Here is a 288,358-nt window from a genome sequence, read left to right as displayed (position 1 = left end):
TACCATGCAGTCAAACTGGAAAAGAGGAAGTCAAATTGTCCTTCTTTGAAGACAACATAAACTCATTAAAAAAAACCTAAAGCCTTCACCAAAACACTCTTAGAACTGATAAATTGTGTAAAGTTGCAGAATACAAAATCAACATATAAATATCAGTAGCATTTCTATACACCAATAATGGGTCAGCTGAAAAAGAAATCAAGAAGACAATCCCATTTACAATAGCTACAAAAGATTAAATACTTAGGAATAAATATAACCAAGGAAGTGAAGACCTGTATAAGAAAAACCACAAAACACTAATGAAAGAAATTGAAGAAAACACAAACAAGTGGAAAAATATCCCATGCTCATGTTCACAAGAATTGATATTGTTAAAATGCCCATCCTCCCCAAAGTAATCTTTGAATTTAATGCAATCCCTATTTGAATGCCAATGACATTCATCACAAAAATAGAAAAAAGCAATCCTAAAATTTGTATGGAACCACAAAAGACTCAAATGACCATCAAAATACCAAGCAAAACAAAGCTGGTGGTATTGCAATACCCAATTTCAAAATGTATTATAAAGCTAGAGTAACTAAAACAGCACGGCATTGTTATAAAATTAGACACACAGAAAAATGGAGAATAGAAAAGCTTAAAATAAATCTGTATTTACACCTGACTAATTTTTGACCAGTTGCTATGAACATACATTGGGGGAAGGAAACTCTCTTCAGTAAATGGTATTGGGAAAACAAGATATCAATATAGAGAAGGATACAAATATATCTCTACCTCTCACCATATACAAAAGTTAACTCAAGGGGGATTAAATACTTAAACATAAGACCTGAAATTATAAAACAACTAGAAGAAAACATGAGAAAAACTTTAGGACATTGGTCTAGGCAAATATTTTATGGTTAAGATAGTCAAAAGAGCAGGCAACAAAAACATAAAAAGGTGAATGGGACTATATTAAAAGCTTCTGCATAGCAATAAAACTATTAACGAAATGAAGAGACAACACAAAGAATGGGAAATATATTTTTAAACTATTCATCCAACACGGGACTAATATCTAGAATATACAAGGAACTCAAACATCAGCAAAGATATAATCTCATTTAAAAGTTTTGGAAAAGTTTCTGAATAGATATTTCTCAAAAGAAGACATGCAATTGGACAACAGGTATATAAAAAATGCTAAACTCGCTAATCATCAGGGAAACGCAAATCAAAACCACAATGAAATATCTCATCCCAGCGAGAACGGCTGCTATGAATAAAGACAAAAAAGTAATAAATTCTGTCAAGGATATAAAGAGAAGTTTTACACTGTTGGTGGGAATGTAAAGATAGCCATTATGGAAAACAGCATGTGATATGGTTTGGCTCTCTGTCCCCATTGAAATCTACCTTGAATTGTAACCACCATTATCCCCCTGGGTCAAGGGCAGTACCAGGTGGAGGTAAATGGATCATGGGGGCAGTTTTCCCCATGGCTTTCTCATGATAATGAGTGAGTCTCACAAGATCTGATGGTTTTATAAGAGTCTGGCATTTCACCTGCTTGCACTCACTCCATCCTGCCAGCCTATGAAGAAGGTGCCTGCTTCTCCTTTGCCTTCTGCCATGATTGTAAGTTTCCTGAGGTCTCCAAGCAATGCAGAACTGTGAGTCAATTAAGCCTCTTTCCTTTTCAAATCGCGGAGTCTCAGGTATTTCTTCATAGCAGCATGAAAATGGACTTATACAATATGATTTCTCAAAAAAATAAAAATAGAACTACCATGCAATCCAGTAATCCAACTATTAGGTATTTATCCAAAGGAAAGCAAATCTGTATATCAAAGAGATACTTCCCCGCCTCCTGTTTACTGTAGCACTATTCACAATAGCAAAGATATAGAATCAACCTGGATTCTATCATTAATGGATAAATGGATTTTTAAAATGTGGTATGTGTGTGTGTGTATATATAGTGTGTATATATATACACACACAGAAATATGTGTATATATGTATGTATGTATACATATACGTATATGTAACATATGTATATATGTATACATATGTGCATATATATGTATATGTACTTATGTATATATATATAGTGTGTATGTGTGTGTATATATATATATATACACACACACACACACACAATGAAATACTATTCTGTCATAAAAAGAAATAAAATCCTGTCTTTGGAAGCAACATGGATGGAACTGGAGGTCATTATGTTAAGTGAAATAAGCCAGGTGCAGACGGACAAATATTTCATGTTCTCACTATACGCAGGCACTAAAAAAGTGGTTCTCACGGAGATAGAGAGTAGAATGATGGTTACCACAGCCTGGGAAAGGTGGTGGTGAAGGGGATGAAGAGAGGTTGGTTAATGGGTACAAACATACAGTCTGATAGAAGGAAGATGTCCTAGTGGTCGATAGTATAGTAGGGTTACTATAACTAACAATAATGTATTGTATATTTCAAAATAGCTAGAAGAGAACCATTTAAATCTTCCCAACACAAAGAATTGATAAATCTTTGAAGTGATATATATCCCAAATGCTCGGATTTGATCATTAAACATTTTGTGCATATATCAAAATATCACATGCCCCATATTTATGTACAATTTTTGTGTATTAATAAAAAAGAGAACATTATGAGGGCCTTGCACACAAAATCAGGTAACTTTAGGGGCCTAAAAAAGTGAAGAGACATTGATACTATAAAGGAAGTTATCAGATTTCTACACTTAAAATCCAAGAGAAGCTGCTGTCAAATTATGAGAAGGAACAAAGTAAGACTTTTTGTATGTGGCAAAATAAACATTAAACAAGTATAATTTAAATTCATTAGCAATAACCAAGTTAATTACACAAAAGAAAACTAATTCAATTATCATACCAATAAAACTACCTAGCAATAATCTTAACACAAAATACTTAATATTTATATTTTGAAAATTGTAAAATTTACAGAATAACAGAATTTCTAATTAGATGGTGTTCTCAGATAATGAATCTTAATCACAATTTCAACAGATTTATTAGAAATAAGACAAGTCTGTCATATTCATCTGGGAAAAATAGACACAGAATTAGCACAGGTATTTTGAAAAAAAAAGATGAACTGTGCCAAATAGCCAAAATTATTATAAAGTTATGTTTATTAAACAGCATGTTTATTTCCTAGGGCTGGGTGCGGTGGCTCATGCCTGTAATCTCAGCACTTTGGGGGGCCGAGGCGGGCAGATCACTTGAGGTCAGGAGTTTGAGATCAGCCTGGCCAACATGGTGAAACCCTGTCTATACTAAAAATACAAAAGTTAGCCGGGTGTGGTGGCTCATGCCTGTAATCCCAGCTACTCGGGGAGGCTGAGGCATGATAATTGCTTGAACCCGGGAGGCAGAGGTTGCCGTGAGCTGAGATTGTGCCACTGCACTCCAGCCTGGGTGATAGAACGAGAATCCATTTCCAAAAAAAAAAAAAAAATAAGAAAGAACGAAAAAAATATATATTTATATATAAATATCTAGATATCTGTATTTATTTTTCAAATATATATATTTGCCAGTAGGCACCAATAGATCAATGAAATATAAGAAAATTGGAAAAATTATATGACTATATTATCATAAAAATAGTAATTCGAAAAATGAGTAGAAAGATGGAATAATCTATAGGATAATATTTTTAGTGAGATTAGACTATATATAAGATTATGATGTCTGTTAAAGAACTAATTTCCCTTATCCTTCAGGTTCAATTATTTTCTTATTTTATCATTTAAATTTTTTTTGCTTTGCTTATTTTATAAAACAGAACATCTTTGGTGAAAAAAGTCTATTTTACTATTGTTAAAGAGAAAAAATAGGCCGGATGCAGTGGCTCACACCTGTAATCCCAGCACTTTGGGAGGCCAGGCAGGTGGATCACAAGGTCAGGAGATCGAGACCATCCTGGCTAACACGGTGAAACCCCATCTCTACTAAAAATACAAAAAATTAGCCAGGCGTGGTTGTGGGTGCCTGTAGTCCCAGCTACTTGGCAGGCTGAGGCAGAATGGCCGTGAACCCGGGAGGCGGAGCTTGCAGTGAGCGGAGATCCAGCCACTGCATTCCAGCCTGGGCAACAAAGCGAGACTCTGTCTCAAAAAAAAAAAAAAAAAAAAAGAAAAAAGAAAAAAAGAAAACATGCTATTATAATAAGTAAGAACAACTTTCTAAGAGTTTAATTATTAATTATATTATGAAACTTTAGTGCAGTATCAAAGTATCAAAGTGATCTTTTAAAAGAGATCACTCAATTCATTGTTCTATTTTATATCACAACATTTTTAGTTGTGTGGTTATTTAATTTTTTTTTTCTTTTCTTGAGACAGGGTCTTACTCTGTTGCCCAGGCTGGAGTGCAGTGGGGCCATCTTGGCTCACTGCAACCTCCACCTCCTGGACTCAAGCGATCCTCTTGCCTCAACCTCCCAAGTAGCTGAAACCACAGGTGCACACCATCACACCCAGCTAATTTTTTGTAGAGATGGGGTTTTGCCACGTTGGCCGCGCTGATCTCGAACTCCTGAACTCAAGTGATCTGTCCATCTTGGCCTCCCAAAGTTCTGGGCTTACAGGCGTGAGCCACCATGCCAGACTGCTATTTTAATTATTAAGTATTGAGTTTATAATACAATTAAATTCTCTATTTTTAAAATGAACCTTCACATTCAGCTTCTAAGATAACTTTAAGAATAATTAATTTTCAATATGTTAATACCAAGCTGAATTATATAATATTCTGCATCTTTATAAAATAGCATAGGAGCAGCCTCTCTTTGTGGTAAGTTTAGACTTCCATATGGCTGTTAAAAGTAGAAAAGATGAAAATAAAAGAAAAATGACAGGGTGTTTATTTTCTTATCTCAAGCTCATAAAAATTTTAGTTTTGACTGATTATTCCACTCGTGTGTCATTAAATGATTTGTCTTTTGTAAAAAACAAATGGGTAAAGCAAATTTTACTATGAATGAATCACACAAAACTTGAAAAGCTCATGGAGGAAAATTTGGTTGTTTTTTTTTTTGCTTCTTTAGAAGGGAATAATTATTCGAGAAATTATTCATAGTTTTGTGCCTGTTGAAATAACTTGTAAAGAATTTCTGTTTTTATCCATTTTTATGGGAATAAGTATGCAAACAAATGTTGTTTATTTTGAAAAAGAGTTTTAGCCTTATATTATTAACTTTAATGAGTAGATACTGTAGTAATATCACATTTTTACCCAAAATACAGGGTTGTATTAAAGTTAAAATTAAAATTTATAAGCAAAACCTATAAATTGTTATGTTGTAATGGTGACAACTCCAAAATAACTATTAGAGGAAAGTAATCTCAATAAAAGTAACAACTATGTTAAAATTTTAATATTATATTAAATGTAAATATTATTTCCCAAAGCTGCTTCAAATCTTAAACAAATTGATGGGCAAAAGGAATGTTGAAATCTGTACACTATTATAGTACTCCAATGGTTTCCCATGACATTATTAATTTTTTGTTCTCAGGCTGAACTAATATGTTACTCATAAATACAGTTTGCAAGGATACTTTCTGTAACACTGTACAAATAAGGTAGAGAAAAATTCAAAGAAGACTGACATTACTTTTTAGAGATAATAATGCAAAATTTGACAATTATTACTCTATGGAGGTTTTTTTCAGATGAAAAAATATTTTGGGTTGTTATATTCATATATTGCTCAAGAGAAATGCTGACCTTTCTAATATAAATTTATGAACTATTAAAATGGGTGAAATACCTTACACAAAATATACATTATTCCAGAATATTCTTTCATGGTCCTTCCCAGAGATAATAACAATTCTGCTTTCTTACACTACAAATTAAATTTTGTCTAGTCTCAAACTTTGTATGAATGGAACCATCTGATGATAATATGTTTGGCTTTTTCCTTCAATATATTTCCTGTGAGAATCATTCATGTTTTTGCATTCTGCAGTAATACTTTTTATTGATTTAATAACTAAACTAATTTAAAAAATGGGTGAAACAGAATTGGAAGAATATTGATTAGATGGATAAATATGCTGATAATAGACCAACCATTAAATTTCATGTATTATTTTATAAATCTAAATAATAATAGTTATTATTTTTTTTTTGACAGAATCTCTCTCTGTTGCCAGGCTGAAGTGCAGTAGTGTGCTCTCAGCTCACTGCAACCTCCACCTCATGGGTTCAAGTGATTCTCCTGCCTCAGCCTCCCGAGTATCTGGGACTACAGGCGCGTGCCACCACACCCAGCTAACTTTTGTATTTTTAGTAGAGACGGGTTTTCACCATGTGGCCAGGATGGTCTCGATCTCTTGACCTCATGATCCTCCCACCTCGGCCTCCCAAAGTGCTTGGATTACAGGTGTGAGCCATGGTGCCCGGCCATAAATAATTATTTAATAGAATGATTATGATTGCTGACAAGTAAAAACAACCAAGTCTAACCAACAGAAATCCAATTATCTAGGATGTTGAGGTTGACCAATTTGTTATAGTACTCCAGTGGTCTCCTATGACAGAATTTCTCTTTTGGTGGGACCCTAATATCTACCAACAGCTAGTCTTCATTGCCCACAAAGAATTTACCACACAGTCTCTATTCAATTCTTATTACATTCTATACATATCAGCCCAAGTGGAATGCTTCGCCCAGGTTAAGTCTAACAAGTAATAAGTCTATGAATTGAACTCAGAACTATTAGACTCTTGATCTTAGTTCCTTATTTAAATAAAAAAAAAGTTATACTCAGTTGTCTGTCAGGTGTTGAGGAAGCAAATGAGAGTGAACAGTCTTTTGGCATATTAAATTGGTCTGCTGCAGAAAATACAAAGAGCTCTAATTTCTCTTGTGAATGCAGTCAGTAGAACAAGCAGTGATAAATAAGTCAAACGCATGTCACAAGAGCAAATAGATTGAGTTTTCACTGTCCTTTTTGCTCAGTCTTCTTTAATTTGGGTCAGATTTGAACAAACAATTTTGGATTGTGGGGAGTTTGGGTATAAGACTAGATAGCTCACATATCCTTCACTTGAATTTAGGCTTAGTTTTGATTTTAGTTGTGATCAGATGAAAAGAGCCCCCCCTTTTTTTTTTTCTTCACTACCTACATTTAGTGAGATTAAACCATGCCAACTCTACGGGGCATCACCTTGAGTGAACAATGGAATTTGTGTATAAGCTGCTTAGGACATAAGAAAAATATTCTGAATTCTAATTTTAACCAGGAGTTATAATATTTTGGGGGGTTTCTATTATAACTACATCTACACTAAATATAAAATGTTCAGCATTTCCCATACTGAGAAGCTTCCTCACTGGATAGTGACACATATTCTAACAAAAATCAAGGGTAACTTTTACATTATTATGTAGAATTAAATTAGGTCAAGCATGGAAAAATAATAAATTCTACAAAACCGTTATATAAATAAAATAATTCATAATTTAGCTTTTCAGTGGTTACATTGAAGTTAACCTTTTTAAAAAGGAATTATGTCCAATAAGTTTGTGCATACGTGAAATGAATTGGCTGGACTTTGGGCATTTCATAGGTAGACCTGTGCTTTCATTTGTAATCACACCATTTTTCAACTGCTGAATCAAGGTATCATGACCTTAGCTCTGAATGTGAATTTCAGTTTTACAAAAATACAAGGTAGCAAAATTTTGCATTTCAATAGCCATATAAAGTGTCATGTCGGGAGGCCGAGGTGGGCGGATCACGAGGTCAGGAGATGGACACCATCCTGGCTAACATGGTGAAACCCCATCCCTACTAAAAATACAAAAACAAAATTAGCCAGGCGTGGTGGCGGGCGCCTGTAGTCCCAGCTACTCGGGAGGCTGAGGCGGGAGAATGGAGTGAACCCGGGAGGCGGTGCTTGCAGTGAGCCAAGATTGAGCCACTGCACTCCAGCCTGGGTGACAGAGCGAGACTCCGTCTCAAAAAAAAAAAAAAAAAAAAAAAAGTCACGTCAATGTGTTAAGATTCAGCTTCTTGGGAACCTGATACTTTCGTGTTGTTTAATTCAAATCTACTGAGATATAATTTTTATACAATAAAAAGCACAAATTTTGTGTGCATTTTAATGAATTTTGACAGATGTGTATAACCACCAGTAAAAGTCTATAGAAACCTTTCCCTTTGTGGATAATAACTTCCTAGCTTCAGTTCTAGGCAATTTGATTTGCTCTTCACCACTGAAACAGTGTTCTGCATGTTCCAGAACTTACTATAAATGGAATCATACATGTACATTTTCGGCTGGATTCTTTCTCACAGTATAAGTTATAACACATATCACTATTTTTGTGCATCATTAGGCTGTTCGTTTTTACTGCTGAGTAGTATGCATCGTATATTACTATGAGCCATTCACTTACCATAGGTGAACGTTTGAGTTGTTTCCAAGTTTGGGATTTCATGAGCGTAGTTGCTATGACCACATATGAACAACTCTTTTGTTCTGATTCCTGCAGGGTAAATACTAAAGGATGGAATAGCACCATCATATGGTAAATATATATTTCCTATCGTAAGATAATGTCTTTTAGAGGACATATATGTGAGTTCCTTTTGCTTCAAACCCTTGCCAACAATTGGTTGTCAGTCTTTCTAGTTTTAGCTATTATAAACATTGTGTATGTTTCTCAGTGTGCAACTTAGTAAATTTGGCATATGTACTCCTCCATGATTGCACTTTCTAATCACCACTATCAGGATGATAAACATGTCCATCACTTCCCAATGTTTTCTTGTGACCCTTTTAATCTCTCTCACACTTCTCAGTCCATCTCTACCATCCCCAGGCAAAAAACAAACAAACAAACAAAAAACACAATTGTTTTTCTGCCAATATGGTTTGCATTTCTTAGAATTTTATGTAAATGGAATAATATAGAAGATGTGCTTCTTTGGTATGGCTTATTTTATTTAACATAATTATTTTGAGATTCACCCATGTCATCGTGTATAACAATAGTTTATTTATTTTTATTGTTTAGCACTATTCCATTGTATGGATATAGCACAATGTGTTTTCTGCATTTACCTACTGATAGACATTTAGGTTATTTCCAATTTGAGCTATTGCAATAAAGTTTCTCTGAACAGTATTATGTAAGTTTTGTGTGCATGCAATTATTTGCTTCTCTTAGGTAAATACCTAGTAATGGTAGCTAGTAATAATAGCTAATAATATTGTGGCCATTATTACTATATTATGTAATATATATTAACATATTATATAACAAGATACAGTGTAATACAATGTAATCATTGCTTAGTCATATGATTGATAGATGTTCAAGGTATTAAGAAACTTTCAAAATTTTTTTTGCAAATGGTTAGACCATTTTATACTCCCACTAACAGTGTGTAAGAGTTTCAATTGTAACACAGCTTCTCCAAAACTTGATATGATCCAAATGTTTAATTTTAGCAATACCCTTAAACACGCATGGCCTTCCCCATTATCAACATTCCCCACAAGAGTGAAACATTTGTTACAATTGATGAACTTATATTGACTCATCATTATCATCCAAAGTCTACCTTAAGGATTAATTTTAGTGTTATACATTCTTTGGGCTTAGACAAAATTATGATGACAAGATACCACCATTAGAGTAGTGTACAGAATACTTTCACTGCCCCCAAAATCCTTTGTTCTCTGCCTATTCAGCCTTCCCTCTCCCCACAACTCCTGGCAACCACTGACCTTTTTACTATCTCGATAATTTTGCATGTTCCAGAATGCCATATAGTCAGAATCATACAGTATGTAGCTATTTAAGATTGACATGTTTCACTTAGTAATATGCATTTAGGTTTCCTCCTTGTCTTTTCATGTTTTCAAAGCTAATTTATTTTTAATACTGAATAAAACACCACTGTTTGGATGTAAATAAACCAAAGTTGCTTTATCCAACTTTATCCAATTTTGGCAATTGTGAATAAATCCACTTTACACATCCATGTGCAATTTGTGTGTGTGTGTGTCTGTGTGAACCTAAGTTTTCAGCTCCTTTGGTTAACTATCAAGGAGCACAGCTGTGTTTGTTATTATGGGTCTTTTTCCTCGCTATGTAAATTTTAGAATCAGTTTGTTGACATCCACCAAATAGCATGCTGGGATTTTTTATTGGAAGTGAATTGAATCTGTAGATCAGGTTGGGAAGAACTGACATTTTGACAATATTCAATCTTTCTATTCATGAACATGATATATCTCTCCATTCAGTTCTTTTCTTTCATCAGACTTTTATAGTTTTCCTTAAACGTATCTTGCATATATTTTGTCAGATTTATACTTATTATTTTTCATAGTACTGATATAAGGCGGATTGTGGTTTTTTTTAAAATTTCAAGTTCTGCTTGTGCATTGCTGGATATAGGAAAGAGAAATACTTGTATATATTAACCTTATAAACCTTATAACTTACAACTTTGCTATTATTGTTTATTAGTTCCAGTGGGGGTGGGGGTTGGTCAATTCTTTTGGATTTTCTACATAGACAATCATATCATCTGCAAATACAGTGCTATTTCTTCCTTCCTAATCTAAATACCTTTCATTACCTTGTCTTGTCTTATTGCATTAGCTAGGACTTGCAGTATAACGTTGAAAGGCAATAGTAGGGGGACATCCTTGCCTTGTTCCCGCTCTCAGTAGGAAAGCTTCTAGTTTCTCTCCATTAAGTATGTTCGCTGAAGCTTTCTGTAAATGTTTTTTATCCAGTTGAAGAAGTAATCCTCTATTCCTAGTTTATTGAGAATATTTGTCATGCATGGATGGATTTTGTGAAGTGCATGTGTGTGTGTTGTTTGTGCTTTTTTCCTGATCTAATTATATGAGCCTTCTTTTTTGAGCAACTTGATGTGATGGATTACATTAATTTTTGATGGGTGTACCAGCCTTGCATACTGGGAATAAAATGAATTTACTTCATGTACAATTCTTTCTATAAATTAGTGGTTTGAATTTACTAACATCTCGTTGAGGATTTTTGCATCTGTGTTCATGACAGTTATATAGTTTTGGTCAGTAATTTTCTTTTTTCTAATGTCTTTGTTTGATTTTGGCATTAGGGAAATGCTGATCTCATAGAATTAGTTGGAAAGTTTCCCCTCTGCTTCTAAGTTCTGAAAGGGATTGTGAATAATTTGTATAATTTTTTCTTAAATGTTTGATGGAGTTCCCCACCAAGTCCATCTGGGTCTGATGCTTTCTGTTTTGGAAGGCAATTGGCAGTATCTAACAGATACAGACTTACTCAGATCATCTATTTCTTCTTGCATGAGTTTGACAAATTGCGTCTTTTAAGAAATTTGCCTTTTTCATCAGGTTATCAAATTTGTGGGCCCAGGTTGGTTCATAATATTCCTTGATTATTTTTTAATATCCACTGGATCAGCAGTGATTTCTTCTCTCTCATTTATAATATTAATACTTTTTGTTCCTCATCTTTTTTTTTCTTAGCTAGCCTGCCTAGAGTCTTATCAATTTTATTGGTCTTCTCAAAAAACCAGTTTTTGTTTTATTTGCTTTTATTTTCTCTCTTAATTTCTGTTTTTAATTTTATTAATTCATGCTATAATTTAGATCATTTCTTTACTCTTGTTTACTTTGATTTGTTTTCTTTTTCTAGTTTTCTAAATACTTAGATAATTGAATTTAGATGTTTATTCTTTCCTAATATATGAATTCAATGCCACAAATTTTCCTCTAAGCACTGCTTCTGCTGCATCCCACAAATTTTGACGAGTTGTGTTTTCATTTTCACTTAAAAACATGTTATTTAGAAATGTGTTGTTTAATTTACAAATATATAGAAAATTTCCGGCTATCTTACTGTTACTTATTTCTAGTTTAATTTCATTGTGTTCTGAGAGCAAACATTGTATAATTTCCATTTTTAAATTTGTTAAGATGTGTTTTATGGTCCAGAATGTGGTTTTAATATGCTCTTATGTCAACATAAATTTTTGTTGAAGTATCTGTTCAACAGATAATTTTTATGAGGCTATTTATCTTATGACTGAATGTGTATATACAGATAATGTTATATGAATTTGTACACACTTATATATACATAGTCTAGTACAAATCCTTAAGTATATACATTTTTCAAATATTTTCTCACAATATTTAATTCTGTGTGTCTTTTAAAAAGTTTATGTTTTGAGCTTGGATTAGGTCTAATTTACCGAATATTATTGTTACAGTTGTTCCACAAGTCCCTGATGCTTGGTTCATTTTTTCCCTCAGATCTTTTTCCCTTGTTTTAGTTTGAAAATTTTCTATTGCTGTATCTTCACGTTCACAAAGATTTTCTTCTGCAGTGTGCTTCTAATCTTATCAGGTGATTTTTAAAAATCTCAGATATTGTACTTTGGATTTCTGAAAGTTGATTTGTATCTTTATGTGTTTTTCAGAATGTGTAAAACATGCTCAGTCACTCCTCTAACTTCTGGAACATATAAATAGTTGTAATACCTGTTTCAATGTCCTTTTCTACTAATTCTATTATCTGTATCATTTCTGTCTCTCTTGATTGATTTTTCTCTTCATTATGGGTGGCATTTTCTTGCTGCTTTGCACACCTGCTTATTTTTTATTGTGTAGTGGACATTAGGAATTTTATTTTATTGATGTTGGATATATTTGCATTCTGATATTCTTGACTCTTGTTCCGCGACACAGTTAAGTTCCTCGAAAATAGTTGCCCCAAGACATTGAATATATTTGCATAAACTAGTATCATTTTAATAACTCTATGATGATTACTTGTATCCTTTTGCATTCTATATATTTGCAATTTATGAATTTTCTTTACATTTTTTGAGGTCATTTGTTTTTAGAGATTTACGAATTATTTTATCTTTTCCAGGAAGCAATTTTTGTTTCTGTCGCTTACTTATATTTATTATTCATTTTCCTTCTCATTAATTTCTGCTCTTTTAATTTTCCTTATTCAAATTATTCTGAGTTTACTTACTGTTTTTTTTGTGGTTTTTTGACCTTACAGTGGTGAAGATTTTAACATATAATATCATGCCAAAATATGAAAAACTCACTTGACTGACAACATATTCTTTAAGATAAATAACGTATAATAAATCAAGTGTTGCTATGAAATGACAAAGCCTTTAGCGATCATCATAATTCCCTTATAAATTCAAAAAGTAACATTTAGTAAAAAAACTCAAACAACATACAAACAGATGCTAAGACTAATATTTTTGCTTGCTTGTATATTTAAATATCTGAGAAGTTTGAAGAAATAGAACATAACTTTGTAGTTTGTAGGAGACTATTGAAACTGTTGTTATGTTCTAAAACTATGCTGAGGACAAAACAATTTATATATAGATATAAAAACCTGTCTATCAACTAGTATTTACTGACTATATTTATCTGTAGTTATGATGTAGTTTCATACAAATTAATGCCTAATTCTGTCAAGAAGTGCTCTGGGTGCCACACATTAGTTATGTGGGCTGGTAAATTACTTAATCATTTATTTTTTCACTTTGCTCATCTGTCAAATGGAATTCCTTGTAGTGATTCTGTAAGAATAACATGGTATATTACATATAAAAGTGTTTCATGTCCTAAAAATAATTTGCAAATTAAATATGTTAATATTAGAGCCAAAATCCTTTAAGTGCCAAGCCGGATAAATAGTAACACTTCCCCTTATAACTATAACTTAGAAATAAGCATATTGTTTTGGTAGTCATTTTATAAATACAGCTAAGAATAAGCTATTATCAGACTTTCTTGCATTTTCAGGATGTTACAAAGAATAAAATAAATAAGCTATATAACAGTTATCTTAATTTTATTAATATAGTCGTCCAAAATGAGTGACCACAGACCTCCAAAGATGATTTTATTTTTACCTAATTGTTATTGTATACCTGTCTACGTAAATTCAAAAAATCATATAATTTTCAGTTCTTCACTTTTTAAAATTATCATGGTTTGGCTAAAGAGCTTGGAATTACAATTTTACATGAAGCAGAACATTTAATTTAAATTGCAAAAACCGAGGACACAGCATTTTAAAATGTTATAGTCAGAAAGCGTAGCACTGAATGGGATAGATTTCAGTATTAAATATCTAAATAACAGAAACAACATAAAATAGAAAAACCAAAGGAATTTCACCAGTATTATTCTGGAAATAGCTTATTTTCATTGTTATTTGAAGAAACCCTATGGTCCACTTCTTGGGTTCAAGCGATTCTCCTGCCTCAGCCTCCCGAGTATCTGGAATTACAGGTGCCAGCCAACACGCCTGGCTAATTTTTGTATTTTTAGTAGAGACAGGGTTTCACCATGTTGGCCAGGCTAATCTCCAACTACTGACTTCATGTAATCCGTCTGCCTGGGCCTCCCAAAGCTCCCAAAGTGCTGGAATTACAGGTGTGAGCCACTGTGCCTGCCCTCCTGTAGCACATTCTATTAAAACAAAAAAAAAAAAAGAGCAAAAAACAGATGCACTACAAAATGCTAAGGAAGTGTTATAAAGTTCATTTTAAAGTGTGAGTTTACCTAGATATTAAGACCTCCTTTTACATTTGATCTTTTTATCTTTTCTTGTACAGATCATTCAGTTCTAAGTTAATGCAGTAATCAGTTTTGCCTTTAAAATTTCTGACTAAGAATATCAATTCTCATTATTTTAAATATTATTGAAAAATAAACTATAGTACATTTGAAAAGCAGTAGAAAATGAAATGTTTAATTTGAGGATGCATATATTTCATCTAAAAAATTAATATTTTATTATCAATAATGTGTAGCACCTTCAAGGCAGTGATTAAATCTATTGTTCTTTGATCAGACGCACAGCTGCAGTAATTTTTAAAAACACATGTTTTTTCTAGATGCAACAATCACATTACTAGATGCAAAAAATATCTTGAATATTCTTAAAATAAATAATTTTAGTAAGATGCATTTGATACTAACCTGAGGCAACACTAGACAAATAGTACAATAATAGTATTTTAGATTATGGAATTTGATGCCATATGGGCATCTTTTTGAGCTCTAGATATTACAATATCCAACCTGAATAAGTGACTTAACATTTCAGTTTACTCATGTGTAAGGAGAATAAGAAGATTATCTGCCTTAGAGAGATATTGTGAGAATTAAGACAAAGTTTTTGTAAGGATCTGGCACATCATAAATATTCAATAAATGTCAGAATAAATGTTATATAATTATTAATAGAAAACAAATTAGTTTAAGAGCTACAGAATGGTGAGGAAAGAGAGTAGCATTATTATGTGCTACTATCATTAAATCATCACCAATGTTTATTTCAACCGCCCATCCCCCACAGCCAACATTCTGATAGACTCCCTCACTTTAAGGTGGAGTCTTTCTCTTCCTTCTGAATAATACTGAGAATCACCAGATGGAACATGCTCTATCCTTCATATGTGCTGGTGACTCGGAATTTTTCTTGGTCATTTTGCCAGACAGGGACCTCTGGCCGGCAACGCCCCTGCCTGGCCCTTGATTGGCCAGGCTACCTGCCACAGGAAGAAGCCCGCCCACTCGTCCTGCCCGGGCGTGCCTGGCTTGTGCACCAGCTAAATCCGTGGCTACTGTGGCCCCTGGCAGGAGTTGGTGTGTGAGCAAGTGAGTGTGGGGTCCAGCTGGCTGTTCCAAGCACCGGTACACAGGCAGGTTCTAGGCAGGGCTTGCAGTTGGACCAGGCATGTCACCCCGAAGGGAATGCGGTGGCACCCCAAGAGCGGTGCTCAGACCTTGAAGCCCCAGAAGGGGCGATTCAACTTGCTAATTAGCTCTTTTAGTTCTGACATCCGCAGCCCTAGGGATAGTGACATGTTAACAGCTCTGTCAGCCCCTTGCCCTGCTCTGGCTGGTGGCTCTGGGGCTGGCTCAGCTTTGCCACTGCTTCCTGTCATGTGGGGCAGCCGCCCTCCCCCAGAGGACAGAGGACCACAGCGTTACAGCCTTCTGAGTACTTGTGTTCGGTGAGTCCCAAGTTCTTGTCTCATGTCCAAGACGAATGAAGTCACGCTGGCAGTTCAAGAGTGATGAGGACAAAGAATTTTATTGAGCGACAAAACAGCTCTCAGCGAACAGGGGAGGAGAAGGTGGTCTCTCACCTGAAGTTAGCTCATCTAGGTCCGGGATTTTTATAGGCACAGGATGGGGCAGCGGCAGGTATAGGTGGTATTGGAAAAAGCAACATTTGATTGGTTAAAAAGCATTATTCAGAAAGAACAAATCAGGAAAGCACAGGCGAACAGTAATAGAAGTTCTTACTTCAGGTCTCAGGTTTCATCCGGAACTAGCAGCCAGGTCTTTCAGGCTCAGGCTGTATTTGACTTGAAGATGGGGTTTCACTGGAGACCCGTCCCTATCTACCTAGGCATTTGTCTGCCTCCTGCCACTATCAATGGTGAAGGAAAAAGTCTAATAAACTGTGTAGTAAATCCCCAGATCAGCAGTAGGCAATAGCATTTTATAAACATTTTCAGTTGCTTTAATATCAATCTCTATTCACAGAAAGCTACTGCTGTAGTCCAGGTTTTTATAGCTTAAACTGGGCAGTTAACAAATGCAAGTGGTGTCTTCAAAATGAAACTTAAAGTGGACTAAAATGGATCATGTGTGTATTCATAAAATGTGATATTAATTGTGTTAACAGAAAGAAAACATTCTGATATTGACAAAATTGAAAACAGTTTCTCTGTATTAAATATTCATATGTGATATATAGAGACAAAGATATAGATATATCTGTATATCTATGTAGATATATATAAATATAGTTATACATAGATTTTACTATACATAGGCACACACACACACACACACACACACACACGCACACACACAAGGTGGAGAAATTCAACCTAGAATAGCATTTTGTAAAGTATTGCAATTGAAAGTTAAATCCTCATTGTATAGTTTTGTATCTGAAAAAAATTTTTTAAAAATTTATTTTGTTGTATACAAATTATGTGTGATACATACAGTGACCGAAAAGACTATATTTAACTCATTTTTGCATATAATTTATTTTATGAGTGTTTTATTTTACTCTTTTCATAAAAAATCATTTTGACATTCAAATATCCCCACAAAAGTAGGAAGAAAAATAACCTACCTATATTTACTGAGTAAAGGTATTAAGAAACAATAACACTCTCCAATATAAGTTTCAGTTTTTAGGCATTAAAATGGAAATTTTACTTTTAAATATATTATCTCATGAAGAGGCTTGTAAAATCAGTGCAAGCATCAAACAGTGATTTATCCTACCACCTAATTAACTTGAATTGACTAAAGTTATTTAATTCTATACTCCAAAAAATATAAGCTGATAGTTTTGTTTTGTTTTGTTTTTTTAACTTATAATCAGTGCAAAGTTGCACTTATTTTAGTGGAAAAAAGAGCAACTAGGCAAGTTTTTTACTAGAACTAGAGACACTTTCTATCAGTTTTATAATAGCATACAAGCAGAAATATATAACAGACATTTATGTAGTAGGTATTCATTCTTCACACAAACCATTAGTAGCCATCTTGATCGGCTATATCAATGGCAAGAACATTCCTATAGAATATATTACTGACTCTTTTTGAAATGTGTCTACTCAGCTTACAAGCAATTTCTTCCTTGATGCTCTCATTTTATAGCTTCTTTAAACTATTGGAATCCATTACAATTTTGATCTCACTGTAAAACAGGAAACATCATCACTTTGGCACTTCATGGATAGTACCAAAGTAGATAGTTTATAAATGATGATAGACTGATTGAATCTTAAATAAAAGTGCTTGAAAGTTATATTTTTAAAACAGAGTATTTCATATTATATTGAGGTATGTCTCTTAGAGGAGAATTTTCTTGCTGTAGACTCTATGCAGGTGAAAATAATCAGAGTAGGGAATGGTAACACAGTGATGAGGAATAGCTGTCTTGATTCAGTGGTGGGGTCATTACAACAGGAAACTGCAGCAATATTTTCATCCTCTGGTAGGACCTTCTATATAGAAAGTATTTGGATTTGCAATGAAAAACAAAATTGATGTTTTTTAAAACACAGTTAACTTCTAAGGAATGTGACTACTCTTAATCTCTTAAGCATATTGATGAACTCGGATGTGCAAATAGAAAATAAAGATGAGCATGGGAAAAGAAGATGATGAATTTGTCTGGAAATACAAAAGACAGTAACTTAGGGTTTTAAGGGCAAAGAAGGGATGAAGGTGAGATATGAAAGTATGAGAAGGAAAGAATAAAATGGAATTAGTGCTGTGGGAGATTTGAGCATTATATGAAGTAAAGAAATAGTGGGAATGTTTCAATGAGTGAGCTTTTAAAGACTGCTGCTCTCATAAATGCTTTGTGTAAGAAGTTTTTTTTTTATTTTTGAAAAGCATTTCTTCTTCTGGAAAGAAAAAAAATTTGAGGATGAATCTAATTATTTTTTTCTGTGACTTTACCATGCGGAATAAATTTAGTAATTATGGAAGGTACAACCAAAGTCTAGGAAGACCATGATATTATAGATCCTGCGTTGATTCTTAGGTATTTATGTAGGGCTGTCTGTCTTCACAAGCATGAAATGGGCCTTGAATCAAGTAGACCAAGATTTCAAGGAACCAGAATGTGGCCATTGATTTTTTTCTATATGAAGTGGTTTGCTTCTGTTGTTTTTTGAAAAATATCAAGTAATGAAATGGAATAATAAAATAAGGTAGATGAAATTTGGGAGACCATATATGAACCCATAAATATTAGAAAAATGGAAAATTACAGAAAGTCTATTACTGTGAAGTGGAAAATGTTATACACCCCAAATGATGATCTGGTATCATTCGATCAGCTTCCAATTTATGAAAAGAAAAGGCAATAGGATGACACAGTGTTACGGAAAAAGGGAACAATTTGAACATCAAAAAGTTTCGGGGAGCTATTAGAATCAGTTGATAAAATATACAAATACTATTGCAACTAAAATTCAAAAATGAACTGTGAATTAAATAATGTAGTAATGATGAATCTATATTACCCTTGATCTAAGAAGCTTTTTATGAATGCAGATCCTTCATGATCTCTGAACTTCCATGTTTAACTCGTATATCAAACGGGAATTTGAATACAGGTTGACAGTCTCCTGAGTTGCTGCTCTCATGGGGTTACTTATTTCAATCCTTATTTTGCTATTTGAAAAGTAACTGTGCCTATTATTTTTTGGATGAAGAATATTATAATTTATATCAAAAATGACTTCCCCTAAAACTTAAAATTACTTCCCTTAAAACTTATAATTTGTTTATATTTTGAATTGTTTAATAGTTTCTAATGTAATATTTTGCTAAATATAAGAAAAATACAGTATTTCATAGCATTTAATCTTCCAAAATTAGTCTCTACTAAAATTTTCTCTCATCTGTTTTGAAGTATGACTCTCTTGCGAGATGATTCAGAGGTTATGTACATTTAATTCACGTGGGTAAAAAAGCTTGAATCTAAATATCTGTATCTTTACTTTGAGACCACAAAACTGGAAGAGAACCTAATACTCAAATAGTACTATTTGTTCATTTTGCACATGAGAAATGTATAATCCAATGTTATTAAGTGTTTGCCCAGATCAAACTACAAGTTTTTGGCCAAATCTGATAGGAGATTCTATGTTTTCTATTATTAGCTATGTACTCTTTATTTCTAAACATATTAAACTGAATGCAAACTCAACTGTCTATTCCAAAACAAAGAGTAGATTACCAAATACATGGATACATGTTTAATATCCTCTAATAAAAAGTATGACAATGGATATCTCTTATTAAAATAATCTTGTTAATAAATTTATATTGGTCTGATCTTTCCCAAACACCACTTTCTTCCAGTAACTTCATCAAAAGCTGTGGAAATTGTCAGGAAAGGAGGTTTTCAAAATAGGTACATAGTCTTCAAGTTTCAAAAATCTCTTCCTATAATTTGATTCCAAATGCTTAGCAAAACCAAAGCCACAGTCTCAAATTTGAATGTATGTCCCCAGCGTCATTCCTAGTATCACATTTTATACTAATCAGAAAATCAAAAGCCACACTAAGTAATGTAAAGAGAGAGGACTTAATACCAGGACTTGGTTACACGGTATTGTGAAGCTGAAGGAGGAGAAATGGAATGCTGAGCTCACACACAGATAAATGTCTGCAGGAAGCAACTCACCTGCTGAGTCTGTTGGCACAGAAGGGAACAGGTGGGCTTCATGAAACAAAAGAGCACAGAGGAGGGCGCTGTGATGCTGGAGCTTAAACTTACATAGCTGGTGCTTATCTCTTGGAGGGAGAGTTTTTCCTGCTGATGCTGGAAATGTCAAAGGAGTCCAGGAGCTGAGTAAGTAAACAGTTTGTTGCTACTGAACTGATTCTGACAGGAACAGAAAACAGGAAAGATGTCCTATTCCTTCCACCAACTTTTCATTCCTCTCTAGCATCTTTAATGAACAGAAAAAAATTGGAAAATCCTGCTGGAAATGGAGTCAGAGTCCAAGCTCCAACAAGAAAGAAAGAGAGAAAGAGAGACAGAGGCAGGGAGACAGGGAGGAGGAAAGAAAAGGAAACGAAAGGGGGAAAAGGGGAGAAAGGGGGAGAAAAGAAAGAAAAAGAAAGAAGACAGAGAAGGAGCTTGAAGCTGAGAGACAGTGAGTAACTGTTAAGTAATCGCATGCATACCAGGAGATTAATGTGGAAGTCTTTGATGATTCTTGAAACGGTACAGTGTTGTGGTGGAGGTAAAAATCTGATTTATGGCAATATTAGAAAGAAGAAAAGGAGAGAAAGTAGAAGCAGTGAGTGTGGACAACTATTTTGAAGTGTTTCGTGTTAAGAATTACCAAAAACTGAAGCTTTAGCTGGAGGGTGATTTGGGTTTTGTTTTAAACCCCTGTACTGAAATATAATTAACTATGATAAAATACACAACCATCAAGATATAGAGCATTTTTTTACCTCATAAAGTTTCCTTATGCTCCTTTTCAATCCCACCCCCACCCAGCCCAAGTTCCACGGCTGGCCCCCCTTAACCAATTTCACCTAATTGGTAATTACAGAACATTACACCCAGCACGACGGAATACACTTTTTTTTTTCAAAAGCACACAAACTTTCACATTAGTCATCTTCTGCGCCATAATATAAGCGTGAAAAAGTGAAAAAGAGATGAAACAATACAAGAAAATTAAATTAGCAGTCAGTAATACAGAGTAATTTGGGAAATCCTCAAATATGAGAGAAATTAAACACACTTCATGTGGAATATGAGTCAAAAAATCATTAGAGAAATTGTAAAATATTTTAACTGAACAAATAAAATAACAACATTTTCTAAAAGACATCTAAAGAAGAGTTTAGTAGGAAATTCATAACTTCAAAAGTATGTGTGTGTGTGTTTATGTGAAAGCGTATGTGTATGATATATACGTACACATTTGGATAAACTAGAAATTGTGAAGGAGTGACACTGGCCATTTAACTGTCAATTTAAGTCACACTTTGTAATTTACTGTAATCTAAATTGTTTTTTATTAATATTGAGATTGAATATGCTGGTTAAAATTTAAGGTGTTTAACTCCTTAATGATCAGTTTGGAAACTTTACAAATTTGTCTTGTTTTAGTGCTAAACTAAATGCACACAGGAATCCATTCACACACTTCATTCATAGAATCCAGCAGAAAAGCAACTGGCGTCCAGGTGAACAGTACTATCCTACACTGGAGAGTGAACAATGTAAAGTTACAGTTTCTGTTTCTAAAAGTCCTTTCAGCTTCATAACCAGCTGAGAGTTCTCACCAGCACTGGCTATCAAGCATCCTAGTCACTTACCTTCTCTTCTTTTTTTTCCCCTGGTTGTTTTCTTTCTTTTCTTTTATCTTGTCTCTTATTTCTCAGATACTAAAAAAAGTTCCTTCCATTTCCAATAAAAAGAAACTTAAGACAGTATAATTGTTTTTACCAAGTGACACAAAATTTATCCACACATATAGTTTGAAAATCATGTAAAACACGTAGTTGGAAATATAATGTATTTGTTATGAACAGTAGCATAAATCAGATGTGTCCATTTTATCCTTATGATAAAACGTTTAAGCCACCCTAATAGTTGACTTTCATCAGACAATTTCATTTGAACCATGAGCAGTTACATAATCATTTATTTTCAATTATTTCCTTTTGTTTAGATGAGATAATTTATTCACTGTTTACAGTGGATTGATGTTAATGAAAAACAAGTTCTTTACATAAATTTTTATGTTAAGCATTTTCAACATCTCAATAAAACTTTTGACTAAATTTTGTACAGTATAAAAAGAGAAGCTGTAGTGTGTTTTCTATAAAATAAATATGAGCAAACATTTCTTTTGTCCAATATACCAGGTCTTCATAGAAATAGGAATCTCCTCTTCATAAAAGAAAGGAAGAAGCTTGTCTTCATCTTTTAGAACAAGAGAAGCCTATGTGCCAATGTATTCGGTTGTGTGCTGATGAGGATGTTAAAATATTTCTGGTGTAACCACATCCCGGGAGACCATTACGGGATACGCTGTTCTCCTGAACCGTCATATGCCACTCATCTTGAAATGATCTTGCCTGAGTCAGTCTCTGATATTTTTCTACAATGGAATCATCTAGAATGATTTGATTGCTAAAAGACTTAACCTATTCAATGGTTCTTTACCTAAGCAACCTCTGTAGAGTGTTGCCTCTTACAGAGGCAATCTTAAAGATTGACAGCTGATTAAGAAAAGTATCCATTTTGGCTTATTGGATTTGAGTAAAACTAGTGATAATGATCAGCAGGTGAGTATAGTAAACTTCATCACCCTTAGCCTTCATCCTCTCTATCAGGGGAAGGGAATAAAAACAGATATTTCAGAAACCAAATTTCATGTAAATATAATGATGCAGAGGTAATGCTTATTCTGAATAAAAATTGATGTCAAGATGGTATCATTGAAGAGGAGATGGAAAGGAGGGCAGGCCAACTTTACAACAGCGATGGAAACAGATGCTCTCTTTCTCCTCTCTGTGTGACAGCCGTGGGCTTCTCTCAGACTATTATTACGGAAGGTTTCATATCTTTTCGTCTCTGGCCCTATCTCTGATTCTTTTTAGATCTCCGCCGTCCTTCATTTAACAAAAGTCTTTGAGAACTTTCAATATATTGAACACAGTGCTAAAGACTTAAACTACATAAATGAATAAAACATCATCCCTGTTTTCAAGGAATTTATTTATATATGGGAAAGTAGGCAAGTGGACAATAGACAGTGATGTACAGTATAGAGGGAGAAAAAAATAAAAATTGCAACAGAGGACGTATATAAGAGTTCCATTATAGCACTGATGAAGGAATTTAAGCAGACTGAGGGAGGTAGCAAGGGGATTCTGGAACTTTGTTTCTCTTCTTCTTGTAAGTATAGTGACCCTCAGCAGTGGACCTGTCAATCTTTAACCCACCTTACTAAGACACTGCTCTATAGAGGTTGCTTAGGTAAAGAACCACTGAGCAGGTTAATTCCCTTAGCAATCAAATTATTCTAGATGATTCCATTGTAGAAAAATACTAGAGAATGACTCAGGCAAGAAGAGTGGCATATGGTGGGTCAGAACAACAGTGTACCCCATAATGGTCTCCTGGGATGTGGTTACACCAGAAATATTCCAACTTAGACTCATCAGCATACAGTCCAATACCAGAGGGTTTTCAGTTCCTACAGAGAGAAAATAGTTTATTCTTTTTGGCTCTGTTTCAGCATGCTAATTTTCCCAACGTTGATGTCTCAATAGGGATTCCATATTTTCCTGTGGATGTAATTTAATTTTCAATTATTTTTACCACAATTGGCAGTATTAAAACTTCCTTAAATTACTCTCATATTCGTTAAACTAATTTCAGAACATTTCTGAAAGTTCCCACCATTATTCTCAATTAAAATGATAGTCACCATATATTTGAGGGGCTACGTGCTATAGGGTGTCTGTGTTCTGATGAGACTGAGGCCATGTTCAGCTTGGAGGCCTTCAACAACAATATGAATGTAGTGTGTGTGTGTAAATATATATGAAAACTAGAGTACTAAATGCTTTCCTTTTTTTCTCTATGGTTTTCTCATTTGAGGAAAACATATAGTATATGAATAAATTTAGAAAAATACGGTATGTGAATAAATTTATTGAAAACAGAGACTATGTCCTATTCATTAATATAGTTCAAGTCTTTACCACTAGTCTCATTATTCACAGATCATATGTGTGGATTTGCCTACTTGCTTAAATTGATTTGTAACCCCAAAATTAATACTTGCAGCAATTTTATGGTCATTTGAGGAAACGTGTGTCTTAGTCCACTCAGGCTTCCATAACAAAATACCATAAACTGGGTAGCTTGTAAGCAGAATTTCTTTTCTTTCGCAGTTCTGGATGCTCTTAAGGTTAAGCTCAAGGTACCAGCAGACTTAGGATCCGGTGCGGGCCTGCCTTCTTGTTGTATCCTCACCTGGTCGAAGAGGTAAATTTGGGAAGGGTGGGGACACAAACATTCAGACCATTGCATCAACTAAGCTGTGAAAATGTGAGTCACCCAGTGAGCATGTCCCCAGCTGAGGACAGACAAGGCTGCGTTCTGCCTCTTGTTTCAGCTCTCATGCTATAAGCAAGTGCATTTACCATACCACACTTGGGGCCACATTTTTCTCATTTTTGTGCTTTTTATTGGTGATTTGTCTTTCACAATGGCCCCCAAGTATGGTGTTGAAATGCTGTCTGGTGTTCCTAAATACAAGAAGGTTGTGATACACCTTACAGAGAAAATACAGGTATTAAACAGCTCTATTTGGGCAAGAGTAACAGGGCTGCTGGCTGTGGATTCAATGTTAATGACTTGATAATATATTAATAAGGTGTCTAAACAGAAACAATTATAAAGCAAGGTTATGGGTTGATCAGTTGATGAAAATGTGACCAGAGGCTTACAGGAACCTAGCTCTATATTTCCCATAGGTGCAACAGTTTAGTATTCCGTAATTCATTTTCATGGCAATTTTATACGACCTAAGTACTATGAATAATGAGAATTGAATACACACACACACTTGATGAAGCTTTGTGAAATTATCAAAATAATAAAAAGGGGGAAAATGGAAAATCACTTGCTCTAGATACCTACTGTGCATCAAGGTCTACAAGGCATAAAACAAATGCAAATTCATTTGTTCACAGGACTGGGTAAACAAATAATCAGAAATATCAGTAACTTTCAAAAGCCATACATCTTGTAGAAGACACAGCTGAGAATGGAGACATCTATGTCTGCAGAGCTCATATGCTTTTTTATTACACCATGCTGCCTAACAAACCATTTTCTAAATTTAGACACTTACATATTCCTAAATATGAATCACATGTTGGGTGTGAAATTCAATCTGAATGCTTTTCATAACTCCCCACTAATTGTCCCTGTACATTTTTCCATAATAATTTTTAAAAATTTCTAATCGTGTTACACTTTATCTCTGGATTAAAATCCTTTTTAAAACTTCCTCTTCTCGTTCTATATTTTATTCTGTTGTCTAACTTATCAATGTTTAATACCAATCTTGCAGTAATTTTCTCTATTTCCTTGTTCAAAAATCAAATTCTGCAGCTGCTTATAATTCCTCTGCAGGTGCCACTGATAGATAATTATTCCCTATGGGTTTTTAGTACAATTCTACCAGGCTCATTTATCACATACAATTATATCTAATCTACTTTTTAAGTGTTTTTTGTTTTGTTTTGTTTCTGGTAGACTTACAAGAAACACTATTATATCAATTTTCAACTAACATCTGTGGATAAAAAGCATTATAATACAAAAGAAATGTCTTTAGGGTACAGCTCAACATAATGTTCACTGCCTAAATAGCACTACACTCATTTTATCGTCTTAAAATTTTGAAGGAAAAAGAGAGAAACAAAGCTGATTTTGCCATAATAAAACTTGAAAAAGTATGATTTGCTATCAAGGTCTTAAGGTTATCAAGAGATAAAATAAAGAATAGTGATTTCTTGTACAGACTTCTCCCAATAAAAAGCAATGATAGTCTTAGCTTTTCTTAAAGTATAGAAATAATACAAGAAACCCCCTCGTGAACTCACTTTCATTAGCTCCCAGGAATGCTATGTATTTGCATGTTGTGTTTGAGAATGACACATAATGACAAATAGGAAACAGATTATGCTTTTCCAGGTGTATATGTCAGGCCTTATGTTTAGCCTGTAAACATGAAGGTAACTAGGTCAACACAATGTACTTATACGGAAATCTGTCTTTATATATTGGTTTATAATCATTGCTTTTTGGATCACAAGATAGCATAAGCTATTTTGAATCAGTCACAAAGGAATGTTGCTTAAAACAGGAATTGAGTACAAGAGCTCTTTCTGATAACAGAAAAGCAGTGTAGTTTTAAGAGCTGTGTAGCCGAGTCAACTGAACTCAAAATGTATTGAGAATCAACCTTAGAAGTAAATCCTCACTGATAGAACAACAGGAGTTGTTGGCATAAGAGCAGTAATCAGATTGATCTGAAAGTGTAAATTCCGAATGCAAGGGAGAGTGTGATAAGTTCTATACTAGGTTGGAAGAAATATTTTTAAGAGCAATTTCAAGAATCCACAAGGAAAGTTGGCATTTGAACTTTCAAAATTAGGGCAAGCATACTATCCCAGGTTATTTTAGAGGAAATTTTACTGTCAAGATGTTTCTGATTACCTAGAAGAGTTGAAAGGTTTGATAAATTAATTTGTATCAATTGGTTTGTAAGATATGTTTAGGTTTGGGGTGGAAGAGGATATTTTTGTGAAAATTCTGGATATGTGTAGGTGAAGAGTGGACATAGAGGATGAAAAATGTGAAAACTCTATGTTCTCAAGTTTGAAACCCAGGGAAGAGGGCTGCAAGGAGAGGATGAAGGACTTTGGGTGAAACCACAAAGGGGTGGGAGGAGACATCTTGAGTCTCTGAGGTGACAGAGTGTATGGTAGAATATAGATAGATGGCATTTTTTTCCACCTGTGGGCCAACTGCAGACAGATTAATCACTTCAAATTTTGGGAGAGCATGGAGATACCATCCTTTTGTGATAATTGGTATTCTCATGTTAATCCTATGTCATTGAGAGTGGTTAGATGCCTTCAAGCAGATGTAATGGAAGCATCAGGAGGGTGGAGAGACTGCAGAAAAGAACACAGCTTATGGTCTGTTTCAAGAACTCATGTGATACATCTCCTGTGGATAGTCAACCCTTGGCTGTTGAGGCCTGAGGTCAAAAAGTTGACACTCCAATGACTTTCTACTCTAGGGAGTTGCCAGTATTTAAAGAATTAATGCAGCTTGTCTCAGACAATACTCTAATCAACGAGTCATTGATCAAACAACAGTTGTCTGGAACTTAATGCAAGATAAAGCAAAAGACTCACTGGCTTGAAGTGAAAATTTTAAGAATCACATATTATGAGAAACAATCAAATCACCAGCAATTAAAATAATTTCCCTATTATTACCTAATCTGCAGTGTGTTAGTTCTACCACTCTAACTACAGGTATAAACCATGCCAACACCACTGAAAAAGCAGGAAGCTCAGAGTTAAAATTATTTCTCATTATGTAAAAAGACCACAGTAACTCATTTCACATCTTTGTGATTTAACCTCCTGAACGTCTAATTTACTTTTCTCTGACTTCTTCTGTAATTAGTTTATTCCTCTTAATCATTCACATGTATTTTTTTCTGTTCCCCTAAATAATTTTATAATCAGGATAATGTACAAATAAATATATTTTAATTCTTGTTTATCTGGTATTTTCAAGTTCACATTCCTCTAATGAAAGGCAATTTATTAATGATTTGTTGTATTTTTAAAAGGTGTTTATTTTCTTGGAGCTATAATGATTTTTTACCCCATGATATTGAAGAGCCATAATTAGCTACTACGGATGTTTTCCAGTTAGCATTGCCATCTGGTAGCAACTTCCGCAAATGTTAGTCCATACCTCTAATGTGATTTAAAGATTCAAAACTAATTAAGTGTGCAAAATTAACAACTACTATTTAGCACGTTGTAGCTGATTAATACATAAATGGGTGCCATAAAGCAAAATGGGTAAACGCTAAAAAAGGTGACATTAAAGTCACCATATTTAACAATACATAAAGTCATTTTGAAAAGAAAAGCAAGTGACTTAGTGCTGTATTTTCAGCTACTGGCATACACATACTAGCATATCATTTTGTATATAGAATAATTAAAATTATTTCCAATTTTAATAGCAATAAATTTTTTCAAAACTGCTCTGAGAATTCATTAAAGAGAAAATGAAAATTTTACCAACAAGTATTTTTGCTTTTAGTTAAAAGGTAGACACTCCCAAAATATCATCACTTTATATCAAGAATATTCTGCCAAAGCAATAAAATCATAATGTTTAAATCATGAGAGATTGTTGATGTTAAGAAACTACATAAATTGAAATCCAGAAATAAACAAGGCATATGGCTTGACTCAGCCATTGAGGAGTGGTGAGAGAAAGAACAGATCTGCCATAGATGTGGATAGGAAATATCCAGACATAATTTTGAACAAATCTGCCATAGATTTGGATGGGAAATATCCAGACATAATTTTGAACAAATCTGCCATAGATTTGGATAGGAAATATCCAGACATAATTTTAATGGATGCTTCGTGGTTGCATGTGGGATTTTCTATGATGAATTGGAACCCCAAATAGAAATAAAATCTGTGTCCACTCACCAAATCTTTTCCACAGAGCCGTCACTGTGTACGTGGGATAAGGTGAGGATGGGGAAGGAAAGCTCAGAGTGCTCACTGTTCCTCCACATCCCAAAGGCTAAAGCGCCTTCCCAAACACACATCAATAGTCCACTGATGGTAAGAAGCAGAGTATCAAAGCTGAGCCAAATCACCTACAGGAGAATCTGGGCTCACTGCAATCTCTCTGCCTCCCTGATTCAAGCGATTTTCCTGCCTCAGCCTCCCGAGTAGCTGGGATTACAGGTGCTCGCCACCATACCCAGCTGATTTTTGTATTTTTAGTAGAGACGGGGTTTCACCATGTTAGCCAGGATGGGCTCAATCTCCTGACGTCGTGATCTGCCTGCCTCGGCCTCCCAAAGTGCTGGGATTACAGGCGTGAGCCACCACGCCTGGCCTAATTTCTAATGTATTTAAAATTGTTGTAAATCATAAATTGCGGTCTATAAAAAAGCAAAAACCTTTCCTTTATTTTTATGAATACCTTTGCGGGCTACTGAGAGTAAAATTATGTAAATATATTAGGATAAAATATGGGTTATTCTTTTATATTTTGTTCTTGTGAAGTGGAAACTTAGTCCATGTTAGCAAATTTTTATCTAAATGTTTGATAGTTAAATGTAAATTTTTCAACAGTGATAAAAAATTTCATATTTGTAGTTTTCTCATAGACCTCCAGGGATTTATGGCATGCAGATTAATAAATACTTTCAGGTTTATTACTAGATATAGTTGTTAAATGACTTTAAAACAGAAGTGGAACTATATGAAAACATAAATGAACATTAGAGTCCTAATCCATCAATTCTGAATAATTCTTCTTTGATGGACATTTTTTGAACTTATGATCAATGAGCTTAAGAGTAATTTTGGTTTCTTACCCAGAATCTATATGCCAGGGGTGACACTGATAAATCTGTCTACTTTCATTTGGAATTAGTATCACTAAAATCTTTTTGATGACCAGAAAGCTCGTTTTCTTCAATATATGGGTCTTATACCTCATTTCCCAATGAACTGTCCTTGATTTCAGCTATTTCATTCTGTCAACACTGTGCTAGGTGCTAGGTATACAACACTGAATAAATATAGGTCATGCTCCTTCCTGTTTTTCATTTTTACCATATTACGTATACTGAGATGCTGTACTTCCATAATTTAGCATTAAGATTCTTGTTTATATGCAATTATCTTACTTTTCATTATTAAAGAATATCTAAAATTGCAATAGAAGAATAGATCACAAGAAATAGTTATTAATCATTAGAAAATGTCACAAAATGATACAATGTAAATCTACTTTGTAATTTACCTTTATATTCCACTCACATGAAACTAATGGCATATCTTTATAGCCTTTGTCTTCAGGCTACACTAATCAAGAGACATGAAAATCTACCAGTCACAAGGCTTTGGGCACTTGTATTCCCTCTGCCACATTTCAGTACATCACAAGGGTGATATCCAGCACTTCCTATTCCCAATGAGTTCAGTCAGTCTTTGAAGATCGAGGTTACTCTTTGTTTTCTTTGATTACTAGGCTGTTGTAATGCTTGTGGTGACATGTTTTTAAGGTAGCATAGCAAAGTAGTTGAGAGCATATGTCTATACTCAGAGACTGCCTGTGTTTAAATCCATTTACCAATTATATGACCTTAGATAATTAAACTAATATCTCCGTGCTTCAGTTTCTTTATGGAGCTAATTAAATGAATCAGTAGATGCAAAATGCTTTGAAGACTGTCTGGCATCTAGGTGTCATATGTGTCAGTTGCCATTATGATGATGATCTCATGAGAAAATACATATAAATAAATGGACATACTAAATATTAAACAAATATTTGTTGCTTCTGTGGTGAACATGACACCCATAAATTCCTGTGTCATAGCAATGTAGTATCAGAGATATGCTTTTCAGTGAACAAAAGCTGTTTCAAAAAACTCGAGTCCTTTACTTTCCTTAACCAGCATAGAGGAGATAAATGGACCAATTGATTTTTTCCTTCTTAGCCTGATAGATACTAATTTATTTCTGCATTTATGCTATTAAAGATAATAGTGCCTGTACGTTTTTACCAACTTATGTATCAGAACTATAGAGCGATTCCTAGAAATCACATTGCTGCTGTTTATTTATTTTCGTTTTTTACTTTAAATAGATGACGCCAAATTGCCTTCTGAAATTTTGCCAGTTTAGCTTGCCCATAAACAGTAAAACAGCCACATATTCTCATTTATTTTAATTATAAAAAATTTTATGTGGTTGTCATTCTTTTGGGTAACATTGCAATCTACAAATTTAAGACTTGGAAAAAAACTAGATTTGGTTCAAATAATATCAATAGCAACAATAAGAATGGGTGAAATTGCTTGCACACATTACAGTTTCTGTTGACTAAAAATTAATGAAAAGATCAAACTAAGAAATAATTTGGGTTGGAACATTTTAACCCATGAATCTATATTTGATTGAAATAATGACACCAAAGAAACTTACAATGGCAGTATTTTATAAAAATTGGTATGCTCTGAAGAAAAAAATCAACAAATATTTAAATTTTTCACAAAAATAAATCATCCTAATGAAAATTGTGCCAATAAATCCAACATTGAAGAAACTGGAAACAGTTAAATGGTGCTATTTTTAAAAAGTAGAAACAAACTAAGCCTAATGAGGGGTTCCATAAGCATGATTTGCTCCTTCCAAGTTTTGAGTCTCAAATTTTGAATACATCATTTCCACCTGCATTTTCATTTTGATTCCAAATATTCTTTGTGATAGTGAGTATGAATGCAAACATGTCAATCAGATTTATTTTAAAATTGAGGTACTGCATTTTTACTGAAGATGTGTATTGTTCAGTGAACCTCATTAAGCCAATTTCCCTTTGTTTCTACTTTTAAAAAATAGCACCATTTAACTGTTTTCAATTTATTCCACATTGGATTCATTGGCTCCCTGTAGTCTTCTGTGCTAGGACTCGAAGTCTGAGTCTGACAACACAAAGGTGGCGTGAAACTCAAGATAACAGCCTCAGGTTATGTTTATTCTCTTCCCTCCTCTTACCATTTGTTATGGACTGAATAATGTCTCCCTAAAATTCATATCTTGAAGTCCTCAACCCCAGTGTGACTGTATTCAGAAACAGGGTCTTTAGAGAGGTAATTAAGGATAAATCAGGCCATAAGGGTGATGCCCTAATGCAATAGGGCTGGTGGCCTTATGAAAAGAAGGGGTAGTAGATGTCTCTTTCTTCCCTACCAACCCCCACTTAAGGGCACAGGGAGAAGGTGGCCATCTACATCCCAGGAAGAGGCCTTGCTAGAAACCATCCTGGTGAGCACCTCAATCTTTGACTTCTAGCCTCCAGAACTGAGAGAAAATAAATTTATTTTATTTAAGCCACCCAGTCTGTAGTATTTTGTTATGGTGGCCCTACCAGACACAGTCATCATTCTAAGATCGTTTTTATTTCTTCCTAAAACTTACAGTCATTTGCCCTTTGTCTTCATAAGTGAAGCTCCTCTATGTAATTACTTTCTCTTTGATTGTCAGTGCTATCGTCATAGGGCAAATTTCACCTCCCCCATATTTTTGCTTGATACTTTTCTCTAAATTAGGCCCAGGACTAAGCTTTCCAAAGTCGTTAGAAGAGTTGTATATATTGAGACACTACAACAAATCTTAACTGCAAACACTCAATTCCACTAAGTTTTATAGGCAAAATGAAATGATTTTAATAATATGGCAAAGAAAAGAGAGGCATTTAATATCTCTCAGGCTTTAAAAGATACTGGTTAAAAATGAAAGCAAAAACGTGTGTAGTTTAAAAAATTCAATGAAAAAAATTATGCACTAGTCTTGTATATAGGTTAATTTAGGTAGTTTAAAAATCTATATGGTCATACAGAATTTTTTTTAAAAAGATATTCTTCCTTTACTATAGGAAAACCAATGAAAGCAAAGTAGAATCCTAATGGAATGATACCTCTTGGAATCAAGAAACAAAATAAAAACTCTTTCAACATCAGAATTCTGAATAAACGTATTTCAATATACTTTCCACAAATTGTCTGAAAGTTTGAGATGGAAAATATTGAAATAAAATATTGGTATGATTACCTCTAAGCAAATACACCACTATGGAATTTTAAATAATTTATTCATATATGATTTAATGACCTAAGCACTTTCAAAACACTTTAAAACATTTTATTATAAAGAAAATAGGTAATTAAAATGATTTTTAAATCTAGAATAATGGAAACTATATGAAATAGGCATGTATAGTTTTGGAGCTTTTGCTAAGTTTAACTTAGACTAAATATGATTATTGCTTTTGCTTATAGTCTAACTCTGAGAATTCAGGCAAAAACAAATTGAATTCTACACTTTCTATGACCTGACCAAAATATCAAACCTGCTGTTTTTTTCAAAGGAATCAAAGTTTGTCAATAATAAGTTCTAAAATTAGTATGTTCCCTGGGTTCAAAGATGAGTGGCAATGAACAGAATAGTGGACAGTGTCTTCAATAGCAACTTATCAACAATGCTGGAAGCATTCTTCATATGTCCACTTATTGAATCTCTACCTAATAAAAGACAAGGACATAACATTAAAAATAATGCAATGAAGGCATTTCCGTGAAAATTTGTTCAGAGGCTTGAGCCAGTCAGATAAGCATTTTGATAATCCAACTTGATATAATAGCAGAATTTACACCAATTTCAGAGGTGATAGATAGTAGAGTCCTTGGGTTTGAGTTACCTTTCTCAACTATCAATGTTCTCCTTTACATGAAGAAAAATAACTTCAACTATACACTCTTGGATATGAGCCAGGAACTCAGGGGTTCTGGATTCCTGAGGTAGTAGTTCACACATTTTACAATAGAGATTGGAAAGTAGAATTAATTTTCCACACACAGAGTACTAGGGGTCAGAAAGCTAGAATTATCTGAATCAGTTTTAGATCACTTTCAAATGTGCTTAACTGAGATTAATATTGCAGACAAATATCTCAATCATTCAAGAACATCAACATGGATATCACTAAATTTTTCATCTACCTACAATATTGCATTTTTCCTCAAGTTCCATGTTATTTGTTGGAACTATCATCCACTTAGATCCTCAAGACAGAAACATAAGAAATATAGTTTGGTTTCATTCTCCACTTCTAATCACTACCCAAGCTCCATCAAATTTATCTTTTGAGAGTATGTTGATGATTTTTCTTCTCACTTTCATCACTCATACAATCCTCATTGGACCTTCAGTTATAGTGACCCTAAAGTGGTCATCCTATTTCTTCACTTCATTTCTTTTCGGTCTATGCTGCTTCTTGCCATCAGAGATCTTTTGAAGACACAGATTATTTACTGGCACTCACCAAGGCAAACCCTTTGATAAATTTGCTCCAGTCATCAGGCAAAGGTCTAGGGCCTTTAGCCTGGCACACAAAGCACTTAATGACTCAGATAATGACCTGGTCTGAAACCCGGATTACCTGCTTATAATTTAATTGCCAGCAATACAGAATCTATAGAAACACTTGTTGCCTTGACTTTCCTATGTTCCCTCTATGTGTATACATGCTTCTTTCTTGTTTTCTAAAAACTTCTTGATTTGTTAAATATATTAATTAATATACTAATATATTATTACAATTAATTAATATAGTAATATAGTATTACAATGACCAAAGGTTTGCCCTGTATAAGACACCTTATTTGAAAATCACTGTCAATTGCTAGGCGGATAGAGCACCACTAAAGTATTGTATGGAGCTAGTCCAGCATAATGAAGCATAGCTAGTTTGATTATTGTTTTGGTGAGAAAGATTAGGAACTTTCTATGGATAATCACTTGAAGAGGGAGAGACTCAAGGTTGAGTAAAGGAGATGCATAGTATAACAATATGATAGGCAGACTGGAATTGGAGTTAGATAATAGAGACCAAATTTGGGACAAAAAGCCATTGTAGGTAGTATTTATCAGTTAACAAAAGCGGGGACTGGACAGATTCTATATTTGGGCAATAATTTTTTATATGGTAGACTCTGGAGGCTGAGATAGCTTTTAAATAAAGCTGATAATGTATAAACTCTAAGGGCACATGCTCCATCCAAAGCCCTTAATTTTTTGCTTATAATCATGTGCTTTTTTACTTAAAGACAATGCATAAAATCGTGTAAGTTTCAGGCCCTGGAAAAATTTTACAAAAAACAGCATTAAATCAAACACGAAAATATTGAGGTCTGCATTTCTGTCTTTGTCAATATCCTTGGAGTGACTACATTTCGGCTCTCATAGTTTCTTGTTTATGTTTAGAGGTGAAGAGTACAGGAAAAATTGATGATTTACTTTTTTATGATCTAAAGATTTCTTTGAAAGTAGCTGAAACAAAACACAATCAGGAGAATCATATTATTCCTTTGAATACATGTGGGAAGATCTATAGATTTATTTCAACTAATGTTTTTAAAACATATACTATATATATTATATAATGTATAAATATATCATACGTATATAAGTATATATGCTTATATTTTATATGTAATTATATCGTAAAATGTCATATATGTTCCTGTATATATGCCTAAATATGTGAGTGCATATATATCCACTTACACATATATACACACATATTCATGTATATTCTTAAACAATCTCTCAGAAATAATTCAAAATCTTGTCAATATCCTTGAAAATTCCATGTGAATGGAGTAAGGAAGATTTCCCTCTCACAGATTTATTTAATTCAAAGTCAAGTGATGATAAAACTAATAACAATGAAAATCATATCAATCATTGAATACTTATTCTGTGCTTTATGTATTTTTATTCTTTGTAAGTGCAAAAATACAAATATTATTTTTATCTTAAAAATGTCTAAATCCCTTCAGAGAAATGGACTTCCCCATCTTGGCACAGCCAATAAGAGCTGTGTGAAATTAAAACCCACTGCAAGTTGGTTCTAAAGGCTCATCTCTTTCCACTAACCCACTGAATTACCCATTTTGAAAATAAGTCTGTTGCAGCGTGCTGGCACTCAAGGCATCGAAGATACTGATTTTGGACACTCTGGTGTTTACCTCCCAGGAAGGAAATGGCAGATTCAGAACTGCTTGGTTATTTATGAAAGTTAAATGCCATAGTTTACAATGAAATTTTCCTCCCTTGATGGAACTTCTTCCCCATTGGTTTATTTTGTATTGCTGTGGACTGCTCATGACAAAATTAGAAGTCACATGTTTTCATAATGAGAATGCACTGTTCATGGGTAGGAAGATAACTGTTCCAGTGGCTAAAAGTGATACTATTAATGTCAGATGAAGCTTGGACTTTAATCCTGGCTTTATCATTGGCTAGCACTGTGACCACAGATAACTTGTAAGCTTCATTTTTACCATCTGTTAAAGGAGACTCCTGATACTGCCCACATAACACTCTTACAGAAAGTTGTGTGCTCATGTACATAAGGTGTTTAAAATGTCCCTTCTCTTGAAATGTTTAAAATGTCTCTTCTTTTACTTCTGCCCCCTTGTCTCATTGACCTCTTGTTGATTTTCGTTAAAATGTCTATTCTTTTACTTCTGCCCCCTTGCCTCTTTGACCCCTTGTTAATTTTCAGGGAAAGATTTTTAGTCACACTACACCATATTACTTACCAGATCGCTAGTATTTTATCGAGGCTGATTTTACTGTAAAGAGTGTACCTAGGATGAAGGCAGAAGAAGAAGAAAATAAATATGCGCCATTGGAAAAGCCAAGTGATTCTGCTTCCCGCCCGTCATTCTAAGAGCTAAGCACTTCTTTTTCAATACTTGTAAATGAGATCAAATAATCAAGCATAATAATGCTAAAAATTGATGAAATGATAAGACTTCAGCGGCAAATGGCATAAATCCAAGGGTTAAGCCCAGAGGAGCAAGCAATGCTCTCTGAGTTAAAGGTACTATAAACAACTCTGGTGGTTTCTGCAACTACATCCTCAGCCTGGGGGATCCCTGCGTGAGGTCTCTCTTTGAAGAACCTGAATAGATACCAGGTAGAGAGCCAAAGTTCAAAACAACCTGAAGGCTGAGGCTCTTTAGTTTGGCAGTAAGGTCCCTCATGTAGGGGAGCGCATTCTCAACAAACTTCAGAAGACTCAGCTGAGCTCTTTACTGGGGAATATCCTAAAATAGTCAAAGAAACAGACTCAGCATTTAGACACAGAACTTTCCTGATTCTTGGAGATGTATCCAAACTGCACTGCTGCACTTTTAATTCTCCAAAGAATTCTACTTTGACCAACATCAAAGAGTCAAATAACAAGTTTTTAAACTTCTATTTCTCTTAAAATTTGAACAATAAAAAGAATCCAAAACTATGTGGAAAGTAGAATTTCTTTGTATTCTATAGAACATAAATTTATATGAGGATGCACTGAAATATCTCTATGAATGACATCACAGGTGGGTTTTACTTTTTAATTAATTGAAAAATATTTAACACAAAGATTTCTGGTCATTATAATCAGAAAATGATAGCATTATTTTATTGCTACTATACACATGTAAAGTATTGATGTTTTTCAAAATAATTACCTTGACTTTTAAAACTCATACTACTATGTAAAACAGCCAAAGTGCACTTAAATTTCAATTTGAAATCCAAATTAATAATATGCTACACTTAACTACTTAATTTTAAAATTTACTGTAGACCTATAAAGCATATATATGCCTTAATAGTCAACTATTATTTCTTCTGATACAAAACAGTACCTTAATCAGAAATGCCTTCTCTTTAAATTAAGAGTATTAATCTTACCAGAAATTTATGCTGTTGTTATATAAAACATCAAATTTAAAGTTTGATGAATACTGAGAGCAATATACTACTTGGAATTTGATGAAACTTGAAACTTACTTCGCATTGATGGACTAAATGATAGTAATGTATTGTCCAACATGTTATCACTATACAAAATTTGAGATAGCTGATGGCTAGGTGACATGAACAAAGTAGAACGTGGCCTAAGATATGAAGATGTATCCACAGGATAAAGAACAATTAAATGAATTTACATACCCATTGTGTTTATTTCAGTTGAATAATATTTTCTTAGTGTGAGTAGGGGAATAAGATTAAATAATTTAATATGAAATTCTACCAACTTAAAAAAAGGAAGTTTCTACATTAATATTTTTTTCAGTAGAATCTGAAAAAGTATGACCTCTGATGAGCCTAAGAAGAAGCCTGTGCTGCATTATGTGAGTCCCCTAGAACAGGGGTCCCCAAGCTTGGGGCCATGGACCAGTACCAGTTCACGGCCTGTTAGGAACTGGGCAGAATAGCAGGAGGTGAGCAGCCAGTGAATGAGTGAAGCCTCATCTGTATTTACAGCCACTCCCCATTGTTTGCATTACCACCTGAGGTCAGCCTCCTGTGAGATCAGCAGCAGCATTAGGTTCTCATTGGAGAGGGAACCTATTGTGAACTGTGCATGTGAGGGATCTAGGTTGCATGCTCCTTATGAGAGCCTAATGCCTGATGATTTATGACTGTCTCCCATCACCCCCAGGTGGGACTATCTAGTTGCAGGAAAGCAAGCTCAGGCCTCCCACTGATTCTACCTTATGGTGATTTGTATAATTATTTCATTAAATATTACATGTTTTAATAATAGAAAAAAGTACATGATAAATGTAATTCGCTTGAATTATCCTGAAACCATCCCTGCCCCCCATCCCATGGGTCCATGGAAAACTTCTCTTCTACAAAACCGGTCCTGGTGCCAAAAAGGTTGGGGACTGCTGTCCTGGAGCACAACCTCATAATTTTTGGTTGTAAACAAAATAAAGCATATCCTTGGTAGACTGAGGTGGCTGAAATTATGATGAGAAGAGCTGTACAATACCTGCCACAGCAGGAAAAGGCCTTTCTCAACTCCAGTCACCTGGTATGAACAGCCATAAAGGGTATTTAAAAACCCACAATCTGGAAGACATTTATATAAACTGGATTTAGTTATATGGCCTTCATATAATCATTCTCATGAAAAGAAGGCATGAAGGACTATCTAAAGATCTGTACTTAAAATGTCTAAAGGTCTATATTTTTGTCTAAATATATTTCTAAATGTCGATATTTAAGTGAACAAATATTATATACCTTGATTTCAACAATGTACACATCATAAAAAGTCCCTTTTAAAATAAAAATATATTTTTGCTAATTTAAGGATTTTTTAATCCTTTTGTTAGATGTAAAAGTAAAACTGAACAATAAATGAGTCATTTCTATGCCAACATGGCACTTTATATTGACATTCTTCAATGTGATATCTTCAAAAGTATAAAAATTTTTTATTATACCTCTAAGTATGTAGTTTTGTATGTTTTCTGTAACTTTTCCTCTAACTGATTAATGGGAACTCAAGGTCAGCCCGTGCATAATGAGCATTGGTTTCATTTATGGATAAATGTTCATGTTTGATATTTCTGATCTCAGTACAGAGAAGTTTCAAGACCTTTATTTCCTTCTGGTGTTAGCACAATCTGCAGTTGTTAGGAGAGCTGTCAATCTCTTCTTAATACATTCAAGTCCTTTGGAGAAAAGCATGGGCCAAAGGGGAGAACCCAGAGTGGAAAATTTCTGAAGCTGATTATAGAGAGCGTTGAATGGTAGTCAAGGGTAAATTTCCAAAGGGATCTGATTAACATTGCTTTATCAAATAAGAACTGGAGAATAAGTTATTAATTTTATGACTTTTTTTCTTCTACCTGGTTTTTCATAAGTTGGACTTCCTTCCAGGATAATTAACCACTAAACATTTTACAAGCAATCCAAGTGCGGAAGCAGTAGAAGATGGATAGCACTTACAAAGTAATTGACAAAGGGTATACTAGGCAATTTAAGCAATGATGGTGTGCATCCTAATAGCAGAAGGAAGGCTTATGTACTGCCATTTGACAGGTCATTATTTAATCTCAGACCTCAACATCAGATAATGTAAACTCAAGGCTAAAATGAACTTATACATACTAGGAAGAGGGTATCCTAGTACAAACAGCTTCTGAGAAAGCACTTAGTGTTCTTGCCTTGGCATTATCAGAATACCCCTGGAGTTATCTCAGATGAATTTCCAAGTTATTTTATTTTCTTTTGACAGGAAAGTCAGTGCTGACAAACCAAGACAGTTCTCAAATAAATTCAATTACTGAAGTGTCTGACAGCTTGCTTTGCTTCTTCTCACTAAAGTTTCCAAAGTTGCTTGCAGCATGTGTAATATTGTTTGTTTTGCAAGACACGCATGGTATTTTATAAATAAAATAAAAAATAATATCAATAGATAAAAATGTATAAATTTAAAAATTTTAGTTAAAAAATAATGTAATGATAAAGCATATGGAAATATTTACAATTTTGTACTCTGAGCTCATTAGCTTTCTAGTATCGTTCATGGCAGTCAGGAGAGAAATTGTTTCTGTATTTCATCAATGAAATCTATCAAACATTTATTGCTATGAAATCCGAAGTCACAAAAAAAGAGTTTGAATTCAAATGGTGCATTCCTACATTTAAAAATGTATTTCTGAATGAGAATATCCCCATGAGTTGGATGAATATAGTGATTAGCCATCAGTGCTAGTTCAAATGACTAGGATAAATAGTGGATGGGATAAAGGACATTATCTCTGTGTGTATGGGCATTGTCATGTCATATATATTCCATATATAATAAATTCCATTATTAATATATAATTATTATGTAAAACACTGTGATTTAGATTTTTATAAATGTTAAAATGATAAAAAAGAAACATGTGCTTAGGAACAAAATCCCAAGAACCATCTTGTTCCTACTGACTGATTACTATGTTTAAATTCAGATTATCCTCAACTAATTATAACTCAAGACTATTCTGCAAAGAAATATTAGGGTGAAATAATGATATTGCACCTGTATGTCAACACTATTTCAAATATGCCTAATTCCTAGCAAATGGACCATAAAGAATTCCTTAGGCCAGGTATGGTGGCTGATGCCTGTAAGCCCAGCACTTTGAGAAGTTGTGGAGGACGGATTGCTTAAGGCAAGGATGCCAAGCTGTACAACATAGCCAGACCCTGTCTCTGCAGAAAATAAAAATTAAAATTAAAAAAAATTAGCCAGGCATTTGGTGCATACCTGTACTCCCAGCTACTCAGGAAACTGAGGTGAGCGAATCATTTGAACCCATTGAGTCATGGTTGTGCCACTGCACTTCAGCCTGGGTGGAGTCCTTTTAGAATTACAGGTCTTTCTGTAGACTGCCTTAAAAGATAAGAAAACATTTTGCTCTGATTACCCAGTTACCCATTAACTTGTCCCTCTCCCCAGAGTTTCCACATTTTTGAAAAAGGATAATTAATTAGATTTATTAGACATTTCTTTTTACTGGGTTAGGACTTAATTTTCAAAGTTTCTCTAAGACCAAGTTTCTGCAGTCAAATGCTCTACCCCTGAGCTATACCTGCAAAGTCCAGGTTTCTACCAACCCAAAGATGGGTTTTTCCAAATGTAGCTGCTGTCACAAACTTAATCTGTGTGGCATTTAATGATCATCTGGTCCACATCATTGACAAGAAAAGGAATTCATGGTTAAATATTCATGGTGAAATCAACTTCAAAGGCTCATACATTTGGTTTTATATGAGCTAGAGGTAAAACCAGATCTTCTTATTCTTTATCCAAAATGGTCTACAATTTTTTCATTAATTAATATGTTCATCTATTCAACAAACAATGATTATATTAATAATAAATAGCAGAAAATATTCTACATATTGGTGAAGCAAGGATGATATAAGAAAGCCCATGATTATTACCTTTATGTAAGAAAAAGTGGACATGCATCAAGTTATGAATTAAATAAATAATTGCCAAGTTTGATGTGTTCTAAGGAAAAGCACAGGGAATATGAGAGACCTTAGCACAATGTGGTCACCAATTCTGAGGCTTAAATGATAGATTCCTTTAGAAGAATCACTTGTATCTACACTAATTCATATATCTTCAAATACCACATGAAGTTTTAATCATATACAAAACCTACTCATGCATAGTATCATTAAAATAACTAGTGTTCTTTGAATCCATTTTAAAAACAAAACTATACAATGTGTATTGATTTTATTTGATGTATGTTTTCTAGAGAATGTTATGTAACAAACTTTAAGTTATATTTCATAATTTATTTCTGTAGTGAAATGCCCACATATTTTATTAATTTCTAGTGCTTGGCTCCAAGCAGAAGTGACAAGAATAGGTATAGTTATTTGAAGTGCTGTAAATCCTCTTCGAGAAAGTGAATAATAATTGGATGTGACATACATTCTCAGTTTCCATGATTCCTTGAACAATTCATCAATCCCTTTCATCTCTTTCCCCTCATCACTGATCTCCCTGGAAAAAAAAACTCACCTATGTTCAAAAATCCAGAATTCTGCTTATATAATGAGGGACCGGGGAAGAATGCAGCTTGCCTGTTTTTACTCTGTTCTCAAAGACAAACCGCAAGTGTGTGGTACAACTGCTTTGCATAGTAATACATTTCTTAGAAAATTATTTCTTCCATTCCTGTAGATGGCTGTCTCATTCCCTTTCTTTTCTCCTCTTTCTCCACTGTTAGCACCCTAGTCCAAATCTCCATCGTCTCTGACCTGGATTACTGTGCTCTCATCCTGAGATGTTTTTCTGAGTCAGCACTTGCCCTTATGTAGTATGTTCTAAATTATGTAACACAAAGTTAAAGTCAATCTAACAAGGCTGGGTATTGCATCCTCACTGCAGATATAAAAAAATTTCTTATCTCACTCAATAAAGTGTAAAGTTCTTATCAGAGATTATCACAGTGCCTAAAGTATCTGTCCCCCATTCTCTCTCTGATCTCCTTTCACATTCCTCTTGTTTGTTGTCCTCTGTCACTTGAATACGCCAGATACTGTAGCTTCAGGAATTTCACCATGTTCTCTTTGCCTGCAATGCTCCTACTGTGGGCATCCTCATACTTGCTTCTTTCACTCAGTCATTAAAGGCTTGAATTTTAGCTTTTCAGAGAATGCTTCCTAAAAAAGATATGACCAATAATTCTCCTTCTCTGACATACCTTTCAACCTTTATCTCCACCACATATATGTTATCTTGGTTTGTCTGTATGTTTATTGTCAGTCTCCACCTCCCAAATTAGAATAGAAGCTCATGAGAGAAGAGATTTTACATCGTTTTGCTCACTGCTGTATCCCCAACAAAGACAATCCTGCCACATGGTGTATGTTTGGTTAATATGGGGTGGATGAATAACAAATAACCAAAATGCCTCTGATTTGAAAAATCAATAGTCCAAAATTTGATAGAAGACTAAAGGTCACTATTCAGCTTTTAGTTTTACATAGATCTGCTTTTCCAATCTGGAAAAAGAGGCACATCTTATCCACCACATACTGTAATTTCCTATCTACTAGAAACCAAGCTTCAGACTTTCAGGTGCAAAATATAAGAAAAAATAATCTTTAAAATGATGAGACATGACATAAAATCATATAAATGTAGAGACAAAATAAAATATACAATTTTAATCTGTCTCTGTGCAAATAAAACAGAGTAAAGGCAAAGAATACATCTTGAGTCTCAGTATTAACAACAAAGAAAACATTTTTGTCTGTAACACTGTAGAACCTGAAATGTGAAACCTGAACAAAAAAATTAGTGAAGAGACATTGGGAATACTTCCTCATACAGGAATTTTACCTGTGGCAGGTGGTCATCAATTTCTACTAGAAATGTTTTAGTAAAGAAGAAATCAGTACATTAACGATGAAGCCGACTTAATTATTAGGTATGAGTATCAGAAATATTTTTAATCAAAACCGAATCTGCTTTTTATTCCTTTCTTCCTGTGGTTTTTCTACCATTAATTTTTTAAGAAAAAAACTTTCAGATATATGAATATTTAACATTTTAACTTTTTAAAGCAGACTTAAATCCTTCCTTTTTTTTTCACTTTATGTATGAGCTCACAGACTTTTTAAAACTGTAACTCTGTTTTGAACCTACTAGAATCTTTAACATCTCTTTTGTACTAGGCTTTCCAGTATTCACTGCAATAAATTTGTCAATAAGCATTTGAATTCACTAATTCAAACTAGCAATTGTAATGACCATACTACTATAAAAATAGCAAACAGCTGTACCAGCATTGGAAATTAAAGTCATATGCCATACACCTTTCAGATGCTTGAATCAATTTTTTCTGAATTTAAAATAGGTGATACTATATAAGAAGTTTTCATTTCCTGACTTGGAAATTCTACTTACTGAAAGAGACTGCACAATGTCAGGGAAACAGGTCCTGTCAGAATCACATCATTCTGCAGGAGAGAAGCTGAGATAAATGTAAGATAAGGAAAAGTTAGGAGGTCATTATTCCTGACTCTGACTGCTCATTTGAATAAGCATCATTTGTGCAGATACCCTAGAAGACCTTACATTCATAAGATTGCGGACTTTAGGAAGGCATAATGATAGTACAGGACAGAACCTTTTCTGGGATGTAGTTTTCAGGCCAGATTGGACTCACTTCTTCACGTTTCTTCTCTTCATAATGAGAAGAAACCGTGTTGAGCAGGTTTCTATAGACTAACCATGATCCATTGGCTTCCCTTGCCATATACCACGTTACTGGCTCATTGAACTTGAGTTATAAATCTATATCAACTGCCCTTCTGAGTTAAAGTTTTAAATTCTTGAGTAAGACAAGCCAACAGAAAGTGAGGAGATTTAATAAAGCAAAAATTATCTCCATTATTGGGAGAATGATTGAAAAATGAACAGAGAAAAGAGTCAATCTAATAAACTCTCAGAAATATTTTGCGGAAAATTGCTCAAGAGCTACCTATAATAATTGTATTATGCCTAGATGGTTTTATAGATAAGATATGTCAATATATCAAAAGACCCATGATTGTCTAGCTCTTTAAACAATTTCAAAATTAATAAGGGATGAAATACTTCCAATCATTTACCCATTTGAAATAATCACCAAATCCTTCAAAGATAGCTTTCAAAAGCTAATTAAAGGCTAATTTTATTTGTGCATATGTGTGAAAGATATTAAATTGAATATTTCAAAATGAAATCGGTCATAGTATTTTAAAAAGTAATAGAAGATATAATGAATAAGTTGGGACTTTTCCAGAGATGTAAGGATCATTCAACATTAAGAAATCTATTAATTTAATTAACACCATTAACAGGACAAAGAAGAATAAACTTGGTCTCATGCTTACAAATATTGAAGAGGGCATTACAATTTTTAAATATCCATTAGCATTTTGGAAAAAATACTATAGAAAGTTAATTCCTTAACTTTATAATATTTATATAAAACACAGCCAAAATCCCACTGAAGACTGTAACACTAAGTACATTGTATCATTAAAGTCAGGAAAATACGTGTCTCAACTTATTTAAATTTGCATCATTTTGCATATTTTTGCCAAAAGTAATAAAATGATATGATAACTAAGAGGAAGAAACAAAATATTTATTATTTTTAGATGACAACATTATTTACCTGTAAAACACAAATAAATCATCTATTAAGCTACAAAAATCATCAAGATCACTTAGTAAGATTTCTGGATACAAATCAATAGGCAGAAATCAATAATTTACAGTTAGCATATTTTTTTAAAAAAGAAGCATTAACATTAGCAAAGATCAATATAATGTGAAAAACTTTGAAAAAATCAGGTACAATATTTATTTAAAAAGATCACAGATCTTTATTAAGGAACAATAAAAATTTCAAAATTCAATATCACTCAAATATATATTAATTTCAAATTAAATAACTGATGTATTCTCAATAAAAATACCTATAATTTTTAATTCTATAAAATTATAGTCATATAGCAAAACCAGCTTAAAAATGTATGCCCCATTATGAACCTAAGAAGCAGCATAAAGTAAATGAAAAGTAGTTGGCACTCAAATTACTAAGAATTACATCAGTAATATAGCTATATGATTAAAAGATAATTAAATATTAATAAGTATTAAGAATTTTTAAATGTAACTATAGCATCACAATCAAAAAATTAAGGATTATTGAATGAGTGGCACTGAATTTCATGTCAAGAAGAGAATTGTTTATGATGTTAAGTAAAGATGTAAATGATGTACATTTCAAGTATTAACTAAGTTTAAAGGGGAACAACATTCACTGGGAACTCTTGGGAGAGGGTGGTGGGGAGGAGAACACTAAGGGAAAGCTAATGCATGCTGGGCTTAATATGTAGGTGATGGGTTGTTAGGTGCAGCAAATCCCCATGGCACACACTCACCTATGTAACAAATATGCACGACCTTCACATGTTCCATGGAACTTAAAAATAAAATAATTTTTTAAAAAAGATACCGGCTGACATTAAACAAAAATTAGTATCTGGGAAAAATAATTAGAAAAAATCATTTTGTAATACTGTTATAATTTAGGATGATGAATGATATTTATTCAAATATGAACACAGAAGTGTGAAAACAAAGGCAAATCCCCAAAACTAAAATCTTATAAGATTTTCTACCAAATATTAAATTTATACTTAAAGATTATTTTAAAAATTAAAATATAAACAACATATTAATAAAAATATTTTCAGTCTATTTGATCACTATTCTATGGGTTGTAAATAGTAGTTTAATTAATAAGGTAATTTTTTTTATTAGCAAAGGACATGAATAGGCAATTCACCAGTATGAAGAAAAATGTACAATAGACATTAAAATAGTTAAATTCAGTAGCAAATAAATGTAAGTTCTTCATATTGGTTAAAGTTTTAAGAAAATAATTAAAAGCAAAAAAGAACAAAGTAGGCAGTGATGATGATAAGTGAAATTGCATTCATATTGGTTTTGTTGTATATATACAATCTGTCTATAACATGGTCATATTCTCAAATAACCTGAAAATGTGCAATTAGATTTGAAAAAATTAATGTTTAAAAATAATTGGAAATTGACATAAGGGTATTTTTGTAGTGTTATTTAGAGTAGCAAAAACTTGGAAAGCCCATAACAACACTTTATTTGTTGATTAAAATGGAGTATATGCTATGGAATACATTTTGAAGATAAAATATTTCTGGGTAAAAATGGTAGAGTGAAACTGTATTACAGAGTCTCTTTATCCTAATACCTTATACAAAACAAAAAAAATAGTAAAACAAACACATGTTCACATGCATGCACACACGCTCACACACACACACAGTAGCAGGAGTCAAATAATAAAAGTAGCACAATTTCATTTGATAAGCATTGAAAAGTGTTGATGAATAAAAGAAACATTCTAACTTCTCATCACTCTCCACAAGCAGTTTGGGAGACTAAAATCAAAATATTATAAGTATTTATGAACAGAAATGACCTCTGCTGTTCACATACAGTAATCTCCATAACTTGCATTACTGCAAGAGGCAATATTGGAGATCATGAATGCTCTACTAGTGTGGATTCATGAGTGTCTATAATGAGCAAACGTCAAGAATGTCAATAATGAGCAAATTGCCCCCATGTTAAACCATGACATCTATAGTAGAAACAAGACCTATATAGCTAGTGGTTCTCATTTTAAGCCACTGTTATTTTGGTGATGCATATTACAACATAGCATCTTGGCTTACCTTTTTTTCTATACAGGGGATTCAGGAAGCAAATGACATGTGACCAAGTTCTTAACAACGGAATATGATCAGAAATAACAGGTGTAAATTCTGTGTCATTTGCTTAAAGAAATTGTTTGCCTCCCAGTTCTATGACCTTATAATTTCCTGAAGCAGGATCCTAGTTATGGACCTATCATATCACATGAGACATAGTTCACAGAATTTTGTAGAGTAATAAAATAATAGGGATTTTCTTTAAAAACCACACCAGCAAAGATCACTCGTGTTTTCACCTTATGTGATGGAGAATTACATTTTTATTTTATTTTGGGTCTCTTTATCATGTCAGTTACACCTATACCTTAAGTATCACTACCCTCCACTACATGTAAGGAGCAAAGATAATAAAATTTAATAGGGTTGGGTTACTAGGATATTTGATATCAGAGAGCAGGGTAACTACCTAAGGTGAGGTTACTACAAAGCCTTTAAACAAAGGAAAAGTAGCCCGTATGACAATTCTTCTTGATATTATGTACCTTTCCCAAAACTCCTATACAGATGCATCTGTCAAGATAAAAAAGAGGACTTTGAAAAAAAACAGTCTTTAGCTTTCTAGCCTCTAGAATGTAGCAAGATATTCTAATAGTATTAAAATGAAGTAGACTCAGCAGATCTGAGTATAGGCCACGTAGGTTTCTGGTTCATTTATTGAACTTTGAGAAAAATGAACATCTCTTCAGTCATTCTTGCAGAAGAAAATGAGATAATGAAAGAATAAAATTCAAGGCGGCTTCACACTTCTCCTGAGATACATTAAAAGGCAGAATAAATATTTTTAAAGTATATTATATCCTGCAGGATAAATGAAGCCAGAGGATATTATACTCAGAGAATATGGTGATCAAGTTTAGAAGCAACAAGCAAACAACTTCAAATGTGTGAATTTCAAAGAACACAATAAAATAAGCCTACAAATTGTAGCCCAAAATATAACTCTAGAACAAGTATAATGTTAAAGGGATAGATGGTAAAAACTGAATGCAATTAAGTACAACTAAAACTAACATTTGTGGGATTTATGGATTAGCATACGGAATGGTTTTTAACACTAATGATGATTATTTGAGATTTACGGATCCTTGTATTTTTTCCCCTTCTTTGTAGTGCTGTTTGATTATTTTAAATAATTATTGTACTTCTCTTTAATAAACATAATAAAGTCATTATTTCAAGATGAAAGAAGAAATCTTTCACAAGATTTATTAGTAAAATAAATCCATATTGGCATTCAGTAATTAAAATATTAAAATATGAAATTTGTATTATTTATTTAAAAATTTAATCAACTAGAAAATTTCTCTAAACAAATGCTTATAAATAAAATGAAACATGTTTCTTAATATTTATCAAAGCTCATTAATTTCTAACTTTGGGACTTCTATTAGCATTCTTAATGTTTCATATCACTCTTTTGGATTTACTCTAGCTTAGTGTTCTATTGCTATTGTTGCTTTCTAATTTGATCTTGAGGTCTTTATCTTAAGAGCCTCATTGGCTCTTGTAATGCCCTGACCATAAAATTCAAGGGATTTGGTCATGGGTATATAGAGTGTGCCTTTCATGCGATACTTCCTAATCCTGGAAGGTTCCCTAATGTGGAAGAATCCAACCCATGGCCAAATATTCCTTTCACAGGAATCTTGTTTATACCACCAGATGCTTGTGGGGCTCTCCTCTGACCCTTGGCCCATTTATTCCTACCAAGACAGCCACTTTCTAAGATAGAGAGCTGGCCTGGAAAGAAGGTCAGGTTCAAGTTTGTGCATGTCAAGTGAGACACGTGAGGCAGTAAAACCAAAGTACATGAAACAGAAGAAATGTATTACTTATAGGTCCTAGAGAGGTTGGGGTGCCAACAGGAGGCTGGCAAGAAGTCTGGAGGTATCCAGATGTTAAACAGTGAGTGGAAAGCAAGAGAGAGAGGACCTGTGTGACTCTTCGTTTCTTAAAGTTCATGGGTGTTATTCCTTAGACTTTTCCACCGGAATTACAGATGGTCTAGTTTAAAGAAAATTTGCATGTACTTTTTTACATGATTCTGTGTTGAGAACTTTTTTACATGATTCTGATGTTGACCTCTAGATTTTATCATATATGGCAACTGTGAGTGTGTCATGTTGTGGGTCAGTAAGATGAGAAACAAGATGTTTACAAGATTGTTACACTGTAAAATCAGATAGGGGAGGTAATTTTTCAATAGATCTAAGGTGACAGGGTATGCCTGGGTTTTAAACAAGTTATGTCAGGCCTAAAAATGAATGCTGAGGCAGCAATTTCATTTGATGTTTACGACATCTAATACGCCTTTGCAGGGGAAAAAGTTTCCACACAGAAAAATATTTATTGTTCTGTATTGATGGTAAGAAGTAACTACCAGAAACTGTTAATCCTTGTTCAGCTAATCATTGACAACTTAGTTCAGCAGAAATCTTTCGTAAGCCAACCCATCAGTGTCAAAATGTTGTTAATGAAAGTAAGCAATTAGGAGTAGACTTATTCCATAAACACACTTCTGAGTGCCAACCAAACAGCATCTCACCTCAGTAAGCCTACTTCTGCAGATGACAACATGCATCTGAACACCTGTCAACCACCAATCCCTGTTTCCATGACCCCCAAAACCTTTTATAAGATGGTCAGCCTGCCCTGTTCAGGCAGACGATATCTGATCATCACAATAAGAAATATATTTAGAACAGTTTTAATTTCACCTATTGAAAAGTGGTCTCATGAGGACTTCTGGGGCTTCCACCAGGTTTGTTTGGAATACACTCAGCAGAATTCCAGGAGGCTCTCAGGCCAACAGTTGTGTTCATTGGAAGGATTATGCCAAAACACCATTTTTTATTTAGATCCACTGTGTGAGAGAGTCTCAATAAAGATCCATGCCCTGATTAGTTTTATTGATCTTTTGGTGCAAATTTCATTTGATTATTTTACAATTTGTAATCAAATAGGTTTTCATATAAGTAAACCTATATTTTTATATAAAAATTTCAAGCATGGATCTGTGTATAAGGTAATTTTGGTTGAAAAGTGCATCACTTGACAAATTAGACCTAGATTTTTCATGCAGATTCACTAAGGCTTTGGTTTGAAAGTTTACCACTGGCAAGTTGTTTTCTATTAAAATGCTTATCTTCTGCTGTTTGATGTGTTTTTGCTGTTGTTTCTCTATATGCACCAAGTTATAGGGCTTTGGTTTTATCCTTGCTGTTCTTGTTGAACACATATCAAGGAGTCTTTTGTAGAGGATGGATGGAGACAATATCCTAATAAGTCTCCAATTCAATCCAAGCTGACTCTGAGTAATCATAGTTGGAAGTCCATTAGACCATTGACTAGTCATGAAAAGGTATTAGTCAAACTTTATCCTAGGTCCCTTACAAAACCTTCATGAATGCATTCTCTGTTCTACAGATTTGTAAAAGAACTGCAACAGCTGGCAAGTTGTTGATCATAATGACCCCTTTCTTGCATGTTCCTGTTTGGGGAACCCACGACAACATTCTTAACCACACACACTGATCAAATGTAGTGCACTGCTTTCTAGTTTTTCACGGGCTTGTCTTTGCCCAAATCTCAACCTCCTTCTTAAAGAGAGTCTAATTTCTATATAAAATCTCATTTTAATCCTAAACCTGCAAGTTCCTCAATTAATGACCAGAAACTAGGTTGACATAGAACAATGGCCATTACGGAGAAACTTTTTACATGTAAAATAAATTAACTAGTCTGTTTAAAAGAGAATCTGTAAAAATTAGAGGGCAGAACAACAAGAATTCAAAAGTTAGTTTTTAATTAGAATGCTGAAACCTTAAAACAAAGTTTTATCTTCAAAAAAAAACCTTTCTAAAAGATTAGTAACTTTTGAAATTTAACCTTTGTAAATCTCTCACACTTTCTACTCCACTTTACTTGATCTTCTAATGAGCTATTCCTTTTTTAGGCTTTCTTCGGGTAAAGAAAGATTGTATTGTAAAATTGCTAGATCAGAAGGCATTGTGAAATTGCAAGACCTTTTTGTACAGACAAGTTAAGAACTATCATCAGTGTTTCCCCAAATTTTAATAATGCAGACAAAACATTTGCTCCAAATTTAGGATTGTATTATGTATTCACTGCTATAGAGGACAGATCTTTAGCAATTAGTTCTGTTAACTATTAGCTGCATAAAGGAGGGAAAATGTTTAATAATAGAAGGATGGGAAAGAAAATTTAAATGAACCCACTGAGACACATTTTTTAAGTTACCTTGAGAGGGTAAGAAAAAAAATATGTACTACACAAGGCAATTTCAAAATCAATATGTAGAGTAGATTGAATAAAGATTCCAAATTATAAACTAAATTAAATCTAAATGAAGAATCCATTGCAGGAGATTTGCTGCAACAGCAAACTTATTAAGACTGTGTGTCTGTAACAAGTCATGCTCTTGGTGTCCAATATGCTCCCTTTTCCATAAATCTACACATAAAGAAATCTTCCACATTGCTTTGTATGTTTATGCCTCTGAGAGCCTCAGAAATATTACCTGCCTATAACCAATCTTCAAGATATTTTGGCTCAACAATTCCTACGTCAATATTAATTTATATTATAAACCCACGATGGGGGAACACTGAAGTTTTAACTCACTACAGAAATCCTTTTTTAAAAGAGTATCTTAATGCTGAGAGTAGCAGAGTATGATGGCCGAATAGAACCCTCCAGCAATTATTCCCATTGCAGGAACACCAAATTGAATAACTGTCTGCACAAGAAAGCACCTTCTCAAGAACCAAAAATCAGGAAGCCTGATTTACACATCATATCAAGGAAAGAGGCAAGAAGAGGGTGGAAAAGAAAGTCTTGAGTGCTGACACCATCCCTCCTCTATTGTAAAGTCCCAGCAAAGTGATTGTGGAACTTTACATTAGAACTCGGTGCTGCTCTGTCACAGTGCAAAGCAGCACAGGGCAGAATTCGACCTGTGCCCACAGAGGAAGCATTTGGACTGGCCCTAGCCAGAGAGGAATTATCTATCCTGGCAGCTGGAACCTGAGTTCTGGCTAGCCCCACCCCTGTGGGTTAAATTGCGTTGTAGTCTTAAATAAACCTAAAAAGCAGTCTAGGCAATAAGGGCTACAATTGCTGGGCTAGTCTTGGTGCTGTGCTGGACTCTGAGCCAGTGGACTTGGGGTACATGCAATCCAGTGAGATACTACTTGGGGTGGCCAATGGAGTGGTCATGTCACCCCTCCTCCAATTCCAGGCAGTGAAGATTGTAGCTCTGGGAATAAAAAGAGGAGTAAAGAGGAATTTGTCTTGCAACTTGGGTACGAGCTCAGCAACAGCAACATAAAGGAGTAACAGTAAAATAAAGCACCATTTTAGGCCATATCTCCCAGACAACATTCATTCATTCATTCATTCATTTATATTTTACTTTAAGTTCCGAGATACATGTGCAGAACATGTAGGTTTGTTACATAGGTATATGTGTGCCATGGTTGTCTGCTGCACCTATTGACCCACTATCTAAGTTCTGTCCCCTCACTTCTCACCCTGCAACAGGTGCTGATGTGTGTTGCTCCCCTCCCTGTGTCCATGTGTTCACATTGTTCAACTCCCCTTATGAGTGAGAACATGTGTTTGGTTTTCTGTTCCTGTGTTAGTTTGCTGAGGATAATGGCTTCCAGCTTCATTCATGTCCTTCTAAAGTACATGATTCATTCATTTTTATGGCTGTGTAATATTCCATGGTGTATATGTACCACATTTTCTTTATCCAGTCTTTCATTGCATTACGGTTGGTTCTGTGACTTTGCTATTGTAAATAGTGCTGCAGTAAAATACATATGCTTGTGTCCCAGACAACATTTCTAGATATATAGAAGGAAACCCACTGTCCCGAATGGAAGGACCCAGCTCTGGCAGAATTCATGACCTGCTGACCCAAGTGCCCTTGGACCTTGAATAAACATCATCAGTAGCCAGGTCGCAGTTGGCACAGACCCTGGCCAAGGCCTAGTAAAATGCTGGCTTCAGGTGTGACCCAGCACATTCCAGCTGTGATGACCACAAGGACAGACGGCTGCTTGTGGAAAGGAGAGTGAAGGGTAAAAAGGACTTTGTCTTGCAGCTCGGTTACTATTTCAGCCACAGAAAAATAAAGCACCAAGCCGACTCCTAAAATCCCTGATTCCAGGCTTTAGTTCTTGAAGGCATTTCCAGACCCATCCTGGGCTAGAAGGGAACCCACTGCCCTGAAGGAAGAGACCCAGGCCAGGCAGAACTCACCACATACTGGCTAAAGAGCACTTGGGCCTTGAATAAACATCAGCAATAGCCAGGAAATAGTCACTACAGGCCTTGGGAAAGACCCAACATCGTTCTGGCTTCAAGTGTGACCGAGCACAGTCCCAGCAGTGGTGGCCATGGGAGTGTTTCCATTATCCTTCCCCCAACTCCAGGCAACTCAACACACAGAAATACTCCATTTGTCTGGGCAAAGTAAGAGAAAATAAAAAGAAACTCTGCCTAGTAACACAGGGAATTCTTCCAGAACTTACTTAAGACTACCAAGGTGGTACCTCTACAGATCTGCAAGAGTCACAGTATTACTGGGCTTGGGGTGCCCCCTTAATGTACATATGGCTGCAGTGACCAAAGAGTTAGATTACAACACTTAATTCCCTTTGAATATGTGAAAAGCATTTTCAAGAACGATGAGTATAGACAAGGCCAGACTGTGAAGATGAGAATGAATGCCTCACTCTTCAATTCTGAGACATCAATGAGCATCTGCAAGCATCCACACCATCCAGGAAGACACCATGTCACCAAATGAACTAAATAAGGCACCAGTGACCAATTCAGGAGTGACAGAGATGTGTGACCTTTCAGATGGATAATTCAAAATAGTTGTTTTAGGGAAACTCGATAAAATCCAAGATAACACAGAGAAGGAATTCAGAATCCTGTCAGATAAGTTTAACAAAGAGATTGAAATAATTAAAAGGGATCAAGCAGAAATGTTGGCACTGAAAAGTGCAATGACAAACTGAAGAATGCATCAGAGTCTCTCAATAGCAGAATAGATCAAGCAGAAGAAGGAATTTGTGAGTTCAAAGACAGGCTGATTGAAATAACAGAACAGTCAAAAAAGAATTAACAGAAATGAAGCACGTCTTCAAGATCTAGAAAATATCCTCCAAAGAGCAAATCTAAGAGTCATTGGCCCTAAAGAGGAGGTAGAAAGAGAGTTAGGAGTAGGAAATTTGTTCAAATAAATAATAATAGAGAATTTTCCAAACCTAGAGAAAGATATTAATATTCAAGTACAAGATGTTTATAGAACACCAAGCACATTTAACCCAAATGAGACTACTCTAGACACTTAGTAATCAAACTTCTAAAGTTCACTGATAAATAAAGGATCCTAAAGGCAGCAAGAGAAAAGAAAGAATAACCTATGAAGGAGTTGTGATATATCTTGCAGCAGATTTTTCAGTGGAAACCTTATAGGTCAGGAAAGAGTGGTATGATATTTAAAGTGCTGAAGGAAAAACACTTTTTTATTCTGAAATCCAATACTTAGTGAAAATATACTTCAGAGGTGAAGGAGAAATAAAGACTTTCCCAGAAAAACAAAAGCTGAGGGATTTTTTCAACACCAGACCTGTCATACAAGAAATCCTAAAGGTAGCTCTTTAATCTGAAAGAAAAGGATGTCAATGAGCAATAAAAAATCATCTGACATATACACCATGGAATACTATGCAGTCATTAAAAAGGATGACTTCATGTCCTTTGTAGGGACATGGATGAAGCTGGAAACCATCATTCTGAACAAACTGTCACAAGGACAGAAAACCAAACACCGCATGTTATCACTCAAAGGTGGGAATTGAACAATGAGAACACTTGGACACAGGGCAGGGAACATCACACACCAGGGCCTGTTGTGGTGTAAGGGGATGGGAGAGGGATAGCATTAGGAGAAATAACTAATGTAAATGACGAGTTAATGGGTGCAGCAAACCAATACGGTACATGTATATGTAAATATGTATATATATATATATATATATAAAACAAACCTGCATGCTGTGCACATGTACCCTAGGACTGATAGTTAAAAGTTAAAAAAAAAAATAAATCATCTGAAGTTACAAAATTAACTGGTAAGAGTAAGTGTACAGACAAATACAGAATATTATAAAACTGTAATCATGGTGTGTTAACTACTCATATCTTGAAAGGCTAAAAGATAAACCTATCAAAATAATAACTACAACAACTTTTCAAGACATAGACAATTTAATAAGACATGAAAAGAAACAGCAAAAGGCTAATAAGTTAGGGGATGCAGACAAAGTAAAGAGTTTTTATTAGTTTTCTCTTTGCTCATTTATTAATTTGTTTTTGCAATCATACTTGTTGCCAGTTTAAAATAATGGGTTATAAAATGATGTTGGTAAGCCCTTGGAAACCTTAAATCAAAATACCTACAACAGATACACAAAAAATAAAAAGGAAGAAATTAAAATGTAATACCCAATAAAGTTATTTTCACATATAAGAAGATAGAAAGGAAAGAAGGAAGGAAGGAAGGAAGGAAGGAAGGAAGGAAGGAAGGAAGGAAGGAAGGAAGGAAGGAAGGAAGGGAGGGAGAGAGGGAGGGAGGGAGGACCACAAAACTACCAGAGAACAAATAACAAAATGGCAGGATTAAGTCTGTACTTATTAATAATAACATTGAATTTAAATAGCCTAAACTCTCCAGTCAAAATACGTAGATTGGCTAAATAGATTTAAAAAACAAGACCCAATAATATGTTGCCTACAAGCAACACACTTCACCAGTAAAGACACACACAGACTGTAAATAAAGGGATGGAAAAAGATATTTCATGCAAATGAAACCAGAAAAGAGCGGAAATAGCTATACTTGTATCAGATAAAATAGACTCAAGACAAAAGCTATAAAAAGAGACAAAGAAGTTTATTATGTAATGATAAACAACTCAGCAAGAGGATGTAACAATGTATATATATATATGTGTGCCCAGTACAGGAGCACCTAGATAAATAATATAAATATTATTAGAGCTAGAGAGATAAACTCCAATAGAATAATAGTTGAAACTACAACATCCAACTTGCAGTATTGAGCAGATCATCCAGACAGAAACTCAACAACGAAACTTTGGACCTAATCTGCACTATAGACCAAATGGTCCTAATAGATATTTACAGAACATTTCATTCAACAGATTGAGGATATGTATCCCTCTTCTCAGCACATGGATTATTCTCAAGGATAACTCATATGTGAGGCCACAAACAAGTCTTAAAACATTCAGGCCTGGCACGGCTCACACCTGTAATCCCAGCACTTGGGATTACAGCACTTGGGAGGCTGAGGCAGGAAGATCACGAGGTAAAGAAATCAAGACCATTCGGGCCAACATGATGAAACCCTGTCTCTACTAAGAGCATAAAAATTAGCTGGGCATGGTGGCACGTGCCTGTAGTCCCAGCTACTTGGGAGGCTGAGGCAGGAGAATCGCTTGAACCCGGGAGGCAGAGGTTACAGTGAGTCGAGATCGCACCACTGCACTCCAGCCTGGCGACAGAGTGAGACTCTGTCTCAAAAACAAAACAAAACAAAATTCAAAAACATTAAAATCATATCAAGTCTCTTCTCTGATCATAATAGAATAACAGAAAGGAAATAATGAAATAATATATCAGTAAAATAAGAACAATTGAACTCATGGAGATAGAGAGCTAAATGATGGTTACCAGAGATTAAGAAGGGTAGTGAAGTAGGGGATGGGGAATGGGGATGAATAATGGGTAGAAAAATATAGTCAGATACAATGAATAAGATCTAGATTTGACAGAACAACAGAGTGACTGCATTCAGCAATAGTTTATTGTACATTTTAGAATTACTGGGGGAGTACAGTTGGAATGTTCATTAACACAAGGAAATGATGAATGCTTGAGGTGATGGAAACCCCATTTATCCTGATGTGATTATTACACATTGTATGCCGGTATCAAAATATCTCATGTATCCCATATATATAATTAATATATACCTGTAAAATTCAAAGATTTTTTTTAAACAGCATCTTTGCTATCTGCCTGAGCTAGGGCACATTTTCTCCAACCCCTATTGTGAGAATGTAGCAGTGTGAAGTTTGCCACATCCTGCAGGTGATCTCAGTGCCAAATTCCTGCCACCTATGGATAGAACCAACATCTCAAATTCTGTTAACATGTGGTGTTCAATCTCAGACCTCTTACATTGAATTTCTTATAATGATTACACACTCCCTTACCCACCCCAGGTCCAGAATTTACAAGAACTCTCTGTGGAAAAATATTTTGTATAAATACTTAATCATGTGTTACACACTGATATCCTTGCCAATTCCTTTTGTGGTCAGAATGTATTCTAGAGGGGAATTAAGGAGGACAACTAAAAATGTAAAGTTATGAAGAATTTCTCTACAAAACCATAAACTACTTAAATTCGTTCAAATTCATACAATATAATTAAGGATTTGAACATGCACATGTCAGTTTTTTTTGTATTCCAGAAGTTAGATAAAGTTTCATTATCGTATAATAAAATGTGCAGCATAGCATAACCAGCATAATAGAATATAACATAACATGAAATGAAATGTTGTAATTATTAGGTACATAAGTATGTCTTCAGATCTCAGCTACATAGCATCCTTTTCATCTGAATTTGGACAAGTTATTTAACTTTACTAAATTTCTAATACCTCATATATACAATGGAAAAATAATTATATATAATTTATATTAATGCTGTTAGGATTACATATAAAATATTTACAAAACTTTCTGTCATCTATTAAGGATAATAATCTTTTAAAGACCTTTAATCATCCCCATAAATATTATTAGTCACAATATTTTAATGTTATTGTAATCCAGCTGATATAGTACTAATAAACATGAAGTCATATAAATATTAATATAAACATCAATCTATGAAAGATTAAAAAATAGACATATCTAATTTATAGGTCAGTTTTTTTCTGCTTAATTTTGTCTTTATAAAATCAAGTATTTTTACTGTAACAATTTAATTTGATAAAACTTTATTTTTATATTTGATCTAAATCCTGCAACATGCTTAACTGTATAGACACAAGAAATGAACAATAAACAAAAAATGACTGTGTTGTTTAAAAAAAGTGAAGAAGTCTATATTTGTGAAGTTTACATTTCAGGATACTAGCATTTTTGTTTCCAGCAATCCTACGCACTTCATGTGGGGAAAAAAGGTCAAATTTTACATTTTGCAATCCCAACTCTACATTTTAAAAGCCTAAATTGTTTGACGATATTGCAAAATGACAACATGTAGAAGGAAGTGAAAGTTGATTAAATGGAAAATTTTTAAAGTTCAGGTTTTTTTTTAAGGTGCCAAATAAACGTTTACTTCAGCACTTTTTTCCTTTCCAAATCTTCATTGTTTTCCCAACTCTTCATGGTGTCAAATGGCCGTTAGAGGCCATTGTGTTCCAAGGCAGTCAAGCAGAAGGAAAGTGTATTCTGCTATGCTATAGCCACCAAAAATCTATCAAGATTTTACTTCTTACTTTTCTTGAATTGATCTTCCCCTCCCATAAGTAAAAGTGGACACTTGAATTTTGAATTTGCATCATTGTAACACTTATGGAGAGGAAAATTTTGGTAAGGAAAATCCAGGCTATTGACTAAAAAACAAAATTACTGTCTACGTATTCTTGTATCTTTTCCTCTTTGACTCTTGGGCATAGAACACAGATTGAAACCATCTTTGCAAAAACTGTGGCAGTGAGAAAAATCTGACCTAACTGACTCCATCTTGCTTTAAACCTCCAAGCTGCCCTTGTTCATTCCTGAGCGTAGGCTGAGCTAACTATGGGACGAATTTAGTTTACAGTTTAACTTTCAAATAAATATAGTAACAGCACCTTCCTGAAACAAACCCTGTCCTTTTTGGGGGACCAGACTGCCTTTATAAAGCTAACAAATTAGCCACAAGATTTGAAATTATGGCTCAGGAGTCATGCAGCCAGACATTATAAGATTCCTGACATCCCTTATTATTCCTATGGGTAACATTACTATTGTAAAACCTAAAACTGGTGTTTGAGATACTTTTCAGACCCCGCAGTCTGATGGACCAGCTGGTACCATCTACATCTGTAAACTGGCTCCACTAGTTCTGCCGTCCCACCCAGGGACTGAAGGCAGCAAAAACTCACTTTAACTTCCTATCTTTTCATTGCTGACTCCCTAGCCCCATGTCTGCCAAATTACCCTTAAAAAAGCCCTAATCTCCAAATTTTGGGGGAGATGGATTTGATTAATAAATTCATGTCTTTTGCATAGCTTGCTGTATATTTATTAAAGCCTTTCTCTATTGCAATTCTGCTGTCTCAGTAAATCGGCTCTATCTGGGCAGTGAGCAAGAAGAACTCATCAGGTGATTACAGGGTCATTATAGTTTAAAAATAACAAAAAATGATCCTAATTATATTATGAGGATGGAAATATAGTAAGGATACATACATAATGGTGTAGCAAATTATTTTCAGATAAGATGAAATATGTATTAAAAAACCACAGAGCATGTAAATTTTAAAACAGCTTGGAAATATGAAGCACATATTTCAATGGAAGCATTTATTGAATTACATTCATGTTTCCTCTCAAATAATAAAAAAGAGCAAAATGACTACACTAAGCCTATAACATTGCGTACCATAAAAAATCATTAGTTAATATTTAAGGAATCAAAAGTAAAAGCTAAAATTCTGTTCTTTTATGTAGGCTCTATGACCTATTTTTTAAAAGTCCTTCATCATCAGTGTCACCCTTTCCTTTGCCTCATCATTTGGAAAGAAAACCTCTCTACAGAACTCCTCTCCATCTTTGTCATTTGAGTACACACTCTTCTTCATTACTTTCAATTTCTTGAGCAGAAATGTATTAAAGCCACCTGAGCCTGTGTTTTTGATGGATAGTTTCCCAGTGAATCTGAGAATTTGTTGATTTAAAGAGGCCTCTATCAGGTCACCTAGTTAATCTCTCTTCACATAGCTATTTATTTTATGACATTTTCCCTTAATAATTTATAAAATAAAATTAGTTTTGTTTTGCAACTCTCTTTTGTCACTGATTTCCTCTATTTGTTTAAACATATGTTTTGTGTGACTACATTTTTATTTAATGTTAATATGCTTTTGTTCTATTACACACCACAATAAAAATAATAAATTGTATGAGAAATCGATAGTTAACAACCACTATAATTTATTAATTCTTATAATCCAAAATTTGATACTTTTTCCTAAGTGGTCTTTTTCTTTATTTCACTAAGAATCATATTCAAAAACTGCAAACATGAACATATAGTACTAAAAGAAAAATATGTGTCTATGTGATTTGTAACCTACACAACATTTTTATATAACATATTTGGAAGTATTATTTAACAATTAAAAACAATTATTAAAATATCCAGAAATAGAATACTTATTACAGTACAAGTTACTATAGTATAAGCGTTTATAAGGCAATTTACAAGATTTCAAAACAAGCTTCCTGTTCCAATAATGTTGCAGTAAACATTAGAAAATGACACTTTGGAAATCATAAACAGAAAATTTTTAGAAGAAATTTCTGAATAATTAGGCTTAGAGATAATATGTCGAAAGGAGGAGGAAAGATGGATTGATTAAAATAGTGTCATTTCTGAATAAGTAGGCTTAGAGATAATATGTAGAAAGGAGGGGGAAAGATGGATAGAGTAAAAGAGTTAGAAAGAGAAGGAGGAAAAGAGAAAGACAGAATAGAAGGCTAGTAGGTGATAATACCCACATCCAAATTGATGTCGGGGTAAAAAAAGAACAGGAAAAGAGTGAGCAAGCTGGTTAAGTGTGTGTTCACATATTTTGTGTTCATTTTCTCCTGTACATTCTTCTTTTTGTGTGTGACACAGGGAAAATATATTTAAGGACCAAGGGGTCCTATGCCTAGAAGAACAAATTAGTGAGTTGCTTTTAGGATCGCTGCTTCTCATTTCTGTGACCTTTTTTCCTCCTTTAAATTCAATCTCAATCATGGAACTAAGCCATGTTTTAAAAAATCACAGCAAGGGGTTCTGACAATGTGTCATTATTTACCTGAGAGTTTGAATTTTTAAATATGACAGTAATTTTCACAGTCTTGGGAGATATTAAAATAAATTTCCTATTCCCTATCCTTGAAAGCTTGTAATTTACTAAATGTGGAAGACCAAAAGATGATTCAAAAATGTCTAAAATAAGACATAACACTAAGGAATGGATTCTAAGCCCCGACAAACAGAGATTTCAGCAGGATTATCAACTCCAATCACAACAAATTCTCCTCCAAAATAAAAAATTTATACCTGGGATAAGCTGCAATAAAATTTGGGGACCATTGGATGTATCTGTAAACCTTAGAAGAAATTCACAGACCAGGACAATTATGGAGTGGTATATTAGGGAGTGATGACTATTTTAGCTTGATAACAGAGACTACTTAAGGTTGTTCTTACAAAGTGGTGTTCTTTAGCATGTTTCTTGAAAGAATCATTTTAAAATTTCTTTCGGATTCCTTTCTTTCTTGGCAGTTGGTTCAGAAAACCACACCTGTAGCAACCTCCCACTGGGAAAGCAGCTTCAGTTTAGGAAACGGGTTCTCACCTAGGTCATTTGTACCTCTGTATTCTAGGAAAATCAGCACTTGTCACTCATTTATACTTCAGCTCAGTTCTCCAGGGGCTGTCATTCAAGTTTGGTGATAGCTGCAATGGGTGATTTTGTCCACAGTCTTCATTTATAGACTTACAAGTTGCCCACAGCCATTGCAGACAAATAGAGCTCTATTCTGAAATAAAGAGCTAACTACAATGAACTTTGAAACTTATTATGTAGACTTCTAAATTGACTTAATCTATTAAAATTAAAGATGTTCACATATCTGAAAAATTTAGTCTTCTATCTTGGTAGAGGAAGCTAGTGAAACTCCAAGAGACAGAAATGAGATAAAACATAGATAAAAGGCAGTTCAGTCAATTGCAAAATACTAATTTGAGTCAAGAAAATATCCAAGTATGTAGGTTCAGGTAATTAACTGATAATTTAATTAAATAACAAACAATTACTTTCTTTACATTTTGGTTTAATTAAATGCAAATCAAGATTAAAATATACTCCTCAGATACTCATGTATACCCATAGAAAAGGCAAATGTTACTTAAAAGAAGCATTTTTGATACATAGCAGCTAATTGTTTTCCTAAAATACCATGTTAGTGGAAATTTACTATTTAATCTCACTGATATATTCCGACAATATTGAAAAATTATATCCATACTACCTTATAGTAGTTTATTTTTTGCTAAGCGCAAGTTTACAGAATAGTCAGATTAGTTATGTATGTATTATATATTATATATAGAATTTGTACAAAATAAAAGATATATCAAATATATATCTAAACAGTTACATTACCTTTTGTTAATGCTATTGGACTGAAAGTTTTAAATCTGAATATCATTACTAAACCCTATGTACAATATTGGAGTTTGACATTCATTCAAACTTCAACATTCATATAAAGAAAACAAAAATCTTGATATAGTTTTCCTGTTCCCCCCCGCCCCAAATTTCATCTTGAATTGTAGTTCCCATAATTCCCAGGTGTGGTGGGAGGGACCCCCGTGGGAGGTAATGGAATCACGGGGGAAGTTTCCCTCATGCTGGTCTCGTGCTAGTGAGTAAGATCTCATAATATCTGATGGTTTTTATAAGGGGCTTCTGCCTTGGCTTGGTTCTCTTTCTCTCTCCTGCCACTCTGTAAAGATATGCCTTTTGCCATGATTGTAAGTTCCCTGAGGCCTCCCCAGACATGTAAAACTGTGAGTCAATTAAACCTCTTTCCTTTATAAATTCCCCAGACTCAGGTATTTCTTCATAGCAGCCTGAGAAGAGACTAATACAAATGTCTTAGCTAATTACCAGCTGACTAACCATAAAACCCCAAGCTAGCATGACTATTAATATGTAGCAATTACCAATTTTCTCTGAGTTTTGCAGCTTGCACTTAACATTGCCTTGCCATTGAAGAAACTAAACTATTAAAGAAACTGAAGAAGAGAGAATGCCTAGCTTCAAGGGTCAAAGGATTTAAAATCAAGAATATTTAAAAGAAATGGAAAACTATAGCTTTCTAGATTTTGCCTTTTGACTCAACATGAACTGGCAAGAATTTAATTACATTGCTTTCTTCCCAGAACATTGAAAAGCCAATTGTACAGTTCTACTCTATATCTCGGATCTTTGCTTCACTGCCTTTCAAAGAATGAGAGTTATGATAGTAAAATGATACCAAGGGGTTACAATATATATTCATTCCCATATGGTTATCTAAGTGGCAGAAATCCCATCTACAAAGTTTAAAAATGGCAGGATATCTCACCACTAGAGAATCTAATAATATTCCAGTAGACCTCTGGAAAAATAGACAGTGTTAATTATGGAGAAATTGAAAGATCTATTATTGGTTCATTTGGAATTATTCTCAAGCAAAGGAACAAAACTGAATGTTAATAAAAGGAAACAAAGTTATTATAACAAAGTATATAATAAGAATTTTTTTCATTTTTAGAAACTCATATGGTCAAAGATTACTTTTAAAATATGAGATTTCTCCAAAACTCTCGCTAATAAATAACTTCAAGAATATACAACCTGACGTGATATTCATGAAAAACACAGGGATTCACAGAATGACAAAACTTTCCAACTGGAGTGAAAGCCATAGTATATTTAATCTGCCAACCCATTGCTACAGCAAGATTTTGTTGTTGTTATTGTTGAATAAATTATTTTAATTATTTTCTTCGCTTTTATTTTAGGTTCAGGGAGTATGTGTGCAGGTTTATTACATGAGGAAACTGTGTTGCTCCCGCTTGGTGTATGAATGATCCCATCACCAAGGCGGTGAGCATAGTACCGAATAATCAGTCTTCCACTAAACAGTTTCTTTAGAGCCCAAGAAAGTATTAACAGAGTAAACAGACAATCTACGGAACGAGAGAAAACATTTGCAAACTACGCTTCCAACAAAGGCATAATATCCCCAGTCTATAAGAATTTTTTTTTTTTTTTTTTTTTTTTTTTTTTTTTGAGATGGAGTCTCGCTCTGTCACCCAGGCTGGGGTGCAGTGGCACGATCTCAGCTCACTACAAGCTCCACCTCCCGGGTTCACGTCATTCTCCTGCCTCAGCCTCCCGAATAGCTGGGACTACAGGCGTCCGCCACTGCACCCAGCTAATTTTTTTTTTCTTTTTGTATTTTAGTAGAGATGGGTTTTCACCGTGTTAGCCAGGATGGTCTCAATCTCCTGACCTTGTGATCCGCCTGCCTTGGCCTCCCAAAGTGCTGGGATTACAGGCGTGAGCCACCGCGCCCGGCTGAAGAATTTTTTAGACAGACACCAGAAAGGTGATCTCTCATCTCTATCTCCATGCCCCTGGAGTAGATTCCTTTCAAGAAACCCATACAATTTCCGGACAAGTCTCACTTACAAATATCTTAATGCTGTGTTAAATTTTATGTTCCTGGAACTTCTTCCACCCAGCATTTGCTTTGCCTTGAATACTCAAATTCTTTTTCAAACGAATCATAATTTACTGTACAATATATTCCTAGAATTCTTTAACCTCCCAGTTCAAGAACAGACCTGATTTAAACAGTTATTTATTGGTCCGTTATTTGTAACTGGCACTTTTCCATAAAACAATGAGATATACAGTGACCACATGCTCACTTTAAGTCCCCATACATAATCATCCATACGTATGCAAATACATGCATGTATACATTCATATGTTAATAAATAAATGAAACGATACCTGGAGGCTAGTTTTGTAGAATTTAAACATTTATTTACTTATTGACCAAATATTTTAGTCCTTTATATATGCAAGGCATAATGTCAGAAGTTGATAATAAAATTTATAAATTTCTCACCTGGAAGAAAGTGCATTTCAATGAGTAGATATTATGTCTGTGAGGGAAAAGGCTTTGTGGCTGCTGACGTAATCTCCAAAAATATGGCTAAGATAGCAAATAACAAGAAGGACTAGAAATGTCGTAGTAAGAGCAGGAGCAGTTGCACTAGGTAACTCTAGAAAGCAGTCACATTGTTGTCTATGTATAACACACCCACCACTTGTGCAGTGTAAATCCAATATGGTCACTCACAGCGGCCCTGAGGAGTATATCAAAGGACCATGAAGACAAATGGGGATATCTGAACGTGAAGTCCACCTGAGGAAGAAGCACAGAATCTGGAATTAGATACACCTTTTTCTAAATCTTGGCAATAGTACTTATTGACTATATGAAACCTAATATGGTAATTAACAGTTCAAGAATTCTTACCTTTAAAGTAGGTATGCAATAAAACCTCCCTCACGGTAGCTTTGAGGATAGTATAAATTAACTAAGAGTGTTCTAAGCAGGGCTGCTCCTGTCAATCTACAGAAGATGAAGGCAACAACCACTTTGACATTGTAATACTTCAAGAAGAGGAGTCCATTGGTTGTTAGAATTTTAGATATTTGACTTTCATTTATTTTTCCTATCAGTAATTCATAATATTACAGCTACCTTTTTCTCTGTTCTCTAAATCTCTCCATCAATTATTTTAAAAATATATTCCAAATTAGTTAAGTAAGGCAATTCACTTTAAAAAAATGAGTTTACAAAAAAAGTTTGTTAATTCAAGCCAGTGAATCTAAATTTAGCCTTCTAGTAAATTTGGATTTTTATTTAATTACTTTATGGTGTGTAGACTTGTAATTAGTAACAGCTGTGAATGTTCCCTTTGTAAATGTGGGGAGGATAAGTTATCGAATTAATCACATTTGGACAAATATCAAGTTTTTAAAAGAGGAAAGATTTGGGTAGATTCTTGGCAACATTTGGGAAATTTTATTAAAAGTTACAAATATATTTTCACTAACCTTGTTTTAAAGGCAAAATAGGAAGAAATATCTTTCCTCCCAACCCCAAGTTAATTATGTCATTCAACTCTTTACCTCCTAAGGAGATTCTTCATTCCCTGGAACTATTCTAAACATTTATTTTATCACCTCTGTATGTCTTTAGATGCATGCTCAGTCTTGCAAGGGATACTTTAATCAGATAATCTATTGTCTGCAGAGAGCTGGGATTTCAGATGAGCCCTGGAAAATCATCTTATCATTAGCCTATAAGCAATTTTGAAAATGGAAAGTCGAGCATATTTACTACACCTGGTGAGTCTCTAATTACAATAGTCTATATTCACCATTTACACACATTTGTCATTTTAATTAATTACTCAGGGCCTAATGAAATCCCTTTTCTGCATTATCAAATTCCCATTGATTTCAAAGAGGTACAATTTTTTGCTGTAAAGTAGCTGACTTTTGAAATCAGTGGTTTTTATACAAACAAGGACTATTCTAGAAAATGTATTCCCTATTTGGGGTTCAGGTTTTTGCCATTTATAATCATTTTTCCTTTTATATGACTGAATATAAAGGATCTATTCTGAGTATTTTAGAAGCTAATTTTTAAAATTCTGTCTTCAGTCACAATTCCCGTGTTTAACATCATTTTAAGTACTCAAAAGGTATTATTATAACATATTATTAATAATTGCTTTAAGTACATATTAAAGGCTTATTTGGTAAGTAGCATATTTGCCTGTGGGCAAATTTATTCACAGCAATATCAAGATTAATGCTCAAATACAGTACAAACATTCTCAATTATTTATACAATGCCTTTTCTCTTGAATTTCATTTTTTTCAGTTTCATTATAAAGTACATTCTTGGTTTTTAATGTATTCAGTAACTTTAAAATAGAGATTTAACCAAATCATGGAAGAAGTCATTCACAACCACCTGACAGAATTCCTCAGGCTTTGAGTAAAATGAAATTCTGGAGGAAAAACCTGAATCTTTACTTGCCTCAATTAACTAAATCAGTAGCCCACACTAAAATTGAATGGATTTAAATTGATTAAATGTGTGCTTCCCTCATGCATTACTGTTCTTTCAGCAAGCCATGCACGATTTCTAATGATAATTGTGTTTATTGTGTACTTAGACTATAGCAGGTGCTCTTCTAAGTGCTTTATGTGGAAAAAGTGAAGTTATGACCTGAGTATTTCTCCCAAAGTTCATGTGTTGGAAACTGAATCCCCAGTGTAACAGTGTTGAGAGGTGGGAGCTTTAAGAGGTGATGAGGTCATGCAGACTCTGCCCCCGTGAATGATACTGTTTTCACGAGAGCAGGTTAGTTATAAAAGTGAGTTGGGCTCCTCTTGCCCTCTCTCCTGTGTTCTCTGGCATGTGGTACCTTTCACCAAACACCAAATGGACTAAGACAACTACTTCATCATCACAACAAACTTATTGAGGAACCCTATTTTTACCAGCATTTGTAAAATGAGAAAACTCAAACACAGTGGGATATGCAACCGCCGAAATTCACACGGTAAGTGGCGCAGATTTGATTTGGCCTCAAGGTCTATACAGTAAATTATCACTTAAGAGGTAGATAGATTCCTGCAAACTGTGACTTTAAACAGCAAAAGGACTATAATGAAACCAATTTTCCTTTAGGCTAGTTGAAACAAACTAGAGTTAAATTCTTATGGCCTATTTCCGGTCACAAAAGCATCACCAAGCTTCTAAATAATGACCCTAAACACTTCTAATATAAAACATTGTATCATGAGTGGCATGAGGTCAGACATAACGAAGTTCATGCACCTTTATGTCTTTCCACAATGTTAGACTTTTAGCGATGCTATTTCAATCACGAAACTCCTAAGCTACAAGGAACTCCCAAGGGGGCGGTTCTCCATCGTACTTCCCCTTCCGTCTGTAGTCGCGCGGTTCTCCATCGTGCTTCCCTTCCCTCTGCAGTCGGAGCCACAGGCACACAGGCTGAAGCCACTCCACAAGTCAGTCAACATAGCAAACCATACGTAGTAGTGTACTTAATATAAAAATGTTATAGATTAAACATTTCACAACAAAGTAACATTTAACATTGAGAGAAAAGGGATAAGAAAAAGGGTTATCAGTGCAGGGAGAGTCGTGGACAAAATGAATGGCCTGTGCTGGTCTGGATGGTCCATCAGTCAAAAGTCTTTGATGTGGGCACAGCCTTCAGCAGCAGATGCTGGGTGCTTATCACAAATGACAGTGAGACATTGTCTGTTAAGATGGAGGTCCAAGCTGCTGAAGTCCTGCTCTTTTTGTGGCCACAGAGCCCTCTGGTGAGGACTGATAGCGGAGGAGTATGCCTGGTGATGTCCTTATCTGATTGGATGCAGTCTTTATCAACGCGGTGACCCATCTTTTCCCTGTTGGTATGATGCGTTTTGAAATGTAAGATGGTGTCATCTTCTAAGTTGGAGTTACTTATGTCTAGGGTGCTCTAAACAATCCACCTCATGATTTTAGTAATCACAATGCAAACAATATTTGAGGAAGGGGTTACAAAAGTAAAAAATTACAAGCGGCCTTGGTAATTAATTTTCTCTTGGCAGCTTGTTTACAAACTTTGTTTTACAAAGGCTAGCAATGCAGGTTTTCAGTTTATAGTTGGAAAAGAAGATGACTGCAACGAAGATAACAAAGTTCTATAAATGTTCTCAAAGATTTTAGACCAATTCTGGAATCCAGTTTTTTAATATATTTATTAGATTTCAAGCTAACCATGAGCTGTTACAAAAAGTGTGGCTAAAGGTCTTTTTGATCGTTTGCAAGAAGGTACATCTTCAGTGTAAGCCATCTAGGTATTTTTCAAATGTGATTTTATGTGTTTAATATTGCTATTCTATGTGTTACTGTCTCAGTAGTGCATGTTAATTGTGCTAATTCTGTATGGAATTTATCATGAGCCTGTTCAAGTTTCTTTGAGTTTTCTTGTTTGTCTTTGTCTGTGTGGTTTCTTCCCAAGGTGCTTCTTATTATGTTGGAGTGCCACAATGATGAACAAAAATCTCTACTTTTTATTTCTTCCATATAGTGGTAAGTTTTGAAGTGTTTGTGAGGGTGATGTTTATGACATACATCAGTTTGACAAATTCTAATTGCAAGTGTATGTTGTGCTTTCGACTTGTGTGGTTATAATCAGGTTATAATTTTTCTCTGAGCACACTATCCAAGTGAAGTTTCCTAAGACTAGAGCCATTATGGGTATTTTTGTAATGCTGATAGGTTAAGTCATCTAGTTTAGGTAGTATGTCCTGAAAGATATAGTATATAGTGTTTGACTGTTGGAATATTAATTATCTTTATATAAAATAACCATCAATAAATAGTGGCTTTTCTAGGGAAGTTAGTTGGAAATTATGTCTTTTATTTGTCTGTGAATTTGTCATTGTGCCAATATGCCAATAGTGAGTCTTCTCCTCTTAATTCACAAAAGTTGAATATACATTGCCCTGAATCGTCACATCCTAATGGTTTGGATGTATCCAGTTGAAATATAGCTGCTTTGTTCCAATTTTCTATGAATGATTTTCCTGATTGTATTGTGTTTCTTATATTGTTCCAAGTCTGAGTTACTAAAGTACTTATCCTAGTCCACTGTGTTTGCCCTAGTTTTTCACCATAAGGTTTCTTAATGTAAATATGTTGACTTTTAGATGTCTACCTTGTGATCAATATTGTAATTGAATTCCTTTTGATATTCTGTAAGAACATGGGTATGAGTTATCATTGGTTTATTTCATTAAGTGCCTGTGAAATTGATGACAGTATAGATGTGGTAGTTGACATGTAGGAATTAAGTTTATGTTTAAAATTAAATACATCTGTTTTAACTTCCTGAATTTCTGCTTTTTGTGTTTCTGCAGTGACTAAGTTTGAAATTCAATTGTTACGAATATTTATAGCAGATTTCTAAATGATATTTTTCTAGTGGTGGTAAGTTTGGTAAAATGAGCTGTATGTTGTATCCTTGTCCCTCAAATTGTAGACATCGTGGTTAGATATTTGTGACTTTAAATTGTTAGTTTTCAGCCAGGCACGGTGGCTCACACCTGTAATCCCAGCACTTTGGGAGGCCAAGGCAGCTGGATCACCTGAGGTCAGAAGTTCAAGACCAGCCTGGCTAACATGGTGAAACCCTGTCTCTACTAAAAATACAAAATTAGCCATGCATGGTGGTGTGCACTTGTAATCCCAGCTACTTGGGAGGCTGAGGCAGGAGAATCGCGTGAACCAAAGAGGAGGAGGCTGCAGTGAGTTGAGATCACACCATTGCACTCCAGCCTGGGCAACAAAGTGAGACTCTGTCTCCAAAAAAAAAAAAAAAATGTTTAGTTTTTGAAAAATATTTTGACTCTCCTAGGTGTTGATTTGTAAATTAATCTTAAGGGTTAATTAGCATGGGTTCAAATACATTTGATTTTAGTAATTTAGGTGGAGGTTTTATTGTCCCCTTGGTCCACTGTGGTTTCTAGTGGTGTGTCTTTTAGCGACACATGTCATTCCAGCATCCTCTCTCAATTATGCATGGTTCAGTGTCCCAAGGTTTAACATAGCTTTTCCAAAAGAGCTGACTTTAGATATAAATTTACATAAATGGGAGTCTAGTCTGGTTATATTTTTGTAAATAGGGTGTTGGGCCGACCATGTAACCTTATTCTATGATTCGTGGAATGGCTGGATAATAGAGAAAAAGGAATTTGACATACCTGCATCTATTTTTGTGACTTTTCCCACATTTATTTTGGTTCCTACTGTTTCCCACCAGTCAAATAATTGAAATTGTATGTTGTCTCTATCTACATCTTCAAAATTTCAGTGGGCACAATAGAAAAATAACTTGATCTCATACATATTTGGTTTTATAGGTAAATTTGTCTAATATGATCATGTTTCTTGGATCATCTTGTGTAAAGAATGTGCTAATAATCTCTGTTGTTTTGTATGTGGGTGTAAATGGTCCAAGTACTAGTGGTGAGTTAGATAACAGCAGATTGTAGGTATCTGGTCTGTGAGTACCTGTAAATATTAATTATCCCATTTTATTTGTTGTCCTTTATAAAAAATACTTATCTCCAGTGGTATCCAGGACCATAATGGGTTTCTGGAAGATGCTGACATCCAGCAATCAGTATATTTAGTAGGGATTTTGTGTAATTGTGACTCTTCTCTTTTTCCTGTAGTCCAATATGTATTTTGTGTCTGTTGGCCAGAATCCACTATTGAGAGATAGTCTTGGAAATTAGTCTAGTACTCACCTTGTAAGGTATAATATTTGCATCATATTTTTCCTTTTCTTTTATGACCATTAAAGTCAGTTGATTAAGATGAGACTGAGGGTTGCTCTTATGGAGTCTGTCCTTTTGATTTAAATGAAAACATACCAGGTTAAGAGTTTGTTGGAATATACTCATTTGGTCTAAGGTTTTTAATCCTCTTTTTATAGTTCATTAAGTCTCTCTAGGTTTCTTGCCATGGGATTATAGGTAGGTGGAAATTGCACTGTATTATATCTCACTGATCTGTCAATGCTTTTGTAGCCCTTGATGCAAAATGATTTCGCTGATCACTTTCAATTACTTTAGGTGTTTTGTAGTGAGCCACCCAATTTTCTAAGGCTGAGATGGTATATTTGTCAGATGGATGTCTACCTACTATTGCTATGACAATCCATGTACATATACATTCACAATTGTTACTGCATATTTTTATTGGTAGTGGCGCTTTAATGGTCCTATAAATTCTGTCGGCCAAAGGCATTGGGTTTGTATGTATCTTTTTGTTTAGTATTTCTATATTCATCTAGGTAGTTTTACATTGCTCACAATTAGCTATAGGCTTTTTAACTTGGTGCCGTATCACCTTTTGATTTCTGTCTGATAGCCACCCGTACAGTGAGTATATGCCCAGTCGTTCTTTTTGCTTACGTAATTATAGGAGTATTTGATTACAAGCTGCTTCTGGTATCTGTTTAAAGTCATCTCCCTGTTTTATTAAAGCTACTGGGTGTACTTCTAGTATCTCCCATTCATTGTCTGATTTTCTCCTGAATTGTAGAGATGGTAATGAATGTCTCCATGAGTTGTCTGAATTTCCCTGTAGTTTTAATTTGGGTGTGTTTTGTTTGTCAGTGGTTATGTTCCTTGTTAGTGCATCTACCTATTATATTTTGTCATCTCTGAATAATCTTTTTGGTGTGCTGATACATGTTTCACAAATATCTTAATTCTGTTTGATAATTCAGATATTTCCTCCCAGTAATATTTGTACCATATGTCTTCACTATTAATTTTGAAATTATTTTGTTTCCATTTATATGACCATAGGGCTATGCCACTTGCAACTACCCATGAATCTATAAAATGTAAATTTTCTTTTGATTTTCTAATACTGAGTGTCTGATATGGAACAACTGCAATCAATTCTGTATGCTGTGCAGAGAGTGATTTGCCTGATGTCTTCAGGATTTTTTGGTCCTTGGGTCTGAGTGCTGCTGCTGTCTGTTGGGTCTGGCCTTGGGTCATGGCAGCTGATCCATCTATAAACAAGGTATTATTCTAGACATTAGGCCAGACTGGGCCCATCTACCTGGATTGGCATGGATTGTTCTTGTCCTCAGAATAAATTCCGGCAAGTCTATTTCAGTCTTGTGAATGTCCTTGGTGAGGAGGCCTGGTTGACCCTTAAAGCCTGGATGTACCATTACCATGTGAGCAGCTTTGGATCAATTTGGATACCTGTCAATTCTTCAGAACTCAATTTTATCCAGTGAAGACAAGGCTTATGGCATCTTATTGTAATGCTGTTGCCAGTCAGAGGCTCAGTATTTTCGAGGCTTCCTGTGTAAGCCACATGTTTTTTTCAAATGGGATGTACTTGTTATTAGAGTATGGAAATTTTATTGTCCAAAATTCGACAAGTAGGATGGATTTAGTATCTGGTTTTTCTGTCCATATTGACCATGTTCCATATTTATCACTCATTAGAATTTGCAACCTAATTTGTGAATCTGGAGATGGATAATGCACTATCTGGGACATAGTGATGTACCTTTGAGTATTTCAAGTGCTAGTTTTTGTTCTTCTCCAAATGTGAAGTGTTGGAATTCTCTAGTTATGTTATCTATTGGTTTCAGGATGATGTTTAAGTAAGGCATATGCTGTCTCCAATATCCAGATAAACCTATTAGTCTTTGGCCTTCCTGTTTTTTGATGCTTTAAGGGCTTTTCTTTTATCTATCACTGTGGTTGGCATTTTTCTCCCTTCTCGTGAACATTGTACTCATGAAAATTTACAGCTGTTGTCTGGGCCTGTGGTTTTATCTATATTAGTAGTTCATCCCAGTGATCTTAAGTGTGTTATTAAAGGAGGTTTTTAAAAAAGGTTTTCCTGGTTCTTGTTTATCATTATAATGTCATCTATGTATGATACTATTTGAGATGTATACTTGGACTGGTCTATGTGTGATAATAAATTGGAAGAGCTGGCCAGGCGTGGTGGCTCATGCCTGTAATCCCAGCTCTTTGGGAGGCCAAGGCAGGTGGATCACGGGATCAAGAGATCGAGAACATCCTGGCTAACACAGTGAAACACTGTCTCTACTAAAAATACAAAAAATTAGCCAGGCACAAGCCTGTAGTCCCAACTACTTGGGAGGCTGAGGTGTGAGAATCGCTTGAACCCAGGAGGCGGAGGTTGCAGTGAGCCGCGATCATGCCACTGCACTCCAGCCTGGGTGACAGAGCAAGACTCCCTCTCAAAAAAAAAAAAAAAAAAAAGAAGAAGAGCTATTCCTGAACTATTTAGACATCCCTGATGTAAACTTTTAAATCGATATCATTTGCCTCCTCAAGTAAAGGTGGTATATTCTTGGCTTGGTCTATTGGTATGCAAAGAAAATGTCCAACAGATTTATAATTACATAGTATTTGCCGTTATAGATCGTGATCTTATTGATGACTTCTGCATCTGGTAATACTTGGCATTTTAGATGAGACTTTATTTAGATTTCTATAGTCAGTCATTAAATGATAGCTCCCATTTGGTTTTAGAACAGGCCATACTAAACTATTAAAATTATTTGAAATTCCAATTTTAATATCTTCCTTGAGAAATTCTAGATTTTTGCTGTTATTTCTTTATGTCCTCCCTTTAATAATTAATGTTCAGTAGGGTATAGGCAGTGTTATGGGTTTCATTTTAATTTGTGCTAGATTAGAGAATTTTAGTTCCTTTAAGTTTTTTAATAGGCCACCACCGATTTCAAGGTATAGGTTTAGAGTTATAGAGAAGTATAAAAGCAGAGATTGGGAAACCTTGAATTAATTTTCCTCCAAGTTCTTCTATATGGACATTTGTGTCAGAATGTCGGGAATTATATCTAAGAAGGCTTACTTGTGATATGGTTTCTAAAAGAAATGTGTATACCTATTTGTCAATTTGTATAGCTAATTGCACATATGGTTTGTTATCCCTGGATTTGATTGTTATAGCTTGTACTCAAGGGGGTTCCAGTTTTTTGATAAAAATTTTCTTGTAAAATTTCTTTATCGTTGCTGTTATTGTTTCTGAAGTTGTGGGTTTGGTCCTGGACCTCAAGAATGTATTTGCCCATACATTTTAGTATCTAGCCGGTGGCCTTGGACAGCCTTATTGCCAGTTTGGTCCTTTTGTCCTTGGTTGCTAATTATTTTGCTTAGATTGACAATTGTTTTGTCTGGGTTGCTGACTCATCTGCCTTGATTTATTTTGCCAAGATGGCTTACGTCCATTTTGAGTGAACTCTGGGACTTGTTTGAAAAAAAAAATATATATCTACACGTGTATATGTATACACGTGTAGATATATATATAGTGTTTGAAAATATATATGTTTGAAAATATATATATATACGTATATATATATATAGTATATATATATTTTTTTCAAACAAGTCTCAGAGTTGTTTGTATATATACATGTATGTATACATGTATATATGTATACATATATACATATATGTATGTGTGTGTGTGTGTGTGTGTGTGTGTGTGTGTGTGTGTGTATAATGGTGACTTCCTGAATTTATTTTTTGGTGTTTATATCAGGTTTGTCATAAATATTACCTTATGGGTTCCTAACTCTGCAGAAAGTTTGAAAGTTTCTAGTATAATATATCTTGCAGGGTTATGTGTGCTTGAGAGAGCATTCATGTAGGAGACCTTCAGGTTTGGTGGTGCTCCTAATAGAAGTGCTCTTTTAATTTCATTTGTAGCTGGAATTTCAAGTGGAGTCGCATATTGGTTATATCTATCATATACCATCCCTAGGATAGCCGATTTTTTTTTGTATTCTTTTGTGCCTGTGTTAGATCATTCCACTTGAATCTGTCTCCTAATTTTGTTGGGTCTAAATATGAATGGGCAGATTTCCAGGCTAATTGATTTAATCCCAGAGGGATAGGATGCTTCTTGGGTAGTTTGTTTTTAGTTCTAATAGGCGATCATTTAGTAATGTGTTTTCTGCGAATGTAGGGATCTGATGCATTTTTGTGCCTGATAGTTCTGTGATGTTTGCTCCATAATCCCATAGATGGAGGAGCCAGTCTACATCTGTGGTCTGTCTTTAGCAAAAATCTGTTCTTATTTTTTGTAATTCTGCTCTGGCGTATTCTGCTTCCTCACTGATGTCCTGAGGTCTGCCATTTCCATGATTATAATCTAAAACTGTTTTCTAGTTACTATAGGTCTTGACACATATACCTCCACTGCAGGGTCATCATAATCTACTAAATTCTCTAAAATGGGACCCAGGTCCCCATTTGGTCCCAAGGGTCCTCCCTTAAAGTTACATCTGAAAGGAATTTTCCTTAAAATCTTATGAGCTATCTATTTGCCTTTCTTGGGATCCCTGTGTATCTATTAGATACTTTGCATTACAAGTACGGAAATTTCTTCTCTAGGGACTCTGGTAATTAAGGGTTTAATATTTTGGGGGTCCCTCAAGTATGACAGTATATCCTCGTGGCATTCATCATACAGGAAGCTTTTTTTTGACTTCCAACTCTGTTGGGTGCCTCAACACTAAGTAATGTATTTGGACAGTGAGCCCTCTATGGCCATTGTTTCCTAGGGCTGACACATTATGCAATATTAGTGGCTACTCTGTTTAGTTTCTTAATATATAAATATTTCAGTTTCTCACCTTAACCAACCGTATGAGTGGAGGATATGTGATAATTCACTTTCCTTTCTTTCAGCCAAATGACAAGTTTGTTTTGACAACCACCATCTCATTGTTGAGACCCTGCTCAGTATGAGCCTTTCTGGCTCCACCAGCTTCTAGCTTGGCACCAACCAAGACCTTGTCAGCCTTCAGTCTACATGGCATGGGTACAGAAATCCTATCACCTAAGATTTCCCTAAGGAGCCGGGCTTTCAAGGTGAAGCAAGATTATGTACCTTTTTAGAGAGAGTGGCAGGTTGTTTTGCAAAACAGCTTGGTTTCTAATTTAAGTCTTAGTAGAGGCTTTGGCCTTAGGAATTTTCTTAATTTAGTTTTTATAGTCATGTGATTATAAATGCCAATTGATTTTAGTTTTGAAAATGTGTCTGTGGAGCAAAAGCACTGACTATGCCAATTATTGTGAGTGACAGAAGGTCAGAGATAACTAGGCCCATGCATGTTTTTGTCTTTCCACAATGGTCAGGCTTTATTAATGCTATTTAAATCATGAAAGCTACAAGTTCCATGGAGTTACCAAGGGAGCAATTCTCCTTAATCCGTCCTGTTCACTCAGTAGTCACAGCCACAGGCACACAGGCTCAAGCCACTCCACAAGTCGGTCAACATTGCAAACCATATATAAATAGTATACTTAATCAATATGTAAATGTCATAGACTAAACATATCACAACAAACAAAGTAACATTTAACATTAAGTAAAAGGGGACAGAAAAAGAGTTAATTTAACCAGTCCAGGGAGAGACGTGGATAAAAAGAGTATCCTGTCCTGGGTCCGGGTCATCCATCTGTCCATCAAGAGTATGTGATGTAGGCAGAGCCTTCAGGAGCAGATACTAGGTGCTTATCACAAGTGACAGCAATATGGTGTCTTTTAACACAGTGGTTTTGAATTGGTGACGTCCTGCTCTTTTTAAGGTCACAGAGTCCTCTGGTGAGGACTGTTAGTGGAAGAGTATACCTGGTTGTGTCCTTATCTGGCTGGATGTAGTCTTTATTGATTAGGTGAACCATCTTGTCCCTGTTGACATGATGCCTGTAGAAATTAAGGTGGAGTCTTTTTAGAAGATGTATTATAGTTACTTATCTCAAAGGTGCTCTATACAATAGGTTATTGGAAACTGCAACTAAAAGCAAAACAACTATAAGAAACCAATTTTTCTTTAGGCTAATTGACATAAACCAGAGTTAAATTTCCAGGGCATATTTGTGGTCACAAAAACATCACCAAATATCTAAATAATGACGTAAAATAGTTGTCATAATAAACATTAAAATAAATGTGAGCTATATGTACATTTAAGAAAGATAAAACATGTAAAATAAGTATTTACCTGCTTACTCTAGTTCAGGGTCACAGGTGGCTAGAGCCCTTAGGGAACCAGACAGGACCGACACTGCCAGGACACCAAAGCATGGCAGGGTGGCTCACACACACCCTAACTCACTCACACGGGGATCATGGAGACTTGCTAGTTCACTAACGGACACAGCTTTGGGACATGGGAGGAACTCACAGTCCCCAGAGAAAACCCACACAGATGCAGGGAGAACATGTAGACTCCAGACAGACAGTAGCTCCTGGAGAGTGATGTTTTTCTCTCATCGACATGACAGCAAAATGAGAACCTGCTGCACAACCAGAGTCTGTGCTTCTAACCACTACACCCCTGCTGCCACCATGTTTATTTATTTATTATGTTATAGCATAAAATGCTTGAAAATTAAAGCCTATTCTTATCCCTCTTTATCTCTCTTGAAAGGTCATTTAAAAACAAGTGCCAAATGTTTTCTTTTTCTTTTTTATTGACATGACACATCTTATTAAAAACCAGGCACAATTAGTGGCTAATTTAATATATAAACTGGCTCTCTTACTAAATCTACAATTTGCTTGGTTGGTTGGTTTTTTCTTCTGCTCTGTTTTTCGACAGCTTTATTGAGGTATATGTTACATCCAAAAAACGTCATTTACTTTAAATGAACAATTTGAAAAGTGTTGAGGTGTTGTATGTGTTCATATAACAATGACCACAATGGAGATACAGAATTTTACCAATATCTTGAGCATTTCCCTCAAGCCCCTTTCCCAGAACCCTAGCTGTAATCGATCTGTTTTGATGTCACTTGCTTTTTCCAGAATGTCATCGAAATAAAATCATGTGTAGTATGTGTTATCTGAATTCTTTCACTTAGCATGATGTTTTGCAGTTGATCCAGATTGTTACATGTGTCAGTTGTTTGCTTCTTTTAATTGTGTGTGAAGTCCGTATTATGCTTATATCAACATTTTGTTAGGCATTCGTCTGTTGATGGACATTTGGATTCTTTCCAATTTCTGGCTACTATGAATAATGCTATTAGCAACTTTTTTATACAGGGCTTTTTATAGATATGTATTTTCATTACTCTTGAGTAAATCTCTAAAACTGGACTTGTTAGGTCATAAGGAATTTTAGCTTTAATTTTACAGGTGACTGCTAATCTGTTTTCCAAAATGACTGTACAATTTTGCATTCCCGCAAGCAAAGTATGAGAATTTTAGTTACTCCATATCCTCACGAACAGATGCCTTTTTAATTTTAGCTAAAGTGGGTATACAGTGTTATGATATTGTAGTGTTATTTTGAATCTCTCGGATGACTAGCGATTTTGAGCTTGTTGGCCATTCATATATCTTCTTCTGTAATGTAGTTGTTAAAATTTTTGACGCATTTATGGATTTTGTGTCTTCTTATGTTTTGGATAATTCACTGTTTCATTGTTTGGGTTTTTTGGTTTGCTTTTGTTTTTTGTTGGTTTATTGTGTTTGTTAAGGAAGATACTTAGAACACTGAATTACGATATTTTATCTTTCCTAACATATTCATTTAAAATCATAGAACATCTTTAAGAACTAGGTTTAGTTTTGTCCAATATCTTTTAATTTGTTGTGTTGACATTTCCATTTAATTCAAAATGTATTCTCATTTGCTCTGATTTTTTTGTTGACCCATGAATTATTGGGATCATTTTTGTTTAATTTCAAAGTATTTGGAAAATTTTTGATATGCTTGCTTTATTATGTTTCATTGTAATTATGGTAGAGAATTGTAATGCATCTTGTTTTGTTGACACTTCTGTCTCAGCGTGTTGTCTATCATAGTGAATATATGCCATCCACTTGAAAAGAATGTGTGCCTGTGGAGTGCCCCAAAATATTAAATAGGTCACATGATTAATAATGCTGTTCAGCTGTTACATGTTTTCGCTGATATTTTAAATCGAGTTGTTATATGAATTTCCAAAACAGGGGTGTTAAGATGTTCCAGCTATTTTGTGGGCTTGTGTAATTTGTCCTTTAATTGCGTCCATTTTTCTACAGGTATTCTGAAGCTCTCTTATTAGGTCACATACACATTTACAATTGATGCAGTTTTAAGGTGAATTGACAATTTTTTTCATTAGGAAATGTCCCACTTTTCTTAAGGTGATAATTATTTTTTTACTAAAATCTATTTAGCAAAAGTTGTACTACACTTCTTAAGATTTCTTTGTTTGCATAGCATATATTTCTGAGACATTTGTTTTCAACTTATGTCTTTCATTGTACTTAAGACATGTCTTCTTTTTATCCATTATGATAATCGGTGGCTTTGTATGAGAGTCTATTATAGCTTCATGTAACAATTATTATGGTAGCACGTTAGTATATGTTACTCTATCTGATGTTTCCTCTTATTTATTGACACATTTTAATGTTCATCTAAACTTATTTTTATTTTGTTATTTAGCAGTTGTTCAAGTGATTCCTTAGTTCTGAGTTTATTCTATGCTACTTTTCATAAAATGTAGAAAGTTTTAAATCAGAAAGGTGAACTTATCCTCATCCTCATGTTTTATATCATGGTAGAAATCAGTAACTTCACATCTCTCATTATTCTTTTTTTAAATAGGCCTTTAGGTTTTCAAATATTTTTGCCTTCATTTTCTCTTTTCTGTCTGTATGCATTTGCTAGGCTGCCATAACAAAGTATCACAAAAAGATATGAGGATCATAAATAACAGAAATTTAGTTTCTCATAGTTTTGAAGGCTAGAAATCTATGATCATGAGATGAGCAGAACTGGTTTCTTCTCAAGACTCTGATGAAGAATCTGTTCAATGCCACTACCTTAGCTTTTGGTGGTTTCTGTTAATCTTTGACATTCCTTGAATAGTAGAAGCATCATCATGATCTCAGCCTTTATCTTCATGAACAATCTCCCTTTATGGATGTGAGTATCCAAATTTCCCCTTCTGATAAGACACCAGACATATGGAATTAAGAGTTCATCCTATTTTCACATTACCTCTTCTTAACTAATTACATCTGCAACAATACTATCTCCAAATAAGGTCACATTCTGAGGTACTAGGAGTTAGGACTTCAGCATACAGGTTTTGAAGGGACAAAATTCAACCCATAAAACTCTCCATCCAGAAATCAAATCATGTGTGTATTAAACTATTTGATATTATCTGATGGTTATCTGGGCCTCTATTCACTTATTAAGTTGTTTTCTAAGTAATAGTTTTAATTGCTGTATCTTCCAGTTCACTGCCTCCTTTATCACCATTCCTTGAGGTAACAGTTATATGTTTAAATTTTCAGTTATTGTTTATTTTTATCTCTGTAATTTCCATTTGTTAATTTTTATTGTTTCCATCGCTCCATTAATGTTTCCTATATTTTTGATCTTTGGAAACTTTTTTTTTTTTTTTTACATCGAGAATCTTCTTTTTAGCAGTTTTAAAATCCTCATGTGCTAATGTTATCTGGTTTATCTCAGGGGTTTGGTCTCAGTTAATTTTTTAATATTGAAAATGGATCCCACATTATAAATTATTTGCATATTAGATAATTGTTGCAGTGTACCACGGACATTATTCATGTTACATTGAGAATATGCATTTACTCATTAACTTTCTGATGTGTCATTTCTTTTGTTCTAGCAAACAGGTTGTTTGGATGCAAAATGTGCCTCTTTTTTGGGTAGCCACTCATGATTTTAGTTTTGATCTTTTAATTTTAGCTGAATGCATTCATTCTGGTCTGTAAGTGAATGGTTGAGTCGTCAGCCAGGTATGCAAGATGTTGTAATTTAGGTATCACTTGTCTGGCTCTTTAGTTGCCTGGACTTTGCCTTTTCTGTTCAGTGGTCATAGTTGCCTGACATTCAATTTCTTGGTTTCTCAGGCCAACAATACTGAGTTTTCCACTGATATCCACTATTTGGTGCTAACTGTTCCTGCCTTTAGTCTAAACATAGCAAAAATGGGTGCAATCACTCTGTTATGCCCTCCTCTGCGTGTGAATGTCCTACCAAAATCTATTCCTTTTGTCCATTCTCCAGTGCCTTCAAGTATTTGCTTTTTAAATTAATAATTATAGAGTATGTAGCTGTGTGTGGGTCAGTCCAGCAGTTTTTTTAGTCCACCTTTACCTAAAGGGAAAGTCCTGTCTGATTTTTTTTTATTATTATTATTATACTTTAAGTTCTAGGGTACCTGTGCACGACGTGCAGGTTTGTTACATCTGTATACATGCGCCATGTTGGTGTGCTGCACCCATTAACTCGTCGTTTACATTAGGTATATCTCCTAATGCTATCCCTCTACCCTCCCCCCACCCCATGACAGGCCCCGGTGTGTGATGTTCCCCTTCCTGTGTCCAGCTGTTCTCATTGTTCAATTCCCACCTATGAGTGAGAACGTGCGGTGTTTGGTTTTTTGTCCTTGCGATAGTTTGCAGCCATTTCTTCACATTAGTGACCTTTAGGCATGTGAGGATTGCTAAAAGTTTACCATGTGGATTGTAGTTTTAGAGCAATAATTAGAGAAGGGGGATTAGAAATATTATAGTAATTATAGTAGCAACAGCAGTAGTATCAATAATCATAAAGTAGTGATCAGAGAATACTTTGGGAAGGCACTGTGCTAAATGTTGTTCATACACTCCTTTACTTAATCCTCACATTAATGTTGTAAGTTAAATATTATTCTGGTAACTTACCCAAGGTCAGGCTGCTTCCAAGATACAGCCTTTGAAACCAAATCAGTTTGACTCAAAAGCCTGCGCACTTTACTTCTATATTCTGTGATTGCTTTTTGCTTATATTTATATCAATGCTAATAATATATCTATAATTATTATTATCATGGCATATGATAAGACAGTGACTGGAAATGTTTCATAAATCAAAGGCTCACATCATCTATGTCTCATTTATAATAAAAAATTAAAGAATTTCAGAAGTGGTAAGAGAGAACTCTCCAGTGTTGACTAAAAGGAAAAAAAAATGTTACTCTAGGCAAGTAACTTTCTTGAAATAGCTGAGTTTGGGATCTGACTGAAGACCAGAATGATTTCAAAGGGAGCTCTCAGTTGGTTACACATTTTGAAGCAGGGTTCAGAAAGTGAATTTTAATTTTAATACCACATAGATAAGCATTTTCTTTCAACTTCTGTCTTTCAACATTTCTTTCAACTTTTTTCCTAATGTATCCCCCAAAATTCCAGAAAAAAATATTCAAAATAAACTATTATAAAATATTTTATCAGCTCAATAACAAGTTCTCTAGTATTCAAGTTTTGAATTAAAGTTGTGGTTCATAAAAATTTGGGTAGTCTGATCAAAACTTGAATTAATATCAGAACCTCAGTGCGTGCAATAAGCATATGGTTAAGGAAGAATCCATCAGCCAATTCCATCGAATCTAGTCATCCAAGGAAACAACTCTTGGATGTTGTTTGTACATCCAAACAATTGGATGTACATCCAAACAAATTGGATATACTCTTAATACTTTCCGCCAATTTCATTTAGACAGTTTGTTTACCTATAGTGGTCACCTATGCTACGAAGAAAGAAACATTCTTTTACTCTGTTTTAAGTAAACATTATGTTAATTATGAATTATTAGAATCAAATATGGAAAGGGGGAAAGCTATCTGTTACTAATTTTCATATATCCACTCTGCTTTAATCTGAGTGTCCAAAGGCACAGCATGTTCACAAAGAAATTCAGTATAAAATGATCAATACCTCATTGCTTTAAATTATTAGTGTATTTAAGTACCTGATTTATATTTATGTTATTATATCTTAATAAATTAGATTACATATGTGAGTTTCAAAAATTAATCTATCAAATATATTTTATGAGTTACACAAAAATAAGCAACAGTTTCATGTTATTTTATGCATTTTAAACTTTCTAACATCATAAAGGAAACCAAATGCAAATTCCTAATTTTGTACCCAAGTCAAAGTAAGTGTCAAATATGCTAAAGGAATAGCAGTTCAGAATGTTCCATCTAGCTTCTTGTGATGAAGTGTAAATGTCCTTAGGGTGGAGAAGAATCAGCAATAACAGTCAAGAGGAAGTAGAATAAAAATACCTGTCAAGTAAAAACAAAAGCCCTAAGACTAAAAATATTTTAAATAGTGAATTGAAAGTTATAATAGCTGTTGAATCAAGTATTCTCTCATTATTAAGATTTCTTCTCTGGAAACTTTAACTGGAGTTTTAAATACCAGTTGTATACAGTATTGAGGAAAAATGCAATTCTGAGTAAATAATCAGGTTTTAAACTAAATGATTCTTTTCTCTTTAGCGAAGACACACACAAAGATTAAATGTTGAAGTTAACAATTAAAATTTCATAAAGAAATAGAATTCTAAACTTTCTCTGAAACATTTCTACACACATATACAAAACTTGAAACACATTTTTGAGGATGGATATATTATTTATATAATGAATAAATCTCTGATTTGACTTACTTTTCCTTTTCTTGATAGACTCAAGTTTAGTTTTGAAACTATGTATTTAGAAGAGCCATGTTAATGATAGGCTCCTTTGGCGAACAGAATCTGAGATGCTCTCATTTTTCCAACCCATTGGTGCTTATGCATTTTCATAATCCCTTCGCTTTAGTGTGGGAAAGATAGAATTTGCTTCTAACCACTAAAATATGGTAAAAGTGCTGAGATGTCACTCCCATCATTATAGGACTTTACATGATATACTATCTTTCTAGCAGATTCACCACTGTGCTGTCCAGCTGGCTCTGAAGAAGCAAGCCACCACATTGCTCACTGCTCATGGAGAGGAACACACATGGAGGAACTGTGCATAGCCTCCAGGAGCTGAGTGTAGCTTCCAGGTGACAGTCAGGAAAAATCTAGAGCTCTCAGTCCTACTACCGAGGTAAGGAAATAAATTTTGCCAACAACCTGACCAAGCTTGCAAGTGGATTCTTCTCCAGGTAAGCCTCCAGATAAAAATGTGGCCTGGCTGATTCCAGAAAGCACCCTTCCTAAACCCTGAGTGGAAGAATGAGATAAATCATGCTGAGATGTTTGTTCAATAGAAATAGGTGAGAGAATAAAGATGTGTCTTTTTTTTTTTAAAGCCACTATGTTTGTAGTATATTTTACAGATAATTTATATAGCACTATCTTAAAATCATAAAAATTTCTATTCTTAAAAAAATGCATTCTTTTTAACAATTTTACTAATTGCCAAGCAATTTGGAGAATGTGCTAATTTATTATTAGATTGTTTGCCCTAAAATGACTAGCAATCACTATTGAATTAAAGTGTTTTAAAACTTAGTTTTATATCTATAACTTGGTTTCTATGAATATTTAACATCTTAATTTGATTCAGATATCAGAAGCTGGTCTATGCAGCCAAAAAACAGTTTTCATTTAATTTATAGTTATGTTTTATATATATATATATATATATATATATATACATGCACACACACACAACTATATAGTTATCTATGTATATGATTACAAGAGGCAATAATGAATACTGGAAAGGGAGTTAAATTTGTAAATGTATGTAAATATTGACTACTCAAAACAACAGTAGTGTTTTGTGGAGTTTTAAATGTATTGAGAGAGGAAATTATGCAGACAGCAAAAGCACCTGAAGGAGCAATGTGTTCTGAAGTTCCCATGTAGATTTACTGCTGAAATATTTGTATTACACTGAAAAATGTAAGAATATGTAATGTAATCTGTAACATAATTAAATTATTAAAAATGAAAGAATATCACATTATTAAATGGAATTATGGAACAATTAAAAGTATTTATTAATTTAAAAGAAGACAACATAGGAGGGAAGGTAGGATCTTAAAATAAGTGAGTCAAATGGAAAACACCTAATAAAATTATAGGTAAAACTCAGCAATTTCAGTTATATGGAATATGTGGTAAATTCTCAAAATTAGGCACTAATATTGTAGAGCTGGATTTTATTCTAAACCTAAATCTATCAAAAGTTTTGTTGCAAATATAAAAGATACAAAAGGGTTGAAAGAAAATCTTGGAAAATGATATGCCATGGAAAGGCTAAATAAACGTGACTTAAAAGCAATTAACATTACTAGCTAAAAGATAAAAATTTTGTAATAATTAATTATAACTATTTTGTAATCTTAAACTTCTATATACTTAGTAACATAGCTATTACCTATATATTGCAAAAATTAATCCAATTGATGGGAAAAAGTAACCTTCAATATTAAAAAATACTTCAACACCTCCTCCAGTAGCTGATAGAAGGAATGGAAAAGTGAGCAAGGAGTCATTTTCTTTTATTTTTCGTTTATATATGAGAGTTGTACTTATTTTGAAGGTATGTGTGATATTTTGATACGTATATGCAATGTGGAATAATGAAGTCAGGGCAATTGAGTTATCTACCACCTCAAACATTTATCTTTTCTTTCTGTTGGAAACATTACAATTATTCTCTTCTAGCTATTTTGAGATATATAATAAATTATTGTTAACTATAATTTCTCTGCTGTACTATTGGATACCAGAACTTATTCTTTTTATCTAACTGTATCTTTGACCCTTGATTACCTTCTACTCATCCTCCTTCCTTTCCCTTCTCAGCCTCTTTAATTAAAATATAATTTAAAATATTTTTATTCCTATAGAAATAATCTGGCATCAAAAAACAACAAAAATTATATTTTTTTCTCAGTTGCCATGAAACATTTGCCAAATTTTATAGCTAAGTCAAAGGAAATCCTCAAAATGTTTAAAATATTAAAATTTTTTATTTCTCTAAGAAATGATAACTGGAAAATTCCTAAGTGTGAAAACATCAAACCACATATCTTAGAAAATCCTAGAATTCAAAAGAGAAACAATGGAAATTAGAAAATATTTAGCTGAATACTAAACATATAAATTCTTGCAGGGTATAATTAAAGCATAGTTGGAATAAAATGTACCGGCTTAGATGAATATATCAAAAGAATATGAGTAACAAAAGATTTGAAATGTTTTCTAATTCAAATTAGGGGAAAAAAGCAAATTAAACTTATTATGTAAAAAGATGTAATAAAGATATGGGTAGAAATCTAAAAAATAAAAAATGTATAATAGAAAAGTTAGACAAAGGCAAAAGTTGATTTTTTGAAAAGATTGATAAACTTGATAAACACTTCATATCACTTATTAATTAAAAAAAAGAAAACAAAAATAACTATATGCCAACATTTAAAAGGGGACATTACAACACTATTAATATTATCATCATAATAAATGTATGTCAATATATTTGAAAATTAGGATAAACATGCTAAAGCTGACAGAATAATAAAAGATTTGCATATTTCATCTATTGAAGAAATTTGAATGCATTATTAAACACCATCACAAAAGGAAAATAACTAGTTTATATGACTCCATCTACAAATTTCTTGAAACACTCAAGGAGTAACATCAGTTGTATACAAAGTCTTGAAGACAAGATAAAAAAAGAAAATATTTACCAAGTATTTTAATAAAGCTAGCATAATCTTGGCATTAAAATAAATTTTAAGATATAAAATGAAATTTCCAAAAATAATTTCTGGAAATAAATGTCTAGAACTATCTCTCTTGTAAAAATAGATGGAAAAAAGAACATAAATAAATCTATAATTATGTACAAGATAGTCTACCCCAGCTATTTGTAGGAAGATTGGTCATTTAGCATTTGACGTATTAATGTATTAATGCTTTAATATATTCTGCCACAATAACAAAAAAGGAGAAATCAATGTGACTATGTCAAAAGACGGAGAAAAATACTTGTCTTCAATAGACACAGAAAAGACATCTGATAAAATTTGTCAGTCATTTATATTTTGAAATTCTTAGTATCTGTGTCTAATAAAAACATGTATAAAATCTCCACTAAATACCATATTCCCATGGTGAATTTTAAGGCCTTGCCTCTAGAATTTGGGAAAAGACAGGGATATTTAAAATCATGCCTTTCTATTCAACATTACACTTGTCATTCTAGCCAAAACGAAATGCAGAATAAATATTTTAAATGTGGATACAATTTGGAAAGGAATGAAAAAAGGCACTATTTGACATAAACACAGAAAATATAAAAGAATCTATACAGCGTGACATAAAAAACTGCAATCACATACAAAATAAAGAGCAATGAACATATGAAAAGATTATTAAATGTATTTTTTATCTGGTGATACAAATTCATTCCATGAATTATTACAATGATTAAAATTATAAGTATAATAACTGTAATAATTATATATATATAATTATTGTAAATAATCATAATAACTATATATATATAGAGAGAGAGATGTCAGTGTTGAAATCAACAAACTAACTCAAATGCATATGGAAATACATATGACCAAAAACAAACAAGATTGTATTCTGGAAAAAGTACATCACTGGAAGACTTAGGATCTATTATAATGCTAGTTTAATTAAATTTATTATCTGAAAATTATATTAAGTGATCAGAAAAACAGTCCTGAAATACTTCTACACAAACAGAGTCACCTGGTTTATGGCAACAGTGACATTGCAGTTTAGAGGGGAAACATGGACTTTCAACTAAGGGTGCTAATTCAATGGAATGTCCTAAAGTAATGCCTACTTGATACTGTGCACAAAATTCTGTTCTAAATGCATTAAAGTTTTTCTTGCCTTTTAAATTTGAAATCAAACAAATGACAAAACTTAGAGGAGCATTCTTGTGATGTTAGAGTAGGCAAAGATGTCTTGAAGAGGACCCAAAAGCATTAATCCTGCAACAATATATTGATGAATTACATTATATTAAAATTAAAATTTCTATTTTTCAAAAGGCAGCTTTAAGAGAATGAAAAAGCAACCTGCAAATAGACAATCTGAATAGGCATGTCCACTTAAAAAATTGAATCAATAATGAATAACCTTCCAAAACAGAAAGCCTCAGGCCCACATGTGTTCACTAGTGAATTCTACCATGCATTTAAGAAAAAAATTATACAAATTCTCTATAATCTCCTCTAGAAGACAAAATCAGAGGGAGTACTTTCTAATTAATTCTGTGAGACCAGAGTTAGCCTCATACAAAAATTAGGCAAGGAGATTATAAGAAAAGAAAACTACAAAACAATATCTTTCATGAACGTGGATGCAACAATCCTCAGAAAAAAGTTAACACATTCAAATGAATAATTTATGAAAGAATTATACACCAGAACTAAGCGGACTTCATCCCATGTAGGTAAGATTGGTTCAGAGTTCAAAATTAAACTAATATAATCCATCACATCAATAAACATACAAAGAAAAATCACATGATTACATCAATAGATGGAGAAAAGTCATTTGACAAAACAATACTTAATCCTGATTTTTTAAAGAAATGCAACTCTCAGCAAATTAAAGTACTGGGGAACCTCTTCAATTTGATAAAGAGTATCTACAAAAAAACCTACAGCTAACATCAGACTTCGTTTTTTAAAAATAAGTTTTTCCACTTAGATCAGGTAAAAGACAAGACTGTCCCCTCACATCATTCCTTTCCAACATCATACTGAAAGTGCTAGGCAGTAAGACATGAAAAGGAAATTAAAATATAGAGGTTGAGAAGGAAAAAATAAAACTGTCTTTGTTTGCAGATGACATGACTGTCTATGTAGAAGATCTAAATGAACTGACAAACCTGGAGTCAGTAAGAATTTATAGCAAGGTTGCAAGATACAAAGTTATTATATAAAAGTCAATTGCTTTCGTGACTTACTATATCAATAATGAACAACTGAAATTTGAAATTAAAAACACAATGCCATTTACACTAACACCCAAAAAGATGAAATACTTAAGCATAAATCTAACAAAATATATACAATATCTATGTGAGGAAAAACTATAAAACAGTGGTGAAAGAAATCAGAAAAGAACTCAATAAATGGAGAAATTTTATGTTCAGGGATAAGAATATTCAATATTGCTACGATGTCAGTTCTTCTCAATTTTACTATAGATTCAGTGTAATCCCAATCAAAATCTCAACAGAAATTATTTTGTGGCTATTAAAAAACTAATTCTAAAGTTCATATGGAGAGTAAAAAGACCCCCAAATAGCCAACACAATATTGATGGAAAAGAATAAAATTAGAGGACTGACCCCACCCAACTTCAAACCTACTATAAAGCTACAGTAATCAAGACTATGTGATATTGGTGAAAGAATATGCAAACAGATGAATGGAACAGGTGCAAGACCCACTCAAATGAAGTCAACCGACTTTTGACAAAGAAGCAAAAGCAGTTCAATGGAGAAAAGATAATCTTTTCAACAAATAGTGCTGGACCAACCAAACATCCACATGCAAAACAATATGAATCTAGACATAGTTCTTACATCCTTCCCCCAAACCAAGCAAGAATAATCTAAATGTAAAATGTAAAACTATAAATCTTCTAGAAGATAATATAGGAGAAAATCTAGATAACTTTGGATATGGTGATGACTTCATATTTAACACCAAAGGTATGATCTATAAATAAAAGAATTGATGAGCTGGACTTCATGAAAATTAAAAATTTTTGGCAAGAGAGTGAGACTACAAGCCACAGACTCGAAGAAAATATTTGATAAAGGACTGTTAACTGTAATACAAAAATAAGTCTTAAAACCCAGCAATAAGGAAACAACCCAATTAAAAATGGGCAATAGGCCCAAACAAACACTTTACCAAAGAAAATACACAAATGGCATGTAAGCCTGTGAAAAGGTGCTTGATATCAGGTCTTGGACAATTGCAAATTAAAATAACAATGAGATACCACTACACACCTATTAAAATGGTGTAAATCCAAAACACTGACACCACAAAATGCTAGTGAGGATGTGAAACAACAGAACTCATTCACTGCTAGTGGTCATGCAAAATAGTAAAGCCACTTTGGAAGTTTGATAGTTTCTTACGAAACTAGACATACGCTTACCATAGGATCCAGCCATTACACTCCTTGGTGATTATCCAGAGGAATTGAAATTTATGTCTTCACAAAAACCTGAAAAGGGATGCTTATAGCAGCATTTTTTTAAAGAATTCAACTTTTATTTTAGTTACAGGGGTACATGTGCAGGTTTGTTACAAGGGTATATTATACCCATGTAGTGAGTGTAATATACCCAGTGGGTAGTTTTTCAACCCACGTCCCCTTCCCTCCCTCCCCGCTCTATTAGTCCACAGTACCTGTTGTTCACATGTTTTTGTCCGTGTGAGCTGAATGTTTAGCTCCTGTGTTTAAGTGAGAACATGCAGTATTTCATTTTCTGTTCCTGCATTAGTTTGCTTAGGATTATGGCCTCCAGCTTTATCCACGTTGCTGCAAAGAACATTTTATTCTTTTTTACGACTGCATAGTATTGCATGTTGTATATATACTACATTTCCTTTATCCAGGCCACCGTTGATGGGCACCTAGGTTGATTCCATGTCTTTGCTACTGTGAATAGCATGGTAATGAACATACAAGTGCATTTTTTTAATATAATGATCTGTTTTCCTTTGGATATATACCCAGTAATAGGATTGCTGGGTCAAATGGTAGCTCTGTTTGAAGTTCTTTGAGAAAATCCTAACTGCTTTCCATAGTAGCTGGACTAACTTACCTTCCCATCAACATCGTGTACACTTTCTCTTTTCTCTGCAGCCTTGCCAGCATCTGTTGTCTTTTGACTTTTTAATAAAAGCAACTCTGACTGGTGTATGATGGTATCTCGTTGTGGTTTTAATTTGCATTTCTCAGATGATTAGTGATTTCGTATGTTTGTTAGCCACATGTATGTCTTATTTTGAAAAGTATACGTGTCCTTTGCCCATTTTTTAATGGGATTATTTGTTTTTTGTTTGTTGATTTGTTTACTGTCCTATTCTGGATATTAGATCTTTATCTAATGTATAGTTTGCTAATATTTTCTCTCATTCTGTAGGTTGTCTGTTTACTCTGTTGATAGTTTATTTTGCTGTGCAGAAGCTCTTTAGTTTAATTCTCAATTGTCAATTTTTATTTTTGTCGTGATTGCTTTTGGGGACTTAATCATAAATTCTTTCTCAAGGCTGATGTCAAGAAGGATGTTTCCTAGGTTTCCTTCTGGGATTTTTGTACTTTGAGGTCTTACTTTAAATCTTTCATCCATTGTGAGTCAATTCTTGGCTATGGTAAAACGTAGCGATCTAGTTTTTTGGGTTTTTTTTTTTTTTTTTTTTTTTGAGACAAAGTCTCACCCTGTCTCCCAGGCTGCAGTGCAATGGCATGATCTCGGCTCACTGCAACCTCCGCCTCCTGGGTTCAAATGATTCTCCTGCCTCAGCCTCCTGAGTAGTTGGGATTACAGGTGCCCACCACCATGCCTAGTTAATTTTTGTATTTTTAGTAGTGACAGGGTTTCACCAAGTTGGCCAGGCTAGTCTCGAACTCCTGACCTAGTGATCTGCCCACCTCGGCCTCCCAAAGTGCTGGTATTACAGGCATGAGCCACCATGCCTGGCCAGTGATCTAGTTTTATTATTCTGCATATAGCTAGCCAGCTAGCCCAGCACCATTTATTGAACAGGGAGTCCTTTCCCCATTGCTGATTTTTGTCAACTTTATCACAGATTAGATAGCTGTAGATATGTGGCTTTATTCTGGGTTCTGTCTTCTGTTTCTTTGTTCTAGGTGTCTGTTTTTATACCGGTATCATGCTGTTTTGCTTACCGTATCCTTGTAATATAATATGGAGTTGGATAGTATGATGTCTCCAGCTTTGCTCTTTTTGCTTAGGACTGCTTTGCTATTCAGGCACTTTTTTGGCTCCACATAGATTTTAGAATAGTTTTTTTTTTTTTAATTCTGTGAAGAATGACATTTGTAGTTTCATAGGAATAACATTGAATATGTAAATTGCTATAGGCAGTATGGCCATTTTAATGATATTAGTTCTTTCAATACACGAGCATGGAATGTTTTTCCATTTATTTTTGTCATCTCTGATTTCTTTTCAGCAGTGTCTTGTAGTTCTCCTTGTAGAGATCTTTCACTTCTTTAGTTAGCTGTATTAACAGGTATATCATTTCCTTTGTGGGTATTGTAAATGGGATTGTATTCTTGAATTGACTCAGCCTGGAAGTTACTGGTGTAGAGAAATGCTATTGATTTTTGTAATTTGCTTTTGTGTCCTGAAATCTTGCTAAAATCATTTATCGGTTCCAGTAGCCTATGGGCAGAGACTTTAAGGTTTTCAAAGTACAGAATTATATCATCAGTTAAGAGAGATAGATTGACTTCTTTTTCCCATTTGAATACCTTTTATTTCTTTTTCTTGCCTGATTACTCTGGCTTAGATGTAAAGTACTATATTGAACAGGAGAAGTGAGAGTGGGCATCCTTGTCTTATTATAGCTCTTAGGGAGAATGTTTCCAGCTTTCGCCGGTTCAGTATGATATTGGCTGTAGGTTTGTCATAGGTGGCTCTTATTATTTTGAGGTATGTCCTTCTGATGCCTATTCTATCGAGGATCTTTTTTTTTTATCAAGAAGGGATGTTGGATTTTATTGAAAGCTTTTCCTGCTTCCATTGAGATGATTATGGTTTTTTTACTTTAACTCTGTTTATGTGGTGAATCACATTTGTTGACTGGTATATGTTGAACCAGCCTTGTATTCCAGGAGTAAAACCTACCTGATCGTGGGGAATTAATTTCTTGGTGTGTTACTGGATTCAATTTGCCAATAATTTGCTAAGAATTTTTGCATCTATGTTCATCAAGGATATTGGCCTGAAGTTTTGTTGTTGTTGTTGTTGTGTCTCTGCCAGATTTTGGTATCAGGATGAGGCTGAATTTTAGAATGAGTTAGGGAGGAGCCCCTCCTCCTTGATTTTTTTGGAATAGTTATAATAGTATTGTTTCCAGCTCTTCTTTGTATGACTCATAGAAATTGGCTGCATCCATGTAGTCTAGGACTTTTTTTGGTTGGCAGTTTTTAAATTACTGATTCAATATCAGAGCTTGCCATTTGTCTAGACAGGATTTTGTTTTCTTCCTGGTCCAATTTTGGGAGATTGTATGTTTCCAGAAGTTGATCCATTTCCTCTAGATTTTCTAATTTGTATGTATAGAGTGTTCTTAATAGTCTCTAAGGATCTTTTGTATTTCTGTGGGATCAGTTATAATGTCATCTTTGTTATCTCTGATTGCACTTAAGCTTGTTTGGATCTTCTCATTTTTCTTTGTTAATCTAACTAGTGCTCTATCAACTTTGTTTATTCTTTGGAAGAAACAGCTCTTGGTTTCACTGATCTTTTGTATGGACTTTTGCATCTCAAGTTCATTCAGTTCTTTTCTGATTTTAGTTATTGCTTTTCTTCTGCTAGCTTAGGGGTTGGTTTGCTTTTTTTGTTCTAGTTCCTGTTGGTGTGTTCCCACCCAAATCACATGTTAAATTGTGATCTCAAGTATTGGAGTTGGGTGGAAGGTGATTGGATCATAGGGTCGAATTTCTCCCTTGCTGTTCTCATGATAGTGAGTGAGTTCTCATGAGATCTGCTTGTTTAAAAGTGTGTAGCACCTCCCCCTTTGTTCGCTCTCTCTTGCCACCATGCAAAGACTTGCTTGCTTCCCCTTTGACCTTCCACCATGATTATGTTTCCTGAGGCCTCCCAGCCATGCTTCTTGTATAGCCTGCAGAACTGTGAATCAACTAAACCTCTTTTCTTTAAAAATTTTTAAGGATAGTTCTTTATAGCAATGTGAGAACAAACTAATGCAGTGTGATGTTAGATCATTAATTGGAGATCTTTCTAACTTCTTGATAAAGGTGTTTAACACTATGATCTTTTAACATTGCTTTAACTGCATCACAAAGATTTTGGTAAATTTTGTCTCTATTTTCATTAGTTTCAAATAATTTTTTTGATTTTTGCCTTAATTTCATTGTTTACCCATAAGTTATTTAGAAGCAAGTTGTTCAGTTTTCATTGGCTTTGATTTTATTTTTATTGCACTGTAGTCTGAACATACTCTTGGTGTGATTTTGAGTTTTTTGAACTTATTGAAAGTTGCTTTATGGCCAAGCATGTAGTCAATCTTAGAATACATTCTGCGTGTGGGTGAGAAGAATGTTTATTCCATGGTTGTCGGGTGGAGTATTCTGTAGATGTCTATTAGGTCCAGTTGGTCAAGTAGCTGCTTTATTCATAATTGCCAAAACTTGAAAGCAACCAAGATGCCCTTTAGTAGGTGAATGGATAAAGAAACTAGATACAACAGCAGACAATGGAATATTATTCAGTACAAAAAAGAAATTTAAGCTGTCAATCCATGAACAGACATGAAGAAACCTTAAATGCATATTATAAAGTGAAAGAAACCAATGTGAAATGGCGGCATATTTTATGATTCCAACTAAATAATATTCTGGAAAAAACAAAACTATGGAGACAGTAAATATCAGTGTTTTCCATATCTTGTGGGGAGGGAAGGATGAATGAAAGGAGCACAGAGGATTTTTAGTGCAGTGTCACTGCTCTGGGGTCTATAATCATGTATGCATGTCATTATACATTTGTTAAAACTCGTAGCATATAGAACACTAAGAGTAAATTGAATATAAGCTATGGACTTTGGATGATGACACGTCAATGCATGTTTATCAATTATAAAAAATGTAAAACTCTAGTGCAGGATGTCAGTGGTGGGGGTTTGTGTTTATGTACAAGGAATATATGGAAATTGCCTGTACTCTCCATTCAGTTTTGCAGTGAATGCAAAACTACTCTAAAAAATAGATTATTTTAAAAAAATCAACCTACCAAATGAAACCAGATAGCCAGAGTACAAATATCTAATAAGAGTTTATAAGAGAAAGATGTGATAGTAACTTCCCTAATGAATATATTCTAATGACTAAAAACACATGAAATAGGCTGCTCAACTATATCATCTTACACATTTTTTAAAACTCTAAAAACATAGGCTATTTTGTTTTGAGTAAATGTTTCAAAGGAGCACATCTTACCGGAAGCTTTGAAAATGTAAGATTCAGGGATAGGGTAAGAAGCAGAGATAAAGGGGGTTTTTACACAGTATTTTATAAGTTAAAAAAAGGTGAAATCTTTTAAGCTGTAACATGAAAAACTTCACTCAAATACAGAGTCCAAAATACATTGGTAGAGTCTAACACAACAACATGGTCAGCAGTCAAAGATGCATAAATCATTAAAAAATAGTCCCTAGATTTTTTAAAAACACAGAAGAAATGAAACTAAATTTTAATAATAAACCTGAACAGTGCACAACAGTTAATTAGAAACATTATGTCAAAATATACTATTCTGTTGGAATTATTATTTATTAGAAATGCAAATTCATATTATAAGCCAATACCACTACATTATTTATTGGAAAATGCAAATTCATATTATAAGCCAATACCATTATAACCCAACCAGAATGTCTAAAATAGAAAGATGTAGAAAATAATGTTGGTGGGAAAGAGAAGCAATCCACACTCTCATCTATTGATAAAAGGAATAAAAATTGTTAACATCACTGTGGTAACTGTGAGAGCACTTTCTCAAGCTGAGAATATTAATATCCTCTAATCCAGCAATTCTATTCATTGGTGTATGTCAACAAGAGTACGTTTATATGAGAACCAAAAGACATGTCCTGTAATTTTTATAGAAGCATCATTTGTAACACTTAAAACCTAGACATAATCCAAAGGTCCATTAACACTATAATGGACATAAAATTTATGGTATAATTGTGAATTTGATCACCATCTTGGAAATGACTCATCTTTGTTAGAAATGAGATCAGTGATGACCAATAGTAGAAAAGGATGCTGATGACAAGCGTCCTTTTCTGGTAATATTTCCTGACCTGGGAGCTTATTGAATGTGCAGAGTTGGTTAAAATTTACTGAACTGCATGCGCACGTGCACACACACACACACACACACACACACGATTTGTACACAGTTTTGTAGGTATTCCACACTTAAAATTTCACTAAGGGAAACACTATCTTCTTAGTATTTTAAGTTTGGATAGGCAAGGAATTGGCAAAAATTGATTATATAAGTTTTAGGAATCACATAGTATAGTCTACACTATTTTATTTAGGTATAATAACTAACCAAAAATGAATTTAAATTATAGACTAGCTTATCCATGCCATTGGTAGAATGTAACACAAAAACATGGTCAGCAGTCAAAGATGCATAAATCATTAAAAAATAGTTCTCAGATTTTTTAAAAACACAGAATAAATGAAACTACATTTTAGTAATAAACCTGAACAGTGCACAACAGTTAATTACAAACATTATGTCCAAATATACTATTCCATTGGTAACTTTCTTGAAATGTGGCAAGCTTCTTCTTGATTTAAAAATAAACTAAAGGTTGCAGCACTCTAACTCATATTATTCTTTCCAGTGGGACATATTAAAGAATAGTCAATAGAATATGTTTCTCTTCAGATTTACACTTTTAAAAAAATAAACATTTATCTCTAATAAACTAAATATCTTGCTTTTCTTTCTTATAAAAGAATTAATAAGTAGAGAAATATCTGAATTAACATTGTATAATAGTGTGTTTTTTAAATATGAGGATATTTTCTGGAACCTGTCTTTTAAATTGAATTTTGATATAATTTTTCTTAGGATGAAAAATGGGTAGGCTTCTCTTTTCATTGAGATATCATGGCTCTTTGTAAAAATTGATCCCTTAAATTATACACAGTGAATCATTTGTCCAATTTTTATTTTGAAAAATAATAGAGACATGAAGTAAAATTATAGAATAGTAGAAAAACTCTAAACAACTCATCTGGATTCACAAGTGATTTAAAAATAATTTACACATTTGTTTGCCTTTCTCTCTGTACAATTTTTTTGTCTAAAAGTAAGAAAGTAACTGCAGATATCCTAATACCTCACACCTAAATTTTAATACACTTATGTCCCAATTACAAATACATTGCTCTCAGAACTACAGTAATAGTAAAAACCACATGCTTTATTTCATTTAAAGTATCAACTATACAGTCCATATCCAAGTTTCCCATTGTTTCTAAAAATGTCTTCTGCAGGTTTTTATTTCCCAATCTGGGTTCCAATTAAGGGTCATACAACTAATTACAATATCTCATAAATCTCTTTTAATCTCAAAATCTACTGAGGCTTTTTTTTTAATGTCCAAGATCTTGACATGTTATTAATATTTTTTACAGTCCAAATTAGTTTTAAGGTTCACAGTTGTACCTTACCACACAATGTGTATATTCCTGAGTTTTTCTCCTAATAATTAGATTCAGGGTAAAGAATTTGAGCAAGAATACTCTATAGGTGTGTAGCGCTATTCCTATCACATCACATCAGGTAATAAGCAATGTCTGTTATTTATCATTATTGATGATACTAAATTAGTGAATGAACCTATTTTCTCTAAGCAATCTGTGGAAGATACTCTGAGATTGTGTGACTATCCTTTTTCTCAGTGTGTTTTCTCTCAGAGGATGCTGCCTGAATCTAATATTGCACTGTTGATTTGCTAATTCTGTTTACCTCTCTACATTCCTTAGCTGGTACTTCCTTCAAGAGAACGTTCTTTTTCTCTTCCTATTTTTGTGAGTGCTATTATAGATTCATGAATTATTTTTCTAATTCAATAGGTAATAATTCAACACTGTTATGTTTTTTACCCTCCAAGTGTCCCAAATGTGGCCAATGAGAATTCCTTCCAGTTGGTTGCTGTGCTTTACCGTAACTTCTCTAATATATTAGCACTCTTGCCTCAGTTCAACTTATAATTTCCCTACACTAGTCCAGAGGCCCCCATTTCTCTAAGAAACAATGGTTAGTTATAGTGGGGAATATTATTTATAAGACTAAACTTGAGTAATAGGTGTGCTCATTGCTACTGCAGAATTCTGTTTTCTGCTACAAATATGAATCATACTTATATCTCTATTTCAAAACAAGGTAAAGGACATATTCTTATTCTCTCTCATTCCATACGTGTTCTGGCTTTCTTTCAGAGTGAGAACTTTAGCTATCAACAATGAGAACATATTAACTCATTTGTCTTTTCTTTTTTTTATTTTATTATTATTATACTTTAAGTTTTAGGGTACATGTGCACAATGTGCAGGTTAGTTACATATGTATACATGTGCCATGCTGGTGTGCTGCACCCATTAACTCGTCATTTAGCATTAGGTATATCTCCTAAAGCTATCCCTCCCTCCTCCCCCCATCCCACAACAGTCCCCAGAGTGTGATGTTCCCCTTCCTGTGTCCATGTGTTGTCATTGTTAAGTTCCCACCTATGAGTGAGAACATGCGGTGTTTGGTTTTTTCTTCTTGCGATAGTTTACTGAGAATGATGATTTCCAGTTTCATCCATGTCCCTACAAAGGACATGAACTCATCATTTTTTATGGCTGCATAGTATTCCATGGTGTATATGTGCCACATTTTCTTAATCCAGTCTATCATTGTTGGACATTTGGGTTGGTTCCAAGTCTTTGCTATTGTGAATAATGCCGCAATAAACATACGTGTGCATGTGTCTTTATAGCAGCATGATTTATAGTCCTTTGGGTATATACCCAGTAATGGGATGGCTGGGTCAAATGGTATTTCTAGTTCTAGATCCCTGAGGAATCGCCACACTGACTTCCACAATGATTGAACTAGTTTACAGTCCCACCAACAGTGTAAAAATGTTCCTATTTCTCCACATCCTCTCCAGCACCTGTTGTTTCCTGACTGTTTAATGATTGCCATTCTCACTGGTGTGAGGTGGTATCTCATTGTGGTTTTGATTTGCATTTCTCTGATGACCAGTGATGATGAGCATTTTTTCATGTGTTTTTTGGCTGCATAAATGTCTTCTTTTGAGAAGTGTCTGTTCATGTCCTTCGCCCACTTTTTGATGGGGTTGTTTGTTTTTTTCTTGTAAATTTGTTTGAGTTCATTGTAGATTCTGGATATTAGCCCTTTGTCAGATGAGTAGATTGCAAAAATTTTCTCCCATTCTGTAGGTTGCCTGTTCACTCTGATGGTAGTTTCTTTTGCTGTGCAGAAGCTCTTTAGTTTAATTAGATCCCATTTGTCAATTTTGTCTTTTGTTGCCATTGCTTTTGGTGTTTTAGACATGAAGTCTTTGCCCATGCGTATGTCCTGAATGGTAATGCCTAGGTTTTCTTCTAGGGTTTTTATGGTTTTAGGTCTAACGTTTAAGTCTTTAATCCATCTTGAATTAATTTTTGTATAAGGTGTAAGGAAGGGATCCAGTTTCAGCTTTCTACATATGGCTAGCCAGTTTTCCCAGCACCATTTATTAAATAGGGAATCCTTTCCCCATTGCTTGTTTTTGTCAGGTTTGTCAAAGATCAGATAGTTGTAGATATGCGGCGTTATTTCTGAGGGCTCTGTTCTGTTCCATTGATCTATATCTCTGTTTTGGTACCAGTACCATGCTGTTTTAGTTACTGTAGCCCTGTAGTAGAGTTTGAAGTCAGGTAGTGTGATGCCTCCAGCTTTGTTCTTTTGGCTTAGGATTGACTTGGCGATGCAGGATCTTTTTTGGTAACATATGAACTTTAAAGTGGTTTTTTTCCAATTCTGTGAAGAAAGTCATTGGTAGCTTGATGGGGATGGCATTGAATCTATAAATTACCTTGGGCAGTATGGCCATTTTCACAATATTGATTCTTCCTACCCAAGAGCATGGAATGTTCTTCCATTTGTTTGTATCCTCTTTTATTTCATTGAGCAGTGGTTTGTAGTTCTCCTTGAAGAGGTCCTTCACATCCCTTGTAAGTTGGATTCCTAGGTATTTTTTTCTCTTTGAAGCAATTGTGAATGGGAGTTCACTCATGATTTGGCTCTCTGTTTGTCTGCTATTGGTGTATAAGAATGCTTGTAATTTTTGTACATTGATTTTGTATCCTGAGACTTTGCTGAAGTTGCTTATCAGCTTAAGGAGATTTTGGGCTGAGACAATGGGGTTTTCTAGATATACAATCATGTCATCTGCAAACAGGGACAATTTGATTTCCTCTTTTCCTAATTGAATACCCTTTATTTCCTTCTCCTGCCTAATTGCCCTGGCCAGAACTTCCACCACTATGTTGAATAGGAGTGGTGAGAGAGGGCATCCCTGTGTTGTGCCAGTTTTCAAAGGGAATGCTTCCAGTTTTTGCCCATTCAGTATGATATTGGCTGTGGGTTTGTCATAAATAGCTCTTATTATTTTGAGATACGTCCCATCAATACCTAATTTATTGAGAGTTTTTAGCATGAAGGGTTGTTGAATTTTGTCAAAGGCCTTTTCTGCATCTATTGAGATAATCATGTGGTTTTTGTCTTTGGTTCTGTTTATATGCTGGATTACATTGATTGATTTGCATATGTTGAACCAGCCTTGTTACAAATATTTCTAAACTAAAGGAAACATTGCATCAAACACATATTTCCTTGGAGACTTTGCTTACTAAAGGTCTATATTTAGGTTACGGAATTCAAAGGTTTTATAAGTTAATTACTTGTGTATAATTATATAAAATATTAATAACCAGTTGAGTTAAATTGTTTCTGCTATTTCATTTTAAGGTTTTCTTTTTCATTATTTGTGGTACAAGATTTGTCTTGACTTACAAATATTTTCGTGGTTCAAAAGTTATTTTTCTCTCTGATAATACTCCTTTATCTCAAGTTAGCTTTGTCTGATGGTGATAGTTACCTACCAGCTTTAGTGAAATTAGTATTTCCATGATAAATATTTTCAGTGGTTTCCATTTAACCTATTTATGCTTTATTTTTAAAGTGCTATGGGCTATATCAAAAACATGACGGTACACCAAAAACACAATTTTACTGTAACTTTCTCTCAATCTAATAATGTACAAACATTCCAAAACATTTTATATGTGGATCAAAAATACATCCATATGCAATTCACAAACTTTGTTTGTGAAGTAAAGACCTATCAGAGGGGCAATTGATTCTCTTTATTTTACCATAATTCTTTCTTTTCACCCCTGTCCTTCATAATTTTGTGGAAAATTCTTTTCTTTTACCATGGCTTTGCAAAAGGTGTTTTCTGCAGTAACCTATTTTTTCATAATGTGTGAAGAAATATAAATTTTTATAAAACTGCACTGGGAGCTTTGAAATGTCATTATATTTCACTATTAGAATATTGCCTATCTCTACTAAATTACATTGAAATCTTTAATTGCAATACAACTTCTCATTTTTATTTTCAGAATACCTTATTCTAATGCTCATGGGAGGAAAAGTATAGTGCTTGAGGTGATTTGAAAATGTGCTCATTTGAATTCAAACCCAAATGTTGTTGAGAGTCTGCAGAGCCATTCAACTTGTCACCAATTAATCAAAATTTAAATATAACATGCTACTTTTTCTACGTTACAGACAATGAGCAACATCTTAAGTCTTCCTAGGGAATAGACATATCTGATTACTTGCAATACGATTTGAGCACAGTAAAAAAATACTAAGATATCAATGTTTCCTACCTTTTAATCATTCAGATTTAACCCAACTGTAATAATAATAGAACAACTGCTAAAGAATGGGAAGAAGAAATAATAGTAAATATTTACAATAAAGAGAAAAGGAATGAATTTCTAAAATGAGAAAGACAAGCCAAATAAGCCACATGAGAAACAATAATCTTAAAAGAAATAACACAATCTGTGCCTATTGTAGGTCAGTGACTGCGGGTGGCTAATAGTGTCACTTTGATTGGATTGAAGGATGCAAAGTATTAATCCTGAGTGTGTCTAAGGGGCTGTTGCCAAAGGAGATTAACATTGGAGTCAGTGGGCTGGGGAAGGCAGACCCACCCTTAATCTGGTGGGCACAATCTAATCAGTTGCCAGTGAATTTAAAACAGACAGGAAAATGTGAAAAGGCGAGACTGGCCTAGCCTCCTAGCCTTCATCTTTCTCCCATGTTGGATGCTTCCTGCCTTCAAACAATGGACTCCAAGTTCTTTAGTTTTAAGACTCACGCTGGCTCTCCTTGCTCCTTAAGCTTGCATCACGGCCTTGCGATCCTGTAAGTTAATACTTAATAAACTCCCCTTTATATATATAAATCATACACACACACACACACACACACACACACACACACACACACACACACACACACACACACACATCCTATTAGTTCTGTCTCTCCAGGTAACCTTGACGAATACAGTGACTTACATGGCTTGTTTTTCTATGATACATGAGTGCCTGTACACATGGGCAGTGTGTCTAAACTTCTCTTTGGTTATTTGGTTCTGAATAGAAAGTAGATTAATCAACAGAAAAAGATCAGTAGCAGACTTCTTTCTATTGGTCTCCTAATTGCAATGCTGTGACTCTTTATTAAATTGTTTTTGTATCCCCACTTTATTATAATTTGGTAAAAGGCCCCAAACTGAAAGCAAGAGATGATTACACTCTAGACATTAGAAAGAGATACGCACCCTACACTAGAGAGATATAAGTTGTTGCTAAACACTTCTTCCAAGGCTTCTTAAAGGTAAAAAAAAAAAACAAAAAAACAAAAAAAAAACAGTTCTATGATGCACACTCTCATCCTCCCAGTCTATATTTTAAAGACTAGAAATCTAGAGTTTGTGCAAATTAACGCTGAATAAAATTGAAAAGAGTTGGATAGAGCAGTGAAGTTTTAGCCTAGTGCTCCTGGGGAGAATTGGGGATAAGGTGGCTTCTTCGGAAAAAAGAAGGTGATATTCAAAGGAAATGCTCAGAGATCGCTACAAAAGGAAAGACTTGCACCCAACTTTTTGGGCGGATGTGCACCAAGTTGCATAAACTTTTAGGTACAGAGTGAAACAGCAGTGGGAATGCTGTGAAAGGTGTTTTCAAAGAATGGAGCACTTTATTTTCCCCCAGGACATTGAAAGGGACATGTATGGACATAGAAACTAGTGCTGCTCCTTTCCTGTAGAATCCTGAGGGCAGAACAGTAGCCGGAAGAGGCAGAGGGCAGCAGTCAGACAGACTGAATCCCTTTTGTGGACATATGAAGGATGTGTGGGTCAAATGGACACTATGGAAGACAGACAAGATTGAGCTGTCCTAAAAATAACCAGCCAAGGGGGCAAACTTTTCAAGCAAGAAAATCTTAGTAATTAGGTTCTCTATGCAGGATTTGCAGGAGAGTCACAAGAGTTCAAATTAAAGAGAAAGAAATGAATCCTGTGGGAGACATAGCATGTGAATGTCTGCCTCGAAAAGGTTATTGAAAGCAGAGTAATAATAGCCCCAGTTATAAAGCACTTTGTTTCTTTTCCTCCATTCCAATTTACCTGACATCCATCCTGAAGATTCTACCAGCATGACATGGAAGACATAGAAGAAAGAGTGAGGAAAAGACCACAACCCTTGTCCCTACTGCAGGCCCCTGAACTGAGGGGAGAGGAAAAATAATAATGTTGTATGATACTTAAGCTTTAAATTCCATATTGAGATTTTTCATTATTTAGCTTTGATATGTGTTTTAATTCTCAAAGTGAGACTTCTTTTGACTCAAAGTGGCTGGAAATCTGTGAGCTATGCATGATATTCCAAAAAGAAGCTGAGACAAGAGATCCTGAACAGCATATTGGAAGACAATAGTTTAAAAATTTTATTCCAGTTCCTCTTTGCATTCAACACATTCAAAATTTATGATAAACTAGTTTTAAAGCAAACAAAAATATACATGCTTGCCTTATTTTGTTTCATTGTAAAATCTAAATGTGCATGTTTACCAATCCTTATAAATTCAAGGTTTTCAAAATAACTGGTAGTTTCTACATACAAATTTTAAGTAAACATTTTTAATCGACAAATATATATATATATGGCAACATTATTTTTGTAGAGTATACATTATGAAATGGCTAGTTAATATGCAGTACCTTACATAATTTTTTGTGGTGAAAACACTTAAAACCTACTCTCAGCAATTTTCCAGTATACAATACATTGTTATTAACTATAGCCACTATGTGGTACAATAGATTTCTTGAACTTATTCATCTCGTGTTCCTGAAATTTTGTACCCTTAAACCAATATCTCCCCCAAATCCCCACCTGCCATCCCCTGGTAGTTCACCATTCTACTCTCTGCTTCTGTGAGTTTCATTGTTTTTGTTCCCACATGTGAGTGAGAACATGCCGTATTTGTCTTTCTGTGCCGGGATTATTTCACTTAATATAAAGTCCTTCAAGTTCATTCATGTAGTCACAAGTGACAATTTTTTAAGGCAGAATAGTATTCCATTGTGTATGTATATCACATTTTTTTCTTTCTTTTTTTTTTTTAAGGTGGAGTGGGTCTTTCTCTGTCATCCAGGCTGGACTGCAGTGGTACCATCATGGTTCACTGCAGCCTCAACTTCCTAGGCTCAAGGGATCCTCCCGAGTCGTATAACTGGTATTTTCTACATACAAATTTTAGAATTTGTATAGTAGTACTTGAAACTGTAGGTACATACCACCATGCTCAGCTAATTTTTACAGTTTTTTTTGTATAGATGGGTTTTCACTGTGTTGCCTAGGCTGGTCTCGGACTCCTGGCCTCAAGCAATCTTGCAGCTTCAGTCTCCCAAAGTGCTTGGATCACAGGCATGAGTCACTGTACCCAGCCTGTATATCACATTTTCTTTATCCATTTATCCATTGGTGGATGCTTAGGTTGACTCCATAACTTAACTATTATGAATAATGCCACAGTGAACACAGCAGTGCAGATATGTCTTGGATATACTGATTGCCTTTTCTTTTAGATACATATCAAGCAGTAGGATTGCTGGATCATATTCAGGTTTTGTTATATAATTTTTAAAGGAATTTCCATACTGCTCCCATAATGGCTGAATTAATTTGCATTCCCACCAACAGTGTTCAAGGATTTCCTTTTCTGTACATCCTCACCAACACTTCTCTTTCATCTTTTGGAAAATGGCTAGTCTAATAGACGTGAGGTGATTCTCATTGTGGTTTCCATTTGCGTTTCCCTGATGATTAGTGATAATGAGCATTTTTAATATGTCTTTTGGCCACTGTATGTCTTCTTTTAAACAATCTTTATTCAGGTCCTTTGCTCATTTTTTTAAATGCATTATTTATTTTCTTGCTGTAATGCATTTGAGTTCCTGATGTATTTTGAATATTAACCCCTTGTCCAAATACACAATGTACACATATTTTATCCTATTTTGTAGGTTGCCTCTTTTCTTTATTGATTGTTTCTTTTGCTGTGCAAAATCTTTTCAGTTTGAAAAAATCCAATTTGTTTATTTTTGCTTTTGTGGCCTGACTTTTGGGGGTTAAATTAAAAAATTATTGCTCAGACACATGTTGTTTAGGTTTCCCCTGTGTTTTCTTCTTGTAATTTCAGTTTCAGGTCTTTCATTTAAGTCTTTAATCCAATGATTTTTCAACAAAAATGCCAAGAACACACCATGGGGAAAAGAATCTCTCTTTAGTAGGTGGTCTTGAGAAAACGGAATATCCCCATGCAGAAGAGTGACATCAGACCCTTAACTCACTCCGTAGATTTTAAATCATCTCTTTATAACAACATAAAATTTTACCTAAAAAATAGTGTGAATTTTATCTAAGCAAAGCAGGCTTTCTGCTTTAATTATCATTTATTCTGGTTTGTTATAAATAAATAAGACATGATTGTATATGTAATTCAGAATAGACAATATAGGACTCCTAATATATTCTATATTATTATTATACATTTTCTATCATATTTCATATCTATATATTATACATTAAATATATCCCACATTATATATGACTTGGCATATATTACCTATTATATAGAACATATTTTAATGCTTTAATATTGTAAATATATAAAGTATATAAAATTACATTTTTATGTTTGTTATGGTTACCAACAAAAAAACTGGATGTTGGTGATATACACATGTATATATATGCATGCATATACACACATATATATACATATATATGAACGTAGAGAACTCTATCACAACTAAACATTTACAGAAATAGAAAATCATAAGAAAGAGCCAATTTGAGATGTTAAAAGAAATATCAAGACATGATTTCTAAAAAACATATCACACTATAAAGGAATGAGCAAAAATAAAATTAGAGGTATCATTTTAAAAATTTATCCAATCGTATTTTCTTTCTCTTCTTGAGAGATGTCATTGTTTCTTTGTATTTACTTGAATAAGTGTATGTTTTATTGTTGCTTAACAGTGCAGATTTGTTACATGTTTAGCCTTAATTCATAGACCTTATAAATTCATAGACCACCTTAAATGCATTTAAGAGTTTCTATTGTTTCACATACTTCAGTAATACCTATATCAAAGAGACAGCCACAGTAACAAAACATAGAAACTCTGTTTGGATATTTAATCACCCTTTTTTTTACAGCTTTGAAGGATCAAGTTAGGCTTATAGTCTTTGAATTTTTGTTGTTGTGGTTGTTTTTTAATTAACCAGGATCACTTTGAAAATAGCACAAATGTGAAATGTACTATTTCCTTGGACACATTAAATAAATTGGTCTATACGTCCTCGCTCATTTATATTGATCCGCTGTATCTTACAAAGCATAGGAATTTGAAGTAGCTTTTCTTTAAAAAAAATAGCATGGTTTATTCCTTTAACATTGTTTAAGGAGTCAAAATTAGGATCATTCTAATTTTATACGATGAAAACTAACTCAGAAACAAAATGAACACAAATTATTTTATTTAACTTGGGGAATGAGTGAAGAGAATACAGCTGGACCAGAAACATAACATTTTCCTAAAAATCATACATTTTTATTCCATAAACCCAAGTCCAGAACATACAGTATATGCTTTCGTGCTTTCAGGTCATCAAATGAGATGTGTGTGTGTGTGTGTGTGTGTGTGTGTGTATTTATATATATATCTCATTTATATATATCTAACTCATTTATATATATAAAACTCATTTGATGAGTTATATATATAATATACATATAAAACTTTTTAAGTTTTTTAAAATGTTAAATATAAGATTGAATATGGACCAAGGAAAATCAACAGGCTTAAAAATAATAATAAGGGCTACTACATCAGGACTAGATTAAGTCAAGGAACCACATAACACCTAGAGATTATGTTTTCTACTTGACAAAATATTAGGATTTACAACTATAACAATACAGTGAGAGTAATGTCGTTTCACATAAAAAGAGAGTAAAGTGATTCTTTCCCCTTAGTTTAAATTTTTGTAGTCGGTAACATAACCACACAATACAATCAGTTAACAAGAATACTGTTCCCACATTGCAATAACTCTTATGTAAATTATCTAAATTATTAAATAATCAACCAATCCTTATTATATTTCTTAATATTAAGAACCATTCATTTCTAGCAATTTTTTCAGGTTGTCAAGATGTCACATTTGAACTAAATTATATGCCTTTAATCTTACTCTTACTATTTTAAATTCATATTAATACTCTGCTTGCCTTGGTAATTACACAGTATAATTCACACAAATTCTAATTAACTTTTACCATACTGGAAAGTTTTCACCACCCAAGAAGTGTTTTTTTTTCCTATTTTCATGAATTCTATGTTAACAGTATCAAATACTACTTCATTCTGTGGAGAGACAACACACATTATTTTGTAAAGCACCATGGATTCCATGTTGAATTTTGCATTATGCTCATAAAATTTCAGTCAGATGGGTATCATTATCCTTATTTTAGAAAAAAAGAGTAGAGAAGAAAAATAAGTTGCTTAGAGTTTTGAGCTACAGAAAGTCAGAAATCTTTTTCCAAAGCCCAAGTCAGATCAAAACCTTTGTAATGGATTCAAGTTATTTATATTACTAGGTTTCAAATGGAATAACTGAGAATCCAGAGCTGGAGACAGACAGTTTGTCTCAGTTCTAAGCTTTACGTTTCACGGTATCTCTTCCTAAACCCTGTTCTTCAACCATCTCAGACTTACAACCATTGCCCTGGTGCAGTATGCATTTCCATAGCCCTGATATTTATCTCATGCTATTGTTTCCATTAAAAAGCCATAGGGCCTTCTCCACTCTATGAAGTCCTACTCACCCATCAAACCTCAGTGCACATTTTCACCTTCGCTTCAACACTTTCTTCTTCCCTCAGTTGTATTTAGACAGTTTTCTATCATGCCTTCCCTGTCAGTATACCCACTGTGGCACAGCATTCATTTAATCCTCCTTTATTAAGCAGCAAGTAAAATTTACTAGTACCATATAACATGCTATCAAGTGGGAGCACATCGTCACAGGATTTAGCAAAAAGTAGAAACTGGACAAACATTTACTCGAAACAAAGCTTTGTTATTTATTATCCGCCATGCCAAAACTAGTATTGGTAGTGCACTGACCAGTAAAAATTAAAACATTTCTTGGGAGATTATTTTTTGACGAGCATTACACATGCTAATGACAGGTTCTGCATCACTATTGCTTGTAAGTCCAGCAGAGCCATAGCAATCCCCACAAAGTCCCGAATGTTGGGCTGGTGGTTACTCAAGTCAGTTTTGCTTTATAACTTCTTCTCTCAAAACTGCACAGTGCTTAATGCTTGAATCTAGAAGAAAACATGTACATTATTAGGTTCTGCAAGTTTGAACGTAAGAAAAATTGTTGAGTTGGTGATCAACTCAGGAATAGAGTCACATGGAGCTCACAGGGTAAACAATTATGCATCATAATCTTTTGAGTAATGTTACTCAGTATTTTAGAAAACAAGTTATTCAGCTTCAAAAATAGCATTCTAGTTACCTCAGAGTGACGTTTATCTTCTGCCTACCATTTACAAATACACTTGATTTGTTAGAACAGGTTTATGTTTACAGAAAAATTGAGAAGTAGTACAGAGAGTTCCCATTTACCCCATACCCAGTTTCTCCTAATAGTAACATTTTACATTAGTACGAGATATTTGTCACAATTAGTCAGCCAATATTGATGCATTATTATTAACTCTGGTCTAGACTTTATTCACATATCATTAGTTTTCCCCCTAATGTCCTTTTTTCTGTTAAGAGAGCCCATCCAGGACACCACATTAAATTTAATTGCCATCTCTCCTTAGGCTTCTGTTAGCTATGACAGTTTTTCAGACTTTATTTTGATGACCTTGACAGCTTTGAGGAGTAATGGTCAAGAATTTTGTAGGATGTTCCTCTATTGGAATTTGTTTTTTTCGTGATTGGATTGGGGTTATGGGTTTGGGGGAAAAGGTCAGAGAAATAAAGTGCCATATTCATCGCATTATGTGAGGAGTGCAAACTAACAACGTGATTTATAACTGTTAATGTTGACCTTTATCACCTGGCTGAGAAGGTGTTTGTCATTTTTCTGCACTGTAAAATTACCCCTTTTCTATCCTGTTTCTGTGCTGGGCTCTGGAAGGAAGTTACTTTGTGCAGCACACATTTAACAAGTGAGGAGATGTGCTTTCCCTCCTTGAGGATGGAGTACCTACATAAGTTATTCAAAAATATTATTCTGCATGGGAGATTTTAAGCTCTCTGTTAATTTGTTCAATAATTTACTGTAAATATATAGAGTCAGGAATATCCATTTTATATGTTGACTTATAATCTAATACTATTTTATTTATTTTGTTGCTCAAATTATTCTAGCATTGCACTTTGGACATTGGGAGCTCTTTAGTTTGCTCTTGTGCTCCTTTGACATACTCCCAATCAAAGTTGTGTGTGTGCACGTGTTTAGAATTTTCTGAAAGTACAAAGCACTACGGACACATTCTGTATATTCACTATCACAGCCCTATAATCAGCCATTTCTCGTAGGTCCAATGGGTCATTTTTTATTAAAGAATGTTAGGAGAAACTAAGATCTGAGCACTAGGCATGCTCATTGCTACTGGTGTGTCATTTCTTACAGGTCCTCTCATTTAAATGGACAGAGAAATCCATAAGTGTATACTAACCTGTGTATATACGTTTATCTAAAGTATTTCTCTGTGAAATAATCTGTATTAGGTTAAACATGTGTACTTATGGCTTCAAATTAATTTCATTACCATGTGGATTATTTTAGCCTCCTTTCCTTGCTTATCTGTAAATTCACACTTCAGCCATGGGAATCCCGCCTCCCACCATGTGTCATCCATTTACTTAATTGATCAATTCTATTATCCCCAAAAAGCAGTATCAGAATGAAGCTCTACTCCCATGAAAAGTAATTTTGTTAACTATGGTACAGGTTTATGTGAATTTCCTTTTGCCTTTTTGGATTTCATTTTTTTCAAAGTTACTTACATCAGTATCTCCCCAACCTGACCCTCTTCATCGAGGCTGTTTCATACAATTGCAATAAGCTTAGATTCTCATGTCTCAACCTGTGTCTTTCCTGGGATTCCTTGTCTTCCCAAATGGTTGTTTTCTTTATTAATGTTCACTCTTTGTGCTATAAAGGTCTGAGGGTTTTGACACAGGCAAAATGCCATGTATCTACTATTAAAGCATCATTGAGTATAGATTCACTACCCTAAAGACCCCCTATGCTCTACTTTTTACCTCCCCCCTCCCCTTGGTCTCTTGGCAAGCAACAGGTCTTTTTATGGTCTCTGTAGTTTGCCTTTTCTAGAATACCATATAGTTGGATCATACAGTATGTGACATTTTCCAGACTGGCTTCTTTCATTTACCAATGTGCATTTAAGATTTATTCTTATCCTTTGGTGACCTGATTACACATTTCTTTTTAACATGGAATATTTCATCACTGTGTAAATGCACAAAAGATATGTAGGCATGCAATTGTTAAATCATATGAAAAGACTATATTTCTAGCTTTGTAAGAAACTGCCAAACTCTTCCAAAGTGACTATACCATTTTACATTCCTACCAGTAATGAATGAGAGTTCTTGTTGCTCTGCACCATAGCCAGATTTTGGTATTGTCAGGGGTTTTTTGGTTTATTTGTTTTTTGTTTTAGCCATTCTCTTAGGTGTATAATGGCATCTTATTGTTATTATAATTTGCAAATTCCTAAGGATAAATGTTGAGCATCTTTTCATATGCTTATTTCCATTCGTATATCTTTCTTCGTAAAGCAGATCTTTTGACCACTTTAAATTAGTTTGTTTTCTTATTGTTGAATTTTAAGAGTTCTTTGTATATTTTGGATACACTCTTCTCTTTTTTTAAATTGTGGGAGTAAAACCTTCAAAGCCTTAAAATTATGTTTCAGGGAGAGAGCATTACCAGATTAGAGTCTTGAAATAAGCTCATAATTCACCCTACTCACTATTTCTTATAGTAGTAACTTTTCAAATGTTTCTGTAATATATGTGGGACTTTTTCACACATTATCTTTGATTCTTTCTTCTGACAGATTTATGCAGGAAAACAACTGACTAAGTGACTAGGCAATATTTCTTCTGTGGTTCCCTTTCCCAGAAATAAAAATGCTCTACTCTCTGCTGACTTCCTTAGTATTGGTATTGCCTACTCCATCTCTATTCTTACCTCTTTGGGGAATAGAATGTATTATATATTATATATCTTTGAGGCATCTTTAAGTTTGCTATTGTTCCTTCAAAATATAAGAATGTGAACATAATGCTACATAAATATGCACATATATATGTAAAGTTTAAAAATAATAAAAACCAAGTAAAAGATATAATTATTATAGCTTTAAAAAAGCATAATAATAATAATGACATATAATTTTGGAAAATTCTGGAAACTAAAATTGTGAACCCTGTGATATTTTCTTCATAATTTAATATTTACTTAGCACTACGTGCTAGGAATTTTTCTGAACATCTTAGATAGAGCATTGAACAGGGCAAGAAATGTCCATACCCTTATGACACTTACTTACATTCTGGAAGGATATAGACAATAAGAAAATGGATAAATAAGAAAATGTCAAGTAGTGATAAGTGGTATGATAAAAATAAAAGAAAAAATAAATGATAAATACTTGAGGTCATGAATATCCCAATTACCCTGATTTCAGTATGACACATTGTTTGCTTGTATGAAAATATCACATGAATCCCATAAACATGTACAACTACTATGTACCCAAAAAAGTAAAAAAAAGAAAAAAGAAAGAAGAAAGTCAAAAGAAAAAGAAGCGGTAGCTACTAGTCTCTATTTCCAAATAACAGTAAGTTGTAATTACCTTTATAACTAAAATTATTTATTAACTTAAAAAGCTCTTTGATTTAATGCTACAGTCTTTGTCTTCTTTTAGCTTGTATGTATCTTAAACCTTAATATATAGAGTGCATTGAGTACATATTGAATCTATTGCTTCTGTATATAAACATGAAATTCTCATGTAAGACTATATGTGAATATCAGTGTTCTTGTTAGCAGTTACAATTTACATAGATTTTCAGAGAGGATAAGAGTATTAGAAAGTATCCTTCATGTGTAAATGTGTCACATTTTCTGATCTGAGAAATCTACTTTTTATAGCCTTTGAAACAGGAAATAATATCACACAATAATTATATCTATTCATACCTCTGAAAACTATTGATTTAGAGTTTCATCTATGAAGCAGTGCAGTACAGCTCTGTGGCTTGTGTCAAGAACACTGAAGGATTCAGAGGTAAATGTATGCTTGAATGCACTTATAACTGAATCATGTCTCTTGACATAGCCAAATGCATGCGTGAGGCCTGCAAATAGAGCTGGTTTATCACCAGCTGCATGAATCAAATGAATGCCTGCATGATTTTAACAAACGGGTGGTAAAAATACTTGTTAGGAAAAAGTAGCCTGTATCAGGATATTTACACAGAATAAATATATAAGCAAGCAAATTATGTGTATGTGTGAATGTGTGTGTGTGTGTGTGTGTGTGTGTGTGTGTGTGTAGCAAATTAGTATGTAAAGTAATTACTACCTGGGAAAATACAGGCCAATCACAAAACAAATGCCATGATGACAGGATACAAAAATATGCTATATAAATTTAGAGGAATGGCACTGCAACATGAATAGGGGCAGATTTATTAAAAAGAAGAAATATTCCTCCAAATACACATTTCTTTCTAGACGTAGTGATAAAGGTCTAATACTTTCAGGAGAATACGTTAAAATGCATGAAGGTTTAATCTGTTCTAAGGAGATACCACTGTATTGAAATCAGTAAATGATAAAAATCACACCAGAGGTTTAAAAAACACACTTCTATGATGTGACAAGGTGGAACTGAAAATGTTTAGGTAGAAGCTCAAGTTCCATGAGTTATCTGTCACCGTAACATAAAAAGTTGGTTACAAAACATAGGTAAATTTGTTTTTAGACAGTCTCTTAATGACTTAGTTAGTTGACTTTGGCTCTAAAATGCTTGCACAATGCTATATCACTTACCTAAACCTGGATATTGAAAAAAAATGGCTCTCCCAAGGATTGTATATCTGCTTGCTTTAGATATTTCAATCAGGGAACAGAAATCTAGGGTCTTATATATAGTACAAGGTGGGGTAACAGGCAAGTGCCATATTTCTGCTCAGCAGATCGTGCTGATAATTATCCTCGATAACTTGACATTACATGATTTTTTTAAATTTCAAAACCATATCTTTATACAGTATTTTATAAGTATTATCAAACCACCATTCTGTGAAGCAGGTAAGATATTTCCTTCATTTTACATATGTGAGTAATCTTTTCTCAAAGAGAGGTTAAGTGCTTGGCTTCAGATCCAACAACCACTATGTGGTTTACAGATAGACAGGTCTTCTGTTCCCAGGCCCTGTCAGCATGACACCACAGAGCACCCCGTTCTAACAGGGAGTATGGAGGCCCAGGCATTCTCTGCTTCAGCTGTTGTCCATTGATCAGATAACAGCATGATTTTAATTGCTCTATATAGGAATTAAGATTTGTGAAGAGAGTAATAAAGTCATGGTTTTCTTTATTATTGACATTTTAGGGAATCTCCTAATATAATATCCTTTGTACACCCATTTTTGTTTGTAAAATGTACAACCTAGTACAGCAGAAAACAATGTTAGAATAGAACTGAAGACAACTCTAGCTGGACCAATAACATGCTAAATATTCTTGGGACATTCCTCAATTGATTTAGCTTCAGCTAAATAGGTATAGAAAAAGGCAAGTTCCAAGATACCGTTTGGCTATGAAGTAGTGTAATTAAAAACATAGGAATTACTCCCCTGTCAAAATCTTCTAAAATAAAAACCCCAAAACATTAAGGTAAATGCCACAATTCATTAAAATTATTTTTAACATTAGAAGGATTTCATGATACCAGTCTTCAGTCTTCTTGGGGGTACTGCAAAACTCGAACATTGTACTTTACGTGACTACACCCATGATTAGAATTAACATGATAAAAATGGTCTTGGGTGAAAGCATGCAGAGTGACCAGAATCCCCTGGCCTGCTTTTACGGTAGCAGGCACACTTCCATTCAAAACCTGGTCAGCTTGTTCCTTGGTATAATTATTCCACTGAAAAGGGAGCACCAAAACTGCTGAGGCTTAAGGCCACAGTTTCAAATACTGGTAACTTCTATAGGTGGGGAAAAGATGGAAAACGACTAAATTGTTTGCTTTTAGATTGGTTTAAAATTATCTGGAGAATAGCCATTTTACTTAACTATTTCAGGAAAAATGAAGTATACTTTTGGGGAGAAGGCAGTGGCAGTGTACAGAATGGGAGATGTTGGTGTCACAATGCTGCCTAAGAGGAATCTCATCCCATGCTGGGGGCCTTGAATTTCTGACCTTAAATAAAAACCACAAATATATGTGCAATCCAAGAAATAGCAATGTGCATGCCGTTTAGTGAGGAAAGTGATAATTCATGCCACATAAGGTAAAATATCCAATTGAAAACTATGCCATGTTCTCACATTTTTATAAGAAAAAAAAAACAAGACCTGAAATGAATAAAAAGAATGTTGGCCAAAGACTGAATTTATAGCTGTGAAAAGAATGTCACTTTTCCTCATCACTTAAAGAATATCAATATCTTCTCTACTTGATAGACCTTTTCAATGGCACTCTACCGAACAACTATTATTTGAAAATCCCTTTAGAAAATTAGGTCATTTTTTTCTTTCACATCCTCATTCTGGATCCTATAAGACATGTTTTGTAGCTAATAGGAAGAGTTCCAAAACTCATACTGACTTTTTATTTAATGAGAGATACATTTGATTTTCTCCTGCTACTTGAAGAGGAGATTTATTCCAACACTCTCTTTGATTCTGAACAAAAGTCAGCCCAGGCTCATTTTTGGAGATGAAAAATATCATTTATACCAGAGCAAACCATCAAATCAGTGAAGCACTCCAACACACATGAGTGTGGTTTGGGTCACTGTGCAGCTTGCTTCCCCAGGAAGTGTGAAGGGCTGCATTGTGCCCGGGAATTTGGAGACGGAAAAAAGGAAGGACATTCCAGCAAATAGAAATCAGAGGGACTAGATCTTTTGCAAATAACACAGATTTTTTAAGGAAAAAATATGTACTTCAGAAATGTCATGTTCCTTATCTGTATCTGAGACCTAAACTGACTTGAAATCTGAAGACAACATGGTTTTTAAAAATATCAACTGTTCCCTAAAAAATAAAAATATATGTTACTGGGATTTTTTGTTGTTTGTTTTAAGGGATGATTTCATGATTTCTCAAGGTCCATTTCTTAGTTTGTTTTGTGCTGCTATAATACAATGCCACATATCAGGTAATATAACGAACAGAAACTTATTTCTTATAGTTCTGGAAGTTCAGAAGTCTAAGATCAAGGTGCCGGCAGGTCGGGTGTCTGGTGAGAGTCCAGTCTCTGCTTTTCCAGGTGCTGCCTTGAACATTGCATCCTCAGTATGGGAAGGATGCTGTGTCCTCACAGGGCAGAAGGTGCAAAAGGAAAAGCGATACACTCTTTCCAGCATGCCCTTTTATAAAGGTATCTAATTCCACTCAGGTAGGCTCTACTCTCACGACTTAATCACCTCCTGAGGACCCCACCTCCTAGTACCATCACTAGGGCCACTAAGTTTCTTTCTTTTTCTTTCTTTTTTTGTGAGACGAAATCTTACTGTTGCCCAGGCTGAAGTGCAGTAGCACCACCTCGGCTCACTGCAACCTCCACCTCCCAGGTTCAAGCAATTCTCATGCCTCAGCCTCCCTAGTAGCTGGGATTACAGGCGCACACCACCACACTTGGCTAATTTTTGTATTTTTAGTAGAAACAGGGTTTTGCCATGTTGGCCAGGCTGGTCTCAAACTCCTGACCTCAGGTGATCCACCCACCTCAGCCTCCCAAAGTGCTGAGATTACAGGCATGAGCCACCGTACCCAGCTGTCCACTAAGATTCAACATCTGAATTTAGGGACATATTTAAACCATAGCAGTCCATGTTTTAGTGCTATCACTCTAATAATGTAACTATTAGTCACATATTTAGAAGCAACTCATGTGGCTTTATATAAGATAATTTAAAAAAAGGATCTGGTGACATACAGGAAATGCACGATCAAAAGCCTGTAATATTTATATTTATATATGATATATATCATATTTTAATTTTGCGTGCCTTTGTTTTAATGGGAAGAAAATAAATATTACCTATTTGTGAGATATAAGTCCAAAATTTACTTGAAAAATATAATTTTAGAACTCTAAATTTATTATAATGAGAGAATACAAAAAATACTGGATCACATTTGTTTTAATGAGATTGGGACTTGAGGAAGAAAAGTCTGGCACAAAGATTTACTTTTCCTAGATAAGGTTTCAACAAACACTAATCAAATTTCATACAAAATCATATTTTCAGTTCACTTTTATAACTCTCTAGTGTTGTTCTGTCTTTCAATAAGAGGTAATTGGAAAAGGCACTATGCATTTTACAAATGTTTTCCCTTGGATTTCTGAAAAGGTGACTTTTTCAAAAAGTAAAAGCCAAAGCATCTCTAAGTCAGAAATCTCATATAATTGAAGCCTCCAGCTGCATGCATTTTTAATACCACAGACAACATAGTAATTGACATATGTGATTCTGGATCACACTTCACTTCAGATTTTAAATTATTTTAGTCTGCCGAAATGTGTTTAAGTGCACTAACCAGATATACTTTCAGTAATTCGGCTTTTAATGACTATCCTTCACTTCAGAGCTTTGATGTTAAAATAGTCTAAGAAATAATGTAATTTCCCCACATGCTGCTTGGGTTATAGTCAGATGTTTCTTAAATATTTCATGTAAGAACTCTCCCTGACCCCTACCACGGTGAAAATGTGAGGAGATTTTACTTAAAATAATTTTATATCTTGTAGTTCACTAAATTAACTGGAGTGATCAGGACCTCAACCAAAATTTATTGCTGAACCTAAAATAAGATCAAAGCAATAAATCAAAAGGATACAGCGGATGTAAAAATACAAATTACAAGGATAAGTTCAGAATAATTAATATTGGCAAAATTGCACTGCAAAAGACCTTAGAAGGTGTAAAGCTCATAGTACATTAAAATCTAAAATTTTAAATCGGCCTCTGAACCCAGAAAAGACTACTAATTCCTACTTATTTGCTGTGAAGCCACTAGGCATGGTACCACAGAGCTTTATTAACAATTGCAGTGTCTAATTTCTCTGTGTATTTCCTCTAGTGCCTTAAACTTCTTGCAACCAGGCTGTTCAATGGGTAGGCACGTAGATGAACATTCAAAAGATTCCAATCAACTGTCATGTATATCAGCAAACATCCTGGCTTCTATACTCTTCTTAAATTGTTTACACAAAATATTTTTTAAAAAATTTTCTAATCTGCACATCCTGCCCATGTACCCTGGAACTTAAAAATAATTTTTTAAAATAAAAAGTAGGCTGTGTTATGTCACCTATAGTATTTAGTGAGAAGTGATGATGATTTCCAGTTAACATGTAGAAAATGAAGCTAAAATACGTTAAAGAATTGGTTCCACAGGAACAGAAAACCAAATACCACATTTCTCACTTATAAGTGGGAGCTAAACCCTGAGTATACATGGACAAAAAGAAGGGAACAACAGACACTGGGGCCTATATGAGGATGGAGGGTGGGAGGAGGGTGAGGACTAAAAAACTACCAATCAGGTATTATGCTGATATTGTGGGTAACAAAATTATCTGTACACCAAACCCCTGTGACTTGCAATTTATCCGTGTAACAAACTGGCACACGTACCCCTTGAACCTAAAATAAAAGTTGGAAGGAAAAAGCTGATTCAAGTTTGCACAGTTAGTATTTCTGAACATGGAGGTTCAGACTTTGAGTTCAGTCTTTCCAACTGTACAGCTGGAAGAGAGTGTGCTTGATACCTGGTCATGAAAAGCAGGAAATAAGTCAGATAAAAGTAGCGGACTAGTTCCAGGGAATCTGTAACAGGAGCCAAGAAACAGATCAATGAGAGTGCAAACTAATTGTAACTGTAAATGAATGCAAGAATCAAAGTATTTTAAAAAATGAATTATAAGAGTGTTACCAACAAAATAATGAAGAGACAGTAAAAGAAAGATGCAAAAATATTATCTGGCTAAAACTATGAGACATCAAGTGAGCATCAATAGAAAAGTTTAAGAAAAAAACGGGAGATTTAAAAAAAAAACAGGAGAAAAAAATGAGATTCTTGGATGTTTGTCATACTATGACCTCTTAACTAAACTGTGGGTTCTTCATAAAAATATATTTATATATTTTTGTATTCCCAGGTAAAATTTTTTATTTTGAAAAACATTTGATACAATAATTTGATTTCAGTTTATTTTAGTTGATCATTAAATATTAAATATGAATATTAAAAGATGGAAATTGGCTTGGGGTTATATATATAAAGACACAAAGTAAAATGGTGGTTGCCAGAGCTGAGGGTAGGGAGAATGGGTAGGTATTGTTTAAAGGTTACAAATTTCAATTTGGGATAATGAAAAAGATCTGGAGATGGATTGTGGTGATGGTTGAAAAATAATAGTAAAAGTGTACTTAATGCCACTGAACTGTACATGTAAAAATTGTTACAAGGTAAACTTTATGTTATGTATCTTTACAAAAAGGAAAACTAAAAAGTCTGTTAGGGAGTAGAATAAAGTAGGATTGGCAGAAGAGGTGTTAAACTGCAATGCGGTCACAACCAGGACCTCAGCCGACTCCACAGGGAGTGCCGGACTCCAGTGTCCATTCAGAGCTGACCCACCTTGAAGACAAGAGCAGAAATCTTTATACCATCCACATCAAACAGACTTTGAGTAGAGGCTGCTTTCCATACACCTTGATGAAGCCACTCTGTTCTTCAGTGGGTGATTTCAATTCCAAGGTGGTAGACCTCACTTACAGTGATCAGCCAGCAACACTCCCAGCAGTCAGAGAACGAGTGCTCCGGTCTTAAAGGGGGTTTGGGCAACGTCCCGTAGCATCCATTGCAGCCCACACTCTGTATCCCTTATTCAACCCCCTGCCATGCAATAGCATTGCTCCTTCATTCATAGTTGGCTCTCTCTCAGCATTAAGAGCCATCCGGATGCATGGTAGGATGGAACTCCTGTGTAACAGGTGGGTGCTTCCATACCAGTAACTTTCTTGACTTCTGGCATAATCTCCACTCATCTTGACCAAGCACTCTCATAATCCAGTTCTTTCCGTGTTCCCTCAACTGCTCTTGTTACGTTTTGGCTAAGTTGTGCAGCTCCTTCAGTTCTAAACTGCATTATTAGTGGCGTGAAGTAATAACATTTGTAATATTTCTGGTAACTTTTATAATGTTTACCTGTTTCTTAGTTGTCTTTCCAGACTCCCCTCCAACCCGGGTCTGCACAAAACACTACTAATTCCTTGGTTAACCTTCAATAACTAAAGACACATCCTCTGTGAGACAAGAAAATAGGAGCAACACTTTTCATAGTTTTGTTGCGCACTTTATGCTGTATATATTAATCACTGAGAGGCAAGTTTTATCTCTCTATTTTATAGAAGAGGAACCTGCAGCTCTGAGAAGTTAATTGACTTGAAAAGGATAAATAGCTAAGAAATAGTAGCGAAATAATTTGGCTATAGAATCTGTATATTTAACAACTACTTTCTTATTAGTAATATTAATGTAAGCTACCATTCATTGAGCATTTACCATGTGACATGAATAGTGAATGGCATTTCATAGATTTTAAATTTAACGCATCAATCCTATAAAGTAAAATTATTCCTATGTTTTATAAAAAACCTTGCACTTCTGAGAGGCAAAACTCCTTAACACAAGCAAACATTGTCTACCATCTTTGTCCCAAGTCACTCTATTTTTTGGAGGTGTCATGCCCATCATGAATCCCTCTTGGAAAGCTGAGGAGTGTTCAAAAGCACCAAAAGTTGGCTGGGTGCAATGGCTCACACCTGTAATCCTAGCACTTCAGGAGGCCAAGGTAGGAGGATTGCTTGAGACCAGGAGTTTGAGATCAGTCTGGACAACATAGTAAGACCTCATTTCTACAAAGTAAAAAAAAATTTAAAAATCCAAAAAAATTACCAAATAAATTACATATATATGTACACACATATTCATGCACACATATATATGGGATCATTCATGTAAAAATCGTTCTTTTGGGAATGTCATTGGAAGCATTTCACCTTAGAAAAAAAGTCACAATAGAATAGCCAGGCTGATAAATTTCCATGCTTTATTCTCCACTACAAAATAGTTGAAACATGTCATATTCTATTTAATATGAAACGTAATCTGTTTTGAAATTAATATACGGAATGCTCTATGCTGCCTTTAGACTGGTGAGAAAAAAAAAATCAGAAACCCCTTTAAAGGGGAGTATACTAAATACATTATTGTTTTTCCAAAAAGTCCTTAAAGTTGTTTAAGAGATAAATGGAATTTTACTACTATTTTAATAAGGCTTGTATGATTTAAATTGGTAAGCCTAAATCACTTTATTACAGCAATTTCTAAAGTAACATTTAATTATCTGTAGTTAATAGTATAATCTAATGAACAAAGCTATTATGCTCAAGGTTCCCAAAGGCAGAGGAAAAACTTACACTGGTCAGTAAGTTCTAGATTTAATAGTATAGGGGTAATGTGTGTGTGTGTGTTATCCATATGTGTGTTTAAAATATATGTAATCCTCAATATTGTATCAATTTGCAAAACAGAAACTTAATCACTAAAACTGAAACACAATCTGAGAAAATAATAGATTGGCTAGTACAGTATTTTAGATAATAACCATAAAATCTTCGAGAAATTCAGTTAAGTGCATGGTGCCAACGCACTTGATTTGAAAAGCTTTAAAACGATGAGCTGGACCTGCATAATGAGGAGCACGTTCTAAAGTCACACTTCATTTGGAAATACGTGCGACAGGCATTCTATGTGCTACCACATAGGTCTGATGGTAAAAAAATGGGTTAATTTTACAAAAGTCTTTCTAAAATAGGCTCAATAATGCTTGCTTCTAGAATCATGCTTTGTTTAATCTGCAAATACTTATTTGAAGATAACAAGTAGTGACTGCCACAAATCAAATTTAACCTTTTTCAATCTTGTGCATAGGACAGAAATGTCAGAAGTAAAATGCAATGAAGCAGCACAATCACCGGGGTCATTCGATGGGAGTGTACAACTGAGGCTGCAATCTTTTGAAAGGGATTTTAGAGTAATGCCCTTTTATCTAGAAAGTTATACCTCAATTGTTTTAATATAACAGGTCACAGGAAGTAAGGGTTCTAAATAGAATATGTGTTAATACCATTTTAGAATATTTGGAAGAGAGATCTTTTATTAAGTGACCTATAAATGTTTTGTTTCAATTTTTGGTTCTTAATAATATATCTACTGTATTGCAGAGATGAAATTAGTCAGAAAAGAAAGTAGTTAAATAGAATGGATTCAAACCTTCCCACTGATGAATACCAAGTTGAATATTACCATTGGTAGAAAGAAGTAATCTGTATTAAGATCTTTTATGTACATTTCTGTTTTATACTACAAGCATGCACCTTTTCCAAATCTTACTTCTGTCTCTAAAAAAAAGAAATCAGTCTCAATGTAATATTAAAAACCAGTCTAATGCTCACTTCACATTTCAAATATAGATGTACCTAGTTATAATTATATCAATAATGGAAAAAGAAAGTGAATTGTACTACAACGGAAAATTTCCAAACTATGTAGTTGGTATTATAGCAAAAACTTATAAATGTGGCTTGTGTTCCTGACAGGAAAGGAAGGGCATGTGTAAAGAACCTTGAGCAAAAATAGGGCATGCAACACCTTCGTGCTGAATACGCATATCTCCACCAAGCAACAGACAAGCTATTATAAGTTTATTGTTTCAGGATATAAGCCTATTATACCCTGCAAATGAAGATACTGACATGCTGCTGTATTGGTTGAAAAGATTAACATTCACAAAGAACAGCACCAAGTGTGCCAAATTAAATATACTAAAATACTAAAGCTTACCATTCAATATGTCCTCTACTGTAAATGTGCATACAGTGTACTTTCAATGGCCTCTGTGGCCCTGTTAATAATGTAGTGGTATGTCAGTGTTGGAGATGTAATTTACATCTTTGCTATTTGGCAATAAACCATAGCAGGGTGTATTTTTCTTAACCATTAATAAGTACATATGGCATTGATGAAACAGTGAAGGAGAATATGTTGAGAAGCCTGTTTGTTTGTATTTTAGTCACTCATGCCCCGGCAAAACTTATTAGACTTAGGAAACTCTATTCAAAATACTTCATTAATATATTTTTTAATTGTAATACATAGCAAATTTTTTAAAATGTATCTCCGATCCCGATAGCATTTTTGCACTCCTTTTCACTTAAAGTTTTATTTAGTCACACTTTCCCTTTGTTTAAAATAACCAGTCTCCTTGTATATATCAATGGTTGATTAATTCCATGGGTACGAGTTATTATATCTCTCTCTTCCAACTTTTCCAAATATGTTAACTATTGCTAGCAATACCAAACTCACAGGCTTGTTGTGAGAATCAAACCAATATAATATTTTAAAGCATATATCGTAATGTGTAGCATATAAGAGGAAAAACATGTTAAGTAATAATGCTTATGACAATAATCTCTACCTCACATTAGCATTGCATACTCACCTGGCATTTAGAAAAAATATACTTCAGAGAATCAGACACATTCTGTAGGCTCTGGAAAACATACATTGACTTGCTCAACCCCTTTCCCGTGCCCCAGTGATGACAATCCGTCATTCTAGCTGACCTCATTGTCTTCTCTCCCAAGAAAAGAAAATTCAACAGCTGGTTTTGCTTTCTCTGCAAGGAATGCACACTATCCCAAAGGCCCTCACTACTTTGATGAATAACACAGAGCATAATAAAATCAGGTTTTCTGACTCACATGTAAAAGGAACATGCATGCTACCTGTAGCTACGGCCAGACTGTGTGTGTGTTTCTGCATGTAGATTTCTACTTGTAGTACAGAATTCTTTACTTTTAAATACAAGGATGCTTTTACCCCACTGCTTATATGCACATCCATATCAAAGGTCATATTTGTGTATTTATTCAACATGATGACTTATCGTAGTAAAACTTTATATTTAGTCTTTTTAGAGTCAACAATGTTAACTGGCTTCAAATGTGCTATTCGAAAAGGTTAAGAAGTAAGTTAACTGATTTGGTAAAACATTTGGACCCAAAAGTTTTTGTAACTGCTCATTATAAGATGAAAAAATGAGAAAATAAAGTAGAAGGGAGAAAATTATGGTTATCATTTGGAAGGGACTATGGTTTCAGCTTCCCAGGCTAGCAACAGAACTGATAAGGATGAGACTCGACTTCCCCACAAAATGACAAGCAAGGGATGACTCAGGCCATGCTTTTGGGTTCTTCTTACTCTTTCTATTCATAACTGTTCAACATTTCTCTGAGAAAATGCAACATAAAGACTGTATAGCCAACATACTGGTTTTTTCCCTTCTATTTAGAAGAGCAGGGGAGAGAGACAATATAAAAATTTTAAAAGTAAAATCCTGGTACTCAGCCTCTGTGATAATAGGACACATATGAGAGCTCTTTCATTTGGTGGCTTTAAAGTCTGACTCTGCTTGAAAGTCTCAATATATGCAAGTATATATCTTAAAGGGATTAATTCTTTATTGGCTTTGAGTGGCATTTGTAAAGAATGATTTGCATTTTTAAAATAAAATCACCTGTCTAAATGTAACTATAATGCTAGGAAAAGCATATTATAAAAGCTAGGTGTTAGAATGAGAGAGGAGATAAAATAATGTGACACAGAGTATCATGGTTTTGAGCTGAATAAGTGAGCAATGGCCACATGTGAGATTCTTTATACATTTATTCATTCATGCATGCAGTAATGCATGAATTCACTGTGTGGGTCACTCTTGTTGGTACTAGAGATACAGCAGCAAACAAAATAGAGAAAATCTATGACATCACAAATTTTACGGTCTGGTGGAATCTGTAAAAACTGAAGGCAAGTTTTTGTTTCCCATCTGATTCAGAGAACTTTAAATTCCATTTTCAATAATCACTCATTATTTTCATCTGAAAATAATACACGACAGTTGATGAATTTCAAAGGGCTAGATTTAAAAATAAGAAAATGAATGTAAAAAGCCAGATTATGGATAGTAAATAATTCTTTAAAACACTTTGAAACATCTATTCTTTTCTTTTTTGAGACAGAGTCTCACTCTGTTGCCCAGGCTGGAGTACAATGGTGCTATCTCGGTTCACTGCAACCTCTGCCACACGGGTTCAAGCAATTCTCCTGCCTCAGCCTCCTGAGTAGCTGGAAGTACAGGCGCCCACCACCATGCCCAGCTAATTTTTGTATTTTTAGTAGAGATGAGGTTTCACCATGTTGGCCAGGCCAGTCTTGAACTCCTGACCTCAGGTGATCCACCCACCTCAGCCTCCCAAAGTGCTGGGATTACAGGTGTGAGCCACCACGCCTGGCTGAAACATCTATTCTTTACTGTAGGCTATTATTATACAAGTGCTCTGATTTATGCCCATTTACTATTACAAAGCACTAAAATGATTCAAAACTGAAGAATTTCTCTATGTTGGTGAACTTGCACATCTCTCAAAGCAAAACAAGAAACTATTTTGGAATGCTTCAAATAAATGCTTAAGTTGGAGACCCAATGCCCACCTACCTTACTGTGTATCAATGAAGTTACCAATATTTTAAGAAATTTTGTTAGTTCACTTTTTTGTGGGCCATATTGTTTATGAAAAATACTGTCAAACTGTTAACATTGTTTTTGAAAAATACTGTCAAACTCAATCATTTCGGTGGGTTTCACTATAAAAGCTAAAAGTAATTTTTCTTCTTTATAAGATATAAGATGGTGCTAGGCTTTTATTACATTTATATTTTAACAATTCTGACCAAGACAGCCATATAAGGAGTAGAATTAAATTTTTAAAAGATGTTTAGGCTGGGCACGGGGGCTCATGCCAGTAATCCCAGCACTTTGGGAGGCTGAGGCGGGCGGATCATGAGGTCAGGAGATTGAGACCATCATGGCTAACACAGTGAAACCTCGTCTCTACTAAAAATGCAAAAAAATTAACCAGGCGTCGTAGCGGGCGCCTGTAGTCCCAGCTACTCGGGAGGCTGAGGCAGGAGAATGGTGTGAACCCAGGAGGCAGAACTTGCAGTGAGCCAAGATCACACCACTGCACTCCAGCCTGTGCAACAGAGTGAGACTCTGTCTCAAAAAAAAAAAGCTTATATGACTATTGTTATGTATTATTCATAAATTTACTTTCTGGAATTATATTTTTTAATCAAATGCCAGCACAAAAATATACTTACAAATATTAATATAAAATTAAATCTTATTGTTTTATACATATTATAATAGCTTTGTAAACAAATAAGAATTTCTCTTCACAAAGATTCTGGGATCACTAGAAATCTTGCCAAAAGAGCCACCTCCTCTCAAGTTTGGCTTGATGAGTCTTAAGTATCATGTAATCTGAGCAAGAAGTGGTTACAGAATGTACTACATCCACATGGCAGAGTGCTCTCTAGGCCCCCCATCCTGACTGACAGTCCCTGGAGCTCTGAACAACTACTGAGATCCGGCAGATCCATCTATAAGATCCTGTTTGGTAATGATGTCATTCTAGCTGTAAACTGATTTCATTTTAGGACAAACAATAATAATGAGAGGTACATAATCTAACCATCTATAAGAATTTATTTACATAAGAAATCTGGAGGCAGTAATTAAAATTAGAACAAAATAGATATAAAATTTGTGATCTGAAAATTAAATTTTGAGTGGTAAAGTGATGCTAAATATTAAATCTGTAGTTTCTATGTTAAATCTCAATTTTACCCTTGCTTCCCCCACTGAAGACCATTGTGCATTATTAACATGAACTTAGTCATTCCATGTATTATCAAACAACAGTCTGAAGAGTATTACCTGTTATTATAGTCATTAACCCATTGTGCCTTAAGCATTAAACTTGAATATCTCATTTCCCTACTTAACAAGTCTACCACCTAAGCCTTGTACAAACAAGGCAGGGGAAAAAGGTTTTGACAATCTTTAAAAACTTTACTACAATTATTAAATTTATTTTTAGTATGTTAACATTATTATTATTTTTAAATTACTTACAATTTACAAAATTTTTCACAGTATACCATGAACACCCTTAGGTATACCCTCATATCCCAGATCAAATAAAATTTGAATATACTCCTGTGTGAAATGCTCTTTGTAAAAACCATTGTAATATCTTCCTGAAATGGAAGACGCCGCTAATAACATTGTTTATATCCTTGGTGGAGAGCTGACTACGAGGTTCTCACACTAACCAGGCCTCTCAAAGGAAGACAAAGTGGTACCACGTTGTTAGGAATTCATGGTCCTCAAGTGAAGCAGGAGACACATTTTCTCCACAAGCAAGTCTCTCCAAATTAAGGCCCTGATGCCTGCAAATTAGGATCAAGTCAGCTTTTTAATCCAGCAAAGCAAGCATTCAAGACTAAAGGAGAAATAAATGCACTTTCAGAAAAATAAAAACTGACTCATCAACACGGCAAATACAATTTCACTGAAGGAACCTACAAAGGCATACTTCAGGAAAAAGGAAAATAATCTTATAAAGAAGCTGAGATGAAAGAAGAGTTAACAACAAAAATAAAATTGTTTAACATACAGGTAAATCTAAAACATTTTCTCATAATAATCATGTGTGCTACCTGGAATTAAGAAAAAGACAAAACTAAAATACAAGATCAAAATAGCATATTGGCATGCCTTGATCCAGAGCACTTCATGAAAAATAGGCTGTAGAATTAAGATATATTCAAGTTATAAAAAGACATTAACAATACATAAATGCAGTGCAAAAACAGTTAAGAACATGGCCCTTTTGAAAAAAAATACACAAATAACATTCTCCCTTAAGATACATTTTCTGAGGCATACTTTTTCCATGTCATATTCTCAAGAATAAACTATGGAGAATAGGGGTTTTTTTCTTGTTGTTTTTGGTTTGGTTGTTGCTATTATTTAGTCTTTCTTAGCACTCTCAGCAATCCTCATGCTATTTCTACAAAATGTGAGTTGGATTTTACATGGTGCCCTTTTCTAACTTTATGAATTGCTTTTCTCTGTAAAGAAGATCATAGGTTCTACAAACACAATGTCTCATTCCAGCTAGTGCAGCCCTTGCAGGGAGGGATCAGTTTTATCTTCCAGATCAGCAGGACAAATATGAATAGAACTAGCTTTGTATTGTCTGAGCAATATTACTAGATAGCTTTGCATTGCCAAAATATTACTGTTTAAAATAACTTTCTTAGATTTCTGTCTTAACATCAGTTACTTAATACTTCACACCAAAATTGAAAATTGCACTATTATAAACCATTTAACAAAGAAAAACACTATATATATGCACACACACATATATATACACACATATATGTATACATATGTATATCTTTTATGCACATATATGTGCATATAGGAGAATTTTATGCACATATGCATATGTGTATCTATATACATATGCATACATACATGTATATGTATATACATATGCATACATACATGTATATGTGTACATATATTCATATGCATGTATATGTGTACATATATTCATATGCATGTATATGTGTACATATATTCATATGCATGTATATGTGTACATATATTCATATGCATGTATATGTGTACATATATTCATATGCATGTATATGTGTACATATACATGTGTGTATGAACATATACATATATACATATCTATGTGCATTTGTAATTTCCAATGAGTATTTTATGCACATATATTGTTTACAGTTTTTAACCATTAGAATGAGGCATGAGGACAATGGTATCAGTATGATTTCATTCTATCTTTCCAAATACTATGAAATTTTGATTCATGAGCAAATTGCGATGTGGATGCTTCCAGTAATCACAAATGGTATCTTAGATATTTAGACTCAGGCCCCAATTGACAATAAATGTCAGTTATCCGAGTAAATTCTGAGCCTACAAAGGTGCAGATTTTGAATGTAGCTCGGCATATCAGTTTGAGAGAATGGGGATTGAGAGATTACTCTGGAGAGTGTTGCTGCTGTGCTGAGTTCCAATATTCCCTCCAAATGTGTATGACCGGAAAGATGCTACCTGCTTAAGCCTAGAGACAGGTGACTCACAAAGGTCACCTTGATCTGTGTTTCATGGAGTTTGAAGGTTAGCCATCAAGAAGAAAGAAATTCTGCCATAATTGTTTGGTAGGAAATTCACTGCTAGAATCTGTCAAGATAAATGATAGGTAAATGTTTCTTATAGTTCAGATAATTTGTCATGCAGGGAAGTGTCGGCCTGGAGTCAATGTGATTCCTGCTCAAGAGTATCATGTGTGTATACAGTGAGACTCAAAGAGTTTTTCCATGAATGGGACCCCTGAAAAACCAGAGGTATACAGGGAGTAGTACTCAGGGGAAGGGTGCCTGTAGCCCACGTCATGGCAGGGAGTCCAAGCAGAGGCGCCTTAGTGATACCACGAAACCTTAAATTAGGCTAGTAACTAGAAAAGTCCATGCTAACAACCTGCCAGACATAGTGAATGTAGACCCATTCTAGAGCAGCACCTCTAAGTAAAAGTCTACCCCCTGACCATGCCCCTCTCTGTATTTCAATTTGAGAGGCTTTGCAAAAAGTCAAATGGAAAAGAGAGAACAAGCTGGTCACGCCTATTTGCAGGCAACAGCCTGCCTGAAGCCAGTCTTACATATCACGGTGAAGATTTAAATCAAATGCATAGCTATACATATTATAAAGTCAGGGCATTCTAATAGCATTTATGACTTAAAGTTATCACAGCACTCTCCAAGAGTGAACAGAAGAGTCATAGGCCTACCCAGATTCTCTTTTAGTGGCTAAAAAAAAAAAAAAAAAAAAAAATCTTTCCTCTTTGAATAATGTCAAATGGTCCATAAGGACAAATAATAAGCAGATCTATTAAAAGAATCTCACATGACATGTCTCTTCACCATTTAGGCGCCATTTGCAAGAAGGAATTATGTCTTCTGCTTAAAGTAGGGTAGAACAAACATTAGACCAACTTATTTAGCCCATGAAGATAGAATGAAATGAGAAAAAAAACACACACTTTTTTTCATGTTGTGCTTCTCAGTATTACCATCTGGCAGCTATCCTGTGACGATTACTGTAGGAACAAGTGGCTCGTATCCCAGCAGTCATTGAAGCACACAATGGGTATTTAGAAGAAAGAGAATTTCCAATCATATGTAACACAGATGTCAGAAATGTAGAATGGTTGGATAGAGCTTTGTTTTTTTCCTCCAAATTTCACAAGGCAAACAACACATTTTGCTCACTCTATACTTTTGAGTACAATGATTAATCTAAATCAGTGTTTCTGTACCTCAGCACTGTTGACATTGTAAGCCAGATACTACAAGACTGCCCTGTGCCTTGTAGGGCATGTAGCAGTATCCCTGACCTTTACATACTAGATTCTGGCACCAGTCTGAAATTGTGACAAAATATTGCCAGACGTTGCCAACTGTCTCCCACACAGTACAACTTCCCCTCTCCCTCACCAACCTTAGAACCGCTGGTCTAAAAATTCAGATCGCATATCAAAATCTTGATTGGCAATGAAATTCTAACATACTTTATTTCTTTTAGCATCTTTTAAAAACTCATGGTAATTCAACACAAAATGACATTGCTTGGTAAATCGCAGTTGGAAAGAACTGATAAATTAGAGGAATGTTGGAAATCAAGAGATTTTGTTTCACTGAGACTACCAGGACTCTTAAAAGGCGGAGAAGTCTTTATGGTACTATTAAAATGTGCTGGATATGTTGATTACCTTGATTGTGGTAATGATGTGATGGGTGTTTGTGTATGTTCAAACTCATCAAATTGTACATATTGAATATGTGCAGTTCTTTGTATATCAATTATAACCCCATAAAGCTGTTAATTTAACAGCTTTATTAAAAGCATCATGAAATTTGAAAAACACTGAATCACTTTCATAAATACATATTTCGTTGAGTATTTAACACACTAAGAGCAGGTAAATGGTGCTAATCCTAGCATAAATTTAGCAGAGTCAAGCATCTATCACCTCCAGATTACTTGAATGTCACTATAAATGACACTAGTCCTTCCTGCCACAATGCATTTTAGTTTCTTTTGATGCAGCCATAACAAAAACAATCTCTTAGGATAATCTGTTTTATTATCACTTTATAAAAATGATTTAGGTTATTAAATATTAATAATCTCAATAATTTTATGAAAAAAATGGCTTAAATATACTTTGATTCAAATTGAATAAGCATGGTTCCAATTTGCATGACCTTTTAACAATATTCAGATCATGTTTTATACTTTGTGGTATTTTAAACAAACTTAAACTTCTTAACTATAAAAATAACGTGTAGATTTTTTTAACTCCTAAAATGGAAATGGGAAGTGTCAAATTTTCTCCCAATTAGGCACCTGTTCTTGAGGACATTTTTATTCCTGATATCATAGTTGTGATTACTCTATAAATTAGAATAAAAAAAACAGAATAGAAAGGGTACAGATCCAATAGTATATCATTATACCAATCCACTTTTAATCAAGAGAGACAGCCACTATTTTGATAGGTAATTTCTAATAAAAGAAAAATAGCTCAATGTTTAATGAGAAATAATTTTAAGAGATCCTGTTTTATTGAAAAATTATTTTAAACTAGGAAGAAACATTCAATATAATTTCACTTACGTTAAATGCACATTTTATTTTCCAAACTCGATTTCCTCAAGTGAGATCAAATACATTAAGTCATGTATCAGGTCAGCAAATGGTCAAGGCACAGTTCGTGCATGTACTGTACATTTCTGCATTCTTGATTGCTAACATGAGTGTGAATAAGTTTAAAGTTGTGTGTAATGTGCATATTTTTCTTTGAATAAGAACACAGTGGTACAAACAAAAGGCAGTACAGTCATGCCTCTCCTTGATGGAGATATGTTCTGAAAAATGCATTGTTAGGAGAGTTTGTCAATGTGGGAACATCATAGAATGTACTTACACAAACCTAGATGGTAAGCCTACTACACACCTAGGCTATATGGTATAGCTTATTGCTTCCAGGCTACAAGCCTATACAGCATGAACTCTACTGAATCCTGTAGGCAATTGTAACACAGTGGTAAGTAGTTATGTATCTAAACATAGAAAAGGTACAGAAAACATATAGTATTATAATCTTGTGGGATCATTGTTGTATAGGTGGGCTGTCATTGACCAAATCATCTAATGAGGCACGTGGTGTATATAAAGTTGTATCTTAACGGTCTTTAAAATTTTGATCTACAGCATCCAAGGAGCAATTAAGTTACTAACAAAAAGTGATCTTATATAAAACTTTATTTTAAATTTAAAAATGTTTAAACTCTCAATATCTGCTTTCATGGGTCAGAAAACTGACCCCTCACTCCCCCATAAAAAAATGAATACTGGCCAGGCATGGTGGCTCACACCTGTAATCCCAGCACTTTGGGAAGGCAAGGTGGGTGGACTGCTTGAGCTCAGGAGTTCAAGAATGCTGTGGGCAATATGGAAAAACCCTTTCTCTACTAAAAAGACAAAAATTAGCCAGATGTGGTAGCTTATACCTGTAGTCCCAGCTACTTGGGAGGCTGAGGTGGAAGGATGCCTTGAGCCCAGGAGGCAGAGGTTGCAGTGAGCCAGGATTGGGCCACTGCACTCCAGCTTGACCCTGTATTAAAAAAAAAAAAACAAAGAAAGAAAGAAAGAAAATGAGGAGAATACTTAACTGAGACCCTTTGAGTTAAACTGACTTTAATAAGGTCCTATTAAATTCAGTTGTAGCCAGGACTAGAAAGAATCCGGAGTCATTTGCCTTATCCAAATGATTTTCCTATAATCACTATGCTGAATATGATATTTTGAATGGATAGAAAAATGCTCACTTTAATAAAACTTGAAAAACGTGCATTATGATGTGTACTAAAGTACAGGAGTAAACTGGAGGGGACATCAAACATTCATGGGTTTATTTCTATGAGGTAATGTCTCTTGGCACACTTATTATAGACTTTTTTTGAAACAGCTTATAAGTCTTCCAGTTCTTATGAACCTCACCTAAATCTTCTACATTGAAAGCAAATGAATGGCCAATGAATATACAGTAATCATATTTTTAGATGCTTTAATTTTTTGGTGGCATACACCAATGCACAATGGATTACTGTGTAAATTAATGCAGAAGTCATTTAAAGGTAGAACAGATAATAAAGTGGTAAAGAGTGAAGTAAAAGAGAATATAGTTCTGTATGAAACATTGTCATGGCAATGCAACAAAAGGACAATAGAATAAGCTAAACCCACTTTCATTAAGCTCATACAAAATTGTGTCACCAGACAAAGGCAGTGTTACAGACAAAAATTCAGGCTTAAATTAGACAATCACCATCCACCTCTGCGACAAGGCTTAAAGCTTATTTAATAAATTTGCAATGAAATATTTATAAACGGATACGATTCTAATTAACTGAGAGACATTTTACAAAGGAAAACTAATAACAAGGCTTCTAGACCACACCTTTTCCATTCAACACTAAAATAAAATTATATAGAGCCCATTTTTATTTGGGAGAAAAAATAATAGATGTTCAGCAATACCATAACTGACATAACCTAATGAGGAAAATGACCCACAGCCTTTTTCTTTAATCAAAATAATTGGTATGTTATTTTAGGCTTCCTGGAACCAGACTCAGAAACACTTAACTTCTGTCTTCAAAACACAGTGTGTGAGGAAGAAATGGTTTTAGAGACTAGAAATGGAATTGGAAAAATATGATACAGCTTTTCACCATAATATCACCAGTTAACTATGGCCAGATCACACTAAACAAATTTTGCCCTATCTAATTACAGTGCTTGTTAAATAGAAACCAGACTATACAGAAAAAAATTTAAATATAGAAAGAAGTTTTAAATTAGCCAGGCGTGGTGGCAGGCACCTGTAATCCCAGCTACGCGGGAGGCTGAGGTATGAGAATTGCTTGAACCCAGGAGGTGGAGGTTGCATGAGCTAAGATTGTGCCATGGGTGAAAGAGCGAGACCCCATCTAAAAAAAAAAAAAAAGATAAAAAGAAAAAAGTTTTGTTTGTGTTAGTCCCAGTAAGAAAGAGTTGTTCTCACAGAAATAAAACTGTGATTGAACATTTTGCAAATAAAATTAGCGAAGAACAAATATTGCAGTCTCCTTACTGAGAAGATTGCATCACTTTTCCTGGTTTGATGTCTTCCACAGGCACTAAGAAATCAGATCCTATTTCTGAGCTTTTGGCTGCTAAGGTCTCAGCACCACTGTGAGTGACCCTATTGGTCAGGATGGAATATAATCACTTGCTATCTCTTCCCCAATGTTTCTTCATCCACCACCAAGAACCATTCATGCATCCCTTGCCCAGAATTCTCTGGCCTCTTCAATTCATGTCGTGTTTTCCTGTCTTGTCAGGGAAATTGACAAAAGCAAATTTTTTAAAAAAATTAATAAGTGATTTGTGGTGATGAGTAAGAGTGAATACAATGTGTGCATACTCTTTTGCCAGGAATACTTCTCAGAGGAGGTGATTTTGATAAGAAATCTGAATAAAGGGAAGAAGAGAGTCATATGAATATCTGCAGGGAAACAGTCTACACAGAAACAATGTTAAGTCCAAGGACTCTGAGGCATTATATTACTTTTCCATAAAGGAGTCTCTCAGTTCTACACAGAGAAAATATAATAGAGGAAGCAAGTGTGAATCAGAAATCAGTCAGGAGGTTGCATTAGGCCAGATGAGAGAGATGATGATGGCTGGGGCTACTGATAGAAATGGGAAGACGTGGTAGAAATCCCAACATAGTTTGAAAACAGAGAAAAGATTTATTGCTGGGAGTCAGATATTTGAGAAGTTTGTGGAAAACCATTCTTCTATTAAGTTTCAGAGCTGAAATTAAAGCTGTTTCCCTGACCTGAGGCCTATGATTCAGTGGTTTCCAACCCAGGATGATCATTATCATCACATAGCAATATTTATGAATCACCAATTTCTAAGCTCTGGCTCAGTCCTATAGAATCATAGTATGTGGCAAAGGGGGTTGGGAAACTTTTTTTCCTAATATTCAACCATGTTTGCCACCCACCTCATAAACCATGCAATGATAAGTACGATGAATGTGTGTATAGGTATAGCCTTAGCATTGTAGAAAAATTACTGACTGTGTTTGGGGAGCGTGCAGCAAATTCCTGTGTCAGAGACTGTTTCACAAAAGGAAAATGTAAGCAGGGCTTTGAAGCACAAATTGTAGTTTCTCAGTGAAGAATGGATCTAAAGAAGTATATTTCAGATGGAAATTACAGAAAGAATAACCTTAAACTCTGAATGGGGCCATTATCTCTTTGAGCCTGGAACGAAGAAGAGAAAAATGAATGTAGGAAAAAAATACATTTGTTTATAAAGATAGGTATTAAAGCAAGTTTAAATCTGCTGGCCTCAAATCTCTCTGTAAAATAGGATATGAGGTTCTTGACAATGAAGATTATAATGGATATTGGGTAAGATGTTTGAAGAGAGAAGTTTTTGAGTCATGGCAGAGCAGAAATGAGAAAGTGACCAAAAAAAGAAAGAACCCAGATGAAATTTCTGAGAATACATTGTAGTATAAATATATACGATAAATTAGATATTCATCTAGCCAGCTGTGTGATTTTCTCTGTTGTACTCAGCAGCCTGGCATATGAAGAAGCAGTATTGAGAAGTGATCCAAATTTAAGAATTTGTGGGTTTTAGAAGTGAAACATTCTAGGTAAAAACTAATTTAATTCTATGTAAAAACAAATACATTTCTTAAGCAATTTATTATCTGCACAAATGATCTAAACCTCAATTTATGCCATGAGGATTAAACTAATAAACTAATTGGATTATTGTTGGTAAATGGTAGAAATCTAGAACTGGCAACCATTATTACTACTGTTGACACTATGAAAGGATGTTAAGTGGAATAAAGATAAATTTTCAGAGTTCAGAAGAAGACCAAGAATTGTGAAGATAGATTTTTGAACGTTTTTATTTAGAATCCTTGATATACCCAAAATAATAGCAGGGAGTGTCATTGGTGAATTTGGAAAATTGACATGAAAAAACGCTAACCTATATTTGTATCTTTCCAACCTATTGGGACCATTTTACATCACGATCCTGCCACCTAAATAATGTGTTTGCTAGAACTCCTGGCTTTGAGTCATTCATAGTTTCCTTTGATTTACATTTTGTATGAGTGCAGTGATCTCATGTAAGACCTTCTCCTTTGGGTTTTAATTCGCAAGGGTGAAGGATCAAACAAGGGCGGTTGTTAAAAACATTTTTGTTTGTTTTGTTTGTTCCCACACAGGCTATTTCCCTTCCCCTACCTCCTATTCATTCTCTGATGCATTTTCAGTAGGTCTCCCATCCCCACACTCCACTGAAACTGCTCTTTACAGAAGTCACTAGTGACTATGTAGCCAAATCCAAATTACCAATTGTAGTTCTCACTTTCTTGACCTTTCAGCATTGACCAAGACAACCACTACTTCTTAAGACCCTTATTCTCACTCTCCAGGTTTTCCCCTACAGCTCAGGCTTCTGTCAATTTCACACATTATAAATTCAGCAAACACTAAATGGTTACCTGGCAAATCCTTTCTATACTTGGACTCCTTAAATAATTATAAGAAACATGATTTATTCCTATGTATATGGCTATTTCTGTCCCTTTCAAGGCAGAGAAAATGTGAGTCTTAGTCTTGCTCCTCTTATGTGACCATTTTTAAGTTTTTCAGAGTATGTGTGGACCTTTCTTTCCATGCACTTTCTCCTTAAGGTGATCGTCACCCAGGGATCATTAAGCATCATTTGTGGACTGACCTTCTCTAAATGTATGTGCCCAGATTGTCTGTTTCAAACTCTAGACTCACCAATCCAAAGGTGACTCACATGTAGGTTAAACTTGTGTTAGAAACAAACAAGCAAACAAATGAAACACATTTAAGGTTTTATGTCAAACCCATATTTTCTAACTTGAGTTTATGTTTCCAAGCTTGTTTTTAATCAGTTACATATTATAAATTTATAAAGTATAAATGACGTAATTCCATGAAGCATCTAGAATATAATACCTTTAAAACACAGACATAATCATTTGCTTAAAACCTGTAAATAGCTTCCCATTGCATGTAAGATAAAGCCTAAGAAGTCTAAACTCCACATGGACCCAGGGATTTCTCCACTACTTCCTTGAATTTTGGTTTGAATAGTTTCCTGTTGTACTCTTTTGAAAGGAATGATGGCAAGAGATCTTCTATTTTATTTACCATTTTGTGGACATCACTCTCAAACTCTGTATAATATTTGATTACAACAATATTTATACTACATTTGTTTTATGGATAAAACAAATTTTACAGTAAAATCTCCAACTCAAAGGGGGAAATTATATTAAATATTGTGTATTTACAGTTTAAAATTGAACTCATTTTGGAATCTTCAAGCAAAATCACAATATATTTAGTTTTGATTTGTTGAAACAGTGTAATTATAAAATGTCCAGTGAACATAGCTTTTCTTTCAAAATGGCAAAAAATGCATCCATTTGATTATAATAATCTATCCTGCCATTGGAATTTATTTTTGTAATATAATTTTTCCAATATTTAAAATTTGTTTTGTAATTAATGTAACACTTTTGAAATAGGCAACGATACTTCTCTGAAATGTTTGTATGTTATAAACAACCATGAAATAGATTATTTTATTTTTGCTGCAGATTTCTGTTTTTTTAACAGGTAAGGTCTTAATACATTTTTTAAAATTAGTTTATAAAATTGTAAAATAATAGACTCCAAATATACTTTTGTGACCTTCAAAATTATTTTCCAAGGAGACTTTTAAAATCAACTTATTGCAAGTTAACTTTTCTTAAGTAAAAATATTTTTCCCAAAATAACACATTACTCTTGCCACAGTGGGACATTGTTAAGCTGTCAGTCATTGCCCACTGTATAACTAAAATTACATGTGAAAAATATTCATATTGTAATTTCATGTTTTTTTCTTGAACAAAGAAAATCTGATTGATTGCAATCATTTACACAGCCAGACAAGAAGAATATTTTTAAAAATTCAAATATATCATTTCAGGCCTCTATCTACAAAGCTTTGAGAACTGAACTAAAATGAGAAATCCCGTACTTTTTCCAGATTGCATAAAGCAGCTGTGAATTCAGATTCAACACTTCATCTTTCATGTTGATGTGGATTCTTTTGATCCCCGGAAAGAAATATATTTATAATTTCCAAAAGAACTGTCTCAGAGGTAAGTGGTATCCAAATGTTCTGCAGAGATAAAAAAAGAAAATACAATGTCAGTGGTATTTGGCTGTAGATTGATGGTGCATTGCACAAGAATATAGAAACATCATTCCTGTAACACTTGTAACATTATGGTTTAGGGACTATTTAACATTTAACACAAATCATTTTTATTTTCCCACTGGAATTTAAAGCACTTAATTTAGTTATGTTGTATTTCTTTTTGTTTCCCCTTTTCCCTATACTATGCCCCTTGAAAATTTTGTCTTTGGCAAACTGTAGAAAAGAAAAGAGTAAGGAACGTGATTGCAAGACAAAACAAACTAGCAAAAGATGAAGAACCAATTTCCTCAGAAGATACATTCTAATGTAAATGAACTTAAGTCCCTATCAAAAAAAGATTTTTAAAATTTAGAAATAAATCGACTTTATGTTTTTTTCTGATGAGTTCTGCCAGATAAACTTAGAAATAAATAATAACAAATAGTATGAAAAATAAACACATTGGCAGCAGTAAACTTTATTCTGGCATTTTCCCTATTCAATGTTGCAAAATTGTTTTATTAGAATTATTTGAAAGCACATCACTGATAGCATGTAAAAGAAAGCAGAAAACTCTACGTAATTCTGAAAATAAAGGAAAGTCTGGAAGATCATTTTATGTCAGAAATATTCTGTCATCAGTGACAAATTTTGAGTCTTCATGTTCTATATTTGATGGAGATGTGTACATTCCTAAATAGCTCTTCAGATGTGTTTGCACATGGATTAGACTTAACATGTATTTTCTTTCCACCCTGACAAAATAATAATGTAGTTGGTACACAGTGCTGAAGAGAAATGCAAAGAATAAAGTGTTGCGAGTTCTATTGGGACAATAAAAATGATTTGTATTAAAGGTTAAATAGTCCCTGAACTATAATGTTACAAGTTTTATGGGAACAATGTCTCTATATGCTAGTGCAATGCATCATCAGTTCACTTCCAAACACCATGACATTGTACCTTTCTATTTCTGTGGAACAGTACTTGAATAGCATTTGCCTCTAAATAGTTCCTTCTACATATAGGAGCAATGGATATATTATCTAAGAATGAAAGAAGGGATCATGACCCTAAATGGCACCATAGGTCATATACCATAAAGGTTAGTGATGCAGTGGTTATTGAGTGGCTATATTTTCTGTTTCTCCAATTTTTAAAGCAAGATAGTTCTTTCTGCAGATGGTGGGAATAGTTTGATTTAATATAAATTAAGATTTGAAATCATTAACTTTGCCTTTTTATAAAACATCCTTGAGATGTGGGAGTTTTTCAAAGCTTGCTAATTAATTGTATTTAGGAGTCAGTTTTATAAAAGGATGCATAGAATTGTCAATTATCTGTTGAAGTCAGTTGTAGAGAAAGTCATTCAAGGAAACTCTAAATAAATAGTTTAATTAAATGAATGTTATATTCAAATGTGTTCCATACATTGAGAGGAGTCTAAGTGAATATTAAATCATTTCTACATATGAGAAATATTATAATCTCAGACTCATTTAAATAATTATAAGAAATAGAACTTCATAACCTTTCTTTCCACGTGGCTGTGTCTTCTTCCAAATAAGTGTACATATCCTGACCTAGTAAATGGCAATTTTAGTGGAAAGTTGGCCCTTGCCTTTTATATACATTTCTCTTAGACTATGGTTTTAGCATAGTGTACAGTATCATATCTATATCATTTCAATGGAGTATAAATGATTAAAGATATAGATGTTCAACAAGCTAAGATATATGATATACATATATATATGTACATATTGAAAATGCACATACATAAACACATTTGAACATCAAAATTAATAAGTTTCTGACAGCACCATAAAAGCCCATTTCTGGTGACTTTAAAATACAGGATAGACATCTTATGTTTAGGATGAGTTAGATTTTCTCCAAATTTTTCTCTTGTCATTAGCCTAAGAGATACTGACTCAGACATCTTTAGAGCTAAAGACAAGTATTGTGTTAATGGATAAAGCATGTAATATAAATGAATGAAATTGATGAGCTGTAAACATTGTCAACTCTCAGAAAGATGTATGAACTGTTAGTACTGAAATATAAGTATATTGCAACAAGAGTAAGTATGTTATTGGAGATATTTAAAAGCTGAAATTGAAAACTCAAAAAATGAAAATAGAAATATCCAACATTGTTAATTTCTTTGATTTGGAAAAATAAACCTGACATGTCCCACACCAAGATGCCAGCTCTTATGCATTGCATTATGGTGTGCTTTCACAGTATACAGAATTCTGTTTTCAATCTCTTAACTAGCAGCATTGCTTACTTTTATTCAGTTTATAACTAGAAAAAAATAGTCACAAAGCTACATTTACATTTAAGTTAATTAAAAGTTACATTTAATTTTTGGAATTGGACTGTGCCAGCGTAAAGTATCTTCTGATTCTGGCTCTTGACTTACCTAGTCATATTATGTGATTTAACAGTGTGAGGTCATTGTCAGAAAGTTTTAATCCTGAGACTTTTCTTAACATTTTATTTCTTAACTCTATGATATTAGACATGTCATTCATGCAATCCTATTAAGCTCCACAGGGTGATTTCTGCCAAGAAGTATTTGCCAGGTTAATCCTTGACCAAGGAGCTTACCAAAGGCATAATTTCATGAGAAATCAGGTAAGCAAGTTATACTTTCCAGTTACTACTTGTATTCTACCTGGCATCCTATAAGGCATTTAGATGATGAAAAGACTATCATTGATTCCGTCTTTGCTTGTGAGCTAAGATTAATTTTTTTATCTTAGATGAAATAAACACTGCATTTTACATTTCAAAGAATCTGTTCAATATCAAGTGACAAATCATCCTTCTTCCAGAGAGTTCAGAAGATGATCATTGATGCTATGGGAATGTACACAAATGGCTGGCTTAATCATTGACACCAGCATGATTTCCAGCTTAACTTCTTAAGTAAAGTAATTCATGGCGAATGATGAGCTGAATGAGAGTAGCTATTCTGTCATTGCTAAACATTTCCGAATAGGATTTAAGAATCGTATTAAGTCCAAAATTAACTGAACATCTTCAAAACATTGCCTTTAATCATTAATCTTGACAATTTTATGTTAAACATTCCGGCAATTATACAACACATGCATGTGCACGCACACACAAAATCATTTTATGAATTTGTCTTAGTCATACGCCTCATGTTCACAAGTATCTTGAGACATCATAATTCCATTGATGATGTATCATAAATGTGTAAGACATCAGCAGAGAATAAAAACAGTAAAAATCAGTTACTTCTTTTTTTTTTTAACTTAATATGAACTTGGTGTATTCATCCATGTTTCCAAATTTCTGGGCAACAGTTATTTCAGTTACCCTTGTATTTGCCATGTGTTACTTTTCTATGTGCAATTTTTCTTCATTTAATAAGAACAGCTCTAAAAATTACCATTTAAAAAAGTATTGATGTATGACAATTCATTATTCATTTATGATATAATTGCTTTTCAGAGCAGCAGTGCTTGTGCTTATTTGCATTTGAAAATAAACCCTCCTGAAATGTTAGCCTTTTCCTTTGAGTTCATTAAGTTTTTCATGACATATTTTTTTGAATGTAGTTCATCTCCGTTACTATGGTTTGTTTGAATTGGGGCTTTAAATTGCAGTCTTTTTACATAGATACACTATGTTTGCATATTAAACAGATAAGAATATTATTAAGTTCTATTAAATAATAGGGTCTTTTAATTTTCCATGAATGCTTATCCTTCTTGGTTTAACTTTTATAAGCTTCCTGTTAGAGACACACAGAAAAATATTATCTACTTGAAAAAAATTTAAAGCACAATGACGAAAGAAATTTTCTTTTTAAAAAAATGAATAAATGATTTAATAGCCATTCAATTTCTATACATTATGAAAGCCTCTTAAAATGCCTACTAAAAGAGTAATTAGCTACCATAGCTGAAATGACCATTTTAATAGATATCTAGCATATTTTTCCACTTTGAATTTCACTAATTTAACCAATAATGCCTGAAAGAAACCAAAATTCCATTTTTAATAGTTTTAATCCAGTTATCTTCATATTTAGAAATTGTAAGAAAAAAATTGCCTTATCCATGCACAGGCATCACCTTGTAATTAAAAAAAATAGGAAATTTTTATGTATAGCAAAGCATTTTTCAGTATTTTGATTTCTAATTGCTTCTACAAATAAACTGTGATAAAATGTGATTTAAAGAAAGGTCATTGCCAAAGTTACCTTCAGTTTCTCCTATGTTGTCTTCTAGTTTTGTAGTTTTGCATTTTGCGTATATGTTTGTGATCCATTTTTGAGTTGATTTGCATTTTGCGTATATGTTTGTGATCCATTTTTGAGTTGATGTTTGTGAAAGTGTAAGGTCTGTGTTTAGAATCTTTATTTTTTGCTTGTGGATGTTCAGTTGCTCCAGCACCATTTGTTGAAAAAATGATTTTTTTTTTATTATACTTTAAGTTTTAGGGTACATGTGCACAATGTGCAGGTTTGTTACATATATATACATGTGCCATGTTGGTGTGCTGCACCCATTAACTCGTCATTTAACATTAGGTATATCTCCTAATGCCATCCCTCCTGCCCCCCACCCACCCCACGACAGGCCCCAGTGTGTGATGTTCCCCTTCCTGTGTCCATGTGATCTCACTGTTCAATTCCCACCTATGAGTGAGAACATGCGGTGTTTGGTTTTTTGTCCTTGTGATAGTTTGCTGAGCATGATGGTTTCCAGCTTCATCCATGTCCCTACAAAAGACATGAACTCATCATTTTTTATGGCTGCATAGTGTTCCATGGTGTATATGTGCCACATTTTCTAAATCCAGTCTATCGTTGGACATTTGGGTTGCTTCCAAGTCTTTGCTATTGTGAATAGTGCCTCAATAAACATACGTGTGCGTGTGTCTTTATAGCAGCATGATTTATAATCCTTTGAGTATATACCCAGTAATGGGATGGCTAGGTCAAATGGTGTTTCTAGTTCTAGATCCCTGAGGAATCGCCACACTGACTTCCACAATGGTTGAACTAGTTTACATTCAACAGTCTAAAAGTGTTCCTATTTCTCCACATCCTCTCCAGCACCTGTTGTTTCCTGACTTTTTAATGATCACCATTCTAACTGGCGTGAGATGGTATCTCATTGTGGTTTTGGTTTGCATTTCTCTGATGGCCAGTGATGATGAGCATTTTTTCATTTGTCTGTTGGCTGCATAAATGTCTTCTTTTGAGAAGTGTCTGTTCATATCCTTCACCCACTTGTTGATGGGGTTGTTTTTTTCTTGTAAATTTGTTTGAGTTCATTGTAGATTCTGGATATTAGCTCTTTGTCAGATGAGTAGATTGCAAAAATTTTCTCCCATTCTGTAGGTTGCCTGTTCACTCTGATGGTAGGTTCTTTTGCTGTGCAGAAGCTCTTCAGTTTAATTAGATCCCATTTGTCAACTTTGGCTTTTGTTGTCATTGCTTTTGGTGTTTTAGACATGAAGTCCCTGCCCATGCCTATGTCCTGAATGGTAATGCCTAGGATTTCTTCTAGGGTTTTTATGGTTTTAGGTCTAACATTTAAGTCTTTAATCCATCTTGAATTAATTTTTGTATAAAAGGAAGGGATCCAGTTTCAGCTTTCTACATATGGCTAGCCAGTTTTCCCAGCACCATTTATTAAATAGGGAATCCTTTCCCCATTTCTTGTTTTAGTCAGGTTTGTCAAAGATCAGATAGTTGTAGATATGTGGCATTATTTCTGAGGGCTCTGTTCTGTTCCATTGGTCTATATCTCTGTTTTGCTACCAGTACCATTCTGTTTTGGTTACTGTAGCCTTGTAGCATAGTTTGAAGTCAGGTAGCATGATGCCTCCAGCTTTGTTCTTTTGGCTTAGGATTGACTTGGCAATGCAGGCTCTTTTTTGGTTCCATATGAACTTTAAAGTAGTCTTTAGAAATTTTCTTTAGTTTCAGTGTCAGAGAGAAGAGGCAAGAGGAAGTCATAGAAACTGACCAACTAGCAAGCAGCCAATGATCGGCTCTCGATGATTATTACTGTGTGAGAATGTTGCCTTCTAATCTGTAGCTTTTCCAATTTTCCAGACGAACCTGGGAATTCAGATTTTGAACTAAAATCTCATGATTTTTGAGTGTTGGTTCAAAATTGTTTCAATTTCTGTAAATAAAGATAGGCATAATTAAGCCTATATCTGGTGTATTATTATATCCACAACTTTGACTGTTAAGCTTCCCCAACAAACCTCCATCTTTTTATAAAAGATGGAACCAAGATTCAGAAAATTGAGATTTGCCCAAATGTATAAACCATGATACTGAATATAAAACATAAATTATAATGCTAGGAGAAAATAGTGGGATTCATTCTATTTAAAATACATCTAAAATTAATAAATTTATTGTGATTGAATTTTGAATCCACCTGCCAGTGAAAATTAAAGCCAAAGAAATAAACTCTACCAAAATAACACAGATCACCATCTGTCTTAGATTATTTCACATTCAACCTAAATATAGGTTTAGGCCAGATGATATCTGGATTTTTTTTTGTTACTTCGTTGTTAGAAATATAAAGGCAGAACTCCCAATAACATTTTAAACCAAGTGCCTTATAGCAAAGTAAATTTTAAAATGCGCAGTTACTCTATGGTTTTACATGGACATTAACAACTAATCTAGGACAAAAATTCTCCCTGACTAAACTCTCCTAACTGGGTCTTTGGACAGAGTCAGACACTATTCAACCTACTGCATAGCTTTATCCTCTGGCACTTTCTGGCACTTAAACAGCAAGGCCAAAAGAATCTCATTAAAAATGAAATGACTTTGGTAAACATTCAGTGTAGCCCGTGCCAGTGGGAAATAAATGTCTGTTGATTTTGCCAAACTAATAGAATGATTTGGTGAGCATATGAAAATATTATAAAAGGGTATTTCTTATCTCTCAGAAATATTTTCCCCAAGTGGTGTTACTTCTCTAAGCAAAAGTAAATATAATTATGTTTTAACATCAATATATGTTAAACTACACAAAGACAGAGAAAAAAAACCTATTGGACACCTTTAGGTTAATTAGTTTAAAATTTTTTATGCTAAATACAAATGAAGCTTATAGCACTTCAATATTGCTTCATCCTCAGCATATAATATTAAAACAAACATTCTAAGATTAAGCATTAAGATAATGCTCTTAAATTGCCTTACATCATTAATTGATACTCAATAAATTCATGCTACTCTATCCTGAAATTGAACATCTTAGAAGTACAACAGCAAATTTCAGCATTATTCTTTCTTCTTAAATATACTAAGTTAACATTACCTTATAATTTGTTTGGTGTAAAAGGAGACCATGCAGCATAAAGAACTTGATTTCTTACAGTGTCTCCAAAATTCATGGAAATGTTTCCAAGCACGAATTCTCCGTAAAACAATATGCACAATGAATGTACATGTGTACGCTATGAGAAGCAAAGATGAGCAGAGTTACAGAGTTCATGACAAACTACATAACATGTGGGCCCGAGGCATGAAGTTTCTAATAATATTGGATTTTTGTCTTTGAAAAATATCTATCTTACTGTAAACATCGTTCATTACAGATACTTATAAAGATCTGGGCACGTAGAATATTTATGACAGATCATGAAGATCTGTGAGGAGGAGAATGGAGATCTTTCTTTGTAAACTGTCCTCCTGAGCTCCCATACTGAAACTCCTCTTTTTCCAATGACCATTCTGAGGCTGACTTCCTGGCTGAATTCAGCAAATGTTTATTGAGTTCCCATAAAGTACAGGTGCTCTTTTAGTTACTGTGCGTAGAGCAATGAACAAAACAGACCAACTTCCTGTCCATGTGGGCCAACATTCCAGTGGGGAAAGGCAGATAATAAACAGGAGAATGGGTTAATATATTAAAATTGCACAGCAGTAAGTGCTACATCAAAAAATTAAACTCAGAAGAAGTATTGAATGGGCTCGCATTGATATTTGAAAACATAGTCTAAAATTTTATTAATATCATGAATCCTTAAAGTATAAATATTTGCATTTGTGTACTTTCTCCACTCTCACTCTTTTAATCTCTGTAATTGGCCTTAATTTTTTGTAAAGAAAGATAATGTAAAGATGAGGGAAAAATACCTTGAAGAAAGCAAGCCTAGAGTATCTGGTTTTAGAGTCCACGCTTAAGCATGCTCCAGTTTACTTTGTGTGCACAACAGAAAGGGAAAACTGCTGCCCTCGTATAATATCTCCCTGTGGGTTTTCATTCTAATAAAACATGTATTTTCATTTAGTAGACACATTATGGTTGGGGGATGTTCATACTCTCATTTTCCTGCCACAAAATAGTGACGTACCCCATCAGTCGTCCAGTTGGCGTGGGTTCCTAAGAATGCTTTTTCAAAGTGCGGGTTGAGATCTGAGGCTCTATTAGTCAAGTGGAAAGAATCCTCTAGAGTTAAATTATCCTCGTCCTCACTACTAAACAGACTGATTAAAGTGATTTTTCAGTTGGATAGTGCAACTGGGCTCTTTAGAGAATATTAACACACAAAGTGGGGAGGCTGAGCAATATTTCTTGTGAAATATAGCATGTGAAATGGTACACGTGCAATGCTGGTAAAAACAATTTCCTTAATAATATATACATTAAATACAAATACATAGGATGCATTAAAATCTATAGATTAGATTTACTAGATTTATATTATAACTAATTCAATTCTGAATTTTGTAGGACTATGAGCTAATTCTTTCACTTTCATTTCATGGTTTGGTCCTCAGCTAGGCTCATGTTAATTATGTTCTAGCATTTTTTAAATTTTGTATGTCATATTTCAAGGAAGAAGGTATAAATTTATTTTTCATCAGAAAAAATACTAGCTTTTTTAAAAAAATTAAGGGCACTTAAAATTTTTAACCAATACATTTCTAACAATTTATGCAAAAATGAAAAGAAAAATGATATGAGCAAAAAACATGTGAATTCCTATGTTGAGACAATCTCTAGCCAGAATTCATAAAGATTTAGAAGACTCAAGGATAGCAGAATGCAGTCCATAGATCTACAGAGTAAATCCATGTGTGTGAGTGGCAGGTGTTGGGGGGTGGAGGGGAGGGCACTCGTAAGCCAGGGCAATTGGTGAATAATGCCTCATGAAAGCAAAAAATATATATATTTCCAGGTTTTTATTATTATGAAATTACATAACTGTAGTAGGCAGGGATATAAAAGATTAATCAGCCACACCAATTAATGCTCATTGTTTTCGATAAATTCTCACGTAAGAACAGAAGGAAGATGTGTATAATACTTTTATCTTGAAGATTTACAGCACTTTTTATTGAAAAGTAATAAATATGTACCAGAAAAAATCAGGTGGAAAAGAAGACAATCAAGAGAAATAGCTAAGGAAGACTGAATATATCTATATCATTTGAAAACAAACATATAAATTTTTGTGAATTAATTTTAACACATCGCAATTCTCACATTAGTGACATCACCATTTTATCTTTGCTCCCCCATCAATGTAAACTGAGAGAAAACTGATAAAATTTTATTCAATGTTCATTGATGCCACTATACAGTTTCATTACTAGTCACTGAGGAGACTATTGCATCAAAGTTGCAGCTGAATATGCCCTGACACTAGAGCTAAAATTCAATTGCTTAAAAGCCAGTTGGATAAAAGTTGTGTTAGAGAAAGGCTTTATTTAGGGAAAAGGTATTAGGAAAGGCAAGAGAGATGATGGGAGCAGAAATAATCACCTGAACATTGCTCAAGATTTGTTTAAGGATCATTGATTTTTTTTTTAAGGAACTCAAGACTCTAGTAATTACATCAGAAGACAGACCCACAAAGAGTGAACATTTCTGATCATCACAGTCCATAACAAATTAAAGGACTAATTTTATGCTGACCCTAAGGAACCCAATATATCAATTAGACAAAGTGGTTTCCTGGAGCAAATCTTCTCAATATACTTTTTTTATTTCAGCAAGCTTGCAGGGCCCTATATTTATGTTTATCTAACCATGAGTCCTGGAAAGAGCAATTACGAATTCTATGGCTGGTGCTTTCTGAATGTACTCATTGACTCCTTTGTCTGAAGGCAAAATGGTTATTTATTGATTCTTTTATTCATCCATATTGCTGATAAAATTAAGCAGTGATTAATCTGCTTGGTCAAGTAGGTATCATGCTAAGTAATAAACATACTAATGTAAGTGAAAAAACTCCAGATACTACCTTCTAATAGGAAAGATAGGCAAATATTGATAGTATATTTTTAGAATGAAAAGGGTTAGACTTGCAATATAAATATACAAAGTGTGATGGGAACACCAGTTTGAATGCCTGATCCTATTATTTGTTTATCTTTGATAGAGCGTAGTGCCTCAGGAACATGGGTTCAGATCTATTTGTTTCTTCAAATCCATTTGATTTTCTACCTGTGAGGCCCAGACTGTAAGGAGAGTATTAGTACAACCATATGAAAAGGGGGGAGAGGAATGCAATGTGGGAAAAGAAGGAAAGGAAAAGAAAGGCAAGTAGTAATGAAAGGAAGGGAGAGGGAAGGAAAAGAGGAGGGTTGAAGAGATGGAGAAAGAAAAGAAGGAAATAAATATAGATGCAACAGGTCTTCTAGGCAAAGGATTCTCAATGCTCTTCTTAAAATAATGATTACATGCTTGATATCTACCAGGAATAAATATCATGTTATTACCAAAGCCCTTTTGGTAGACTTTTGGAAAAGGTAAACACTCATAATTTGCTTTCTTCTAGAAATTATGAGAGCAAATAAAACAAAAAGAAATTTTCAAAAGTAAAAATAATCTTATAAATTGATTAATCATGTGGAAGGCAAAATAGAACCATTGTTTACTCGATTCGTTTACTCATTTATATTGCTAATAAAAATTAATCAATGATTAATCGCTTGGTCAACAATCTGGAAAGGTGGGGGCATTCAATGTCCCTATTAATGTGTCAGGGTAAAATAAATTGACCCAGGTATAACTATCAGATATTCTATGTAGACAAGTACCCAATCTCAGTTTCGGAGTATGGATAAAGCTGTACTTCTCTACCCAGACAGGCATAAATGAAGTGCAGAGTTAAACCATTATCCAGTAAATTTGATGAACTAAAGAAAGCAACCTACATTTTTTTTAGAGTTTTGGAGTATCCATAAAGCTGTACATCTTAGTACCCAGACATGTGTAATGAAGTGCAGAGTTAAACAGTTATTCAGTAAATTTGATGGATTAAAGAGCAATCTACAAAATTCTACATTTTATTTTTTAATGAATTTTATTCATATAGGTCCAACAGTCTTTATTGGAGAGACTCAATAGTATCTCTACATCTGTATCTGTAGGTTATACTAAGGTGATCTTTAGAAATTACCGACTTGTAGACAGGGAGAAAAGTAACTATTTATTTAGAATGTGTTCAGATCTCAAACTCTATTTTCACTTTGCCCTCCATATAGAAATGCTTTGAGTAAATATTTGCCCTTCTGAGTTACCAAGTTAATTATTTTTATAATGATCCAACTTCATTTTAATATCAAAGGTTTCTAAGCATCATATATTATAAAGTGGAGCACATCAGGTAGCTATTCAACTTTACAGCCTCTAATCCAACTGCAACTTTTGGCTATCCATTTCCACTATCTTTATAGCCTCCCTAAACTTAATTTATAGTCTTTTTCAAGGTTTCTTCAGGTGCTTCAGAGAGCTTTGACATCTAATTGGTTTTCCTTTTGAGAACGTGACTCTGCAGTCTGGGGGGATGGACATATTAGAGGTATTCAGGTCAACTGGTAGTTACGCTTGCCTTAATAATATTATATACCCAGAGAACTCCCATAAAACTTTTAGATTCTTGGTTTTATTTCTCCCTTCAGTGTTTTCTGACCCCTCCTCCAAGTCTATAATTTTATATTAGAAAAAAAGAATAAGAGCTAGACAACCTGAACCAGAAATTTTTCAAAGTTAGCTTTCTTTTTAGAAAATACGAATTTGTCACGTAGTAACAATTTTACTAAACGCCAGAATGGGCAGAATTAACATGTCTATCATTCCCTGTTATAAATGTTAATACTTGACTCTTAATTCTCAACTGCAAGATTCTATTAAAATGTTTTAAATGGAGTATTAAAAAACATCTCTAAAGTACGTTATTAAATTGCTTGCATCATTTTCAATTTCTACAAACTTTACAATGGAAAAAGATCCTTTGCCTATATTAGTAGACTTTTATTATCCAAATGCCAGAGAATTTTAAAACATATAGAAGCATTGATTTGGGTTTTAGCTTTTGCTTCCATAGTACTCATGTCACCAAGAAAATTAATCTGGTGGCCTCTGACTAAATACATCACAGAACGAAGTGATTGGTAACTTCTCACAAAAGTAGCTGAAAACTAAATAATAAAGGTCTTAACGTCAAAATGGAAATGCTTTCCAGATCATTTACATATTGTGTTTTCATATAGGCAGGACTCATACTGAGTTTTGAATATCCCATTGTCAAAATCAACTGACCAACCATTTTTTCTAAACATGCTTGTGTCTTTAATTGCACTTAGTCTATAATATTACCATAATCCAACAACAGGAAATTTAGTAAGACAAGAATAGAATCCTGGAATGTCGTTGGGGCTTTTGATTTTTTTTTTTTTTTCCTATTTGCAGGGTAAAAGGATACTGCAGCTAATCCAAGGAGAAAAATAAGTGTGATCTCAAGGGAATGCATTTTATTGATTATAGCAAAGAAGGGGGAGTAAGTTCAATTGGCTCTCACTACTTAGTCTTGACATAGATGCAACTTTGCTGAGAAGAAAATGACTATGAGGTAATGCCATCATAAATAATTGCTTAAATCATCCCGGCACTATGGAAGCAGAAATTTTGTAAAGGGAGAAGGGGAAAGCACTGTAAATGTAAAAGCATGGTAAAGACAAGCTCTTAAGAGAATTGAGGATTTTTCATTGAGTAGTAGCTTTACACAATATTTACACAATATATGGCTTTAAATTCCAAATTTGGAGTATCCTCTAGTTAATAACTGCAGATCAAAGCAGATTTTACATTTTTTTTTTACTACTAGCTTTAGTTACTACAAAAAGAATCAAAGGGGCTAATGGATTATATACAATTAAATAGCCTCCCATCCAATATTGTACAGTGACACAAGTAGGAAAGCATGTGTGTTACAAATAGCCGAAAAGCTTTTAAATGTATTTCTCCTACAAATATTGAAATCAATATCAACCTCTCTATTTAAAAAAAGAAAAATCCAACAATGGATTTCATGAAGAACATTAAGATGTACAGTGGTCTAGTATAATTTCCAGGACTTATTCTTGCTTTTTGGGGGAAAGCTAATATTAAAGATGGAATGGAAAATGAAATGTCATAGGATGTACTCTGTGTCTATTTTTCCAAAATACTTGCTCACATCAGTAAAACTTCTACTGTGATTAAACCTAACTCAGCATTTTCAAAGATTTTACTTCTTTTTAACCTGTAATTTAACAAAATGAACTATTAGATAATAATAGAAGTCAGGTACCCTGCTAAATGGTTTACATCTATCATTTCTTTTAATCTTATGAAAAAAAAACAGAGTAAGTATTATCATCTCTACTTTCTGGGGAGAGTAACCATAGCATGGAGAGGTTAAGCAGTTTGCATTAGCTCCCACAATCAGTAAATTGGGGGCAGCCATCACAAGGAAGTCAGCTTTGCTGGAGGCTCAAAATAGGGCCTTAGAGGAAGAAGCTCAGGATGGGATCTTTGGTGCCATCTGCCACCTGTATGACTTTTCTGATAAATGTGTTAACCTAGCTGTGTCTAAATTTCCTCTTCAGTAAGCTGGAATAATAACCTGAAAGTATAGTTATGGGTATTAAATGTGTTAATATTGCTAAGACACTACAATACAGAGTGTTTGGTAAATAAATAAAAGGTCTAACTTTTCAAAATGATATTTTCCTTTGTATCCCATTACTATCCCATTACTAGATTCCTAGAGTGGTTTGTTTCTGTTAGATATGTCATCCATTAAATATGTATAGGAAACAATTTGGAAAATTATGCCATGTACAAAATTGGTAAATCTTTGGTGAAATGGAGCTTAGCTGAGAAATAGTCAACATAACTCATGAAAATAATTTTTTAAAAAATGATTTTAATGCATGAACCTGACAGGCCATCAACTATAAAGATACCTAACAAAGAAAGCCTGTTTGTTGTTGTTGTTGTTAAAGCAAGAAATAGTACTTTGGAATTTACTTAAGAAACTGCAAAAGTACCTATAAAATCCCTCATGAGAATGATTCTATTTAATAGATTATTAGTTCAAGTAATTCTTATTCAAAATATGATTTTCCACCAAAGATTACCAATAGTAGTTTCCATAGCTCCACTAACAATGTTTTTCAAAATGTTATATTTTGAATGAATGTTAATCTGACATTTATATAATGTCTTTTATTTGCAAATAGGACCTCATGCTTAAAAAAACTGAGAAAGGAAACCTAAGAATTATTCCAACCAAAACACAGACATAAAATAAGATTGTTAAATGCAATCTACAAAAAATATTGCCATTAAATTAGATCTTTTCAAGTGTTTGTCTAGCAATGTATTTGGTGGCATTATGTAGTAAATACATTTTTCACTGTATAGTTAAAAAGCAAGAATACTTTACATAATACAAGTCTTTACAACATAGAAAGACTAAAGCTTAGGTCTTATTTTAATTCTCCAATTCTAGCCTAAGAAATGAGACTTTTAGTAATCCGTTTGATATTTTTCAATTTCCTTTGTCCATAGGTCTAAATTTTATTAAATTACTTGTGCTAGGAATTCCCTTTTACATTTAATCATAGATTGGCATAGGAAGCAGTGCATCTTGTAAATATTTAAGAACATGAAATGAGAATGAACTTCTTACTTAATAGTGTTTCCACCAAGTAATAAAAGTATGATATATTGATAAATATAATGTACTAAGAAGATTACAGATATATTTCATTTTACTCAACAGATGCCTAAAAAGTTGTGTATAAATCACATCTTTTTCAAATTGAACCATAATATAAATAAATTGGAAGAATGTGCAGAGAACTCTGCTGTGCCCCTAACCTCCCTTTTTCTTTCTTAAAGAGAGACAACATCTGATCAGGAAGGTGTTCCCTGGAGGACTCGCTGGTTCCTCTAGGTGAGAGAAGCACCAAAGCACACAGATAAAGAGCAGGGAACTTCAACCCAGTGCCTAAATGGAGAATGGTAACCTGATAGCTAGAGGATCACTGATCAAAAAGAACAGAAACTACTGTGCCCCTGCCCCTCACAGGATTTCAGCCACTCAATAAACCCCAGTAGCAGAACTAGAGAAAAGTGAGGAGTTCAAGAAGACTGACAGACCTAAATGCACATAACCTGGACAGGAAAAGCAAGTGAAACACACAGAGCTGACAGAATCTAATGAAAAATAATAAGAATAGGCACTATTTGAACACCACTGCAATAACAACACAAGGAATTTCAAGAAATTCCTCAGAAGGAATTTCAACCTCAATACACACACACACTTTCTCTATCCCTCTCTTTTATTTCTAATTCTTAATAGTATTTATGAACTTAATTTTACAAAGTATTGGAAAATTAAAAAAAAAAAAGAAAAAAGACTAAGCTACTAAAAAGGCCTTCAAATCAAACTAACCATGGCTTATTCACACCAAGTAAAAAGAAAATGTTAGAACAATATAATGTCTACAGACTAAGAAGAGGTAAGGACTCTAGGTTGCAAGTAGAGCTTCAAGTCAAATATCATTGTTATCAGGGAGGAAAAAGGATGCTTTTGGAAATACAAGGATTTGAAATATATCACTCATATGCCAAATGTAAGGAAAATATTCCAGGAATAATTATAAACAAACCAGTAAATCCCAACCTATACGGGAAAATGAGAAGATAGTGAAGAGTGGTAAATTATTAAACTTTGAGTTGTTTATGGATATATAGAATAAATGACGATGTATAGCTTAAATATTAGATAGAGATTTATGAAGAAATATACTCTAGGTTAAAAATGTAATAATTGCATAGAAGTAAAAGTAACAGCCATCTAAGACATAGGAGCTTAAGTGGCTTTGAGATTATAGAAATCATAGCAAAAGTGTCTTAAAAGTCTCACTGGAGGAGACAGGGAGCAGGGGAATAGAAGCATCTGGCATGTCCTATCTTATTAAGAGGGATAGAAAGAGAAAAAGTGGGGGTTAGAGAATTTTATATGATAATAGAGAAATATATGTTCATTTGTAAGTACTATGAAAAAGAAGTTACCTCTAATATAATGAAAGAATTCTTGAGAAATTTCAAATTAAAAAAGGACAACTCTATACCTGAAGAACAAGGAAGTCATGGAAAATTGAAAGAAAAAAACTACAATAAACAGTAAGCAAAAATATGATGAAAATGTCTAGTACTGTTATGCTAAATGGAAACAGTTATTCTATTACCAGAAAGAAGCCCTATTACAAGAAAGAAAGAACACTAAAATAAAGCATGAAAATTCTAAGTTATGTTCTTCAGTTCAATTCAAGAAGAAAACAAATCAAGATTGGAAATATTATCAGTCACAGTAGGATTTAATATTAAAACCATTAAGCAAAATAACACTCTAAAATTAACCTCTGGATCAATGCAAATGGGTCACCGTGAAAGTTATAGCCAAGGGAAATTTTTTAACCTTAAATGTTTTCATTATTTAGAGTGCTAAGAAGGGTAGTATATAGTATTAAAATTCACCATTTAGGAAAGAGATTGAGTCAAAACCCTTTATGTGTCAAATAACAATAACTCTATTTAAAAACTATTCAAAGTGTGAATATACATTGACAAAATTATACTGGGAAATCTCAATCAGTATTTTTCAAAATCATATGATCAAGAGTTAAATAAGATAATGAAGAATTTAAGGACTATAACCAGTGAATTATTTTAATATATTAATTCTTCAAATTGAGAATATATTTACACATCCATAAAACAAAATAAAAGCTAATTATGCATCTGTATACAATCCCTGATATTATTTAAATACATATGAATAAACGATGTCCTACATATTTAACCTAAATGGAACTTAAATTTTCACATCTAAAGTAGCCTTTATATAAAAACCAATGCATCGGTGAAATCTTTACCTTAAAAGAAGCATTTACTCTTGAATATTTTTATTATAAAAGGAAAAACTACAAAGAAGAATTTATGAATTATATTAAGAATTGGAAAATGCATACTAAAATAAAAAAGAAGAGGTAAATACTAATAAAAATCTTAATAGACAAAATAGAAGACAGAAAAGGATTATATAAATTAATTCAGAAAACATTAAAAACAAAAACACCAAATGCATGTGTATGGGAAAGAGAAACTTTTGGGAATTTAAAGAAAAAGAATGAGGGCCAGCAGTATTATTTAACTTGATTTATCCATTCCCCAATGTATACATATATCAAAACATGTGTACATCATATTTTTTTTCAATAAAAAAATAAGGTGGCTCATGCCTATAATACTAACACTCTGGGAGGCCGAGGTGGGACAATTTCTTGAAGGCAGGAGTTTGAGACCAGCCAGGGCTATAAAGTGAGACCCTGGCTGTCAAAAAAAAAAAAAAAAAAAACAATTAGCAGAACACGGAACATGGGTGTGCATACCTTTAGTCCCGACTACTCAGGAAGCTGAGGTAGGAGGATCCCTTGAGCCCGGGAGTTCAAGGCTGCAGTGAACTATCATTGATTACACCACTATGCTCCAGCCTGAGTGACAGAAGAGAGATCCCATCTCTAAAAATAAAAGAAAAAAAATAGAAAAGAAAAAGTAGACATGAGTTTAGGAAAGAGTACCTCCAAAGAAAGACAGGAGATAATTATTTGTCCAACTGTGGCAGAGCTTGGGAGGAAAGCAGAGCTGCCTGGTAAACAGGTAAAAATCGTTAAATTTTTGAATATGCTGTTAAAGGCCAGGAAAGCCTGAGACTGTAAACCCATGGGAAGTTTACATCCACACACATGTTCTTCTTCAGAGATCTTTAATCAGAACTCATAAGAAAACTTAGGAACAGGGCAAGAGATTGGAACAGCCAGAAATTGGGAAAAATTAGATGAGAAATAGATAGGTCTGAAGTCATGGTGGGAGAATTTTCTCATTTCTCTCAGTAACAAAAAGAAAAAAAAATCATAAGAATACAGACCTGTAAATAACATGATTTAAAAATTTGACTTAAGTAGACCTAATAGTCATTGTCTTCTAAACATGGATCTGTATATCTAATGATCCTATAATTTTTCTCTGCAGACATGAGAAATGGATGCACATGTGTGTAACAGGTTATACACAAGAATTTTGTACAGCATTATAATATTGCAAAGTGAGAACTCATTCCAAATGTTGATCATCAGTGAAATAGACAAATTATGGTACATCTATACTATACGACCCTGAAAGTTAATGAAAAAGTGTTACACACAATAACATTTAGGAATATTTGAAACAAATATTAGAAATATGCCAGATACAAACGAATACCTAGTCTATGATTCCACTAAAATTTATGAAATATAACTGTAGTATTTAAAAATGCATGTTCTCTTAAGTAAAACTGCAAGCCAAACCAAAGTAATTCCCATGGAACTCAGGATACTGTTTGTTTAAGTTTGGGAGGTAGGGTGTAGTGGTGAGGAAGCAGCATGAGATCTTTGGGTTTTGACAATGTTCTAGATCCCAACCTCGGTAGACATTACACAGGTCTTTGCGTGCGCTAACCCACTGAACAATATATTTTGTTTTATTCAATCATCTGTATATGTTCAAGCAATTAAGAATGGTTCTAACACTCGAAAACATTAAAAATGTTTCAACAAATAATAAATATGCTAAATATGGCAAAGTATTAAAAATTATTAAAGCTCCGTGATATATATAGGGGTTTGTTATATTATTCTCATCACATTTTTGTTTGAAAATGGCAACTAAAAAGTTTAAAATGAATTTAGAGTATAAAACAGGTAAAAATATATTATTATTTATATTATTTTCTCTCTGCCTTTTTTTATAGATTTTAATAATATTTATCAGACTTAAGGGCTTATAATAAGCTCAGGGAGCTTATTCTATAGTAGAGGGCGCAAGCATGAATTCATTGTGTGAGAAAATTGTTCCAGAAAACTGGAACATTGACCATTGCTACCAAAGATAGCTACAGCTTCCTCAACAGGGTGTTGACACAAAGCGATTGGCATGATCTGCTGACTGTTCTGACTCAACCCTGTCAATTAATAAGAAAACTGGGATCATAGCCAGACCTTCATATCCAACAACGGTGCTCTCAGTCATAGGTGTTGATATATATATATCACACTATGTATATCACACTATATATATTATCACACTATAGTGTGATATACATAGTGTGACATATATATGTATATATGTATATAGTATATGTATATGTATATAGTGTGATATACATAGTATGATATATATAGTGTGATATATATATATCACTATCTGTACACTATATATATATACACACACACATATACATATATACATATACACACACACACATATATATATACACATATATATATAAAATATCACCATCAGGAGAAAAATTTACTTCATGTTTATCCATGGCTCCAAGGGTAGCCAATGTTTCAGTTTTACATTTTCTCTTACAGTTGATTCATGCTTGTGCCCTCTACTATAGAATTATATATAGCTATAGAATAAGCTCCCTGAGAGCAGGAAGCAGGGTCAACATTTTGTTGTTCACTATCGCGTCTCCAGGGACGAGCATGAGAGGGAGGAATGGCAGCAGAGACACAACAGAGATGAAGAAATCAGAAAAACAAGCCTGAAAAAGAGGAGAAAAAATCTAATTTAATGGTAATAGTTTATAAATTTTAACAGTAAAAATTTTTGCAAAGATTTATATGAGTTTTATGAGACCTTCACTAAGTTTTATGAGACCTTCACTAAAGAGAAACAGTAAGCTTAATGCTTTATATTACTTAGTTCTCTAGTACAATTTTAAATAAATTTAAATCTTATAATAATTTTAACTTAAAACTTAATTTTCTTCTTCAGAAAATGCTTTAAATGAAATAAATATATTTTTATCAAATACCCTGCCTTCAGAACTTTCTCTCAATCATTTAAGATTATTGTTCAAATTTTCTACCCATTAATCTTTTGAAGTTGAACAAGATTGCTTCTTTTTTGGTCCAGCCTTCTGATTCCAAACTCAAAATGTTTCTCTGTAGTTACATCCTGAATAAACCCGATATTGTTTAATTCAAAGAGGCAGGAAAAGGAAACTTCTAAAAAGAACTGGGAGGTGATTAACTGGAGTCGTGGCCACCTAGCATGGCCTGGGACACACCTCTCCTCTGCTTCCTGCGGCTTTTCATTAATATTGTACCAAGTTCAGCAAGAATCAGACTTGCTGGTAACAGGTTAACAGGCTCCCACAGAGAAAAAGCATCTATTCAGCTGTCAGGTGCATAACAGCAGGTTGCAAGTTAAGTTATTGCGATCTTTCCTAACACCCTCTTTCTTCCCACCAAGCCACACACAGGCCCCTGATGACACTGAAAGAGAATATTTTCTTTATAGTGAAAAACCATTTACCTGAGTTCTCTCAGAAAGAGTCCAATTACCCTATGAGCATCCAAAATATTCTACACAGGCACCGTCCTGCACAGAAGAGACTTTCTGAACTGAGCTTCCTGTGGCAGTATAAATACCAAGCACAAAGACAAATGAAGACATGTATTTTAATGTGCCAAATTGTCATTGTGATGGGAGTTTCCTGTGTGTGCAGACTGTAATATATGATCAACAGAGGGTTGAGAAAAGTGGAAAAGCAAAGTCAAACACAGTTGTTTGAAGCTTCCTTGAGAAAGCATTATTTGGGAAGTCATAAGAACGTCTGACAACTTATACAAAGGCATATTTCAACCTTCTCATATACTCTCATCTCATTTACATAATAGCCATTTTATTACTGTTATCCAATTTTGAGAGTTGAAACCTCTAATTTCATGATTTCATAGATAATTATGGAAGAACTGTGAGCCAAATTCTGATCTTCTGTGTTAAGGCCAGTGTAAGTTTTATATGGTCTTTTCTTACTTCCATTCTACAACCTCTCACCCCTTTCTTTTTCTAGCACGAGATAGTTACAAATTTTGAGGGTTCTTAAGCTTATTCTTTCATTTTTACTCTGGGACAAAACAACATGTATCAGAAAGCAGGAACTTATCGAAAAATTAGGCATTGTGGCCAAATTAAATTTTGGTCCTGATTACATCCAGGCTATTAAGATCTTTTCTGAGTGTTCTTGTCCTATTAATTTTTTGTCTAAATCGGGGACTATAGTTCTTAACTATGAGTAAATTCTTTGTATCTGAAGCAAGAAACAACTTTAGCCACTGTGCTGAGTAAACAATCTGTTTGATATAATACCATCATAAATACATTTAAATTAAATTACCTAAACTCCCTTAATGTTTCCATTTTTAGTCCCCAGACTATCTTTGTGAAGAACACTTCAAGTGCAACAATGCTCATAATATGCTTGTTATTACCAATGTTAAAAATCCTTATCCAGTAATGAAAGTTTACATTGCTTCTGTTTGCTAAAAAAAAAATAACACAAATTGAATATTTTTTGTTTATGTAAATGTAAATGTGCATTGCTATTACTGGTTTCAATGATGAAAAGAACAATTACAATAACTTTTTATTTAAGGAATGGTGAGCCCTTACAACGCCCATAAAAAGAATTAATTTTGTGTTTGTTACTATTACTAAAACTGTCCTTATTTAAAATTTTCCAATTAAAAGGAGATTTTGTTTGAAATGTTGTTTTATATAACTTCACAACAACCAGAACTGCATTATTTAGCATTTAAAATTGAATCAGAAACTGAGCTTCTCTTGTTAATGAAGATCCTAAAGCTTCACAAGATTTGTGCACCAACTAAATCATTAAAAGAAAAAAAAAAAAGCTAAAATTGATTAGTGCCATGAAATTAGCAGGGGCAGCAGAGGAAGGACTTCCAAAAATCTATTCCTCCATGAAAACAATCAGAACACTGAAAAAATTGTCAAAATCAATTTTATCACAACTCTGAAGGCTAACCAAGGCTTTCAATAAACTGAGACGTGTTTATTCAAGAAAAATGGCTAAACAACAAACACTGTGGTGTTTTAACATGCTCTATTTCCATCTTCCTGTCCCCAGCTACGTGGTAGCCTTGAAAATCAACAGCCCTGCAATTACCATAGTCATAAAACCAGCAGCCTAGTAGCTACCAGAGGGGGAACAAACACACATTGGGAACTATCCAGACACCCCATTTGCAGTGCATTATGATCATCTGAACTGTCTGACAGTTCCTCAAATCATCCAGAAACAGGGCTTATCTTTATTTGACCTAACTCAAAGCTTTTCTCACAGCAACCAGATTTTTTCTTGGGGCAATTGCCAAAAACAATTAACAGCAAATGTCTGAGAAACAAACAAACAGTAAAAGAAGGAAGAATAGACAGAGCTTCAGATACCTGTGGAAAACGATCAAGTAGACCAACATACAGTTAATTGGAGTCCCAGAAATAAGGAAAACAAAAAGAGGCACAATGAATACTTGGATAAATGATGTACAAAAACTCTCTAAATTTGAAGAAAAACATTCATTAACCAACACATTCAAAAAATTTGACTCCAAGTAGGATAAACTCAAATATATATATATGTGTGTGTGTGTGTAATTCGTTTACACCTATGTAATTGAAGAGATAGCTACATAAAGAAAAAATTATTGAACTGTATTGATGTACAAATAATACACAAAGATGCAATTTTACAATGAAAACATGGAGGAGGAAATAAAAGTATATAGAAGTGAAGATCCATAGATTTTTAAATTGTTGTTAATCTGAACTAGATGATTATATATTAAGCTGTTAATTGTAATCCATAGGGCAACCAGTAAGAAAATAACTCAAAAGAGAATTGACAAGGAAATTAAAATTGTACACAAGAAAATATCTGCTTAACACATGTACAAAAAGATGGTAATTGAGAAATAGAGGAATAAACACATAAAGAAAGGAGACATACACAGTACAAATAACAAAGTAGAAAAGGTAATTCCTCCCCTATCAGTAAACATACTAAATGCAAAGTTATCTAACACTTCAATTAAAAGCACTGATTAGCAGAATGTATTTTTAAAAAGATTAAACTCTGTGGTGCCTACAGCAGATACACTTTAGACTCGAGACCAAAAAAAAGGTTTAAAATAATAAAAGTATAACACACAAACTAATATTTGACAAAATAGACTTTGAAGCCAAAATTGTTACTAGAGACAAAATACTTTTTTTTTTTTTGAGACGGAGTTTCGCTCTTGTTGCCCAGGCTGGAGTGCAGTGGGGTGATCTTGGCTCACCACAACCTCCACCTCCCAGGGTTCAAGCGATTTTTCTGACTCAGCCTCCCAAGTAGCTGGGATTACAGGGATGCACCACCACGCCCAACTAATTTTGTATTTTTAGTAGAGACAGGGTTTCTCCATGTTGGTCAGGCTGGTCTCAAATTCCCAACCTCAGGTGATCCTCCTGCCTTGGCCTCTCAAAGTGCTGGGATTACAGGCATGAGCCACCTCGTCCAGCCTGCAAAATACATTTTATATTGATTAAGAAAAGAAGGAAAGAAAAGAGGAAGGAAGAAAAGATTCAGTAAGAATATTTGGAGGCTTCAATTACCCAGTATCAATAAAGAATAAAACAACTAGATAGAAGATCAGCAAGGATATAGGAAGCCTGAACAATGCTATAAACCAACTTCCCCTAACACTCAGCTATGGAGCACTCTGCCAACAGAAAAATGCACATCATTCTCAAGTGGACATGAAACATTCTCCAGGATAGACCATATGCTAAGCCATAAAACAAATCTGAATAAATTTACAAGGATTGAAATCATACAATATATATTTTCCAACATAATGGAATGAAGTTAAAATTAATAATGGAAAGACATTGGGAAATTTAGAAATATGTGGAAATTATAGAAAACATTTCTAATGGGTCAAGAAATAATTCACAAGAAAAAATAGAAATATTTACAAATGAAAGAAAATGAAAGCAACATACCAAAACGTATAGAATACAGCTAAAGCAAGACTCAGAATAAATTTATAGCTGTAAATGTCTATATTAAAAAATAGAAAAGATTTCAAATCAATAAGCTAGTTTTCTAACTTATGAAATTATAAAATAACAACAACCAAAACAAAAAGCAAGAAGAAGGAAATAATAAAGATTAGAGTGAAAATAACTGAAATAAACAGAGAAAAATAAATGAAATGTTATTCCTTTGAATAGATCAATAAAATTTAGAAATATTTAGCTAGACTGAGCTTAAAAAAAAGAGATGGCTCAAGTTACTAAAATCAGCAATCAAAGAGAGAAAAAGGATTATCAGAGAATAACATGAACAATTGTGTGCCAATAAATTAGATTGCCTAGAAGAAGTGGCTGGAACTGACTCAAGAAGAAATAAATTCTAATGAGATTCATACCAGAAAATGTATTGTACTAGTTATCAAGAACCTTTCCATAAAAGAAAGCCTAGAATTAAATGGCTTCTCTGGTGAAATCTAGCAAACAGTTACACAAAAATTAACACCAATCCTTCACAAACTATTTCGAAAATAGAATAGAAGGAAACATTTTCTCAACTCATTTTAAGAGTTCAATATTATCCTTATAACAAAACAAAGCAAAAACTGCAGACCAATATCTTTTAGGTATATAAACTCAAAAGCCTTCAACAAAAGAAGGGCAAAATTTAAAACCACTCAAAGACATTATAAGGAAAAAGACAAATGAGCAAGAACTACACACCAATATCTCTTATGAATATAGACTCAAAAGCCTTCAACAAAACACTAGCAAGTCAAATTTAGTAGCATTTTAAAACATTGTACACCACAACTAACTGAGAGTTATTCCAGGGCTTCAAGGTTCATTCAGCCTATGAAAATCATTCAATATAATACACAATATTTACATAATAAGGAAGAAAACCTAATTGTCACTCAGATGCAAAGTTCAATACACTTTCATGATTAAAAAAAAAAAACCTTCTAACAAAATTCAATACCCTTTCATGTTTAAAAAAAACAAAACAAAGTAGAAATAAAAGATAAATTTCTCACCTAATAAAGGGCATCTATTTTAAAAACAAAACAAAAAAACTGCAGGTGACATTACAAATAATACAAAAAAATGGTAAAATACTGATAGTCTCCCCTTAAGAATATAAACAAAGTGAGCACGTACACCCTTGTCACTGCTATTCATCGTAATGTGGGTGGCTCTAGCCAGAGCATTTAGTCACATAGAAAGGAAGAAAGAGAAACTATCTCTTTTAATACATGATACAATCTTGAATATGAAATCCAAAGGAATCCACCAAAAAAAGAGAGAAAAAAACTCTTAGAACTAATATATCAGTTTATCAAGATTACAGAATACAAGAATAATAAAAATTTATTTTTGTTTATTCATACTAGTGTATAGTGTTTCTATATACTAGCAATGGATGATCAAAAAATGATTTGTTTGACTAAACAAATTTATTCATGACATCAAAAAATAAAATACTTAGGAATACATTCATCAAAAGAAGTGCAAATCTTATACATTTATACTGTAAAATTCTTTTCAAAAACAATTAAAGAACTAAATAAATGGAGAGGTATCCCATGTTAATGGATTGGAAGACGTAATATTGTAAAGGTGGCAATACAACTTAAATCAACAGATTCAACGTAATCTCTAATAAGATCTCAACTGGCTATTTTATTTTCTTGTAGAAAATAAAGCAGATCCTAAAATTTACATGGAAATGGAATAAAAAATAGTCAGAAACTAAAAGAACTAAATTGAAAGACTCAAACTTTCCAATTCATATCTTAGCATACAGCTAGAGTAATTAAGACAGTATAGTACTGGCATAAAGAGAGACAAATATATCAAAGGAGTAGAATTAAGAAGATATAAATTCTTACATTACTATCGGTTGAATTTTGACAAGGTTGCCAAGATAATTAAATGAGGAAAGATAACCTATTGTCGCAACAATTGGATAACCACATGCAAAAGAGGAAAATTGGACCTCTATATAGCACATGACTTACAAACTAACTCAATATAGATCAAAGACCTCAATGTAAGAGCTAAAAATTAAGACTTTTAGAAAATATACACATAAATCTCTGTGACATTAGATTTGGCAATGATTTCTTAACTGTGACATCAAAACCAGAAGAAAAAAATGGATAAATTGGACTACATTTAAATTAAATATTTTTGCTTCAAAGGGCTTCATCAAGAAAGTGAAATAACTCACAGAAAGGGAACTGAGTGAAAACCCAATTAACAGAACCCTATTTAAAAATGGGAAAAAAATCATGAATAGACTTTTCTTTAATAAGAAGCGCAAATGGCCAGTAACTTGTGACGAAAAGATATTCAACATCATTAGTAATTAGAGATATTCAAATCAAAATTACAACCATTCTGCACCCACTAGGATGACTATAATCCAAAGGAAGGACAATAACAAGTTTTAGTGAGTATGTGGAAAAATTGGAACCCTTATGTAGTGCTGGTGGCAATGTAATATGTTTCAGACACTTTGATAAACAATTTGGCATTTCCTCAAAATGTTAAACATAGTTATCATAGAACCCAGGATTCCACTCTTAGGTATTGAAAACATTTAAAACATGTCCATACAAAAGTATACAAGGCTGTTTACAGCGACAATATAAAAGCCTTACAAAGTTGAGAAAAAATAAATTTTTAACAATTAAATGGCAAAAAAATGTATATCTGCATTATTCAGCCATAAAAACTAATGAGGTACTGTTACATACTACAACATGGTTGAACCTTGTAAACATTCTGTTGCATGAAAGAGGCCAGATGTAGAGGCAACATGCTCTGTGATTTCATTCAAAAGTCTCAACTGGGCAAATCCATAAAGACAGAAAGTAGATTAGTGTTTTTCAGGGACTAGAGGGAGAGTGAATTGAGTAGCAGATGCCAATGGGTATGAGGTTACTTTGGAGGGTGATAAAAATATTCTGCAATTAGACAGTGATGATGTTTGCACACATTAGTAGATATATTAAAAACCTTTGTACATTTTACATAGGTGAATTTTATGGTATGAATTTATTCTGCAATTAGATAGTGATGATGTTTGCACACATTGGTAGATATATTAAAAACCTTTGTACATTTTACATAGGTGAATTTTATGGTACGAATTATATCTCAATTTTTAAAAAGTCAGTCCAGCTTTAGTGTTGGGCTTATTTTTTATCATCATTTAAAAAAATTTAACCCATAATTGAATATGCAATAAATATTAACCAAACATATGTAAGGTGTTGTATGATATACCTTGGATACAAAGTAAAAAAGATTTAGTAAAGTCTATTAAAATATGTTGCTGTCAGCCAGGGTAATGGTACTTCACCTAGCCAGGTAATCAAGGAGTTTCTTTGTGCATGTCCCTAATCATGATAGCTTTTATTTTAGAATGCTCGTGATAGCAAAATCTTCTAGTGCACATGCTCTTCTACAATGCAATTTGTTCTCGTTTATGTGGGGTTTACATGGTTTTGAGACTGAAAGTCACACATTCTTAAAGCCTAACTGCGGACTACAAACTAATCTTTTGCTCTGTACCCTGCTTGAATTTCAGACCCACGCAGTCTGTGAGCTTAATGGCTATTTTCCCACCACATTTGGGGGGTGGCTTGTTAATTACCAATAGCAAACGGGACACCAGGTACCTTGCCTGCTTTCCTGTTGACCCTGGGTTTGTTTCTACAGGCACAGTGCCTCTCTTGCTCCAGTACCATGACCTATAGTCCACTTTGCTTTACATCTTTGAGTTCTCTGCCTAATTATTGGTCTTTCTCTCCACTGCCCCATTTAAATACATTGATGTGACAGCATTGAATTAATGTTTGTCATTTCATATTTATCAAATTCAGTTTGTTCAGACCTTTTTACAACTAGTGTAAAAGGAGGCTCAGATAACTTTAAATCATGTAGAGATTGTGGTTAAACTCTCTACCTGTGATACTGAAGGAAAAATATATACATAGACTACTTAATTCTAAGTCTCTAAAAGTGGCAATGATCTTCTTTTCTTTTCTTTCTTTCTTTTTTTTTTTTTTTTTTTTTTTTTTTGAGACAGAATCTCGCTCTGGCCCAGGCTGGAGTGCAGTGGCGCGATCTCGGCTCACTGCAAGCTCCACCTGACCAGTTCACGCCATTCTCCTGCCTCAGCCTCCCGAATAGCTGGGACTACAGGCGAATGGTTTTCTTTAATGTTTGTCTTTTGGAGTACTCACTTCTGATATCAAAGACAAATTGTTTGCCCTTAATTTCTTCACAATTTTTAAAGTGTTAGTCTTGGGTAGTTATTTGTCTTTACAAAAAATTATGGTTTACCTAAATACGTATACGTACATTTAACTTTAAGACACAAAAATGAAAACGCTTCATCACGTTTTTATTATTATTGTAATCCATGATAACAGCTATTTTTATATGAGTCTATGGTAAAATGTGTATTACATCTTTAAGGAAATTATCAAAAATATTACAGAAACAATCACATTGGTAAAAGCTTATTCTGATCCTTACAGCATGATTCTGCATCTTGAAACCCGAGCAGAAAAAGCAAAACTATTGTAAAATATTTCTTTTTTCTTTTTTTTTTTTTTTTTTTTTTTTTGAGACAGTCTTGCTCTGTCTGGAGTGCAGTGGCGCGATCTCGGCTCACTGCAAGCTCCGCCTCCTGGGTTCACGCTGTTCTCCTGCCTCAGCCTCCCGAGTAGCTGGGACTACAGCCCGCCACCATGCCCAGCAAAATTTTTTTGTATTTTTACTAGAGACGGGGTTTCACCATGTTAGCCAGGATGGTCTCGATCTCCTGACCTCGTGATCCACCTGCTTCGGCCTCCCAAAGTACTGGGATTACAGGCGTGAGCCACCGCGCCCGGCCAAAATATTTATTGAAAGTTTTTTTTTTTTTTTTCTGTAAGAATAAATTTATTTTCTTTATAATTACTCAGCATATGGTAATCAGTTATAGCAACAGAAAACAGATTTATGCAGGCATAAGAGGCTTTTATTCTCCCACATGACGCTCTCAGGGAAATGTTTTCTAACAGTGTCATAAACCCTTGTTTTGTTCTAACCAGGTAGGTTGTTTGAACTTTGCATACTGCAGGCATGTTACCTGGGACTTGTACTTCAAAATCTATTCCAGCCTCATAGAATTCTGCACTGCCCAACATTTTTACAGTGATTTCTGCCAGAATGTTGGAAACACGAGAGAACAAAAGGACCATATGAGCAAACGTACATACTTGAAAATTCTCTTACTGAAAACAGAGAGGTAGAAAACACTTGTCTATTTTTTCCTAAGTAGCTAATTTTGTTTTCGTTTTTTGTTTTCTTTTGTATTTTTTTAATGCCATAAGATCTTTCGTTTTTCATGGCTGCATTCTTGTTTGTATAGTCAAACAAATTACTGTTCTCAAAAACATGAAGCAAAAAGGAATGTATCAACCTCCTTTGAGGATTTTGCAATAGTTATACCTAGGTAAATATGTGACTATCTTACTAGTGACCAAAGTTGAGTCCTTTCTTTACTACTTATCAACTTTCTCTCTATTTTAGGTAGATTATTTTCATGAGTAAAATAAGAATAAAATCTGTATCTACTAAGTAGTGTCCAGTTTTTAAAATGGAATAAATGCTCAATCCATCTTAGTCAATTTATAATTTTATTATTAAGCCAAAGATAAGTAACATTATTAGGTATTAGAAGACTTATTTTAAAAAAGGATACATGAATTCATAATGTTTAAAGTTTGCAACATATTACCTTCTTAAACTTTAAAGCTCAGTTTGTCTATTTATACTTAATATCATTTGAAAGAGTTGCCTGGTAAAATTAGTGAAGATAGGCTGGGTGTGGTGGCTCATGCCTTTAATCCCAGCATTTTGGGAGGCAGAGGCAGGCAGATCATGAGGTCAGGAGTCCGAGACCAGCCTGGCCAACATGGTGAAACCCCATCTCTACTAAAAACACAAAACTTACCCCGGCATGGTGGTACTTGCCTATAATCCCAGCTACTCGGGAGGCTGAGGCAAGAGAATTGCTTGAATCCGGGAGGCAAAGGTTGCAGTGAGCTGAGATCGCACCATTGCACTCCAGCCTGGGCGACAGAGCGAGACTCTGTCTCAAATAAATAAATAAATAAATAAATAAATAAATAAATAAATAAATAAATAAAGTGTAATCAATTATTTCTAACACTTGCTATTAAAACATCCTTTGTCCTTGATTTCAAACAGCTCATTCTTATTATTTTTGTTACTTTCATTCTATTTCTATTTTTCCTTGTACATCTGGTTTTACTTTCAGGTCAATGTGTCTGAGCAATAATTTTCTTTTCCCCAAATCAAAATCACCCCCAGACTATCCTTTTCTCTCTCCCTCCTCACCCTTTCTCTCTTCCTCTTGTCACACAAAAATCAACCTATCACTCTTTCAGAGGACACATCTGTCTGGTTGCCATATATACTCAAAGGCATATTGTATTTGATCAATATAGTGTTTTTAATTAGTTTATTCGTTTTCACTGGTATATGTTTCATAGGTTCATCAACTTATATTATTTCCTCAGTTTATTAGTTTTAATTTCTAGAGGAAGATATTTGCTATGACAGGAGTTGGTAGCATTGTTTCAATATCTATGTAATAGTCTTGCCCAATCAATAAGAGCTCTTTCAAGAATAATTCCTGGCAGACCTGTTTCAGGAACAAGAATGTGTTACTATTTATGGTAACTACTTTACCATTTCAAAAATGGTGGAATTTCTTCACTGGTTTTTCTGTGGAAGTATCCAACTAAGAGCTTGCTTTTCAATTGTGTATGATTGTGTTCTAATAGACTCATCTGGTTCCATTTCCCATGTTTTATCATCTTTTAAATCTTTAGACAACTTGGCAAGTCTTGTATTACTATTCAGTTGATATTGGATATTATGCTCACTACTGGGGTGACAAGATCAATCATGCCCCACACCTCAGCATCATACAACATACCCATATATCAAACCTACATGTGCACTGATTGAATCTAAAGTTTAAAATTTGAAATTAAAATAAATAAAGTTCAGTTGAGTTTGTACTTATAAGACATCATGCATTAGCATTTTATACGCTGGTCAAGCTCTTTCAAGCCCTAACTTCTTTCAAAATTATGTTCTAAAGTTTTTAGTAGAGGACCCAATATAAAACCATGTATAGTCAACTGATCTACATGTTCCTTCCTTTTTTTGTTCCTTTAAATTATATGCACAGTCAAGATAAACCCATTGTTAGCACAATAATCTGAAACAGCATAGTCCAAACCCATGATCTAAAAGTTCCACATAAAGCAAAATCTATGTATAAAGCCATCTGAAAAGGTAATGTCTTCAGGATCAAAGCAAAGAAACAAGTTTGGTGAAAATAATGTTTAAAAAATTCTCCAGCCTGGCCAATATGATGAAACCCCATCTCTACTAAAAATACAAAAATTAACCAGGCATGGTGGCAGGTGCCTATAGTCCCAGTTTCTTGGGAGGCTCAGTCAGGAGAATCACTTGAACCTGGGAGGTGGAGGTTGCAGTGAGCCGAGATCGGGCCACTGCAATCCAGCCTGGGCAACAGAGCAAGACTGTCTCAAAAAAAAAAAAAAAAATTCTATGTACTCTATATTAGACCTATCAAAAAAACAAATTTCAAAAGACAGTCTTTTCTAGACATTCAGGACATGGTGCTGAGCAGGGTGGGGAGGAAGATGCCAGCTGCCTCCATATGCCATATTCCAGGGCCTCATTCAAGAAGTTTAGCTGGAGGTTGAACATACTCTGATCCTGTTTTCAAGTATCAACATAATCACCTTCTTCCATAAACCCAAGGCAGTATTTTAAAAAATAATAACAAATTTCACTATAAAAAAGAAACTGAAATTTTCTGTTAAAAAGCAAACTTAATTCCATAATTTACTAAATGATCTGCAACTCTAGACCTCCATTTTTCAAATGGCAATTAATGCCTAGAGCACCTGTTCTCTGGATTCCTTGTTCTTGCCCTATAGCCCTAATCCTGTATATTTTGAGGTTTCTAGTTTTGCTCTGAAAGCCTTTGTAATTTTCTCTTGGTTTGGATTCTAATTCTATAATTCAGTTGTGAGCAATCATGTTCTGAATTAATCTTGACCTTCAGGCAGTCAACTACTCAGGTTCTGTCTGTAAAACATGATGGCTGATGTTCACAGGTCATTGAAAGCTTGCAGCCAGCAATCTGCTCTCTGGATTAGGCCTGTGTCTTCTGCTCCTACCAGTTAGTTGAATGTTTGTGTAGACCCACTTGTGCTTTTCCCACCCAACCTTATAACATGCAAAATTGTTTTTGGTATTATATAAGTTACCAAAATATCTCTTAATCAATACAAATGTGTGTTCCTGTAAAAACTAAATTGGATGTTTTTGAAAGTCTATGTAGGCCAGGCCTGGTGGCTTGCACCTGTAATCCCAACACTTTGGGAGGCCACGGTGAGGCTAGTATTTCAAGACCAGCCTAGGAAACATAGCAAGACCCTATCTCTACAAAAAAATTAAAACAAAAAGAAAGGCTATGCAGATGTAAGACCATAATAAAATATTTTTTTAATTCTGAAAATATGAAAATATAAAGGTTGGTTGCTTAACTGTTTACTTGAGCTTTTGCTTCTCTATAATGAAATGAAAACTTCAAGTCTGATACAAATAAAGTATGATGCACACAGTGCCACAAAATATAAGTGCCACTGTACACAGTACGAAGACTGTTTGTGGTGATGGAAAAGTTCTTTATCCTGATTGTGGTGGTGTTACACAAATCTACATATGTGATAAAATTTCATAGAACTATGCACTAAAAATAAAAGTGCATATCTAAACTGGTTAAATTCAAATAAAATCTGTACCTCAGTTCACAGTATTACATCAATGTAAGTTTCCATTTTTTAACAATGTGCTATTGTCATATAAGCTATTATTATTATTGGAGGAAGTTGCGTGAAATGTGCATGAAAACCCTCTGTATTATTTTTTCAGCTTCTTGTAAGCAGTAAATCGTTCCAAAAGAATAGGTTATAAAATTGTAAAAATTTAGAAGATACATAGTTTGCTTCAAAAGTATTTACTTGAATTTTTGCTTCACTATAAAGAACCAAAACGGAAACATTACATATACATATAATTGATGAACTAAAAACTGTCACTATCCAGAGCAACCAGAGTGGGAAAAGAAGTTTTTGGCCTTCATAAAAGTGGTAAATAATTTAATTTTTTTCTTTTTATTGCATATATTTAATGCATAAAACATGATGTTTTTATATATATTCATATAGTGAAATGATAACTACAGTCAAGCCAATTAATATATCCACATGGTTACCTTTTTTGTGCGAAGGACACCTAAAATCTATTCTCTTAGAAAATTTCCAGTATGTGGTATAATATTATTAACTATACTCCTCATGCTATACTTAGATCTCTAGATTTATTCATCTGACATAAACTGAAACTTTGTACCCTTTGACTTACATCTCTCTATTCCCCTCATATTTTTAATTTTTTTAAATAAAAATAAAATGCTTAATTTAAGTCTAAATCATGTCTTGAATTCTGCAGTTAGGTAAACTGTTTTTTTTGAATAAGAAGAATCACACTGAATAAAATCAAAATAGGAAAATAGGATTGCAATAAAATCATCTTTTGAGTTTTGTTGCCTCGTTTCTTTGATTTTTAACTAATCAAAAAAGCACTTCCACATTAATCCTCCAAAGGCATAATTTCAATTTTAATTATTGTTGATTTTTCATGGAAAAATTATACAAATTCTTAACACCTTCATATTAGAGTTCTAAATCTGACATTCAAGAGTTCTCAAAATTTGAATGCCTGGTTTTTATGATTTCAGTAACCGCAAAAGAAATTAGTGTTGGGAAATTCATTCTTCACTAGAGTTACTAGGTATTGTAAATTTTGATTATTACATTGATGAGGCTATATTTTCATATAATCAGAAAAATGAATAATAGAATAAATGTAAACAGGAACAGAAATTAGTATATACCACTTTTTAAATAGTAAAAAATGTCATTAGAATAACTTAAAAGTCCTGAAGTCTGGATTACTTTTAAAACATTTTGTAGAAGTAGTAGACTTGAACCCCATATAGGAAGTTCAAAACTTGGATGTGCGAATGGGAACACGGAATAGCCATTGAAGTTGAGAAACACGGCACTAACACAGATTGAAATGCATTTTGTATGTCTCAGAAAATCTGGAGAAATCAGGTTTTGTTTAGAAAAAGTCAAAAGAAATTTGAAAGACTGTGTTTGTGTTTTAACTCTCATTTGATCTTACCTCCCCTATCTGCTGCTTTCTGTCTGTTTCTGTTTCAAATATGAAGTCTCTGCAAGAGCTGAATCTTCTGTTGGCACATGACTCTAGACCGTAACAGTGAGATTGCATTCCAGGATTTTATGAGCTGAAAAAAGAGTCTTTTCTTGCCTAGTGACAGAAACTATGAAGTGTATGGCTCTAGAGTGGTTGGTAATTATATCACCCCCATGGGGAGACAGCTATCATCAGTGAGAAAGAGTTAAGTTCACATTCAGAAAGAAGCAGAGATCTGTATGAGAGAGCCAAGACAAAAGATGGTTAAGGTCAAACTGTGTCCTTATGCTTCTTGTAGCTTGAGATTTAAACTCATCTTTATATTTTTTAAGCCAAAGTGTTTATCTAGCCAAAATTATTTTGCGTAATTGTCATTTGCATTGTATAATGTCATATTTTGAACTGTAAGGCAAATAGAGGTCATTTTTCATGTAATTGAAAGTTTGAAAAAAATATGTAAACTTTGTATTGTGAATACAGGAATATTACATAATTTTAAGAAGGAATGATATGTAAAATAGCAGCATGTAGGATAAATGCTCAAGAAATTATAAGGCGAGATGGAAGAAGTAAATAATTTAGGGACTACTGTAATAAATTATTCCTACTGCAATAAAGATCTAAATTAGGGTACTGACAGTGAGGATACAAAGTAATGTTGACACTGGGAATTAAAACAGGATGCGTTTGAGTATTCTCTGTACTTGTAACTCTCTCAGGTCAATCAGCTGCCAAATGTGGTAGGTTACACCCCCATATCCAGGATTCACAGGTCCAGGAATCATGGGGTGCAAATGGCTGTGGCATCACTACTACTCCTAGTGGCCCACTAGAAAAATTTTGCTTTCTGTTCCCATGACTTTATGCTCTGCTGGCCTAACAGTCTTAGCTTCAAAGGGAGAAATGCTTCTACAACAAGACCCAACAATTACACTATTTAACTGAAAGTTAGGACTGTTACTCACCCACTTTGGGATCTTCATGTCTCTGAATCAATAGGAAAAGAAGAGAGTTACAATGTTTTGATCCTGCTTACAAAGGGGAAATTGGACTACTATTTCACATTGGCAATAAGAAAGAAAATGTCTGGAATATGGGAGATATTTCTTAGTATTGCTGTGTCCTGTGATTAAAGCCAAGAGCAAACCAAAACAACCCAATTAAGACAGGGCTACTAATGACTTGGAATCTTCAGGAATAACCCTTTACTTCATTAGATAAAGAGCCATCATCAGCTGAGGTACTTGCTGAAGGCAAAGGGAATATTGAATGGATAATGGAAGAAAGTGGTTATAAATACCAACTACAACAATGAGACCAGTTCCAGAAGCAAGGACTGTAAGCGTCATAAGGATATTTTTCTTATTTTGTTATGGACACATTTGTGTGTGTTCATAGAAGATGTATTTTTCTTTCTCTATTACCTCCTTATTATATAAGTTCTATTGATTATATCATAGTATTTAAGTGTTCTTAAGATTACATCATAATATTTAAGTTACAGGATACCAAGGAAGAGAATGAACAACACCTATATATTTTGGATTACCTTTTGGATAAAGAGTTAGTGCATTTTTAATTGTTTCATGTTAAATATAAGTATGTCCTACCTCTTATCCTTATTTAGAAATTAACTATGGCTTAGGGAAACATATATGGGTGTCAAGTTGACAAGGGGTAGATTTGTGATGGTTAATTTTATGCATCAACTAGGCATAATGATTGATTGATACCTCCAATCATTTGGATGTCTTAAGAGAAAAAAGACTGATATCCTCAGTCTTCTGAATTATTATTTCAAAATAAATTGAAATACATAAATTGGATGACAAAGAATTCAAGTTAATTGTTCTAAGGAAGCTCAGTGAGCTACAACAGGACATAAACAACTTAATGAAATCAGAAAAATAATACAAGAACACAATGAGAAACTTAAGCAACATTAATAAAACATTTTTTAAAAAGAACGCAACAGAAATTTTGGAACTGAAGAATGCAATGACTGAATTAAAAAATAAAATAGAAAGCATAAGTAGCAGATTTGATCAAACAAACAGAAGAATAACAAAACTCATGGAAATGTTGTTTGAAATTACCCAGAAGGGAAAAAGTAATTTAAAAAAAAGAAATTTTAAAAGCCTATGAGATTTATAAGATGTCAAGAAAGCTAACATTAGCATTATAGTAGAGAGAAATTAACAAGTTTTTAAAAACTTTAAAAATAGTGACTGAAAACATTCCAAATCTGGAGAGGGATATGGAACTCTAAGTACATGAAGATCACATATCTCCAGTGAGGTTCAACCCAAAGAAGATTGCATCATAACATGTTATAATCAAACTGTCAAAAATCAAAGAAAAAGAGTGCATTCTGAAAGCAGCAAGGGGGAAGAAGCTAATCACATATAAGGTAATTCTCATGTGGCTATCAGTGGGTTTCTCTGCACAAACCTCACAGGCCAGGGCAGAGTGAGATAATATATACAAAGCGTTGAAAGAGAGGGGGAAAAAAAAGCATCTCTCAACCAAGAACACTTTACCAAGCTAAGTGGTCATACAGCAATGAGAGAGAAATAAAAACTTTTACACACAAACAAAAGAAGAGGGAGTTCTTCACCATTAGATGTGACTTTCAGGAAATTCTAAAAGGAATTCTTTGAGATGAAATAAATTAATACTAATCAGTAACTTAAAGACATATGAAAGCATAAAACTCACTGGTAAAGGTAAACAATCAAATTCAGAATAGTATTATAATGGTAGCATGTGAATGATTTATAACAACTGGTATAAAAGTTAAAATACAAAAGTATTAAAATAACTATAGTTACAATAATTTGTTAATTAATATACAATGCAAAATGTAAATTGTGACATCAAAAACATAAAATGGGGGGTAGTGAAAGTGTAGAGTTCATATATATGATCTAAGTTAAGTTGTTATCAGCTCAAAATAGAGTGTTGTAAGATATTTTATGTAAGCTTCATGGCAACCACAAAGCAAAAATCTACAGTGAATATATAAAAAATAAGGGAAAAAGATTCAAAGCATACCAATATAGAGAATCATTAAATCACAAAGGAAGAGAGGAAGAAAGAAACAAAAAATCTATAAAACAGCTAGAAAATAATTAAGAAAATAGCAACAGTAAGTCTTTATCGATTACCTATCAATAATTACTTTAGTTGCAAATGGACTAAATTCTTCAATAAAAAGACAGAGTGGCTAAATGGGGGGGGCAAAACAACAAAAAATAAAATCCAACCATATGCTACCTATAAGAGAGTCACCTCCGTTTTAAGGATACAAATTAGCTACAAGTAAAGGGATGAAGAAAGGTACTCTATGAAAATGATAACCAAAAGAAAGCAGGAGTAGGTACACTGACATCGGACAAAATACTTAAAATTAAAAACTATCACAACAGATAAAGTAGGTCATTATATAATGACAAAGGGTCAGTTTATCACAAGATATAACTATTATAAATATATATTCAGCCAACATCAAAGCATATATATACATTAACATAGCTAAAGGGAGAAAAAATAGCAATGTAATAATTATAGGTAATGTTAATACCTCACATTCAACAATGGATAGATCGTCCAAATGAAAGCCAGTAAGGAAACACTGGAATTTAAATACACTTTAGACCAAATAGACATAATAGACATATATAAAACATTCCATCCAATGGCATCAGAATACATTCTTTTCAACCACACACATAATAGTACTACAGGTTTTAAAAGAAAGAAACACAAAAGTAATTATAAATCTATGTTAAGGAGCATGCATTATATATAGATGCAATTTATGACATCAGTAACATACATTGGGGGGTGCAGAGTGGTAAAGAAGTAGTGTTTTCTATGTAATTGAAGTTCAGTTGGTATCACTTTAAAATAGCTTTTGCTATAACTTTATGATGCAATATGTAACCCCCATGGTAACCCCACATATAAAATCTATATAATGTACCCAATAGGATACTAGAAGGGAATAAAAACCTGTCATTAAAAAAATAAGCAAAAAGGAAGGCAATAAGAAAGAAAAGGAAGTTGCAAAGAAGCTGTAAGACATAACAAAAACAAACAAAATGGCAATAGTAACTTTTTTCCTATCAGTAATTATGTAAATGTAAATGGATTAAACTCTAAACTCGGAAGACATATATTGGCAGAATGGATAAAAAAGTAGGATCCAACTACATGCTTATACAACAGGTTCACATTAGGTCTAAGAACAAATCTATGTTGAAAGTGAAAGGATGGTCAAATATATTTCATGCAAATACCGAAAAGAAAACAGGGGCACCTACACTTATTTCCAAAAAAAAAAAAAAATAGACTTCAAGTCAAAAATTGTTACGCTAGCCAAAGAAGGACAGTTTATAATGATAAAAGTGTGAATTCATAAAAAGGTGTAATAATCACCAACATATATGAACTAAACAGCAGAGCTCCCTAAATATCAAAAACAAATATCAACAGTATTCAAAGTAGAAATAAACATCTGTAATAATAGTAGGATACTTCAATCTCCATATTCAATAATGGATGAAAAACACAACAGAAGATCAGTAAGAAAACAGTGAACGTGAACACTATAGATCATTTGGACCTAACAGACATATACAGAACACTGCACCCAGCAATAGAAAAACACATTTTCTTTAAGCACACATGGAACATTTTCTGGGGTACATCATATATTAGGCCACAAAAAAACTTTCAATAAATTTTAAAAGATTGAAATGATACAAAGTGTCTTTTCTAATCAATGGAATGACACTAGAAATCAAAGCAGAACGAAACTAGGAAAATCCACAAATATGTTACAATCAAACAATGCCCTTCTGAATGGGTCAAAGAAGAAATTACAGGAAAAAGTAGAATGTATAAAAGTATCTTGAAATAAATGACAATTGAAACATATCAAAATTTAGGGATTTTAGTGAAAGCAGTGATAACAGGATTTTATAGTTGAAAAATGCTTGCATTTAAAAAAGAAGAAAGGTCGAGATAGCATTGAATCTATAAATTACTTTTGGCAGTATGGCCATCTTCACGATATTGATTCTTCCTATCCATGAGCATGGAATGTTTTTCCATTTGTTTGTGTCCTCTCTTATTTCCTTGAGCAGTGGTTTGTAGTTCTCCTTGAAAAGGTCCTTCACATCCCTTGTAAGTTGGATTCCTAGGTATTTTATTCTCTTTGTAGCAGTTGTGAATGGGAGTTCACTCATGATTTGGCTCTCTGTCTAATATTGGTGTATAGGAATGCTTGTGATTTCTGCACATTGATTTTGTATCCTGAGACTTTCTGAAGTTGCTCATCAGCTTAAGGACATTTAGGGCTGAGACGGTGGGGTTTTCTTAACATACAATCATGTCATCTGCAAACAGAGACAATTTGACTTCCTCTCCTCCTATTTGAATACGCTTTATTTCTTTATCTTGCCTGATTGCCCTGGCCAGAAATTCCAATGCTATGTTGAGTAGGAGTGGTGAGAGAGGGCATCCTTGCCTTGTGCCGGTTTTCAAAGGGAATGCTTCCAGCTTTGCCCATTCGGTATGATACTGGCTGTGAGTTTGTCATAAATAGCTCTTATTATTTTGAGATACATTCCATCAATACTAAGTTTATTGAGAGTTTTTAGCGTGAAGGGGTGTTGAATTTTATCGAAGGCCTTTTCTGCATCTATTGAGATAATCATGTGGTTTTTGTCATTGGTTCTGTTTATGTGATGAATTGTGTTTATTGATTTGCATATGTTAAACCAGACTTGCAACCCAGGGATGAAGCCAACTTGACCATGGTAGATAAGCTTTTCGACTGCTGCTGGATTCAGTTTGCCAGTATTTTATTGAGGATTTTCACATCAATGTCCATCAGAGAAACTGAGCTGAAATTTTCTTTTTTTATTGTCTCTGCTAGGTTTTGTTATCAGGATGATGCTGGCCTCATAAAATGAGTTAGGGAGGAGTCCCTCTTTTTCTATTGTTTGGAACAGTTACAGAAGGAATGGTACCAGCTCTTCTTCTTACCTCGGTAGAATTCGACTGTGAATCCATCTGGTCCTGGGTTTTTTTTGGTTGGTAAGCTATTAATTACCACCTCAATTTCAGAACCTGTTATTGGTATATTCAGGGATTCGACTTCTTCCTGGTTTAGTCTTTGAAGGGTGTATGTGTCCAGAAATTTATCCATTTCTTCTAAATTTTCTGTGTTATTTGCATAGAGGTGTTTATATTATTCTGTGATGGTAGTTTATATTTCTTTGGGATCAGTGGTGATATCACCTTTCTCATTTTTACTGTGTCTATTATTTCTTCACAGAATTAGAAAAAGCTACTTTAAATTTCATATGGAAACAAAAAAAGAGCTTGTATAGCTAAGACAATCCTAAGCAAAAAGCACAAAGCTGGAGGCATCATGCTACCTGACTTCAAACTATACTACAAGGCTATGGTAACCAAAACAGAATGGTACTGGTACCAAAACAGATACATAGACCAATGGAACAGAACAGAGCCCTCAGAAATAACACCACACATCTACAACCACCTGCTCTTTGACAAACCTGACAGAAACAAGCAATGGGGAAAGGATTCCCTATTTAATAAATGGTGTTGGGAAAACTGGCTAGCCGTATGCAGAAAACTGAAACTGTACCCCTTTCTTACACCTTATACAAAAATTAACTCAAGATGGATTACAGACTTAAACATAAGACCTAAACCATAAAAACCCTAGAAGAAAACCTAGGCAATACCATTCAGGACATAGGCATAGGCAAAGACTTCATGACTAAAACACCAAAAGCAATGGCAACAAGAGCCAAAATTGACAAATGGGATCTAATTAAACTAAAGAGTTTCTGTACAGCAAAAGAAACTTCCACCAGAATAAAGAGGCAACCTACAGAATGGGAGAAAATTTTAGCAATCTATCCATCTGACAAAGGGCTAATATCCAGAATCTGCAAGGAACTTAAACACATTTACAAGAAAAAACAAACAATCCCATCAAAAAGTGGGCAAAGGATATGAACATACACTTCTCAAAAGAAGACATTTATGTGGCCAACAAACATGAAAAAAACCTCATCATCACTGGTCATTAGAGAAATGCAAATCAAAACCACTATGAGATACCATCTCATGCCAGTTAGACTGGCAGTCATTAAGAAGTCAGGAAACAACTATGCTGGAGAGGACGTGAAGAAACAGGAACGATTTTACACTGTTGGTAGGAGTGTAAATTAGTTCAACTATTGTGGAAGACAGTGTGATGACTCCTCAAGGATCTAGAACCAGAAATGCCATTTGACCCAGCAATCCCATTACTGGGTATATACCCAAAGGATTATAAATCATTCTACTATAAATACACATGCACACGTATGTTTATTGCAGCACTCTTCACAATAGCAAAGACTTGGAACCAACCCAAATGTCCATCAGTGATAGACTGGATAAAGAAAATGTGGCACATATACACCATGGAATACTATGCAGCCATAAAAAAGGATGAGTTCGTGTGCTTTGCAGGGATATGGATGAAGCTGGAAACCATCATTCTCAGCAAACTAACACAGGAACAGAAAACCAAACACCACATGTTCTCACTCATCTCACTCATAAGTGGGAGTTGAACATAAGAACACATGGACACAGGGAGGGGAATATCACACACCAGGGACTGTCAGTGGGGTGGGGGGTTAGGGGAGGGATAGCATTAAGAGAAATATCTAATGTAGATGGCGGGATGATGGGTGCAGCAAACCACCAACCTGCATGTTCTACACATGTATCTCAGAACTTAAAGAATAATTTTAAAGAAATAAATAATAAAAATAAAAGGAGAAAGATCTAAATTCAAAACCTAACTTTACACCTGAAGGAACTAGAAAAAGAAGAGAAATTAACTGTAAAGGTAGCATAATGAAGGAAATAAAAATTCCTTTTATGGGAATTTCCAGAGATAGGAAAACAGCAGAAAAACAACAGAGAAAATCTATGAAACGAAGAGTTGGTTCTTTGCAAAAAAATACATTTGTTAAAGTGTTAGGTTTACTAACAATAAAAAAGAGAAGACAACTACAATTACAAATGAAAATATCGATTTTACAGAAATAAAAAGGATTATAAGAGAGTACTATGAACCATAGTACATCAAACAAATAACATTACTAATCATCAGCGATATGTAAATCAAAACCACACTAAGATATAGCTTCACACCCATCAGGATAGCTATCAAAAAAGGAAAATAGCAAGCGTTGGCATTAATGTAGAGAAATCGGAACCTTTATGCACTACTACAGGTGGGAATGTAAAATGATGCAGCCACTATAGAAAATAGTATGGTGGTTTCTCGATATATTGAAAATAAAATTACCATATTAACTAGAAATTCCAATTTTGGGTATAAATTTAAAAGGATTGAAAGCAGTGACTCAAACAGATATTTGTACACTCATGTTCATAGTAGCATTATTCATAATAGCCAAAAGGTAGAATAAAACCAAGTGTCCACTGATTGATAAATAAACCACACACACACGGAGAATTATTATGGATAAAAAAAGCAGGCTCCAACTACGTGCTTATACAAGAGGTTCACACTAGGTCTAAGAACAACCCTATGTTGAAAGTGAAAGGATGGTAAAAGATGTTTCATGCCAATACTCAAAAGAGAGCAGGGGCACCTACACTTACTTAAAAAAAATAGATTTCAAGTCAAAAATTGTTACAATAGACAAAGAAGAACACTTAAAAATGGTTGAAATGGTATGTTTTCTATCTTACCAAAATAAAATTTAAAAAACACATATATATAATCAAAGAATATGATGTGAAATTTTACTTTCATTTGACTTGCCTTTGTTTTATTAAGCACATATTCTTGCATAATTTATGTTACATAAAAATAAAAGGACTTGTTAGAAATGGAGGCACCTCCAAGAAGATCTTAATCCCAGTGATTACTTGTTCACCAGCTCTGAGGCATTTTCATTATCATAATAAATTATATAATCATTATATAATTATCTATAATTATAATATAACTATAATTACAACTAAATGAACATCTCCTAAGCAAGTATAATATGCCAGGGGCTATACATAAAGAAAAGATATTTTACTTTATTGGCTTTGTCCCTTTCTAATTTCGGCAGGACTGTATGCCTTTATCTTTTGATGCCAAATGAGCTCCCTCTTAGAGTGTAAGATTTCTCTAAACTTTTCCTCTTCTATACCTACTTTATAAATCTTAAAAGTTTTTCAAAGTATCTTAACCCATTTTTAAAAAGGAGAGAAAGAGTAGTCATCATACTAATTTTTATCTAATTTATTTTTAAAAATACTCCCCAAGGTATTTATATTTATAGGACTCAAAATAGATGTCCTATTAAACTGTTTTGAGATTACATAAGGAGAAAAGCACAAAAGCTTGAAGGCAAATAGAGAGAGGTTCAAAAACTTGTATAACGTGCTTTGGTGAGGGGAATCAAAGGATTGCAGATTTAATCACATGCAAAACTTTAAAGTCTAATTATAGGAGTCCATCATCTGGAGCCAAAGGCCAGAAAACTAATTCTTACTTGTAAATGTAACTGAATTGAAGCTCATTTTGCAGAAGTGTCATCTGCGCTTCATGGAGCTATGGCTGTTTCAGCCCTTTGCTCCATTCACTGTGTTGGCAAAATTCTGCAGGAATATAAAACAAATTTTGGAACTCATCAATTAGAAATCCTCCGATGCACTTTCAGAAAAGAAGAACTTCTGACCTAAAGCAATTCTAATCAGTAAAATTACATATATATATTCAATAACCAGGCTAGGCTATTAAGTATAACATATTAATGGTAAATGGAGCTCTTGAAAATATTTAGAGAGAATATGTAGTTTTTCTCTGAAAATTAAAAGTTAATCTTCTTGTTAGTATAGATAGAAATCTAAGAGAAAATATATATGCAGTAACAGTAAAGAAACCCAAAAGTTAATCTGAAAATTCATGAGACAAGAACAATTTTGTGAATGTATGTGTTTCATTTAATCACAGATAATAAATCATGTAGTCGAAATATTTTTGTCTGTCAATGACTTCTGCATTGATGAAAAATTGAGTTATTCCCAAAACATGAAAGTAGAAAAGCAAGAAATTCTCATTGTTCTTTAGTGAAATATAGCAGGTGGACAGTGTGAGGAAAGATTGTACAAAGTAACATTTAACCCTCAACATGTTTGGATTGTGTAGCCTTCAATAAAGGGTTTCTTATGCATTTTCTTTCTCTTTAACTGACGTATCTCAACTGCCTAAACGATGCCTGAGACATATTGGGCGCCTAATAATTACCTGTACAATGAATAAATATATTGGATATGGTTATATTATTTCAGTTACAAGCAAAACGGGTAACTTTTTGTTCTTTGGTAACAGAACTTTAGTTAGTCCCTGAAAGTGAAAGTGACTTTACATTTGCATCCCTACTGTCCTCACACTATAACAATTAATTCCAAAGCCAATGATAAAATGTCTTTGTGGAAAGAGCTGCTAGAAGTTTCTTGCAGTCAAGTGCCTGAGTTTCAGACTATCCTCAACTAGTTCTAGGCACAGTAACAACAGCTAAATATTTCCTGCTAGAACTTGGGAAGACCCAAAAGTTCCTGAATAGGATCAACATTTGTGAGCTCCTTCTAGAAATTACTGTACTTCCATGCATTTAGTTGATATTTATAGACTCAGAGCTGAAAGAAATTTTTATCATAGAAGATTGTGATTATGTTTTCTAAGATTAATACTCATTCATTTCAGAGAAGTTAATACAAAAAAATAAAATTTATTATCATATTTTTATCTGTAGATAGCAATTGCAGGTAACTTAGAATTTTTCCAGGTACTGTTTTCAATTCCTGTTTTTCTTTTGCATGTATTTTGCAATTTTTATTTACCTGGGAATTAATCAAAAAGCTGTACTTTTTACAAATGTGGGAACAAATTTTTGCTATAATTGAGTGTAATCCATGAAAGGAGGAAACACTGAGCTGAGCAGGTCTGTGACATGGTCTGGAATAATACCCACTCAGAGAAAACAAAAAGTAGGAGTAGAGTAGTAGAGCATGAAAATGATTCTAAACCAAGGTTATGTACATCTTAATCCATACAGATGGTCAAGTTAATCGTTGTTGACTTTAAGATGGTGCAAAAATGATCCATATTCAGTAGAAATTGTATTTTTAGTACCCATACAACCATTCTGTTTTTCACTTTCAGTATAGTTTTCAATAAATTACATGAGATATTCAACACTTTTTTATAAAATAGCTTTGTGTTAGATGATTTTTCCCAGTTGTAGACTAAAGTAAGTGTTCTCAGCACGTTTATGGTAGTGATAGGGAAAGGAGGCAGAGAAATTCTTGGCGAAAAGCATGGAGTCCCTGGCGAAGTCTTAGCCTCAAGCCTCGACCTGTGGCCCAGAGTGAGAACATGCATTCCTATTTTCCTGCTAGAATGTTGCCTTTTCCAAAACTACCCATGGCCTGCCCTTCCCCTCATCCTGTACCCATAAAAACCCTGACCCAGGGGACAGATGCAGTGGCTCATGCCTGTAACTGAAGCACTTTGAGAGGCTAAGGCAGGCGGATCACTTGAGGTCAGGAATTAAAGACAGCCTGGCCAACATGGTGAAACCCTGTCTCTACTAAAAATATAAAAATATTAGCCAGGTATAGTGGTGTGCACCTGTAATCCCAGTCACTCAGGAGGCTAAGGCAGGAGAATCGCTTGAACCCAGGAGCCAGAGGTTGCAGTGAGCCAAGACTGTGCCACTGCACTCCAGCCTGGATGACAGAGCAAGACTCCATCTCAAAAAAAAAAAAAAAAAAAAAAAATCCCTGACCCAACTGTCAGAGAGCAGAGGAGGGGAGAAGAGGAAAGGCAGCTGGACATCAGAGACTGTGGTTGGACGTTGGAGAGAAGCAACTTGACTTCAGAGGGACAGCTTAACAGTGTTGCTTTGGAGTGGAGTTTGGCCTGGATGGCCGGACTCCAGGGGAAGATCACCTTCCTGCTCCATCCCCTTTCCAGCTCCCCTTCCCGCTGAGAGCCACTTTCATCAGCAATAAAATCCTCTGTATTCACCACCCTTCAATTCATTCATATGACCTGATTTTTCCTGGATGCTGAACAAGAGTTCAGGTGCCACAGGTGCAGACACTAAAGACTGCCACACTGACCCTCTGCCCTTATGAAAAGGCAGAGGGCCCACTGAGCTGTTTAACACTTAAGCCATCTGTGGATGGCAAAGCTAAAAGAGCACTGTAACACACACCCTCTGGGGCTTCGGGGGTCATAGGAACTCCCCCCAGAAGCTGCTGTTGGGCACCGCACAGAGTTTTGCTCCTGCCAGCACCCAAAAGCACTGCTCCGGCTCCTGCACACACTCACCTGCGCACTTACTCTCCCATAAGGGGTTGAGAGCTGCCGGCTGAGTAAGTGAGACACCCTTGTTGGAAGGCCCGCAAACAGGACAAGGAAAATTTCCTGTTTAAGTAGTCTAGGCTAAACTATGGTGTTTGGTATATTAGATGTATTAAATGAATTTTCAACTTTATGATATTTTCAACTTAGCTTGGGTTTACTGGAACATAACCCTATCATAAGTGGGCATGTATATATATAAAAATACTGATATCACACTGTGATAATTAATGCAAACTTGTTTTGTGGTCATGAATCTTTGAATTCCTTTGAGTGTATTGGTGGAAATTCTAATAAAAGAATATCCTGCTTTGAATTTTACTTAAATTCATATTTAGTATATTGCCTTTTTTTTTTTTTTTGAGATGGAGTCTTGCTTTGTCACCTAGGCTAGAGTGCAGTGGCACAATCTCGGCTCACTGCAAGCTCCGCCTCCCGGGTACACACCATTCTCCTGCCTCAGCCTTCTGAATAGCTGGGACTACAGGCACCTGCCACCACGCCCGGCTATTTTTTTTTTTTTTTTTGTATTTTTAGTAGAGATGGGGTTTCATCATGTTAGCCAGGATGGTCTCGATCTCCTGACCTCATGATCCACCCACCTCGGCCTCCCAAAGTGCTGGGACTACAGGCGTGAGCCACCATGCCTGACCCTTTTCTTTTAAAACAAAGTTGTAATACTTAACTAGCTACATAGTATGTACTTTGGGTTAGCGTAATCAATAATATAGTGTAGGTGGTACATTCAAATCTTTCATTATGTTTCTTCTTAACTTTTAAAATAGGTTGTACTTGATGCCACACTGCTTGGCATACAGTAGTTTCATATGTCTTTGAAGACTATTGGTTTGACTTCAGTTTTCTTTTTTAAAAAAAACGTTAGATTCTCTATACCAAGAATAAGACTGAAATAAATAAACCAGTTCTGAAGGAAGAATAAGAAGCAGTAAATACTCTTTGAGTAATAGACACTATTAAAAATAGCAAAATAACTTTTATTTTCACATTGATGGAGTTCAATACGCATCCCTGCCCAGGGCTGGGAAACTTCAGGACACTGATACTTGTTTTCATTATGAAAGCTAAATTAGCTTTTCTGTGATATATGGTAGAACAACTGCATTGTTCCAAGGCCTTCTTTCACAGATTGCTTCAGGCCTCAAACTCGAGTTAATGGTGACTTGTAGAACAATAGCTCTGATCATTAATAGGGTTGATAATTTCACTTGAGCAAAAATTCATAAGGAGATAGACTATCAGAATATAGGAATTTTGAAAGGCCACAGAAGGTATGACATAGATGCTGGGCACCCCAGAATATGAGAAAGGCTGCCTTGAGCATTTTATTTAATTAAAAAAGTATATAACTTTAGAAAATAAAGTTGCTTACATAAAGTAGATTTATAAACATATACTTATAAAAATGAGAAAAAAAGTGAAAAAAATGGAATAATGCCTAAATAATGAATGTCAATAGAAAAAAAAAGTATTTTCTTCCCAAAAGAAGGGAAGAGAAACATCAGTTTAGACAAAAGGAAAAAGGAAAATAAAAAACTTCAGAGATACATACAGTCAAGATAAAGAGAAAAGGAAAAAGGAAAATAAAAAACTTCAGATACATACAGTCAAGAAAAAGAGGCCTTCAGCAAATAAGCTTTCTCTAACTTCAGCCTTAATATAGGCACAGACTGAGATTTAAGAGAAAATTAATGTTCCTTACTTTGAAACTTTTTTTCTGAATCAAGGCCTAAAAATTGAAAATTGAAAATGAGATAGTATGGGCTGGCATGACGAGTCAGTAACTATAACCTGTGGACCACATCATACAGTCTATTTTTGTTTGTGTGTGTAAATTAAATTTTATTAGAACACAATCATGATCATTCATTTGCATGTTGTCTTATCTACAGCTTCTTTTATAATACAATGGTTGAGTAGTCATAACAGAGAACAGATGGCCTGCAAAGCCTAATGTATTTACTATGTGGTAGCTTATAGAAAAAAACGTACTGACCCCTGGCCTAGAGCATTAGGACACCATTCTTAGAGAAAGTAATCTTCAGTGCGTTCTGAAGTATAGGTTAAAACATAACACACACACAGAAAACAGATTTATTGAATAATGATTTTATACTTAACGTTGTAATACCTTTCCATATGCTTACAAAAACTCATGAGATAGGTGCCATTCTCATTTAAGAAATTAGGTAACTGAAGCTCAGGGACATTTAATCTGCAAAATGTAGCACAGTCCATGGCCTGTACACACAGCCCACACTGTTGTGGGGGTCGTGTATTACACAAGCATGCCACAGTTTAAGGAGGTGCCATTCATTCACAAATATAATGTATTTATATATTTGTTGCAACAATTATTTGATAGATAGCAATGACATGTATGTTCCAACAAAATCAGTATGACAGTTGGAAGTAAAGCATATTGAGATAGGATGCCTTTATCTTGAATTCACAAGAAGATTCCATCTGGGCTACAGATAATAATTCGCAATATGACATATGAAGTTTATTTAATGAATTAGCATATTAGGTTAGAATGAAAAATCAGGTAAAAATGTAAATAAAAGCTTTTAATCAGCAGTGAACATGATGTGTATTTTTTCAGTTTTCTCCACACTGAAGTGATATCACAGAATTGAGATAAAAATTAACATATTAAGAACTAAAGACACCCTATATTTTGCAACATAAGATTGCTCCTGATTCTTAATGGAGACTGCCTTATGCATACCTGGATTCTTGTGGTGCTATTAAAATGGAAATTTTGTAGCAGCATTAATAACTGAGAATCTCTGTGACACACATGTATCTCACCTAGAGCTGGTTTCCTGTTTATGTTAAATGTGCTGCTTACATTTTAATGTTTAGAATCATATAATTCAGCACTAAATATATAGACCAAATATCTGTAGTAAATAAAACCCTTTGGAGACAGTGTACCTACTTCTAAAAATGAAGCCAACCTTGTCATATTGTTAGCTTTTAAGGTCACTGTATTTTAACACTGTTAGCATTTTCGCAAATCCTAATAAAAAAATCCTGGAAATAAGTCTAACTTTTAACACACACACACACACACACACACACACACACAGACACACACACATATATAGATATAGATAGAGATATGCATATTACCAAAATAGTTTCTAACTGAATATTTAATCACTTTGCTGTTTCGGAATTGTTTCTTTTCCTTCAGTAAATTTGAAAATACTGTTGTAGTGATACAAACACATTTAGTAAACAAATGTAAGAATAGATGTAAGAGGTTCTAAATGTAGGTAGAAAGCAGCACAAGTGAAGGAGCATTTATTGAAACTGGGGTATTTCACAGCCGGGTTGATATCGCACCTGAATTTTAGAGAGAAGTTAGGTTTGAAACTGATAAAATGGGAAGAAAGCAAGTAGCTTATCTAGGGCAGAAAAGTTCTGGGGAGATAACCAGCTCAGAATTCCCAGCAGGTATTACGGAATGTGAGTCCTGGAGAAGTCAGCACACAGATGGACAATTGGGAAACTTTCTCTGTGAAGAAACGAAAAACGCTGTGCATAAATAAGACTGGTGAAGATAACTGTGCTGGAAAAGATAAACAAGTGCAGAATATTAGAGCAAAAACTGTGTTAGGGAGTAGGAAAAAGCTGAGAAGACAGCAGTAAAAGCAGGAGGAGTACAAGAGCACATCGTGAGTGCAGGATTTCCAGGAAGTGTTGACAGTGTTACATGTTCCAGAGGAGAAAAAGAGGAGGAATGGCAAAGGCTGATTGACTTTGTCAGCTACTTACTTTAAAAAACATTTGAGAAAGCCAGAAAGCAGAGAGGATGAAGCTCCAGTGTCATGAGAATGGGAAGCAGAGGCAGCGGCAGCATGCACAGACATCCTTTGAAGGTTTGTTATAAACACAGAAACTGATGTCTGGGAAAAGGTAAGAGTTCTTAAAATTATTTTTTTTTTTAGTTTTTCTGTGTGTATGTGTGTGTGTTTACATTGGGACACAGGTGAAATTTGAACATGCTTATTAGCCAAATTGCCTCAGCAAGATAAAATTAAAGATATAAGAGACTGGGAATAGCTGATGTCAGAAAATACTGAAGATATTATAGATAAAAACAGCTAAAAAAAACAGTAAGAGCATATTGACCAAAATTTTAAAGAAATATACTTAAGGCCGGGAATAAATACATTTGCACAGTATCTGCAATGACACCTCCTTGAACATAACAGAGAGAAAGAGTTATGGAGATTCTTCCACGTGTTTTTTAATTGCTCAAAGAGTAATTTTTTTCCTTTATACAATTGACTTCCAAAAATACAACAAAACAAAAACAAACAAAACATTCATACAAATGTATGTCAGTAGTAGCTCAGGCATACCCTCTACCATATAGAAATAGGGTTTCCAAATAACCATCTGATCTTTTCCACACTTTGGTCTGAGATGCATCTCAGTTTCAACATTTAATCATACTGTAAGTGGGATGGATTTGAGTATTAAAATTTACATTGAATATAGGAACTATTTCAGTTGTGTATGGGGGTGTAGTAATAGAATGAGGAGGTCCTTAGAGAAAACAATATACAAAATAATAGAGGAAAATTAAATTAATCTTATGATAGGTCAAATTTATAATGTAGCAGAATTGTATTTTTATATATTCTGCTTTCATTTTATGATTCACTGGGGCCTGTGAATTATCAGAGTATATAGTACATTTATGTTCATTGAACAGAACACCGAGCATAATTTTATCATTTAAAATTATTGCACAAATTCGTAGTGGTATGTTACTTTCAGACATATTTTCAGTCATGTCTATGATTTATTAAATGCTTGGTCTACCATATAACATCAAATTATAACATTGTTCCTATGAGAAAATATAAAATTTTTATAACAATCTGCTGTACAGTAAGGTTTCTCAGAGTACATTGTGGAGACAAATGAGAACTTCCCCATAGCAGTTTTATGAACTATACTTGGCATAGATTTATGGTTTAAGGATAAACTGTCCCTGGTGAATATTTAGTAGCTTATGTAAACCTGATTTTGAAATGTTGAGATACATATTATTTTCTTAACCACAACATTTAAAGCCCTGTTTCAGGACTACCTCTCTGACACAGACTCCACTCTGTGCTCATCTTCTGATTGGTAACAGTTTCATAAAGATGCCCCACCTGCCTTATTCTTTGGACACTTCAATGTATCCTGCATTGCATTTTGACTATACTGCTCTAGCCTTTCTTCAGAATACCACCGATGTTGTATTCTTTATATATGGAGACCAGTTTTGTTAGAGTTAAAGAATGTGCATTACACTGTTTTTTAGAAAAGGCAATTCCCCCAGACACACACACACACACACACACACACACACACACACAATAATAATAATGTGGTGGCACATTAATTAAATCATGGCTGTAGGTGGAATTTATTTAGGAAGAGATAAACCCAAGATTATGCTGAGTTCACAGGGCTTACACATACTCTAGAGAAAAGTAAAATCACTAAGCAAAATGATGAACCTGAGTCATGAAGCAAACGTTTAAGTATGTTCATTACAATGATCACAACAGGATATTAATTTGAATATATTTTTATTTGTTCCCTCTACAGGCATGAAATATTTTGAATATTTTTAAAAGGCTATTACTGTAGTACAGAGTTGTTATATTAATACTATGGTTACATAGAAAATTAAGTTATTTAGAAGACTTCGGGTACAAAACCACATTAGATTACAAGAGTACTATCCTACAAATATTTAGATTTAAGATATTTGTCACAACAGGATCTTAAAGTGTGATTCTAATTGTAAAGAAATCTTGTTAGCAAATATCCAAAGATCTAGGTTTAAAATGGAGTGATTGACGGAGAATGAAGATGTCATCATAAAACCCTTACACTGCCCTCAATGGATCACTAGAGAAAAAGTTATCATAGCTAGAGTCTGACCTTATGCTGCTATAAAACTGATATATATTTCAAGATAATACTGCTCTCAGTTGGTTTAGCAACCAGATCTTCTTAGCCTTTAGCATTAGAACATTATATGAATAGATATTTAAACCCTCTTAAACATGATATTCAAATTGTTCTATCAGTTGTATCAAATACTTAAATAATGTAGAGGCTACTACATATAATAATATGTTCTGTTACTCTAGAAATTTTTCTAAAGTCTATCACTCCTAAAATAGCATTAATGGAAAATTGCATCCAATTTTTCTAAAGTCTATCACTCCTAAAATAGCATTAATGGAAAATTGCATCCAATGTTTAATAGATGTTTTTCTGAGAGAGGATCCTAGAGAATTTCTATGAAAATGTGTGTTTTAGTACAAGTAATTTTTTTCTCTCTAGCAGAATCGTTGTAGTTTCTAAATATAAAGGCACTGAAATTAATGAGGGAAACTTATTTACATAGTTATATTAATGCTCTAGATTGGAAATATCAGACTCACTAGCAGTATGTTTATGTTATTTATTCAACAAATATATACCCATTACTGTTCTGAACATTGGAGATACAATGACAAGCAAAAGTGACATGGTTTCTCCTTCACTCAGTATGTAGTTTGTAGGAGTTATGAAGAAAATGAAAAACACAAAACACAGTGAGTTTATTGCTACTTTATGGGTAAGAGAAGAGTAATATTGGGAAAGCAATAGAAAGAGATAACAAACATTAAACTTTTGAAACCTAAAAACAACTGTAACTGCAGAGTAAAATGTTAGTGCAGATGGTGGAAAAGAAGGGGTTAATGACAAGGATACCAGAGAAGCATCAAAGGCTTTGCAAGTCTTAAAGACTTTGGACTTTTTTATTTGGGAAAATTGTGTGCAAAGGCTGTTTGAACCTATCAGAATTAACCAACCTCCTTTTGATGGTGTTGGGGCTTTTTGGTGTGTTTTTTCATTTGTCTTTTTATGTGTTTTAATGAAGTCTTTATGTTATTATTGCTAAGAATCATGGTAGAAATACAGTGGGCTAGTCATTGGATATGAATTCAGGAATGTACAGTCCTAATTTCATAACTGATCTTACCTAGATAACGTTTTGGTTGATTAACCTGTAAAAAGAGTTCTGCTATGTTCTCTAATTGTAGGAGATTTCGAAAGCAAAATTAACAACACTATTCTTCCAAAGTGCTAATAACTTGGTAAAAGAACAGTATAATAAAGTGAAGATTCACGTAAAGTATTCTATTAAATGATGAATATTGATCAAAGAAAATGTTAGGTGAAAATGTAGCAAGTATGCCATAGAAATCTGTCCCCATCTAACAGAAAAGCAGCACAATTGTAATTTCTGTTGATGTAAAAGCTATAAGATGTTTATTTACTATATGTCTAATGGATTTGTGTTTTGGTTTTCCACTTATTCAATAACCTTTGTCTTTTTTTTAAACGTGCAACATTTTTAGGCATCTATAAATTGTATGCCCCAAAATAGAGAAAATAATTTAATTTTTTAAATAATGCAACAAAACATAACTTTTCTATCATGTCAATATGCATTAATATTTTTCATAAATGTTGAAAATACTTTAATAAAACAATAATTACTTCTGTAATTATATAGAGAAAATATATAGACATTATTCCTAAAAGAAAAAATTATATCTATTAAATTACACTCTTGTAGTTTATTTAATTGAGTAAATGTGCTACAGAACAATGAGTAGTTGAATAATTGGTAGTCAAAGTTTAATTCTTGTCCAAGCTCTACTTTTTTTTTTTTCTTGAGACGGAGTTTCTCTCTTGTTGCCCAGGCTGGAGTGCAATGGCGCGATGTCGGCTCACTGCAACCTCCGCCTCCCAGGTTCAAGCAATTCTCCTGCCTTTGTCTCCCGAGTAGCCGGGATTACAGGCATGCACCACCATGCCCGGCTAATTTTGTATTTTTAGTAGAGACAGGGTTTCTCCATGTTAAGGCTGTTTTCGAACTCCTGACCTCAGGTGATCCGCCCGCCTTGGCCTCCCAAAGTGCTGGGATTACAAGCGTGAGCCACTGTGCCCAGCCCAAGCTGTACTTTTATTTAAGTATAATTTAGTTAGATGTGTGAACTCACTGAAAAGGTATACACAATTTTCTGTGTATGTATAAAATTTGATATTTAAATGTATTTATGGCAAGAGTATCTGTAACTTTTATGAACATATCAAGTGGACATGATCACAAAACATGCAATTTATTACCATAGAGCTTCAGAAATACCCCTTCCAAAAAATATGTATAATGATATGATACTTAAAATGGAGGCAACCATGATATTTAACTGTCAGTAAACTGAAAGAAAAAAATAACTCAAAAAGTTTGTAAAGATGATACCTTTCTCTACAAGTTTAGGCAAACACTTCAATTTTTAAACATTTTTTAACTTACTTTTGTTGCTATGGTATTTTATTTTCACTACTTAATTATTGGGTGCCACGTAATACCTCAAATGAACAAATTATCACTAAAATTAAAAAGGTAGTTGACTAGATAGGTACCCTGTAGGAAGAAAATAGGTCCCCTCAGAATAAATGAGAACTCACTATACTTTTTAATTCTTTTCAAAAATGAAGGGGAAACAATGGTGTTCCAAGAAAAACAAAGATTCAAGGAATAAATAAAAGAAAATGAAAATATTTTCAGAAAAGTTTGAGAGTATTTGTTGCCAGCAGGAATATATTAAAAAGAAAAAACTAAAATATGTGTTTCAATTAGAAAGAAAACTATTCCACATAGAAATGTAAAAATGTAAAAAGGAATAAAAAGCACTGAAAAGAGTAACTATATAAATATAAATTACTATTCATGTTAATAAATAATTATTACAGTTTCCTATGATGGCCAAAATATGTACATTGATATACATGTTCATGAAATGCAAGAGGTGGGTGCAGAGTTGATAGAGCTTAACAGTTTTAAAGATGCTAACAGTATTGTGAGAATGGTCAAAATATTCATTTGTTTTAAACTCCATAATACATCAAAATGCATGCTGTAATATCTATAGGAAAAGGTAGAAGCATAGTAAAAAATTAATAAGACAAAATTAATTAAATCAAAAATGGAATAAAAAGAACACAGAAGAGGTAGGTCAAAGAAAAAATAAAAAGTGAGATATCAGCAATACCAATAAATATAAATGGATTAAATATGCTACATAAAACACTAAGATTATTGGCCTTAAAAAAAGCAATTTGTTGTCTTAAAAATTACAAATAGTTGTATTCAGAAATATTGAAATTGAATGAAAAATAACATAAAATAACAAAAAATTTATCTATATACATTAATATCATGAAAATTTTAAGGTAAAACAAATAGCATTAAGAAAGAAAGAGATGTATATTTTATAATGGCAAAGGTGTATAATTGAATGATTGTATTGGTAACCTCAACTGTGCATTTCCACCAGTATCCATGTCCTTTGCTGTGACTGTGAAATTCATTTAACTAATTTGTTCGAGTATATTTTCCCAGCCCTAAATTTGGGCTTACTGCTATTAATTGTCTTAGCCAAAAATAATGTTAGCAGCTTTAACATAAATAAAACCTTGATGACGTGTTTGTGGGTTTTGGATTTCTCTTTTGCTTGTCTGTGATAGTCAGAAGAATATACCCAAACTATCCTTCTGGAAAGAATTTAGAAACATGTGGCTAAAAGAAACACATGGGAAGAGATAAGTTGTCCAAACTAAGACTGTAATAGTCCAGCCAATAGTCAGACAGCTTCCAAAGAAGGAGGCAAGAGAGTGGGAGTGAGAGAACAGCCAAGATCGATAAACTAACCTACATGCTGCTGACTAGGATTGTGGTAGTGAACTGAGAAATGAATACAATCACCACTCAGCCCACTTGTAGACAGATAAAGAATAATATGTCACTTGTTAAGACACTGCATTTAGAAACATTATTATATAAAATAGATAACTGATACAGAAACTGGTATCAGAAGAGGAGTGATATCATAACAAAATTTAAAATATGTACTGGTTTTAGTACTTGACCGTGGACAGAGCTGAAAAAAAAACTAGCAAGAAAATTGATAGGAAAGGCTAGAAAATGGTAAGAAAATTACTGAAGACCAGAAACATTACAGCCTGTGTTGGGTAGTAGTGAAATGACCATAGAACAATCATGTGCATTAAATTAGAATATAGAAAAATATACCTAGTGAACAGTTGGTTAGGACCAAAACAAAACATATTCCTAATGGAATGTTGAAAGGGTCATTTGACCCTTAAAAGCTACATATGATAAGCTGTACTAGAACATACAGAGATGAATTTACAGAATTTATAAAGCAAAGAGAACTTGATACGTTAGATATGAAAATGTAATCTCCAAACATTCCAGAGAGCAAAAGCTTCTCAAAAGAAAATATAGAATGCAATTGCATTTAAAATAAAGGGTATGGCAGTAAAAGACTTGTGAATTAATTAAGGTAGATACCATCTCAGATATGCAATGCATAGGATACTATCTCAGTTTCAAAAATCTAGAGAACATTGTGATATAGCAGCTTATTATGGGCAAAGTGATCATGTATCTAGGAAGAGTAGCATATTTGTTAGGGAATTGTAGGAGTGGATTTTGGTTAATGGTGTTGAATGAAGTCAATTTTATTGGAAACCCACAAAGATTCTAAGGGAGTTTAATTGTCAAAAATGCCTCCAGCCTGGATTTAAATGGACTGATGTTGCTCAAAATGCAAAAACAAAAGCTCTCTGCTGTATCTTTCTATAGGCAGAAAGGAGAATGTAAAAGTTGATTAAGTCACAAATTTTCCAGTGTCCTTTCAGAAGTAGTTAAGGAGAAGAATAAAAATAAAATGAATGTCCAAAATACCAGAACCAAGAAATGTGGAGAAAAATGATTTGTAGGTCTACTCTCAATTATTATAATTAAGTCCTAAATAAAATATTCCAAAATTCGGAATATCTGCCAACATTTTCCAAGCTAGATTTCAGAATACCATTGAAACAGTGATAGCTATATGGCCGTTGTTCTCATTCTTGAGTAGAAAATTAGTAAAATTTTCTACAATAAATGCATCAGGTAGTTATTTTTCTTTTGCACCATTGAAGTTACAGGTGGTGGGGGGGTCCAGATAACATCCCTCTTTCATCAAAAATTCTGCAGAATATAAGGAGCTACACAAAAGGAACCACATACATGGATTTGAGGTTGATCAGAAGATCCTGAATTATGAATTTGATGTAACTGAATGAAATGTGAGGAGGGAACAAGGCAAGAAATGAGCATGTTTTCTACATGGAAGTTCTCTGAGTCATTATGGCCAGGGACTGACTTGTGGTTTATTACATTTTTGATTGATCACCAAAAACTTAAGCTCTATGTTTATATTTGCCCTTTGTCTTATGCTTTTGCAGTTTTCTCACTAAAGAGATGGAGTCAATTTTCCCATGTGCTGAATATAAGCTTTGCCACATGACTGCCTGTGTTAGTCATCAATTTATGGTCCTTTAGCTCCAAATTCACCCTCAGTACCTACTCTGCAATATCATTGTATTTATTTCTCCTCTTCAGTAAGCATGATGTTTTGTTAGGAGAGGTCACTAGAAAGACAATGTAGGAAGAAAAAGCTTGCTCTTCTAAGTTTGAGTTTTCTGTATTTTTATTTTTCTTGCTCCTGCTTTATGATCTATCTGTGGCCATAAATGTGTGGACATCTGCTGGGTCTCTGCCCCAGCCCATGTCCAGAGTGGTAGTCCCTCAGTGGTCCTATGACTCTGGCCTGGCCTGGTGACTTCTCGGGGTCCCCAGTGCAGACACCACATGTTCCAAGCCTCCTAGTAGCACCCTGCTCTCCCTATGTGCCTTTATCTTGTCTGCAGGAGAAAGCTGTATTTCTCACAGCTCTCCTGATATAAATATTGCATGCTCCCAGCCTCATACCCACAGAAGCACCCTGTGCAATCTGCCACCAGCCTAGGTTTACCTGCATCCTGGAAGGTTGCTTCCAGGGGCCCTCCTAACATGGAAATCCCATGCTTCAGGCTTCATGCACACAGCAGTGACATGATTCTATGTGCCCACTTGCTAGCCTCAGCTCTCTGTTGCCCTAGTTGGTTACTCTTCATGGCCTCCTCTATATGAACTTTGTGTTCTTTGTGTTTGCCAACGATAGTGACATTCCAACTCTCATTGCATACTTACCCCCAAGTCTTAGCTCACCTTCACGTGCATGAAAGTTATAGCCTGATTACCAGGTGACTGAACTAACTCTGGAAGATGTCATCAGTGTGTGTTACTGTCATCAAGTAAGCTAAAGCCGCAGCTTCTCTAATGAGATTGGACCCCTAGCCTTGGAAGAACACCACCCTCTTATTTTTTCCCTCCTTTATTGATCTTCTCACAACCCTAGAGCACCCCATTAACTATCTTTACATCTTTATAGGTTGTTCTCCTAATATAGCTTCATAATTATTTATATTAAACTTCCTCTACTTAAATAACGGTGTCATCTCTTTTTCCTGATTGGGTACACACTGACAAACTTGCTTTGCTAAAAGGATATTAGCAGATTTATTGAAAGCAAAGGCTTGAAAGAGTATCGTGTGCTTCTAATTTCTTCCTGGTTTATGTTTGTGTGTGTGTGTGTGTGTGTGTGTGTGTGTGTGTTGGGCCGAGGGACCACAGTTAGAATATTTCAAGAAGGCTACCAGACAACATGATAGGAGAGACTTGTGAACATGAAAAACACATGAAGGGGAGCACAGTTTTTATGCAACTTAGGAGAGCGCTAAGCCAAGCTTGGCAGAATTGCCTAAGTGTCCCCAGCGAATTGCAGTTGCATCTGTGAATCTATCTTTGACCAAAAAAATTGCCAAGTCAGTCCACTGACTTGTAATAAATATATAGCTCCTTATTGTTTTGGCTACCAGATTTGTGTCGTTATTATAAAACACTGTGTCAAAAGATAACTGCTGCAAAGGGCCAACATATCTGGAAAGTATCATAATCCTAAATCCGTATAAGACCATTAATCAAGCTTCAAGATGAATAAAGCAATAGTAGACAGAATTAAAGGAGAAATTTTTAAAAAGCCCAACTCTATATAGGTCAATCTAATGTAAAGAATCCACAAAGAAAAATAATCTCAGTGTAAAATGGCGAAAGAAAAAAACTGAACAGGATGTCACTAAAGATTATCGAAACATGGAAAGTTGCTCAGCACTATAATTGTCAGCGAAATGCAAACTAAAGCACAATGCTCTATTACTACATGTACGTCATAATGGCTAAAGCAAAATAGCGATCATAATGGCTAAAACAACAATACCCTTCCAGTTATTTATTTCAGCAGAATGAACTACCCCAAAACTTCATAGATTAAAACACTTCAATTTTATATCTCATTATCTCTTTCTCATTAAATTTCTGTTTCCTTATTTCTTCTCATGATGTCATGTGTCAAGAATCTAGCAGCCTTACACTGGTGATTCTTCTGTCACAGCCTTGTTGGAAATCATTAGCAGTATTCAAGACTAGTCTAGTGGGTGGGCTGGTGGGCAATACTCAAGACAACTTCATTCATGTGACAGACATCTAGAAAATGTTCTAGAAGACTGGGACCATACTGTCAACAAGACCTCCAGCATATGATCTCAGAGTGGTCAGACCATTTCCATCGGGGCGTGTAGCTCTAAACAAGGGGATCTCAAGATGCACAAACAGAAACCACAAGGTTTGGGTTTTTCATAATTTCTAATTAGCCATGAAAGTCCTACAACTTCAATTCTGTTGCAGTCTGATGGGCTAAGAAATTTATCAAGGCCAGAGCTGATTGAAAGGGAAGAGAATCAGACTCTCCTTCTCAAGGACAAGGAGCAAATAATTGCCAGCTATTACTAGCCTACACAAACACAAGTACTTTTGAGGAGTGGAAATAAACTGTTAGTGGGATTGTAAAATCATACACAAGCATACATCCGAGATATGTGGGTTCAGTTACAGACTACTTCAATAAAGCCAATATCATAATAAACCAAGTCACATAAATTTTTTAGATTTCCCAATGGGTACAAAAATTATATTACGCTATGCTGTAATCTAAAAATGTGCAATAGAATTATGTCTTGAAAGAAACACGTACAGACCCTAATTTTAAAATATTTTATTACTAAAAAATGCTAATAGTCATCTGAGTCTTCACCTAGTCATAATCTTTTACTGGTGGAGGATCATGCCTAGATGTTGATGGCTGCTAATTAGAGTGCTGTTTGATGAAGGATGGGATGGCTGTCACAATTTCTTAAAATAAGACAACAATAAAGTTTGCCACATTGATTAACTATTGCCTTTATGAAATATTTTTCTACAGCTTACAGTCCTGTTTGATAGCATTTTACCCACAGTACAACTTCTTTCGAAATTGGAGTCAATCCTTTCAAATTCTGCCACTGCCTTTATCAACTAATTTTATGTAATATTCTAAATCCTTGTTATTTCAACAATGCTCATAGCGTCTTCACCAGGAGATCTGATCTCATGAACAACTTTCTTTGTTCATCTATAAGAAGCAATCCTTATCCATTCAAGTTTTGTCATGAAATTGCAGCAATTCAGTCACATCTTCAGGCTCCACTTCTAGTTCTAGTTTTCTTACTATTTCCATCGCATCTGCAAAAACTTCCACCACTGAAGTCTTGAACCCCTCAAAGTCAACCATGACAGTTGGAATCAATTTCTTAAAAATTCCTATCTTTTTTTTTAATTGTACTTTAAGTTTTAGGGTACATGTGCACAACGTGCAGGTTTGTTACATATGTATACATGTGTCATGCTGGTGTGCTGCACCCATTAATTCATAATTAACATTAGGTATATCTCCTAATGCTATCCCTCCCCACTCTCCCCACCCCACAACAGGCCCGGGTGTGTGATGTTCCCCTTCCTGTGTCCATGTGTTCTCATTGTTCAGTTCCCACCTATGAGTGAGAACATGTGGTGTTTGGTTTTTTTGTCCTTGCGACAGTTTGCTGAGAATGATGGTTTCCAGCTTCATCCATGTCCCTACAAAGGACATGAACTCATCATTTTTAATGGCTGCATAGTATTCCATGGTGTATATGTGCCACATTTTCTTAATCCAGTCTATCATTGTTGGACATTTGGGTTGGTTCCAAGTCTTTGCTATTGTGAATAATGCCGCAATAAACATGTGTGTGCATATGTCTTTATAGCAGCATGTTTTATAAGCCTTTGGGTATATACCCCTATTAATCTTGATATTTTGACCTCCTTCCATAAATCGTGAATGTTCTCGACATCTAAAGTGGTGAATTCTTTTCAGAAGGTTTTCAATTTACTTTGCCCAGATCCATCAAAGGAATCACTATCTATGGCAGCAACTGCCTTACAGAAAGTATTTCTTAAATAATAAGACTTCATAATCTAAATTACTCCTTCATTCATGGGCTGCAGAATGAATGATGCATTAGCAAGCATTAAAACATTTATCTCCTTGTACATGTTCATCAGCGCTCTTGGGTGACCAGGTGCATTGTCAATGAGCAATAATCTTTTGAAAGCAATCTTTTTTTTTCCTAGCAGTAAGCCTCAACAGTGGGCTTAAATTATTCAGTAAACCACACTGTAAATAGATGTACTGTCATCCAGGCTTTGTTCTTCCATTTCTAGAGCATAAGCAGAGTATATTTAATGTAATTCTCAGGGGTCCTAGGATTTGGGGAATAGTAAATGAGTATCGCCTTCAAGTTAAAGTCACCAGTTTCATAACCCCAAAAAAGAGAGTCAGTCTGTCCTTTGAAACTTTGAATCCAGCCCTTGACTTCCCCTCTCTATCAAAGCCCCAGATGGCATCTTCTTCCTGCAGAAGGCTGTTTCATTTACATTCAAAATCTGTTGTTTAGTGTAGCCACCTTGATCAATTTTCTTAGCTAGATATTCTGGATAATTCACTGCTGCTTCTCCGTCAGACCTTTCTGTTTCACCTTGTACTTTTATATTATGGAGATAGTCCTTAGTCCTTTTCTTAAACCTCATGAACCAACCTCTGCTTGCTTCAAAGTTTCTTCTGTAGCTTCCCCACCTCTCTTGGCCTTCACAGAATTTTTTTTCTTTCTTTCTTTTTTTTTTATTATACTTTAAGTTTTAGGGTACATGTGCACATTGTGCAGGTTAGTTACATATGTATACATGTGCCATTCTGGTGCGCTGCACTCACTAACTCGTCATCTAGCATTAGGTATATCTCCCAATGCTATCCCTCCCCCCTCCCCCCACCCCACAACAGTCCCCAGAGTGTGATATTCCCCTTCCTGTGTCCATGTGATCTCATTGTTCAATTCCCACCTATGAGTGAGAATATGCGGTGTTTGGTTTTTTGTTCTTGCGATAGTTTACTGAGAATGATGATTTCCAATTTCATCCATGTCCCTACAAAGGACATGAACTCATCATTTTTTATGGCTGCATAGTATTCCATGGTGTATATGTGCCACATTTTCTTAATCCAGTCTATCATTGTTGGACATTTGGGTTGGTTCCAAGTCTTTGCTATTGTGAATAATGCCGCAATAAACATACGTGTGCCTGTGTCTTTATAGCAGCATGATTTATAGTCCTTTGGGTATATACCCAGGCCTTCACAGAATTTAAGAGAGTTAGGGCCTTGCTCTGGATTAGGCATTGGCTTTAAGAGAATGCTATGGTTGGTTTGACCTAGCCAGACCTCTCAAACTTTCTGCATATCAACAATAAGACTTATCATTCATATGTCCATTGGATTATCACTTTTAATTTCCTTCAGGAACTTTTCCTTTGTATTCACAACTTGTATTCACAACTTGGCTAACTGTTTGGCCCAAGAGTCTTAGCTTCCAGCCTATCTCAATATGCAACATGCCATCATCACTAAGCTTAATCATTTCTAGCTTTTGATTTCTAAGCTTAATCATTTCTAGCTTTTGATTTAAAGTCAGAGTTGTGCAACTCTCCCTTTCACTTGAACACTAGAGGCCATTATAGGGTTATTAGTTGGCCTAATTTCAGAATCTTTGTGTCTCAGGGAAGGCTCCCAAAGAAAGACAAGAGATGGGAGAAAAGCCAATTGTTGGAGAAGTCACAACACATACATCTATCCATTAAGTTTGTCATCTTATATGGGCACAATTTGTGGCACCCAAAAATAATGGCAATATTAACATCAAAGATCACTAATCACAGATCATAGCAGATATAATAATTTAAAGGTTTTAAATATGGCAAAAATTACCAAAATGTGACACGAAGACATGAAGTGAGTGCTTGTTGTTTAAAAAAATGGCACCAATAGACTTGTTAGATGCAAGGTTGCCACAAACCTTCCATTTGTAAAAAAACACAGTATCTGGCCGGGTGCAATGTCTCACGCCTGTAATCCCAGCACTTTGGGAGGCCAAGGTGGGCAGACCATCTGAGGTCAGGAGTTCAAAACCAGCCTGGTCAACATGGAGAAACCATGTCTCTACTAAAAATACAAAAAATTAGCCGAGTGTGGTGGTGCATGCCTGTAATACCAGCTACTCGGGAGGCTGAGGCAGGAGAATCACTTGAACCTCAGAGGCGGAGGTTGCAGTGAGCTGAGTTCACACCACTGCATTTCAGCCTGGGCAACAGAGAGACACTCTGTCTCAAAAAAAATAATAATAGTAATTAATTAAATAAATGAAAACACAGTATCCGAGAAGCACAATCAAATGAGGCATGCCTGTAATCCAGTTGTGAAACCTGTTTGGCATCATCTTCTAAAGCTAATCATATACAAATCCTAACATCTGATAGTTATGGTTCTAGATGGTTACACAAACGTAAACATATGTTCTCCAAAGAAATGCACTAAAATAATATTATAGCACTGTTTATCCACAAATAGAAAAATAAGGACACATTCTTTAACAGGAAAATGGTTCAATGGTGTGAGACTAATTATAATAATCTCCAATCCAACATACTCCTTTTAAAATAAAATTTTGACAATTTTATTCTCCAGAGGTGGAATGTATAGTATCCCTCTCCCCTTGAATTTGGGTGGACGGGTAATTATTTCTAAAGTGACATTATGTGACTTCTGAAGCTAAGTCATAAAATGACCAGATAGTTCCTACTTGATTCTCCTGAGATGTTCACTCTTAGAACCCAGGCACCATGCTATCATGAAGCCAAGCAGCCCATTGAGTAACCAGCCTGGAGAGAAACTGAACCCTGGATGAGCCTACAGCTGCCTGCTTGTAACACCATGCCCCCAACATGAGCAAGCCACCTTTAAAATTAATCCCCAAGCCCTGAATCAATCTGACTCCAGGGAACACTGGGCCTAGCAGGGATAAACTGATCCAGCATAGTCCTACCCAAATTACAGGTTTGTCACTAAAATTAAGGATTGGCATTGATTTAAGTCACTGTATTTTGAGGTACTTTTTAATGTATCAGTAATAAGTGGAACAGAATTGGATACCAGAAATGAGTGCTTGAATCTGTGACACTGGTGTTAGAACTGGAAAGTGGGTGACAGCCTAAAGGCTGTCCTGAGAATTGTTAGTGAGGTGTGTAGAGGCCCCAGGAGGCTGCCAGTGAAGACTCAAAGGAGGGGAACTGTTATTGGAAGGGGGAGGAACATGGCCCATGTTTTGCAGACAGTGAATTGTTGACAACGCTGTCATCTGCAGTCATGAGAAAACTAGGAAAAGTGCCCATTGAACTTGATGACCCAGCTAAGGAGATTTTCAGGTAGAATATTTAAAATGCCATCTGGTATCTTCTCATTGTCTGAGATAAAATGTGAGAGGAGAGACAAGACATAAAGAAGGGTTGAACTTGTAAAAAGCCAGGACATACTGGGTTGTAAAATAAAATTGCTTCTCATTTCCAGCCTATCCCTCATGGCAAAATATTCTCAAATTATCAAAGAACAAATCTCAGCACCATAACATCCTTTATTAAGGACCCAGAAATATTTAATGAAGTGATTCATAAAATCTTTCAGACAGAAAAAAGACCTAAAAATATCCTCAGGGAATGCCTTTCAGATCCTTTTTATGAAATAATCGGGCTTCTAAGAATCGTAAGAGCATTGTTCTACCAAAGACTTAGATGGAGAGTAAGGCAGAGGAGAGTTAGGGCTGTGGGTTTTGTCTTCTGGCATGGAATATATAATATACATATATAACTATATAAATTAACATATAAACATTTTATATATAACACATATACATACATATAATTACATATATAATTATTGTAAGTCAGTATGTCTTTTTCAATGGTTTATAGCACAGGATTAGTATCTGTAACATTGCAATAAATTTGTACAGTGCAATATTATATAGCAATTAAAATAAAAAAATACCATGGATAGAAGCAAAGGTTTATGTAGGAGTCTTGAGTGAAAGTAAGGCAAAAGAGTATGTATTAATCGTGATTTCATTTTTAAGGTTTGAAAGCAGACAAAACCTTTTTGTAAAATGTTAGAAGTCACATGGTGGTTTTTCTTGGAGGTGGTACGGACTGGTAAATGACATAAGAATTTTTCCTATACTGGCCATGTCCTGTTTCTTGATGCGGGTGCTGTTTATACAGATATTTTCATTTTGTGTCAAGTTGCATACTTACGATTTGTGACCTTTCTGTAGAGTTATTATATCTATATCTGTCAGGATTCAGTCCTGAACACAGAGGCAGATAGATCAATGTGCTTAAAGTGCTCTATGTCCCTAGACTTGTCTGGAGAATATAAAAGTACCGATTTATGATACACTCTAATAATATAATAACAACAATGCCCAGGATGCACGTTTTAATCTGGAAGGTCACCACTAAAATACTAGCAGGAGGACATATCATTGACAAGCCAAGAGCAGAGAAAATTGAATAAATACAATAATCACAGTATGAATCCAAAAGATGGCAAGAGAGAAAAGGGAATAACAGCTATGACAAAGAGAACAATGGCAAATTGAAAAATATAACTGTGAATATACTAGGAATTCCTTCACATTAAGTGATCTACAGTAATTCAAATTAAAATGCAACATATATCAAAAGGCAACATGGCTTCCCTAATAACCCTGAGCCAGGTTTGTGATGGCCCCATGTGCTCTGTAGCGGGAATGCCTGTGGTTGCAGGGCTGGGGGCTACAGGGGCAGTTAGTGGAAGTGGGAGGGAGGCTGGCCATCCTTGTGACTCTTCCTGGATTCAAACTAATTGCTCTGCCTCTTTCTGTGCCTTTAAAGTTGCCTTGACCACTTACACTTCCATTTTTCTTGTCTATAAAATGGAGATAATAATAGTATCTACAGTCTAAAATTTTCAGAAAATTAATTGAAGGAAGTCCTTAGAAAACTATCAGGTACCTAGTAACAACAGGTAGTGCCATGTTGTTTTATCACTATTATTTCTACATATGAATCGTTTCTGTGCTCACCAAGTAACAATAACTTTGAATCCTGAGCTCATGATTTTGATTAATCTCTAATTGTCTAAATAGCCTTATTAGGAATATTTTTTTCTTTTTTACTTTAAATGCGTGGTTCATACCTCGTAAGTTCTTTCTCACTTGTACATGAATACTGTTTCTGGGTTGCATTTTCTTTCCTGCAGTCCTTTGAAGACTGTGCTTCATTGTCTTGTGACTTTGACTGTTTCTATGGAGAAGCTGAAGATCACCCTAATTTTTCCTGCTTTTAGTTGATATTTATTGGTCTACTTGTCGAAAAAAAAAATTCTGTCTTTATCCTTGAGTTTCAATAGCTTAACTTCAGGCCATATGCAGTCTTTATTAGAACACATTGACTTTTGTTAAATTCCCGTTAGCGGTATTTATTTCAGTTAATTTAGTGATATATGTCTACTCACATAGAAGGGTACCATTAGGCTTTGGATCATTTCCCCAATCCGATATGTAGGCCTATAGTCTTTAATTTATTAAAGAGAATCAGCCCTATTCAATTTACCATGCTTTACTGTGTTTCTAGCTGTCAGTACTTTCCACTATTCCTCAATCAGACTAGGGAAGGGTTGTTTTCTTCCTCTATACATTTGGAGATGTTAATGGCCAACTCCTCAGGACTTTATAATTTACTCTAGAAAGCATCCTGGTTTACTCTAGAAACCAACCAGGATGGTTTCTAGAGAAATAAAGCAGTTTGTTAAACTGTCATTTCTTTTTGCTTTTCCTACAAGAACCAATGAAATGAATCTTGCTTTATTCCTTGGCTTGGAGTTTTGAACAAGATTTTATTAGATTATCTCTCTCTTATTTTACTTTGTTGGTAGAACTTTTTATTTGTCTTGTTTCTGTCATTTGTTTACTTTTACTAGTTTTTGTTCATTTCAGCAAGATTTGGTGAAAGGAAATTCTATGGTGAAGTTTAAGTCCCCCACCTCCTTATGTACACCTGACCAAGAAGGCAATTAAAAATATTATGGTGGCTAACACCTATAATCCTAGCACTTTGGGAGGCCAAGGCAAGCAGATCACCTGAGGTCAGGAGTTCGAGACCAGCCTGACCAACATGGGGAAACCCCGTCTCTACTAAAAATACAAAATTAGTCAGGCATGGTGGTGCAGGCCTGTAATCCCAGCTACTTGGGAGGCTGAGGCAGGAGAATCACTTGAACTTGGGAGGCAGAGGTTGCCGTGAGCCGAGATCATGCCATTGCACTCCAGCTTGGGCAACAACAGCAAATTCTGTCTCAAAAAAAAAAAAAAAAAAAAAAAAAAAAAAAAAAAAAAAAAAAGTGAAGGAGTATGTGAAGAAGAAAACAGACTCAGACACCCCTAGATAAACATAACAACTTTAGAGGAGGTCAAGAAAGAAATTTCAAGAAAATTATACTTTTTTTTTTGAGACAGAGTCTCACCCTGACTGCAACCTCCACCTCCCAGGTTCAAACGATTTTCCTGCCTCCGCCTCCTGAGTAGCTGAGATTGCAGCCATGCACCTCTACTCCCGGCTAATTTATACTTCTTTCTTAAGAAGAATTTTCAAACGTAAGAAAACTATTTTTTAATGAATGAAAAGGAAAAGAGCCAGAAAAAGGCAAGACTTATGAGTATTTTGTACAACCACATGAAATTGTTAATTTGGTGGGTACTACTCTTACAATTTCAGTAACTGCATATAAACCACGGTTTTTTGTTTTTGTTTTTGTTTTGTTTTTGAGAGGGAGTCTCGCTCTGTCGCCCAGGCTGGAGTGCAGTGGCACAATCTCGGCTCACTGCAAGCTCCGCCTCCCGGGTTCAGGCCATTCTCCTGCCTCAGCCTCCCGAGTAGCTGGGACTACAGGCACCTGCAACCACATCTGGCTAATTTTTTTTTTTAATGTATTATTAGTAGAGACGGGGTTTCACCGTGTTAGCCAGGATGGTCTCGATCTCCTGACCTCGTGATCCACCTGCCTGGGTCTCCCAAAGTGCTGGGATTACAGGCGTGAGCCACTGTGCCCGGCCTAAACCACTGTTTTCTAATTTACACTGTTTGTACGTAGTAGACAAATTTGATGTTTTTCTAAAGTGGCAGCATTAATAACCTCAAGAAAATTCATAAGCATTTTGTAGTCCTGCCAGAAAAGAGAACTGAAATATTAAATACCAATTAACACTGCAAAGAAGATTTACACATTGAAAAACTATGATTAAAAGTGTTAAGAAGGCACTACAAAGAGAAAGAAAGAAAAGTTAGAAAGTGTTAAGTTTCAATTACATGTTGATACTTGTTCCCAATGAATACTTAATATATATTTTTATTATAATTTTGATAATGCTAATTGTTCTTTTAGTATTATGGTTAATATTCCAGATTCTGGATAATGTTGTCAAACATGATATCCATTAAATGACTTTTTTTTTTTTTTTTGAGACAGAGTCTTACTCTTGCTGCCCAGGCTGGAGTGCAGTGGTGTGATCTAGGCTCACTGCAACCTCCATCTCCCGGGTTAAAGCGATTCTCCTGCCTCGGCCTCCGAGTAGCTGAGATTACAGGCATGCACCACCATGCCCAGTTAATTTTTGTATTTTTAGTAGAGACTGGGGTTTCATCATGTTGGCCAGGCTGGCCTTGAACTCCTGACCTCTCAGGTGATCCACCACCGCCTGGGCCTCCCAAAGTGCTAGGATTACAGGCATGAGCCACCGCACTTGGCCAAATGACTTATTTTTTATTGTAAAATGGTACCTGACTTTTAAAAAATAATAAGCATGTTGTTGGAGAGAAATGATAAAAGTGTGACCATAGATATCTTATGCTATAAACTTCATTCTATAGCCATGAAGAGTCTCATATACAGGAAACCTCACAATCGTCCTGTTTCCATATACAACTAGTAACAAAAATGTATATACATACTCTCATTTTATAGAAATCATGCCTTCTATTTTTTAAATTTCCTAGAATAGAGCAAGGTACTCTGCACAAATGTGATTGTTTTCAAAATTACAGTCTAATTTTAATTTTTTTCTCACATCATAAAAAATTCATCGAATTATTCCCACAAAAATTAATAAGTACTTTCAATATTTACCTAATTCTTGGCCTCCAGCTTCCTAGATGGTTTGTAGTTACATAGGGTCTCTTGAGCCCTGCCAAGAATTAGCCAACATTTAGAACTAAAATGAAGATCAGGGATTTGAGTTATAAAATTTTCATCTCATAGACTCCTGATCTTACTTCCAACAGTGTGTCCAACAGCTTTCTGGAGAGTGGGAGACTAATTATATGAAACTGAGAAGCAAAATTTTTAAATAGCACATTGGTCCCAAAAACAATACGTTTTAGCAATTTAGAATGAAAGAGTGCAAAAGTTATATTTCGGCCAGTTACAACTCTTTGTTCACAAAGAAGAGAAATGTCTCAGGTTTATAAGACAATGTACAGCATTTGGAAAGCAGGAAATTTTGTTTTATGTCAAAACAAGTGTGAGCAGACATCACCTAAAACCTACCTGAATCTTGGATACAAACATTCTAGGGGCTTACTAGGAGAGTTCCTATAATGACTGCATAGGTAATCATTGGTAATAATACTGAAACAGAAGTACAAAGGGACTCAAAAAATTCATAATAGTAATTCTGATAATCATGATAATAATAACTAAAAGGAAGATTAACTGCAGCCCTCTTTTCCTTGGCTTTGAATTCCAGGAAATAAGAGACCTCAGAAATAGAAGTTCAAAGCAAATTGTGTCACACGGTACTTCCTTGTTTTTGAAATCACATCAGTGGCTCTGTAACAGATAATTGGGGCAACAAATGAATACATCTGTTTTCTATGGATCATTATGGGGATGTATCTTTAAACTCCAGTTTTTTTCTGAACAGCCTGGCAAGCTTCCTGCTTACTTGTTGGTAAATTTCTAGTCTGTTTCTATTGATGCTGTGTACATAATGTTTGAATTATCTAAGCAGCCTGTTATTGCCCAGCTTCACAAGTTGAAGGATTTATGCTTTAATTGGACCTCCATTAAATGTTGGGACTATGTAATCTTGGAATTATAAAATGTTTAGAGTTTATTGTATTGATTATGCCCTTTCCCACTTTTGGTTCATCAGCTGATTAAAAGCACAAACTTATGTTCAAATTAGTAAAGCTCAGGATATAAAAGCTACACACTAATTATAGACTCCTAATTCTCCTTTTAATAATTCATACTCTGCTAATAAATATAGATATACTCTTTTCTCCTGCACCTCTGTCAGTCATCACCTCTGGTAAAGGAAAAAATATTCTATTCTCTTTTTTCATCCCAGACACTAAACTGGCTTAATCTACTTCTTTTCTTCTCAATCTATAATATGGTAATCCTTCAGATGTGTAATACTGATACCTTCCTTTCACCCATGCTGTTAACAACTTCTTTTCTACTCTTTTTATACACAAAGCCAATTTTATGTGTTTAAGAATTATACTGCTTTCTCTTTTTTTCAGTTAATTTTATATATTCCTTATAATTTCACACAGTACTGAACAAAGAGCCTAGGAGGGTCTAAGTATCTAGAGGGTCAAGGACATATATAACCACCATCCATGCTTCAGTCTATCCACAGTTGGCAGAGGGGTCGTGTATGATATTGAGAAAACAATTGATTTTTTATGATCTCCAAAGCAACCTTGTGAAGTAGAGGGAATGAACATTGCATCCTCCTTTTACAACATAAAATTTAGTTTTGTTAAGTCAAATAATTTAAAAAGAGACAAAACAAAGTACAAGTACAGTATAATAGAAAGAGAAAGAGTCTTAAAGGAAGATAATATAAGATCTATTTATGAGCCAAAATTAAGTATTTCCGCTGGTTATTTAAGCACCACGCCCTGGCCAATCTGGTTTCTGCTTTTCTTTGCTCCTCTGTGAGCCAGGAGGCTAACTCCTGAGTTTCATGTAAATCATTGTTTCTGCATTCTGGGGCTTTGAGATTAGAGGAAAGAAAGATGTTATTTCTTCTCTGTTTCTCCAGCTTCAGATTATTGCCTCTCATGGCAGTAGTTGCCTCCACCAGAGGCAGGAAGGTTGCCTCCACCAGGTCAGCTGTGTGTCTGGGCCTCCTGAGCTCCAGCTCTCACTGGGTTCTAGTAACATCTTTCACCACCTTGGGCATTTAGGCATGGGAATGGAAATGTCTTCCCAGTGGTATTGCTAATCTCTGGATGCCTCGATATGCCTATGTGTCTCTTTATTTCTGCCCAAATCTTTACGATAGCCTTTTCACTGTCTTCATCAGAATTTCTTTCCGTGAATTCTGTTTCCAGCCTAAACCCTGACTGATATGCTATTATACTGCCAAATGTTAAAAGTTATCACTAACAATAACTCAGAATTTTGACTAATACTTTACTAGTAATACATTTAAGAAAAGACTGTATTATAAGTAAAGCACATTAGCCTCTATCATCTACCTCTGCTGGTTAACTAAACAGGAAGATAGTGAAACAAAGGAATAACTAGTTATTAAGAGAATGCTTGAAAATTTGATATGCACATGTGTATATCTGCTCAAAGATTAAAAACTGGAGCTACCTGGCATTGATTAAAGCCAGCACATCAAATGCAAGTGCATAGGTAGAATATTAGTTGACTCTGTGGGTTTTCACTGTCACTAGTAGAGACTTTGTGGTATGATGAGGTGTTCTTATATACTTTTAGGATGACAATCAATCAATCAAAAAAAAAAAGTTTCCAAAGTGATCCTAAGGAATATTTACCATTCTCAAAATGAAACATACTCCAACACTGCCAGATATCAACATGACCTGACATTGATTGATTAAGAAGATTTGATAATCTAGGAATGAAGAATAATTATAACCAGGGCTTTGGATGAAACATGCCTGCATTGAAATCATACCATAAGAACCTGTGTTACCTTAACTAAATATTGTAACTTATCTTGACTCAGTTTCATCATCAGTAAAAATGGAATTAATATCAGATAGCTCAGTATGTGGTTGTATTAAGTGATTTATTCAATAGTATGTAGAGTTTGGAACTGATTAAGCATCAGTAAACATTAACTATTCCATATGGGGCAAGGAAACGTATCTGGCCAACATTCCTGAACTTCTATAATATAGGTATCTGGGAAGAGTAATTCTTAGGATGATTCCAGGCAAACATTTGACAAACTTATATTAGTTGAGGTTGTCCAGAAAAACAGAATCAATAAGAGAATAGATATGTAAAAGGAGATTATGGGAATTGACTCATGCAATTATGGAGGCCAAGAATTCCTGTGATATGTCTTCTGTAAGCTTCAGAACCAAGATGACAGTGGTGTAGTTCAGTCAGAGGCCAAAGGTCTGAGAACTGGGGGTGAGAGGGTGGCAGGGGAGCCCTAGTGTAAGTCCCAAAGTCCAAAGGCCCATATGTCAGAATCTCTGATGTTTGAGAGTAGGAGAAGATGGATGTCTCAGCTAAAAAAGAGAGAGAAAGAATTTATCCTTTTTTTTTTTTTTGCCTTTTTTGGTATTTGAGCCCTGAACAAATAGGACCATGCCCCCCCACGTGGGTGTTGATAGATCTTTACTCAGTCCGCTGATTCAAATGTCAATCTCTTCTGCAAACACCCTCACAAACATATCCAAAAACAATGTTTTACCAGGTGTCTGGGCATCTCTTAGCATAGTCGAGTTGACACACAAAATTAACAATCACAAAACTAAAGCTACCTCCCATATTTCATGAAGACCATACGTGGCTAGTAGGACAAGGTTATGGATAGGGTGCAGATGCATAGCAGCTACTGTCTACACCATGTCAAGATACTCTCATATCTCACCTCTATGTCCCGACATGAAAAGATATACTTAGCATAAACATTGCTACTTTCTGCCTGAAAAATTTCTATTTCCAAGCTGTGGAAGTAAGTTCAGGCCTCTATAGGACCAGTAAGAAATATTGGGCATTGATGTTTCCAAACGAAGATATCAACAAATCACACATAAGAATTTTGCTAAACAAACAAACCTAAATAAAAACAGTTTCCCAGTCGCTTGGATGGAACAATTATAATGCAAAATCTACAGTCTGCCACAGAATTCCACAGTGAGATTAACCTCACCAGAAGAAGTAGTACCTTCATTAGTCAGTGGCATATAGTAACTACGGTTTGTTCATTTGCCTGTTTTAATTCACTTCCCTACCAGTGTTTCCTGGTACCATCTTCCCAGTTGTATACTTGAAACCTTTTCTCAGGTCTGCTTTGGTAAGAGCCCACACCAAGAAGGTGAGTTGAATGTAAATATAACTGTCTGGATGTTTGTGAATAAAATGTTATGATTAGGAAATCACTGGAAATAGGATTATTGATCAAGTGTTACATTATCCAATGATTTTAACCAAAGGCTTGTATTTGCTTGGATAATATTCTTGCATTCCTCAGAAAGTAAAATTAAAGCTGCAAAACTAGCTGAGAATTGAGGAAGTGAGCCACAATTTCTCATGAAAATGTGTTTGCGTGTCTCTCCTTTCTGTTTCGGAGACATAAAATAGGCCATAGGGCCGGGCACAGTGGCTCACGCCTGTAATCCCAGCACTTTGGGAGGCCAAGGCAGGTGAATCACCTGAGGTCAGGAGTTCGAGACCAGCCTGGACAACATGGTGAAACCCCGTCTCTACTAAAAATACAAAAATTAGTTGGGCATGGTGGCAGGCGCCTGTTGTCCCAGCTACTCAGGAGGCTGAGGCAGGAGAATCGCTTGAACCTGGGAGGTAGAGGTTGCAGTGAGCTGAGATCACCCCACTGCACTCCAGCCTGGGTGACAGAGCAAGACTCCATCTCAAAAATAAATAAGTAAATGAATAAATAAATAAAAATAGTATAAAAAACAGGGCATAGACCATCAGTATGCTAACCACAGAATGGCAGAGGAAGAATCTCATATAGATTGCATTTCATTAATGGAGTTATTTGGGCAACTCTTCACATATGAGCATTGAAATGAACAAGACCAAGAGATGTCATAAGTTGAAGTCAAGATACAGTGAGTAGTTGCTGACTAGCAAAAGAAAAATAGATTTCTTTGTGTAAGGTTGTAGAGTTCCACTGGCATGCTTAGCTCGCCTCAATGACTGCAGGGAGTCTGAAGTTGAGATGACAAGAGGAAATGATAAGAGGGCTTCCAAATGTTTACCTTGTCCACAATATTTCAGTGAATTATAAACTATATAATTCTATTTTAATTTCAGATGGAAAGCTCCAAAATAAGATTTTTTAGGACAAAATCAACTTTGAATATCATCTTTGGCTTTGATTTTTAGCAAACATAGGACTAAGATTATTGAAAGGTTAAATCAGGAGAGATATTTTAAGGACTTCGAAGTCACTAATAAAAAGCTGAAATGGCAAATCTTTAAAGATAAGAAATTTGCTTCACCTTTAAGAAAAAAAAACGATGCTAATAAAAGTGAAGTGCAAAATGCTGATTCAAAAGGAGATTTACAAAATAGTAGGGAAACTGAAGGCAAGAATTAAATTTTAAAAAGTTGAAAATATAAGAATGCTTTTGAATTAATAACAAAAGACCAATGAGATTTTTAACAGATTACAAGTAATTTTAAAAACTTACAAATGAACAACTACAAAAGAAAACATATTTGTTTATATGTCATTTGGGTGTTCTTTTTGTCTTGAATGGCTGCTGGGTGATATTCACAAACACTTGATCTCTCTCTAAGCTGTGCTTCTCATGGGAAAATGTTTAATTTCCTTCCAAATCAACTCCCTTCAGGATAGTTGTTTATCTCCTATTTCCTTTTCCCAAAAGATAACTCAGCTTGGGTGGCTATTTTTGCTAAATTACACATCTCCTTCAGCACCACTTGTTTATTTCTAAATGGTCTTTCTCTAGGGTGGTGTATGGAACATTTGCTTTGTCTATAATAAAGAATGACTATGTTTTATTAATGAATACTGCATGTTAGCATGGAAAAACTATAAACAAAAAACAACTGATTTCCAAAATTTCTATCTATGAAAATGGCACTTCTTGTTTTTGTGATTTGATTTGATTTTATAGCACTTTCTTTTTAAATTCTGTCACACCTGTTTTTACTAAAACAAGCAAAATAAACAAATTTCCTACTTTCAAGCTTTTCAAAATTGTTTTAATACTACAGCAAACAGTACTCTACAGAGATAATAGGCAAACAATTTCAAATGCTGGTAGGATGACCTCTAATACAGTTTTACAATGTTTGTGAGTATATAGGTAAATGACAATTTAAAACATTAAGTTCTTCAAAGAATCACCTCTAAAAAAAATGCCCAGATGATTCCTACAGACTATTTTATTTCATGTAGAATTCATCCTAGTTAATTTGGCAAGAAAATCAATGGAAGTAAATCAGAGTATGCGAAAAAATTGAAAAGATAAACACATATTTTCTACAATTGAGCAGTTACTCAATTTAAACTTTGTGCATTCATTGTATAATCTGGCACTGGATTTATTCCCAAATTAAGTAGAATTGAATGATCTGGACTCTGCCTCCCACCAGACTCCTTTCTAGGATGGCTTTCATGTATCTAGCTGATTTATTTTAAAAGAACCTGGACACTTGCCTACGCTCTCCTGGCTTCCTTTTACTCTAAACTGAGATTGATATTGGCATTTTCTTGGATTCTTCTACTCTGACCAACCAATTTGAAGTCAATGCGCTTTAGGTTGTTCTAAGTAAGAAATTTTATATCAAATTAAAATCTAGTATTACCATTTAATTTACATTTATGAGTTAAGTCTTATCCATTTCCCACTTTTCTATCAGTTTTTTCTTATTTAACTCTTGTAACAGCCTTCCAAAATGTTCTGTCTTCCTTTTATACAAATAGAGCTCTTTTAATTATAATCTTCAGATTCCCCAAAATGAGCAAATTTTACATAAGCTGGAGAAAATATTTGAGTACCTATATAAGAATTGTCCTAAATATTATTTTACTCAATATTTCAAAAATCACTTTTTTAAAACTAGTAGGGAAATATAAATTCAAAGACATTATATACCTTCCTTTACATAATATGGCTAATAAAGTGAAAAAGCTAAAGTTTAAATTCTGACTATGTTAAAATCTATCACATTTTCAGTGCCACAATGCCACTGTACATCACAAAAATATTCCTACTCATCATTTTTAAGTAAAAGGTTTATTGTTCTCCTTTGAGTATTACAAAGCTACAACGGAAATTTTTTTGGTTGTTTTTAGGGGATCGTGGGGACGGGAAATCCTGTTAATACCACTATGATATACTCACAAGCTTGGCAAATCTCTTTGGTAACCACTACATACAAGTTCACAAATTCACATTCAGTTGAATGTGTAGGGATTATCTAATTAAAATACTAACAGGTAAGAGGACTTCCAGTTTCTGGCTCAGGATATAAGGAGCTTGAAAGTAAACACTTTATTCTAACAAAGAGGCAAAAAGCTAAACAAACTGAAAATTCAACAACTCTTCTTAGATTCATCAGATAAGTGAGGTCCCAGGACAGCCTGCTTCCCCCTCCACAAACTGGAAAGACAGATTACAGAGAATCACAACTTTCCTGAGCAGGTCCACAAGCAGAATCCTCCATGGGAGCCAGTGCCTTTGTGAAAAACATAAAACTAAGTGACAAATTGGTGGAAGCTCAGTATGGATACGGCCGAGTTAAAAACTTCAGGAAATCTAGCCATATGGGGCCACACACACTTCTGTAAGTGTACTACTGACTTACAGTAGAAAGGAGTTCAGCCAGGTTTTCACATATCGGAGAAAAATCCCCTTGTACTTCAAGGGTGGAGGGAAAGGTCATAATTTTGAAATACATGGGAGAATTCTATTCTTACTGGGACCTGACCTCAAGAGAAACTATTTTATTAGAGTTTACGCTGTTGAGTTTTTTTTCCCAAGCTTAATCAACCTACCAGAAGGGAAATACCAAACTTCAGCCCACTCTAGCCATCCTGTCCCATCTAAGTGGAAAGGAGAGAGGAACTGAGACACACTAGTGAAGTTCACAGCCTGGGGGCAAAAGCTGACTACAACACTGAGAAATAATTATAGGATAATAGAAGGCTACCTTTTCCTCCATACCTTACCACCACATTACCAAAGGCGTATTTACCACAGCTCTTTTGACCCAGTACATTATGTCCAGCTATCTAGAAAAAACCTCAGTGCATACTAATAAGAAAAAAAAAACACAGTTTGAAGAGCTGGAGCAAGCATCAGAGTCACAGGCATAAATGGCAGAGATGTTTGAATTATCAGACTGGGAATTTAAACAAGTAGAATTAATATGCTAAAGGCTCTAATGGGTAAAGTAGCATGCAAGAACAGATGGGCAATGTAAGTAGAGAAATAAAAATTCTAAAAAATAATAATAAAGGCTAGAGATCAAAAAAAACTGTAACAGAAATGAGGAATGCTTTTGATGGATTTAGTAGTAGACTAGACACAGCTGAAGAAAGAATCTTTGAAAACTAAAAAGAATCTTCGAAAACTCAAAAGCCAAGAGGAAAAAAGACTCAAAAAATAGAACAGAATATCCAAGAACTTTGGACAACTACAAGGAATAACACATATGTAATGGAAACAGCAGCAGGAGAAGAAAAAGACAAATAAAAGGAAGAAATATAGGAAGTAATGACCAAGAATTCTCTCAAACTGATGTCAGACACCAAACTGAAACTGGCAAAGTTCCCTTCTCCCCCTTGAAGAGTGTGCAATGGGGGTGTGGCTCGTTTCTTCGGTGCCCCACTGCTCAAACCTCTAGGGGGAGCTTTCAGATGGGCAGGTTGTGGGGCTCCGACTGTATCTAATGTCTCAGAAACCATGTAACAAAAAGAGAGTAGGGTGAAGTATTTAAAGTCTTGAGAGAAAAAAAAAAAATCCACCCATCTATAATTCCATACAGTCAGAAGATAGAAGAGGGAATACTCCCTACTTTATTCTATGAAGTTGGCATTAATATAATACCAAAACGAAGCAAGGACATTACAAGAAAAGAAAATACAGAACGATGCCTCTCCTGAACATAATGCAGCAATCCTCAACAAAACATTAGCAAATCAAACCCAACAATCTATATAAAGAAATATACACCATGACCAGGTGGGATTTATTTCAAGTATTCATGTCTGATTCACCATTTATAAATCAATTAATATAACCCATTACATCAACAGGCTAAAGAAGAAACACCACACGATCATATCAATAGACATGCAAAAATCATATGGCAAAATCCAACACTCATTTGTGATTTTTCCAACTGTCGGCAAAGTAGGAATAGGAAAGAACACCTTCAACTTCAATAGTAAATTCTAGCTAATGTAATAAGCCAAGAAAAGAAAATAAAGGTGATGCTAGATGAGAAGGAAAAAATAGAACTGTTTTTGTTCACATATTACATGTTTGTCTACATAGAAAATTCAAGAAAATAAACAAAAAATGCTCCCACAATAAATGTTTATAGCAAGGTTGCAGGGTACAAGGTTAATATTTTACAAAATCACTTTTCTTTATACCAGCAATGAATAAGTAGAATTTGAAATTATAAACACAGTATCAATTACACCCCCAAACACGAAATAATTAGAGATAAATCTAATTAAATTTGTAGAAGTTCTATATGAGGCAAACCATAAAACACTGTTGAAAGAAATCAAAACATATATAAATGGTGAGATATTCCATGTTCATGCATAGGAAAACTTAATATTGTCACAATGTCAATTTTTCTCAAGCCAGTCTATAGATTTGATGCAACCCCAATCAAAATCTCAGCAAGTTCTTTCATGGATATCAATAAACTGACACGTAAACTCTAAAGTTTGCATGGGGTAGCAAAAACCCAGAATAGTCACATGATATTGAAAGAGAAGGACAAAGTCAGAGGGCTGACACTACCTGACCTCAAGACTTATTGTAATATTACTGATTAGTACAGCAATTAAGAAAGTGTGGTACTGGTGAACTAATACACAAATCAATGTAACAAATAGAGGGCTCAGAAATAGACCCACACAAATATAATTAACTGATCTTTGAAATACAATGGGTCAAAGACACTCTTCTCAATAGTGCTGGAACAACTGAACATCCACATGCAAAAGAATAAATCTAGATAGAGACCCTAACCCTTCACAAAAATTAACTCAAAATGGATCATAGGCCTAACTGCAAAACTATAAAATTCTTAAACATGACAAGAAAAACAAGATGGTCCTGGGTATGGTGATGACTTCTTAGATATACCACCAAAGGTTTGATCCATGAAAAAAATAGAATTGATCAGCTGAACTTATTAGAATTAAAAACTTCTGCTCTATGAAAGACACTGCTCAAAGAATAAGAAGATAAGCTACAGATTAGGAGAAACTATTTGCAAACGAATTATCTGGTAAAGGACTCATTCTAAATATACAAAGAACTCAAAAATTAACAATAAGAATGTGAGCAATCCAATTAAATAATGGGCCAAAGACCTGAGCTGATGCCTCACCAAAGATGTACTGATGACAAATAAGCCTAAGAAGCTCAACATCATATGTGATTCGGGAGTGGCAAAGTAAAACAACCACGAAGTAAGACTATGCATCTATTAAAATGACAAAAATTCCAAACACGGACAACTTCAAATGCTGGCAAGTGGGTGGACCAAGCTAGAACTATTGGTCCTCAGTTGACTGAAATGCAAAATGGTTTGGCCACTTTGGAAGCTTGTTTGGCAGTTCCTTATAAAACTAGATATACTCTTACCATATGATTCATCATTCATGCCCCTTGGTATTTATCCAAATGTGGTGAAAACTTTTGTGCATACAAATGCCCATATACAGGTATTCATTGCAGCTTTATTCATAATTGCCAAAACATTCATAATTGCCAAAACATTTTAAACAGCCAAGATATCCTTTGGTAGGTGAATGGATAAACAAACTCTGGTAAGTCCAGAAAATGGAATGTTATTCATTACTAAAAATAAATGAGCTATCAAGCCATGAAATGACATGGAGGAACCTTAAATACATATTATTAAATGAAAGACACCAGTCTGAAAAGTCGACATACTCTATGAGTTCAACTACATAACAGTCTGGAAAAGACAAAACTATAGAGACATTAAAAACATTAGTAACTGCCAGGGGTTACCGGAGAGGGAGTGACGAATAGGCATGGAACAGAGGATTTTTAGGGCAATGAATCTACTCTGTATGGTACTATAATGGTGCATACATTTTATTATATATTTGTTCCAGCACTAACAGCAAAAGTGAACCGTAATGTAAACTACAGACTTTGAGTGCTAATATGTCAATGTAGATTCATTGATTGTAACAATTGTACCATTCTGGTATAGAAATTTGATAGTTGGGGAGGCTGGGCATATGTGGAGGCAGATACATATGGGAATGTAGTATATGGGAAATCTCTGCACCTTCCACTCAATTTTTCTATGAATCTAAAACTGCTCTAAAAAATAAACTCTACTTAAAAATTGGAAAAAGTGACACTTAATGGATCGAAAATGGGATAGAAAGATATTTTGATATGTCTACACCATAGTTAATCTAGAGTTTCTTTTGACTATTTTGTTAAGAATTTTGTTGTTTATATTTAGTAAACTGGCAAATCTCTGATACAACTGAAGACAAACTCCATTTATTACATAAGTATTAACAATCCACTAGGGATTATACTATATTCGGAGGGGTGCAGGGCTAGATGAAAAAACCATTAGTGAGCCACAGTTCAGGGAGGGAAGAGTAGACAATAAACACTCTGATTGATGACTCTGATCTGAAACCATATAAGAAAGTATGTACCATTTCCAAATATGGGGACACTCACGGGGCTCCAGTGTGCTCCCCAGCAACAGTATGGCCCTTTGTCCATTCTAGTGCTAAGCACTCAACCAACCTAGCATAATTCGTCTCGCTTTATGGATCAAATCTTTAGGATAACCTTCGTGGTAAAAGAGCAAACAATTTCATCAAGGTCACTAAAGATAGATACATCCTTAACATGTGATATGTGTATCCATATTCACAAAAGAAATTATTAAGTTCCTAAAAGCGGAAAAATTAAGAGGAAAGACTCCAGATCTAAGTGGCTTTACTGATGAAATTTACCAAACTTTTAAGGAAGTAGTAACAGTCCTCCATTAACTCTTTTAGAAACAGAAGAAAATTCTGTTCTTTATAACTAATTTCATGAAGCCAGCAGTACCCTCCATAAAAAAACCAGATGAGGACATTACACAAGAAAATAATAGAGCACTATACCTTGTGATGATAGATGCAAATATATCCTTGATATAATTTTAGCAAATTGAATTCAGCAATACGAAAAAAGTATATCAGGATCAATTGAATTTTATTCCAGGAATGCAAGGTTGATTTAGCTTTTGAAAATTATGCAATTTACCACCATATTGACAAAATAAAAGAGTAAAGCCATATGGTCATTTCATTTTTTTTCTTTTGATTTGACAAAATTAAACAGCCATCTTTAGCACACTGGGAATTGATAGGATCATCTTCAACCTGATACAGAGCATCTGTGAAAAACCTACACCTACCGTGTTTTAGGGAGAAAGGCTGGATACCTTTCACCTAAGATTGGTAAGGATGCAAGATGTGCAACGCCTCATGTCTCCTAGTCAACGTTACCCTGGAAGTCCCCATCAATGCAATAAAGGAATAAAAATATATAGAAAGCAAGAACTTTGGAAAGAAAGGAGTAAAACTGTCTTATTCAAAAACAAAATATCCATGTAGAAAGTCCTAAGGAATCTACTCATAAGCTATTAGAACTATAAAAAGAATCTTAGCAAAGCTTTATGACACATTGTCAATATTTTAACAATTTTATTCCTGAATGTTAGGATGCAATTTGAAATTTTAATAAGAAGATAGAACAGCAGCATAAAAGTATGAAATACTGAAGAATCAACTTAACTAAATAGGTACAAGATCTGTACTCTGTAAACTGCAAAATGTTACTGAGGAACATGTAAGTATCTACTGGCAAGACTCAGTATTATTAAGATAATAATTTTCTCCAAATTGACTAACAGATTCAATGACATCCAAATCACATTCCAGCATTCTTTTTTTGTTGGTCAAATTGAGGAGCTCTTCCTAAAATGTACGTGGAAATGCAAAGAACCAAAGCTAGTCAAAACAATTTTGAGAAAAGAAAAAGTTGGAGAACTTACACTATCAGACCAACAAAAACAATATGATATTGATGTAAGTATAGACGTATAAATACATGGAACTACAGAAAGTGCCCCAAAATAGATTAATACATATGTAAATTAATATTTGACAAAGGTGCTCAGTTAAGTGAACAGAGAAAGGATAGTCTTTCCCAAAATTGTTGCTGGAACAATTGAATTTCCACATGTAAAAAAATCAGGCCGGGCGCGGTGGCTCACGCCTGTAATCCCAGCACTTTGGGAGGCCGCCGCGGGCAGATCACGAGGTCAGGAGATTGAGACCATCCTGGCTAACACGGTGAAACCCCGTCTCTACTGAAAAATGCAAAAAAAAAAATTAGCCGGGCTTGATGGCGGGCGCCTGTAGTCCCAGTTAACTCGGGAGGCTGAGGCAGGAGAATGGCGTGAACCCGGGAGGCGGAGCTTGCAGTGAGCTGAGATGGCGCCACCGCACTCCAGCGTGGGCGACAGAGCGAGACTCCGTCTCAAAAAAAAAAATAAAAAAATAAAAATCATCCTCATTCCTTTCCTCATACCATTTATGAAAAGTAACTTGAATTCACCTGTCAGAACTAAACACATAAAATTTCGATAAGAAAACCCATGGAAAATCTTGTGACTTTAGATCAGAAAAATACTTCTTGCAATGAATTTTTAAAACACACTATACATAAAACAACAATTGTTAAAATTGACACACTTAAAATTTCTTATTCAAAAGATACTGCTTAAAAAATCAAGAAAATGCAAGCCACAGATGGAAGAAAACACTTGCAAAATATATATCTGATACAGGATTTACATTATGCTTTAGTTTTGAGACTAAATGCATACTAAAATCATAATGCAAACTAAAATCATAATGACATAATATTACATAATCACTTGAATGACTAAAATTGTTTTAAAATCTACAATACCAAGTGTTGGTCAAAATGTGGAGAAACTGGAATACTCATACATTACTGGTAAAAATGCAGTAATGCTAGTACAGTCACTTTGGAAAATAGTTTGGTGGTTTATTAAATTAAACATATACATAGCACCTGACCCAGCAATTCCACTACTAGGTATTTACTTGGAGAAAATGTATTCTCACACAAAGACTTGTGCTGGAATATCAACACAGCTTTATTTGTAATAACCAAAAACTAGAAAGAAAATAAATGTTAAAAACTGGTTAATGGATAATTGTGATAAATCTGTACAATGAAATTCCATTCAGCAAAAAAAAAAAAAAAAAAATGAGCATCTCATGTATGAATCTCAAAAACATCACGCTAAACAAAAGAATGTAGACAAAAACAGCTACTATTGTATTATTCCATTCAGGTAAAAGTCTAGAAAAGGCAAAATTTTGATGATAGCAGCAGATCAGTGATTACAGGCATTTAGGGATCAGAGTGTGGGATTGTGTGTAAAGTGGTATAAGAAAACTTGGGGTGATAGAAAGGTCTTATATCATGACCATCGTTGTGGTATATGACTGTCGACATTTGTTGAAATTTATCGAATTGTGCTCTTGCAGCTAGCAAATTTTACTTTATGTAAACTACATCCTAATATAACAATAATCCCTTTGTGCCCAATTCTTTCTTTATTCTTTTTTGATTCCCTTTTGGTGTTTTTATGTTATTTAATGCTAACAGCATATCAAGAACAATGAGCCTGAAGTGGAAAAAGAAACCTTAGACATATTTTTCAAAATATAAAAGAAAAGGAAATACAGTTCTTTTGAGTACAAAGATGATAATATTTAAGACAGAAAGGTTTTTGTAGAATAAGTACCTCCAAAATATGTGATTCAGCCCTATAAATTACAGACTTGAAAATACTGACATGGAGACATAGCATTTTTGAAGACTAAAGCATAAATTTGATCATGACCTTGACAGGTAAAGTCCTAAAGAGAGTCTTTGAAAAGTGAGTTAGTGATCTCTTTCCTCTTGCTAATGGTGGACTGTCTGCTGCAAATTGCTAAGTTGTCGACCTCTTTCTTACTCTATAGCTTGAGGGGAAAACCATACTACTGAATTTAGTGGGTGCAATGAACTATGCTTTCCACTCTCTATGTAGCTCCACTAGGTCAATTTTACAGCCATTACTTAACCCATGTATTTTCCAGGTTGTATCAGATTATTTCAATGGCTAAAGTCCTATATTTTGTAAGTCGTACACTTAACATTTATTTCAAGTCATTTTCCCCCTAAATCAGCCACTGAATGTCATTTAGTATAACAGTGATTGGAGTCAACTACTTAGAAATATTATATGTAATTACTTTTCATCTCAATTTGTGGAGTTCTACCATGGGTCATTTTCCCAAGAAAGAGAATCTGGGGAAAAGCAGGTAGTTTAGTAGACATTGCTTCCAGAAACAATTTTTGTAAGGGCATGACAGCAGCAATATTAGGCAGAAGAGGTGAACAGCAATAGACTTGCAACACAGGTTTCAGCTGATATCCTGACTGACCAAAATGGCCTCTTAGAGATATTTCCATTTGAGGCCAAGTTGCTTCACCCTTGTATCACTACAAAGGTAGGCAACATAACCTCTTGGGGGTTGGGTAAGGAAGCCTGCTTTAACCAGAAACAATCCTTAGGTGTACTCACCTATGAGCCCTCAGAAGCCAACACGCCTAGCACATAAGGCAATCAGTGCTTCAGTCCTAAACCAGGGATCTAGGCGGTATTCTGCATCTCTCCCTATAGGTCTCCCTACAGAGACTCTTAATTGAAAATATCTCCTCTTTCCATCCCACCAGCATCTAAGTCCAACTTTCTTTGGGTAAAACAGAAGGCCTCAATCTGTTTTCTGTGAAATTACTAAGTCTGAGGCACGGCTGCAGGACACCTTAGGAGCAAGAAACCCCCACCATTTCCTGCATCTTTACTCTCAATGAGAGGATGTTTCAACCCCCTTTCAAACGATGTGGCTAGAACAAATAGACCTTTATCTTGGCAATATTCACTGTGGGTTAGGTTTATTTAAAAAATTAAAAATAAAACTCCAATACAGAAGAAATTATGAAGAATGTTGTAATCATATAGTCATTTTTTTTAAGAAAGGGAGTACATTCATGATGCAGGAAGTTCTGTAAGGGAAAATACGTTTTCAGGTATTAAAACCTAAACAAAACTTAACTCAGCAAATTGTGTCTCACAATCTACCCTTAAGCTAAACAGTGAAGTACAGTAATTCTGAGTAATAATGCTTTTCTCCTCGATAACATGAATTTTATAATTTTAAAGGTTTTTCTCTTTTATAAAAAAAAAGGAAAACCACAACACCAGTATCAAACCCAACAAAATTAATATTTTTCCTTAATATCATTTAATTTCTGTGTACAGTTTATTATAATTGCCTCAAAAAGATTTTTCTGACAGTTCATCAGGATTGAAACACTTTCTACAGATGCATCTGCGTAGTATATGTCTTAAGGCTTACTACCTAGACAAAAATTCGCCCTCCTCATGTCTTCTCATCCATGCTATTTTTTTGTGTCATTTGTCTGGTACAATATCTCATATTCTAGATTTGGCTATTTACATCCTTATAATGTCATTTTAGTTGCTTTTCCTTATTGCCTGTATTTCCCATAGGCATGTTAATATAAAAGCTTGATTACATTCAGGTTCAGCTTCAAAGTTTCTTATCTGGTAGTGATATGTACTAAGGTATTTACAGATAAAATGGGATTTGCTTCAAAACATTTGGAAAAAAATAGTGGAAAAAGAAATAAAACTGGAAAAGAAGAAAATTGACAGTTTGTGGAATCTGGGCAATGGATTCAAGGAAATTCATTGATACTAATTTTTTCTACTTTTGCTTACGTTTGAATTTGAAAATAATCACATATATTTAGAAGAGAAAGAGCTAGCCCTTTAAGAAAAATGTTACTTTGTACTTAAAGGAAGCAATTACATTGAAAGTAAAATAGTATAAATAATCACATAAAGCATCAAAGTTTACTTAAATACATACTTGTCATAGGAGTATTTAAGACCTAAGCAAGCTGAATATGTATTTCTTTCATTTCTGTGAAACTGAGCTCTACATATTAATGCCATTATATATATAATTATAGCTAATATATAATTATGATATATAATTGTATTATAATGAACAAATAACATAAAATGAGAAATGATACTGAGAAAGTAACCAGGTACATATGATAAATTTAAAAAGCAAAAGAGACCATTTTACCCATCTTTATGCAAGTAATTTGAGATTCTGGTGAAATTATTTATAGGTTGATATATACTACAAACCCTAACCCCAGAAATGAGAGAAAATAAAAATAAAACTCCATAAAATAAATCGAGAAAGTGGTAAAAGAGATTCTACTCTCAACAAAATCAAGAGGACCACACACTTTTCTCAGAGAAAGGTCTCTCATCTTTAAGACAGAAATTTCAATTTATCTAGGATGCTCTAGAACTTAGAATAAGAATGAAAGTTTCTAATTTTTTTGAAAGTGAATTTTATTAAAGTGTAATTTTAATACAATAAAATGCATTCATTTTAAGAGGACAATTTGATGAAATTTGACAAAACTCTACAAGCTTGTGGATCCTCTATATCTATTCTGCTGTTAAATCTATCCAGTGAAATTTTATTTTATATACTGGATTCTTTATCTCTGAAGATATTTGGCTCTTTTTAAAATTCTTCTAGTTCTTTCTTCATCATGTACATGTTTTCCTTGAAGCTCTCAAAAATAATTATAATAGTCTTTTTAAAGTTCTTATGTTAATCTACCATCTCTTTCATTTCTATTTTTATGACTATTAATTCGACATGTTAATGGTCACATTTTCCTGTCTTTTCTCATGTCTAGTAATTTCTCATTGGATTGTGGACATTGTAATTGTGATACTGTTGAATGCTAATATTTTGTTTTCTGTCTTGAAAGAGGGATGGGTTTAGTTTGGTCAGAGTCAGCTAAATGCAATGCAGCTTAATCTAAAGAATAGTTTTTAAGTGTATTTTAGAGGATTTAGATTTCACTCAAGAGTTAGCTAAGTAGTACTGTATATATAATCATTCTTATAATTTCACAGTGAGGCAGTGATATCATTGTGACATCTGACTGTTTGGAAAGCAAACTCCTCACAGCCCTCTTTGAGTAGTAGACATTTTCTAGCTTAGAAGTCCCTGGCACTTCTTTCTCAGGATGTCTTCTTTTGCTGGTCTGGTGGAGTCTTACTCTCTCCCACGTGTGGTTAGTGCTTAACCAGTTTTTTTGTTTTTTTTTTTTGTTGTTGTTTTTTTGTTTGTTTGTTTTTTTCAGATTTCTAGAGCTATTTATTTGGGTAGCTACCTTGCCTCAAATATTTTACCCCAAATTTCAGTTTGCCTCAATTTCCCTGAACTCTGAGACTCATCTCTGCAATTCATTGAGACCCCTGTGCTCTGCCTGTGTTTACCCCTCTACTCCATGACCTGGGAAATGGCTGCAGTCTGTAATGTGGGGTGATTGTATGGCTTACATTATTTGTTTCCCTTTTTTCAGGGGTCATAGTCCTACACTGCCTATCTTTCATATAGCTTGTTCATATTGCTAGAGTTTTTTGGTTTTTAGTTTTATTTAATGTCAAGAAGGTATGTCCAGTAACATTCACTGTGGCATAAACAGAAGTGAAAGCCCCAAGTTCTTTTTTTTTAATCAAGTCCAAGAAAACTGACAACAAGCACCAAAGTAGATATATTTTTAAAAGCTATATATCAGTTTTACTCATGCTAAGAAATGAAAAAATCCTGAAACCAATAAACAAATATAATCAACAGTAAGAAACACCACAGAGTATATCCCATACATGCAAGAACATATCAAAATCAGGAAACATATTAACATAATTCACCATAGGATAAAAACAAAATGAAAATGATGTGATCTTCTCCATAGATACTGAGGTTTTTATATAATTTGGTATCCATTCTTTATTTTTTAAATATTGTTTTAAGTATATGTATTTTTCTTTAAGAGTTTTTACAAAATCTACCTCAGCTGAAAAAGTTGTTTATATTTGCTGTCTACTACAGTTACTCTCATTTGAAGTTTTTAAGGTATTACCATAATAAAAGACATACAGGAGGACATAAAGCTATCACAATTTGCAAATAGTTTTATAACTTACATACAAAATCCAAAAGATTTGACTAAAAAAAGTCATGTAAACATTGAGATAAATTAGTGTGGCAGCTGGAGTCAAAATTAACGTACCACTATCCTTCCTGTATGTAAAATAAACTTCCATGTAGATATTATGGAAGAAAATACTAGATTTATGCATAATATATAAAACTAAACTTAATTTTAAAACTAGCCAGAATCTACATGAAGACATTTTTAATATCACTAAGAGGGAAAAAGATAACTTCAAATAATGGCAGGGGATACATTAAGAAAAGTATCATAAAATTTCAATTCTCCCGAAGTGCATCTATGTGCAAACCAATGTTTTAATAGGCAGGATTCATGAGATATCATTTTCAAGTGTCTTTGCTGGGTTTTTTTCTCCTTTTCTCTTTTAAATGTGTTTTCTGGTACTAGTTCTTTTGGCTTTGAGGTGAAGTTAAAACAAGTCCTGCTAATTTCCTTGCCACTTTATGTAGCAAAGTATCCTTGGGTTAGTAATCAATATATGTAGTGTTTTCTCACAGATGTGGGGGTTAAAAGTCCAAGATGAAGGTGTCAGCAGGGTTGTTTCTCCTTGGCTTTTAGATGGCCATCGTCTCTCTGCCTTCACATAGTCATTCCCCCGTGACTGTGTTCTAATCTCCTCCTAAGGAGAGCAGTCCTATTGAATTAGGGTTCACCCTAAAGAGTTCATTTAATCTTAATTATCTTTATAAGACTCTATCTCCAAATACAGTTGCACTGGGGCTTACTAGATATTCCACTACTGGGGGTTAAGACTTCAACATGTGAATTTTGGGGGGACACAATTCAGCCCATAACAATAACTAAACTTTAAACTTTTTCGTAGTCATAGGTATTCTCCCTTCTCAGAGCTTTGACTTAGTGACTGCCAACCATGTTAAAGATGGGAAGTTTATTGGCCGGTTTAATTGTTTTTGTCTTGTTCTTGTGCTGATTTACACTCTTGCTACCCATAAACTGTGGCCTTTCCAGGACCAAAACAGGTAGAAGGGACGAGCAAAAAATATACATACATGTTTTATTTGACCAACTGGCATCCTGCTTTTTAGATCTGATAGTGTTTATTGCTAACTTTTTCGCAGGGTCTCCTGGGAACTAGTTTCATCATTTTAAATACCACCTATGAGCTCTTTGGAGAACCTATGTATTGTTAGGTATCTCTTACTTGTATTTAAAAGTGAATAGTACATTCTCCGTGGTTAGCCCCTAAACATGTTCTGCTTTGTCCATGCTTCTTGGAGGGTCACCTTGATAGAGAGTCTTTATTGAGAGAAAAAAAAGGAGGAATCTCTATATGTATTGACAAAGGTATAATACCTAAGCCAAGTTTAAAAAAAATCAAGGGGAACAGGAGTGTGTATTGCATGCTACCATTTTTGAAAGGCAAAAAGAATCCTGATGGATACAGAGAAATATGTTAAGTGGTTAAATTTTGGGAGGGGAGCTAAAAGACTGGAGGATAGAAACTTTCACAATACAACTGTTTTTATAATACCATTTTATTTTATACAGTAAGCCTGGATTACCTATTCAAAAATAAGTTGTTTTGCTATACAAGTAAATAAAATTATGCATTATCTCTTTTTTTAATTCCCCAAATTTAAGGTAGGCATATAGATATTTTTGAGTTTCAAAAGAGAGAAAATTAAGACATGGAACAATTTTTTCTAAGAAATCATCATAATAGCTATCATTTAATAAGTACTTAGTGTGTGTCAGGAGTTTCAGTTTATTATTTATATTCTCTGAAGAAAGACACTATACATTTTACTGTTTGGATGAAGTTAATGAAATTCAAAAATGTTATATGCTTTTTTCAAGATCACAAATATTAAAAAACAGAGAAAGGATTTTAATCCAAATATATCTATTTCTAAAGCAAGTAACTATTGTATTAGACACATCTACCATCCAGAAAGCAATTGGCAGAACTATGCATATAACATAAAGTCTTTTAGCAATTAGAAATTCTATTTTTCTTTGGAAAAGATTATGAAACTCTACTGTAAGAAATGGCAGGGAGGAGGGGATTTAATCAGAAAAAGATCTATGATTTTTTCCAAATCATCTCTAAATAAGTTGCTTCTGTATTATACATCACATACTTAAAACATAATCTAAAAATAGAACGCAATTCCCCAACATTCTCTATCATCAGATACTCCAATCCCATTATATATGGGGCCCAATGTAAAATTAAAATGGAAGGGCTTGTTAAAAATTGAATTATTGAATTATTCCTAAATACTAATTGAATAATTATTGAATTATTAAGCATGTCAAGACGGTGACAGCAGAGCTTTAAGGCATGTGGTCTTTGTGAGTGCTGGAGTGTGGAGCCACTGGCAGCTACTTAGGCCACAAGTCCTTCCTCTCCATCACACTCTATCAGCCTGATGGAGACTTAGTTCAGCCCTCATCCCTTCATATCAAACTACAAAAAAAATGTTATTATTGATTACACCAAAATGTACTTCAAACAACCGACTTGGCTGGTTTTCCTTCTACTACATTTCTTTACAATTTTCTTCACTATTTCTCCTCTGTTGTCTGGAACTCTGTATATTGGCGCACCCCAAAGCTTCATCCTTAGTTCTCTTTACCTTTTTACCTATACTAATTCAATTGCTGTCAACTAGTTTCATCATTTAAAATACCACCTATGAACTGTTAACTCCCAGATTTCCATCTCTTGCCCAGACCTATCTCTCAAACTGCAGACATGAAGCTCCCCATCTGCCTATCCACTTCTGCATTGGCGTAAATATCCCAGAGTTGCCTTCAGTATAAGAAACACCAAACTGAACTTCTGATATCCTCTCTACTAAACACAATCTAAAACCACACACACAAAAACTACTCCAACTGTGGCTTCCCTTCTCAGTAGATAACAACTCAAATCTTCCAATTACATAGGGCAAAACCTTGGAGTCATTCTGTTTCTCTAACAATCTATATCCCGTCTAAAAGCAAATCAGGGGCCTTGATGTTCACAGGATGTCCAGAAACCAAGCACTCACATGAAATCCACTTCTAATTCCTGTCTATCTCTATTATCACCGATTATTTGTGTTATTGCAGTAACCTCTAACATATTGCCTTTCTTCTTCCTTTCATCCCTAAAGTTATCACTGCAGCTAAAGTGATTGTTTTTGTTGTTGTTGTTGTTTTGAGACAGTCTCACTGTCGTCAGCCCAGGCTGGAGTGCAATGGCATCATCTTGGCTCACTACAACCTCAGCCTCCCGGGTACCAGCAATTCTCCTGCCTTAGCCTCCTGAGTAGCTGAGATTACAGGCGTCTGCCACCACACCTGGCTAAGTTTGGTATTTTTTTAGTAGAGACGGGGTTTCACCACGTTGGCAAGGCTGGTCTTCAACTCCTGACCTCCGGTGATCCACCCACTTTGGCCTCCCAAAATATTGGGATTACAGTAATGAGCCACCACGCCGGGCCAAGTGATTGTTTTACTATAAGTGAGACAATGTGCTCTTCTGCTCAGTTCCCTATAATGAGTCCCCATTGTAAACAGAATTAGAGGCCAAGTCTTCACAACAGCCTGATGACACCTAAGGCCATAGGTAATCTGGCTCGCTGCTGCCATTCTTACTTCCTCTTCCCTCCTACTACTCCTCTCCCTTGCTCACTCCACTTTAGGCCAACTGGCCTCCATGCAGTGCCTCAAACACACTCATCAGGTCCCCACCCTAGCGCCTTTTTTCTACCTGGCCCCTCTGCAGGTATCTCATTGTCCCAGATATCCCATTGGCTAAAACTCTCAATTCATTCAACTGTCTTCAAATCCTCTTGCAAGAAAACCTCCCCTCACCACCTTATTTAATCCTGTTAGCTGTCCCCATCTGGCACCCTGACTCATGTACCTTATATCCACCTTACAATTCTCTGTTAGTCATGTTTTCATAACATAACACCACAATTTACTTATCATTATGCTTATTTTTATATTCTATTTCTCCATGCCCAGATGTGTAAGATAGGAAAGAGTGAAACAGGTGCTGCCTAAAAACAATGTTATTCATGAATTTTTATCTTACTTCTCATATTTCAATTTTTCATTGAACATATTCAAAAACTTTAACCCTGTCAGTGAGATAACAGTGATTTTACAACCTACTTCACTTTGGACCTCAACAGGTCTGTGAATCCTGAGAGTTCAGCTGATGGGCTAGTTTATGCTTCTGATTCAATTTCTAGTTTTTCATAATATGCATTTTCTGGAAATATCACAGCAGTAGACTACTTACTATAAAGAAACAATTATTTTCATTAGAGAAAAAAAGAATCTCTGTAATGTTTGGAGAGCACTGTGAGACAGGAACATTTAATTACACAGTGAGTGGTCCAGTACAGGGCATCTCCTTGGCCACATCTGCCATAGCTCTGATTAATGTTTAATAAACAAGTTGGTATTGTATGGAATGCACTGACTTTCATTAACAGCATTACATTTGACCATGTAGGTGGTAAATCAATTCTAATTTTATCAAATAACTTCACAAAGAAAATAAATTAATTGTATGTCTTAGTGTTATATTTATCAATTTGCATTCCAAGTAAAGCTGGTTACCTTCTTGGCACACAGTCCTTTCTTAATAAATATTTTTGGTATGAATTAATGAGCAAATGGAAATGTTAATAGCTCAACAAAAATCACAAAAATTACAAAACTGTCCTATGGTCAAATACATTTTGCAAATAGACTGTTGTGTTAAGAGACAGACTTGTTAAGAAAATGTGTTATGGTGTGGAATGTAGTTTAGGGAGAGGTAAAAATCAACAAAGAAAGATAAGCAATATTACAATATTCCCATCACAAAATTATAGGATGTTAGACTAGTAAGACCAGAAAAGATGACAACATCAAGATCTACGTTGAAGTTACATTGGTCTTGAATGGAAATACAAACAAGAGGCTTTGCTGACACATTGCTAAAATAAAAAAAATAATAAAGCTGGTGTGTAATAAGAAAAAAAAGTCAATATAGTGTTTGCAGGAGCCATTCAACAGTTGCACGTTACATTGAAATGGCAGAAACTTGGCGATGACAAGGTGTAGAAGACAACATTGGGGACTGTATTTTGAATTTGTTTTATTTTTTTTTTAATTGAAATGACTGCAAGACATCCATGTGGAAATCTAGAGAATCTGACTTAGAGAAGAGGCCTTGGCCAGAGATCAGATTTGGGAGCCAGCAAAAAATATGAATGAGATATTAGGAAAATATAATTGAAAACCAATTATCCTCCCATCCTGGATAACCTCTCCACAAAGAGAGCAGAAAATAATTTTATTATTGAACAAGTATTAAACCAGAATGTGATATACGTCCCAGGCAATTTGCTAAGAAATGGCAAAGATGGAAAGAAATCTTATCCCTTTATGTAGCCAAGTAGATACAACTCATTACATTCAGGCCCTCAAGATAAAGAATGACTAGTCCTCAAGTCAAGAACTTGGCAGCAGTATTTTTCACACACGGCAATTCACCTAGCGATTGGGGTGACTAGTTAGGTGGCTTTATATAAAGCAAAATACACTTCTCATATCTTTATGATAGACAGTAGTTTTGCAACTTAGAGCCAAGCTTTAGCTGAAGTTAGGTCCTACCCTCCCACAGAACCTGGGAGATGGAGGCACTATCTTCCTTTAATATTTGCATTCCAAAGAGATGTTTTCCAGGTCCTTGATAAAGACATTCTTCTCCCTTAAAACTGGCAAGAGGTTTATTTAGCTTTTAAAAATATTTAAATACATTTCAAAGAAATGAAGAAAATACAAGTTTTCTAAAGTAATTCTGTAAGAAAAGAAAGGGGAAAGAATTCTCTTTCCTTATTCTCAACAGGGGAAATTAACCCTCTTAATTTTAATTTGTGTTTGCCCTTACAGAGATCATCTAGTAAGAGACTGCAAAAAAAGAAGAGCAACTGGGAGCAATTCCTAAGAATAACCAATATTTAAAGTTTAGTTAGAAAAGGAACCAGCAGTAGCTGAGACATATTTATGAGCACTGGGGTGAGTTTTTTAAAAATAATAAAAGAAAATTGAGGGTATTTGTATAAAAAGATAATCACCCAGTGTTACAGACTAATCTGTGTCCCCGCCTCCCACCCAACCCCTGTCAAATTTATATACTGAAGGCCTCCCAAGTCTAAATATATTTGCAGATAAGACCTTTTAGGAACTAATGAAGGGTAAATGAGGTCATAAAGGTTGGGCCCCAATCCAATAGTGTCTCGGAATCCTTAGGGTGTCACTTTTCCAGCTGGAAAACTCTGTGGCCGGTGGCGCCTTTGCCCGAGTTCTTGCTCAGGCCCACTGGGTTTGTTCTGCCCACTTAGCCTAGCAGGCTGTGCTCAGTTCAGTCTACCAGCCTGGATCCCATGCCTACCAAGGGCAAGCCAGGTGCAGAGTGGCAAGGGGTGTGTGAGCAAGCAAGCATGGGGTCTGGCCATTGCACACAGCCAGGCATGCCAGTTACTGCAGCGGGGCAGGCAGGTCCAGGAGCTGGCACAGGCACTGGCTTCATGCAGGACTGTGACTGGATCAGATGTACTGCAAGCAGCTTCCACTGAGGGCACCCGTGTCTGGATGAGGGGAACGCAGTGGTGCCGGAACCTTGGAGACGCCAGGAACCACGGAGCCCCAAAAAGGGTGTCACACCCCTGGCTCAGGGAGCCCCTGGGTCTAGAATCCCCGAAGGGCCGCAGCTCTTCTTTCCTTCTTGTCACCCCCAACGTGGTGAGCGGAGGGTGGGGGAGCATGCTTCGGCCCTGTTTGTGTTACAGCTCTTTCAGTCCCGCCATTCAGTGGGTCCTGAGTTCTTGTCCTGTATCCAAGAAGAATGAGATATGCAGACAACTAGAGAGTGAGCAAGACAGACAGGAGCTTTAGTGAGTGACAGGACAGCTCAGAGGAGACCCACAGTTGGTAGCTCCTTTCTGCAGGTGTGTCATCCCAAGGAGAGCCCAGCTCTCAGTGGAGAGGAGAGCCACACTGGGTAGGTCCTTTCTGCAGGCAGGTCGCCCAGCAAGTGTCCAGCTCTCAGTGAAGAGGAGACCTGTAGTGGGTAGCACCTTTCCACAGCTGGTAGTCCGAATGTCTGTCCTAGTCTGGTGGATCTGGGGTTTTTATGTGCTCAGGAGGGAGAAAGTGTGTGCTGATTGGTCCATGAGTGGCCATGGGCGGCCTGGAAAAAGCACCGTAAATTCTCACTCTGGGCCACAGACTCCATCCAAAACTGACAGCCCAGCCTCCAGTCTTCAGGCCATCCCTGGCTTGAAGGTGGGATTTCACCTGGGACCCACCCCTTTCCACTCAAGAGCCTGTCTACCTCCTGGTGCCATCAACATGCCATCCACCGTGTCCAGGCTGTTCTTGCTGAGGGTCGTCTGCAGGCCCGTGCTAAGCCGCCCTGAATATCCTCTCAGCCTTCCTCCCATGATCGTTGGTGCCCAAAGTCCAGAGGGAGCCAAGCCGGTAGGGAGCTGACGTGTCAGCATCGCCCCAAGTGCGTGCACACCAGGCCAGGTCACGATGGTGCCTGGGCTCAGCCACAACTTTGCTCCGCCCGGGAGCTGCCACTGGGAGCAAGGAGAGGCTAGGGAATGGGAGCAGGCACTTCCAAGCCTGTGGGGGCAAGGGGCTTCCTGGGCTCCCGAGAGCACAGGGATCCTGGGGTCTGGAGCCGCAACCAGGTGGCTGTGGCTGCATCTGGGAGCAACTTGATAGGCGATGGGCCTCCACGGAGAAAAATGAGCCATATTTGAGATAGCTGTAGAAAAAATGTGCCTGAGTGGGGCAGGAAGGCTAAGGAAAATGCAATATTCAAAGATCAGATTTAAAATATAGAGAAATGTGCAGGTCAAAAATTTGGTGTTTCAAGGACGGATGTGGTGGCTCATGCCAGTAATCCCAGCACTTTGGGAGGCTAAGGCAGGCAGATCACCTGAAATCAGGAGTTTGGAACCAGCCTGGCCAACATGGTGAGGCCCCATCTCTACTAAAAATACAAAAATTAGCCAGGCCTGGTGGTGCACCCCTGTAGTCCCAGCTACTCAGGAGGCTGAGGCAGGAGAATCGCTTGAACTCGGGAGGTGGAGGTTGCAATAAGCTGAGGTCGCACCACCGCACTCCAGCCTGGGCAACAGAGCAAGACTCTGTCTCAAAAAATTGGTGTTCCAGAGTCCACTGCTAAAGGACTTCAGCAAGAAGGGGGAAGTGGGATACTGAGTCACCTCACAGGTTGTGCACCACGGTATGAGAACAGTCTGAGTCATGATTGACTTCTCCGGAGTCTTGGACTTCTGGCACTGGTGAAGGCAAGGCAAGCAGAGAATGAGCCACGTCTGGCTTACTTCTCTAAGCAAAGTTGAGAAACTAGCTGCATTGCTTTGGTCCCATTTGTGGTATGATGTCCTGTGCAATGGCAGCATTTGGTCTAGACCCTGATGAAAATTACATCCTAATAAGTGGAGTATTCCAGCAGTTTTGCGGCAGCGGTTGCTGCAAGTTCACAATTCTCTACCAGGCATGCTCTATCTATGGCATATGATTCTAGAATTTCGATTTCAAAGGGATCTTCAAAACCATCAAATTCAGGGCTTTTGGCTTAAAGAATTCAGGAGTTAGCAAGTAAAATAAGGTAATAGAAAACTACAAAGATTATTCGCTAGCCATGGATATTCCCACACAAATGAAAAGCACAATAGAAATAAATGCTTATAATAATCAAACGAATCAAACTATCATGTCTCTGGATCACGTTTGAATAAGATGCCAATCTGCAATGTTTGGTTCTTGTTCAATTTAATTTAATTTCACATCTTAAGCTACTAAATTGTAGAGAACCTGATACCAGGCTGAAAATGCTGTTGGTCAAAAGTGATATTTACCTAGAGAGAGGTGAGCTGCAAAGCAGCAATCCCTCCTCACTCCTCTACACCTCTTCATCATCCTTGACATGCCCTTGCAACCCTTGTGGGAAACCTGGTCTAACAGACCCACCAAAAAAAGAAAAAATCCATGAGCTAACCAATGAGAAGTTTCAAAAGTACATAGTCTTTGAGACTTCTTTTGTGTTGTTCATTTCTCATGATTAGTTTATTTGAATAACGTTAATAGAGTAAACAACTGTATCTCTCCAGCCCCCATGGATTTCGAGTATATGCACCATCTATTTATCACAACCAAGTTTCTTACCATTAAGCTACTGAAAATTAATTTTACTGGAACTTTGCCCAAGTGTTACTTTCATAACTTTCTTATGTTTTATCACCATTCATACTCAAAAATCAACTCTCTAGATTTTAGTTTTCAAAGCACTAGACTTTTGTCAACATATTAATAAAATGTAAATATATACCCAGTGAACGGAACTATTCTTTTCTTTAAAAAGCACTTTTAGGGATATTTTAAAGCCATTATGATGTAGTTCATTCCCAAGTTTATCTCTTATGTGAATTTAGATTTTCAAGCATATTCTATTAAATGTGCAACTGAAATGGCATATTATGAAATTTAAATTGGCTGATGTATTTAGAGGCAATAATTCAAATATTTGACTTTTCCCACATTTAATTTATGAGTAATATTGACAGATAAAAGAATCAAGTTTGTTTAGCTCAGACATGTTTGATAAGAGTATCATAAAATGAAAAAATGAAAATTATTGGAAGTTTTAAAAACATCAGAATAAAAGTGATCTATTCTTCACTTGCAATCTTAGATTACAATTAATAGTCATTTGTTTTTCCACATTTTTAGTATCAGATAGTTTTGTCCACATTGTATAAAATTATGTATGGCATATCTGTTAACTAATTGGAATTTCTGTAGGGCTACTGTAAAAATCTTGGACCATAGTGATTAGAGCCCCAGCTTTGGCATCGAAGGAACCAGGTTAAACTCTTATTTCAACTGTTGGAAAATGATCCTAGACAAAAACTACAATCTGTTTGAGTCACAGTTTCTTGAACTATAAATGACACATTGAGATAAGACAATTAGATATGGTGAAATAATTTCATATATTTGAATCTAATTTGCAGATGTTTATTATAATTTTCTTAAAGCCAATTGTCTGAATGTACAAAAGAATGTTAATTAAAAAATTTAAGAAGTTTGTTACTAAGTGCAACAATAAAATATATTAATTCATAGCATTAATAGTAAAAATAAAGCTAGGTATTAAAAACTCTTAAAAACACTGCATGCTGCATGGAAATCTAATGTCACAATTTCTCAGATTTAGGTACTCAACAAATTATTGTTTAAAATTCATGAAGTTAAGTAAGCCTAATGTATCTTTCACAAAGTAAATGTTGAATAAATCCTACTCCCATTCACATTAATGACTAAACCTCAGAATATGAATTCGACCAAAAAAAAAATTTTTTTTTTTTCTTTTTTTTGAGACAGAAGAGTCTCACTCTGTCACACAGGCTGGAGAGCAGGGTGCAATCTCGGCTCACTACAACCTCAACTTCTTGGGCTCAATCAATACTCCAACCTCAGCCTCCCACATAGTTGGGACTATAGACACACCACCACACCCAGCTAATTTGGGGTTTTTTTTGTAGAGACGGGGTCTCACTATGTTGCCCCATCTGATCCTGAACCCCTGGGCTCAAGCGATCCCACTGCTTTGGCCTCCCAAAGTGGTGGGATTACAGGTGTGAGCCACTGCACCCAGCCTTCACCTTTATTTTCTAAAAGTACAATGACAGATTCACATATAGACCTTTTAAATTCTAACCTTGGCTGCATAAGACCTCAGTATTTTCACTGACCTTCACGTGTTTTACATAATAAAATGCCATAAAGTGCTACATTTAGAAAATAGACATATTCTAAAATAGTTTTAAAAAATAATATAATTCAAAATCAACCAATAAGCCAGAGCCTGTCACACCACCAAATGCAATGGTTATACACGACTGCGTGTGTCTGCATGTGGGTGAGTATAGAGTGCGGGGATGATGACAAGATAAGCATGGCTAACTCAGTCAGCGGGATGAGTTGGAATGGACTGATCCAAATCTGTGTAAATGCTGTAGAAATAAGGTAGGCCGTGGTAGCTCACACTTGTAATCCCAGCACTTTGGGAGGCCAAGGCGGGTGGATCATGAAGTCAAGAGATGGACACCATCCTGGCCAACATAGTGAAACCCCGTCTCTACTAAAAATACAAAAATTAGCTTAACGTGGTGGCAGGTGCCTGTAGTCCCAGCTACTCGGGAGGCTGAGGCAGGAGAATCTCTGGAACCCGTGAGGCAGAGGTTGCAGTGAGCCGAGATCACACCACTGCACTCCAGCCTGGTGACAGAGCGAGACTCCGTCTCAAAAAAAAAAAAAAAAAAAAGAAAGAAGTTAGGCTCTCCATAACCTCCAGTTCCACATCTGCAAATTCAACCAACCACAGATCAAAAATATTTGAAAGAATAAAGTAAAAAATAGCAATAAAACAAAGAATAATACAAATTTAAAAATACAGAGTAACAACTATTTACATCGCACTTACATTGTATTTGCTATTATAAGTGATCTAGAGGTGATTTAAAGTATACAAGAGAATGTGCATAGGTTAAATGCAAATACTATACCATTTTATATTAGAGACTTGACCACAGGGGTGGGGTATCTTAGAACTAATGCTCCACATGTACCAAGGGGTGACTCTAGTTGTTATGCTGTATTTTTTAGGGAATAATGACAAAAAATAAGTCAGTAGATGTCCAGTACAGATACAACTGCCCTAGGCCTAACAACATTTTCTCTGTGGTTGTTTGAGTCCTTGATTGGGGAACCCACGGATATAAGGAACAACTGCCTGTGTAGTATGTGTGTGTGTGTATGTAGATGCAGATATATAGACATTGATGTATCCATATCCTCAGAAATTTTTTATAATCTCTCAGATTTGGAAAACAAAATGTATCAAAGTGCATTTTGTGGGCCAAGAGCATTGGGAGCTGGGCAATAGGAGAAATTCAGAATGTGAACCTAACCCAGAAGTAATGAATTCGCATATTCATTTTAACAATATCCAAAGGTGGGTCATACTAATATTAAGGTTTGAGAAACACTGTTCAAAGATAACCACAATACCTTACTGGGAAGAAATTCAGTTGAGAATGAGAGAATACTGTTATCAAGACAACATAGCAAAAGTAAACATAGGAAATTCAAGCAAAAGTCAGGAATCGAATAGCAAATGATAGGGTGGTATTGGGCATATATAATCAAGGCAACTAAAACCGTGTATCAGACAGTGTTCAACATTCGAAGAGGTGTGCAATGGGAGATGAAGTCCTGCCAGCTATGGAAAGAAGAAAGCCACGTACATGTGAAAATTCAAAATTTTTTATATCCTAGGAAACATAAGTATTAAAAATATAGACATTAAAGAAAAACGCAAAGGTTGTATATAATGTAATGAAATAGAAGCTATAGATAGGTTAAAAAAAAACAGAATTATGGAAACACTGTAATCCAAGGAAAAACAAAGGTTTTAAACAAACACAGGACAGAGCCTATAAGTAAAAATTCTCATCTGATTGGTGAGCATATTTAGCTATCTCTTGTTGGTCCTGAGTTAAAAACAGAGGCAAAAAAATAGAGAAGCTGGCAGTTTTTGAGCAAGTCCTTACTGTCCTGAGCCAATTGCCACAGAGATTGGGGCTTGGCCTTCCTGGCAGGTTGCTGAAGGGGTGTGGGTCAGAGTTCTGTTTTCAGAGATGGTCTGGACATTGTCGATTGTTCATCCAGTATCTCCGTGTGCACAAAGTTCAGTATGGACTGTGGCTGTTCTGGCAGCTTAGAGAGTTAGACGAAGGATGAAACTGAAAAGTCAGGGTAGTTCAAATTATATAGGCTTTCACAAGCCCTCTAAAGGATGTGAAATACTTATTGAAACTTCTGGTTAAAATTTTGATTGTTTAGAACAATTTTTTTCTGTGCCAAATTAGCTGCAAAGTGAGCCTCCGTGTTTGAGTTCAAATGATAATTGCCACCTTGCCAATACCTGTATTTAATCTCCGATAGATTTGAAAGTATCACCCAAGGTATATACTTCCAAATTCAGTGCTCAAAGCATATGTTTCACCAGCAGAATGATGTCAATATCTTGAATTTAAAAGTATCAGAGGTTGTGTTATAAAAAAGATGTGAGACGATGATTGAAATATAATCAGGGAATTTTACATCCAACACCCACCACTACCCCAGATCTGAAAAAGAATCGAAATTCATTTTACCTAATTTCCACTCAAAAAGAACCCAGGAGCTTACAGGAACTCTTGATTGTGCCAGAGAAATTTATCCTAAAGAAAGGGAGGCCACAGGTGGCTGCAGGAAATGGGGTTTTCAACTCCTTTTTGTTAATTGGAAGAAGCAATTTGGAGAGAAGAAACTGCTGAAAAGAGCAAACCTTGCTCTGAACACTGTTTTTAACTATCATTGTTGTTGCAGTGATAAAAAAGTAAGCCATGATATGGCGATCTTTGTAAAAGCATATTGACATGCTAGGACTTGGAAGGAGTCCTAGCTGAAAGCAAGCAGCTTTTAGGCCTTAGATCGTGTACCCCAGGCTTCCAAAGCAGGAAAGTTCCTGTGGAGGAACAAGTCAGATGAGAGCTATGACAACAGGATGGGGCCAATGCTCAGAAACAGAGGACAGCAGCCAAAAACGTTGAATTTTAATAAAATTCCAGATGTAACATCCATGTATCTGAATGACTGTAATGGTGTGCTCTCAGACTTTCAAGTGAAATATTCGTTTTCATATTGTTAAACATTTGGAAAATGTAAACTTCATTTCAATAGCATGGACTTTGGACAAATTAATCCACTATGTGCAATGCAAATTGGAAAGAGGTTTATTTTTATTTTAAATGCTTTCTATAGTTTCGTAACTAAGACGAATATGTTTACAGTGCCTCAGTGCAAAACCCTAGGCAAGCCTGCCTGCCCAACTGTTAAACAGAAAGCTGAAGGAGCTGGCATGTGATGAGAATCATGTTGTTGAACACAGTCCCTTTCTTTCTGCTACTTCTCACTTATGATCACTGCAAAGGCCATAAGGGGGAAATTTCCACTCTGGATAAGGATGCATTTTTTTCCAAGCCAAAAGTCAACATGTTCTTCTTGCTATTTCAGACAATTTTATAGCATTTTAAGCAATTTTCTCAGGAATCAAAACATACTTAAGATGACCTGACTAAAGAAAATCTGGATAGAGGATAGTTAGAGATAGGGTTCAAAGATGTCCTTGAAAGTTGTATAACACTGAGGTGGTCTCTGTTCACAGCCGTTTTCCAAGGAGAGGGTTCAGAGATTCCTTCACAGTCTCAAAGGGACTATGTGACCCAAAAATTCTGAAGCAGTAATCTAAAGGGTAAATAATGTTTAGTGGTATTTACAATGAAGCTTCAAAAGCATCGTGCTGGAGATCAAGAGACTTGCTTCCGGCCTAGACCCATCTATGACCATTCTAATGATCCTTCTTGAGCAAGTAATTTCTCTCGTCTTGACCTCAATTTTCTTACCATTAATACATGGACAATGGAAGTGATCTCTAAAAGACATGCAATAAATTGTATTTGACATATTCCTCAGCTTCTTGCACCCATTCTGAGTTGAATTGTGCCCTCCATAAAGATGTATTAAAATCCTAACTCCCAGTATTTTAGAATATGACCTTATTTAGAAATAGGATATTTACAGGCACAATCAAGGTAAAGTGAGGTCATTAGGGTAGGTCTTTCCAATACGATTGGTATCCTTATAAAAAGGAGAAAGGTGCACGCAGAGACGCATGCACGGGAAGAACACCAAATAAGATGAAGGCAGAGATGTAGGGGTGCTACATCTACAAGCCAAAGGATTTCAAAGAAAGATGCTAACAAACCATTGAAAGCTATGAGAGCGGAATAGAAGAGAATCTTCTTTGAAGCCCCCAAAGGAACCAAACCTGCTGACATACTGATTACAGACTTTCAGCTTCCAGAACTTTGAGGCAATTTGTTGTTGAAGATACCCAGTTTGTGGTACTTAGCACATAGCAAACTGACACTCACCGTAATCCAGATGAATAGCTCTGACGTAATCCATATTGTAAATCTGACGTGGCATGGGAGTGAGAAAAACTGACCAGGTGTCTTTCATCCCTAACTTTTCTTATGTTTACTGGTTTTCCTTGATGTTGTTTGGGGCTTTCAGTGGTGATTTCTGAGCATGCCTCTTCTGGCCAGTGGTGTGGGCTTACATGAACACTGTTTAACAGCCAAAGGTCCTCGGAGAAAATAAGAGGCTGTTAAATTCCAGAGGAAAACTTGATACGTAGAAGTTGCATTAACAGCTTCACCGAGTTGGGTCTAGGTACAAATATCTTTCAAAAGATAAATATCTTCAAAATGTTTTTATTCAACTTTGTATACCACTGTCTGCATATTCTCTCAGTATTGTTTGAACAATGAGTTCACCTACACAAAACAGAGGGAGAACTGACAATAATAATAATCACTTTCCCAACCCTTGAAATTTTCACCTGTGACCCTAAGATAGGATGCTAACTGGTAATACTTAGGTTTGAGAGTTTACTTTGGTTTGACCCTCCTTGGCAGCTGTACCCTTACGAATTAGGCTGTTGGAGGACTTGCCTGCCATTAGGCACTGTGATATCTAGCTGTTGCTTTGCCTCGTGCAGACACTTAGTTTATTATTTATTTTTTATCTCAGGGACTCCATCTACCATTTCCCTCTCACTAGTCATTTTAGAGATTTCTTCTTAGCTTTGGACATCCCAACCATCTGTCTTTCTCTGGTAATTTTCTGTGTGCTTCCCTTAGTGCCATTTTGCAGCTTACCGTTGCTCCCTGGAGCCTTAGAGTCAGCTCCAGTTCTGTCCCACACGGGTGACCCCAGCACCACCGCATGCTTTCCCTGGCCTGCCGCTCACCGGGTCTTCCAGCCTGCACTCATGGCTGCCTGCCCACTTGTAATTAGGACCGAGGCATCCCCAAAGAATGTGCTCATTAACAAGACATGATCGAAAAAAATGCCTTTCTTATCGGTATGACCGGAGGGATGGGTTGAAAAATGATTTATTTTGAATGACTCTTTACAACTTATAGCAAATCTTAAAAATAAGATCAACTACTGGAAAGTAACCTCCCTTTATTAACTTCTAAGGAAAAAGGTTAATAAATATGTCCTCAAGGTTCAGTGTCATAAAAGATCATGTCTTTTGACAATCATATCAGAAAAATAGTAAGAAGAGTAACTTATACAAAAGAAGTCAGTTTTTATATCATTGATTAAAAAATACAGTTTGTAAAAAGTAGGAAGAGGCCGGGCACAGTGGCTCACGCCTGTAATCCCAGCACTTTGGGAGGCCGAGGCGGGTGGATCACGAGGTCAGGAGATCGAGACCATCCTGGCTAACACGGTGAAACCCAGTCTCTACTAAAAACACAAAAAATTAGCCAGGCATGGTGGCGGGCGTCTGTAGTCCCAGCTACTCAGTAGTCCCACTGAACCCGGGAGGCAGAGGTTGCAGTGAGCCAAGATCCCACCACTGCACTCCAGCCTGGGCGACAGAGTGAGATTCCATCTCAAAACAAAAAAAGAAAAAAAAAAAAGTAGGAAGAAATTAGTGTTTTAAGCAATACTATTAGAAAAAAAAAAAACATTGAAACAGTTTTCATGTGTGAAAGATGACAACAGTAAGAAATTTGAGTCTCTAGACTATTTTAAATGGAAAATATTTAAGTTACTATTTCTAAGTGACAAGACTGGAGAGATGCGATTTATTTGGGGGACTTTTGTTTGTGGAGAAAATAGTGGCATATTATGTTTGACTATTGTTATCAATATGCGCTATTTAGTACAAGCAATTTTTGAATATTTTGTATTTATTTTCTTACTCTAAGGACTCAGATTTCTGATAGCATTAAAGCCATCCCTTTGAGTTTTCTCAGGTACGGGAAATATTGCAACAGCACTTGGAATGAAGCAAATGAAGACTAAAGCTGCATCCATTCTTTATCTTTTGATAACAAAACTTATTTCGTGATCATATCAAGTAGTGGTAATATTTCTGGAAGTCTGATCCTCTACTCAATTCAAGAGCAAAATTTTGATTTATCTGAGCTAGTCGTAAAGATTGATTATGGTTTTCAATCATTTATCCCTCCCTGTAATAGGATTGTATAACCATACCATTTATCGTGTGACTTTATGCTTCCCCCTTAAGAGGTCTTTTTTCCTATACTAATACTGAACTTGTGTGACTTGCCTTGGCCAATGAAGGAGAGCTGATATAATGTATGCCAGGCCCTACGAGGGCCTTAAATGTGCCTGGGTGGTTTTATTTGCCCACTTGGAGATCCTATCTGCCCCCATTAGAAAAGCATAACCCAATCAGCAACAGTTTCAAAGAGAGGGAATGTGGAAAGGACCTTAGCCTGACCTGTATTCTAAAGAAAAAGCTATATTATCTGACCTGCAGACCTGTGAGGAGAAATATTTCACAATAGAAGCCATTGAAATACTGGGAATGTTTGCTTCATGCCATTACTGCAGCAGAAACTTGACTTCTACATTAATCGTGACACTTACTCTTCTAGCCAGTGGCAGGTTTAAGTATGAACAGATAACACTATCTTAGATGTGAGGGAAAATGTGCAGAGGGATGGGTTCAGGAAAGGCTTTTCCTGGCTGATACACAAAAAGATTAACATTAGGAAATGATCTCTTCCTACTGTGTCTGCATGATCATCTAGCAGCCATCTTACTACCATGAACTGGAGAACAAAGACTAGCACACTGAGGATGATTCAGGAAATCAAATAAACTGTCTTTAATAATGTTGTGTAAGTTGCTGAATTAATCAGTTTATTAAATCTGGAAATGTCGTGAATTGGGACTATTACGTGCAACTGAAAGCATGTTAATTGATACAAAGATGCAGTAAATGTTAAGCATAGACAATGGAGCAGATGTAAATTAGTTTTTAGTCATGTAGAACTGTCAAGGGTTGGCAAAGAATTGTCTGTAAAGGATCACATAGTAAATATTTTAGGCTCTGTAGGCCGTATGCTTTATATTACAACTACTTAAATCTATAATTATAGTGTTTAGACAATACATAAATTAATCATGTGACTGTGTTAGAATAAAACTGTATTCATGAAAGAACATTTGCTTCTGGTTGTACAGAGATGTAGGTACTCTGAGAACCTCTACAATATCAAACAACTAGATCCTAGATTTTAAAGTAACAATATTTTCGATATATAGTAAATGAAATGTGAGAAAATCACCTACAAAAAAAAAAGCCACCAGAAACAATAAAGTAAATGACTGTGTTAAACAAATAACAGGCTGAAACTGGAGCTGGGGAAGATGAGCTTAAAGACTCAAGGGGATGCAAAAAGCCCCGTGATCAGTAGTCATCCTCAGGCCTGGGACAAGCTGGGCTGACTGAGCCACATAACCCTGAACTCCCATATTAAGACATTGCCCACAAAGTGGACTAAATTAGCTTCAAGCCTGTGCCATCCCTGAATCTGAGAAGAAGCAAACACAATTTCTTTTTTACAGGCATCCAGAGGAAAAAAAAAAATGCATATAACTTAAAATTACTGACTTTTCAATGGCAAGCATTAAAGCAAGACGACAGTGAAATCATCAAAGGGATTTTTTTAAAGTTAACTTACAACCTGACAAGAAATTATTGTTTATAAATGACAGTAAAATAAACTCATTTTGGGATATTAAAATAAAGAAAAAAACAAGAAATGGCAGAAATGGACCTTCACTAAAGGGACTTCTAAAGCGTATGTCTCTGGAGGAAGACAGTGATACCAGAAAGGTCTGACATGCATAGAGAGTGAGAAAATATTACGGTAACATGTTTGAAAATAGAAATAAATATTGTGTATACCTAGCTGTAACGAATTGAAAGTATGAAGTTTAAAGATATAAAAACTAAAACATTGGACAAAAGAAGGTATAAATTTGAGGGAAATGAAATAATCCAACTTTTTTTTTTTTTTTTGAGACAAGATATCACTATGTTGCCCAGGCTGGTCTTGAACTCCTGAGCACAAGGGATCCTCCCTCTGTAGCCTCTCAAAGTGTTGGGTTCACAGGTGTGAGCCACCACGACTAGCCAAGTAATCAATCTTTAAAAAATAGTTGGAGAAACAGAAAAAAAAAACCACAGAAAACAAAGAAACCGATAATCAAAGCAGACTTAATTGAAATTTAAAATAACCATTAAAGATGAAAAGGAGCAATGAAGACAAATTTTTGAAGCCTAATAATATAGATAAACCAAGAAATAGAGAAGTCACAAAAATATTAGACAGGAAATTGAAGAAAAATAACACTACAGCAGAAATTTAAAATGAATTAGTTTCTGTCAGAAAATAGAAATTTTAAAAAATATATAAAATATATACAAAACATATGAATTATATATAATTTATGTATAAATTAAAAATATATATAATTTAAATGAAAGCAGTTCCAGAAAAAATAAACTGCAATTTATTTTCTCTAAAAGTTATAGAGCAAATCAGGCTATATCATTATAGGTTAGTTAACCAAAGTTGACCTATAACTTTAAATAAATTGAATTTCAATTTAAATCTTATTTCCTAAAAACAAACCAACCAACAAAAACCTTTGAAAAAGGTATTACCCGTCAATAATAAAATTATTAACCAAAAAATACACTGTTACACAATTATCATGGAAAAGGGGTAAAGGACTTCTACTAATATATCACGGTATACAAAATTCTTATTTATAAAATGTAAGTAGAATTCTTTTTAAAATCAGAAAAGAATAATTGCCACCAATTCTGTTTATTATTATACTGGAAGACCTAGCCAGTGCACTAAGATAAGAAAAATAAATTGATGACTTAAGAATTGGAGAGCCATATTTAAAAAAAAAAAACTGTTATGACTTGCATATTGTATATTTGCTTACATGGAAAACTAAAAAACAGAAAAATAATGGGGTATAACTTGGATTGTTATATTAATAAAATGTTGGTCATAAAATATTAGAAGAAACTCTAGGCATTTCAAGTATGAGATACTTTATTACAGAGGGTAAATAATTAGTATTTTAAAGGGGTGGTAGGACCAAAGACAAGAAAATTCATTCTGAACTCTCAAGTTTACTACAAGAATCAAGAGAGTCTGCAATTTGTAATAACAAAAGAAAATCAAAGGAAACCACCAACAATTATCACAGCTGCCTTTAGTGTGATAGTAGTGCAAGTAATCTAAAACAGTAAACACTGCTATGCATAGTGGCTCATGCCCGTAATCCCAGCTACACAGGAGGCTGAGGCAGGATTGCTTGAGGCCAGGGGTTCAAACCCAGCCTGGACAACACAGTGAGACCCCTGTCTCTAAAAAACTTTTTGGAGTTAAAAAAAGTATGTATACAGTAAACAAAGAATCCAACACAAAATATAACATCTGTAAAGCCCACACCAGGTCTCTGCTACCAAGGAGCAATAATAACACTTGAAGACTGGTTATATTCCCTCTTCCAAATAAAACCAATGTCTCTCATTGGCAAGGATTCCATCACTTATTAAACAGAGGTAAGCATAAAAAGCATAACTTATTAAACAGAGGTAAGCATAAAAAGATAGCTCAATATTGCTGAGTTGTTAAATAATTTATAACAAGTGCCTTAAGCAAAATACATAAAAATAAATTTTTAAACACAGTGGCAGGTAGTACAAATGAAGTTTTTAAGTTGCTTTTATAGTAGCAGGTGAAACTATAAGTAGGAAGAAGCCAATTTGTGCAAAAATGTGATGTAGCTTATTTGAAGATATTAAAATCCATGCAGATGAGAATTTCTATATTAATAGATTTTTTTTAAAAAAAGTTTATTGTTCACCACAAAGATACTCCTCGAGAAGAGCAACACCAAGACACATAATTGTCAGATTCACCAAGGTTGAAATGAAGGAAAAAATGTTAAGGGCAGCCAGAGAGAAAGGTCGGGTTACCCTCAAAGGGAAGCCCATCAGACTAACAGCAGATCTCTCGGCAGAAACTCTACAAGCCAGAAGAGAGTGGGGGCCAATATTCAACATTCTTAAAGAAAAGAATTTTCAACCCAGAATTTCATATCCAGCCAAAACAAGCTTCATAAGTGAAGGAGAAATAAAACACTTTACAGACAAGCAAATGCTGAGAGATTTTGTCACCACCAGGCCTGCACTAAAAGAGCTCCTGAAGGAAGCGCTAAACATGGAAAGGAACAACTGGTACCAGCCGCTGCCAAATCATGCCAAAATGTAAAGACCATCGAGACTAGGAAGAAACTGCATCAACTAACGAGCAAAATAACCAGCTAACATCATAATGACAGGATCAAATTCATACATAACAATATTAACTTTAAATGTAAATGGACTAAATGCTCCAATTAAAAGACACAGACTGGCAAATTGGATAAAGAGTCAAGACCCATCAGTGCGCTGTATTCAGGAAACCCATCTCATGGGCAGAGACACAAATAGGCTCAAAATAAAAGGATGGAGGAAGATCTACCAAGCAAATGGAAAACAAAAAAAAGGCAGTGGTTGCAATCCTAGTCTCTGATAAAACAGACTTGAAACCAACAAAGATCAAAAGAGACAAAAAAGGCCATTACTTAATGGTAAAGGGATCAATTCAACAAGAAGAGCTAACTATCCTAAATATATATGCACCCAATACAGGAGCACCCAGATTCATAAAGCAAGTCCTGAGTGACCTACAAAGAGACTTAGACTCCCACACATTAATAATGGGAGACTTTAACACCCCACTGTCAACATTAGACAGATCAACGAGACAGAAAGTCAACAAGGATATCCAGGAATTGAACTCAGCTCTGCACCAAGCAGACCTAACAGACATCTACAGAACTCTCCACCCCAAATCAACAGAATACACATTTTTTTCAGTACCACACCACACCTATTCCAAAATTGACCACATACTTGGAAGTAAAGCTCTCCTCAGCAAATGTAAAAGAACAGAAATTATAACAAACTATCTCTCAGACCACAGTGCAATCAAACTAGAACTCAGGATTAAGAATCTCACTCAAAACCGCTCAACTACATGGAAACTGAACAACCTGCTCCTGAATGACTACTGGGTACATAACGAAATGAAGGCAGAATAAAGATGTTCTTTGAAACCAACGAGAACAAAGACACAACATACCAGAATCTCTGGGATGCATTCAAAGCAGTGTGTAGAGGGAAATTTATAGCACTAAATGCCCACAAGAGAAAGCAGGAAAGATCCAAAATTGACACCTAACATCACAATTAAAAGAACTAGAAAAGCAAGAGCAAACACATTCAAAAGCTAGCAGAAGGCAAGAAATAACTAAAATCAGAGCAGAACTGAAGGAAATAGAGACACAAAAAAAAAAACTTCAAAAAATTAACGAATCCAGGAGCTGGTTTTTTGAAAGGATCAACAGAATTGATAGACTGCTAGCAAGACTAATAAAGAAAAAAAGAGAGAAGAATCAAATAGACGCAATAAAAAATGATAAAGGGGATATCACCACCGATCCCACAGAAATACAAACTACCATCAGAGAATACTACAAACACCTCTACGCAAATAAACTAGAAAATCTAGAAGAAATGGATACATTCCTCGACACATACACTCTCCCAAGACTAAACCAGGAAGAAGTTGAATATCTGAATAGACCGATAACAGGATCTGAAATTGTGGCAATAATCAATAGCTTACCAACCAAAAAGAGTCCAGGACCAGATGGATTCACAGCCGAATTCTACCAGAGGTACAAGCAAGAACTGGTACCATTCCTTCTGAAACTATTCCAATCAATAGAAAAAGAGGGAATCCTCCCTAACTCATTTTATGAGGCCAGCATCATCCTGATACCAAAGCCGGGCAGAGACACAACCAAAAAAGAGAATTTTAGACCAATATCCTTGATGAACATTGATGCAAAAATCCTCAGTAAAATACTGGCAAACTGAATCCAGCAACACATCAAAAAGCTTATCCACCATGATCAAGTGGGCTTCATCCCTGGGATGCAAGGCTGGTTCAATATATGCAAATCAATAAATGTAATCCAGCATATAAACAGAACCAAAGACAAAAACCACATGATTATCTCAATAGATGCAGAAAAAGCCTTTGACAAAATTCAACAACCCTTCATGCTAAAAACTCTCAATAAATTAGGTATTGATGGGACATATCTCAAAATAATAAGAGCTATCTATGACAAACCCACAGCCAATATCATACTGAATGGGCAAAAACTGGAAGCATTCCCTTTGAAAACTGGCACAAGACAGGGATGCCCTCTCTCACCGCTCCTATTCAACATAGTGTTGGAAGTTCTGGCCAGGGCAATTAGGCAGGAGAAGGAAATAAAGGGTATTCAATTAGGAAAAGAGGAAGTCAAATTATCCCTGTTTGCAGACAACATGATTGTATACCTAGAAAACCCCATTGTCTCAGCCCAAAATCTCCTTAAGCTGATAAGCAACTTCAGCAAAGTCTCAAGATACAAAATCAATGTACAAAAATCACAAGCATTCTTATACACCAACAGCAGACAAACTGAGAGCCAAATCATGAGTGAACTCCCATTCACAATTGCTTCAAAGAGAATAAAATACCTAGGAATCCAACTTACAAGGGATGTGAAGGACCTCTTCAAGGAGAATTACAAACCACTTCTCAAGGAAATAAAAGAGGATACAAAACAAATGGAAGAATATTCCATGCTCATGGGTAGGAAGAATCAATATCCTGAAAATGGCCATACTGCCCAAGGTAATTTACAGATTCAATGCCATCCCCATCAAGTTACCAATGACTTTCTTCACAGAATTGGAAAAAACTACTTTAAAGTTCATATGGAACCAAAAAAGAGCCCACATCACCAAGTCAATCCTGAGCCAAAAGAACAAAGCTGGAGGCATCACACTACCTGACTTCAAACTATACTACAAGGCTTTAGTAACCAAAACAGCATGGTACTGGTACCAAAACAGAGATATAGATCAATGGAACAGAACAGAGCCCTCAGAAATAACGCCGCATACCTACAACTATCTGATCTTTGACAAACCTGACTAAAACAAGAAATGGGGAAAGGATTCCCTATTTAATAAATGGTGCTGGGAAAACTGGCTAGCCATATGTAGAAAGCTGAAACTGGATCCCTTCCTTATGCCTTATACAAAAATCAATTCAAGATGGATTAAAGATTTAAACGCTAGACCTAAAACCATAAAAACCCTAGAAGAAAACCTAGGCATTACCATTCAGGACATAGGCATGGGCAAGGACTTCATGTCCAAAACACCAAAAGCAATGGCAACAAAAGCCAAAATTGACAAATGGGATCTAATTAAACTAAAGAGCTTCTGCACAGCAAAAGAAACTACCATCAGAGTGAACAGGCAACCTACAAAATGGGAGAAAATTTTCACAACCTACTCATCTGACAAAGGGCTAATATCCAGAATCTACAATGAACTCAAACAAATTTACAAGAAAAAAACAAACAACCCCATCAAAAAGTGGGCAAAGGACATGAACAGACACTTCTCAAAAGAAGACATTTATGCAGCCAAAAAACACATGAAAAAATGCTCACCATCACTGGCCATCAGAGAAATGCAAATCAAAACCACAATGAGATACCATTTCACACCAGTTAGAATGGCAATCATTAAAAAGTCAGGAAACAACAGGTGCTGGAGAGGATGTGGAGCAATAGGAACACTTTTACACTGTTGGTGCGACTGTAAACTAGTTCAACCATTGTGGAAGTCAGTGTGGCGATTCCTCAGGGATCTAGAACTAGAAATACCATTTGACCCAGCCATCCCATTACTGGGTGTATACCCAAAGGACTATAAATCATGCTGCTATAAAGACACATGCACACCTATGTTTATTGCGGCATTATTCACAATAGCAAAGACTTGGAACCAACCCAAATGTCCAGCAATGATAGACTGGATTAAGAAAATGTGGCACATATACACCATGGAATACTATGCAGCCATAAAAAATGATGAGTTCATGTCCTTTGTAGGGACATGGATGAAATTGGAAATCATCATTCTCAGTAAACTATCGCAAGAACAAAAAACCAAACACCGCATATTCTCACTCATAGGTGGGAATTGAACAATGAGATCACATGGACACAGGAAGGGGAATATCACACTCTGGGGACTGTGGTGGGGTGGGGGGAGGGGGGAGGGATAGCATTGGGAGAGATACCTAATGCTAGATGAGCAGTTAGTGGGTGCAGCGCACCAGCATGGCACATGTATACATATGTAACTAACCTGCACATTGTGCACATGTACCCTAAAACTTAAAGTATAATAATAAATAAATAAATAAATAAATAAAAAAGTTTATTGTTGTAAAACACTTAACCTGAAATCTACCCTGTTAAATTTTTAAGTATACAATACAGTATTGTTAACTATAGGTACAATAGCTGTACATTGGAAGATCTCTAGAGCTTATGCAACTTGCTCATGTGAAATTTTATGTCTGTTAATTAGATAGGCTATCTCAATGTTTTATGTATGCCAATTTTCCCAAAACTGATTCATAAATTTGATGTAATATAAAAACAAAAGCTTTTTTCATCCACATAACTTGACAAACTGATTCTAAAATTTGCATGAAAGAGTAAGGGCAAATAGTAAACAAAGTACTGATGAAGAAGAAAAAATGTTGGTAGGGACTTACCCTACCTAATATCAATATTTATTATAATTTAGATAATAGTGAATACAATGGCACCAGCATGAACAAATTTTAAAAATGTTACAAAATCAGACCCACTCAGACATAAAACTTGGTGTACAACAGAGATATTCTATTCAGAACCCCGGGGAAAGAAAGGACTATGCAGTGAATGGCACAAAGGCAATTGGCTAACCACATGGATACAGTGAAGTTGGGTTCCTACCTTATAACTTATGAGTCTGACTCTAATTTTGATGTTTCACTGGAGACAACTTTGAACCCCACCACTCCCACTTTTCCTCTTACCCTCCATGTGGGCAAGCTGCTAAGAAAGTCCAAGTGTTCCCTCCATTGGCATCAGCAGGCGGGAAGTTCACGTACAAAGGGCAGGCTTGCTGGATGGCATCCTCATCTCAGCCACACCCTGACCAACATAAAAGCCCAAAGCCAGTCTCCTTTTCTGGCTTTCTCAAGCCACTTTTGGATCTGGTTGGGAGCCACACTGCTCAATACGTGAGTAATAAACCATTCTGAATGAAAAAAAAAAAAAACAAGTAGATTGAAAACAATCTGATGTGTAAATTTGCAAAAGACATGGACATATAAAAGAGGAATTATCAAGAAAATATAGATGGATAAAATATTCAACTGCATTAGTAATCAGGAAATGCAAACTAAAATGGCGTTGAAATACAGTTTTATACCTATTACATTTCCAGAATTAAATCGGAAAATACCAAGTGTTGGAAATGATATAAATCAATTAGAGCTCCTAAACCCTTTATTGAAGGTATAAATTGATATAACCATGTTGGAAAACAAGATGGAATTATCCTTCGAGTTGAATGTTCACCTACTGTATTAAAATAAATTTCCAACGCTAGATTTATCCGCTAAAAAAAATAGATCTAGTTTTGCACGTGAAAATGAAGTTCTGCACAAGAATGGCCATAGCAGCTTTGTTCATAACAAATAAAAACAAAAACAAAAATATTATTCAAAGGAAAAATTAACACATTGCACTCTGTGTATGTGATGGGATTTCATAGCAGTGAAAAGGAAGGTTCTACAGCTACATACAATGCGTGTGATTCTTTGCAATACAGAGCAACAAAAATCTAATCTAGAAGACCAAATGAAGTGTGATTCAATTTCTATACAAATTAAGAGCAAGCAAAACTAACAATGTTTTACATAGAGAAAAAACATATATGCAATAAAATTGTGTTTTTCAGAAATAGTACAAGATTAAAACATGAAATCTAGGACAGTGATTATCTGTTCATGGAGCTGGGGAATGAAGAACACTCGGGGAAATACAATAATTCTGGCTCTTAGGTTGGGTACTGGTTTGATATTCATTTTAAAAATTGTGTTCTGTTACATATACAACTTCTTATTCTCTTTTGTATGTATCAATTAGTACATGAAATATAACAAAAATAATCCAAAAAGAAAAAAGAAAACTGAAAAAATTTATTGGGAGCAAGTGGTGGTGTATAGATTTATCTGTTGTGAGTAACAAAAACCCCTAAAATTTATAAGTGAAATAGTTAAAAATAAATTTGGCTCGTTTTACTATCCAGAAAGTTATTTAAAAGGATTTTTTAAATAAGTGGCTTTAGACGTTGTTATCCTTTCTAATATTATGTATTTCTTAATAATTTAAAAGCTAAGGATTAAAAATTTGGAAAAGCAACATATAAAATAGTAAACTTAATTTCTGCTTTTCTCCTTTCCACAAGTGCTTTTGTTCATTTCTCTCAGCAATATATGTCTAGGTTGGAGTTCAATCACCTGCCACCAGTATGTTATTTATAAGTAGAAGAATATTTTTGTCTCACTTAAAGCCAAACAAAATAAGCCAGAAAGCACATTGTGACAGGGAGAAAAATTAAAAGTTGAAAATAGGTTTCTCTTTATCTATGGCTAATCTCCCCAGAATAACAGACCATCTAAATGTTGTGTTCTGTGACAGCCTGGGTACAATTTTCAGAACATTTTTTTCTCATTGGAAATTAAGCTTCTGGGAAGCCATTCATCCTGAAAGCACTATTGTTCTCAGTTGCATTGCTTTTCTTCATTGTTGGGTACCTGTTTTTCCACGGTTGTTATGCACACATAACTTACTCCTTTTTAATTATTTTGGCCTTTTGTTGAGATCACAATGGAAAGATTCATTTAGAAGACTAGGGAAGAAAAAGGCTTTTTTTTTTTTTCTTGCTCTGAATCATCAATTACAATACACTCAAAAAATTTTACTGACTTTCTATCATGAGCTTGTGCCCATCTGAGAGGAGACATTTTATTACTAGTTTTTTCCCCATTTAGTTTTTATATTGTGGTTCTCTGTCCTTTGATATAATGGCTACATTTATTTGTTTTTCTTTTTGTTGTTGCTGTTCTTTAGTTAGCTCTGTCATTAACCAGTCTATTATTTTTTCTCATTCCCACTGGGTTTCTCGTTATTAAGTCCACCCTCAAGAAACTGCTGTATCACCATACTCTTCTAATACTCTAAGAATTCTTCTTCATATGTATCTGCCCCTATTTTCTGCCTCGGTGGTTGTTCAGCATTAATTCAGGAGGATTCAGAGAAAAACAGGTATGTTTGTTCATGTTGTTGCTTAAGTGTATGCTATTGTAAACCACGGAGAAAACCCCACGTTTTAGCCATAAAAATCTGAAACTCCAAATTCTAGCGGTCATAGAAGGTCTGAACATCAACTAGAATTTCATGTCTGTTTAAAGCTTACCTAGATCACCTATGGTTTTCTGGGAAAAGAAATTGTAACTAGCAGACTTACTTATTTCTATCAGCCCCTGATGCATTGTTCCTGCAAAGGATTGGCAGAAATCTGAGATTCCTTTTAGGTCTTGTTTTTTCATCAGCTCCCTTTGAAACCTGGTGTTCATGCTGAACAGGCTTTATAGATCATAATTGGGATCACCCTTGTAATAATAATCATAGCAAGCACCATTATCAGTATCTAATCTTTATTACACTTACGATTCACGAAACTGTGAAGCACCTTAGAATAGAAATTAGATGTATTTTTTAAAATCAGTCATTCTGTATTTCTCTAGTCCATGTCTTTCTATTACAGTACCTTTCTTTCTTTTCCTCTTTTTCTTCAGTCTTTCTATCATTAAACCTAGGGTGACTTGACATCCAGGTATATCTAGAGCAGCCCTGGCTTACACCCTTTAGACAATTATAGTTATTCATAGTACTTCCTCTCATTTTCACAAGTTTTCCATTTAGGGGACATTATCGGTTACATCATTTAAAATCCCACAGCAGGTTCATCCTGCCTTTATGAAACTATGCTGAAGTGCTAGCAAACTCATAAGTCGCATTAAGACAGAGATACCCATGAAAGAAGATAAAGATGAGTGAAGCGGAGGGATATGAAAAAGATCACCACTGCTGCCCGTTTCCATTTTTAATATAAAAACATGGTTAAAAATATTCTATCTCTTACTGCTGCCTTCTCTTTCTTGTTAGCTGTTAGGATTGTATTTGATTACCTATAACAGAAAATTCAAAATGTAACTGGCTTAAATGCACAAGGGTTTACATCAAATAAAAAGTGGTCCAGATGAAAAATGTCCAAACTTGATACTGCAGCTTGCATTTCATCAAAGACCAACTCTTTATCTGCATAAGCATACTAGCATGTGACTTCCATCCTTGAGGTCATCCCAAGATCCAAAATGATTGCTGGGGCTCCAAATTTTATACCTACATTACCACCAAAAGGGAAAGAGGATGAAGAGTAACGAAACACATAATACAAGTATTTCAAAAACTACCTATTCTTCCTTTAATGTGACATTCCTGAATTCCAGCTTTACAACTTTTATTATCATAGTCAGAATTTAGTCACACCTAAGGAGAAAAGTTATACCTAAGGAAAAAGGGAGATTATAGTTACGTTGTTTTTGGGGTTTTTTGTTTCATTGTTTGCATTCTCAATCTTACAGATGTCCTCTTAGCATGCAAAAGTGGTATGATAGATGTTGGGAAGAAACAAGTTGTATCTCTGCAACAACCTCTAACGTACCACAGTATTCCAGAGTGTTTTCAGCACAGGGTCTCTGCCAGACTCTCTGGGCAAAGCACTCAACAGCTGTGAAACTTGTGAGAGTTATTTTCACCTTACTATGACCCAGCTACCTAAAGGGAGACTAAGATAACTTACTTCCAAGGGATGTTTTGAGGGTTAAGAGGTCATATATGGCCGGGCGTGGTGGCTCACACCTGTAATCCCAGCACTTTGGGAGGCCAAGGCGGGCAGATCACAAGGTCAGGAGATTGAGACCATCCTGGCTAACACAGTGAAACCCTATCTCTAGTAAAAATACGAAAAATCAGCTGAGCATGGTGGCAGGCACCTGTAGTCCCAGCTACTAGGGAGATTGAGGTAGGAGAATGGTGTGAACCCAGGAGGCGGAGGTTGCATTGCAGTGAGCCGAGATCGCGCCACTGCACTCCAGCCTGGGCGACAGAGTGAGACTCCGTCTCCAAAGCAAAAAAGGTCATATATAATGCCTGACGTACACGGTGCATTCCATAAATATGGTCTACTTTTTATTATGATATGCTCACCATTTAACAAATACATTTTTACAGTCCCTTCGTAACTCCCACTGAATTACTCATTCAATAACATATCCCAGATACAATAGGTTTTCAGAATACGTATTTTGAATTCAGAAGTCTACATCTAATTATGTGTTACATTTAGTAAAGACTTGTCCATTAAGTTATAGTCAATTCCCTTACATTGCCTCTAAATCTCAAAACTTCACAACAAGGGAGATTAAGATGTTTCAAAATTTCTGCATGCAGTAAAGTTGGTGTCCAGGGGCATTTACTTCGAAACAAACTAGCCAGCTGTCTCCCAAAAGGTCTCGTAGGGTAAAATGGATCATGCTGGTGAGTATGCAAGGTTTGGCTCTCATCCATGCAGGCTCAGAAATCTTTTAATACACACTGAGAGGGAATTAGTCTCTCAGGTTGCCTTTCACTAACCAAATCCACAAGCCTCAATTTATAATGACAAATATAACCATAATAGAGGCTGGAACTCTCTCAGATAACTTGTCTTAAACAGGAAAAATAATTTTCCACAGATTGGTATTTGTTGAACATTGAATTAAAACAACAACAAAACACTTAATGTTTAAAGCCAAAGGCGTAGTTTTAAAATGGCAACAGAGTAGTCGATGTTGATGTTGTATTGTATTTCACTTCCTGGTTCCTGAACAGTACCTGAGTGTCCATGTGTTCTTTCCTTAGAACAAGTCCAAAGACTTGTTCTTTCCTTAGATGCTAAATGCATTCAATTAAGGTTCAAGAAAAGCATTGCATGTTTATAAGCCATTCTGTCTTTTACTACATGTGACTGTCAAGTTATGCTTTGTATAACTTGACTTGTATAACTGGATGTAAAAAGTCTGCTTATCAAAGAGGACATGTCATTCCCTAGTTCATGGAGATCTTTCCCCGCAGTTTACAAACAAAACAACAACAAGCTTAAGGCATAATTATCCATTTTATGGATAAGAAACCAAGCCCTACTGAAATTTGCTAAAGTCCAAACAGGAATTAGTAAATGAAGTGGCATTAGGTGGTTGCGGTGGCTCACGCCTGTAATCCCAGCACTTTGAGAGGCTGAGGTGGGCGGATCACCTGAGGTCAGGAGTTTGAGACCAGCTTGACCAACATGGAGAAACCTGTCTCTACTAAAAATACAAAATTAGCCTGGCGTGGTGACACATGCCTGTAATCCCAACTACTTGGGAGGCTGAGGCAGGAGAATCCCTTGAAGCCAGGAGGCGGAGGTTGCAGTGAGCCGAGGTTGTGCCATTGCACTCCAGCCTGGACAACAAGAGCAAAACTCTGTCTCAAAAAAATAAATAAATAAAAAAGGAAAAGAAGTGGCATTAAATCAGGTCTATCCAACTCCATGCCTTTTCTTTTATAACAGTGATTTTGCTGAAGATTCTTCTAAATCTTTTATTTCACTGTAGTTTATTGTTTAATATCTCCATGCCACATATCACCTAAAGTTTTGTCATTTCACATATATTCATTTGTCTGGAGGGAAACAGAAACATGAGGGCATGATTTGGCAAAAGCATTAAGTAAACTGAATGGATTATGCACCAAACACTCATAGATAGATGCTTCACAGCAAAAAATATTCCCTGAGGATAGTCACCTTCATAACCATTACTCCTTGCTTCTCGCTTTACTGTCTGATTCAAGTAGCCTATTTGCCAGCAGGACTTCTTGTTGTCTTTGCTGCAACAGCAGCTTTGCATTGTGGTGAGCCAGGTGGTTGCACTAAGATAGTGCAGTCCATCTTCATACAACAATAGTGGAATCAGGCATGATTGAAAATTATGGACAGTCCAATTTGTCACAGCTCAGTTTAATAGTCCCAGACTAGTATTTAAGCAACAGGACTGATGTAATCAAGATTCCACTTCTTGTGGGGCCAAGCAGGCAGAATTTACTGAATAAAATTAACAAATTTTGTGTCACATTTTACTCCATCATAATTGCATAGACTTTAAATATAGTCTGACATTTGGAAACATAATCTATGGGGTCAAATGTAAAAGCAAGTTCATAAGACCAAGGAGTATTTTAGATATAGAAAGTCCCTAAAAGAGAGGCTAACCCAGCTTTCTTAGCAAGATAGGACATAGTTTTCCAAACTTTATAATAAAAAATTGCTCATTTCTTTTTTAAACACAGTAAATAACAAGGAATTTACAAACACACAGAGTAAGCCATTCTTTTGGAAAAATATAATTGATATAATGTTCTTTATATTAAGGCAAAAATTCTTTAAAAAGCACTGAATAGCATATCTGTGTTCAGGCAATGATAACTGCCTGAGTATTCTAACAGAGTTAGGGTGTCACTAATACAGACCCCCTTCTCAAAAAATGTCTCTACCCCTCCCTCATGTGGCAGAATTTTAAGTCTCTTTACCTTCCCTAGACTCATTCCAGACTATCAAAGCCTTTCTAAAAATATGTTTGCAAAAGTTAAATACATTACTCCAGGTATTATCTGCCCCATATTCAGTATTCCTTACCATGAACACGGTATGTTTATTTTAAAAAATAAGATAATTTTTTTTATTGGCTATCATGAGCTTAGAGTCAAATGGATCTCTGAAAAGAATTATAATATCTGACTGTTGTTGAGTGCTCACGCTGTTCCAGGTACTATCTTAGAATAGTTCTATGAACTGGGTACTAGTGTGAGACTCATTGTACAGATGAGGAAGCTAAATCACACAAGAGTTAAAAGCAGCTCACCGAATGTAAACCAACTATTAAGTGACAGAAATAAATTTTAATTTAGGCAGTCTGTCTCTAGAGAACCAGCTGTTAACTATTACTGTAGACCAGTGGTTATCAAAAGCTCTAGACCAGCGGCATCATCTAGTACTTGATGGAAATATTATCTGTTAGGCCCTACTCCAGATCTACTGTCTCATACTCTGGGGGGTATATTGTAGCCAACTGTATGTCAACAAGCCCATCAGGCAATTTTGGTGAATACTAACCTTTGAGAATCACCTGTCTATGCCACATCCGTATTGGTCCTTAAAAATTTAAGGCACACAGAATATTCAGCCAAGAAGACTAGAAACAAGCCTTCTGAACGATGACAGGTAGTATACTTGTAAGCTGCAAACTAGAGAGGGTCAGAAAGCCACACACAGGAATGCAGACAACAGATTTTTAAAGAGTAATTCACCTGCTATAAGTATAACATCGACACTTCTTTTGAAACACTGTCAACATAGAGAATTTATGTTTTGCTGTTAACATTCAATATCTTTGAAAAACATTTTAGCTTCTTAACAAAAGTGGAAGATTGAACCATTACCACCTCACATAACTGTAGATGCTAAAGCTTAGATGACTTGTCTATTTATTAGGATTTAATAGATTTATCTTTAATGATTATTTTCTCAGCAATCATAAAACTCCAGTCTGTAATTCCATGACAGAATTCGTATCTCCAAAAACTCATGGACGGAAAATGTTTTACTTGTCACAGCATAGTAAAGATAATGAAATCTATGCATTTTTTAGAACTACTTGAAGAAATATCTCATTGAATCAATTCAAGATTATTAAAGTCTCTTAGGTACGGTATTACGGTACTTCTAAAAGACTATTGCTAAATCAATCACCAAGATTTGGGAGTTATAATTATTTTTATCATTTATATGAAATTATAACATATGATTATCAGTTCCAGGTATAGTTAAGTCACAACCATCACCAGCCAATTATAATTTATAGGTGCCATAGGTATAGAACCAGTCAAAATATATCTAGGTGCACTAATTGGTCCTATAATTTAATAAGACAGTCTCATCAAGACTTACATGCACCTGCCAAACTGCTGCCTGTGGCAAGAATATAAGTCAACCAGCAATTCTTATTATCATATTTTTTTAGGATACTTGTTTTCTTAAGATTACTTAATCCAAAAATATCCCCAGAAAAGGGGAACATACTTTACTGCTTGGTTTTAAAGGTGGAAAAACATGCAGAATCAGAGTTCTATGTACATGTAAGATATGCCAATAATAATCCAATTATTTCCAATTATTCTCCAAAATGTAAATGGTGAGGTTGCAGCTGTGGTTAATAAAAAGAACACTTTGTGTTAGAACCAGAAGACTTGGGTTGTTTACCACGTGTGTGTAACCTTGGGCAACTCATCCCAGCAGCTCGGCTTTACTGCCTTCCATGGAAATGACAACACTAATGCTTTCTTTACCACAGAAGATGTGGAGAAGGATTCATTGAAATTTATAGAGAAAAACTTATATAAAAGGTACAGCTCAGCTTCAATGAATGATTGTAAATTATTTTAATAAAACCATTATTTTTTCACCTCTCTTCCTAAGGATTCATTTTCATTCTCCCTTAAATTGGGAGGATATTTGCTTATTTTTCTTTTTGCTATTGCATACAATATAAAGAATAATCAGTTTACCAAAATAATAACTTTGATTTATATAGTGATTCTCTTTAATACTGTCTTACAAATAAGGTAAAAGAAAATTAATACTCAACCAAGACATGTATATAAGCAGGTTTAAGTGAGAGAATATGTCTTTGATAGTAACAGCTTTAGGGATCCAAAGATCTAAAAGTATGTTGCTGATAAGGATTTGCAAGTAGGTATCAAATTGCATGGGCCAAAGTGTGTTTTATTATGAAGATATTTTCAATACAGAATTAAAAGTGGAAAAAAAGTCAATTTCCTTTTCTGTTATGAAATTGTGTTTTATCTATGTGTTTATATATAAAAATAATAAGAATAGCGAGAACAAATATAAATTTTTTATCATTTCATGATATCTCCATCAGTAGACCTTGCACTTAACTGCATTTCTACAATAGCAATATAAAAAAGTAAAATAAGCCTCCAGGTTGAATGGACTCTTATCTAGTTGATAAATATCTTTATGCACCTGTCTACTTGCAGGAGTCCTCCTAAACCACAGTTGGACTAAACAAGAAAGGAAATAATCAAATATACTTTATTCAAAAGCATCACAGAGCTCCAATCTTTCATTCTCCTCAAATAAAAATGTACCTCTCATCACATTTTTACATAGATATAGATAATAACCTTTCCTTTTATGACATTATCATTATCTGAAATTCTTTTTCTGAACATCAATTATGTAAATGGAAAAACTACTTCCAACAAAAAAAGAGTAACTCTCCTTAGGGAGCTGACAACATAAAGCAATGTTGTTTGTATTAAAAGTACAATTCTAGCTGAGGTTTTATTTTTTTAAATACCTAATAATCCAAATTATCACAAAGTTGAATTTACTCCCTGGCGGCATATTAGAAAGCTGTATTCACAAGGACACTAAATAACTTACTATTAGGTAAGTTTCTACTCAGCATAGAGCCAAAAATCTGTTTTTAATTGACTTAATATTCTCTTGTGGCAGGAAAGAAAAAACATGATTGGAACATTTGAAGATTAAAAATTGTATCAGTTGTGTTATTTAATTTAAAAGAAGGTTACAATTTATACATCCATATTTTAAAGCTAATCATGTTACTAGCAATCCTTTATGGAGACATATTTGTCATAATAATTTTGAATCAGAATACTCACAAAAGTCAAGTTTGTATTTTCCAGAAGTAGCAATAGAGTAGGGAAATAATGTTGAATGTATTTTGATGGAGACAGTCAAACATGAGGCTGCATAATTAGATGAAGACACCAACAAAAAACACAAAGACGTTTGCTGACTCAAGAGAAGTGGCCCTAAAGTAAAAGGAATTCAGCTTCATGATCAGGAAGTTATTTGTTGTGCCAATTTTTTTTTATTCTTTTGGTAAAAATAATTATTTCAGGCATCTGACTAAAACTTTGGGGATGTAATAAGAGTCTCACTTGAGGCTCAAAGGTCATAGTATGGAGGATGTCAGTGAGGTTTATCTTCTGAAACACTAGTTGCTTTCAACATCCAACTGCCATTTCCAGGTTCCAGAATCACCATGTTACCTTCTGCCTTCCCAAGGCCTCTGTTTATCACTGAACTAATTAAGAACTCCTCAAAATCAGGAGGTCCATAAAATGTAGCGGTAAAGATCCCATGTTTGCCATAGATTTACGTTTCTGTTATGCCCCTTATTCGTACTGGGAACTTCAAGAAACTAGTTAACGTGATTGAGTTTTTTTGTTTGTTTGTTTTGTTTTTATTCCCTCATCTGGCAGGTGATATCAAATGATCCCAAGTGAGGGTCCTGGAATAATAAAATATAGCCCTGTGACTTAGAGGCCCAGAGGAGTGAATTTCAGGAAGGAAAATATGGTCAACCATATCTAATTCTGAAAAGTGGTCAAGTAAAGTGAGTACCAAAAGATACAGAGATCACTGAAGACACTAAGGGCATTATCAGTCTACCACTTCAGAGAAGGGAGGGTAAAAAAAAAAAAATCAAAACTCTAGAATGAAATGAGTTGGAGAATACTCAAAACGTGAAGTGCTAGAGATGGTGAATCTCAAAGGAACAAAAGCTTTAAAGTAGGATGAGAGAATTGATAGCATAGAAGTAGCGAATAGAGGTAAAACTCATTGACAACTCCAGATCTAGACCCTGAGATAAACAGCATTTGGAGGAAGAAGCAGTTCACTTGAAAGGACTACAGAGGAATTAGTTTCCTCAGGGAGAACTAGGATTGAGGTATGGCAAGGAGAGGGAGAACATCCTACAGTCAAGTTAATATGTAAGAGAGATTACTGAAGAATTAAAGCTCTGTAGAAAAGTTCAGCAGTGAGAGAAGGATGGAGATCTAGGTCAAGACAAGATGCACAGAGCAAGCATTATGATCTTGACAGGTCCACAGAAGGTGGACGGAAAGATCTGAAGACATATCTTGGCCTGGACCATTATGTTGGAAACACAAGGCAGGCCCTGGGACTAATGAATGAGCTTTTTGTCTCACTTGACCTTGTTTTATGTCACATTGGGGCATGATATGGTTCCGCTGTGTCCCCACCCAAATCTCATCTTGAATTGAAGGTCCCATAATCCACACGTTTATGGGAGGGACCTCATGGGAGGTAATTGAATTATGGGGGTAGGTTTTTCCCATGCTGTTCTCATGATAGTGAATAAGTCTCACGAGATCTGGTGGTTTTATAAGGGCAGTTCCCCTGCACATGCTCTCTTGCCTGCCACCATGTAAAATGTGCCTTCGCTCCTCCTTTGCCTCTGCCATGATTGTGAGGCCTCCTCAGCCAAGTGGAACTGTGAGTCCATTAAACCTCTTTTTCTTTATAAATTACCCAGTCTCAGGTATTTCTTCATAGCAGTATGAAAGTGGACTAATATAGGGTATGTTCATATCAAATCATTATGAAGATCTTTGTGAAAAGGGGTTCTTGCCAAATATTATCTTTAGCCTTTATTTAGCTGCTGGGGTGTCCACTGCGGTACCCTAGAGATGTAACCGCATTTTGTTTTCTGTGTTGCTTTTAGCAAGAATGGTATCTTGGAGTTCTTCAGATTTTTAATAGTCTTTTTACCTCATCAGGCTGGTAACATGTCCAGGGGAGCCACATCTCACACATGTGTGTGAACACCCAATAATAACACTTACAAATTACAAAATGAACTTCTCAGCTTCCTTCTGTGAGAGTATCCTACCTGTGAAGCATAAACTTTTCTTAATCTCCCAGAAAGAAGTTGCATTGCTTTGATGTTTTTAAGGTTTAATTAATCCTTATCCCCAGGGAAGATCATGTTATTTTTGTTTCTCTAAGGTAGTTTTTCTCAAAATTTAGTCATCAGACAATATGTATCAAATTCTTCTAGGAAACTCATTAAAATACACATTCCTGAGCTTTACTTTAGACTCCCTGAATCACAATTTCTTATTAAAAAAATCTGAAAATCTGCTTTTGTAATCCTCTTTGCATAACGTTGGAGAAATAGTTTTTAAAACTCTGGGTCCTTCTTAGAGACAATTATAACAAATCTAAGAAAAGGAGTAGAAAGAACCCGGAGAGTGTGTATGTGTGACTCCCTGGGGTTCAGAAGCTTGTATTACAACTTCTTGTATTACAAGCTTCTGAACCCCAGGGAGTCACACATACACACTCTCAGTGTGTCGGGAATTTATTCCTTCCAGTGGGTTCTTGGTCTCGCTGACTTCAAGAATGAAGCCGCGGACCCTCACAGTGAGTGTTACAGTTCTTAAAGATGGTGTGCCTGGAATTTGTTCCTTCAGATGTTCAGATGGGTCCAGAGTTTCTTCCTTCTGGTGGGTTCATGGTCTCACTGACTTCAGGAGCAAAGCCACAGACCTTTGCAGTGAGTGTTACAGCTCTTAAAGGTGGTGTGTCCAGAGTTGTTTCTTCCCTTCAGTGGGTTCATGGTCTCACCGACTTCAGTAATGAAGCTGCAGACCCTCGCAGTGAGTGTTACAGCTCATAAAGGTAGTGCAGACCCAAAGAGTGAGCAGCAGCAAGATTTATTGTGAAGAGCTAAAGAACAAAGCTTCCACAGCATGGAAGGGGACCCCAGCTGGTTGCCGCTGCTGGCTCAGGTGGCCACCTTTTATTCCCTTATTTGGCCCTGCCCACATCCTGCTGATTGGTCCATTTTATGGAGTGCTGATTGGTCCATTTACAATCCTTTAGATAGACACAGAGTGCTGATTGGTGCATTTTTACAGAGTGCTGATTGCTGCATTTACAATTCTTTAGCTAGACACAGAGTGCTGATTACTGCGTTTGTACAGAGTGCTGATTGGTGCGTTTACAATCCTTTAGCTAGACACAGAGTGCTGATTGGTGCGTTTTTACAGAGTGCTGATTGGTGTGTTTACAATCCTTTAGCTAGACAGAAAAGTTCTCCAAGTCCCCACTCGACCCAGGACCCATGAAGTCCAGCTGGCTTCTCCTCTCATCAGGACTGAAGACAGTGTACATGTGCGGGTTTTCAAATGGACAGATGTGAGATCATCTGGTTCTAGCACAGGATCACTAGAGAAGTAAAGCCTATTCACCACTTAATCTGTGGCACAAAAACTATGCCTGTAATTCCAGCACCTTGGGAGGCCAAGGTGGGTGGATCACTTGAGGTCAGGAGTTCAAGACCAACCTGGCCAACATGGTGAAACCCCTCTCTACTAAAAAAATACAAAAATTAGCTGGGTGTGGTGGCGAGTGCTTATAATCTCAGCTACTCAGGAGGCTGAGGCAGGAGAATCGATTGAACCCAGGAGGCAGAGGTTGCAGTGAGCCAAGATTAGACCACTGCACTCCAGCCTGGGTGACAGAGCGAGACCCTGTCTCAAAAAAAAAAAAAAAAAAAAAAAAGAAAGAAAGAAAAGAAAAAGAAAAAAATACTTGGTACACAGGACACCCTCAATAAATAGTCATTAAATAAATGGATTATTATAACTGCATTCTCTTTAAGATTCATTTTTCTTATGTTTTTCTCACCCTGACTACACCCCCAATTAGAATGTACACATAGAAGCCTGCCTTTTTCGTTTTTTATCCTCAATAACTAATAATTTCATACACGTGAAAATCATTAAGACTAGAAACACTTATAAATATTAAAATGTGGCAAAGGAAATGGAGATTTGCTAAGCATCAGGGAGGTTCTAGTTATTTGATTAATAGCTGAAATTTTCAAAGGTTTCTAATCATGAGAGCCATTTTAGCGGCTAAATATTTTAAAAATTAAAAGAAAATCTCTTCAAAGAAGCTAAAAATTTAGAGAAAAAATCTATTTAATCTGATTATTTTCTTCACATAAAGCAATTGACACACAAAGAATATGACTTCTTGGCAAATATTTAATTTTGCTGACCTTCCTCTCAGCACTATTTCTTTCATCAATCCTGGTAGTGCCCACATCCTTGAGAGGGATCTGGCCAACACCCTGGCCCCTAAGTTTCTTGACTTATCTGCAGATAACTTTTTTCCTTCGGTCTTAACTCAGCCACCAAATGCCCTACTCATATCTTTAACAATAACTAAATTTTAGCATTATCAATAACTCAACTAGGTTAAAAAAAATCCCAATTTCGGGCATGCAATTATTGAATGAGTGCCTCTTATGTTTTCAGTTATGATAGGAACACAAACACCCAGACTTCTACTATTACAACTTTCCTGACGTTAGTTCAGCCCTCCTTTACATTGTCCATACCTCCCTCCTGAAATTATTTTACTTCCTAAACCATTCAGATTTAATGGTCTAGTGGTCTAGTTGAACACTACAATTACTCCCTAACATGCAGCTTCAACTTTTTCTGCCTGTCTCCCCACCTATCATTTTCACCTGGCAGCACCCCAGGTCTGGTTAAATCCAGTTTTCTTTCTGCTTTGTACCATCACCCATGCAGCCAAACGTGATTACAGAAAACCAAGGACTCACGCCCGCTTTTAATACAGATTTAAGTAAAAAAGTACCAAGTGAGCCTCCAGCACTACTCAGCAATCTTGTGCTAGTTTCTCTGATCAATTTTCTCTCCTCTTCTCCAAGATGATTATTTCATAGTTTTTCTTTCTTCCCAAACCTACCATACCTGTTCTCTCTTCTCTTTTTCTACTTTTTTTGGTATATTTTCACTGTATCTTCACTTATATTATTTGCTTTCCTTGGAATAATATGGGATGGACTTTCTTGGTTCCTATCTAAATTCAACCCATCATTTTTACAGTCTTACCCCCTCCCATCTAAACAACTAATTTGTTCCTACAACTTTTTCTCCCATGTTATTAACTTTTCTTTCCTGCTAAAATACTATCAACATCCAAGTATCTCCCACGTAAAAAAAATATATTTGGCCTCCTAACTTGCTGCGGACGCTGCTGAAGCCTGATTTCATTTATGTTAATAGGAATACTCCTCAAAAAAAAAAACAGTTGAAACCAGCAGTCTGCACAGCCTCACATCCCACTGTCCCCTTAACCCACCCCAACCAGATTTCCATAAGGATCATTCTACTAAAATGGACCTTGTCAAGCCCAGTGACCTTCATTAGGCAATCACTTGACACAGCCTCTACTCCTTCTTAGAGTATTTTCTACATGAATCTGGTTTTTTGCCTAAAATACTGGCTTCTCATTTTTAATCTTCTGGACTGACTCCTTCCCTTATTAGAATCTTTAAATGTCAAAATACTCTGAGGTTCAGTGCCTAGTCCTCTCTCCTTTCATTGCCAGTTTATCTCTTTGAATCCCACATTTAAAAATATCACTTCAATACATATTTGATGAATGAATGCATGAACAGATTAATACGAAATGATGGTAGAATTAATCAAAGAGCCACTTGTGTGTCTTTGCCGTAGGTTAAGATCTTAGAAGGAAAGGCTAGTTTAAGACGTTCTGGATGAATAATTCAGAGATAGGCGTTAGAAACTTAGGAGTCAAATGATCACATACATATAATCTTGATTCCCAAGTTTTAAATCATCTCTATCCATAGATGAAACTGTCTACTTGACATCTTTACTTGGAAGCACAGCAGACATCTCCAGCTTATCAAGTTTAAAATAGAACTTTGCTTCCATGTCTTTTCTTCACTATATAATATTAAAAAATAAAGTAAACCTGCCTCATCTGCGTACTTCCCCATCTTTTGTTAACTTAAAAATATGCAATTTATAAATTTAGAAAAGGAGAAGAGAAGATTTTATTTCTTATAAAGGGCTACAGCCAGCAGGGTGACCATGCTGACAGGCTGAGAAGCAGAGCCTCCAGCCAGAAACAACAGATACTTGGAGAGGGGGGAAAAGGGAACAGAAATTTATGCTGAGCAGAGTGGCCAAATATGCATATTCAGTAAGCTATAGGAGTCATGAATATTTATGAAAGGGAAAACGTATGCAAGTGCTTTTGAGCTTCATGCTTCATGTTCAAATAATGGTTATGATCTCAGGGTGAAGATTTTGGCTCTCTGAAGTGAAAAGATGAAGCAGAGAACATCAGGACCCTTCCTATGCATGCTCCCTTTGCTAGCCAGAAACAGTCCATGGTCAGTGGCTTCTTATCAGGCAAGAAGAGGGGAGCAGCATCCGGAGATTGGTTGAGATCAGTGGTGGAGTCTTTTGAAAGGGCCGGTTCCTGTTGAGCTCTTAGGGAAGAAAGCCTAATCATGGGTAGCAAGGGGAGGATAGTCTGACCCCACCATGCTATCATGGCCGAGAACTCAGTTTTCAAGGATACTCCGGGGTCCCCTTCTCCAAAAAAAGACTCATTCAGTCAGTTGGGTGGGGCTTAGAATTTTAGTCTACAATAATAAAGACATTACCGTTTAATCAGGGAAAATGTCCATAAAATATTGTTTTCCCTCCCATCCCAAATTAAGTATTTCTGTTAGCTCTGAGCACTTTTCACAACTACAGCTTCAGTGTGACAACCTCTCACCTTAATCTGAAGCATTTTCAACTATCTTTTGGACCACTTACACAGACTCATTAGTCTACTCCCTCCTCAAATGCTTGCCGTCTCATCATCTGTTCTTCAGACAGTCACAAAGATCTCTTAAATATATAGACCACATCACTGTTCAGCTCAAAATCTTCAAAATATTCCCATCACTTGCAAAACAATGTCCGAAATTCTTACCAAGTTAGAGAAAGCTGTACTTGTTCTGAGTTCTGTCCACATTTTTTCTATGTATTGTAACAAACCCATGATCATTATCATTTCAGCCATACTGGCTTTTTCACTGTTCCCCAAACACACCAGATTCATTTCTACCTTCTACATTGCACACATGGCTTCTTCTGTTTGATACTACATTTCCTCCTTACTGTCACCTCTTCAGAGAAACATTCTAAGACTAGCCTATCTAAAACACTTTCCCATGGCTACTGTCCATTTATTACGCTGCTTTATATCATATTTAAATATCATTTTTATATCCCTACCTATATCAAAATTGGCTTCATTGTTATTACCTATTTTTTCATAGACTGTAAATTCAATAAAGGTAAGGACTTCTTCACAACTATGTCCTCAGTGTCTAGATTAGTGCTTGGCATAGAGGATCTTTTCAATCAATACTATCGAAAGGAATGTTGACACAACTTGGGATTTATTTCCGGCATCTTGAAAGAGTCCTAGGTGGCAAAATTTAAATATGTAGCCTGGCCAATCTTTAATTCTAAACCACTTAAGGTTAAGGCTTAGGGTTAGACTTAAGAACATGGATTGATCTCTTATATCAAGCTTGACACATTTCTGATACTGTAGATAAATAATCCTGAGGTGTTTAATATGTTTTATAGATCAATGTCTACTCTACAAATGAGCTATTGGCTGTTTATATAACCACGCCTTGTTAGGCATTAAATCAGTAACTTACAAACACTTTTGCCCCTATTCCACACACAAAAATATATTTTACCATTATGATATGGTAAAATGATATTTTGTCATTACAATTTATGCATGAATTTGCATAAACACACATAATTGAAATGAAAGTTTACTAAACATTTCTTATTCCATGTGTAATATATTTCTGCATTTTCTACTGTATTTTTATCTATTCTAATTTCATATTTCATTTTTAAAATTACCTTCCAACATAATAAAGTAATTGATGCATAAATGATTTCAAAATTGTATTTTACAAAGCACTGTAGTTGGTATATATATAAGAAAGGCGTATTTGTTTTTAAAGGGAGCAAACAATACCAAGAAAATAAATTTCATCTGTGAATCTGAAGAAAGAATTCTACATGTGAACCTCTCTGCATCTCCACCATCCTAAATCTTTTACATAAGTAAATAACAAAGGATGATGTGTTATATGTCTGTGGTTATGTCAAGCTTTCAAGTACAGGTTTTGTTTGGTGAACTTACACATAAATTCAGGTCAAGGAATCACAGAATCCAATATGCTCAGGCTTTTTAGCTCATTACTTACCATTTAATTACCTCTGAATAATGTATAAACACTTTACATCTTTATTTTATTCCACATTTTTAAGAAACAAAGCAATGGAAACGATGTTTTCAACGCCACAGGTACTGTAGGGCAAGGACAAGGTGTAGGCTTGACTGTTGGATGAAGCCTCCTCTGGCTTTTTTGGTGGCTCTGAGTGGGAAGCATTCTCTGCAAAAACCTACGCAGTGTTTTAGGTACCATAAGCACAAAATCCACAGGCCTTGAAAGTTGAACTGCTGAAGTCAAAACAATCATCATCTGGACTTGCCTGAAGCATCTATTTTTTTAAAAACTCTAATGACAAAAATTATTTTAAAATCTGAAAAGGCATATCCCCACAAATATTGACAGTACAGAGATAATTGAGATACAGAAAAAAAAACAAAACGTTTTTTGACTCTAGAATAAGCTGTAGGGGAAGAGGTCAAGTGTTGGAGAGAAGCCACACTATTTGTTTTTAAATCAAATTCATTGTATGTTTGTAGAGCCAGATAGACCTTTCATCCAGGAACAAAGAATCATTTCGAAGGGCTATGTGTATTCATCTCTGAGAGACATTCACTGACCCACGATGATAATCTCAAGATTTAGTAGGGGAAAAATGAGCTTTCTCAACATGTTTATCAATATATTATGAGTTGTGTCACTAGGATTATCATTTTATAAATTGGCAAGTTGTTACAATTTGGTAAATATGGAATAATTTTCAGAAATTAAAATTTTTACTGTCATATTCTTTTGTCTGTTTTAAAAAGTAGAAGGTAGCATACATATAAAAACAATGGAAGAATATATGTTTAAATGGTAAAATAAGATAAAACATGTAATGAGCCCACAAAACCACAAATGCAGTCATAGATACACATACAGTAAATATGATTACACAAAGTATATTGGGATTTTAATGAATATAGATTTAAATTTTTGGACATTATGAAAATGAGTCAGTAAAATTAGAAAACATTTCAGTTGTCACCAAAAGCCATCACCCGTACAGATCAATCGGCAAACAAAACCAAATAAACATCTATTTCTTTAGCTACACTCAAGCAGCGAATTATCCCATGGACAGTTACATAGGGAACAGACAGACAATCTCACCATAAACATTTTCACAAAAGATTTAAAACAGCAACAAAAACAAAACACTTCTTTCAGCTAGCCCTTCTGGTGATGGACTGTGTATGTATTCATGACAGCATTTGTGTTTTTGTGGGCCCATTCCATAAACTTTGTTCTATTTTACTATTTATAAATGATCCGCTATAAAAAGAGAGAAAAAAAGTACCAAGTGGCACAGGTGCTTCAGTTTCCAGCAATTTATATATTGATGTACATCTTTTAAAAATTTGATAGAGTTTTCTATATATTAGATTATTGCACCCAAATCTGCAGTCTTGAAATTTAACACCCAATTTGACTGGTAATCTAATCTGCTAAACAATGACCTTGATAATACTCCAGAAAACAAACTGATATTATGCAAAACTTTGGGCCTCAGAGTTAAAGGGATAAGGCTTTTATGGATTTCCTTAAATTGGTTTTACCTGATGATGAAACAAAAGCTATGTGAGACCACAGAAGATGACTCTCCTCTAAATGACATCAGGAAGATCCCTTTCTCCTTACTCACTGATTGAGGCCTAAAAATTCCAAATTTATGCCATTTTCTTGGATTCACTTATTTTTAATTCCAGGTAAATCTAAGATGATTAACGCTTTCAGATGGTATTTGACATTAAGCCTCACGTGATTTTTTGACCCTCTCCTGAAAGAAAATTGAATTGGGGAAGGAGAATGGACCATAACGTCCTCTATGTCCTGAGAGGAACGTAAAAGAAGTTCTTCCAAGTGTTCAAATGGAAAGTCTACATATTCACCATGAAACCCAGTGCTTGGTGATTTTGCTGAGAATTCCCTAGGCAAAATTTTGAATTCTTGAGGAAATTAAAAGATTTTAAAATCTCAAAGAATTTGTTAAATCTTTTGAAGTTAAATATGACATCATTCAGAAGGATGACATTTACCTCCACTGTGGTACATAGTTACAACACTCCTTTCCACTAACTGTTATACAGTGGAATGAATGTGATACATCTGCTTTTCCAAAAGTAAACTTAGAGAATCAGGCAGGGACAAATGTCAAGAAGACATAATCAAGTGTATTGTGGATTATGCTTATCTCTGACTTTTATTGCCTTTGGGAAGAGGAAATTCTGTTAGAATAACACATCTGTTCTTCCTGCCCCAATTGTTTTTTATTTGTTTGTTTGTTTTTGGAGATAGAGTCTCGCTCTGTCGCCCAGGTTTGAGTGCAGTGGCGCGATCTCGGCTCACTGCAACTTCCGCCTCCCGGGTTCAAGCGATTCTCCTGCCTCAGCCTCCTGAGCAGCTGGGACTACAGGCGCCCGCCACCACGCCCGGCTAATTTTTTGTATTTTAGTAGAGACGGGGTTTTACCGTGTTGCCCAGGCTGGTCTGGAACTCCTGAGCTCAGGCTCCGCCCTCCTCGACATCCCACAATGCCAGGATTACAGGTGTGAACCACCACCCCGTCCCGTGAGAGAACACATCACACTTGTTTTGGAGTATTATTAGGGTTATTTGTTAGCTAATTAGATACATAATGTAACTCATCTTCTTTTATTTGGGATAGCTCTACTTACAGCAACACCTGCCCCATACAGCTATGTCATGGCTGTTCCTAAGGCTTTGCATCTAGTGTAAGGAGGAGAGAGTCCTGACATGTTCCAAGCCCCATCTGAGGCTGGAGGGGCAATTCCCTGTATTACCATGGTTATGTACTAGGTAGCCCATTAATTCCAAGTACATGGGGATCATCTTCCAACCCAGACTTTATCTGCAATATAGCAATTTGCTGGATTCTTGTCCATTTCTTAGTTGATCCAAATTTGGGTGAAAAATATGAGTGTCAAACCCACACTGAGACTCTTCAGTATTTGACAATGAGTGGAATTTGGGATTGAAATAACCAACAGAGATGCTTTTGATGGTTCCAGGATTGGTCACTATAGACACCAGTTTTCGCGGCAGGATCCTGAGGCATTTGAACTTGCAGTCACTGAAGCATGAGGCAGTCTTCTCCAAGATAAAAGCCTGTGTTTCTACAGGTGAATGGTTGTTCCATGTCAGCAGGCACGAAGGTTTTGCCACCTAACAAGAGGTAGACTAGCAACCCACACACAAGCCAGTTTTACATAACCTATTCTATAGCAGATCTTGAAATGCATGGACCAAGCGTCATTAAAAAGTGGCACATTCAGTAAAATTGCACTTAAAGAGACTTTTGGTCCCATTAAAAGGTCTCCATGAAAGGAAGACAATGATAGTGCTTACTTTACTGTGGTTTTTCTCGTGGGCAACTTCTGGAGGGCTAATAGAGCAAAGCTATTTAAATAACAGAATCTGGAAAGAAACAGTCAAGTTCAAATTCCAGTGCTGCCATTTTGAACTGTGAAATTATTATTAGAACGTTTCTATTTTATTTTCCTCATCTATGAATTAAAATGATAATATTAAATATCTCCTAGGATTGCTTTAGGTGAAACCAGTTAGCTACATACGTACTCTGACAAATAGGAAGCCTTCAGTAAGTGCAAGCTATTACTAGTTTATTTACCCTAGAGAGGAAAAGTTCTAGTTTAAACCCTTCATGTTAAGAAAAACTATACAGTTCTAGAATTATATAGAACCTCTGCCACATTCTTGAAGACATTCAGAATTGTCTTCAAGGCCACTAGACAGCAACATTGAAGGACAAACTCTGAATTCAAGTAGAACGTCCTTTAGCCACTATCTTCTACATGCTCTTGAGTTAGCTTTCAATTTGCTAATTCTGTAAATTATGTTCCAGAGCTAAGATCTCAGGACCCAAACTATGTATTAATCCAAAGAAAAGCAATGATCTTCTTAACGGGATAGGAAGAAATAGGAAGTATCTAATACTAGTTAGGTCGTAGATACATCTGAAAGAACAATAGTCCTATGGTTACAGAAAAGCAAAACCCAGACAAAATAAGTTTATATATTCTTATGGAGACAGTAAAAGGTGGCAGATAAAAATAAGCCTTGGTGCACTAAATTCCAGAGAAAAAATATCTCTTCATAAGGAAACAGAGAACCAAGAAAGATTCCACACCTGGGAGTTTGTGTGAGTATCTGATAATGGATGTACCAGACTGAGATAACAGTAATAATATGAAATCAATCAACCCTTAGAAGATAGTGTGGGATGGCAAGATAAACTGGAATCGGAAGAAATGTAAATCCAAAAATAAAACATTCAGTATAGAAAGTCACACACACACACACACACACTGCTAAAATTATGACTAGAAAGCATCAGTGGAAAAGAAATGGTAAGTAAATTATGTCACGGACATTCTCACAGTGGTTGAATCCAGGGGCCGTATCAGAATAAAACCCGAAAAATATCTAAAATAGTAGTCAACCCATCCCAGCTTAAATATTTGCACATTTTTAAATGTGAAAGCTTGGGAGAGTGGAATTGAGACTACTCACAGATGAATTCACCTAATTAAAGGTACAGATAAGACCTATTCTACTTACCATAAATGCCAGACAATATATAGAAAAAAAGAGTTGTAATATCTGGGAAAATGAAAAAAATGAGACAAAAATATTACACTTATTATTTTATATGTAATATCTAGATTCTTTAAATTAAGAGTTATGCAGAAAAGCAGAACAATATGTCTCATAATGAAAGAAAAAGCAGTCAATAGAAGCAGAATTATAGATGACAAAATTATTGGAATTAGCAGATAAAAACCTTTAATATTATAAATTTTTTAAAAGAATTTACAGAAAAAGATATAAAAGGGTAAGGAGACAGTTTATTTCAGAAGAGAAATAAAAGAACCAGAAGAACTTTCTAGAAACAAAAAAAACAGTTTGTGAATAAAACTACATTGGATAAATTTCAACAAATTAGACATGGCAGAAACACGGATAAATTAATTTGATAACAGGTTAATAGAATTGTGTCCATTTAATCAGAGAAAAAAGTTCGAAAAAACATGAATTAAACATTTACTGCCTGTCAGAAAATATCATCTAATATTTAGTCCTAGAATGATATTTCATTCTAGGGTGATATTTCTTATTTATAAAAAAGCATTTGGAAAATATGGTAAAATTGTTATCAATCTGAAGAAGACATCAAGCCACATAGTAAGGAGCATAAATGGTCCCAAAAAGGCCATAAATAAAAATAAAAGCACAAAGAGAGATCACTGTTAAAGTGTTGGAAATGAAAGATAAACAGATACTTTTTTAAGCAGTGAAATAAGACACAATACATACAGTGGGACAAGGAAAATGATGGCTGACTTCTTATCCAAAAACAATCACACCAGCTGGGCACAGTGGCTCACCCCTGTAATCCTAGCACTTTGGGAGGTTGAGGCAGGCGGATCACTAGTGAAATTATCATGCAACAGTGAACACAAACAAAAGCAGAGAAAAAATGTGAACCATGGAAACACTACAAAGTGATACAGAAAATGGCTACACCTGGAAATTCATATCAACAAAAAAGAATAGTGTCAGAAGTGATGACATATGGATATTAAAAAAAAACTGCATCCTTCTACTTAGTTAAATACCATTGAGTATTTTATTTTATTTATTTATTTATTTGAGACTGAGTCTTGCTCTGTCACCCAGGCTGGAGTACAATGGCGCATCTTTGCTCACTGCAACCTCTGCCTCCTGGGTTCAAGCGATTCTCCTGCCTCAGCCTCTGGAGTAGCTGGAACTACAGGCGTCTGCTACCATGCCAAGCTAATGTTTGTATTTTTAGTAGACATGGGGTTTCACCATGTTGGACAGGCTAGTCTTCAACTCCTAACCTCAGGTGACCCACCCACCTTGGGCTCCCAAAGTGCTGGGATTACAGGCATGAGCCACCACGCCTGGCCACCACTGGGTCTTTAAAGCAAAAAATAATAGCAAAGATTGTGAGGCTTGTAACATATATAGAAGTAAATATACGATAAAACAAAGGACTGAAAATTTTTACTTCTATAATTTGTTTAATGTAAAATGATAGAAAATCAATTAAAAGATATATTGAAACCCTAGAGCAACTATTAAGAAGTAAAACAAGGACTTTTTTTTGTAATGGAGTCCTCCTCTGTTGCCCAAGTTGGAGTACAGTGGCACAATCTTGGCTCACTGCAACCTCTGCCTCCCGGATTCAAGCAATTCTTCTCCCTCAGCCTCCTGAATAGCTAGGATTACAGGTGCCCACCACCAGGCCCAGCTAATTTTTTTGTATTTTTAGTAGAGACAGGGTTTCCCCATGTTGGCCAGGCTGCTCTCCAACTCCTGACCTCAAGTGATCTACCGGCCTTGGCGTCCCCAAGTGCTGGGATTATAAGCATGACTCACCGCACACGGCCACAAGGACATATTTCTGAAGACTAATTTGAGACAAAGTAAAATACTAAAAAGAAAAAAAGAAAAGAAATATTAATATCAAAAATGGTAGGAAATAAGGAATAAATGAACAAATAAGAGATGTAATAATCTGGCCAGTTGTGGTGGCCCATACCTGTAATCCCAGCATTTTGGGAGGCCAAAGCTGGAGGATCACTTGAGGCAAAGAGTTTGAGACCAGCCTGGACAACAGAGACTCCATCTCTAAAAAACTTTTAAAATGAGCTGAGCATGGTGACGCATGCCTCTGGTTCCAGCTACTCGGGAGGCTGAGGTGGAAGGATTGCTTGAGCCTGGGAGGTTGAGGCTGCAGTGAGCCCCTGAACTCCAACCTGAGCTACAGAGTAAGACTCTCTTGATGTAAGATTTTTACCCAATCATATCAATAATTACATTCAATGTGAATAAGCTAAACATTTTAAGAGATTTCTAGGTTGTTTGAAAAGATCCACTGGCATACTGCTTACAAAATATTAAAGCCTTTATATATAATGTGTTTATATGTGTATGTATGTAGATACAATGTATCTTTGATACAATATAATAGATAGGAATGTAATGATATCAAGGATTTGAAGGTAGGAGACATGTTTTTACTGGACGTGAAGAAGCATATTTCAAAAAGATAAAAATATCAATATCAAAAAAACAAATCCTACAGCCGGGTGCAGTGGCTCCCACCTGTAATCCCAGCACTTTGGGAAGCCGAGGCAGGTGGATCACCTGAGGTCAGGAGTTCAAGACCAGCCTGTCCAACATGGTGAAACCCTGTCTCTAATCGAAATACAAAAATTAGCCAGGCATAGCGGCAGGCACCTGTAGTCCTAGCTACTCGGGAGGCGGAAGCGGGAGAATCGCTTGAACCCAGGAGGCAGAGGTTGCAGTAAGCCGAGATCACACAACTGCACTGCAGCCTAAAGGGAGCGAGACTCCATTTCAAAAAGGAATTCTAAATATTCATGCTACTATAACAAGGTTTTTAATAAGAGATTTAAGAGACAGACTCATGGAATTCTAGATTTTAAGATTCCACTCACGAGATTTAAAAAGGATACAGAAGATTTGAATAATATTCTTAGCAACCTAACCTACTGAGTTTTATTGAACTGTATAATCACAACTGCAGAATACACTTATGAAGTACACATGGTATATTCACAAAGAGAGAAAAATACCAGGTTGTAAAATAAACCAATAGATGTTACAAAATTGAAATCATACTGAATATGTTCTCTGATCATAACAGAACTCAATTAGAAATAGCAAAAAATAACTAAAAAATACTCCCTAAAAGGTGACCACAATCTTCTAAATAACCGATTGATCAAAGAACTCAGAGAAATAATATATTTCCAAATTAGTGATAATGAAAACCCTATCAAAATTTGTGGGATGCAAGTAAGGTGTCCTTAGAGAGAAATTTATAACTTTAAATGTCTGTTGTTACAAAAAGCAAAAAACGAAGCTTCTACCTTAGAACCAAAGAAAAGAAAATACAAGTTAGTAGAATAAAGGAAAGGATTTTTTTTATTTAAAGCTTAAGAACAGGCAAAGATAATGTATTGTGATTTAAAATCAGAACTTCCAATTCACTTTAGAAGTCTGGGGACAAAATTGACCAGAAAAGAGTACAGTGGATGCGCTGGAAATATTCTCTATTATTTTTCAAGTATGGGTTTCAAGTATGGGTTATACCTTTTCAAATTCACTAAAAATTTACTTTTAAACATTGTACTTTTATGCAAATCATATCTCAATACAAAATGTAAAAGTAATAGACACTTATTACAAACATATATGCCATTTTTCTGAATTAAGGTAGTTAAATAATTCAATAAATTTACTGTAAACCCAAAGGCCAAGAACACTATTTTAAAAAGCTGTCGATAGATATTGTCTGTAAGACTCAAGTTTACTTAGAAAATCAAGGAGGAACTGAATCTGTTGAAAATATGAAATATGAAGACCAATTAAAAAAACGATTTGGCAGAAAGATGAGAAGATATTTCTTATAGGAAATGTTGGGACCTTAGAGGAAGCTAAATTAAAAAAAAAATAGTCATCTTGAAGTTGAAGCTGGAAAAAAAATAAGTAGTATGACTTCTTAAAAAAGGTATTCTGAAAAGAGTTTGTTTTTAGTTCTTATTCCATAGAAATGACTGAAGCAAATAACAACCTGTGAAAGAAAGAATTGATAAGGTAGACTTCTGGCTTCACACGGTGGCTCAGGCTTGTAATCCCAGCACTTTGGGAAGCCAAGGCAGGTGGATTGCTTGAGTCCAGGAGTGTTCAAGACCGGCCTGGCCAACATGGCAAAAACCATGTTCTCCAAAAAATACAAAAATTAGCCAGGTATGGTGGCGCACCTGTGGTCCCAGCTATTCTGAAGGCTGAGGTGGGAGGATCGCTTGACTCTGGGGAATGGAAGTTGCAGTGAGCCAAGATGGCGCCACTGCACTCCAGCCTGGGAGACAGAGTGGGATCCTGCCTCAAAAAGAAAATAACAACAACAAAAAAGAAAAACAGAAAAAAAAATGAAAAAAGCAAAAAAGGTAGTCTTCATTAAAATTAAAAATATTTGTTTTTTGAAAGCCACTGTCAAGAGAATGAAAAGAAAAGACACTGAGTGAGAGAAAATATTTGTGATAGACATTTGGTATAGGACTGTTTTCCAAAATATACAAAGAACTCTTAAAATTTAACAAGAAAACCATCCACTTAAAAATGGGCTGAAGCCAACCTCATCAAAGAAGATGCAGATGGAAAATAAGAACATGAAGAGTTATTCCACATCATACATAAATAAAGAAATGCAAATTAGAACAAAGAGATACCACTGTGCATTTATTAATACAATGCCAAAAATTCAGAACACTGACAACACCAAATATGGATAAGGATGTGGAAGAACAGGAACTGTCTTTCATTGCTGGTAGGGATTCAAAATAGTAAAAAGGTACAACCACTTAAGAGGGAAGTTCAGCAGTTTCTTACAAAACCATACATATTTTTAAATGTACAATTCAGTAATTTAACTCCTTGGCATTTATCCAAAGGAGCTGAAAATGTATGTCCACACACATACTTGCACATGGCAGCTTTATGCATATTTGCCATATAGCAGCTTTATGCATATTTGCCAAGATTTAGAAGCAATGAAGATGTACTTCTGTAGAGTGGTTAGATAAACAATGGTACATCCAATGGAATATTATTCACCACTAAAAAAGCTATCAAAACATCAAATAACATGAAGGAACTGTAAGTGAATATTACTAACTGAAAAGAACTGATCCAAAAAGTTTACATATTGTTTGATTTCAACTATATGACACTCTTGAAAAGGCAAAACTGTATAGACAGTAGAAAGGTCATCATGCCTGTAATTCCAGCACTTTGGGAGGCCGAGGCAGGTGGATCATGAGGTCAGGAGTTCGAGACCAGCCTGACCAACATGATGAAACCCTTTCTATACCAAAAATACAAAAATTAGCTGGGTGTGGTGGCATACGCCTGTAATTCCAGCTACTCAGGAGGCTGAGGCAGGAGAATTGCTTGAATCTGGGAAGTGGAGGTTGCAGTGAGCTGAGATTGCACCACTGCACTCCAGCCTGGGTGACAGAGTGAGACTCCATCTCAAAAAAAAAAAAATTAGTGAGATCAGTGGCTGCTGCCAGGGGTTAGGGGAGAGAGAGGGATGAGTAGGCAGTACACAGGGGAATTTTAGGGCAGTGCAAATACCCTGCATGATACTATAATCATGGATACATGCCGTTATACCTCTGTACAAATCCGTGGAGTAGACAACACCAAAAGTGAACTCTAATGTACACTATGGACTCTGGCTAATGATGTGTCTCAGGTTGATCAATTTTAACAAATGTGCTATTCTGGTGGGGATGTTGATAATAGGAGAGGCTGTGCACGTGTTGGGGAAGGGATATCTCTGCACCTTCTTCTCAATTTTTCTATGAACCTCAAATTGCTCTAAAAGATAAAAGTGTATTTTTTTTTATGACAAGGATGTCAAGAAACATAGCATAATGCGTAGAGAGCAGACCAAGATGATGCATGCAGAGGGATTCAGAATGCAAGACACTGATGTTTTAAAAAGAGGCTTGTATTTAGAGCCATTGGGAAAATGTACCTTATAGATTGGGACAGCTCTACTGTTTATTTAAAATGTGTACAAATTTTAGAAGAGTTTGGAAAGATCAAACTCTCAAAAATTATTCGATGAGTTTGCAGGCGACAGCAATTAAGGGAAGGCATGCTATTTTTGCCTATTCCTTAAGAAAATAGCCTGAGAAATTTGAGGAATAAGACCACTAAGAGAATGCAAATCAAAGTGAGCCTCTGAAAGGGGAATCTGGCAGGAAAATAATAGTCCAGGCTTGTTTTTTGTTGTTGATAGTGGTGTGTTGAAAAACAACTTGTTTTGTGGGGTTATCCATCTCTAGGTTTTGTAGATGAAAGTGAGCAGTTTGAATGATGAGTGAATGGTTTTACTGGGCCCAGAACTCACTGATTTGTAATCAATAAGCATGTAGGTATCCCCATAAGATGTAATACTGTGAATTGTTACTATACCAGAAAGTACAGGAAAAGGCATAGAAGAAACAATTCAGTCCAGAAATCTTATCAACCCCATGCAGCCACTGAAGGAGCTGAACTGAGTTAAGGAGCTGAACCGAGTTTAGAAGCAGGTTTAATGACACTTTCTGGGAAGAAGTAGTGAAATATCCGAAAACGATAAGCAAAGATTACCCTGGGAAGTTGAAGCAGATGTACTTCAGTTGCAGGAAAATCAACAGTAGTGTCAGGAGCCTACCGATGATGACCTGATAGTTGACACAAAAATAGGGACGTGGAGCCGTTTAGCACAAATGGGTGCTAAAACCATTAGGATTTACGTGGATGGGGTAGATTTTAGAGGACTCAGTAATTCCACAGAAAGAAGCAATAGCATCAGCTTCTAACAGATTTTAACATCATGTCTCTCTATGGTTCAGAAATGAAAAGCTCTAAGAGGAACTGGAAATTAAGAGGTTTAACTATGTTCTGTGGGATAAAGGTGGTTTGAAATGAGGCCCAGGTTTGGGCTGCCAGCATCACAAATTTATAACCTTTGCCAGAGAGCGGCAGTGATTGAAATTCCATTAAGAAAGAGAAGATGGGGTACAATGGGTGACTTTTTTCCATATAAATATGCTACTAAAAGTAAACATTTAATGAAGAGTTGTTTCAATTGAGTTATTATGTGGACTGTGAACATATGGCATAGATTGGCCAGCACCCTGGCTAAGAAGATTTTTCCTTCCATTCTCCCTCCTTGAGTAATTGAGTCTTTCCTGTGGTCTTCCATGATCCCAAAGAGTAGTGTTTAGGTAGATGGTTTTATTTTCGGTAACTGATTTTGTTTTCTAAACTTTTACCATACAGGGCCAGTTGGGTTATCCTTCTTGTTTCATTGTTTGTCCTGCTTAAAATTGAGAATGAACAGAGACTCATTGATTTCATCTTCTGAATTTGAAAAGAATGACACACATTGCCCTGCAATTCAGGTCTGGCTTCAGCTGCAGGAAGACAGACCCCCAACCCAGAACAACCCTGCGTGGGGAATCCTTCGGGAAAAGGCTAAGCAAAATACAACACTGGAATTTGGGAAGGGGCTTGAAGAGTTTGTTTTTAAAAGTCTTGAGCAATAAATCATCTAACCACAAGAGTAAGAAAATTAGTTTTCAACTTTAATTTCTTTGGTCTTTCAGTTTTAACAGGCACAGCTTTAACATTCATTTTCGACCCACTGAAGAGGAGATGAGCTTATTGGCTGGTGCACCTTGACAACATGTAGGTGGAAAACAGGACATTCAGTCTTTGGTGCAGAGTGGTCTGGGAGATACTTATGAACCATTTTAGCACATTTCAGGACCAGGTAACAAAATCAACACTGCACTGAAGTGGCATCAGGAAGATCCATCCACAGAAGCAATGTCTGCTATGCAGGAAGCAGCTTCATCAAGGTGGAAGCAGGTCTGTGCTTCCAGGCTGGCCAGTATCGTTCATGAAAACAGCACATTGTGGCTGACTATGGTTTGAAGAAACAAAGGAAGCCAAAGAAAACAAAAAATGCTAACGGAGAATTTAATCCATCTCTCAGAGGTGGAGGAAGTTTCATTGGAATTGCTCCCTGTTCTTTTACTCTTCTTTCCCCCGAAGGGAGTGTGGTAGATTGAGTTTAGAAGACAGCCCTGAACATGTATGGCTCAGCCCTTTTGCTCCATTTTGTCTTGGAGAAGGGCTGGATTCTGTGCTATTCTCCTGTGCTTTAAGTTTTGTAGCTACGGGATTTATCTAACAGCCTGACTGGTTTGGAAAGTCTGTCTTATTTTGATGTTTTCTGTTACCTAGCCCGCTAACATGTTTTTCAAGAAATATAGCTAGTATTTTCTCCCTCTCTCTGACTCCTATTTCTATTTCTTTGTTGGTTCTAAGCATGGGTGGTCAAGAGTTGTATTGATTTATCATGTTCCTTCAAACCCTTACACAGTTGTACTGAAAAAGGATAGGAGTTTTCACTGGGATAGAAGTCCTGTGTGTAGTTACGCAGATTGCCCTCATTCAGACGCTGCTGGGAAAACCATAGATTTTTGTTCCTCTAACAATGTTGTTGTCATCTCTGTACAGCAAGAAACTTAGGATGCTTTATGTGATGATATTGAAATTTTTACAATAGAGACATGCAAATATGGGCAAAACAGTTGCTCAAAAACTGAACACCAATGGAAATGTCATCTCAAACTGTCTGGAATTTTGAATTTCAGTGAGCCATCAGACAAAGAGAAAGGGAGAGGGAGAGCAAAATACACAGTAAGAAATATTTGCAACAAACTGGGATCTGCTTTTTCCTAAGTTATGTGCTGTCTGCTTAGTAATTTCCATAAGCATCACATCAGTCCGTGATTAAATACATTTCAAATCTCAGAAGCCATACGATTTTTTTTTAAAGTCACACAGCTACTGAGTGGCAGAGTTAACATTCAAACCCAGTAATGATCTTTCCATTATTTGATGCAGATGGTAGGAGCATCTCAGAGTCTCTTCAACTTCATGCTCATTTTATCACGGTGTCTTAAGATGAGATTATTTACCTGTCGTTTACGTTTTTCATCCTGATGGCAAATAGTAACAGCTTTTTTCTTCTCAGAGAATATGCTATTACAAAAGCAAATAAAATATTATAAACATAAAGCAAAAAATGAGGGGGAAGAATGTTCTACTTTAGACAAAATGGCTTTGCTCAAAATTTGCACCTAGGTTAGTGGGAATACTGATGGCTGTTTCTTGTCCCTTTTGTTTATTAATGGAATTGGAGTGAGGAGCTACTGGGGAGTTGAGGTGGTCACATTTAGCATATATAGTCTAACCATTTTTAAGTGTTCTTTTTTGTTGTCTTTGCTAGTTTTTTTCTACTTTCTGTTAAATCATTCTCAAGAGATAGTTTTAAACAAGTTAGTCTCAGAGAGATTCCACTATTTTATGTAATTTTTGTCTTTTCATATCACATTAAGATGATGTCCCACTCATGATGTATATTGGATTAACTAAGAACATATGCCATATGGCGTCATTGACAGACAATGTTTATGACAGTTGATTAGTAACCTCACTTCAATTGATGTAGTGTATACACTAATTCCCTTCAGACTCTGAACAGCCAAAAACAGGCAGAAGAAGCAAGGCATTTAACAAAAATTATGAAATTATTCCTCCTAAGAAAAAAAGTCACACGTGGTAATAAAAATTACCATTAACATTTCTCTTATTTGGAGGAAACATATTTTTTGTTTTCCCCATTTTAAGTAAAA

At 34.9% G+C, this 288,358-nt stretch overlaps 1 long non-coding RNA gene and 1 pseudogene across 2 annotated transcripts; one reads left to right on the top strand and one right to left on the bottom strand.

The window, feature by feature from the left end:
- The first annotated feature begins 68,143 nt into the window (after positions 1–68,143).
- On the top strand, positions 68,144–286,939 carry LOC129532918 (uncharacterized). Of its 2 annotated transcripts, none has more exons than XR_008678856.2 (5): positions 68,144–68,346; positions 85,150–85,316; positions 235,573–235,698; positions 257,971–258,102; positions 286,259–286,939. It is a non-coding gene; the product is annotated as an uncharacterized lncRNA (long non-coding RNA). The 2 variants fall into 2 exon arrangements; XR_008678857.2 differs by lacking the exon at positions 68,144–68,346 and adding an exon at positions 77,165–77,278.
- On the bottom strand, positions 267,613–267,699 carry LOC115934507 (uncharacterized; annotated as a pseudogene).
- Positions 286,940–288,358: the final 1,419 nt, after the last annotated feature.

The sequence above is a fragment of the Gorilla gorilla genome, chromosome 3 (assembly GCF_029281585.2).
Source record: "Gorilla gorilla gorilla isolate KB3781 chromosome 3, NHGRI_mGorGor1-v2.1_pri, whole genome shotgun sequence".
NCBI classification, from domain to species: Eukaryota; Metazoa; Chordata; class Mammalia; order Primates; family Hominidae; genus Gorilla; species Gorilla gorilla.
Note: the sequence above shows the minus strand (reverse complement) of the source record. Positions and strands in the feature narration are given on the sequence as shown.